This window comes from Euprymna scolopes, chromosome 13, assembly GCF_053919585.1.
Source record: "Euprymna scolopes isolate OS-2025 chromosome 13, ASM5391958v1, whole genome shotgun sequence".
Classification (NCBI taxonomy): Eukaryota; Metazoa; Mollusca; class Cephalopoda; order Sepiida; family Sepiolidae; genus Euprymna; species Euprymna scolopes.
The window spans coordinates 58,785,132-59,073,489 of record NC_136494.1 but is presented as its reverse complement, the minus strand read 5'-3'; the positions used below and the strand labels follow the sequence as shown (position 1 = coordinate 59,073,489).

The window sequence follows — 288,358 nt, the reverse complement described above, 5'->3', positions numbered from 1 at the left end:
TTTACATTGGACTTGAAGACGACCATATTGTAATCAACTGGAAAGCAGGAAAACGGAAGACAGTTCCACAGGTGTGCAGTTCTAAAAAAGAAGCTTTGTTCATGGAATCTACATTTAGGTTTAGGCACAGATAAAGAGTGGGGGAAATTCTTGATAGTGTTTTTAGCTAGATGAGTGTGTTCTCATGAAAGTTTTGCTCAGACGAGCACTTGCCATGAAAATAATGATAAAGCAGAGACAGGCTCGCAACGTTTCTTCTGTGAGAAAGAGGTTGCATGGAAGAGAAAGGAGCATCCCCTACTAGGCTACAAAGTCTATTTTGGACTCTGTCAAAGCAGGATAAAGTTTTTCTAGCAGCTCCTGCCAAGATGTGACAACAATACTCCATCCTTGGACATACCTGGCTCTTATATAGGTTGAGAATTGCATCAGCAGTGAGATATCTACTGGATCGATAGAAGGATCCCACCATTTTTCCAACAACCTTGGCAACAGATGCACGGTTTCCATTTCAAATCGAGAGTAAAGGCCAAGTAAAGAAGTTTGTCAAAACATGGAGCCTCCCTAAGACGAGAGTCATTCATTTCAATTGATGCCTGATGGGGATCAGAGCGTTGATGATGTAAAGACAGAAGCTTGGTTTTAGATGCATTAAAGTAACCAGCCACTTCTTTCCTTATTGTACCACATGCTGAAAATCAGAGAAGAGAGCATCAGAGAGAACTTGGTCGTTTATAGCCTTTGATGTGCTGCTATTGATGGTAGTGCCCTCATCATAAATGTCTACAAATGATCTAATGATGTGATTTGGAAGATCATTGATGTAGATCAGGAAGAGAGTTGGACCCAGGATAACCACTGAAGGACTCCAGCATTAATAATATGAGCTTCTGATTTCCACTCATCAACCTCTTATGAACCTATCAGAGAGAAATGATTTAAAAATTGAGAAGACATTTCCAGCTATACCATAGCTGGAAATCTTGTGAAGAAAACCTTTATGCTATATCCTATCAAATGCCTTATATATATCAAGAGCAATTTCCCTAGAAAGGAAGCCTCCATCTAGAGATTCACTAATCCTATGCGATATAACGATAGGCGCATTTGCTGTAGATCTAGCAGAATTGAAACCATATTGCATGTCACTAAAAAGGTTGTTTTTGCTGAGATGGTTGATTACTTCTCTATTTAACACAGATTCCAGTAACTTTCTCATAATGCACAGGAAACTTTTTGTGTACTGAGAGGGAGATGACCGATCACCTAAATTCTTAAATACAGGTCATACTGATGAGATTTTCCAGGGTGTTGGGAAGCAATTCTCTTTAAAATAACTCTTAAACAGTTTTGTAAGTATGGGAGCTAGTTCTGGTTAAAGCTTTTTCAGCACTATAATTGGAATGCCGTCAGGGCCAGTTGCTTTACTGGAATCAAGGTTTTTGATTAGCTTGACAAAATCACACACATATATTTGTATGTCGCATAGTGTGTTTTCTGATACAGTAGGAGGAAATAGGGGGGGGTGATCATATAATGTAGAATTAGCTGCAAAGTTCTTGGCAAAGAGTTTGGTTTTGTCTGGTGCTCACGAGATTACTTCAGGTTCATTAATATAGTTGGGACAGAGCATATGCTTCTGTTTAGGATCCTGTTTGCTATTGCCAAAACTGGTGGGAACCAAGCCACTGCTCAGCCACTTTGGACTTTACAAATTGAGCATACAACTCTCCCGCGTTCTTCATTACTCTTTTACAGTGGTGTCTGGCAGTCATGAAAGCAGCTTTAGTGTCAGTACATCTGTTATGTTGGAAGCAATGGATAAAGTGATTTCTGTGCGCAATGGCAGCAGCACATTCTGGAGAGAACAACGACTGGCTGTTAGGCTTTTGCTGGAATTTTTGGAGGTCTGATACTATAGAGGAGACATTCTTTTTAAACATGGAATTTAGGTAGATCTGATATAAATGTATGGAAGTTATCCCAGTCAGCCATAGAGTATCGATATACTTGAGAGGTACGTCTGAGGACTTATTATATTTCGTTTCTATCTTAACTGTTACAACAGAGTGATCGGAAGATCCCAGTGGAGACAGAAAGGAAGATGAACATAGCTCAGGGCAAGTTGTGAGGAAAAGGTTTAGGAGACTTGCATACTAACCGTCAGAGTCAGGCACACGGGTGGGTTCGTGAACAATCTGAGTGAGGTCATAAGCAATGGAGAAATCATGACAGAACCTCCCCTCATCATCTGTCTTGTTTGAGTGCGTTAACCATTCCACATTGTGAACATTGAATGTTAGCCGTGAATGTTAGCTGAAGAATGATCAGATAGGATGTGATCAATTTTCTCAGATATGCTTTTAAAGATAGTAACTCTGCTGTTGTAGAGTGCAAATATAAATGCAGTAGTGTGAGCAAATGCAACACAGATGCTCGTATAAGGTAATTTAGGATCTTCTCTAGAGATGTCCCTACCATATGGAAAGCCATCTTTAATGTAGACACATATTCCATGCCCATTGCGATCTTGGGTGTCAGATTTGGATGTTAAGTTAGAGTATCATTTAATTACAAACTCATCTAGGGAAATAGTCGGTCCAATGCCAGTTTCGCTTAGGAATAATAGGTCTGGTTTAGTCTTTAGTAATTGGAAGATTGGAACATAGACTCCTGATGTTGGAGGAGACATGGTAGTGGGGGTCTACGTTGCAATTTGGTGATTTGGATTTAATTGTGTATTTTTCTGGAGTTTTAGATTTGTTGATAGGTCAATTTTCTTAGATATGCACTTAAAGATAGTAACTCTGCTGTTGTAGAGTGCAAATATAAATGCAGTAGTGTGAGCAAATGCAACACAGATGCTCGCATAAGGTAATTTAGGATCTTCTCTAGAGATGTCCCTACCATATGGAAAGCCATCTTTCTTGCTTAGAGCAGGGCAGAGAGGGAAAGTAAGAGGGGAAAAAACAAAGAAATATATATATATATATATATATATATATATATATATATATATATATTGTAACAACACATGTAAAGCCGTAACAATTGCCCACTAATATGGCATTGAGAAGCCCCACCAGAAGCTACTGCATGGTCCAGAATCCATTCACCAAATGGCAATACAGCAGCCCCAGTACTTTGCACCTGCTGATAGGACAGCCCCTTAGTGGTAAATCTAAGGTTCGGGTCCTTGCCTATCAGGCGGATAACGTCAGTCCAGTTAAAACGTTTACCTCCAACACCCTTATTAGTGACATGGCTACAAGGATAGACATAGAAACAGAAAATTTCCGACATCTCTGGTGACTGTTCACGCAAAATACTGCTAACCTAGAATACAGCTTTTTTCTTCTCCCTTTGTCAGAAAAATCATTCATTAAAATGAGAACTGAGGAACAAATTAGGAAAAGTGAGAGTAAGGGGAGCTGCTGATAACGCATCCACAATGCATTGTCTACTCTCCATTAAGAAAAAAAGTGATGATAATATTAAGTATTGTACTTATATAAGTCCAATTGATGTGTGTAAGGGAAAGTATGGTGAGAGATTCCCCCTCTCACTAACTAAAAATAAATAGAATTGTCGAATCTATTTATGCTATATTTAAAATCAACTTGCTGTATATAATGAGTACATTCATGGACGATAAACTCTATTAAATAAAGTAATCAAATTAAAAAATATAAATTAAAAGCTGAAGTAAACATAATTAAAATTAACATTCGCATCTAATAAAAAAGCGAATACATATCGCAAATAAACAACTTATCTGCTAAAAGCTCCCGTCTTCAATGCCAACTTGAAACTCCATGGAATAAGGATTTATTAATTATCTTTGTTTGAGGTATTCCGTCGAAAAATAAATTTTACTTGTAATTTTAATTTACGTTTTTCATTTATGCTTTATATATATATATATATATATATATATATATATATATATATATATATATATATATATATATATATATATATATATATATACTTTTTATTTTTTATTACCATATCTTTCTGTTAAGTTACATTATTGTTTCAGCTACCCGGCCGTTTTTTTTTTGTTTTTTGTTTTTTTTGCCGTCTGTAGCTTCCTCAGACTTTTACAGAAAGGTTTCTGTAAAAGTCTGAGGAAGCTACAGCCGGCCAAAAAAACGGTCGGGTAGCTGAAACAATAATATAACTTAACAGAAAGATACAGTAATAAAAAATAAAACGCATATTTGCTCTACAACAGTATTGAGCACTTTCTTCAGGTTTTTAATAATGACCATTTCTACTAAATATATATATATATATAAAGAAAAGTTGGCAATACAAAGTATATACTAGTGCTTATAGATTTAATAATCATCAATTCAATAAGGGAAATGCATGAATAGAGGTTGGAATGAACGTTTTTTATACCTAGGTATGGTTCTCGTCATATATATATTGGATGTACTTATAGCATCTCATACAAGAACTACCACTAATTACTCTATTTTAGAAAATTCATAATTCAATTCCATTCATTTGACAAAAACTAAAACAATTTAGTTGTTATGTACAGAAAATGTGGTAGAAATTTACAGAGACGAGGACACACCTGTCCAAATGTTGAATTGTTGTGTTGTTGGTGCATTTAATATCTCACCTTGGAAGACTATTCCAAGATCCAGGAATTCTGAGTATGAAAGCAGACCTTCTATTCAATCGAAATCGGCGGTGAAATAGTTTCTTGTCGTATCTGCATAGATCTTTTTTCTGAAGTGCAAGAGTGAATGATAGCTCCCGACGTATATCATAATAATAATTGATGGGATTGTAAGCCAAAATGAGATCATCGTGTAATTGTCCGCACTCAAAGGAGAAAAAGTTAAGCTTTATTTATAGGTAGACTACATAATAATTTTATAAAAGACCAAAATTAACATGGTTATTTATGAAGTTCTAGCTCAATGAAGAAAAGTAGAAACATGATAGTGTAATCCAGGGTCATGAAAAATATAATGATGTAATCCACTGCCCTGAATTATACTATCATGTTTCTACTTTTCTTCATTAAGCCTAGACTTCATCTTTGAATATCTCTTTAATTTTGGTCTCTAACAAAATTTCTTACAAATTTTAGTTTTCGATTTATGTGCTAACCAGCAAAACTTTATGAACTGCCTATGAATATTATTTTGCTATGTTTCCTCTGAGGATATAAGCCATTTATTGAAACTTCGTGGATTAAGGAAAAAACTTTAAATCTTTGCATTTCTTGTTGAATGATAAATTTGTTGCAACTTTTGAAGTTACAGAATATTATTCCAAATTCTTATTTATACCATTTCTCTATCTCGTATATTGAGCTTTTTTATATAGTTAGGATTGCCTTATAAATGTTGATACTAATATTTATATGAACTTTAACTTTACAGTATTATACAATATGTAATCTGAAATTATTTCTTCATTTTGTTTTATATGTGTGTGTGTGTGTGTGTGTGTGCGCGCGCGCGCGCGTGTGTGCGCGCGCTTGTGCTTTTTTAAAATAGCTTCGAAGCTGATTCGGAAGAGCGTTCATAGCAAAGCAGCTTGCAATCATTTCAAAGTTATGTTAATTCAAACGCAGCATGTACGTAAATAAAAAAAGATTGTAAAATATCATTTCCTGCAATAATCAAGTAAAAAAGCAGTTAGTGAATAAAAATGACCTCTCTTCTGAAAAATGGAGAAAAGAAATAATTAATTGTATAAGAATTTCTTTTCAAAATCCAGTCTATCTTCCAAATATTTAAGAAGCATCGTTAAACAAAGGAATAAGGTGTATCATTTAAGTACTGCATTCGAATTAAAATCATTTGGAAATGATTATAAACTTATTTGTTAATTTTTTTTTTTATTAGATTAAAAGTTATTTTAAAACGCATATATAATGAGCTCCATGTAATCCTAACATGAGTGTTCATTTCTACAGGTTGTCCAAATGTCATTGAAAGGTTTTGAACTTAAATAGATTCTTTATTTTGGATGATATCTTTCTGTAATTTTAACACAACCTGACTAAGACATTAAGAAATTTATAAAATAAAAAATGCAAAATTCAAACCATCTTTATTCATAAAAAATAATGTCTTTTATATGTTGTCTATTTTCAGCTTCGCATATTTGTGCTCTTTTAAAAACATCATTCATGACAGATTGCAGAATCTCTGGATTGCGATTTAACTCCCTTATTACGGTCCTGAGGTTTTCTTCAATTCTTGCTAGGTTTGGGGTTTGTTTCGAATTGTGTTGTAACTCGGGTTATCTCTTACAAGAAAATGCTGTCGATAAGCTCTTTGAGTCAAAACAATTGACCCCTGATTTTGGTAAAACAATTTCACAACTTTCATACGTTGTTCAATGCTGTACTTATTCATAATTAATTTCAAAAATATTATCCGAAATAAATAAAAAATAATCATTAATGGCAAAATGATAAATATGTTCAACCCTTCAGTGGCTTTAGGACACTGTATTTTCCTTGCAAGTTTAAATTAAATTTATTTTTGCAAACTCCTCGTAACTTTTTATATACACACACATTGTAAATATCATACATATGATATGTATTGAATCGGCTTTCTTTTGCGCCTTTTTTGATTTGCCCTTTTATACAGTGTTTTATTTCTGATTAAAGCTAGATATCTTTTTTTTTTCTTTTCATCTTTATCACAAGTGTAAATCCAAGGGGAAATTACCTGTGTTTTTGCTATACAAATGTATGTAAATATTGCCACGTCTACTGTGATCGGGTTTCAGTTCTTAGGCGTCATCTTAATTAGGGAGATATGTAGTAAGATGTTTGTTCACATTATATTTAAATTTTTTTATGATGGTACAGTCGATTAAACAGGAAAAAGACAGGGAATTCCAAAATCAACCAGTCCAATATAAGATCCTAGTAGTAAGCTTTTCAGCATTTGACAATCTTTACATTGAGGGTTAGTAGTTGGTGCAACACTATCCCATGCATGGGTGAATGATGGCTTTATAAAGATATCGAATATTGGCAAGCGTGATATATTTTCTAGTCCCGTAGAAGGAGCTCACCTTATGTTGTGTTCGTGAGAATAATGTCAGTTGTTGCTGATTATAAGAATTTGGAAGAACATTTTATATGAGCATGAAAACTATTTATTAACGATAGAAACTGATATGTCCACAAGAACGATATTGTTTTTAATGTCAAACCGCCATCTTGCTTTGTTCTCTCTCCTGGTCTGTCCAGGAAAGACAGCCTTATTCTTTTAGAGTTATTTCCCTTTATTTTCTCTTATAACATCTTATTTGCAGCAAGTTTGGTTGTACTGTTTATGTATATACTCCAATGCATATTGCATGTGAATACTAGACTGCGGAGGCTGAATGGTTGGCTCTCAGAAAGAGTGCTATCAACGATGGCAAAATGTAATTGGAAAGGTTTCTTTACATTGTTAAAGGAAAGAGCATTTATCTTGGAAGCGTTGAATGTAACCATTCTACTACAGACTGAAAGTCAATTTTTATGGATTCGGTTATTGTCTTGGATGCGCATGTGTTCGATATATAAGCATGCATATACATAAGTGTATCTATATTTGTTTGTATTTATTTGTTGCATTTTTATTAAGCTATCTTTATTTATTAATTAATTCTGCTATTTTTATTTGTGTGTGTGTGTGTGTGTGTGTGTGTGTGTGTGTGTGTGTGTGTGTGTGTGTGTGTGTGTGTGTGTGTGTGTGTGTGTGGAGAGAGAGAGGGATAGATAGATAAATTGATAGATAAACAGAGGCTGAAGAGAGACGGATATAGGTGACCAGAAATTGGCCTCTTTTGTTTTAATTTGAAACCTACGGTACTAATGTTGTTCTGATCTTCTGCAATACATATATGAATAAATATTACACTTATTTTTTAATTTTTCTTACTTCTGCTGAGGTTTTCTCCTACTAAACTTTTATATATATACTAGTGGGGGGGGGCGTCCGGCATTGTTTGGTCGTAAAAAAAAAATGTGACTGGGGTGCCATCAGCCAGAATGGAAGCCAAAAGCAAAATTTACAAGAAACAAATGGAGATAGACAGACAGTCATCAAATAATAAATATAAGAAATGGAGGGGGGTAAGTGCACTTTAATTTGAAAAACAAAAGATAAGCTTAAAAACACGAAAATGCTGCGTCATGGTGAAAAGTGTATGAAAACACGAAAATAAAAAAGAATGCGATTGTTGCACAGTTTAAAAACATAAAAAAATAAATGTTTTTATACTTATCCTGTTAAGATAAGATAGAACTCGCAATAGATAAGACCATGAGCAAGTACGTTATCCATCGGACTATGGTGACACAGGTGCTATGACGTTCCTAATTTAGCTTTTTAAAACGAAAGAATTAAATGACTGTTCGCGCATGCGCGGTCAGCAAACAGCATCGAAAGCAAGGCTTTTATCTGAGTTCCCCCTACTCAAGCAAAAAGACATTTCTACACGAAATATTTTTTTTTTTTTTTACATAGGCATCACCACATTATCAAGGCCAAGAGGTCACTCAAGGATAAGGGTTAAAGAGTGTACAGTAGAAATTGGACAATATAGTAATCATTAGTAATGAAAATTTTGGTAAATTTGTTAACTTATATGGAACGGCTCATCAAGAACTTATTTACGTTAGACTTGAACACAACCATATTGTAGTCAGCCGGAAAGCAGGAAAACGGAAGACAATTCCACAGGCGTGCAGTTCTAAGAAAGAAGCTTTGTTCATGGAATCTACGTTTAGGTTTAGGCACAGATAAAGAGTGGGGGGAATTATTGATAGTGTTTACAGCTAGACGAGTGTTTCTTGTGAAAGTTTGACGAGGGGGGACCATAGATTGAAGCTCAGTCGAACACTTTCCATGAAAATAACGATACATCAGAGAAAAACTCGCAACATCTCTTCTGTGAGATAGAGGTTGCAGCGAAGAGAAAAGGACATCTCCTACGAGGCTACGAAGTCTATTTTGAACTCTATCAAGGCAGGCCAAGTCCTTTCTAGCAGCTCCTGCCCAGATGTGGCAACAGTATTCCATCCTTGGACGTACCTGGCTCTTATATAGATAGAGAATAGCATTAGCAGTGAGATATCTACCGGATTGATAGAAAGATCCCACCATTTTTCCAGCGGCCTTGGCAACAGATTTGATGTACGTGTTCCATTTAAGATCAGGAGTAATGGTCAAGCCAAGAAGCTTGTCAAAACTAGAGGCCTCCTGAAAACAAGAGCCATTCATTTCAATTGATGCCAGATGTGGATCAGAATGTTGATGATGTAAAGAGAGAAGCTTGGTTTTAGATGCATTAAAAGTAACCAGCCACTCCTTACCCCATTGTACTACGTGCTCAAGATCAGAGGAGAGAGAATTGGAGAGAACTTGGTCGTTTACTGTCTTAGATGTGCTACCATAAATGGTAGTGTCGTCAGAAATGATGTAAGGATGTGATTTGGAAGATCATTAATGATATCAGGAAAAGAGTTGGACCGAGGATGAACCCCTGAGGGACACCGGCATTAATACTGTGAGCTTCTGATTTTCGCCCCTCAACTACTACTCTTATGAACCTATCAGAAAGAAATGATTTAATAATTGAGAAGACATTTCCAGCAATACCATAGCTAGCGATCTTATGAAGTAAACCTTTATGCCATACCCTATCAAAGGCCTTAGATATGTCAAGAGCAATTGCTCTAGAAAGGTTGCCTCCATCGAGAGATTTGCTAATCCTATGAGATATAACTGTAAGTACATCTGCTGTAGATCTAGCAGAACGGAAACCATATTGAGTGTCACTAAGAAGGTTATTTTTGTTGAGATGGTTGATTACTTCTGTATTTAATTCAGATTCCAGCAACTTACTCATGACGCACAGGAGACTTATTGGCCTGTACTGAGAGGGGGATGAGCGATCACCTGAATTCTTAAATACAGGGCATACTGATGAAATTTTCTAGGGAGATTGGAAACTATTCCCCTTAAGACAACGTTTAAACAGTTTTCTAAGTATGGGCGCTAGTTCAGGTTGAAGTTTTTTGAGTACTATAATTGGAATACCGTCAGGGCCAATTGCTTTACTGGAATCAAGGTTTTTGATTATCTTGGCAACATCACGTACAGATATACATATATCACATAGTGTGTTTTCTGATGCAGGAGGAAATATTGGGGGTTGGCGGCCTTGATTGCAAAGGGTAGAATTAGCTGCAAAGTTCTTGACAAAGAGTTTGGCTTTGTCTGATGCTGACGAGATTACCTCAGGTCCATTGATAATAGTTGGGATGGAGCACACGCTTCTGTTCAGGATTCTGTTTGCTATTTGCCAAAACTGGTGGGAACCAAGCCGCTGTTCAGCTACTTTGGACTTAACAGATTGAGCATACAACTCTCTTGCATTTTTTATTACTCTCTTACAATGGTTGCTGGCAGTCCTGAAAGCGGCTTTAGTTTTTATACATCTATTACATTGGAAACAGTGGAAAAAGTGATTTCTGTGCGCAATGGCAGCAGCACATTCTGGAGAGAACCATGGCTGGCTGTTAGGTTTTTGTTGAAACTTTTTCGAGGGTATGAAACGGTCAATACCTACAATTAACCATTCCGTCAGGTCTAATACTATGGAGGACACATCCTTTTTAAACATGGAATGCAGAGGTAGATCAGATATAAATGTACGGAAGCTATCCCAGTCAGCGTTAGTGTATTGATATACTGTACGATGGAGAGGTACGTCTGGGGACTTATTACATTTCATTTTTATCTTAATTGATACAACAGAGTGGTCGGAAGATCCAAGAGGCGACAGAACAGAAACTGAGCATAGTTCAGGGCAAGTTGTGAGAAAAAGGTCTACTAGGCTGTCATTGACGGGCACACGGGTGGGTTCCTGAACAATCTGAGTGAGGTCATAGGCAATGGAGAAATCATGACAGAACCTCCCCTCATCATAGGTCTTGTTAGAGTGGGTCAACCATTCGACGTTGTGAACATTGAAGTCACCACATGTTAGCTGAAGGATAAGTAGATAGGACTTGGTCAATTTTCTCAGATATGCTTTGAAAGATAGTAACTCCGCTATTATGGGGGCGATAGAGAGTAAATATAAATGCCGTAATGGTAGCTAAAGCAACTCGGAAGCACATATAGGGTAAGTTAGGATCTTCCCTGGAGATGTCTCTACCACATGGAAAGTTATCCCTAATATAGGTACATATTCCATGCCCATGGCGATCTTGGGGGTCAGATTTAGAAGTTAAGTTAGAGTATCCTTTAATTGCGAACTCTTCTAGGGAAATAGCCTGTCCAATGCCAGTTTCACTTAAAAATAAAAAGTCTGGTTTAGTCTTCTGTAATTGGGTTTCAACCTCTGGAAGGTTAGAACGTAGACCCCTGATGTTGGAGAAGGAGACATGGTAGTAGGGGTCTATGTTGGAAGTTGGAGAACCGGGTTTAATCGTGTATTTTTTCTTGAAACTTGTCATGATGAAATTTTGGAATTTGTGGACTAGGTCGTCAGATTTACTTAGAGCAGGACAGAGAGGGGAAACTAAGAGAGAAAAAGAAACGAAGAATTTTTTTTTTATTATTTGTAGCTAATGATAAGGTAAAGCCGTAACAATTACCCACTAGTATGGCATCGAGAGGCCCCATCAGAAGCTACTGCATGGTCCGGAATCCATTCACCAAATGGCAATACAGCAGCCCCAGTACTTTGCACCTGCTGATAGGACAGCCTCCTTAGTGGTTAATCCAAGGTTCGGGTCCCTGACTATCAGGCGGATAACATCAGCCCAGACAAAACGTTTACCTCCAGCACCCTTACTAGTGACATGGCTACAAGGATAGACATAGAAACAAAAAAGTTCCGTCATCTCTGCCAACTGTTCGTGCAAAATACTGCCAACCTAGAAAACAGCTTTTTCTTCTCCCTTTGTCAGAAAAATCACTCATTAAAAAATGAGGACTGAGGGACAAATGAGAAGAAGCGAGAGTAACAGGAGCTGCCGATAACGCATCCACAATGCGTTTTCTACTTTCCATTAAAAAAAAAAAATTATTAAGTATTCTACTTAATAAAAGTCCAACAGACGTGTTTAAGGGAAAGTATGGTGATAGATTCCCCTCTCACGAACTAAGAATGAGTACAAATTCGTAATCTATTTTTGCAATCAACTTGGTAGATAAATAAACATTTATGGAGGAGAAAAAAAAGCTAGCATTTAATAAAACAGAAATACATAAATTAAATACTGAAATAAAATGGAGTTATTAATATTTGAATCTAAAAATAAAAAGTATGATTAAAATTGAAATCACTTATCTCAACAAAAACACGTCCGTCTCCAAAATGTAAACTGAAATGAGGAATTTAAGTTAAAGCGTTCGGATTTTTTTTTTTAAATTAACCGTTAAAAGAAAGGCGTGATTTTATTCTGAACTTTAGCTAGTCACGTTTTAAGAAACTTACGATATAAAAGAAAAGCGGATGGGGGGGGGAGTTCTTCCGACAGTTAGTTGGTGACGTTATAAGTAATTTCGAGATAAAATGGAAGCCAGCATAATTAAGGGGGTGTAGACTGAAAAGGATAATATAATGGATTGAGTATACAATATTTTAGATCAACTCAGTAGATAAATAAACATTTATGGACGAGAAAAAAAAGCTAGAATTTAATAAAACAGAAATACATAAATTTAATACTGAAATAAAATGGAGTTATTAATATTTGAATCTAAAAATAAAAAGTATGATTAAAATTGAAATCACTTATCTCAACAAAAACACGTCCGTCTCCAAAATGTAAACTGAAATGAGGAATTTAAGTTAAAGCGTTCGGATTTTTTTTTAAATTAACCGTTAAAAGAAAGGCGTGATTTTATTCTGAACTTTAGCTAGTCACGTTTTAAGAAACTTACGATATAAAAGAAAAGCGGATGGGGGGGTTCTTCCGAAAGTTAGTTGGAGACGATTTAAAACAATTTTTCGATATTATGTGTCCAAGAGATCACTCTTTCTAACGATACCATGTTCGTGCCTGTTTGATGTGGATGACAAAAGTTTTAGCAGACATATGAACACACGCATACAGACGTTTTCCCTTTATATAATAATATATATATATATATATATTATATAAAGCTGTGTGTGTGTGTGTGTGTGTGTGTGTGTGTGTGTGTGTGTGTGTGTGTGTGTGTGTGGTCACGAATAGGCTCCTATATGGTTGACTATTTTAAAAAAAACTGATTACATATAATGATAGAAGATGTATCGAGACACAGGAATGGGTAGGTTTGATCTGGCAGAACGGTGGTTCATTAAAACTGTGAGGTCTGCGTTTGCGCCTGGTTCACAAGGTATGAAAATAAAAAAATTTAAAATTTAAAAAAACGTTTACAAATGTTTTTGATATAGATGTACATAAGAATACTTTGATAAGTATGTTTTAACTTAAATAGGGATGGTATAATAAAATTGTGGAGTTTGCGTTCGCGCCTGGCCTGCATAGAATGGAAATAGGCACAAACTTTAATAAAGACTTTCATATCTATCTGCGTAAGTATACTTTGATAATTATGTTTCAGTTTGAAGAAATATGGTATAATAATATAATAAAATCATGGGGTGTTCGTTCGCGCTTGACCTCCATAGAATGGAAATATGTCACAAAGTTTAACAAGGTTTTTTAATATAGATCCACAGAATATCGTGATAAGTGTTTCAGTGTGAACAGGTATGGTATGATAAATTATGGGGTTTATCTATTTTATTTTTACTTTCATCATATTTTGCTTTAGTTTTGATACCCCCAAATTCGAAGCTATCTCTTTACAACCCTTCCTTTTCATAACCTATCATACTTTCATAAATCAGAGTCCATTTTGTGTAGGCTGTTTTTGAACCCAGTCAACGACGAATACTTTTGCTAGTATATATATATATATATATATATATATATATATATATATATATATATATATATATATATATATGGGGGGGGTTGCATTTATCACTTTTTATTTTACTTACTATATATATATTTTTATATATATTTCCATGAAATATTGTTACGTGCTGAAGCAAATATTTCTGCAATTCTGATTGTCTGAAAGATGTTGATTGCCATTTTGTCCAATCAAGAGTCGATATCTTTAAACGACATTCGCTGGTTCCTCCTGCTTTTAAACTCTCATTAGCTATAAACATCACAACGTTTTCATGCTAATATTTTAGTTATTTGCAGACTGTTACGCATCTCCAAGGACTCCAATAATAAAATAATATTGATGCTAATAGTTAAGCCATATCTTTTTGACAAGACTCTGCTAAGTGTATTTACTACCTGCTTCTAAAATCTAATTTATCCCATGATTATGCGAATCCTTGTGTTTATCTCCTCGTGGATCATGCTCTCATATATGCATGCCTCTTCATTGCATCATGACTGTCTCATTCAACAAAAGCTGCACGCGCAGACGAGTAAAGCAAAAGCCTTGGAGTGCCTGGTTTTAGGCGTTTTTAATTAAATAGCCAATCGAAAAGCAATGCGATCATCAATGATGTATTTACACAGATGGACAATTTGTTCCGCTTTTGAGATGCCTCGCTATTCTCCATATGTTTGCATCAAATTGACAGCAATTAAATCTGTGAAATCCATGGCAGGAAAACTGGAAACGATCTGAAAGATGCGCCATCCTTCAACTGAAATTTCTTAAATATGTATTCAGTGAATCCATATCCAAGAAAATTGTAAATCTAATAGCTAAAACGAAGTGAATGCCTGTCTGTCAAATTAAGCACTACATGCTCAGAAACAACTAGTTAAATTTGAACAAAAAAAAATAACCTATATCTTAAATAAGTTTCCAGACTTTTTTCATACCGACACTTTTATTGATAGTAAACACATGAAAGTCACCTTCGGCTGCAATGCACTTGTGCCATTTCAACAACTTCTGGAAGGCCCCATGAAAGAACTCTTGTGGGAGTGTGTCAATGACCTTCATCACGGCCTCTTTTATTTCCTCAATTGTCTCATAACGACAGCCTCTAAAGTTTTCTTTGAGCTTAAAAAAGTCACAGGGAGCAAGGTCTGGACTATAGGAAGGGTGAGGAACTGTCTTCATGCCCATCTTGGTCAAATAGTCTGATATTCTCTGAGCACTCTTGGAACAAATTTTGTCGCAAATCTTCCACATCTTCAGTTCCTCACGAATAATTGTGTACAGTTCTCATACTGACATCAAACTGTGCACTTATTGTCTCTATAGACACACGATGACCCTTATCTATGAAATTCTTTATTTGGCCAATCAACTCTAGTGTTCTGACTTGAACATTCCTACCACACTTCTCATCCCTCACAGACTCCCTGCCTTGAATCTTTTATGCTTTTAGTAGCGTGTATTCCAATTCCTGCTTCAATTGAATCTGATATCATAAAAATTGGTCAGTCATTTCATAACATGCATAGCAAAAACATACTAAATTTTCAAGATTCTATGAAAAGTTTAAATGCCTGTACAAAAAAGTCCAGAAACTTATTGAAGGCACCTCGTATTATCTCTATATATGAAAGTCAAGGTTTGTTTGTGCTTTATAGAAATCGATTTATCAACAGTTAGAATATGTAAATATTTTAATAAGAATTAAATTTTTTCATAGGATCAAGAAATACAATTGAAATTGTTCTTCCATTCCATCTGGGTTTACTAGAGCAATTATCGGTTAGGTTCAGAAAATAACTGAAACATATTAGAACATAAAGAAATGAAATACATTTTTTAATAGATTTTCTTCGTTTCATAAATAAAAAAGAAAAACAAAGATTATCTCAGTGAATAAATGCATTAAAAAAGAGTTTAAGCATTTAAATACTTATTTTTATTGATATTTAAAAAAAAAATTTTAATAATTAAATAAATACGAATTATCCAGTATTTGTTAAAGCCATTTGCTTTTTTATAGTTTTTTTTTTTTTATAGTTGCCTGTTTAAGAAACTACGTTTTATTATACGAATTTGATCTTATCTTGGTATCTTTTAAAGCAATATTTCAAATTTTAAGGGAAACAATCGAGTACAAGGTGCCTTCATTAAGTTTCCAGACGTTTTTGTCCAGGCGTTTAAAATTGTCATAGATCTTGAAAATGCAGTATGTTATTTCTCTACATTTTATGAAATGACTGACCAATTTTTATGCTTTCAGGTTCAAATGAGCAGCTACAGCAAGAATTAGAATACACCTTACTAAAGCCAGATTGCCACAGCTAGTGAATTTCAAAAATGCCATCTGGATGTATGGACACTTTAGAAGAACGATATGCGATAAAATTCTGTTTTAAACTTCGAAAAATGCCACAGAAACGTATAGAATGCTTCAGACTGCTTTTGGACCATCTTACATAAATCGAACATCAGTTTTTGAGAGGCATAAGAGATTCAAGGAAGGCAGGAAGTCTGTGAGAGATGATAAGAGGTGTGAAAGGAAGAAGGAAGTCAGAACACCACATTTGATTGGCCAAATAAAGAATTTCATAGATAAGGTATATCGTATATCTATAGAGACAATAAGTGCACAGTTTAATGTCAGTATGGGAACTGTACACATAATTATTCGCAAGGAATTGAAGATGTGGTAGATTTGAACAAAATGTGTCCCAAGGGTGCTCAGAGAAAATCAGAAAGACGTTGTCATGGGCATCAAGACAGTTCCTTACCCTTCCTATAGTCCAGACGTTGCTCCTTGTGACTTTTGATTCTCCCGTAAGCTCAAGGAAAACTTTAGAGGCTATCATTATGAAACAATTGAGAGGATGAAGAGACTGTGATGAGGGTCATTGACACACTCACACAAGAGGACTTCAATGGGGCCTTCCAGAAGTTGTTGGTACAAGTGCATTTCAGCCAGAGGAGATTACTTTGAAGGGAACTAGAGTTTCATGTGTGTACTATCAATAAAAGTGCACATACGAAAACAAAAAGTCTGGATACTTATTTACTGCACCTATTGTTTACTGTTTGCTTTTTTTACTTCCATTATTGTTTTTTTACTTTTTGTTCTTTCATCCTTCCATTGTTTTATGCTTGTTTCTTCCTCCTGCAATTGTTTTTTTGTTTTCTCTTTTCTTTTTTATTTCCTCCTTTCATTGTTTTCTGTTTGCTCTTTCTTGCATCTATTGTTTACTGGTTGCTTTTTCTCCTTCCATTGTTTTCGGTTTGCTCTTAATTCCTTCCATCGGTTTTTGTTTTCTTTTTCTCTTTCAACTATTTTCTGTTTGCTTTTTCCTCCACTAATTGTTTTCTTTTAAAGTTTTAAAGTTTACTTTAAGTTTTCAATTATCGCTTTAACTTTTTAAAGTTAATAAGATTGCAGAGACTACCGTCTCTTGAAGCTAAGCTAAACGGTGGACTATAGTTAAAGGCGACTTGAAGACTTCCTCTTTATTAACTGCTACATTAAGGTGTAGGAGAAAGCACCAATCCATTTCCTGGATTACTCCACTTACCCTTGTAATGTGTTTAGCAAGTACTATTTTCAAGTCTTTGATATGACTAATCGAGGGTCATTTCTCGGTTTCCCAACCCATTAATAAACACTCTTACCATTATGCCAAATGAACATATTTAAAAAAAAAACATTGAAAATCTTCAATAAAAATAAACTACCTATATATATATATATAATTACTAAAGCATATATTTATCTAAAGTGAAGACTTAAGGTTTATTTTCAGTTCTTTGAATAACAATATTTGCTAAGTATTTTGAAGGATGGCTATTCTGCAAGTAAATAATAAAATAAAATTCACAAATTAAAAATAAAAATCATCTCTCATGGATTTAGACATTGAATCAAAATGTTTCATAAAGAAAATTATCCAGAATGTCCTTTAAAATGGGGCGATCAAAGATATCTGTATTTCCTTAAATTTTGAAATATAAATGAGCATCAAAATATATGGTTAATTGTGGGACACTGCAGTATAATACAAATTGCTTTAATCTAGGAGGATGTTGTCTTTGCTGAGGACAGAAATGGTAACGTGCATTATCTGAAGAAATACAACACTTTACTCCCAGCTTAAGGACAAGGACATTTTGGCTTTGTTTGTCATTATCTTGCTTTTGTTCACCAGTTTTCTTCTCTCTTAATGACATCAAAACACTTATTTATATAATTCGACTGGCTCGTCGTGACTTCGTCCCTTTGAGCAGGAAATCTTCCAACTGGTCTGAACGTTTCTCTTTTACTATCCTTGGTCACGTATTTAATTACTGAGGGTGTATGTGAGAGCATTACGTGAACTAATCACACATTTACTGTCAAATTCAAATATTTGAATTTTGCTCGTAATGAGAGTTGTCTTGCCTTAGTAAAGAGAGTGAAAAGGGGAAATGAGAAAGAAAAGGATGAGATGATAACTTACCTATTTTTCTTTTCTTTACTAACTAGCCTGGGTGCCTGGCGTTGCCCGGGTGTTTGGAGGTGTGTGTTAAGCAAAAAAAAAAAAAAAAAAGTGGTAGTAGGCAGGCAGGCTCGAATCCATGCCGTGAATGAGGAAAAAACATGAAAAAAGAAAATGTGACATCTTTGCCATTGCGTCCATCGCCAAACTGGAAGTGGCGAAGGTTTAAATTAAGGCTAGTCAATCGAAAAAGATGACTTTTGAAAATATCGGCGAAAAATCTGACCCCTCCTTGTAGAAAACTGCCCAGTTGAAGGTGAAGGAATTAATGTTTTTAGCCAATTTTTCGATATTTGTCGTCCGAAGGGTCAAGTTTCAAAACGATATAAATTTTCTAGAAATATCTTTTTCAATATCTTCGTTTTTATTATATAACACTTTCTTTATCTCTTTATATCTGTCAACTGCAACAGTGTATATCAGCAACAGAGGTGATATGAATTTGTTGAGTTATCTCTCTAACCCTAGACTGGTCCTAAAATCTTGGCCCAGTGTTTAAACTGAAAATCGCTTAATGTCTCGATGGGGAATATGCTACTCTCTAGATTTTACTGCTACCAATACTTTTCAGTAGGATTTTTTAATGTGTTTTTGAATCATGTGGTTATACTAAAGTTTGCCAATCTTTTGAATTCATCAACAAACTTTGAGAGATTTTTCAAACTGCACTGGTTAGGTAGTAAAGAACACAGAAAACAAAAATGGGTCCCTTCTCCACATTTGCTAATGGTTGGATTGGTATTTATATTCCGATCTGGCTATACTTGCATTTGATCGCCCCACTCCTGTTCTCATGTAATTGATCATCATTGCTTAATCAACAATGCTTTGGAGCCAGTAAGGAGGGCTTCAAAAAGAAGGATTCTCATGCCATTCAAAAGAGAGGGTAATTCTCTAGCTGTCTGGTCCACAACTGCAATTTTGTCCTTTCCTAAAATGTTGTTAAGGACTGGACCTGGCTGAGGCAACTTCTGCTTGACTTTACGCATTCAGTTGTAGATCCATATCCATAAAGGAGATGACGTTCATCACTGGTAACCTTTGTAGTCTTTACTCAGCATGATGATTTATAATTTGCTTGAGTTTAGGCCTGTTTGGGATGGGTGAATCGTGAACAGTAAATAGCTGGACAAATAGCAAAAGAATTTTCTTCATTTATATATAAAGAAGCTGAGCAGAAACAGGTAAACTAAGAAAATTGATGGATAGGAAAAGATGGGAGAAGAGAAAAGGCATAAGGAGAGAGAGGGCATAAAAACAGAGGTCGATATTTTTAATGTTTAAGTGTTGCAGGCATTAAATTACTTTTTTTTAATAAAACTGTCAACTTTGTTAGCTAGCCTCCATCCATCTACAAGCAAGTAATCATAATTTATAAGCAAAACCAATGTGAACGGCACAATTAAGTTCGAAATATAAATCCTAGATTAATCGATGATTACATTTGCATCAATAGACACAAAAATCAATAGATTATCTTATATAAAAAGTAAAGTTAGTTCTGTCTCCTATTTCATTGACTGGAATCTCTATCTTTATGTTTACTATTATACAAAATGACCTTTGTGTGTGTGTGTGTGTGTGTGTGTGTGTGTGTGTGTGTGTGTGTGTGTGTGTGTGTGTGTGTGCGCGTGTGTTCCCTATGGACTCTGAAACGGCTGGGCCGATTTTTATGAAATTTTACATAAAATGTGCTTTATATCTGGTAATTTTCTTAGATAGGTTTTCTGTCAGATTGTCTTTGATAAGTATCGATAATCGAAAAAATCTGATGAAACAGACAATTTTGATCAAAATTAACACCTTATACAGCCTAACATCACAAGTGCATTTAAGAAGTTTTATTACAACACAAGCTGAAGGGTCCGGCATATAGAATCAATAGCAGGTTCTTTTATATGACAGGTGCACGTTTGAAATGAATGTTTCTGTTCAAAGTACAACTGAACCATGATATTTGACTTTTTCATTCTACATTCTAAATTTAAATTCAAACTATTATCACCGCACAAGCAGAAAGGCCAAACATAAAATCAACAATAGGTTCTTGGATCTGACTGAGACACGTTCGAAATGAATGCTTTTGTTTAGAGCACAATTGAAGCATGATACTTGACTTTTGCATTTTAAACTTTAATTCAAGCCAATTATATATAAAAAAATAATTTTATAAAATCAACAGTAGGTTATCTATAGAGGAATGTACAAAACAATGTATTGTGGACTAAGTCACTGCATACAAGCATATGAAGCTTCCTCCCAGTGCACCACGGTGGGCCATCAACTAGAGGAGGCAATCGATCAATTTGATTGAAAAATGGGCGATTTCACTGATATCAGTGACAATAAAAATATAGGATTATGAAACATTCATTGATTAGCATTCAACCCCGGGCAACGTCGGGTAGTAGTATAATAAATTTGACTTTGATTTGCTTGTTTTGCTTTACAGCACATCAACCCTTTTCGACTTATTTAATACAAAATTCAGTCATTTTATTAAAAGGTTTTATACTTGAAGTTCTTTATATTTTGAAATATCTAATTATTAGTTTAGTTGTTTTTGAAGGAAAATTGTTGTTTTTGGTTTTGACTTTGTAGAACATGGTTGAGTTTTGTAAATTCTTATTTTTGAAAACAGAGCGTCTATAGAAAGCAACAGAATGCTAAATCCCACTGACCAATTTTTTATTTATTTTGCAAAAGATCCATATAACTTATATTTTTATTTTTGATTGTTTTAAAACGTCACTAGCTGAATTTCGAAAGACTCTCTCACCCTGCTTTCCTCGCAATTTCTTAAAACATCACTAGCCGAAGTTCAGAATACGATCACGTTTATTTTTTAACGGTTAATTTTTTAAAAAATGTCTTTGGAACGCTGATGTTTTTAAAGCTAATTTCCTTTCAACAGTTTGCATTTTGGAGATGGAACTCTTTTTGAAATAAGTCTTTGCTATATTAATTTTAATTTTTACCTTTTTAGATTCAAATATTAATAACTACATTTTATTTAATTAATATTTCTATTTTTTTTTTGTTTTATTTAATAATAGCTTTTCTCGTCCATAAATGTTGTTCATTATATCTAGCAAGTTGATCATAAAGATAGCATAGACTCAATTATATTCTCTTTACAGACCCCCCCGCCCTGCTTTCCTTTCATCTCGCAATTCTTTAAAACGTCACTAGCTGAATTCCTGAAGACTCCCCCTACCCACCGCTTTCCTTTTATCTCACAATTTCTTAAAACGTCACTAGCTGAAGTTCGTAATACGATCACATTTCATTTTAACTGTCAATTTTTTAAAAAAATGTCTTTGGAACGGTGATGATTTTAAAGCTAATATCTTTTCAACAGTTTGCATTTTAGAGATGGAACTCTTTGCGAGATAAGTCGTTGCTATATTAATTTTAATTTTTATCTTTTTAGATTCAAATGTTAATAACTACATTTTATTTCAGTATTTAATTTATATTTTTATTTTTTGATTGTTTTATTTAATAATAGCTTTTCTCGTCCATAAATGTTGCTTATTATATCTACCAATGTTGATTGCATAAATAGATTAGGCGATTGTATTCATTTTCAGTTCGTGAAAGGGTAATCTATCACCATACTTTCCCTTAAACATGCCAATTTGACTTTTATTAAGTACAATACTTAATAAAAAAAAAAAATTTTAATGGAGAGTAGGGAACGCATTGTGGATGCATTATCGACAGCTCCCGTTACTCTTGCTTCTCTTTATTTGTCCCTCAGTCCTTATTTTTAATGAGTGATTTTTCTGACAAAGGGAGAAGAAAAAACTGTATTCTAGGTTGGCAGTATCTTGCGTGAACAGTCGCCAGAGATGCCGGAAATTTTCTGTTTCTATGTCTATCCTTGTAGTCATGTCACTAGTAAGGATGCTGGAGGTAAACGTTTTATCTGGGCTGACGTTATCCGTCTGATAGTTAGGGACCCGAACCTTGGATTAACCACTAAGGAGGCTGTCCCATCAGAAGGTGCAAAGTACTGGGGCTGCTGTATTGCCACTTGGTGAATGGATTCTGGACCATGCAGTAGCTTCTGGTGGGGCCTCTCGATGTCATATTAGTGGGTAATTGTTACGCCTTTACCTTATCATGTGCTACAAAAAAATAAATAAATAAATTTCTTCGTTTCTTTCTCACTCTTAGTTTCCCTCTCTGTCCTGCTCCAAGCAAGTCTGTTAACCTAGTCCACAAATCCCAAAACTCCATCATGACAAGTTTCAAGAAAAATATACGATTAAACCCGGATCTCCAACTTCCAAAGAAGACCGCCACTACCATGTCTCCTTCTCTAACATCAGGGGTCTACATTCTAACCTTCCAGAGGTTGAAACCCAATTACAGGACACTAAACCAGACCTATTATTTCTAAGTGAAACTGGCATTGGACAGACTATTTGCCTAGATGAGTTCGTAAGTAAATGATACTCTAACTTAACATCTAAATCTGACCCCCAAGATCGCCATGGACATGGAATATGTGCCTATATTAAAGATGGCTTTCCATGTGGTAGGGACATCTCTAGAGAAGATCCTAACTTACCCTATATGTGCTTCCGGGTTGCACATGCTCACACTACTGCATTTATATTTACTCTCTATTGTCCCCATAACAGCAGAGTTGCTATCTTTAAAAGCATATCTGAGAAAATTGACCACGTCTTATCTGTTTATCCTTCAGCTAATATTCACGTATGTGGAGACTTCAATGTTCACAATGTGGAATGGTTAACCCACTCAAACAAGACTGATGATGAGGGGAGATTCTGTTATGATTTCTCCATTGCTTATGACCTCACTCAGATTGTTCATGCGAGCCTGTCTTTGTTTTGTCGTTATTTCCATGGCAGGTGCTCGTCTGAGCTCCAATCCCTTGTACCCCTCGCCAATCTTTCACGAGAAATACCCGTCTGGCTGAAACTACTGTCAATAATTTTCCCCACTCTTTATCTGTGCCTAAATCAAAACGTAGATTCCATGAGCTAAGCTTCTTTTTTAGAACTGCACACCAGTGGAACTCTCTGCCGCTTGCCTGTTTCCCACCTGACTATGACTTGGACGTCTTCAAGTCCAACATAAACAAACTCCTGACAAACCGCCCCCTTAAGTAAAACACTTTATCAAACCCCCCCCCCCAATACTAATGATTACTACAATACTATCTCATTGATTACTGTAGACGCAATAACCTTTATCCCTGAGTGGCCTTCGAGCCTTGATAAGTGATGACCCCCCCCATGTAAAAAAAAAAAAAAGCATTCATGTGCCCGACACTGATGGCTAGTATGCCAGTCTCCTACACCATTTTCTCACCACTTGCCCTGAACTATGTTCAGTTTTGTTCTGTCTCCACTTGAATCTTCCGACCATTCATTTGTATCAATTAAGATAAAAATGAAATATAATAAGTCCTCAGATGTACCTCTCCATCGTACAGTATATCGATACACTATGGCTGACTGGGATAGCTTCCGTTCATTTATATCAGATCTACCTTTGCGTTCCATGTTTAAAAAGGATGTGTCCTCTATAATATCAGATCTGACAGAATGGTTAATTGTAGGTATAGACCGTTTCATAACCTCAAAAAAGTTCCAGCAAAAACCTAACAGCCAGCCATGGTTCTGTCCAGAATATGCTGCAGCCATTGCGCACAGAAATCACTTTTTCCATTACTTCCAACGTAATAGATGTATTGAGACTAAAGCTGCTTTCAGGCCTGCCAGCAACCATTGTAAGAAAGTGATAAACTATGCAAGAGAGTTGTATGGTCAGTCCGTCAAGTCTAAAGTAGCTGAGCAGCAACTTCGTTCCCACCAGTTTTGGCAAATAGCAAACAGATCCTGAACAGAAGTGTGTGCTCTATCCTAATTATCATCAATGGACCTGAGATCATCTCGTCAGCATCAGACAAAGCCAAACTCTTTGCCAAGAACTTTGCAGCTAATTCTATCCTTTGCAACCAAGGCTGCCAGCCTCCAATATTTCCTCCTGTATCAGAAAACACGCTATGCAACATACAAATATCTGTACATGATGTTGCCAAACTAATCAAAAACCTTGATTCCAATAAAACAACCGGCCCTGATGGTATTTCAATTATAGTACTCCAAAAACTTCAACCAGAACTAGCGCCCATGCTTACAAAACTGTTTAAACGTTGTCTTAAGGAGAATTGCTTCCTATCACCCTGGAACATCTCATTAGTATGCCCTATATTTAAGAATTCAGATGATCGGTCATCTTCCTCTCAGTATAGGCCAATAAGTCTCCTGTGCATCATAAGTAAGTTGCTGGAATCTGTGTTAAATAGAGAAGTAATCAACCATCTCAGCAAAAATAACCTTCTTAGTGACACACAATATGGTTTCCGTTCTGCTAGATCTACAGCAAATGTGCTTACAGTTATATCATATAGGATTAGCGAATCTCTCGACGAAGATAACCTTTCTAGGGCAATTGTTTCTGACATATCGAAGGCCTTCGATAGGGTATGGCATAAAGGTTTGCTTCACAAGATCTCAAGCTATAGTAGAGCCAGAAATGTCTTCTCAATTATTAAATCATTTCTCTCTGATAGGTTCATAGTAGTTTTAGGGAAAAAATCAGAAGCTCACAGTATTAATGCTGGAGTCCCTCAGGGGTCCATCCTGGGCCCAATTCTCTTCCTGGTCTACATTAATGAGCTTCCAAATCACATCCTTACATCATTCATAGACATTTATGCTGGTGACACTATCATCTATGGTAGCACATCTAAGACCGTAAACGACCAAGTTCTCTCTGATTCTCTCTCCTCTGATCTTGAGCACGTGGTACAATGGGGAAAGAGGTGGGGGGTACTTTTAATGCATCTAAAACCAAGCTTCTCTCTTTACATCATCAACGCTCTGATCTGCATCTGGCATCAATTGAAATGAATAGCTCTCGTCTTAGGGAGGCCTCATGTTTTAACAAGCATCTGGGCTTGACCATTACTCCTGATATGAAATGGAACATATACATCAAATCTAAGGCTACTGGAAAAATGGTGGGATCCTTCTATCGTTCCATTAGATATCTCACTGCTGATGCAATTCTCTATCTATATAAGAGCCAGGTACGTCCAAGGATGGAGTACGGTTTCCACATCTGGGCAGGAGCTGCTAGAAAGGACTTGTCCTGCCTTGATAGAGTTCAAAATAAACTTTTCAGCCTTGTAGGAGATGTCCTTTTCTCTTCCTTGCAACCTCTATCTCACAGAAGAGATGTTGCAAGTTTGTCTCTGCTTTATCGTTATTTTCATGGCAAGTGCTTCAATCTATGGTTCCCCCTCGCCAAACTTTCACAAGAGACACTCGTCTAGCTGAAAACACTATCAATAATTCCCCCCACTCTTTATCTGTGCCTAAACCTAAATGTAGATTCTATGAACAAAGCTTCTTTCTTAGAACTGCACGCCTGTGGAAATGTTTTCCATTTTCCTGCTTTCCAACTGACTACAATCTGATTGTCTTCAAGTTCAATGTAAACAAGTTCTTGAAGAGCTGTTCCACTTAAGTTAAAAAAATTTACCAAATTTCCATTACTAACGATTACTATATTGTTCAATTGACTACGGCACACTCTTAACCCTTATCCTCGAGTGGTCATTGGGCCTTGATAAGTGGTGATGCCTATGTAAAAAGAAAACTTTATAAACTATATATATATATATATATGTAAATTGTTGCCACAATTATACAAAACATCAGCTCACAAACCATGAGAACTTATTATATATTGGGTACAATATAATAATCAATAGAAAATTGGCTCTATAATAATAACTACGAAATCTCTATAAATTAAAATATCATATTTAAGTTTATTTTATGACCAGTCCATGCCGGATAGCCTGCTAGTAGATATATATAGTGAAGGTTGAATCTTCAACCTCCAGAAAAGTGTTGCTATTTAATTCCTTTATTCATATGAACTCATGGCATAATCAATTCAATGTGGCCCGATGTCATTGAAAGCTGACAAAAAAAGAGAGAGCATTGTTTTGAATTCCACGCATATGTGAAACAAGCTTGTTTTAACATCCAGACAGCAGAACGTATAATTCAGATATCTCGGCCTGACACTCAATAATGATTGCAACATCGTCTGCAAAGTTGCTGCATGCATCAATGCGACATGGTCCAAGTGATACACCATCACCAGCATCCTCTGCAGCCACAAGATCAGTAAAAGTCTAAAGCAGAAGATCTACTGGACTGCTATAAGATCCATCGCTTTGTATAACAACAATGAGGAAGACGTAGCAATGATTTACCATTATGAAAACTAAAATGCTCTGCTGGATCTCACAAATTACACTGGTCGACCATGTCTACTGTAAGGATATCTGAGGGTGCTATAGCATCACATTGATTGAGGGCAAGATGAATGAGGAATGGCAGCTCAGATGTTTTGGACACGTGCTGCGAGCCTACAATGACCCCCATCACAAAACTTGCCTTTTCATTAGAAAGTGTCGGAAAGTAGCAAAAATTAAGGTTAGTAGCAAGATGGGCTAGGAATCTGAAGAAGAATTTCTGTAAAATCGGTCTTCACCTGGGCCAAGCCTATGATCGTGTCAAGTTAAAACAAAACTCAATCATGCTCAGAATTAATGCATAAGAAAAAAAGGAGATGTAATTGTGCATCCACAGAGAAACAAATTTATTTATTTTGATTATTTATTTTTTTTTTTTTACATTCTTTCCAGGATGTTCGACACAAGATCAAGTGTGGGTTTGATTTATGCCACAATATGAATATTTCCTTAAAACAAAGAATATGCAACCAAAAATAACAAATAAGACGCAATTCTATTTTAACATTCCTATGGAACAAACGTGTTATTTAAATTTTTTTTAATAAACCGTTTCATGGTTTATTTTTGCTTTCTTTAACTTCGATTAGTTTAACTTTCAGTAGCTTCAGATATTTAAAAAAATCTCATTTAAATGTTCTGAATATTGTCAATGAAATGTGTCCTTTATGACATAATCATGAAATCTGTCAATCTATAATATATAATTATAAAAACTCAAATGATCTTGTAACAGGTGTTGTAACCCAACATCCGGTTTACGACTTCCGGTTGTGCATGCGTACATAAACAAATAATCAATAAAACGTATTGTTTTACTGTGTACATTTTCAGCGTCCCAATTGTTTTTGTTTTGTTTTTTTGCGTTTAAATTATCTCAATAAACAATTGTTAACACTTTCTGCATTTTTTTAAATCGTTCATTTCCGTATTATGTTTAAGTTATTTTAACACAATTTTCTTACAAATAAATCTATTTTTACAGACGATTTAACAATCGCCTTCATTTTTTTTATTTATTCTCCATTTTTTAATACACTTTTCTTAAAAAACATTCATACATTTAACCCAAAAAATATGTTGTTTTTTTTTAATTTGCATTACAAATAAATAATCAATGCAACAATAAAATGTATTGTTTTACTGTGTACGTTTTCAGTGTCCCAATTGTTTGGGTTTTTTTCGCATTTAAATTAAAAGATATATCAAAATTTGAATTTAACTTTAAGTATTATGGTATCTGTTCAGTGCATATTTACCTATAAGTATGGCAAACCACTTATAATTCAATGGCTGTAAGTTTGTTTGTTTATTTCGAAAATAAACAATAATAAACAGAACGACTCATAGAAATCTATCTATATTCTTTTTTCATTTTAATATACTTCATAGAAATATTTCTGTTATGTCACAGAAACTATTTTCTTTACGCCACAAGTGCCACGCTCATACATTAATTCCATAGTTAATATAACATACTGACCCAACAGGTCGTAGGTAGTCTAGTATTATTTAAAACAACCATGTACTCTAATTTCATACTTGATAGTCTTCATACAGTTCTGTGCAGAGAGATGGGGCAGTAGTTCTGAGCGTCCAAACTTGGAGAAGTAGTAGGGGGAAGGGCATTTAATCATATTTAATCTGATTTTTTTAATCAAATCATCACGATGCAGGTCATTCTTTTTTAAATAATGTCTGATATGTGGTTTCATTCTTAGCTCTTAAAAGTTCGAGGAGAAGGGAATGTCTGGTTTGGATTAAGGTTTAATGACAAAAAGTCAAGTATGGGGGTTCATATGCTCTCCTTAACCAAATAAAAACATTCATTTTCACATTTTTCCTCTCTTGTATAAAAGAAACCAAGTTACTTTTTTTTTTTTACTCATGGCTGAAAGACACTGTTAACTCATGATTACAGTAAATGCTATAGATATGATGAGTGAAATTAATTTGTAATTGTCCCTTAGATACCAAATTGACCTTTTTCGTTTTATTTTCCGTATAGCAAGTCAAAATTAGGGTCAGTATTAACGTTACTGAAGAGCATGTATTTTTCTTTGTTTTTTTTTTTTTGTTTTTTTTGTTTTGTTTTGTTTTGTGTATTTTTTGTTTTTTGCTTTTTTGTTTGTTTGTTTGTTTGTTGTTTGTTGTTTTTTTTTTTGTTTTTGTTTTTTTTTGTGAGTGGTTAAAAAATCATTCTTTCAGGCATTAGTTTACAAAGCGATATGTAACTTATAATGGCATTTAAAACATTTCGGTAACTCTCCTTACATATATCAGTACAATTTTTGAGAAATCCTACACAATATTTTTATATTTTTTAGGTGGTATATTGTTCCATATTGACACTTTTTATGAGAAATTTTGAACAAGAACAACGCTAATGTTAAAATAATTTTTTAGAGATTGTTACATTTTTTAAAGCCCGTTAAAACTCAATTACGGAAATATGACCTAATTTGACTCGATTCTAAAGTGCATCCGGATCCAGTGTGTCCCCTTTGAGGAAGTTGATTTCTTCAGATTAAACCAGTCTGGCATATAATTTTGCCTTCTTAAACAGGTAAATAAAATGTTATAAATACGTTTGATTGTCTCCCTTACAACTGATACAAAATCTTAAGAGTTATGCCCCTTCGAAAAAAAAACTATATCGTAATGTAAATGTCTCAAAAATATTGTTAATAAACAAATTAAATTTAATTTAATTAAATTTACTGACAGTGTTAAGGGCGCTGTTTTACAGTTTGCCCCTATGCAGAGGGAGACAACTCTCGTTTACTAAAAGATTCGTTCATTCTTTCTCATAATTTAGGACGCGATATTTTTATTAACTCAAAATTAAAAAAGTGTGACGATTTTTTTTAATGTAACAAAGTTGATAACATTAATAATACAAAATGTAGTCCATACAAATATATCAAATACAAAATGTCGCGTCCTAAATTATGAGATGAAAAACGAGAGTTGTCTCCCTCTGCACAGTGACAAACTGTAAAATAGAGCCAACTTTATGTAATAATTTCATTTGTTTGCTAAAACTGTGGTCTTACACTCTATACTAATTCACTATGAGATTCTCCTTTTTTAAGGCAATTACGCTGAAAAAGATTACGGCAAAAAGAAATAAATCAAAAGCACTTTTTAGTTTTTTTTTTTTTTAGGGGGGGGCTACTTTTACATCTCACGCTATAGTAAAATCATTTCCCACTTCTGGGCGTTCAAGTGGCACTGGCCAACTACTTCCAGATGAAATAATGTTTGCTACTAACTCCGCAGAAACTTTGTGAAAAATAATGAATAATTCGACCCTCTGTCTTTCCAAGCTTATAACTACTCAAAAAATGCAATTCAAACCCTAATTTTATTTTTCAATTAAAGGAGCAAGGACCAAGGTTTCAATAAAAAAAAAAATAATAAAAAAAACGTGATTAAAAAAAAGGTTTTAAACTTCGGACTTTACAGGTACATTTCTAAAAAAACACTACTTTTTGTTGTTTTAAATTCGAATATATTATTGATTGATCTTTTATCTTCAATTTGTGATATATAAAAATTTGATGAGTGAATTAATTATTTACTTTTTAATAGGCATTTCAAAATGGAGTAGGGCGTGAATTAAAAAAAAAAACGTTTGTCTAAAATATTATATTCGTTTGTCTAAAATTTCACATTGACCCTGAAAATATCGTAAAAGTAGAATCAATAGAAAAATTTTGATAGATTTTTAAAGTTTAAAAATTGAAAAATACTGAACTCGTAAAATTCAATTAATTTCATTATGGAATCATTGGAAGAATTCATAATGTAATCAAATCCTTCTTAAGTAAGAGAAAAATCCAAGTTGTCCTCGACGGTCGTACATCTAAACAATATGACATAAATGCGGGAGTACCTCAGGGGTCTATCCTTGGACCTAAAATAACCTCCCTGTTAAAATTGTATCGGGAATGGGTATATTTGCCGATGACACCACTCTCTATAACAGATATGAAGGGAAAACAAATGAGCACATAGCCAAGGAAATGGCAGAAACACTAGAGGATGACCTCCAATCTGTAGTGGAAAGGGGACAAAAATGGATGGTCACATTCAATGCTGCTAAGGCTAAGCTTGTTTCCTTCAATATCTACAAGAAACCTTCTCTACCACCAATAGCAATGGCCAAGAACACATTGCCTGAAAGTACTTCGTTTAAACTCGTCGGCCTAACGTTTTCAGGGAATATGAACTGGAATAGATACATTGAGAGCATTGCCAAGGCTGCTGCAAGGAAGGTTGGCTCCTCTACCGTTCTAGAAAACTACTTACGCCTGAAAGTATCCTATACCTCCATTCGCCCATGTATGGAGTACTGTTGTCACATCTGGGCTGGTGCATCTGCTTCTTGTCTCTCGCTCCTGAACAGGGTTCAAAAGAGAGTCGCCAACCTGATAGGTCCTGAACTGTCATCTAGGCTTCAGCCTCTGTCCCAACGACAAGATGTTGCATCCCTCTGCCTGTTCTACAAATACTTTAATGGCGAATGCTCTGACGAACTGCAAACACTTGTACCTCCTCGACGTAACTACCTCCGACAAACCCGACAAGCTAGTAAGTAGAGATCCCTAGGTGCAAGAAAGCCTTTTACTCCAATAGTTTCTTCCCCAGAACTGCAGGTCTTTGGAACTTCCGTCCGGGATTCTGCTTTCCCAACCGTACTGATATGCAGAAGTTCAAGTGTAATGTGAACAAACATCTTTCTACTCATCTCCCTTCATAATGCCTCTGCAAATTAAGTCCCTTATAGTAGCCCCCTGCTTCAAATGGCACTGTGGCTTGTTTGGGGTGAAAATTGAATAAAAAAAAAATAAATAAATAAAAAAATTACTGTTTTTTTTAAATAAAAAATAATATTTCTATTACTTTTTATACAACTTTAATAGTTTATTTTGGAAGTATTATTCATAAAGAAAATAAACAACTCACTTTTAAAAGAGAAATTACGAGTTTTGTTATATTTTATTCGCAGTTTCGTGTTAAGGGTCTCAAAAATTCCTACAAAAATTCTGATACCGGCGATTGGCACTTATAGCGATAAACAAAAATGAAGAAAAACTTTTATATTGCACCTACTTGTCACGGATTGAAGATAGTATATCCCAAAAATCACAAAAATTGATCAAGTAGTTTGTTTGTTTGCTTTTTTTCTTTGTTTGTTTTTTTTTGGGGGGGGTGCGTTTTTTTTTTTGTTTTTTTGTTTTATTTTGTTTTTTCTTATGAAAAACAAATTTGCCTTTTTTACCGATAATTGACAAACGAGGCTATGTTTTACACAATGAGAGGAGATAATCTGTGATTGTTTTCACAGTTTCCATGTACATTAAGGTTTTCTGTGTTTGTCTGTAGATTTGTTGATTGTAATATGGACGCTTTTTTTCACATTATCCGATACAAAGTAAAATTTGATTTTCTTGATAAAAAAAAAAATGCTTGATCAAAGTACGTTTTTTTTTTGTTTTTTTTGTTTTTTTCGTTTTTTTTCATCTTCGTCCCGTAACTGGTAGTACATCATACAGACATTTTCGTATTTTCTTTAATTTTTAAATGCCGCCATAAGTGCCAATCTGAATAAGCCCCTAATGTTTTTATGAACATATAATCAAATATAATTCTTAAGGATAAATATATAGCCACTTGTTGATCCCAGATTAACCTGGTAAGAAAAAAAATGAATAAAACAAAAATATGGTCCGTGGAGATTAGTACAGTAGGCACGGTCTAAAAAGGGTAGAAAAAGCAATTTTTTGTTTTTTGTAAAACGAATTAAAATCTATTAAAATCCATTATTCCTGAGCAACTTTTTCCCCCCGAAAAAGAAAGCCTGAATTTTATCATATGAAAAGCAGAATAATATAAAAGTTTTCCTACTATTTTTAATAGAATAATTTCAAATTTTCCAAGTAAAAAACACTATTTGCCGCCATTTTTGTCTCAATGGATAACACATTTATATATTTTTTAAATGGTTTTTGAATCAATTTTTTTTTTCTAAATAAGATTTAGGATGATTTGCTATACGAATATGCAAAAATATTATAAGTACATGAATTTCAAATAATTCCATCTTTTATCTTAGTCTATAGATTTCATGTGGCAAAATTAAAAAATTCTAAATTTAATGATAGTTTCGAAAAAAAAAAAACTATGGTTGCCTTTACATGAATAAATTAAATCATTTAGGTCTGTAAATTTCCATGTATTTTTAATGTTTGCTTTGATGATTAAGTGAAGGACCAATTTTATAAGGATTTAATTCTTTTTTCATAAGTGATACATGTTTGCTGCTTACATAACCCCCCAAAATTAAGCAACGATGAGGCTGGTCGTATCAGATTTTGGGAATGCTATGTGCTGTATGTATGGGAGACAACTCCTGCATCTAGTATCACGTTTGATTGTCTTAATCCTGTCTTGCCATCAGAATCAAGTGTTTCTGGACGAGAAAGTATGCTAGATGCAAAAGTCCCCCATACAATTTAAACTAAGTCAAGCGCAAGTAACAGCAAAAAGAAAAAGGGGGAGATAACAACTGTTTATATGCCTTATGGTCTACCATAGGTGAGGTAATATTATGTAACGACAAATTGCCGAAAGAAATCGTATTTTTAGCAAAATGTGCAGTCATTTATCGATTTTTCTTTTTTGGCATCGATTCTTCAAAGCATTTCCTATTTAATGGTATATTAGTAATATTGGGCTCACTGAAAGAAAATTGTTAATTTATTTTTAAAATATTTAAAAGTAGTGTTTTTCGTAAAAATAAACACACACACACACACACACACACACACATATATATATATATACATATTTGTTTTTTGTTTTTTTTTTTGCTAATTTGAAAGAATAATTATTATTAACATATTCAACAAATTTCACACTTGATAACACAATGGATGAAAAATTAAACATATTCAAAATTCAGATTTTCAACCTTAAAATCTGATACGTGCGCAGTTGTTTCTTTTATTTGTTTTTTGTTTTTGTGTGTGGTTTTTTATCTACAATCCTTACTCTTCCCACAATACAATATATTGTGTTCAGTTTCGGCTGATTATTTTAAGCATATTTGCACCCACAAATATAGAAGGGGAGTTTTGTAGACAAATATATATATATATATATATATATATATATATATATATATATATATCGATTATGAAAAAAATGTAGACCATTATAAAGTTTTTTTTTTGTTTTTTTTTACAAGGTGGTCACCACTTATCAAGGCCCGGAAGCCACTCAGGGATAAGGGTTATTGTAAGTACAGTACGTTAGTGTGGAGATTTAATAAAGTGTCTACTTAAGGGGGCAGTTCATCAGGAATTTGTTTACGTTGGACTTGGAGACATCCAGGTTGTTGTCAGGTGGGAAGCAGGCAGACGGAACAGAGTTCCAGAGGCATGCAGTTCTAAGAAAGAAGTTTTGTTCATGGAATCTACGTTTTGATTTAGGCATAGATAGGGAGTGGGGAAAGTTTTGACAGTGGATTCAGCTAGATGGGTGTTTTTCGTAAAAGATTAGCGAGGGGAGACCAGAGATTGGAGCTCAGACGAGCACCTGCGATTGAAATAACGATTAAACAAAGATAGACTTGCAACGTCTCTTCTGTTGGAGAGAGGTTGCAAGGAAGAGAAAAGGGCATCTCCCACTAAGCCACAAAGTCTATTTTGTACTCTGTCAAGGCAGGATAGGCTGTTTTTAGCAGCTCCTGCCCAGATATGGCAGCAGTATTCCATCCTTAGACGTACTTGCCTTTTATATAGATAGAGAATTGCATCAGTAGTGAGATATCTTCTGGAGCGGTAGAAGGATCCCACCATCTTTCCAGTGACCTTGGCAACAGACTTGATGTACGTGTTCCATTTCAGATCAGGAGTGAAGGTCAAGCCCAGAAGCTTGTCAAAACATGGGGCTTCTCCTAGATGAGAGCCGTCCATTTCAATTGATGGCTGATGGAGATCAGAGCGTTGATGATGTAAAGATAGGAGTTTGGTTTTAGATGCATTAAAGGTAACCAGCCACGTCTTCCCCCACTGAATCACTCGTTCAAGATCAGAGGAGAGAGAATCAAGGCCCAGAAGCCACTCAGGGATAAGGGTTATTGTAAGTACAGTACGTTAGTGTGGAGATTTAATAAAGTGTCTACTTGACAATTTACAGAATCATTTACAGCCTTTGATGTGTTGCTGTAGATGGTCGTGTCATCAGCATAGATGTCAACGAATGATTTAAGTATGTGTTTAGGGAGATCGTTGATGTAGATCAGGAAGAGAGTTGGGCCCAGGATGGACCCCTGAGGGACTCCAGCATTAATCACTACTCTTATGAGCCTATCAGAGAGAAATGATTTAATGATAGAGAGAATATTTCCAGTTATACCGTAGCTGGAAATCTTGTGAAGTAGGCCTTTATGCCATACCTTGTTGAAGGCCTTTGATATGTCAAGAGCAATTGCCCTAGAAAGGAAGCCTTTGTCAAGAGATTCACTAATCCTATGAGATATAGCCGTTAGCACATCTGCGGTAGATCTTGCCGAATGGAAACCATATTGCGTGTCACTAAGAAGGTTGTTTCTGCTGAGATGGTTGACTATTTCTCTATTTAATATAGATTCCAGCAACTTACTCATGACACACGAGACTTACTGGTCTGTACTGAGAGGGAGATGACTTATCACCTGAGTTCTTAAATACAGGGCATACTGACGAGGTTTTCCAGGGTGTTGGAAAGCACTTCTCCTTAAGGCAACGCTTAAACAGTTCTGTAAGTATGGGAGCAAGTGCTGGTTGAAGCTTTTTTAACGCTATAATTGGGATGCCGTCAGGGCCAGTTGCTTTACTAGAATCAAGATTCTTGATTAGCTTGGCGACCTCATGCACGGATATTTGTATGTTACCTAGCGTGTTCTGTGTTATAGGAGGAAATATGGGGAGTTGATGGCCTTCATCGCATATGGTAGAATTAGCTGCAAAGTTCTTGGCAAATAGTTTGGCCTTGTCTGAAGCTGACGAGATGACCTCTGGTCCGTTGATAATGGTTAGGATAGAACACACACTTCTGTTCAGGATCCTATTTGTTATTTGCCAAAACTGGTGGGAACCAAGCCGCTGATCAGCTACCTTGGATTTAACAGACTGGGCATTCTTCACTTAATAATCATTGAAAATTTTGTATTGATTGGATAATTACTTAGTAGATTTTTAAAGAGGGACTCTGTCAAAAAATACTTACGCCCTTCTTCCGTTTTGGCCGTGCTTATAGTACAGGATGGAATGATAAAATGCCGCACTAGAAAAAACGACATGATTCCATTTCCATTTCATGAAAATCGGTTTTCTTTTTTTCTTTTTTTTTTGTTGCAGACCATCAACTAGTTGGCCAGTTGTGTACAAATCGATAGGAGCCTTCTATCATGTCTGAAAGTGGCACAATGTTCAACAAGCGAGATCGCAGATGCGCTGCTGTACAACTAATGCTCTTTACCAGTCCAAGTTATGACAACAGGACCATTGACAGCACCCTCAAAATACAATTCCAGATAACAGGAACGTGGCCAGGGTGATGAAAAGAAGTTTCCGGCCACAGTTATGGTCTTTGGTGTGGTGTCAACTGAAGACCACACCATGCCACCTCACATCTTCACAGTGGACTTGAAAGTCAACACCAAAGTGTGCCTAGATATGCTGAAAAGTGTGATGATCCCCTGGGGTCATCAAGTGGCCACTGGCAGGTTTTGGGTGTGGCAGCAGGACCACAAGTCTAAAGAGACCCAGGGTATGCTTCAGAAAGAGTACTACAATTTTGTACCCTTCTCTCACTGACCCCTCTCCTTCCTCGACCTGGGCCCACTGGACTTGGTCATATGTCAAGAACAGCACCAACATGACTTTCCACAATACCAAAACCAGCCTGATCGCTGCCATCTGTCAAGTATTTGCCGAGCTCCCGCCGCCACTTGTGGAAAAAGGCATGCTCCCAGTTCCGGATCTGTATTGAGGTGGTGACTGAGGCTGAAGGCGGCTACATTGAATAGATGTTAGCTCTACTACATAATCAAGTTACCTGAATTGATTTTTTCAGTAAATGTTTTCAAATAAAGCTGTAGTGTTCATTCTACCCTGTATAAGATCTGGTCATATTAGTGGTTGTTAGGACCAATTCTTATATATTAGCAGTAAGTAGCAAAACCCATCATATGAGGGGAAAAACAATACCTTCTTTAATAATAACAATGAAAGGGCTTATTCAATTGCCGATGGAAGAAAACTGGGCAGTGTCAGGGGAAGTCAATGCTTGTGTATCCAGTAGACAAAGGGACAAGAGAGAAAGGGTACTCTTTTGTTGTTGCTCTTAGGATTCTTTTCGTTGATCAACTGTTATTCCTAAAGAAGCCATAGTAGTTTTTCAGGGACAAGATGAAATCAATCCACCCTGCAAGGTGATTGGTCAGTGTGTAATCGAATCACCTAGCATGAACAGAAAAGAGTTTTTATCTGTGACTTCTAAACTAGTACAAAATATTGGAGGGGACAATCCCGCTACATGAGAGCTTGCAAATTAAAAGATGGACGAATCCATACAATTTGAGCTAAATGGGCATAATCCAAGTGGAATGTCATGGATTCAGAATAGAGACATGGAAGTATATTCATATTATGAGTCAATAAAAAAACACAAGCATAAGCAATTTTTATTTATAACGTTTGAATGTATTTAGTCAACAAAAAAAAAAAAAAAGAAAGATAGCTACCTCTCTCAATACACATATCAAAAATTGATCTCCAAGAAATCTAGAAAATAGCCATGATTTTAAAAAATGACATGTCTTTAAAAGCACTTTCTTGCTTGGAAGTGGATGATTATTTTATGTTAAATTTATATGTAAAAATGACCCCTCATTCTAAAATATGAGAGGTGGTGGTTGATAAGTAGTTAACGACACTGGTTGATAGTCTTCTCGTGCTGAGTTTGAATCCTGTTTGTTCCACAAAAACTGTTTCACTTAGAATATCGGTAACCTTCACGTGAATCTTCCCATAATTAGACAACATTTTTTTCTAGAAATATTCCTATCTAGAAAGACATTCGGCTAACTAATGCCAACAATAATCTGATTCATAATAAATAAATTCATGATTCATAAATAAATAATACTAAATTATTATTTTGGTTTGGAAAAATATGGAATAAGCAGACAAACTGTTTTAAACACACACTGAGATGCAAAAAGAAAATTTATTTTCTTTCTTTTTTTAAATTAAAATACTAATATTAATGCTATAATACTATTTTTATTTTTTTCTGCTTCTTTTATTTACCACCAATTTTTCAGACTGTTTATATGTAATCTCTTTAATCAATTTCGGTGGGAGCATAGAGTGCAGAACAATAATATTAAATAATCTTCTTTTCAACATTAAATTACAAAATACATGTTTTCATAATTTTCTTTTCTATAAAATAAAACAGGAGATGTACGTATGTGCGTGTGTCTGTGTGAAATTATTTAACTGATAAACTCTTAAACTACTGCTCATATAAGACTGAAATTAACAGGAAATAGTACTCATACACCGAGGATGGTTTATAATGAGTAAAATCTTTGTTTGGATTGATGAATAATGTGTATAGAAATATGTCGACAAGTTAAAATGTAAAATGTTTCAGCTTGTCGACATATTCCTATTATTTTTGCGGATGCGCAAATTCATTCAGCCCTTGAAGTGGTTTAATTTTAAATCTTTCTTATCTACATGTTAAGTTAGTTCAAACGGTAGAGAACACAGTGAGAGCACTAAATGCTTTGGTTTTCATTCTAGCTGATGGCATCAAAGTCACTTTTTTTTAATCTTTTGAAATCAGTATTATATAATAGGTACAATATGATATTCAATTGAGAATTGATTCTGTAATAATAAATACCAAATCTACATAAATTAAAATACATTTAAGCGTATTTTACAACCGGGAAAAGGCCGGGCGCCTTCCACTAGTGTAAATTAAATTTCAGAAATGAGGCAAGGAAATAAGTTATTTTCTAGTTGTCTCCCTTTATTAAATAGTCAGTCAAGAGTTATGATTACGTAATGTAAATTTCCTGGTAATTAATCTGCTTGATATCATTTTAATAAAATTTCATTGGAAGTTTGAAATAGTAATCACATTGTTTGTCTGCTAGACTAGGAAATTACTCATATTGGTGGTTTAAAAAATTTCTGATGAAAATTTAAAATATCTATTTTTGTACATATTTAGTCTCTAAGCCCAAATCAATTACTTTGGCCTCTATATCAGTTTATAAACAAAGGCGGAAGTATACTTTGCTCTTGCTAGTAGCATTAGCAGCAGTAGGGAATGTTGTTTAAAGTATTGACTCTCAGTTGGACAAAATCTCCGATCAACAGTTTTAGTCAACCAGAGAAGTAAAGATATTCACTGGTGAAAATTTGTACATGCTATAAAAAGTCAAAAACGCTGCTTCCTTTCTCTTCTTTTGCTGCTTTTTTCTTTTATACTTGATGCATAAAGCTACCATGTGAAAGGTCCTCAGCAAAACGCAATGAGCACCAGCTTATACACATTTCTAACTGAAATCTCTCACACAAGTATATACTATAACATTTCCAATCCAGTTTGAGCGCTCTGGTTATCCTCAGTCATTGTACAAAGATTAGTTTGTAGGTTCGGTCTGTTCTGGCTTAGTCAAGGATAGGGGAGTCCACCATCGAAAATGCACCACTTAGCTTTATCACATCAAGTTCAAAAACACATGGGGAGAAACTCTTCAAAAAAATGGTACCAAGCCTGGGTATGGGCTAATATGTTTGTATCCCTCTGGAGTCACTAGGTTACACTTTTCTATCCCTTAGGTAAAGGACAGGAGATGGACAGGTTATTTGGGAAGGTGAGTAAAAAAGCAAAAATGTTCAACAAAGGCAGAAATAGAAAGGAGGACACAAATCTGGAGAATTAAATTTTATAATTTTTTTGGTTTGTTTTAATTTTTTATAAAATCAACAACTCAACGGAACTAAATAGAGAAAAAGCAAAGGCAAAAATAAAGTCTCTTAAAATTCTCAGGTTAGCACAACAAGATTAAAGTTCTCAGCGCATTGGAAATCAACAGTCCAATAATTTCCTTAGTCTGGAGGATTACTCATCGAGTCAATACATGAAGTAAAGGTCAAATTGCTGAAACGCGTATAAATACACCAATTCCAAAGTCAGTATAGTTCAAGCCGGCAGCTGTTAAACAAAAGAACAAGAAAACCTGCATAAGATATTTAGGAGGAGAGAAATCATGTCAGAAATAGAGAATAAAAATGAACTCGTTATCGACCTCTCCATTGGGGTTAAATCCATGCAAGGAACATTAATTCACATAAGATGACCTTATGCCATCCATGATGCTCTCTTTCCCTTTTTTATATTTTCGTTTTTTTTATTTTATTAATTCCCTCTTTTTTCTTTTTATCTTTTCTTGTTATTTCTTCTTTTCTCTAATAAAGAAGGATATCTATGGTTCACAAGACTTCAGGCCTTACACCTTATTTAGTTAAGTAAAATCCACAGCAAAAACAAGGCAACCTTGTATTGTATCCCCAGTGGGGGGACACGTACTTCCAACTCGAGCTGCTCCAAATTCATAATTTTATCACTGTTTTCCATTTATCCTCATTGCTTCCACGAGGTAGCGCTCCAAACTGAAGGTTTTGTGCCATCCACATTGAGAGTTGGAAAGTTCACATATGCATAAATCCTTGTCTAGACAGTTGACTCATTTAGTTCAAACTGCCATTTCCTTGCCGCCACACATTGTAGTTTTTCAGCACAAGACAATCTCACGTCTTACTTTTCTTCAGTGATGCAAACTGCAGGGGTCGTCTTTGATCTTTGCTTCCACTTTCAGAAGTGAGGATTTTTCTTTCCTCTTTTTTGCAAGTGAGTCTCTCCCTCATACATACCTACACATTACCTGAAAAGGGTTAAATTGATTGACGGATTTTGATTGTCTGACTCCAATTTTTCCAAAGGCTCCACCTGCTTACGTGATGCAGCAGATTTAGGCAATGGCAGCGCTTGATGGCACAGTGATCTAGTGATGCCCAATACTAAGAATAGTACAATGCATACACTCTCTTACTGGCAAAACAGGCACATTAATATGCACACACGTGCCTAGAATTCCCACAAACACTGTTACATGCAAGATAGTCGAAACAAACATGTGTACTCCATTTCTCTTTACAGAAAACAACTGTTTTTTGTTTTTGTTTTTTCACCAGAACGTTCTCAGACACATTAAACTCTCTTTTTTAATGCATTCTTTACCTTCACTTGTTTTTGTATGGATAGATTGTCATTTTTTAAATGTTCTATTTTTAACATTCTAATTACCTGAGAGATATGTGATGACTACTGGATTTTTTAAGCATTTGATTGCTAAATTTGAGTAGCAAACATTGTTTAGTTTCAGCCAGTGTGATTTGGATGAAGAATTTGGACTCTGTTGTTTTGAAGACACTGTAATTTTTATATATGTTGGTGTAAATATACCAACTAAGTTTAGAACTGATAGAACTACACTTTAGAACTACCTGTCGTTTGCAATGATAAAGTGTTTTTAAATGGAAAGTGTTGAAAATCCTTCCTGCAAGATATGCTACATTAATAATTTGGACTTGTAACAGCCAAGTTATAACGGGATGGCCGACTTTTTAGGGTGTTTAAGAAATGAAAAGATGAAGAACTTTGGTTGAAATGGGAGATTCTTGTCAGTATCTTTGATGCCTTTAAACTGCTGAGTGACATTATGTCTCTAATTTTTTTTAGATATAGACGTCTTGGTACTTCTGCATTTATCGACCTGCAGTTTCCACAAAGTTTCTCGGGTGTGTTCGACTGCTGACAGGAATAACCAGAAGTAGACGATCATGAAATGTAAAACTGCTACAAGAAAATTATAATGAAAAATAGGAAAAATACAATAAATAAAGTGGAAATACAATAAATAAAATTACAAACATGTATCTAACCCAGCTCTAACCCTAAGCTGCATGCTTAAAATTTATTGTTTATTTTTTCTAATTTATAAAAACGTAGCTTTCATGGACTCGTATTAGCTAAAAACAGACAGCACACTCATTAAAAATTGAGGAACGCTTGGCCGACCTTTTCCGGTTATTTCTGTCAGCTGCCGAGTCAGCCTTAGTAAACTTTGTGGAAATCGTGGGTCAGTAAATGCAGAAGCACCGACTTCTTTTGATTTTGATTTCTTATTCAACCTATTTTGCATGTAAGTTTGTCCATCATTGATAACTGTTTGGTTGAAAAACTATTTGTAAATACAAATCACTTTTCTTCTATTATATTCTTGTCTATCTCTTTCATCTACAACTGTTTTCATTGTTTATATTTTATTATTTGTTCAAACAATATTTTTCTAGCATTCTGCTTTATATAAAACTAGCCTGGTTGCCAGACGTTGCCGGGGTGTTTGGAGGTGTGTGTTGAGCAAAGAAAAAAAGTGGTAGTAGGCAGGCAAGCAGATTCGAATCCATACCGTGGAGGTGGAAAGGAACGTGAAAAAAAAAAACATAATGTCTTTGCCGTTGCACCCATCACCAAACCGGAAGTGGTGAAGGTTTAAATTAAGATTAGTCAATCGAAAAGAGAGGATGACTTTCGAAAATATCAGCGAAAAAACGACCCCTCCTTGTAGAAAAGTGCCCAGTTGGGAGTGAAGGAATTAATGTTTTTAGTCAATTTTTCGATATTTGGCGTCTGAATGGTCGAGCTTCAAAATGATGCCAATCTCGTGCAAATCCGTTGCCTCTGTCGAAAGTTTTAGGCATACATACATACATACATACATACATACATACATGATGATTGCAACGTCTTGTCAGACGAGTGCCACTCCCTCAGGCACTGAAAGTCCATGAGCCAAAAATGACTTTAGTCCTGCCGGCAAAATTTACATGCTCAAACAGATATGACACTGAAGACGGTCATTAGTATGCATACTTATATATACATGCACGCATACATATATACATGCACGCATACATACACATACACACATACATTTAACACACATATATGCATACATACATATACAATACATAATACACATACATATACATATATAAACATACAAAAGACGGTCAATAGCATACATACATATATATATATAAATGCAAATATACATATATACACATACACACATACATATCTGTAAACATACACACATATATACATATATACATACACAATGCATAATACACATACATATACATACACACGCATATATACACATGTACATACATATAAATACACACACATATACAAATACATGCACACATATACATACATATATGTACATATATGCACATATATATATACATACACTTACCTACATATACATACACATACATGAATATGCACTCATACACAAACATGCACAGGCAGACATACACATATACATGCATACATATACATACATACACACATGCAAATATACACATACACACATGCATATATGCACATACACGCACACATGCATATATACACATACATACACACACATACATATATATATACACATATACATACATATACACATAGATATACACACATATACATACACCTGTGCATGAACATACATACACCTATATATACATATATATGATGGCAGATCAATTATTACATGCTTCCAGCATTTCAGGCCTACATGCGTCACAACTTTTCCATGGCTGAGGAAGTATCTATACACAGATGATGTTACAGAGTTTTAGCTTTGTACGACAGCTAAATCTCTCTCTCGGTTCAAAATGTTGACATCCAGCAACAAGGAAGAGCAAGATAGCCAGCAACAAGTCAAACTGCAGACCAGCTTAATGCGGGTACTGGTCTCCCGCTTTAAGGGGTTTTTTTGGGGTTTTTTTTTTTTAATCTAAGATTTGCTTCTCCTAGAGGGGTTGCCTTCACCACGGCTTATGGGAGCCCTTTCCACCTCACATACACATGACAATAAACACATACGTACATACAGATGTATGCCAACATACGCATACATGTGCACACACATGCAACCATAATCACGTAGAGGCACACAAATACGCACATACATACATATGCCTATACATACGTACACACATATACATGTAAAATACACATGAAGGAACATTCCAAAAGTCATACATAGTAAGTGATCAGCGGATGAACCGTTTTTGTCCCTTTTCCTTCCTGATCTTTTTCCTCCGTTTTTCTTCTTTTTTTTTTTTTTGAATTTGTCAACATGATCATAATCATTATCATGTACTGCATATGTGTGAGTCTAAAACAAACTGTTTATTTAAAAAAAAAGAAAAACATACATACATACATACATACATACATACATACATACATACAGGTAAGATTTATATTATAGATTATTTTTTTAATGTATTTGTCTGCTAATTGGCATATTTTTTTTAATACGTTGTCATCCCTTTGGCATAATAACCAGCTCATTTTGCATAATGTTAGAATGTTCGCTTGTGGACCGAGAGATCTGGGTTCAATCCTCAGTAGAATCATCCCAAAGACTAAAAAAAATGGTATTTGATGCATCTTTCAACATTATAAGATGAGGAAGTGGAGAACTCTAGAGAAATAAGTGATACTCTCACTTACATCTCAGTGTAACAAAAAAAATGAAAAGAGAGCTTTTGAGGTGGCCTCAACTATGTACAGTTCATCCATTTACTTATTTATTTTTATTATTTATTTTTAGTTTTGTTTTGATTTTATTTATTTGTTTTATTAGTTGTTGTTGTTGTTGTTGTTGTTCTTCTTCTTCTTCTTCTTCTTCTTCTTCTTCTTCTTCTTCACATAAGGAATCCTATGTCACCTCGAAAGTGCTTGCCTTTGGGGATTTTTATGTAAAATAAACTCTTTTTATATTTTCATTTTCTAAACAATACTTTTTAGTCATTAATTGTACTCTTCCACCCTCTCCTTATTTTTTTCTTCCTTTATTTTTGTGGATTACAGGAATATTACTTTTATCTGAAAATGGGTACATTTTGAGAGTGGCTAATGAAGATTTGGTTTGTCTACTTGGCATTTTTTCTGCTAAACAAAAAGCAACATTTAATTTTCTGATCAATAGAAAAGAGGAAAGGGGGGGGCACTTGCCACATGTTAATGCAGGTTCACATCCATCCAAGATAACTGAGACAAAGATAAGCTTTATCTCATCACGCATCCTAACTCTCCATCAGATGATTCACTTATTCAGGTCACTTTATCAGCAGGAAAAACCAATGTCAATCCAGCAAATTTTTTATATACAAAAATCAGACATTTTGTTGGTAAACATTACTGTTGGTGACATCATTTTTTTAAATAGAGTTGGGAAGTTAGTCAAAATGAATTCATTTTGATGCACTTGCTCATTTGTGATCTATTTTTGTTAAAACATGTTTCAGATTTAATATGTGATATAAGCATTTTAAGTTGTTGTAAATATTAGCTGTGAGTAAAGAAAGCTATCTTGATTTTTCAGGAAACAAAATAGCAGACCAAACCAGAAATGTGCCCTGACATATCAAAGAACCCTCTTTTAATTTAATGTCTCAAATTAAATTGGTACCTGGCCAAGAGTCTGGCACCACACTTGTTGAAAAAGTAAAATAGCTGTCTACTAATTACTTTGCTCACAACCAATATTTATGGCAATTTAAAATGCTTATATTTTATATGAAATATTTCTTTTAATGTAAGTAGGTTACAAATGAATAGGTAAAACAAAATAAGTTTTTTTAACAAATTTCCTAATTTATTTTCTTTAAAATAATTTATTTCACCATTAGATGGCCATAATTCTTATTATACTAAGATTTATTTAATCAGTGTTTGTTTCCCTAACTCTTTATATGCAGTGACTGCATTCAACAATTGTACATATTCTTCCTCTTTCTCTTCCTCAGGTTGCACTGATGTATTGTATGGAACATTGATGATGGATTTTCCTTTATTTTCCTTTAATGGACTGTTTCTTTGTTTATGAATTCTCGTCTCTCTACTCGAGCATAGAAACTTGAAATGGTACTTTTTATGGCATGCTTTGCAGTGTTTGACATAAGCAGGATATCTGTCTCCCCTGAGTATGTGCCATGCATATACCCATAAAAACGACATTTCTTTTTTTCGGACATTCTTCTTAGTGTCATATATTTACAATACTTCAGCGCCCCCTTCTCTCATGCACTATGTATCAAGCCTTTCTCATCATTCTAAAAATACCGATGTAGGATTTCAAGATTATGCTTTGTACCTTTATCATGCCACTGAAGCACAGAGAGCTACAGGTGTTAGTATAATTGCAATAGCCACGAGTGGATGAAGTAAGTTCAGGGAACTTTTGCCATTATTAACCAGAAGAGCATTACCAATGTCGACCCAGGGAAGATTCTATCAAGCATGTGTATGCAGTGAGAGAATATATGGAAGTGAAACCTGGTCAATGAAGGTTGAAGATATGTGTTACATGTAAATGGTTGGTTGGTTGTTTTTGTTTTATGGCATATCAACCCTTTTCGGGTTATTTAATGCCGAATCCAAAGATTTTGAAGAAAAAATTTTTTTAATAGAATATATTTGTTGTTTTCAAGTCGGTTTCTATTTAACCTATAGTTGGGACCCTAACAGGTACTACCACTCCGGGCCAGAGTGGACCTGGGAGCAATGGCAATTAAAGGGTGGCTCCACACTCCCCAAAGCCGGCAGGCTGAAGCCTCACCACTGGATATAGTTTAAGGTCATATCCAGGACCATTGCATGTACAGAAATGATTGATATGAGAATGATATAATGGATGTGTAATGTGAGTCTTAATGACAGTCTTAGTTCTGATCATCTCAAAGGAAGATTAAATCTGGACAATATAGTGAGATATGTGGGAACATGATGAGAATTAGCAGCGAACCGGATGTTAACGTATCCACCATGAGAGATAAAATGAAAAATCGTCCTTTGCACATGGCTCCACACATCGCTTCCGCTTGGGAAGAAAAAAATAAGATAACCACAAAATAGTTATCGACCAATGGCAAAGCTCCGCACCTAAAATAAACACCTCAAATATCACAGTCACTGGGAGCCGGTTTGCCACTATAAAACGAGGGATTTTAAGGAACCAGAGGAGAGAGGAGGAAAAAGAAGACAAAGACGTCGGGCTGCTAGCTGCTGATGAAAGAAGTCACCCGCTTTCCAGTTACAAGCCAGGACACGCATCACCGACAGCAGGATGACCGGCCTACCCCTACCACATCCATCGTCCAAAAGATAAGTTACGTTTACGAACATTCATTCCTTGTCAATTCATACATACCTACAAACATTTTACGAACCTTCATTCCTTGTCAATTCATACATACCTACAAACATTTTGCGAACATTCATTCCTTGTCAATTCATACATACCTACAAACATTTTACGAACCTTCATTCCTTGTCAATTCATACATACCTACAAACGTTTTGCGAACATTCATTCCTTGTTAAATCGTACATACCTGCAAACATTCTACAAACATTTCACCGTAATACAAACTGTCAAATATCTCCATCAGACAATCCATTCTTCGTTAAATCACATTCCATCCTACGAACACTTTGCCTCTTCTAATACAAACTGTTAGTAGTAAATAAAATCGGTTCTCAACCTTCAATATTTGTTTGTCTTTAATTATATGGAGTCAGAATCTACATACTTCCAACGTTGTTCATTTCATGTATTCTTGGTTGTGACCTCTATGGCGTCCTTCCTACCCCTAATCCTTTTATAAAAACCGAGGCCATAGATGTGTGCAGAACAAGAGACTGATAGTATGGCCATGTTGAAGGAATGAATGAGAGACTTTTGGGAGGGAGGGGGATAGTAAATGTGGAAGAGTTCAATGTTGTAGTTTTGATTCACAGGGGAAATGCTAAGGAAACCATGGGAGAAAGTGATGTTGAATAAAGACCTAGTCAGAGATATGTTAGATAGGAAGTAAATTTCTAAAAGCCGCCTAACACATGACAGCAAGGAAACAAATGTTAAGCTTAGAGCCTTCTCTAAGACAGTTATAAAACTATTCAATCATTTAGTCTAAGTCTGCTTTTTTGATTGAAATATGAAATGTTTATATATTTCACTACTAATTCATATTGTGTCATATTTTGAGTAATCCATCAATTGATTATCAAGTTTATGCACCATAATGCTAGCTCACTCACTGCGGTTAGAATCTCCAATCCTCAGGGATCAGTGTTCTGGTTGAAATGCGAGGCTTTCCAGTCAATTACTTGTCCTTTAGATATGCATGTAAAGCAATCAAAAACTTATTTTACATGTTGTAAAAGATGCATAGCAAAATTTAGTGTATTATTCATCAAGTTTCTTAAATCAAGCAAAATTTAGTGTTCAAGAGTCTCATCTGTAGAGTAGGATCAGTTCTGTCTTGTTCTTGATAACATCTTTCTCAGATTTTAGTGGATTCTACAACGATATCTAATATTTTATGAATGAGGCACTTGATCTTGAGTATTGCAAAATACCTTGGTATTTTCATTGCGTCATCATCTAGGCAGTTCTTGATCGTTATTAACCATATTTCTTGGAGTCTGTGAACCAGGTCAATTAATAAAAAGTAATTAGTCTAATTATGCCAATGTTTTTGTGCGTCCACTTTGTGTGTACCAAAAATCAATTGTTTAGCAATTTGGATTTGAAGACCAGACATAAATGTGTTATATTTTCACTTACCAATGTATAAGTTCATGCACACTTGTATCGTCATCAAACCAAGTTTCTTGCTTGTGAATGCAAAAATCACTCGTTTGCTGATGTTGATTAATGAAAAGGTTTATTTAAAAACGTATAGAATAGTCACAGAAATCATCAGAGGGACAGGTCACTTTCATATGCATGTGAGAGAGAGAGAAAAAAATAACAGATACTTTCATAACATTGTGTACACTCACTCCAATCCCCCCACCCCCTTGACGCTTCCTTCCTGTCTGCAGTATCACCAGACAAAGAGATAGAATATTTTCATCTGAAAGTTTCACAACTTCCATCTGGAATGACCTCTGACCTTTAAAAATGTCATTCGAACATCATGTAACAGCTGTAGAAACAGAAACTAACGTAATTTCTTTAGAAATTGCAATAACAAGACAGGGTTAGGACAAGAAATAACTGGAGTGAAGACAAGAATTAGAGCAAAGAGAAAAATAACAAAATAATATTTAAGTGAGAAAGAAAGAGAGAAAATATTCATCAAGTAACATTCAGTCGAGAAAAGCTAATGTTAACAAAATGACATGCGTTCTCATAACAATAAAAAAAAATTTTTTTTTGGATATTACAGATGTGTTTCAGTAACCAACTGTCACCGTTTTTGTTTTTGTTTTTTTTAATTTTATTTTAGGGTGTATTTAAGGCTTAGACATATCCCATCCCCCATCATTCGACAATTTTTCCGTTTTGGTTACATGTACAACTTTTTGTTTTCTCTTATGTTTATACATAAATGTTTTGATATTTTTCCTTTTTCTTTTTCTTTTTTTTTTTGCTCAATAAAAAATGTCTTTTTCTATTTTTATATATAAAAATGTTTATTATGTTGTTGTAAATAAAATTTTGAAAAACGTTCACGGATGTGGGGAATTTTAAACAGCTTAGGCCCACAGAGTGAATTAGGTATTATGGTGAGTGATAAACTAGCTTAGGGAATAGACAAAGTGGATGACTCCCGATCCCCATTTTTTCCCCCATACCCTTTTTGACCTCATGCCACATTGTTTAAAGGCCCCCATTCTCATTCTTTATAACATTGTATAAAAAATGAAGGGCCCTTGGCAATAGATAAAAACTAAAAAAACAACAGTCACCGTGTTTCATTATGAGCTGTTTGATATGTAAAAGTGTTTGTTAAGCATCGTAAGATACACTGGCCAGAGCACCTAGTTAAGATGGAAAATTACAGGTTCCTTAAACAACTGTTATATGGGGAACTGCAACATGGCAAAAATCCAAGACACAAGTCAAAGAAAAGTTTTAAGGATGTAACCAAAACAATTTGAAAACCCTTAGAATGAATGTAAAGAAATTGAAGAGGATTGCTTTGGAGTAATTAGTCTGGTGCAAGTGTACCTATAACGACTGGAGAAGATTTGAGGCAAAGCGAACAGAGTACTCGATTTTGAAATATTCTTTATGGAAGCAGTCGTAGTTCATGTAGTAGAGCCAGTTTTTTAAGAGATGGTCTATTGTATCACAGTAGATCTCATGGTAGGTGACATCTTGAGTGAAGAGCCATTCTTGTATTAGAAAATTGATGCGAAAAAAAGGATAGAAAAAAAGTATCATAGAGAAAAGAAAACTATTCGATTGAGAATATTAAATCGAATTGTAAAGAATTTCAGGTAAAGAAATTGGTAGTATTAATCCAGTCAAGATCAGCAGAACGTAGTTTCCTTCTAAGGCTATTACAAGAAAAGAGATTTATTTTATTTTATTTTATCACATGATTCTGGTATCTGATTGGTTCATTTTATCACCCTTGGTTATAAATATAACCGTCCAAATTTTTTTGAGTCATATCCTATTATTGTGCCAAACATTTTGCAACAAGCCATGTGGGTATTAAGCAGGAGTTGAATATAGTTATGTACAAATGGAAGACGGTGGCCTGCAATAAAACTCATAAAAATATATCAGGGTTGCTTAGCCATCTGTGTGCCCACAATCAGACATCACAATCTCATAGAGATGGCCTTCTTCTGTAAAGAAGTGGCAATCACCATACGAAGATAGTAATAGAGGTAGGTAGAATAACATCTTTATTGTCCAGTTATTATTACAGAAATTGCTCTTCCTCTATAATAGGAGAGTTACGAAAATCTGGAATAAACGTGTTACTTTTTTAAGTCATTGTACTCTCCACTGTTCCTCTGTTTATAATTTTTATGTCATCCAATAAGAGTAGCTAGTTTCCCATTTCCCTCCATATATAGTCATCTATACCTGACCACTCAACATTTTGTGAGAATAACATTGAAGATGAGAACAATAGTCTTAATAATCAAAGACAAATTATAAATCCTCATTTCAAAAATTTGGAAACAAATTGTTAGTTGACTTTTAATATAACTTTATTATATTCGTATTTTAACTAAACTAACTTTTCCCAATTCCGATAACATTACCGATTCTTTTCCAAATTTCCAATTCCAATACAATTACCAATTTTGATTCCAATTCTTTTAAAATTTGTAAAATTATTAATTAGATATTTTTTTTTACATTTTCAAATTACTGTAAAACTCTGTGTAATATTTGCATATATTTTTGCAAACATAAAATTATATTTAGCAGGAAAGGAGTATATTACATTATTACATCTTAATATATTTTTCAAATGTTTTGTAACTGATTGAAAATTGTGAGATATATAAAGATTTATTTTGATTTTAAAAGAAAAATTAAATGTTTTATTTTATCCTTATTGTATAAAATGCTATTTGAATTGCTTTATAAGTAATTGAAAATAGTTGGCGATTGATATGTAAAATAAGATGATGGTATAGGAATAGGATAATAAACAAATCCCCCTCCAAGTTTAGAATGAGTTTTTAAATAATAATGTTACTATTTAAAAACACTTCTTAACATGAAAACAGCAGGTTGAATGGTGCCTTTGTTGACTGTTCTGTGTCTTTCCTCTATCAAAGAATGTTCATGTTTCATCCTAATTATAAAGATTTGGTCGATTGATGTACTTTTCCGTAAATAGAAAAAAAAACATAATAATAATAATGAAAAATTATAGATTAACATCCTCAAATTAGTCATTTCTTCAAAATGAGATTCTACTTTTTTAGCTAACTACATTTAAACAACTTGAAAATTTTGACCGAAAGAGTAAAAGCAGTTATTTTAGAATTTAGAGTGAGGGAGTTGTTTCTTATATGAATTTAACATAAGATGATAATCCATTTAGAGCTGTTCTAATTTTTTTATGGATGTTCACTACATGTTTTGCCATTAACCCTAAGTTCGATGTGCCAGTGCGTAAAGTAATCCCTTAAAAAGTTACCCTTATAAAAATAAACACAGATAATAGAATTTTTTTTTAGTGCTAGAATGTCTCAGAATAGTAACTTATTTTATGTTAAATTTATATGCAAAACTGATCCCGCACTCAAAATTCTTAAATGAATCCTTTTATATTAATTTTTTATATAATTCTCAATAAATGTTTGTTAGTATCTTTTTCTTTACAAAACTGTTTTTTCTAGTCCTTTATAAATATGGCCAAGCTTGTTTTCTCTTTTCATCAATTCACAATTTTTGTTGTTAAATAAGATAAGATGTTATTATAGCTAATTTACCCAAAAAGAAAAATGCGATTATCCATTTTTAAATGATTACATGTAAACAGGATGAAAAACGTAGTGTTAAAAATAAAATACAACAACAAAAATCAGTTTTACATATAAATTTAATGCCCAGCTCCCACTTCTTTTTTCCTAAACAGCGTTTTAAGGACATGTAACCAATGTTCCTGATTATAGGAGAAAATATGTCTTAGTTAAAATGTTCATCTAGTTTTTACTACAAACCATAAGGCCTGGTGGTAATATAAAAATAAAGTGATTAATTATGATTATATGATATATGATTTTATCATTCAGACTTAGGACTAGCAGTAAAAAAAAAAACTTTACTGCCCTAACAGTTAGAATGTCCCAAAATATTTTACATAAAATTCATATGCATAAACAACTCACATTTTAAATTCTAAAAATAATTGATGTTTTTAGTGCATTCACAAAAAATCCCCTAAAAATGTCAAATTTTTCCAATTCCGATACTGATTTTAATACCCCAAAAAGTTCAGATTTCCCCAATTCCCGATCCCAATTCCGATTAATCATGCCAACACTAATTTTAGCTTCATGAATCAGTCTTGTCTTTTCTAGGGAAAATGTTTGCTTTGAAGAAAAGCTTCAAATATTGAAAAAAAATTATACAAACGACCTTAAATCAATGTCATTTAATGAATTCTTTCAACGGCTGGATCGATAATTGCACAGGTGATTACTTTGCATGTTGTGGCTTTGTTATTTTGGCCGATTTTGTTATTTTGGAATCAGTAATTATATATTGGAATTAGAAACTTAGAACAGAATCAGTAATTGAATCAAAATTAGACAAAAATGGAATCGTCACATTTAAGAATGGGCTAAGTAGTAAAAGTTTGACTGAAGGAATCGATTAAATAGGGGATGAAAGCAGAGTTTAGAAATAATGATAAATGTTTTCAGGAATGTAGTTACTTATTAAGCCGAGAGATTTTTGGCAAAGCAGAGAGAGAGAGAGAGAGAGAGAGAGAGAGAGAGAGAGAGAATGGAGAAGAATAGGACAAATTTTTTAAAAAAAGAAAAAAAAAGGGAGAGAAACAGAAAAATAAAAATAAGAATAAAAGCGGGATATTCGAATTGGGTCATCCAACATTAATAATAGTGAACTTTATTCAATTGGGATCCTTTTATTATTTTAAACATGGATATTTTAAAAAGGTTCGTGAAAGAGCATGTCCTCAATTTCCCTGAATTTTATTTTTCCCCCTGGTTTTAATGAGATTCAAACTATAATAAAAAAATTAATAATTATCTAGATTTGTCACATGAGTGGTGACATAGAAGACAATGGTCATTTCTTCCAAAGTACCACAACTCCTGCTAACAAGAAAAAAATTTATGATGAATGTGACAACATAAAGGAGACCATACACGATTTTTTAAAACATTTCATTAGAAATGAATATAATCCCTGTAAGAAATTCACAAAAACTCGTCTAGCTACAACCACTGTCAATAGATTTTTTTTCTTTTTTTTTTATCTCTCTCTACATAAAACTAAACAAAACTCCCATTAGCAAAGTTTCTTTCCTAAAACTGCCCGTCTTCAGAACACAATACTGTGAGGCTGCTTCCCAATTGACTTCATGGTTGTTTTCAAGTTCAATGTAAACAAATTCTTGTTGAACTGCCCTCTTAAATAATCAAATTCTGACCAATCATCACCATCACTACCAATCCTTACAGTGTTGTCTCACCGTCCACCTGACAATCATTTAACCCTTATCACCGAATGGCTTTCAGACCTTATAAGTGGTGACACCTTGGTAAAAAGAAACATAAAATTTAAAAAAAAAACGTATTTTTGAAAAAAGCTGTAAGAGTAGTAGTAGTAGTAGTAGTAGTAGTAGTTGATAATGATGATGATGATCATCATCATGAAGAAGAAGACAGAATCAGAAAATCGGTGCTAGCTGTAAAGGGCAGAATCATTGCTGTCTTTTTTTGTTACATTTTACTTCCGTCAAAATTCTCAGAAATGAAGAGGCCGCTTCTTGGGGTTAACACTTGATCTCCATATGAAATACATAAATATTCGAAGGTTTCATTAAACACTGAGTTAATAAAGAAGTTGAGAACATAATTTTCTTCTCTCCAATTGATCGTTTAAATATGTTAAAGTATATCTTTCTTGTGGTCTCTTAGTCTTACTGGATTCCAGGACAAGAATTAATCTAGTCTGGTGGAGTATTCAGCTTTGTGCTGTTACTTGAAGTAACATAGTTTAGAGAAGGTGCACCATTTCTTGTAAAAGCCAGTATTGGTTAGTTATACAGAGGAGATCTTATTTGGGCCGCGAATACTATGATTTTGAATATTTGAATATTTAGTCAGAGTTTACTTGTAGGTAAAAGTATCCTTATGCCAAGTTGCCTTGACAAACCCCTGTACAAAGAGAACTTAGGCACTCGAGGATAGTGTCTAGTAGGCATTCAAGTTCTCTCTGCTGTAAATTATAGATGGAATAGTGTTACTGTAATAGTTAGTGATAATAACAGTAGTATGTGTAGTATTACTGCAAGAAATTATTGTTGTCATTGTGATGAATTGTTGGCAGGCAGGAATTTTACTGCTATTACATCATTATTGCTATAGTATTTTTGCATCATGGTAAATCACCAGCAGACGGAACTTCTACCACTGCTACTTCTGCTGGTAGTTAATCATCATCGGTGTTAGGGATAATGTCAGTTCATCTGTCAGTGAGTCTGGGGCATGAACCCAAAGTCCGTTCGAGTGGAAAAGGTGCATTCTTTTTATACAGCTTGTCAGATGTTGATAACAACAATTTATTGACACCTGATTGGTCAATGGAACAGGAAAATGCATGCAGAGAGACAAAATATCTGCCACATGCATTGAAGATGTCAAAAATTACAAGGAATGCTGAGCAATAAACAGGACATGAGAGATTTAAGGACATTTCACTCATTCTAAGTTGTGGGAGTTTAATTTAAATCCATAACTTCAAATCCATAACTTCAGTTGTGTCATCACATTTTTTACTACAGTAATATGTTTACTTTAAATTATTTGGTGGTCTAATCACTTGCAGTAATTAATGGATCCAAACAAATCTCATTATTGTGAACCCGTCCTGAGGTGAGTATTGTTATATGATTGATGGCCCTATGTTGGGTAGCTATCACATCAGCTAATGTTAATCTTGACGAGAGTTGAACTAAGTACAGGGAAGTGACACGAAGTTTGAGAAATAAACCAATTGCCACAAAAGATACCAAGAAGAGAGACCTGAAGGATAAGTATAAGGTTCAAAAGTTTTTAAAAAAGTGAAAACAAAAGAGACGAGTTGAAATGATACATAACGTTAAGGATATTGAAGGGACAAAGAAAACAAAGTTTTCAGTAATCTGTCTATGGAAGACACATAGGACACATTGCTAATAATGTTATAATAACTGAAAGAAAAACTGATAATCGCCAAGAGCGAAATGTCCCCCTAAGATCGCTGTTTTCTGTGTCTGTCGATTTATCCATAATAAGGTAGTTAACTAATTATTTCAGAGAATACTAGTGTATGTGTGTGTGTGTGTATGCTTCTCTCTCTCTCTCTCTCTCTCTCTCTCTCTCTCTCTCTCTCTCTCTCTCTTTCTCATGTGAGCTATTTTCTCCAAATAAACTCAAAACAAAAACTCAAACTTATAACAAACTTCTGAATTTTTTTTTTATTTTGTACTCGTTAAAAAGATATATTTGTATAGATTCAAAACCATGTAGACAAAGAGAATGAAGCAAAACCTTGAGATAAAACTGTGACAGCAGCAATGAAGAAGAAGAAAAGACAGTGATCCATAAGGCAGTAAGAAAAAAGTATGCCCCATACACACATATGTATAACAAACATTTAAGGTTGTCACTTTAAAGTTTAACAAAAGAAGTAGAGAACTAAAAAACTAATGATTGCACAAATACGAACATAAAAGAGAAATGAGTGCAAATTAGCACGTGTATAAAAATCTTAAGTAATGCAAACAGTATTTCCACAAGTAATGTCCTGGCTATTATCTTAAAGTGCATCCAGTGGTGAGCTTTGAGGAATGTGGAGTTACTCTTTAGTTACCATTATTCCAACGACCACTAGGACATGAAGATTGCATAGAGGAAATAATGCAAATTAAATAAATTAACAATGGAATCCATACAAATAAATCATATAAGTTTTATTAACCAAAAGGCAGAAGATATAGTGGATTTAAAAGTTTTTAAAACGATTAAGTGAGTCCAACAATATTTCTGTTAAAATATTTTCAGCACGTGTTTAGCTACAGCTGATGTGTGAGTAGGAACAGTTAAGTGTGTGTGTGTATGTGTGTGTGTATTTTCTCCCACAAGTTGTTTTATCTAGTAGTTATATGTTAAATGAGAGTGTATACGTTGTTGAAATTGCTGTGCATCATGTTTTTTTATTGATAATTTGTTGATACAAGATTAGACTGCTGATAATTTGTGTCCGTTCTTTATATAATGTGGGATTGGCTCACAGAGTTTAGCGCCACATGTTTAATGGTTGTTTTTGTTCAAGACATTTTTAATTTTTTTCATTGGCTGAAAAATATGTTTCCTTCCATTTATTTTATTTGAATTTGGAGCTAAATTTTTCTAGTATTTGTATACTTGTTAGAGTTTTATAGGTTAAATGGAATTAAACTGTCTTGAACAATCTTAGGCCAGGTGTTTGTCTTGATTAAATCCCATTCCTTCAAAATTCATCTTTTTCAGTCCTTTCTACCTTTTTTCTACCAACCATATTCAGAACCTTTCTGACGACTAAATAACAAAGCAATTCCGACGAACACTAAAAAGCAAATGGTTCGAATTAGTTTTTGGTAATATCCAATCGCATTGTTATCGTTCAAAAATGGCCATACCAAAGCTAAGAAACACGCCACATCTTATCAAATATACCAGTTTCCCTCTCCTCCCCCAAAATGTCATTTAAAATTTGACCTTAGTGATCTGGTATGCTGCGAACTTATATCAGTCTGGAAATAGAATTAATATAATAAAGTTCTGAACAATTTGAGTAATTCAATAAGAGCTGACCCTATCAGTTTGAATGTTTCCGATTGTGATTTACAGAACAGCAGAAATGGGCGAACTGTCGCCGAACAGTCAATTAGTACCAACATTAAATGAAGTTTTGTAATTTTTCGCTTGATTTAAGGTTGGGGTCTATCACCCCCCCCCCTCCCCAACACAAGTCCGTATTAAATATGCTTTTAATAATTTTCTTCAAATAATTCAATGAATCAACTTTTTTCTTTTCTTTTTCAACTTTATTCATTTTTATTTTTTTTTAGGCTAAAAGTTTTTTTGTTTTTTTTAACCTTGAGTGGTGCAATGTGGATTTCTGTTTACAGTTGTTGCAGGTTTAAGTTTTTGTCATGGGACTGTTTGGGGGAGGGGGTAGAATGCAATGAGTTTGTAGGGGACTAGGATATATAAATACCCCAATCCCGTTACAAAAGAATAATGAAACGAATGGGAATTGAAGGAAACAAAGACTCAAGTAATGGATAAGATAAACGTCGTTTATTTGCTGTTGAAAGAAATTAACATTTTAGTTATAACATGTCCGCGCGTATGTAACCAATGTCCGTTGCAGGACTGGTGTTGTAGCAAGAAAAGGAAATGTGTTTTCATCTCAAGTTTGGGTCATTATTGTTTGTTCGCGCATGGGAATTGAAGTGAGTGTTGTAGTAGAAATGAGAATCCAGCGTGTAGGCAAGGAAGAGGATATTAGAGTTGTCATCAGTTAGTAGTCAGCTACGCGAAGGTGTTCTTAGTGGCCAGTAGTAGATGGAGAGAGAAAAAGGGAGAATGTATACATACAGTCATTAGCTCGTGCCCCATACATAGTAGGAAGTGGGCGTGAGGTGCGCATGCGCGCGCCGAAACGGCGGCGGCTTGTTCGCCCAACCTCTCTAGTTGAGAGTTGGTCCTAAAAAAAGGATTAGAAACAACTTGTCTCCATGTTTTATACTCGCTTCTGGAGTGTCTTTTGCGCATGTGTATTTCCTTAGAAAGCGGAAGTGACGTCGTCCATGTGTGTGTTCGTGTTCGCGTGTGTGAGTCATGTGTATATGTAAGCGTGTGTGTATATATACGTGAATGTGAGTGTATGTACGCGAACGTGAATATGTGTACATGTGTGGATGTGGGCGCATATGTTTGTGTGCGTGTATGTATATGACAGCTTGAAATATGAATGTGTGTTTTGTGTGAGACTTGAAAAAGGCTCGTACAAGTTCTTCGGCGAAATTAAAATTAATTTAACCACGATGACACAAGCTGTCCAAGTTAAATTCATTTTGACGTTGCAGTTGTATTCTCTAATTATGCTTTAAACAAAAAAATATTATTTTTCGCGATTTTCAAATCATAAGTTGCTTCAGTTATTTCCGTTTTGTTCTGTAACTCGCAATCGGCAAATATTTGGACCAATATGGGTCTCCTCTTATAAAAGCACTGCTATTTGTTGTGATCTGTATCTATTGGGCAATGATATGAGATTGAATTCAAACAGCAGGCGATATGAGATTGAATTCAAACTAATTTGATAAACCCTGAGAGTTACCGCCCTTGCATGCGTTCTCCCTTTTCGCTGTTTTTCTGCTTTCATTTTTCACTCACTCTGCACGCATTTGTTGTCGTTTTCGAAATCGCGCTCTACTCGGAAATGGTGGCACTTCGATTCAGTTCTCAGTGCATATTTCTTGCTTTTTACCTCACAAGCACTCAATTCCAAGCATCAGGTATGACACTTTGTTATATATATATATATATATATATATATATATATATATATATATATATATATATATATGTTACTCAAACTTTTTTCGAATTTCTTAAGGCGTGTTTTTACTGGCTTTTGTTTGCAAACATGCCATCATCTCTTAATGAAATTCTTTGACCAATTTCTCTCGTCGATGTAGCATTGATAATTATGCATTGAATTATTTTTTTTACTATTAACCGAATATTTAATGTAATTTTTAAAAAAATGCAATCGTGTTGAATAAAATGAACTTTTTAAAATCTTGTTGGAAAAAATACGTTAGTTACGAAATTAAATCCATTAGAATGCATTTCTGTTTCTTCGTATGAAGCCAGCCTATTTAATCTTTTAGGAACTTGGAAGCATTTAAACTGTCGAATTTCATTTATGTCAAACTGCCGAGTATTTATAAGTTTTCTAAGCTATTTACATGCAATATTTTTTTTATAGAGGTTAAAAGCAACATTGTCATAACAAACAGTGCCTCTACAGAATTTGAACCGAACCAAATCGATTTTTGCTGAAGTAAACCTAAAACTTGTGTTCGTTTAGGATTAGGTTAGGGTTAAATAAATAAAAACAGTTTGATTCAAATTCTGTAAAGGTAAAGCTTCCCTCACTCATGGGATTTAAAAATACGATTATTTAGAAATTATACTCTTAACATAAGGATATTTTTTTTGGTACTCACTTATTAATCCGTGCGGAAATAATAACGTTATGATTTTAAAACGCCACTCTTAACACGGGGAGGGTGTTTTGTGCCTATTCTAATTGAATAAAAAACATATCATAAAACTTTAATTAAACTTGGAAATACGATTTTAAAAATAGCGCTCGGATCCAGTAAGTGCATTAGCCCCCCCCCCCTTTTTTAACTGTACTTACCACACTTACGTAGTCTGTGCCAAGTATCGACGGAGAATCCTGAGTCAGTCCTAGAAATGTCGGAAGCAGTTTGATTTGAAAGCCACGAAAGGCTATTTACATCCAATAGTTTTATCGGTGCTAAATGCAGTGCACTTACTGATCCGCGCTATTTTTTTTAAATCGTATTTCCAAGTTTAATTAAAGTTTTACGATATGTTTTTTTTTTATTCAATTGGAAGGTTAAAGTACAGAATAGGTACAAAACACCCTCCCCTCCCCATGTTAAGAATGGCTTTTTGAATAACGTTATTATTTCAGGACGGTACCATTTTATCATTAGATTCAACCACACTTATAGATTTATGATGAGTACGAAGAACGAACTGTATTGTCGAAAAAAAAAAAATTTTAAGTGGGAGAAGTGCGAAGTGTGAAAAGGATCCTGGACAACACCGGGGAAGACTAGTTACATAAAATCAGGTTTTGTCTTTTACTGTTAGAATTATAAGAGGCCATTTTTAGACTTTCATTTCACATAATTGTTGGGTAAAACTGTTCAAAATTTCGTTTTAATCTTTTGATTTAAAAAAATATTTCGAACTGCTCTTTTGTTTTATAACTTTAAAAATAGTTTAGATGCAATAGAAAAAGGCAAGTTTTCGGAAAAGGGGACACTATTTCCGAGAAATTTTGAGTCTGATTTAATTCGATTAAGTATTTTTATCAGTACATGTTTTGTGTGTGTGTTTGTTTCGTGATGGCTTTTGTAAAGAAGTGAAATTTATGCAACTATTTTGGAATTGAGAACAGTTATTGTGATTAGGGCGTGGACCTCTGATCTAAAAGTTTGTTGTTTTTTTTTTTTATTTTATTTTATACGAATGAAAAATGCCACATTTTTCCTCTTATCTGAACTATTAATCAACCAACCAGTGTAAAATCAACACCGAAACAATGTTTTTTCTTCCCTTTTAATGTTAAAAATGACATAAATTTGTTGATGTTATCTATATTAAAAAAAAAAAATGGTAAATGTTTATTTTAAAATTTAAAATGTTTTCGGAGGTGTTGATAACGAATCTGACATTCAAACCCGTCGCAAATTTACCGTTTGCATGGTATTACCCCCTGAACCCTCGCATGGACGCGCGTAGTAAGGTGACTTGTCACATCGCAGAAGAATTTTTTAGCAGACATTTGAAATAAATTTTCAGAAACAAAAAAATATGTGGTTCATTTTTCTGTGTTACGTAGTTTTTGATCTAAAAATATAAGTTTTCACGAGTGGTTTACAAAAGCATTTTTATTTTTCGTTTAATTTTTTTTTTTTTTTTTTTTTTTTTTTAGGGGGGTATTCAATTATAGAACTTGTACAACAGGTGCTTCTGCAGTTTAATTTACCGTTTTTCCGAAAGTAACGCCCCCCCACCACCACCAATTTACCGTAAGTAACGCGCCGACATACACCGAGCAGTTGGTCTTTTGGCCAAGATCAAAGTGTAGTATCTGTCTTCAAATGCGTCACTTCCATTTCTCGTTCTCTTTCAGTGGAGGACAAATCCTTCACGACTGAGACAATTTTTATTTTTGTACCTTTTCTCCACGTTAAAAAACGACCCTGGTGTCTAACTCTGTCCCGTGGGGAGGCATTGTGACGTACACCAAGCAGAACTGTTTAATATTTGACAAAAGTTCTATTTACACTGGGGGGGGGGGCAGGGGGACGGGTGGTGTTGATCGAATTAATATGGGGAATTCCCAGGAGATAAGCTAGAAGTAAGTGTCGTTGCAACAAGTTGCCTTCTTGCGACCTAGAAGTCTCCGAGGTCTGGTAGGCTAATGCGTTAAACTGTCAAAAAGTAGAGCTGTCTTATACAGCATAAATCTGCTTTTAAAAGAAAAGAAAGGGAAGTTGTTCATCACGTGATTTCATCACGTGAACACGTCATCCATGCATTCATTCATGCGTGTCGGCAAACTTAATTTAAAGTGTGCTAAAGAAGGCTACAGTTTCCTCCGATCATCCCAGGCGCCTTGGCAGGTAGGTAATTATTTTCTACACATTCCCTTCTCCAAAATAAAAAAAAATTTAAAAAAATAAAATAATAATAAAAGAGAATATTTTCACTTATTTTTTATTTATTTTTTTTTTTTTGCAACTAGCTTATCATTGCCTCATCTACAAGCAATGACCACAATACCAACTCTCCTGTGCAGGTGGAGGATGTTGGATTCCTACGCAATGAAAGTGATACCAGGCCTGGCATCCGTTGCAACAAATCATAGCAGTTCCATCATCCGGATGTCCGCATCCAGGGCAGATCTAAATCTGCTCATCACCTTCATCAGACGGTTCAACACAAGGAATATCAGAATGTGAGGACGGCAAGTTCTCAATAAGGACATTCCACTCGAGGCAGTTTGAACAAAACCAATTTTCTTCCATCGGTGGTGATTAACTGATGCCAACACAACCAAAATAAAACCAGTTATCACACCTATCGCAGCAAATCATAGCATTACCATCGTCAGGTAATCTGCAAACCGGGCAACTCTCAATGAATTCCTCTTCCACGGGGTTATTTTCATATGCAATATCTTGGGAGATATCTTCCCCAGAGTCACTGTTATCCTGCACAGGCCACATTCTCTCAGCTGTCAATTCTAAGGGGTAAAGATTCTTCAACGAGTGAACCTGCAAGGATCCATCTCCACGCTTGACTTGAACAGATCTGACCAATCCGTCTTCATCTGGGTACAAGTGTGATTCTTCCTAATACCCAAAATGGCCAACTCCGGTGAGAAGCCTTGATTATCACTAATTCTCCATCAGTCACTGAATTAGAGGTTCCTCCAGATTGAGACTGGGCTCTCTCAAACTTAACAAGTATTCCTGATACCATATCCTCTTGAATCTTTTTAATGCCTCGTCACGGTAACTTAAAGACTCCAGCAGTTGCTTTCTAGATGGGGGCTCAATTTGGCTGATATCCTTCTTGTTTATCCTTAGTATCAATCGAGGATTAATTACTGGGTGTAAAAAATGCTTAGGGGTTATGATTTCTAACCCTTGGTCCGAGGAACTCCTGTAAATTAAAGGCCGGTTATTTATAGCAGTCTGAACATCAGACAACATAGTGAAAAAGTCAAAATAAGTATAGCTGGCTCGACTAATCAGTTTATACAAACACAACTTTATGGTTCTAATGAGCCTCTCCCAAACACTTCCATACCACGGAGAGTACAAAGGTATTCTAACGTGCTCTATTTCACATGTTCCAAATCTTTCCTTGTATGCACTAGAGGTAAAGGTTTCGTGTATGACCCTGCATCCTGCCACGAACGACTTCACATTGTCTCTGTAGATGTGTGAGAGTATACCGTATGTGTTGGTAAATCGCACAAATGTGGTTAGGAATGAATGGACGGACATATCTTCAACCAACTCCAAGTGTACTGCCCGTACCTCTAAACAAGTGAAGACTAGTATATACATCTTTATTCTTTCTTGAGCTTGCAAGACCCATAAATAACCAGTATAGTCCACAACAGTGCGAAGAAAAGGTCTTATTAAGTTAACTTGATGTTTAGGTAACTCGGTTCTTTTAGGGTATGAGAATGGTATAAGAGTTGAACTTCTGGCACAACAAGCACTTAGATAGAGCCTTCTTCACAGCCTGTCTTCCTTGTGGTATCCAAAACCCGGACAATCTCACCTTATTCAATGTTGTGGGTACACCCAAATGCCCGCATTGTTCATAACAATCCCGGGACGAATTATCCCCTCCTCATCCAAAAAAGAGACCCAGGTTTCCTACTCTAGAAGGGACTGCTCTTCCCATAGGGCTCTGTAAATATGCCAATTCTTCTCAGAACGACTGACGCTGCATCACTCCAATCAAGTGTAATCAGGCCATCTTAACTGAGTCCAGATCTCTCTTCTTCAGTTTATTACCGAATTTAATCACGAGCTGTAACATTTATCAAAGTGGACAATGTCGAAAACTTGTTGAATGGCACCAAAAGCTCAATTTGGTTATGCGGTAGAGTACAGCACACAGTGGTAACAATCCTCTTCCCTTCTGAACTCAAACAATTTAAAGCATTCTCTGGCCAAGCAACTGACAGACTGTTTATCCAATGAGGTCCACTGATCCAATAACCTAAATTGCCCTTCAGCTTCGAAACAGATAAACTCCTGGTAATGTAGTCAGCTGGGTTCTGATCAGTAGGGAAGTATTTGTATTGAAGGTGTACTCCGAATTCTGTCGTCAATTCAGTTTCCCATTGCACAATATCCTTCAGCCTGTTTTTGGCAAACACGTTCTTGTTGTTGGTACTCTTAGAGATCAACCATGATGGGACTATTTGAGCGTCGACTGCCACAAAAATGTTTTTGAAGCACACATTTGAATAAGCTCTCAACAGTGTTGGAAGACATTTTATTGCCAAGACGATCGCCAGTAACTCCATTGTAGGCAATGTCCTAGGCTTCAGTGGAGCTACCTTGCTTTAGCGAAAACTAAGGACGAAGCACCATCTTTAGCAACATAGGCAGCGAAACCATATGCCTTGTTAGAGGCATCACAGAACAGGAAAAGGTTTGCCTCTCCTCCTTCATCAATGGCACGTCTAGGGAATTTAATAGAACTAACCCTTGATAATTCTTTAGCTATGACTGCCCATCTTGCCTGCAGCTCCTCTGGCACATCTTCATCCCAGCTCAACCCCAACCTCCACAACTTGCTTATGAAAGTTCGAGCCTGAATAGTCACAGGAAGGCAAAGCGAAAAAGGATCAAAAATCCTTGAGGCTTCAGATAAAATCTGTCTTTTGTTCCTTGCCCTATGATCACAATCATAAGGGATTGACATTAATAACATCATCCTGAGGGCAATACCGATAGCCAAGTACCTTCTCCCAAGAGCAGTCATGTTTTACAAACGTGCTATCCTTCTTCATAGTCTCCCGCAAAGTGGCATTATTAGAGTTGCATGATTGTAGAATAAATCCTCCCTCCTGCAATCGCTCTACCACCCTTGAATAAAGCGCGGTCAAATTCTCCAAATTGTTGTCTGTCCTTACCAAGTTGTCTACATAGAAGTTCGACATCAACATCTTGCTGCATGGGTCTCTAGGGAATAATCCAGCGTGAAACCTTAAAATACAATTGAGTATGAACAGACTAGCACTGAAGCCAAATATGATTGTTGCATATCTGAAACATTTTAACTGGTTGTTCTTTTTCAAGAAAAAACAAAATCTATTCTTATCGGCGTCATCCGCTAATCGGACCATCAGGAATGCTTTCCTAATATCAGCCAACAGAACATATCCATTCATACGGAAATGAAGTGTTAAGTGCAACATATCCCCAGTCAAATTCACCCCAGCGTAGGCTGCGTCATTTAGAAAACATGATTTTACCGACTTAAAAGAGCAATTAAAAACAGGCCGAATTTTGGTGGTGCTGGTAGGATCAGTTTTGAAGACCAGCCTATGAGGGATCCACACATAATTTTTATATTCAGTGGGGCAACACTCTAGGGGCTCTATTATCCCTTCTCGTTTCTGATCCTCGAAAACCCTCAAATATGCATCATAGAGCCCCTCCTCCAAATCACAAACCTCCTTATCCAAGACCTTAATGGCAACATGATGGTTAGATTGAACTCTTTTCAGTCTATCCTCATACCATGGCAACTTGATCAAATAGTGTCCGTCTCTAAGAGAGATGTTATCATAAACTTGTCCAACATCATTTTGTTATAATTAGAATCAACCTCAGATTCAGGAAGTCCTAGCGACTTGAGGCTGAAATTCCACTCCAAACCTCTGTCCACTCGGCTATCCTCAAAAACGTCTGCAAAGGGATCAATATATGAGGCGCAGGGATTCATCGCATTGTTGACGAGAGAGTCCTTGCAAGGAAACCTTTTGACAATTCGGTCGTAGCTTTGGTTCTTGAAGCATTGGTGAGTGGCTTCATTTGGTTGTTGAACAGGAAATGTCTGGTGTCCCCAAAGGGGACTATACCGGCTGGGGTTTCCCAAGCAGTTCCATGCATACAGCCCACTACCCTAATAGGGTACATATGCTGCAAGAGATCCACCCCTATCAGGCCCCAAAGACGAACACAACCACTAGTAATATTGGTTGCCAGATGCAAGCTTAAGTCCCGGAGATTTTTCCACACCAGAGGCAAACCAGGAATCTTGTGAGATCCAGTTGATTATCGATAAGAATTGGAACTTGATGGGTAGCACCCGGAAACAAATCAACCATGGCCATCAACTGTTTAAACTGGTGGTGCTTCCCTCCCACAAAGGAGACCACATCTAGAGCCACATCTTTCAGCGAGTTCGGGTCACAATGTAGATGGTCTAAAACTTCTTGTGAAAAATATGATCTCTGGCCACCAAAATCCAAGAGACAGGCCAGTGAAACCGAGTAACTTCCCCTTCTAATGGTAGTCCTGATCATAGGCAATATATTCTGGGCTATTCCAGCATTAGCGCTCACATTAACGTTAATTCTCGATTCATCTGGTTTTAGTTCCGGGCACAACACTGACAGATGTCCACGAGTATGGCAAAAGTTGCAGCGAGCCCTCAAATCCCTGCCATTTGGACAAGCTCTGCTATGTTGACTGGCATCTGAACAATTCAGACACAATCTTAGTTGTTTACATCGCTTGAGCCGTTCTCCGTATGCCGGATAGGCCTTACAGTTAACACTGGAGTGCCCATTCCTAACACAAAAATTGCAGAAGTGGGGACTCCTTTCAAGATCAGGATCAACATGAAACCCCTCTGTGGTCCCTGCTAGATTGTTCCTATTCCATGAAGAATTTGTCCTAGAACGGAATCGAGAGGTATTAGTTCGATGCGCAGGCTCTGGCCTCACTCAAAGTAAGGCCTTTATCACATCACTAGTATAGTAAAGGATGCAATCCAGGCTAGGATAAGGTGAGTTTGATCTCCTAATTAGCTCAGCCTTGACCTCACATGAAATCTTCGCAAAGAGAATGTGAGCTACCAAGGCACCACTGCCTGAACCTTCCTCTAGGAAATTATATCCTTAATCAGTGTCTAGTTCTCTGAGCTCGTACTGTACCTGGGCCAGATATTCTTTCAAATGTTTGTAGTTTTTATCCATCTCGGGTTGGTCTTGGATAATCTTTTCAAAAATCTCCTCACGATTGAGAATATCAACAGCTATGTTATAATTCCACTCGTTCTCAGAAAGATGATGAATGAGGTGGAACGGCTGTCCTGACACATGTTTTTAAACATATTAACCTTTCCTTATTGGTATTGAGTCCTGATGTGCAGAATTTAAATTTCTCTAAAAAATCTCTCAAGGCAAACTTGTTGTCATAGTCAAGACCATCAAACGTGGGACAAGATATCTTTGGTTTTGCTAGTTCATATACCACCTGACTAGGGTTTGGCAAAGTTGGTTGAGAGGTAGCTGTCAAAGGAGTGGTAAATTCAGCTGAAGGAAGAGAGTTCCTCATGCCTTTTAATGCTAAGTGTACGCCGGTCTTATAGGAGAAGATGTCATCAATCAGATCATTCACTTCTTCAGGATGAGCCACTCTGATTATCTCCTTATCTACTTGTTTCAACTCTTCAAGGTATAAGTTGATGCCATGACTATGCAGTTCAAAAACTTCAGCTTCAAGGGGCTTCAACGCTTCTAGTCTTTCCAGTGTGTGATCAACTAATGATCGTGTCACCCTTCTATTGTCCATCATGGACGCAAACTGAAAAGACTCCATTCTGGTAAGGAATTCAATCTGGGTAGAAATGAAAGAAACCTTGTTGCAAAAATGATCAAATTAATATGTGGAATTCCCAGAAGATAAGCTAGAAATGACGTTGCAACAAGTTGCCTTGTTGCGGCCTAGAAGTCTCGAGGTCTGGTAGACTAATGCGTTAAACTGTCAAAAAGTAGAGCTGTCTTATACAGCATAAGCCTGCTTTTAAAAGAAAAGAAAGGTAAGGTGTTCATCACGTGATTTCATCACGTGAACACGTCATCCATGCATTCATTCATGCGTGTCGACAAACTTAATTTAAAGTGTGCTAAAGAAGGCTACAGTTTCCTCCGATCATCCCAGGCGCCTTGGCAGGTAGGTAGTTATTTTCTACAGTGTCGCGCGCAACACCACCCATCCCTCTGCCCCTGCCCCTCTACCGCCCTACCCCCCAGTGTAAATAGAATTTTTGTGAAAAATTAAACAGTTTTGCTCAGTGTATGTCAGTGCGTTTCTTAAGGGAAAAACGGTAAATTAAACTGCAGAAGCACCTGTTAAATGTTGTACATTGAATAACGCCACCCTCAAAAAAAAAAGCAAAAAATAAAAATGCTTTTGTAAATCGCTCGACAAACTTAATTTTTTAGATCTATTAAAAAAAGCATCAAAAACTACGCAACATAGAAAAATAAACCACATTTTTTTGTTTCTGAAAACTTGTAATTTCAAATGTCTAAAAAATTCTTCCGTGATGTGACAAGTCACCTTACTACGCTCGTCCATGCGCGAATGCATCATATAAGAATAGAATAAACGATGGTGGTGAGTTGGCACAAAATAGTGCAAGGGTTCAGGGGTTAATACCATGCAAATGGTAAATTTGCGACGGGTTTGAATATCAGATTCGTTGTCAGCAACCCCGAAAACCTATTAAAAAACAAATTTTATTCGTTGGTGTTCTGTTGTAGTTAAAGTAAACATTTACCCAAAAAATAAATGATGCCGGTTACCGCGCTATTTTTTAATAGTATTTTCAGTGCTAATGCACTTACTGATCTGCACTATTTTTTAAATCGTATTTCCAAGTTTAATTAAAGTTTTATGTCTTTTTTTATTCAATTGTAAGGTTAAAATACAGAATAGGTACAAAACACCCTCCCCTCTCCATGTTAAGAATGGTTTTTTAAATAATAACGTTATTATTTCAGCACGGCTCAATAAGTGCATGCATGAGTACCGTATTTTCAAATGAAATTCAATTTTACAATTGTTTCGTTTATAAAAAAATCACCCTCCCATGTTAAGAATGGGTTACTAAATATTATTTCAACACGGTAACATAGATGCACAAATAATTATTTACATAAATGTTTAGTTCTCTCGCACTACAAAAACTCCGACACCAGCCGAGGAGGGGCATTCTGAGCTGCAAAAAGTGCCTGGGCAACCGCGTCGGCATTTCTCAGTGAGGGTGCCTCAGGCGATTAACAATAAACTAACCCCCTTATCAGAGAGAAGGCAAAGGCTCGGATGGTGGACCTCCTAGAACTGCACAGAACTAAACACCCACCGCAAAATTAGCAGGGACCGTATCATTCCAGGAATCGGCTAATCTGTGCTGATTTTAGGGGCCCAAGATAAAAATCTCTAGCCGAAACACCATTTTATGTGTGTATAGTGTTGGGGTATCTTCTAAAAAATAAATTCTTTGTTGTTTCTGATTAAGTTATATATATATATCAATGCTAAGAACCATAAAAACATAAGATGCTTGTGTAGATTAGTGCTGTTAAACATCACTGATGTTTTAAACTAGGTGTGACGATAATAAAGGCAGAAGGCGGAGTTGTACAACCATCACCCCGTGCATAATTTGTATACTGATAGGATTTGGGAAATTTTTTAACTGGATTATTATTGACTGGATACTAATTAACCAGATTATGAAAAAAATTTGAAAAAAAAAAAAATCATTATTTCGACATTTGAAAGGGGTACAACGTTCTGGTATATCGGTCACACTTTTTTTTTTTTTTTTTTCTATTTTCTAAACACAGAAGTTAATAATTGCCTTTTTTTTTTTTTTTTTTGCTTACTTTTTCCATTGTGAACATGTGCTAATAAAGAAATTATGGCTACCTCCTGAAACCCAAGATGGCAATTAATGAAGAAACTGAATGAAACACCTATAGAATATGCCAAGGAGAAACATTTAATAACCCAAAGCAAGGTTTGCTCATGTGGCCATGACATGACTCTGCAGACATATGCCAGAGCCAAACTTGACAACTTTTGCTAGAGATGCTGCAGTTGCAAAAGTACTATATCTTTACAGAGTACATTTTTCGAACACGCAAAATTGACAATTTCAACAATTTTGCAAATAATGTTTGACTTCATAAGAGAAACTCCTGTTACAGGCTGGGAAACTGCCATTGTCATTAAAAAAAAAACGTGTGTTCAGTGGTATGAATATTGATGGGATGTATGCTCCAGTAAAATGATGAAAGGCGGGGAAATGCTAGGCAGTCCGAGACATGTTGTGCAAATAGATGAAAGTCTATTGTTTAAACGAAATAATAACATCAGCTGAGTGACCAGTTAGATATGGGTCGTAGGCCTTTATGACCAAACCCCCAAAAAAGGGTTTCTGCAGCGAATCTCTGACCACTCAACAAGAACATTGGAGCAGGTAACTTCAGAATGCGTTGCTGTCGGTTCAACAATTTATATGGACCAGTGGCGGAGCTACTCCAATTTAGGAAATCGTGGCTATGTGCACAGGACAGTTAACCATTCTGAAAATTTTGTTGATCCTGTAACCGTCTGCACAAACAGCATCAAAGCATACTGGTCTAGAATTAAAAGGCGAATCAAGTATGTCTATGGCTCTTTGGGAGATATGAAACCGTCCCATGTTGACGAGGCTATGTATTGGGAGGTGTAGGATATGAAAATTGACAACAGGATGGAAAATTATGAAACATTTCTCCAGTATGTTAGCAAAATTTATAATACTTAAAAAAAAATTTTTTTAATTTTGAAAAAAAAAACCCTCTCATCTTTCATAGAAAAAGAAATATTATTATAAAGAAACACCTACATACTTTTAAAAAAAAATCCCCCAAAAAATTTTCAAAAAAAATCTCCCCAAAAGCTAAAAACAGGAAAATTGGGACTGCAAGCTACATATTTTGACGTAAACAATGAAAACAACACGATTTTTAAAATTCTCTCAAAAATCAAATAATTGATCAATTTTGTTAATTTTTTTTTTTTTGCAGACTTATTTAAAAAAAAAAAAAAAAAACTGAACTATATATACACTGAAATAAAATATTAAAAAAAAAATCATATTTTGATCCCACCCTTAATGCGATCTTATCAAAATTGGGGAGGGAAATTTACATCTAGGTTTTTTACATATTAAAATATACTGTAATGATGAAATAAAATATATTTAATTCTGGCTCACAAATGTCTGTGTAATTTCAAACGATTTCCAAAATTATTTCTTTTTTTCTTTTTTTTTTATTAAATTTTTCAAGGTTCGTTAAAAAAAAAAATGGATGAGTGACTCTTAAAACTTATGAATAAACAGACAATCTTAGTGTCAATAATTAAAAAAAAAATTTTTTAATCGATGTCGTTTTTGAATAGTGAATAATTAAAAAGTATATTTAGAAATCAAATTTTTTTTTCTACGGGAGGCCAGGGCAGGTTGATTTGCAACTTTTTTCAGAAAATCAACATGGCACTGGTGATCATAGTTGGGATTTGATGTGATAAGAACATATACCAAAAATTAGATTTCCATCTTGAACAGAAAATTGAGCATTTAATTTTAAAAATCGTATAGAAAAATGCTGAAAAATCCTATATTTTCATAGCACTTTACACAACACTGACTTTGAAATTTCACTATTTTTATAAAAAATCCAATTAAAATTTATATATTTATATGAAATACATTGAAAAAAAAAAATACATGAATTATAATTTTAATTATGAATCACAATTAGCAAAGTATCTTAACTTTTACTGCATTGATTAAAAAAAAATTGTAAAAAAAGCTGATTAGCAACTAAGTCTTTTATTTCACAATTCAAAAAGATATTGGACAATGATATTACACATTATAACAACTAGATACAAGTTGTAGAACCATGCATTTTAATTTTTTATTAAACGCAATAATATAAACTGTTATAATAGAACTAAATTGCTGTATAATTTCCTTTCGAGGAAAATGAAGGCCTAATTTGCTGGCACAATGACTTTGTAATAATGTGTCTGTCTTGCTTTCTGCCCATATACAACTTTTTGAGAAAAATCGATCAAATTTGACCAGTGTGTGGCTGCAAAATTGATAGCAGTAATCTTTTTCAGTCTTTTTTTTTTTTTTTTAGTTGTTCACTATTTCTGGAAAAAAACAACGCAAAAAAAAAAACAATTATTTAAAAATACTTATTTTTTGATATTTTTGTGAAGTAATATGAATAAAACTGACTATTGTTTGGGTAAATTGAGAAAACTAATAAAATTTAATGGATAAATATTTATTTACCTAATGGACAAAATCGTTTGAATGCCCTCTTCTCTCACATCCAATTCATCTGAGTTTATCATCAATTATTTTCCAGAAGTAGTGCAAAAGCACTATATTTTGAACTGTTTAAAGCAGTCATTTGGATTTAAGTTAACTGTTTTGTTCTCTGAATCATATGAAAATATACTGTTGTTGGTTAAAAAAATTGTCAGTTTTGATCTCAAACCAACTAACTGCATACACTTGGATGATAAATTTGACCAGAATGTTTAATTTATCAGTGTTTAATGATAAACACCTCTAGTCCATAAACACATTGCCAGCATCCTCAAAATGTTCAAAAGCACCTTATGGCTAATGTTAGTCATCTTGCTTGATTCAAGGGCTCAATTTTCTAAGCTGCATATCTTAGGTTAACTTCTCGAGAAATGCCAACAGCATACTCAAAAAGTAGCCTCTGGTCTTCACACTTAAATTATTTGGTTTTTTTTTCTGCTATCAGATAATGATGATCGGGAGGGGCACTAATTTTTTTAAATTCTACTTGAGGCAAATCTTGATAATTATTGATACAAAGTTTGCCTAAAGGACCAGTAAATGTTGTTAGGCTTTTTGTCGTTCCATCAATTAATTTCAAATCACTTTAAATGGCAGTTCTTCTAGTGGAACCTGAAAATTGCAAAATTTGCATGTTTAATAATAAAGCAAGAATACATAATAAATACCAATATATTTTATTTTCCACAAAAAATGGAACATAATTGCAGGTGAATCTATTATAGAATTCATTTTTACCTCCTTGTGTGGAGGACAAGTGCGGACAATGTGCCTTTTTGACAATTTTTTGTCTTGCACTTTACTGCAAAGTCATCACATCTCAAAACAGGAAGTTTACAGCTACAAGAAGATATAAGGTCAATTGTGGATTAACTGCTTGCCAAATACTAATTAATTCCTTAGCAATTAATTTAGAAATCTCACTATTTTAAGCGGGGATGACTTTTTTCGAGGAAATAACTAAACTGGATGACTTGTGAAGCTGGGGGTGCTGTTTCATCCAAACGACAAGGTGGACCAGCAAATTTTGTGATAACCACACGTTATAACTGAAATATCTTTTATGTTTAAAAAAAATCTTGCTTGCGAATATTCATCAAAATTTAATATTTAAAAATATTATTTTTAAAATATATTAATTGTCGCTGAAGTTAATGTTTTAAAGAATAATTAAATAAATATTGAATTGTCTTAAAAACGCACACAGAAAAAAACAATCTACATAAAAATCAACCTCGGTCGCAAAAATCCGAAACAGAAAGACACCCATTTATTTAAATATCTTTTATTTAAATAGGTTTATTTTGTTACTTACTTAAAAAAAAATGTTTTGTAAATATGTATTTTTTTCTTTTAAATCTTCAAAAGTTTTGTAAATATATTAAAAAAAAAAAAATTGCTGGCGAATATTCGAGCATGTTTGCTATTTGACGTGTTTACAAACAACCGACGCCATGTGCTTGTGTCAATGTCAAGGTCAAATCACCGGTGTTAGTTGAAATGTGCACCGGTCGCCTCCAGGCATCGTCGTCTGCTACAGGGTATCTATTCTTTACTTGATCCAGAAAAACCTTTAAAGCAGTTTCCTTATTTACTGTAAACCTTAGTGGGTTATCTGATTTTAAAGCTATAATTTTAGAAGTAAAATACTTCTTAAAAACAATTACTCCCTAACAATAAAAGAAATAAAAATTTGACACTAATTTTCTGCAAAGTATTTTTTTTATTAAGTAGAAAAACTTGAAAATTTACGTGGTTATGTTTCGTAAAGAATGCGTAGAATAAAATTGTATGGACTATATATATATATATATATATATATATATATATATATATATATATATATTTTTAGTATAAAACTGGAGTCTTACCATATTTTAATCAAAATTTCAAATAGAATTTGATGTAAAATTTTAGGTTGGTGCAAAAATGTTTTTGACGTTCGTTTGAACATAAAAAAAATGACATTATTTTTGCACCAACCTAATAGAAAAACAAATTGAAAAAGATAAAACAAATATGTTTAAATTCACTGCAGACACTTGAAATATAATAATATATATTTGAAACAAGTCGTTTTCGTTTTTCCTTTTGAAATAATTAAGCCTAAATCGTAATGTCTTCAAATTAAATAATAAACAAACGTTAATTTTCAATATCAATAACGAGCATGTTTTGAAACGGTGAAATCTAAAATGTTCACACCCAAAAAAAGTTCCTGAAATGAAAAAGCGAACTTTGGTCGCTATTATTTAAAAACATAATTTTGCCTTTACAGTTAATATTTATTTTATTAATTCATTATCCTCAATCATTTTATTTAAAAATGTTTAAATAATGATTCCATTTTCTTAACAGTACGGATTGTTTTGATGACGGGACATTCTTGACAATTCACTGAAAACCTTTTAATAACTTCAATTTTTCAAATTTTAAAGTGATTTCCTCAGGCAAAGATAACGATTTTGAAAAAAATATTTCGTGTAGGTCATTTCTATGTCAAACCCCAACTATCATCACCATTGCCTCAGTAATCTGTTTGCAGTTCACTGATAAAAATCGTAGCGTTATTATTAATTATATTTTTGTTTTGATAAAATCAAAACAAAAATATAATTTCTAAACCAAGTAACTAATTAAATTTCTTTCTGAACGGCATGTTTTACAATCTGTTAATATTAAATAAAAATGTGACTTTTAGTCCATACAAAAATTTTGTATGGAAAATATGTTTCCTATAAGTTAATTTAGTTGAGATTTAAAAACAGCTTAGTTTTCAGAATTAAAGAGGAATTTAATCAAAATAATTTAAATATTTTTTTTTTTTTTCGGATTACAAATTACGATATTGAAAATTACATTTCTGTCAGTTAGCAGGTTCCATATCGAACGGGAAGTTAATTGTTTTAGGTGCTGTCTGCTTAAAATGTGATTTTTCTGGGTATCCTATCTATATATGTCTTTTTCATAATATTTCAAGCCAAAGATAAGACTTTTACTGTTATATTTAACTTGAATAATAATTGAACAAAAACTTTTAAAAGATATAATGCATATTTGTATTAAGTCCCCCCCCCCCCGCCCTATATTTATAAGACCTGTTCTTTGTATATTTGTGACGTCATGTTAATTTCTCATGTTTTTGTTTCGGTTATGTTGTGATGTTCTAATCAAATTTCGTCCGTTTTATTCAGTGTGAAATGATGTTTATATGCGATTTAAACCCTGATCCTTCCTCTCTAATACAGAAGAAAAATTATGATGAATTAATTTCATTTTACTATTTTTTTTTTTTTTTTTTTTTTTTGTTATGGGTATCGAAAATAGTGTCATTCCTAATTTAAACCAACGCATTTCAAGTAAAAACAATATTACATACTTGCGTATCATGTTGAAATTTGTATCAATTCCAAAAATTACGAAAAATAGATGTGCTAAATGTAATTTTGCTTAAAACTCATTCACAATTACATTTTAACATTTTGTGTTTAAAAATGGCAGACCCCTAATTTAAATCAAATCAAGTCCAGGGTAATAAGTCAGTTTGTCATACTGACACAACATGATAATTTGATCAATTCTATATTATTACTTGTAATTACTTCTCTAGTAGATTTAAGATCGTTTTCTTTATTTGTTTTTGTTTTTTTTTTTAGTTTATTTTGACATGACACATAAATACAGAAAAATATTTTCACCTGAAATGCGTTGGTTTAAAACATCACTAATCTACACAAGTTGATTTTCCTCAACTCGGCTTCTGTGTTTGGGTGACAATACAAAAACAAAAATAAATTTTTTCCTATTGCTTTTATAGAAAGTTAAATCGGCCAAAACGTAAAAATAGCAACCAAGACGAGAATAGTTGTGCCACATTCACAATTACTTAATTTCCGTTTATGTAGACTCAAATGCTGAACATTCTCCATGGTCCGCATGCTTCACTGATTCCAATAAAAACTTCATGCTATCATTCTTTGACTACAAGATAAACATTGTGAGTGTGTTGTAAATAAATATCTTTATATTAAAAGTGCATGTAGTACACAGAATTTTGTTATATATATATATATTAGCAGGATCCGTGTACCGGTGTTGCCCAGTGGAGGTACGACACAAAGCCAGAATAGAATCAATAAAGGATTCCCTTCTCCCTGAAAACAAATAAAACTACGGTTGTTATTGAGGGCCATTGCTGGCTCTGGAAAATAGCGAGCACTGGTGGCTGTGACCCAAATGAAATCATCTTGCTTCCACTGTCTGGCATTGGCAGCTAGCAGGAGCCATTGGCAGTGATTGTTATCAATATTGGTTACTGGCTATTAGTGCTGGTTTTAGGCATTTACTGCCAGGCATTGGTTGCCTTTGCAACTGGGACTAACTGGCGGCCATGATTAGTGTCCGCCTCCATTGGAATGCTCCAAACTGAAATTCTCTCAAGCACTGGCATTCACTGGCTGTCACTGATCATTGGTAATTTGTGCTGTATTGATGCTTTTACTGGGAGATTCTGGGTGGTTTTACAACTGTCAGTGTCAGTTCCTGCTGTGGCCACCACTGAACTGCTTCAAAATGAAATTGAAACAGTTATTTTCGTTTATTGGCTGGTGCTGGCTTCTTCTGCAATTATCAATCATGACCAGTGCCGTTCCCCATTGAACTGTTCTGAAATAAAATCGATTGTATTACTATCACTTCTTGATAGGAGCGAACACTGGTGGGCAAAGCGCTTGTCTTCAAATGTAGGGCCCTGTCATCTAATGGCGGGCACTATCATCTATGGTGGTCATTGCTATTTTAAGGTGTTTAGTGTCCCTTCATGGCAGTTGTGATCACTGTCAGGCACGATTGTTTTTAGGTTGTTACTGCTGTATTGATGAAAATGTTCCATGCTTTTTTTTTTTAATTGATATTACAATTAAAGGTAACATTATACGGTACTAGTAATAGCATTACAATATGTTTTTTGTTAAATCATTAGGTGAAAGAAAACATATAATGTTGCTAGTCTCAGCTTCCATATATGTGATTGCTTCCTGATGTCATAGGACTAAGTAAGACTGTGATAAAAAGACACGGTGGTTTGGGGGTTTGTGGGAGGAGTAAATCTAAAGAAGGTTAAAATATTTGCTACTGCCTCCATGGGATTATGTAGCCGAGAGTTAGGCATGGAAAGTCCATTGTATATATATTTTTTTTAGAATGGAGACAAAGTATGCGTAAGTTAGCTCAAGAAGACACTGTAATATCAACTTTGAATTTTAAGTGCAAAATATTTGCATAGCAATGGCCTTTGATTTCATATAGGTTTGAAAGTTAAAGAGTGAAAATGTCATTTTATTTTATATATACGACAGTTTTGAACTTTTCCTATCTTGATAAGTTTGCTTTGCATCAGATATTTCTTTTGCTAGCTTAATTTTTTATTTTATATATATAGGTAATTCAGAATCTTAACTCCTTGTTCTAAGGGAGGTAATTCTATTTCACTAAAGTAGCTGAAAAAAAAATTGTTTCTTACATTTACTCGAATGTCTTTATGAAACATGACTATATCATTGCATTTTACATTTTTTTTTATTAATTTTATAAAACTTTGTTTAAATTGTTGTAAAAAAAAAAATCATATTTTTCTTACAATTCTTCATGAAATAGTTATCGCCCTTAGAACAATGAGTAAAGATTCTGAATTGCCAGCTGTCAGAATTCGTCTCTCGCTTTCACTTGGTTTCCATGAAATATTTTTTTTTCTTCATTTTTTTTTTTTTTTTCTCTTCTATACCGATCTATACATTGTTTTTTTTTTGTTGTTTTGTTTGTTTTTTCATATCTTTTGCTTTGGCGAAAATCTTTGAGATTTGTTAACAATCGAAATCATTTTTTTTAAGACGCAGATTCAAATTTCTTGCTCTTGTGTGTATATAAATATATATATTAGTGATGGGACGATTCCAAAATTTTTCCAGATTTCGATACAATTACCGATTTCATTTAAAATTTTTGATTCCGATATGATTCCCGATTCTGATTCTTTTAAAATTAATGAATATTTAATTAGTTATTTTATATATATATTTATTTATTTTTTTAGATGTCAAATTTCTGAGTAATTTCAGGGTATATTTTTTTCTCAAATGTAATTGATTGAAAATTGTAAGACAACAAAAGATTTATTTTGATTTTAAAACCAAGCCAGATTGTATCTGTTCGTCGTTAGTGTACAATATGCTACTTAAAAGTTTTCATAAACAGTTGAAAATAGTCAACGATTGCTAGTCAAAATGAGAAAACAACGCCCCTCCGATTGTTACAAATGAAATTCTAAATAATGTTACTACTTAGATAACCATTTTTAACATCGGAGGTCATGGGCTTTGTTTCTCTCTATTAATGATGTTAAAATTTTATTTTAATTATGAAAAATTGGTGGGTTATTAAATTGATTTGCTTTGCTGTAAACTAAAAACAAAAACGAGATGCAAATGATAATAATAATAATAAATAGCGGGACCCGTAGAAATTCCACAGGAGACTGATTCATATGTAATATATTGATGTTGGCATTCTGTAGATGTTCAGCATAACTGGAGATGCTCTGATATTATTGTACCCATTTTGCTAAAACTGCAAAAGTTTGCAAATGGTCGTAAAATACGCTTAAATATGACATTTTAATTCTTGCAGATTTTGTATATATTATTATAGAATTAATGTTCTATCGATTTTTATATATTATAAAGTTGCGATTTAAAAAATAAACCAACATATCTATATGACATGGGTTCGTTAGCTTGAATCAAAACCGAATCTCAAATTCTAAAAAGGGCTCACATACGCGCACACACACACATATATATATATATATATATATATATATATATATATATATATATAAACTTTAGTTACTTCAGCTATAATGGAAACCGAAACCAAGACTTGTGAAGAATTCTTGATAAAATTATTTGTAAAAAATAGATTATTGGAATGCCATTAGCTATAACTGAAACCAAAATTTATGAGAAACTCTTAGTAAAATTATTTATAAAAAAAAGATAACTTAGTGCAATCAGCTATAATCGAAACTGAAACCAAAATTATGAAGAATTCTTCGTAAAATTATTTATAAAAAAATTAAATGACTCTAGTGTAGAAACAGAAACCAAAACTTATGAAAAATTCTTGGTAAAATTATTTTTGACAAGAAATAGAAGTACATAACAATTAAACGGCTCTGATATAAGTATGACACAGAAAATAACACGCATGCTGCCGTATTAATATATAGATGACGATAATAATAATGTATAAATTTACATTCATATGAAACAGTTTTACTCACTGACCATATTAAATTTAAATAGTTTAACTTATCGAAAATTAAACTAAATCTTCCTCGGTATTTTTTTAAAATTTTCTATTTTTGAGCGATTATCAAGACTCCTAAGATGTGATCCCTCATGTCGAACATTATTTCTTGTTCTCGCGTAACACTCGACGCTACTTGTTCTTCTTTTTTTTACTGAATAAACGCTTTAAAATAAGTTAAACCATAAACAACTTAGCCAACTTAGGTAGAAAAATCGATTTTACTCTTTTTAAAACAACATTAAATAAGTATAAATATTTTTTTTTAAAATATGCTGTCTGAAGTCTTTGTTTGAACTGAATAACCGCTTTAAACAGGTTAAACTACTAAAAACTTGGGTAGAAAACGAACGCTTAGTAAATCGATTTTATCTTTTTTAAAAGAACAGTACAAAGATAAAAATATTTAAAAAATATTATGGTGTGTAGTCTCTTATAAAAACGATATCTTCTTCAAAAAACGGTCATAAAATGTGTTTTTAATCGATATTTATTAAATAAGGGACCAGTTTTCCTACATAGCAAAAATGAACAAGTTTTCCATGGACAAATCTCTTTATGTATCCTTCAAGATTTTGATAAACTCATTGGAGTTTTTCATCTATATTTTTCACTTGAGTCCAATGATGAGCATCATAAAACTTTATTTCAGAAGAAGCCAATGACAAACACTGTCAATATACAGCTGGAGCCAACGAAATGTAAAAACTCTGTCCACAGCATTTAACCTTTTGATAATCAAGTGATCTCCTTTGGGTGGGAGTATCTAGACATTTAGCGAATAAGTGTGAAAACTTTACAAAAGGAATAAGCAAGTTATCTCTTGATAAATGACCAATAAATAAAATAAATTAAACTCTGTGAATCAATGTTAAATCTGTAAATGAGATTTATAACTCATTCTGTGGCCCTTCTCAGTCTTATGTTGTAAATGAACAATTTCTAATAAAAAAAAAACAATTTGTGTTTGTTTTATTTTTTTAATGTCCCAAAAAAGAAAAGAATAGGTTTGGAATCAGAAATTAGGCTATAATTTTTCTGATTCCAATTCCAATTGCTTATTCCACTACTAATTATTTATATATGTATTTATTAGTATAAAAATATATTTATGGTAAGTAAGTTACACAGAAACGTTTGTTTGATTCTCAGGAGAAATTATCAGGCTAATTGTTCTAAGCTGTACTCGTGTATTAAGCCCATGGGAATAAATGCTAAACACACAGTAAAATTACATTCCTGTTACCACAAAATCAGTTCACAGTCATGATTTTTATTTTTTTTATATTTATTATATTTTTTTATATTTATTATTTATTTATTTATTTATTTATTTTTTTTTTTACTATAGGCGTATTTTTATATTTATATTTTTTATTTATTTTTTTTTTTTTTTTACTATAGGCGTATTTTTATATTTATATTTTTTATTTATTTTTTTTTTTTACTATAGGCGTATTTTTATATTTATATTTTTTATTTATTTTTATTTTTTTTTTACTATAGGCGTATTTTTATATTTATATTTTTTATTTATTTTTATTTTTTTTTTTACTATAGGCGTATTTTTATATTTATATTTTTTATTTATTTTTTTTTTTTTACTATAGGCGTATTTTTATATTTATATTTTTTATTTATTTTTATTTTTTTTTACTATAGGCGTATTTTTATATTTATATTTTTTATTTATTTTTATTTTTTTTTTACTATAGGTGTATTTTTATATTTATATTTTCCATCAGGATCTTACATGTGTTTCACTGTGCATATAGCTGATGCTTCCATCATGCAAATCATAAGGCAGATAAATATTAGACAACCTTACATAAATGGTTGGAATAAAGAAGAAATATATCTACTTTTTTATCAATAAATCTTAACTGTTTTATACCTACAGACACTAGTGTTTCATGCATATGCAATCATCAGTGCAGGAAGTGATAATCGCTGCTGGTTGTGGGATTCGAACCCAGTCAACAAAGCCAACTTTGGCTTTGCAGGTTCTGCCACTTAGTTATCAAGAATTAATATTTAAATGGAGTGAATTAAGTTATGAAACCATGTAAATGCGCTTGTCATAAACAGTGATAAGAGTATTCAAACAAACAGGAAATTTGGAATGATGCTTGTAGCAAATCAACTGTTTTTATTCTCAATTTACTAAATAGGGCTCAACTAATCTTAAAAAGGTTTATAATACTTTTTCAATAAATATTAATCCTTTTTTATACCTACAGCTACTCGTGTTTTATGTTCACACAATCATCAGTGCAGGAAGTGATAATCACTGCTGATCATGGGTCTTGAACCCAGTCAACAAAGTAAACCTTGGTTTTGGAGATTATCGCACTTCCACATGCGTATATACTAAGGTCAATCATCCATCAAAAATTATGGAAAAAATAGTGCTTTGCTAATATTTGTATTTAATATTCATATAAAGTATTTTTTAAACTTTCCAGATTAAGACGTTTTCTTTTTTCTTTTAGCTTCATTGATTGAAACATTATCTATAATATAAATGTCACCTGTCTGTATGTATACTTGCCTAAAGCTTTCGACAGAGGTGACAGATTTTCATGAGATTGGTATCGTTTTGAAGCTCAATCCTTCAGACAACAAATATAAAAAAATTTGGCTAAAAACATTAATTCCTTCACCTTCAACTGAGCACTTTTCTACTAGGAGGGGTCTCATTTTTTCGCTGATATTTTCAAGTCATCTCCTCTTTTTGATTGACTAGCCTTAATTTAAACCTTCGCCACTTCCGGTTTGGCGATGGACACAACAGCAAAGACGTCACGTTTTTTTTCTCCCCCTCCTTCACGGTACAGGTTCCAGCCTGCCTACTACCACTTTTTTTTTTTTTTCTCAACACACCTCCAAACACCCGGGCAACGCTGGGCACCCAGGCTAGTTTTATATGAATGTTAGTAAGAACACTAGCGAAGCATAATTTTTTTCCATATCACTTCTGACGGACGGTGCACATCGGATAATGGAGCTAAAAAAAATGTCAAAATGAGATCATATTCTATCATAACAATTCCAGTCACACCAGACGAACTCTGACAAATTGGATTAACATTTATGTCGCACTCATAAAATTGTTACATTCGATTGTACGTGTAATAATTAAAAAAAACTTGTTATGTAAGGCATCAATAGCAATGTATTTAGCACATGTGAATATAAAATTTCTCTTTTCACGTATGTCGGTGTTAGACAACAATGTTCCACACTGCAGCAATAATAGTCTGAATGTTATCTCCAATGTGAACACACCATTTTTTTTTTTTTTTTTTTTTTTTTTTTTTGTACCTAAAAGTCATACAGAATGAATAAAACTTTTTTACATGTCCTAGCAATCGTTATACCATATATATATATATATATATATATATATATATATCCTCCACTCTATAATATAGACCAATGTGTATTTGACGTTTCTTAATTTTTTTAGTTAAGGTTTGATTATTCGTATTATTTGGATTCATCGGACTATTGTTCTCATCTTCAGTATTTTCATAACGTTTCAGTCAATGTAACCTCTGATCTTCTTCAGGTGTATCTTGTTGAACTCGTGAATTTTTCGAAATTCTGTTCTAATTCCTGAGTCCGACAACATATACCTGAAGAAGGTTGGAAGTTGCAGCGACTGAAATGCTGTGAAAATAATACTCAAGATAAAATAGTAGTCCAATGAATCAAAATAATACAGTGTCTATTTATATCTATTTTCATCCTTTCGCAAAAATGTTATTGAGTAAAACACTTTTTTTTTTTCTTTTAATCACCCTTCTCTCAAAACAATTGCAAGTGAAGGAAAGCAAGAAACAAATAGCAAGTCAGACAAACACTTCAAACTTACCCACCCACCTGAAATCAATGTAGAAAGTAATTTTGCATTTTATATTAAAAAGTCAAAGATTGGTGGATTTGCTTATTTTTTGTCTGTAGCTCATCTGCAATAATAGTAAGATTATACAAGTAAACTCCCTTTGTCAAAATTGACAGGGGGGAAAAAATTATTTTATTATCCTATAAATTGGTATGGAAAAACAGAAAAAGAAAAAAGGAAAGGAAACAACTGATTATGGAACTAGATTTGGGTGGAGGTTGTCTGATTTGCTATTTGCTTTCTTAATTCTTCTATATATGTGAAATGTTATCGTCTGTCATTTTTTTATACACTTTTTCAGAGTAGACATATATATAAATACACGTTGTTCTTTATTATAGAAATGGAGGATTTTGACAGTAGTCTTGGTACTTTTGAGGAAGACAAATGCGTTTATTGTACCACAAGTTTTGGTAACAAATAAAAAGAAAAAAGTGAAAGTCACAAAAACAAGAGTCAATGAAAGTGTCAGGTAAAAAACTCTGGAATCAATGCAACTCCTAGCTTGAGACAGGAAAGGTAGCCATGTTAACAACTTATGAATCACATCAAATTAACAGTTATGAAAAAAACATGAAGATGGTTAGTTGAATTGCTTAATTATCCATCATAACAACTGTTTTTGACATTAGTTGATTTGACTGCCAATAAGTTGTCATTGTCTGTGGCAATATTAACTTTCACAACTTGTCATGAAACTACTATGCCTATTTCTAATCTTAGTATTAAGTAACTGTTTGCCTTGTGCATGTTGCATAAATAGGAAACCTTCAGATCACATTTGTTCATCTCCTATAGAAGTACTAATACTAGGCGGTTTAAAAAAATCTTTTCTTGTTTATTTGCACCTTCAGGTTATCTCTATAAATGTGGTTGCTGGGTTTCAACTCTGGGTATAAAATAGATTTCATGCTCAATAGTTTTTTTTTTGTTTTTTTGTTTTTCTGTATAATAACCCAACAGATCTTCAGGTTAAAAAAACAAATTTTAAGATTATAAAATAAAATTTGTTTAAAAGCCAAATACAATGCAATATTTGTCTATTTTCTTAATATTGTGTTGTAATTTGGCTTTTAAACATTTTATACATATTTGATTTTAAAATTTAAACAAGGCTCCTATCACAGAAAACACAACTCTAATTTTTAAGATTATAGTTTTGCTTTTTGTTTTTAACTTTTGACAAGAAACAAAGTGTAGTATGTGTACTCATATTACACTTTATCTTTTCTGTCCTCAGTGAAGGGGAAATCTTTCTAGAATAAGGTAATTTTTATTTTGTTTCAAGGCATTGGGCCCCATTTAAGGGGGGATATATTTCACTTTAAAAACGACCTTGTCTCTAAATCTGTTCTTGTGAGGAGGCAATTAAATAGGGATTTTCTCAATTTTATAGGGATTCGAGTTAACATAAAATTATCACACTCTGAAATTCATATTTAGTGAGGATTTTTTTTTTTTTTTTTTTTTTTTTTTTAAATAATTAAATTCAGCCTTACCAGTCTCTGCTTGCATGACAGATGCCTTTGTTCAGTCACAATTTTTGTTGCTCGGCTTGTAATTTAAGAAATTAAAACATTATCTTAACAGGGGATTTAGCAGAGAAGTCAACAAATGAAAAAAAAAAAAAAATGGGTAAAAAATTCAAATATACAAGAAACAAATATCAATAAAAGTTACTTTTATACCTACCTGTGGCTCATTTGTTTGCATTTTAAAGTAGTTTTTAATGCTATTTTTTAATCTCAAATATTCGCCTTTTATGGGCGATTTTGCAAACAATGTCGGCAGATTTCTTTCCCATGAAGAAGACTGTAGGCCGCCATCTTATTCACAAAATTATTTGTAAAAAGACGAATATTTGAGATTAAAAAAAAAAGCATTTAAAACTACTTTAAACCCTCAAAAATAAGCCAACCACTGTCAACAATTTGCCTTACTCTCTATCTGTACCTAAAACTAAACGAAAATTCCATGAGCAAATTTTTTTTCCTTGAACTGACCGTCTGTAGAACACAGTACCACATGGCTACGACTCAGGTGATCACACTATTGTTGTTTTTTAAGTCCAACGTAAGCAAATTCTTGAGTCTTCCTCCATATCAATCAATTTCTACCCAATTTTCACTATTATCGACTATCATGGCATTCATTCAATAACCCTTATCCTTGAGTGGCCTCTCAACCTTGATAAGTGATGACATGTAAAAAATAAATTAATAAATATGCCATAACGTACATGCACAAATTAATATTTCAAACATAACATATTTGGATTATTTAGACTACTATTCTTATTTTGGTTGTTATTCTCACATTTCCAATGATGTAACCTGACCTTGTTTCAGGTGTGTCGTTACAAGGAACTTGAGAATCTGTACGCAATTTTGAACGAAAACCCGTTATTTAATTTATGCGGATAACTTGTTCTTCTTTCATCTGTCATGACTGCGTACAAGTCTTAAGTAATTTTTAGTCTATTCTTAATATTGCCTAAGATTGAACTTTCAATTTCTAATAGACTGTCACTTAGAGCTTATGTTTTTATTAAACACACTTTATTTGTTGCGTCCATGTTTGATGTAGAAGACTAGGATATATAAATACCCTAACTCGCTACAAGAAAAAATAATGAAACGAATTGAATGAAGGAAACAAAGAACTCAAATGTTGGAATAAAATAAACATATCGTTTATTTTCTGTTGAGAAATGAAAGTCTTGGGTGTACACATGTTCATTCAGCCATTGACGACTACGTGCGTGGAAGGAAAGGGGAATGCAATAGAGAAACGCAAAGTGGCAAGCCGGCCTGTAGAAAGAGAGGGTAAAACTCAGTAGAGCATCGCGCACATGTCTGTTTTGATGGACCAAAACGAAGGGGAGATAGAGTGAGAATGTCAATCCAGGTTATGGAGATAGAAAGCGTATAAAGTGTATGTACGGTCTGATAGCTTTTTGTCCCACATAGTACCAAGTGGTGTGAGGTACGCGCATGCCGAAACTGCAGTGGCTGGTGCGCCGACCAACCACCTTGGAAGGCAGGTTGGAAAAGGAAGAAGCCGCTTATTGCTCTTTCTTTTATAGGTGTTTCCGGTGATCTTTTGCGCATGTGTGGATTTTCTTTGAAAGAGGAAGTGACGTTGTCCATGTGTGCGTGTATGTGAGTATATGTGTGTATGTTAGCGTGTGTGTATGTACGCGAACGTGAATATATGTACGTGTGTGGATGTGGGTGCGTATATTTGTGTGCGCGTATGTATATGACAAGTAATATAGCTTGAAATGTGAACGCGTGTTTTTCTGTGAGACTAGTAAAGGCTCGCGCATTGAATTAAAATGTTTGTTTTTTTTATCATTCCTATTTTCAATCGTAATTCGGGGGGTATGGCTGTTTTGAGTATTTTGAGAAGGATTTTAGCATTGAAAACTATTGCAAATAGTTTGGTTGTTATGTTATAGGATGTTGGGGGGAAGGGGCAGTTTTCCCAAAAGCTTACCCCTAAACTCGGTAGCTGAAGTGATTCTATAAAAATACCAAAATCTGAAAGCAGATAACTTAAAAAGAGAGCATGAAAGCAAATATTATCGTCTCTATTATGAAACGGTGAAATCGCTTGCTGCTTATTGTTTGGTTATTGTAAACTATTTCTATTGCTGTAACAAGTTGAATTGCAGATGAGAAGCTCATGAGCTGGAAAAAGCCGTCAAATGAAAGAATTTCTATTTAAATGATTTCAAAAGAATGTGACGTGTAATCTGTTCCGCTTCAGAACCTGAAATACTATAGAAGAATTTATTTGCAAAAGTTTTTGTTTTTAATGATGGAACTAAATATTTTTTGTTGTTCTTTTACATTTTGTGCCATTTTGAAAATCAATAGATTGTTATAAATTATAAAACATTTCCAAAAAAAAATTAAATATTCCACAACTTTTTGTCATTTCTAAAGTTAGCATTTCATTAATGTCTGTTAGAATGTCGTCTTTTCAGACAGTAAGCATATTTTCAACAATCACTCTGGTAGAATACAGGCCATTTTGACAACTGATATAAAGTGTTTTGTAATTTATTCTAGCATTCTGAAGAATGATTAAAAGTATTAGCAATAGCCAGATTGCACTGCTGAAATACAACCATTCTGATATTCACTCATTCTGCAATCATGTTCAGCAAGTCAAGTATAATTGAGGGAGCGTTTCTTGGTTGTTTTAAAAGTCTAGTGTCGTATATAGGAAATAGTATGAGTTAAAAAAAATGAAATAATAAACACTGATTTAATAATTATACCTGTTCAGAAAATAACCGGATGAGTGTTGTGGGAGGACAATTGTAGGAGAGTGAAATTCTTTGCTACTTTCTTTGTGAGACTATGAGTTCGAAAAGCAGTTTAGCCAGAAACAATATAATTATAAACGGTGAAGACCATCACGCATAGTTTTGTGAAACATGAATTTTAATGAGTTGAAAAGATTTGTATGGGAAGTGTTCAGTTATATTCCTATTGTGATTGAAAAAAATTGAATTTACTTTATATAATACATATATGTATATTAACATAGAGAAAATGTTATTTGCATTGTTTTGATTACAAGTTTTTGTTTTGAGGAAAGCTGCTTTGGAATTTGGAAGCTATCAGGGAATCAAAACTAAATATATCATTTGCTATCACTACCTTATTTACCTCTATTATTTTTTTAAAGGAGAATGTACTCTTAACAGAAAAGTAGCATTTATTTATATATACATACATATTGACAGCATTTTGACAGATTTAGCTAAGGTCCCAGTCCAGATTCTTATCCACCATCGACACTTTCACATTTGCACATCTCCAGCCATAGCCTCGGTAATGTTTCCTCTTTTGGCTAGGATGCACTTATGATCACATGTTGAACATTATATTGTTTTTCCAGTAGTTTTCGCTGCTGACAAAAGTCAATTACAACATCTGGTGTCTGTAGCTGTTGTTGACAAAAGTCAATTACAACATCTGGTGTTTGTAGCTGTTGTTGACAAAAGTCAATTACAACATCTGGTGTCTGTAGCTGTTGTTGACTCAAGATGATCAAATTCATGTTTTGCTCTTCTCTTCCAGACTGACTTGCATGTAAAAAAAAATGGTGGCTTTTTTTTTTTTTTCCTCTTCCAATATTTATCCAATTTCTCGTCTGCTTCTTGGGAGTAGTAGCATTTGTGTGCACACATGTCGAATTGAAACTAAGTGCGCTGCGTTGTGATTAACTGATCACCATGTTATGTCAGACAGCAGCTAAGCTGTTGACATGTTCCGGGTAAAGCGGAGCAAACGCTGAGTTACGTCTGATTCAAAAGATGCGCTATTACGAAATTTTGTACAGATTCTCAAGTTCAACAAGATGCACCTGAAGAAGGTCGGAGGTTATTTCAGCCAAAATGTCAATAATATCTAGGATCAAAACAGTAGTTCGACTATAACCAAACAATACAAAATTTTGCTTCAAATTTCAAATGTGAAATAGTAAACTAAAAAAAGATCCAATTCTAAATTTGCTTTTTTTTTTTTTTCTAAAACTTTACTCTGATTTTAAGTCTCCACCTCTGAGTTAGGGAGTTTATTTCTGAAAGTGTGATCCCCGACTTTGGAGACTGTATGAAATATGCTGCTTTTTTTTTAGGAGTCACCATTTATCAAGGCCCAAAGGCCACTCGATCATAAGGGTTAATGAGTGTACGGTAGTTATCGAGCCAACAGCGTAGTAATCGTTAGTAGTTGGAATGTGGTATAATTTGATTATTTAAGAGGACGGCTCAGCAAGAACTTGTTTACATTTGACTTGAAGATGGCAATATTGTAGTCAGTTGGAAAGCAGGTCAGCAGAACAGAGTTCATAGGTGAGCAGTTCTAAAAAAAAGAAGCTTTGTTTATAGAATCCACGTTTAGATTTAAACAGTGGGGGAATTCGTGATAGTAGGTGTAGCTAAATGAGTGTTTGTTGGTGGGGGGGGCTAGAATAAAGCTCAGGCCAACACTTTCTATGAAAATAATGATCTAGCTGAGACAGACTAACAACGTCTCTTGTGTGAGAAAGAAATTACAGGGAAGAGAAAATGGCATCACAGGCTTTACAATTTATTTATCTAAAACTATCTCTATTTATCCGGCATTGCTCAGATGGAGAGCTTAAGAAAAATAATTAACAATATTAGCCAAAATATGGCCCCTCTGATCATATTTTTGCTAGTACATATAATGTGTTAAGTTTGCTAACAACCGATTGTGACAGTTTCTTGACTTAGCCACTCCTGAGGGAAAAGGTAATGTCTGGAAGGATAGTTTCATGACAAAACGAAATGTACAACACTACCCTTTCTCCTTACCCCAAACACGAGGAGGGGGTAATCTTTGAGAGGATTGTATCATGACGAACGAACATATATGAGGGTGTAATGCCTGGGAATATATTCTTGTGACAAAGAACTGATATTATGCTACCTCCTTCTCTGAATTGAGCATCCCAAAATTAATACATTAGTCTGGAATATCATATTCAACTGATTTGAGCATGAAAACAGTACAATAGTGCATTAATAGAAGTAATAGTATAGGTTCAGCTTCAGATAGACAGATACTCAATCTTCATTAGTAATAGGTAGTCATGTTTAAAATTTCTTTTAAATCTGATTTTTTTAAAATTAATTTTTTTTTTTTCATATTTTATTTTTATGTCAATAAATATTCAATCGATAATAAATAGAAAAATAATGTTTAAAAATTATGTATTTATCAACTAGTTATATATGGCTGAGAATACACACACAAGATCTTATTAATAAATGAAATGAAGCATTAAAGAACATTTACTATAAGCACCCTTAAATGACCAAACGGCTATAAATAGGAATGATGACATCATATTTGACTAATCTCTGCCTTTGCTGCCAACCCTCCCTCCACCCCTTTAGCCGGCTTACTTTGTTGGATGGCCATAATCTGAAAATGAACAATCAGCTTTTTATCCATTCATTCCCTTCGGCTATTTATAAACGCTTTTATGTTGACTCCTATAAAAAGATTTGATTCTTTTTTGTCTGTACATTGCATTTTTTATTGTTTTTTTTTTTTTCTTTTTTTTTTTTTTCTTTTTTTTTTTTTTGTTGCTGTTGTCTGCAATTTGGGCAAACGCAGAACAGTAATTTCATAATTTTATTCTCATGAAATCAACCAAAAATAGTAGTAATCATCATCATCATCAAAATGTTTGTTTTACTTGCTGGCATGTATTGGACGGCTTTTAGAAATTGACTTCCAATCTAACCTATCTCGGGACAGGTCATTATTTACTTTACATTACCTGATATACCACGGGTCTTCCCTAGAAGTTATTTCCTTATTTGAGGCAAAAGTTTTATAGGCGGAATCCAGTAAGATCATATATATTATTAATTGTTAATTGAAATATGAATTACTAGCAGAACGACCTGACCTTGCTTGGAATTCTAATTTCCATAGGTCAGATATATATAATTCTAATCAAATAAAATCTCTACATTTTAATCCAACGAAAAATGTTCAATTTAGCAATCCTTTATTTTCTAATCTCTATCTTTTATAAAATTAGATATGTTTAACTATTTGCATAGTTCATTGCAAAACATGTTCTCACCAATTGTTATGCAGAGTAACTGATGTTATTACATTCTTTCCCAATTCATGAACACCAGATCAGGCCGTCTATTGGCTTTCTGAGACAAAATGCACCTACATCGGTTTTTTGTTTTTTGTTTTCTATTCTATTTTGTAAAACTTAATTATGTTCTGCAAAAACAGCTCCCTTCCCTTTTCCTTTCTTTTTTGTTCTCTACTTCTCAACCCCATCGTTGGGGCATTAGAATACACCGACTGCCCCCCTGCAGAGAATAAAAGTCCCTCAATGGGGCCTCCTGTTGGCCATGAGTGGCGAACCATAATGCTCTAGAACAGGATCCTAGTGGCTGAGTACCTCATGACCCGGATCCAAGTGGCCGTGAGTCTACAACACTCCACTTTGGCCCTTACTTTGGTTAGACAGGCGGTTGGGAAGGCCCAACCCATCAATCTCAATCAGCTAGTCATGCCAAGCCCTAATAACAGTAAACCCTCTCAAAAAGAGAAATACATCAAACACAAAAAACATACTGATACTAGAAGGCGATGGCAAGGGCCAATCAAATAGTGAAACCTGATGCGACCAACAACACCCCTTATAATTTGCTGGGTCCAAGTAAATAAAGAAACCGTCATAAGCAGATACACTCACTGTTTGAGTATATTATCCTTGTATCCCTGAGGTGTTTGGGCGAATGGGTTTCGCCCCAACCATCTCACAATTTAGGGCTCCGAGGAGAGTGGGGAGTAAGGATGATGAAGGAAAAAAAAATATAATTTATGGCTTCCAAAAAAATCAAAAGACCCCATCCAGAAAGTGAAGACAAGTCGGACTTGGATATAGAATTAGATAATCATAGAATATTTTCAAGATTCATTGTTTTGGAATCTATGGAGAGCAGTACTCCAATCACCAAAATTATCCCCAATCATTATCAAAAAAGAAATCAGATCTATAACCAAAACTATACAAATCAAAAAATCTAAGTAACAACACCCTCTTTATAGAAATACCAAATAAACTCTCAGCAAATACACTCCTAAATCAAAACTACATCTACAACCTCAAAATAAAAGCCGATCCCCACATCACCTTAAACTCTTCAAAGGGTGTGATAAAGAGCCCAGAACTTGCACTTTGCTCACCAGAAGAAATTAAAAATAACTTAAATGAGCAAGAAGTCAGAAGAATAAACATTAAAAAAAATAACCAAATGATCTCAACGAACACCTACATCTTACACTTCAATACCCCCCAAACCTTCCACAGAAATAAAAGTCGGCTATATAATAGAAAAGGTAGAAATCTACATCCCAAACCCATTACGATGTCACAACTGCCATAAATTCAGTCACCACAAATATAGATGCACCAGACCACCACCATGTAAAAACTGGTGAAATTGGGGAACACATCAACTGCGAAATGCCATCAAAATGTGCAAACTGCAAACAAAACCATGCAGCTGATTCAAAGGAATGCGAAGTTTGGAAGAAGGAAAAACTAATAACAAAAATCAAACACACCAGAAATCTACCATATCCAGAGGCAAGTAGACTTGTTATTTCTTTCACCAGACTCGCCAATGTATGCAAGTATAGCAAAAACTACAAATAGCCCGATCTCAAAACAAGAGACTGTAAAAACAACCTGACTGAATTGATGAAAGAATTAAAGTTACTAGTGGAGACATTAAAGGAAAACTTAACTAACTAAATGGGACCTGAAGGAGAATCTCCAGTCTCAGAGAGATGAGGTTGAAACTCCAAACTTATCCAATACTACTACTAAACCCAAGGAGTTCTCACCTACCAAAACAAAAACTCCTAAAGAAAATCAACATCATAAACAAAAAACAAAAATGGTGCTGGTTGAGGATGAAAACAAATTCGAACTAATCAAAATCAAGAGCCAAGAAAGGCACTCAAGACAGAAAAAAATCAAAAAGCCCCCCTCCCCCAAAAAAACAAACCAAAAAACCTGGAGACCAAAAAAAATAACTCGCCAACGTTCCCAATCTAGATCCAAACCAGAAATATCACCAAATGAGGTATCAAACCAAAAAACTAAAATAATACAAAAAATGGAAGTGGATAATTTTTCACAAGTATCTACAAAACCTTCCGAGAAGCAAAGAAAGCTGATAGAAGCAACAAAACATACAGATGAATAATAACAATAATAGACAGCCGAAACCCAAACCACCAGCCAAAATACAAAGCACTAGACACAGAATCATACAATGGAATTGTAGGGGTATAAAAGCGAATTACAAGCTAATGGTACTCATATTACAGTTAAACCCTGCTGCCATCTGTCTACAAGAAACCTTTCAACAAGAAAAAAACAAACTGCAAATGAAACACTATGAAGCATACAATTTTATCAACAATACAGGGCACAGAGCTAATGGAGATACAACAATACTCATCAGGAAAAACATAGCAAAATAAATATAAAAGCAAAGCTATAAGCAATAGCAACTAAAATTACATTACATAAAAACCATCACTATCTGTTCCATATACATGCCCCCAAACGAAACTATGAATACAAAAGAAATAAACAACCTTATAGAACTCCCCAAACCCTACCTTTTGCTGGGAGACTTCAACAGCCACAACCCAATATGGGGTAGCAAAAAACTAAGCCCCAAAGGCAAAAAACATTGGAAACATTCATAAGCAACACTAATTTATGCTTATTAAACAAAACGTCAACCTATTTAAACCCTGTCACTGGATCAGGATCATGTGTGTGATGGGGGTCAGAGCGGTTATGATGAAAGGAGAGAAGCTTGGTTTTTGATGCATTAAAATTTACCAGCCACCTTTTTCCCCATTGAATCACATTCTCAAGATCAGAAAGATCTTGGGCATTGCTGGCCTTTGAAGTGTTGCCATAGATTTTTGATTTCAGGTTCAAATGAACAGCTACAGCAGGAATTGGAATAAACCCTAGTAAAGTCTGATTGTCAGCTGGTGAATTTAAAAAATGAAATCTGAACAGGATACTTCCGAATATTCATGCAATATAATATAATGCTGTTTTAAACTTGGAAAAATGCCACGGAATGGAATGCTTCAGACTGCTTTTGGGCTAGCTTGCAATAATCGAAAATCAGTTTTTGAGTGGCATAAGAGATTCAAGGAAGGCAAGGAGTGTGAGGAATGATGAGAGTTGTGAGAGAAGTAAGGAAGTCAGAACATCATAGTTGATTGGCCAAATAAAGAAGTTCATGAATAAGGACTGCCGTGTGTCTATAGACAATAAAGGTACAGTTTGATGTTAGTGTAGGAAGTGTACACAATTATTCACGAGAAACTAAAACTGCGGAAGATTTGTGCAAAGTTTGTCCCAAGGGTAGAGAAGATCAGAAAGAAATATGTTGCCATGAGCATCAAGACAGTTCCTCACCCTCCTCATAGTCCTTGTTGCTCTCTGTGACTTTTAGTTATTCCCTAAACTCAAGGAAAACCTTAGAGGCTTGTAGTTATGAGACTATTGTGGAGGTGGAAGAGGTTGTGCCGAGGGTCACGCTTGCAGAAGAGGACTTCTATGGAGTCTTTTAGAAGTTGTTGGGACTGCATTGCAGCTGGAAGAGATTACTTTGAAGAGAACTAGAGTTTCATGTGTGTACTATCAATACGAAATAAGTCTGGAAACTTATTGAAGGCACTTCATATTAACTTTATTTACTGCTACATTGCGACTGATAAAAACCATAATACCAACAATCGACAAGATGTAAATAATCTTATATATAAAATAAAGATGATCCTCCCTTTGATAAGTGTGATTAATACCTTTATTAACAAAAGGTAGATAAAAAAAAATCTACTTAATCGAATAGCATAAATATTGATTCATGTTTTAAAAAACATTTAATTTTAGTTGATTTCATAGGTTTTAATATTTAGTCCTGATCAATATTTTATTTACTAGTCATAAATAAAAGAACATGGAGAAATTTTTACTTTATTCAGGAGTCTTGATAATTCTACCCAAATTAGTGGGTATTGTTTCACGGACAGATGTTTGGATATTCACAGGGAAAAAAGGGGGAGAAAATAAGTTTTCATTACTACAAACTGATACTTTCTTGATGGAGACAATGATGTACATCTGTATGGCAGCTGAAAAAGCTGTGTCTTCCTAAAGTATCTCACTGAAATTGCTATGTACAGGATTCACTTTGAAACCAATTAACCGACAGTTATGAATTTTGGAACACTGCTACTATGTGTAAGGGGTTCAATTATGGGTTATATTTACTTTTATGTAGGCACGGCTAAAAAATGGAAAAATAAACAAGTAGTTGTTTTTTTTTTTTTTTTTAAATGAATTAAAATCTATTAAAATCCATTATTTTTGAGTAACTTTTTTATCCAGAAAGATATAAGCCTGAACTTTATCATATGAAAAGCAGAATAATATAAAAAAATTTTCTATTTTCAATAAAATTAAAAATTTTCAAACTACACCATTTACCGCCATTATTTTCTCCATCAATAAAACATTTAAATATTTTTTAAATGGTTTTTAAACCAATTTTTTTTTTTTTTTTTTCTAAGTAGGCTTTAGGATGATTTGCTATACGAATATGCAAAAATATTATAAGTATAATTGAATTTCAAATAATTCCAACTTTTATCTCAGTGTATAGATTTTGCATGGCGAAATTTAAAAAAAAAAAAATTAATAGTTTAAAAGAAACTACAGAGGCCTGGATAGCACTAAATAAACTACATTTAGCCATGTATTTTTAATGTTTGATTTGACAGTTAAGTGAAGGGTTTAATTCTTTTTTCATAAGCGAGATATATATATATTTGTTGCCTACATAACCTTCGAAATTAAGCAACAATGAGGCTGGCCAGTACCAGATGAATGAGCATTTGGGGAATGCTAGGTGTTGTACGTGTTGAAAACAACTTCTGCATCTAATATCACGCTTGGTTACCATAGGTGAATTAATGAGAAATTGCTGAAAGAAATTATTAGCAAAATCTGCAGTTATTAATCGATTTTTTTTTTGTATCGATTCTTCAAAGCATTTCCTATTTAATGGTATATTAACAATATTGGGCTCACTTAAAGAAAATTATTAATTTATTTTTCAAAAATTTAAAAGTAGTGTTTTTCGCAAAAATAATAAACATATATGATTTTATTTATTTATTTTTTTTTTTTGCTAATCTGAAAGATAATAATTATTAAAATATTCAGTAAATTTCACACTTCAAAACACAAGAGATGAAAAATAAAACACATTCAAAATTCGGATTTTCAACCTTAAAATCTGATATGTGCGCAGTTATTTTTTTTATCTACAATCCTCACCCTCCCCACAATAGAATATATTTTGTTCAGTTTTGGCTGATTATTTTGTATTCATAAATAAAGGTTTTGTAAGCAAAAAAAGTATATATTAATATTGATTATGAAAAAAAACAGTACACCATTAATGAAGTTCATTCTTCACTTAATAATCGGTGAAAATTTCGTATTGATTGGATAATTACTTGATTTTTGGTAGATTTTTAAAGAGAGACTCCGTCAAAAAATACTTACTCTCTCCTGTTTTGGCTGTGCCTAGTTTTATGCAAAGTGGGTAGAAGATGCCTTTCATTTTTGTGAAATTTTAACACTAAGTATTAGACATCATTTAATAAATATTCCCAGTATTATATTTTCAGTTTGTTTACAGTATTTTAAAAGGTTTTTGGGGTCATAATGCAAGCACAACTTCCCATTTGAAAATTCAAATGTATCAAATTTGCATTACATTTGATCCATAGTCATTAGATATCAATTCAATAAGATTCCCTGAATTCTTTAAGGATGCTATAATTAAACATTTTTTAAAATCAAAATCATGTATTGGATTTTGATTAAAATTAGGATAATTATATCTTGATTTTAATCTTCATAAAAGTCATGTAAAACATTTCTGTTCAGAGAATTTCTTGTATCTATCTTGTATATAATCGTTTTTAAATATTTTTCTTTATTGATTCTGAATTTGCAATCATAATTTTAAAATGTGTCCATATTACCAGTTATCCTTTTTTTTTTCTTTTTTTTTTTTATGAACTGAAACAAAGTATGTTATAATGTCAAATTACGATGACAACTAAATATTTTGAATTAGCAAAGGGAAGTAACTCCTGTTTGAGAAATGTGGAGTTGTCTACCCATGCTAAGAGATGACCAGTTCTGCAAATAGTGGAATAGAAATTTGTTTTATTCAACCGTGGACCTGCTATTCATATTATTTGTTCAAGTGTTTATAAAATGAATTGACAAGTCAAAGGACCTTAGTTTGTAACAATTTGCTAATCTGAATTAAAGTTTGTTATGTTAGCTTGAATGCTATTTAGGTATAACTTTTTAAATCTGAAAAGATAACTTTATATGTTAGAAAATTAATTGTATCTACCCATCATCATTGGGTTATTTTACTTTGCTTTTATTTATATATATATTTATAGTCTTTCATTTAAGGACTATCACTATTTGTGAAAGACAATGATGTAGCCGAGCTGATTAATTAATCAAATAACGATTGTCTTCTCTGCATAATTGAAAGCTGTGTAATTGATTACAATTGTTTTGAATACTTATGCAGAATGTGAACGACATTATTGTCAGCATATTCTGAATAGGTTACATAAACCACCATAAGATGCCAAAGAAGCTTTTTTTTTTTTTTTTTTTTAATTTTCTTTTTAATTAAAAATGATGACTAATGTTTAAAACACTAACAAACAGTTAAAAGTTAGGGGGGGGACAATTATAATCGGAAACAGTCATGATATGGCAATTTCAATGAAAAGAAGTACTTGTGCAGTTTACAGACCATGCTGAAATAATATTAAGAAAGCGATTCTTAACAGGGGAGGGGGGTATTTAACTATTCTGTACTTACACCTAATAAAAGATATCATAAAAAATATTTAATTAGCAAAACACATGAAAAAATTGAAATGGCTTAAAATATCTCAATCATGGCATAGATAGTTTGATAAGCTAAAAATGAATCTTTTTAAATTCATAAAATCCGATTAAATTTAGAAGTTATGACTATTTTTGTGCATTGCATATTTGGATATTTTTCCCTCTTTAAGACCATATGCATTACGTCACATTTTTTACAATATTTTTTACTAAAAATGTTATATCTTTGTTAAAACACAAGATTAAGTGATGAAATTTGCCATATAAGTGTATTTTTGTGCAAAGAATCAGGATATGCTACTGAAAATCTCCAGAAATTCATGGTTTCCAAATAATCTGCAGTAAATGCACATAAATATGAAATTCCTTAAAAATGCCATGTATCCATTAAAAGAAAAGAAGTTAGAGAGCTCAAAGATTATTTTTTATGCATCTTTTGTACAAATAACTGAAATCTAAATCTAGGACTGTTTAAAAATGAATATATTACAATATTTCTTTGGTATTATTGTAGAATAATACCTTCCGTTACCTCCCACAGCCAACCACCTTTCTAAAATATGTGATTTTCTCTTTGTGGACAATTACATGTGAACACCTTGAAAAACTTTAATGAAAGATAAACAAAAATCATTTTAGAATTTAATGTAAAATTATTCCCCATTTTGAGCCATTCCAGCATCTTAGGGCAGTTAATCCATTTTTTTTTATGGGAGATAAATCTTGGTCATTTTCTTTTTTTTTTTTTTTTTTTTTTTTTTTTTTTTCTTCCTAAAAGGCAATTATACATAGTTATAAGAGGGTCATTATGTATTCATGAGAGGGTGGGGAGATTGCCACTCTGACTTTGGGTTAATGATAGGGCTAAGGGAAATTATGTGTGAGCATTCTGAGGACTTGATAGAAACAAAACAAAAATAATTTTATAATTTAGAGTGGGGGTTGGTTTCACATAAATTTAATGTAAAATAATTTACCATTTCCAGACCATTCTAACGTTTTAGGACGGTTGACCAATTTTTTTTTATGGGAGATAAATCGTACACTTTTCTTTAAGGAAAGATTTTTTTTTTTGACACTTAGATGTAGCTTACAGAGGAATTATTTTGTTTGGTAGAGAGCTTGCGACTCAAACTTAGCATTATTGTTAGGGATAAAGAAGGTTTTAGGAGGAGGCTTGCCACTCATACATAGGGTTAGAGGTAGAATTAAGGGAATTTATTTATTTTATTTATTTTTTGTTAAGAGGGCGTTTGACACCCATTGTAGAACTTTACAAGAATTACGACAAACAGACAAGAATAAAATTTATTTAAAACAAGTGATGTCACTCTAACAGAAAACATGACGTTTGGAAAAGTATCAAGTATTTTTTGCCCACCTATTGAAATATAAAAAAAGCTTTTTGCTAAAGCTGACAAATTGTTACCAAATTTTGAATGCATTTGATTTCTCATTACATTTCATGTCTTTTTTCTACCGTTTTTATTTCTTAACTTCACTGATGTTTGGAAAAGTATCCTTCCTATAAATATTTAAATATCGATTTTACATTTTTTGATAATTGGGTCGATTAGTTTCCATTTGGTAATAATCCGCTGAAAACATTGTAAAGTCGAAAATTAAAAATATATAGAGAGGGGTGTACTGCTCATACATGTGAACCAAAAAATCGTATTTCACATTTTTGGTTGTTCAAAGCAAAACACAATATTTTTAAAATTTGGCAACTGGTCAAATTTTGTAAATATTTATATGCTTGAGAACGAAATAGCTCTAACTAAACATGTAAAAAAGATTTTTATGATCAGATTTTCAATTTTAAAAAAAATCGATCGGGAATAAAAATCAACAAAAAAAAAAAAAAGTCTGTTTACAGACATTATATCACTGCTAATGATGATGCTATTACTAATACTACAATGCTACAAGACAGTCTACACTCAAATTCAACACAATTTTTTTCCAGGTATCATGATTTTAAATTGCTAGCTACCACAAGAGAAAACAACATATAATTATACTTTTAATGGATAAAAACAGTAAAAAGATGGTTTTATTTAACAGTGTGTGTCCGAAGACATTTTTTTTCTCAAAAAATACTCCTGATGTTGTAGTGTTTTCTTTTATTAACACACAAAAAAAAAAAATGAGGGGCTAAAAGTAATTTCGGACACCCCAAACTATTAAGTTACATCTCTTCTGGTTAGTTTCCAAATTTCATAATACAAACGTGGTACAAGCATTAACAAATCCAAGTGGGTGGGTGGGTGGGTGGGTCTTTACAAACTCTTATCAAAAATGCTGTTTTATGATGTTCAGATTTTTATCACTTTATTTGCTTAAAACTCTAAAAATATATAATATGCATTATTATTTATTAATTCATTTGAAAGTATATTCATTGTCGAACAAAACGGTGGTATTTTGAGGGCTGGAAGTGCTTTGGTTTGTAAGATATGACTGTTTTTGCAGAATCCCCTTGAAATCTTGATTATCCAAAGCGTTTTATCATCCATGTGTATTGCTAAACGAAAGATACTGTTTGCCAATTGTGGATTTCATTAGCTATGTGTTTCAGTATCTTTCAGCAGTTTACATGATCTACCTGTCGACGATAACACAGTCTCTATTCTGCACAAGTACCTCATTTTGCTATTAACCTTTTCTTGTATCTGACATGAACTGTACACTTTGACTACATTTCTCTTTCTTTTCACAGGGAACATCCGAACGAAATTAAAGTATTTTGAAACTTTAAGAGCCGATGACATTCATACAATCACAAAACGAAGTGTTGACAACAATCCACAATCTCACCTCAAGTTTGTCAATCTGAAAGGCCTTGGTCGGTAAGAAACAAACAAATGTTCTATGCATCAAAAATAATGCGTTTCACAAATCACTGGACGTTTTCTCTCAGTTCTCTCTTTTCACTGACTCACAAAAATGTACAAATTTCAGACATTAAATTATCTCAGTTAATTCTTTTTAACCAATGAGAATCTAAATAATTTGTTGGTTTCACCTTTTTTTTTTTTTTTTTTTTTTTTTTTTGTAGTGCAATAACCAGTTTTTCTGTTTTTCATAGCTTGTGAATTTAATTGTCACAAGTAAACTATGATTCAAGCATTTCTTTAATTTTTAAACTACATGGCCAACAAAGACTGTCCTTTCTATGATGGGGATGAGGCAAACCAACGCCACTTTCACTGCTTGATCCAGGTTCAAGATTCACATCAGCCACACTTGCCCCGATCTTCTTATACAAATGATACTGTGGATGCAAATTTTCTTTTCTTTTTTTTTTTTTTTTTTCCCCCCCGAGTGTTTTTTCAAAAAGGCTGTGTTTGAATTTTATTTTTCTAATAGGAGCTCTTATTGGGCACCTTGGAATCCACCAGCAAATGATATCGGAAAGATCATTTGGGTAGGTTGAGTAGATTGACCATTCACCATCTATTCTTGCTAATTTGCCTTTTCTTCTTCTTATAAGAAGAAAAGGCAAGAATAATCATAGCATAGTCATTCCTAGATCACATGACAGATTGATCTGACAGCACATATGAGGGAATGTAAGTGGATTTTGCATGACTCACTCTCTCTACCAGGCATGTGTTAATTTTATAGATGCACAATATGTTCCACATGATTGAAACTTAGCTAATTAAGTGTTATGTCACAAAATCAGTTCTCTGAGATTGGTTGTCTTACCAAATCTTGAAAGTCTAGTCCAACTTATTATCCCACCCATTTATGGGTCCTGGATATGACCTTAAACTATATCCAGTGGTGAGGCCCCAGCTTGTGGGCTTTTGGGGAGTGTGGAGCCACCCTTTAATTACCATTGCTCCCAGGTCCACTCTGACCCGGAGTGGTAGTACCTGTTTGGGTTCCAACTATTTGGTTAAATAGAAACCGACTTGAAAACAAATATATTCTATTAAAAATTTTTTCTTCAAAATCTTTGGATTCGGCATTAAATAACCCGAAAAGGGTTGATATGCCGTAAAACAAAACCAAATAACCCACCCATTTATGTTACTATAAGATACTAATGAAAGTAACTCCATAGTCGTGATAAAATGTGAATATTGTATGGCAAGCCTGTTTGGACTTTTGAATTTTTGTATTAATTTTAAAACCATTATAAATTTTTTTTTTTTAAATTACAAAAATGTTGGTTTCATTTTTTTTTTTTTATGGTTATTGTTGTCCTGGATTAATTGGTTAAAATTATTTTTTATTTTTTTTTTTTTTTTTTAAATTACAAAAATGTTGGTTTCATTTTTTTTTTTTTTTTTATGGTTATTGTTGTCCTGGATTAATTGGCTAAAATTAATTTTTTTTTAATTTCAGATAGTGCATATTAGTAAGAAAAATTAAAATGACAGATTTATCAGATTTCCAAATAGGCAGATTGTTAATGCCTGTATCACAGGTGTTGTTGTAATGGAAGTGGCTGAGATAGTGGCTGTATCAAGAGGAATTGTCTCTTAAGGTGATGAAAAAGAATGAAAAACATCTTCTCTAAACAAAATGCTTAAAGAAGAATAGAGCTGTCTGAAAGAGGTTGTAGAACCCTTGTAATAATTGTGAAGAAAGAGCACAAAACTATGGCACCCAAAATTATTAACAATCATATGAATAATCTCATTTCAATTAAGTGTTCATTGAGAAGGTCAAAGGCTGCCCTTCATAGGATGACGGCCATCAGAGAATCACTACTTTCAATTATTTTCCATGATTTTGTACTGTATACTGATTGAAAAATATGGCTGTGAGAACTATTCTCAGTGATGTGCTAGTTTCATAGCTTATTTTGTCTTATTTTTCAAATCCGGTGAGTACAACCAGTAAGAGAGACTTTGCTGTGCTGAAAACAAGCTTCCGCCTTGAAAACAATGTTTTGAATTTTGGAGAATCTGATACATAGAGGATTTGCACCTCCTTCATTTTACAGAGGGGCTTATATTTCTCTTAATTTCCCTTTTCTAGAGCTTTTATCCTGATTTAGTGGATGTTTTAAGCCACCTGGTTTTTGTACCTTAGAATTTACATGCACTTTATCAATGAATGTTCTGATAGAAATTCGTATTGTGACGATACATCCCGGTTGAAAAATCCCAAAAGGGAATTTGTCCCCAAAAAGTATCATAAAATAAAAAAAAATGTAATGTACGTGCCAGCTGTAAAATTATCACAACCCAGTAGCACTTACCCAGGTTCTGGACAGTACTTCCGTTGTGGAATATCCTTATAAGATTCATGGTTGACAAAATGCTAGGCAATGAATAATGGAACAACACGGTTGTTTATATATCATACGCATGTCATTTACTGTGCGTTAAAAATTCAATAATCAAGACAAAATATTAAAAGAAAATAAGAAAACATGCAGACAGTGTCCAAAGGGGGGGGGGCAACACTAAAGAAAACTGTTCAAATGAACGTTTGCTCTTTTCTTTCCTTCCCTTTTCTTTTTATCTTTTCTTTTTTCCGTGTGGAAAATGGTTGAGTTATGTGAGGCAGTCGAAATCTTTCAAAATAAAAAAAAAACAAAAAAAAAACAGTTCAATTCAGCAAGTCGACATTTGTGAGATAAGGGAGGGTATTGAATAGTACTTAACTGTGAGGGCGTGCATTCAACCGATGATTAGGTATCCGACAAAATTCAATGTTCTGATGTTATAATGTGAGGCAGTTCCATTTCGCCAATGCGCGAGTCAATATCCTTTGAAGTTTGCTTGTCCATTTGTCTTCCCTCGTATTTCTTTCTCGCTTGTTTTCTCGACCACCGACATTCAGCTGTGTCCTTCCCATATCTTGAACCAAGGTAGTTTTGTAATTCTGATGAATTCCCTTTTCGGCTCCAGGGATAAGGCTTACTTGAGAGAGTTGCCATTTCACTGCATAAGTCACGTTGCTGCTGTTTGACGCGTCCTTTCCACTCGAGGATATATCTCCTCCCGATGTCTCTAAGCCAAGGTGTTTTCATAATTTTTCTATGTTCCCTTTTTGGCTCCAGGAATGGGGATTAAGTCGAGTGAACTTCCAATTTATCAAGCGAATCATGTTGGCTGGTGTTTGTTGCATTTTTATTATCGACATTCGTTCGACGATGTGATCAACTCCATTCTTTTTTAACTGCTTCTTGCTTCTTTTCCGTGCACGCTACTCCTGCCAAAACGGGATTTTTTTCCTCCTTTTTTTTTTTCCTACACGCTGCTTCGTTTTTGGGGTGGAGGTGGGGGTGTCTGGATGATTTCTCATCATGACCTTGACACGTGTTTTTGACGAATCACTCGGTGGGGGGGGGGGCCTAACTCCTTTTTTGGGTAGACGTGTGGATATTTGGTTGTCGCATGTCTCGATAGCAATGGGGTGGTGTGGGGGTATCTGGCCGATATATATTCAAAATAAAATTAAAGGGGAGGGGGTGGAGGTGTCTGGCCGATAGATATTAAAAATAAAATTTTAAAACAGAGTGGCGGGAGGGGGGAATGGTCACTTCTGCATTATGCTCTGTTTTCCCGTGTCAGTATCTAAAACAGTTTGTGTTATCAAATTTTATTCTTTCTAATCAATTTGTTATAAACAAAAAAAAAATAAAGGAAATTTTTTTTTTGTTTTTCTTTTCTTTCAGAGATTTTAGCTTCTATCTCCAATCAAGTCCAAGCATCTTAACATCTGATTTTAGGGCATTTTCTGTAGATGCTGATGGCAGGCAAACAGCTGTATCAATCAACAAAAATTCTTTCTATACTGGAGCACTCCGAGGTAAGCAAAGAATAAAAGCACAAAATTATCATGCTGTGTCTGTATCATACAAGTATGTATCGTGTATATAAGTTAGGTATATGTTTATAATTTCTGTATACAGGATTAATTCATAAACTGAATTGATCATTATGAATTTTAAAACACTGTGCTGCATTTATTTCATTATCATAATGGTATTTACAATTATACCAAGTATTTAAAGTGTTGTTTTAATCTAATACTGTAAGCAACAATGATTGCAAATTTTAACTATTCTCCAAATTTTGATTCCGTTAGTATTTTAAAAAGAGGCTTAGGTGGCATGATAGTAACACAATCTCTCATTTCAAAATTCAAGCATTTTAGATTTGCATCCAATTTCACCAATGAAGCCAAATTCTCTAAATTCCAATTTCTTCTAAAAAATCTTTAAACTTGAGTCTTAAAGTTGAGACATTTTCTAAAATTAAAATCATGTTTTTTTTTGTTTTGTTTCTTTTTATCAAAATTGAAACAAAGACTCTAGAAATACGGTTTAGTATCATTCTATCCTGATTTTAATCTTTGTCAGAGAACATAAAAGTGGTATAAAATTTTTGTTTAAGGAAATTAATTTTACCTGTCCTGAGATGGATATTTATAAAAACTGAGAAGAATACAAAGTTTATGACATAATCAATATTATGCAATCATGTTTCAAAAATTCAGCATCAACAAATACTGATGTGCACACATGCTTCAGAAATGTTAAAACATTTCTTTAACACAAAATGACAAAAGAAATCATCCTATCACCTAGTTATATGTAAACAATCGAATTGTCGAATGATTACAAACGCATAACATAATTACCCATCAACATCCTGAAACAATAATTTCTATTTTATACTTTTTTCATGGCTGATTATAGCAATTAGATTTCAGAGACAAATATTACAGGTTAATATTTTTATCAAATACAAAACAGTGGATTAGCTACTCAAAGTATGTATATAGTCTCCATCAATTCATTGTTTTGATCCCTCATTTTAATACCGCTTATTCCAATAGCTTCTTTCCAAGAACTGCAAACTTGTGGAACCATTTTCTGCCTACATATAGCTTTGGTTCTTTCAAGGTGTCTCCTGTCTGTGGTAATCGTCTTTAATTCTTGTTAGCTCCTTATATCAATTGGCTTCATTCTTTGTCTGGAGCGATTCCATAAAAACAAAATACTAAGTAGCATATATATTTTTTCCCACAAAATTTCATATTAATTATAAAATGGAAGAAGTGAAGTAAAGATGGAAAATGACGTACCCAGCTACTGAATAGTACATGACTCAAGGACCGAGTATAAAGTAGTAGGTCATAATTTTAATACAATGTTCATTCATGCTAATCTAACAAAAAACTTAGATAATTCCAGTGTGTATGGTTATACTGTATTCATTTGCATTAATTTTTAGATGAACCGGCATCACATGTGGAAGCCATCTGGGAAGATAATGACCTCTTGGCTACAATCACTGTTCCTAATGAAATCTACACGATTGAGGTAAATTACTTTTACCCCTCCCATCACCACTTCCTCTATTCGCCTATTCTGTGAATTTTTGTTCTGTTACATTGGCATAATTGTAAGAGTGTTTGCTAATGTGCCAGGAGATCGGGGTTCAATCGTCGGTCAAGTCATGCTAAGCACTCGGTATTATACATGAAATGAAAAATATCAATCCTGAGCAAAGATTGTCACCCTCTCCTATATCTCTATGTAGTAGCTTATGAAAAAGAAACTTTTGGGTTGCCTTCAACCATTTTCTCTTGATTAATATTGATTGATTAATTTTCTCTTGATTAATCTAATGGATATTACTATGAACTATGGAATTTACTATTCCAATTTCAAATCCATCAGATCTTTTCTTTTATTAATTCTTTACTAAAACTTTTTTTATTATTATTTGGACTACTCTTCTCACTTTGGTCATAACATTTCGACTGTTGTAACCTCCGACCTTTTTCAGATAAATCTTATCAAACTCTGGAGTCTATACAGAATTTCAAACTGAACCCTTTATTTAACCCAAGAAGGTTAAATGGTTTTCAGTCCATCATCCATAACTGGATAGAAGTCTTCAAAATTAAAATAAAAAAAACAACGCGCCATAATCGAAGACAACCTAAAAGCTCTTTTCATTGGCTAAAGAAGGGCATTATTTCTTTCTCAGAATTATTCCAATCACCCTTGATCCTCACTTTATAATGCTGAGTATTTAGCAAGGGATCGTCAAGTACCGTTTTTTAAAGTCTTTGGTATGACTTCATTAGCCAACATTCTTACTATTATGCCAAATTGGTTGGGTAAAAGTTTTAAGTAATTCTTTTATTAGTGAGAATGAAATCTTCAACCCCAAAAGACTTTCACTTAGAAGTAATTGTTAATCAACGTCTTTATCCATTGTACCACAAGTTTATGTGGGAGCTGTTGGATGGGGTATGGCACCACAATTTTCTCACAAATATGCATAATATTTTGGTTTGGTCGTTTTATTTTCAAAAAATAATGATGCAACCTATATTAGTGGAGGATGTGTTTGATTCTATGGAAATTCAAAACATAATGTACACAACATATAAATATCTAAGATGATAATATACAAGTTGGTGAATCTATATATAATGTATTATTATTCATCGGACTACTGTTCTCATCTTGAGTGTGATTTTCACAACATTTCGGTCGATATAACCTCCAACCTTCTTCAGGTGTATCTTGTCAAACTCGGGAATTTGGATGGAATTTCGAGCGGAACCCTTTATTTACTTCACGGGGATAGTGTTCCGTCAGCCATGACTGGATATAGGTCCTAAGTAATTTGCAAATGTATATTTTGGTCGCACTGAGGATTGAACCTTCAAAATATCACTTTTACAATTGATTTTTCCCAGTACTCTAACCACTGCGCCACGGGTCCTTGTGGACAATTCTAGTACAAATTTTAGGAGCCTTTAACCTACTTTTTATTTCTAGTTGTAAATATCACCATTTATTACTAATTATTAATGTATATCTATCTCTATACTTATTACTTGTATGTAATATATATGTTTTTTTTTGTTTTGTTTTTTACTTGTATATATTATCTATTGTTTGTAATTACTGGTTCCCATATCGTATTGAATAGTAATTATAAACTATATAAAAGTAAAAAAAACATTAATATATACAAGTAATAAGTATAGAGATAGATATACATTAATATATAGTAATAATTACAACTAGAAATAAAGATGCCCTTTTCTCTTCCCTGCAACCTCTTTCCCACAGAAGAGATGTTGCGAGCTTGTCTCTGCTTATCGTTATTTTCACGGCAAGTGCTCGTCTGAGCTTCAATCTATAGTCCCCTCTTGTCAAACTTTCATGAAAAACACTCGTCTAGCCAAAACCACTATGAACAATTTCCCACACTCTTTATCTGTGCCTAAACCTAAATATAGATTCCATGAACAAAGCTTCTTTCTTAGAACTGCATGCCTGTGGAACTCTGTTCCATTTACCTGCTTTCCAGCTGACTACAATTTGATTGTCCAACATTCTTGATGAACCATCCCCCTAAGTAATCCGATTTACAAAATTTCCACTACTTATGTATACCCATTAACCCTTATCCTCGAGTGGCCTCTGGGCCTTGATAAGTTGTGACTCTTTTGTGAAAGAAAAAATGTTTATTATACAAACTTATTGATTACATATGTGCATACATGTTTCAGTGGAACCTCAATTCAGATAGACTACCTCATCAGATCGAAAAAAGGAGCAATATTAAAGCCAAAGTCAACATTCATTATTTTGTATATAAATGTCGCAATATTGCAGGTGTGACCCTGGAAAAAGTATAGTTCTTGAGGAAGGATAGGTGGAGCTAAGGAATAGAGATGTGGGAAAGAGAGGAATAGGGGTGAAAGAGGGGGAAGGGAAGTACATTCCAGGCTGCAGTATTAATGCTGGAGTCCCTCAGGGGTTCATCCTGGGCCCAACTCTCTTCCTGATCTACATCAATGATCTCCCTAAACACATACTTAAATCATTCGTTGACATCTATGCTGATAACACGACCATCTACGGCAATACATCAAAGGCTGTAAATGACAAAGTTCTCTCTGATTCTCTCTCCTCTGATCTCGAGCGTGTAGTTCAGTGGGGGAAGATGTGGCTGGTTACCTTTAATGCATCTAAAACCAAGCTCTTATCTTTACACCATCAACGCTCTGATCCCCATCTGGCATCAATTGTAATGGATGGCTCTCACCTAGGAGAAGCTCAATGTTTTGACAAGCTTCTGGGCTTGACCTTTACTCCTGATCTGAAATGGAACACGAACATCAAATCTGTTGCCAGGGTCGCTGATGGGTTCCTTCTACCGCTTCAGAAGATATCTCACTACTAATGCAATTCTCTATCTATATAAAAGCCAAGTACGTCCAAGGATGGAATACTGCTGCCATATCTGGGCAGGAGCTGCTAAAAATAGCCTATCCTGCCTTGACAGAGTACAAAATAGACTTCATGGCTTAGTGGGAGATGCTCTTTTCTCTTTCCTGCAACCTCTCTCCCACAGAAGAGGCGTTGCAAGTCTTTGTTTTACCGTTATTTCCATGGCAAGTGCTCATCTGAGCTCAAATCTCTGGTCCCCCCTCGCCAATCTTTTATGAAAAACACCAGTCTAGCTGAAGCCACTGTCAAAAATTTTCCCCACTCTCTATCTGTGCCTAAGTCAAAATGTAGATTCCATGAACACAGCTTCTTTCTTAGAACAGCACGCCAGTGGAACTCTGTTCCGTCTGCCTGTTTCCCACCTGACTAAAACTTGGATGTCTTCAAATCTAACGTAAACAAATTCCTGATGAACCGCCCTCTTAAGTAGACACTTTATGAAATCTCAACACTAATGTACAACGTACTGTACATGCAATAACCCTTATCCCTGAGTGGCTTCCGGCCTTGATAAGTGGTGACCTCCTTGTGAAAAAAAAAAAAAACTCAGTGGGAAGAATTTAAGGGCATAAGTATCTTTGGTCATTCATTGTCTTTAGGTCATTTTTTTATTATCATCAAATCTATCATGTTTTTATTATCATCAGGGTTTAAGTCACCTACAATATCATTATTTAATGAATTACTTTGACGTGAATATTTCTCCTTTTTGGTCTGATGAGGTAGTCTCTCTGAATTAGGTTCCACTCAAACATGTATACACATATGTAACCAATAAGTTTGTATAATAAATGTACTATAATACTTGTACTGTTATCTATCAAGCACTGTTTAATAAACACAGGGTTTTCAGTAGATCTGATGGAAGGATGGAATACTGCTGCTATATCTGGGCAGGAGCTGCTAAAAACAGTCTATCCTGCCTTGACAGAGTACAAAATAGACTTCGTGGCTTAGTGGGGGATGCCCTTTTCTCTACCTTGCAACCTCTCTCCCACAGAAGAGACGTTGCGAGCCTTTCCTTGTTTTATCGTTATTTCCATGGCAGGTGCTCGTCTGAGCTCCAATCTCTGCCCCCCCCTCGCCAATCTTTAACGAAAAACACTCGTCTAGCCGAATCCACTGTGAAAAACTTCCCCCACTCTTTATCTGTGCCTAAATCAAAACGTGGATTCCATGAACAAAGCTTCTTTCTTAGAACTGCACGCCTGTGGAACTCTGTTCCGTCTGCCTGCTTCCCACCTGACTACAACTTGGATGTCTTCAAGTCCAACGTTAACAAATTCCTAATGAACTGCCCACTTAAGTAAACACTTCATCAAATCTCCACACTAACGTAATGTACTTGCAATAACCCTTATCCCTGAGTGGCTTCCGGGCCTTGATAAGTGGTGACCACTGTGTAAAAAAACAAAAAAAAAAAAAAAAAAAAAATAGATCTACATCTAGGAAACCAAACTATACGACCATTATATATATATATATATATATATATATATGGCTATATGTTCTCGGTCTGTCTCCATATTTTTAAACTCCATCTCTTCCAAAGCTAAAAGAAGTCACAGAGTTAGGCTACAGGCCTCAAATGATTGAATTTTTTTGCAGGCCGTTCTTTTATGGGTCTTTAACCGGTTAAAATTGGTTTTAAGGGGTCAAAAATTAGTAAAAATTGAAAAAATCGTTAAACATTTTGTACATTCATCTTAGTTTAGTTTTAAGTTTTAATCACTTTATATGCGTGTCACTTTTGTACAGTGGTAATGTCACCAGCTTTGAATGCTATAATTTCAGTTTCAATTCTAGCTGATGGCAACTAAATATTTTTTTTTTTTTTTTTTTTTTTTGACTTTTGAAATCACAACTCTATAATAATCTATACAAAATCTGGGCAAATTAAAATATCATATTTAAGTGTATTTTATGTCTGGGGAAAGCAGCAGCTCCCCCCCCCCTGCTAGTATGTGTGTATATATATATATATATATATATAATTATAATGTGGTTATCTCTGATAACAATATATGCAAGTCTAGAAATGAAAATATATGACAAAAAAATAATGGCTGAATCCATTGAAAATGACTTCCAGTCTGTAGTAGAATGGGGCCAAAAATTAATGTTAACATTTAATGCTCTCAAAACAAAGCTCCTTTCTTTTAACAACTATAAGAATCCTTTCCAAACACTTATTGTCATGGCTGAAAGCACCCTTAACTGACAGTCTATTTAAACTCATTGACCTGATATTCTTAGGCAACATAAAGTGGAATAAGTACATAGAAGATGCTGCTAAGTCTGCACCACAAAAAAAGTAGACTCCTTTTATTGGACTAGAAAATTTCTCTCAGCAGCTATTATCCTATTTCTACTATTATATAAAAGTAACTGTGTCTGTGTGTTCGTTCCCTATAGATTCCAAAATGGTTAGGCTGATTTTTTTTTTAAATTTCACAAACCTTTTCTGTCTGGGAGTGTTCTTAGGTTTTGTACCAGAACGCCTCCAATAATTATCGATAATTAAAAAAAAACATTCCAGATGGAACAATCCGATTTTGACCAAAGTTACCACTTTTACAAGTGCATTTAAGAAGTTTTCTCACTGCACAAACCAATGTGTCTGACATATAAAATCAACAGTAGGTTTTTTAATATGACAGGGGTGCATTCAAAATGAATGTTTCTGCACAATTGAACCATAATACTTGACTTTTACTTTTTAAACTTTAAAAATAATTTCATAAAATAAACAGTAGGTTCTCTACAGTGCAATGTACACTACAATGTATTGTGGATTACGTTACTGCGGGGGAAATATGTGGAGCTTTCTCCTTGTTCAGTGCAATAGGTCCCCAACTAGAGCAGGCAATCAATCGATTTGATTGAAAAGCAGGCGATTTCACAGATCTTGATGATAATAAAAATATGAGTGTGTAAAACATTCATTGAGCATCATTCAATCCTGGTCAATGTTGGGTCTTCATGCTTGTATCTCTATGAAGCCATACATCAAGTATTGTTGCCACATCTAGGCTGGCGCACTAACCATTAGCATCTCTTTCTTTAAAATGGTGGAAAAAAGAATTTCTAACTTAATAGGTCCTGCATTTGTTTACCAAACTCCAGACCTTGTCCCATTGCAGTTTTGTATCCTTGTGCTTGTTTTAAAAATATTTCCATGGTATATGCTGTGATGAACTTCCTTTTTTTTAACTCCGACCCCCGCCTAATAGCTTCTTTCCTTGGATCTTTGGAATTCCCTCCGTTTCCCCAACCATATAAACAGCATAAATTTAAATCTAATATAAATAAACATCTTCATGTCTAACTACTCAGATTGTTTTCATATAAATACGACTCCTACCACAATATGCCATATGTCGGATGAACAAAAGTTTGAAAAATAAATTATATAAATGTAAAAAGTAAAGTTAATTTGCAGTATTCTAAATCTATTTTGATGTCACCATATTAGAGTTATTAAGGTAGATTTTATAAAATATCATTGTCTCCATTTTATCAGATTGGTCAGGGCTCTAACATTTTCTGGCTGTCTGCAAGCCTATTAAGATTTAATGAAAATAAATATTAGATTAAGACCCTTTAATCAGAGAAATTGTTTTGTTGGCTTCAAATTAATACAAGAGTTTAAAACACGTTTTCATCTCTTTTTATAGCCAGCTTGGCGTCACCTGCCATATTCCACAAACCATTCTATGATAATTTATAAAGCATCTGATGTTATAAAGTCTTTTAAGAATTTGCACTATCCACAGTAAGTAATCTTTAATCTTTTTTTTATGTAACTGATTTTTATTTGCAGGCGTGTAAATTGATCTGAAAAGAGGAAGAAAGATCTTTTCACCTAAAAATGCTAATTTTCTATCAACCATGTAAAAAAGTATGTGTTAAGGAAACTGTTTAACTAGCATGGTTACCCGGCATTGCTTGGAGTCATGGACAACAAAATAGTAGTTGTAATACATCTTTCTTTTAAAATTTCTCTCTCTTTCTCTAAACCCATCTCCCCTCTCCCTCTCTAAACTCATCGCTCTATCACTCACCTCTCTCTCTCTCGTGTGTGCATGTGCTTTCTCTTCTAACTGGGCAAAAATCTTTGACAAACTATTACATAGAAGAATACTATTAATACTGCTGTAAAACGTCTTTATTTTTTTTTTAATTATTATTAGTTATTTTTAAGATTAAGCCTCTGCTTGTTTTCTCAAACACAATTGCTTGTAAACATGATTATTCTCTTTCCTTTTCATTATTTTGAAGATTAGGACTTCCCTTATAAAAATTAAATTTGCATATGTGATTATTCAAGTTAGCGGGAGACGCATGTTTAGTTTTATTATATAGATGATAAAATGAAAACAATTATTGACTTGGATAACAATAAAAATGAATAATGAATTACTGAAATGTTCTTTTGCAAAGTAATATGCAAATTAGTTTAGTTTAAGAGGCTGAGCAGCTATAATAGAAAACTATTCGATTTCAAATGTTAATTTAATATTTTGAATAAACAGATAAAATGCCTTTGAAACCACATTTAAGATATATTTGGTGCTTATTCAGATTGGCACTATAACGATAAACAAAATGAAGAAAAACTTTTAATGTGTACCTATTGTACACGGATATATAGTAGTAATAGAATATAGTATATTCCAAAAATCACAAAAATTGATCAAGTGGATTCTTTTTTTTTTCCGAAAAAAACAAATTTACTGTTTTCTTACCAATAAGTGAAGGCCAAAGCTATTTTAATATTCTTCAAATTTTGTTTTTAACTTATATAAAATGTTTTCATTATTTTAAAATTTTATGTTCTAAAAAGTAAAAAATAAAAAAAATATGAGTTATATTGATAAATTATTGTTTGGTTTTAAATTGTACATTTTGGTTGTCTTTCTGACATTATCCAAAAACAAAAAAAATACTTGAAATAAAAGTTGATTGTCTGACCTTGATTTTACCATCAATGATACTTTTTTAAAAAATAAAACTACTTGATCAAATTATGTGATTTTTGGAATATTTTATCTTCGTTCTGTGACTGGTACGTACAAATTTGCAAACTTTTGTGTATTTACTTTTAATTGCCGCCATATGTGCCAATCTAATTAAGCACCAAATATTAAAAATTATTAAATTTGTTTATTATTTATTTATTTGTTTTTTACATGACATCTTTTTTTTTTGTTCTCAATTTCAAAAGATATTAAAATATCCATCATGAGAGAAAGTGTTCTTTTTCATAATTCGAATTGGCTTGTGTTATCAAGGCAATGTTAAGGTGTTGTTACACACTAATGTGGAGAATATTTTTTTAATTTGAATTATTTTAGCGGTAGTGTAATGTGATTTAGTGAAAAAGCTCTTAAAAGCATGTTTAAAAATTTAAATTTTTGCATTAAGCAAACAAAACTGCAGCATTTAAAACCAATTAATTTAACATGTTAATCTGTCTATCAATGATAAATGACCCAACTTTATACCTAGCTATAAATATACAGTCATCACAATGCATTTGTAAAGAATGTTTATATTGTCAATAGTATTCTTTTGAGTATTTTAACAGTTTGTATTATATGTATTTTTCTTTATTTCAGTCAGAAAATATGTGGCTTTAAAGAGGGTGTCACTGTCAGTGAAAACGAATATGAAGAATCTTTGGCCAAAAGTATTAACTACAGAACATCAGGTTAGTCCATTTTAAAGCTTACAAAGAAACGTGTATGAGATAAAATTCTAATTTCATTGAATAGATCTTGTTGTTGATAATATGTATCTTTTTATAAACAAGCTAAAATAGTTTCCTGGGGAGGGCTTTTTTTATTTAATTATATAATTACTATTATGTTTCTTATATCTGTCATCCCAAATGCTCTATGCTAAATTTGGTGCAATTCTAACCAATAGAGTTGAACTAATAAGTGTGCATTTCTATTAGTAGTGGCAATAGTAACTTTATAATGTTTCTATGAAATGCCTTATTATACTTAAGCTGAGTTAACGTTTGTTTTCCTAAGGATATATATATGCAGGAGGACTGTTATTTTTTTCTGTAGATTTATTAAGCTGCTTGACGAGGACTTGTGGTTTTAACCGATGATCTCTCCAAAACATTAGCATGTCAAGTGTCGCAACCATGTAAAGTTGTTCATATTAATAAAAATATATCTTGCTCTACTTTAATTGAGCACTCTTAATAACCTCATTAAAGTTATTACTTATCACTCTTGAATATCTTTAACCTGGTGTGTGTGTGTATGTATATATATATATATATATATATATATATATATATATATATATATATATAAAAATAAATAAATCACACAAAAAGTTAAAGTATTCCTTAGTTTTGGGGATTGAGTTATGTTTTTAAAAATTGTTTTATTTAGCCAAATTTGCAATTGAATCACCCAGTCACCAATCTCTAACTAAGTTTCTGCCTATTCTTCTCCCTCTCTCTATCACTGTTATTTGATTACCACCTCTTAATTTATACAGTATCTACTACTCTCTCTTCTGTAACTCTTCCTTTTGTTCTTTCTCTCTTTATTAACAGTCAAAGTTAATAAAACTAACTATAAAACAGATGATTTTAATAGTCCAGTATAAACGAAAGGGAATATCAGCACAGGATGCAATATTATTTAAAACTCCATTGGAGAGAGAAAAAGAACATATATCTATATATATCTGTGAAAGTGTCTTTTTTCCCTACACAATGTCAATTTTCAAGCTACAGACTCGAAATTTGATATATAGGGTAGTGAGATTTGGGAAAATCTTTGTAAGCAGTTTTCGGCCAGAAATACGGCTGTTAAGGAGTCAAAGTTCAACGATTTGACCTTTGAAAATTCTACCAAACTCCTCCGCCAATTTTGGATCTAAACACTTGAAATTTTAGATATAGGTTCCTTGGACATGGATGTAACTTAATAACTTGACTTAAGCCCAAAACAATAAATGTTAAGGGGTCATAGAAAATTTGACCTCGGTAGTCTCTACAGACAATTACTCAGACAATTTCTGGTCTAAACATTTGAAGTTTTACATAAAGGGTATTCAGAGATAGGGCAAGCTTTTTAATTGGTTTGGGTCGAAAATTTGAGCTACCAATATATAAATGTATGTATGTATGTTTGCATGTCTGCCTAAAACTTTCGACAAAGGCGACTGATTTTCACAAGATCAGTATCGTTTTGAAGCTCGACCCTTTAAACGACAAATACCGGAAAATTGGTTAAAAACATTAATTTCTTCACCCTCAACTGGGCACTTTTCTACAGGGAGGGGCTGCTTTTTTTTGCCGATATTTTCAAAAGTCATCCCTCTTTTCAATTGTCTAGCCTTAATTTAAACTTATGTCACTTCCGGTTTGGCGGTGGTCGTAACAGCAAAGACGTCACGTTTTTTTTTTTTGTTTTTTTTTACATTCTTTTCCTCCTTCGCTGTATGGGTTCAAGCCTGCCTTCCTACTACCACTTTTTTTTTTTTTGCTCAACACACACCTCCAAACACCCAGGCAATGCCAGTATATATATATATAAAAAGGTTGTCTCGGCATTGTTTCCAGTCATCCTGGACTCAAGTAGTGCCAATTCAGGAGAGGTGTGGTTTGGAATTGCGCAACTCTTTCCTCACAATTACATGCAGCTGTCCCTACAGGGGTATCCTTTGTCTTTCAAGACTAAACAGAGGCATTGAGGTTGGTTCAAAAATGTTTTTTTTGACGTTCAACTATATATAAAAAAAATATATTTGCACTAACCTAATACGGATGTAATAAATATATATATATATACACACAAAAAGAGAAAGAGAGCAGAAATAGACTAATTTGGGATTTTCTAATTTTATTAGATTTAACTGGCTTTGTAAACTCACTTTCCCAAACTTAGTGATTGTCCCAACAGGTTTTTTTAATTTTTTTTTTTTTTTTAGACTTTTTTTTAATCAATTATGCTTCATTCCAAATTTAAAATTCAATCACTCGTTTTGAACAATAAGTGTTCATTAAAATTACTATCATTAGTATTGATAGTAGTATTATAATTAATATTATAATGTTGGTTGCCCTAAGACATAACTCTTGTGTCAAGGTTGCTTCATGTCAAATGTTTCTCTAAGCATTAATTCATTTCATATGAATCAGCTGATTCTGTATCCCTGATATCTTTCTAGTTAGAATTATTTCTAGAAAGACATTGGGTATTTACGAGAGGGATCACCTAAAGATGGCCAACATCCTAATTGAAAGTGTTTCTGTAGAATAAGCTGGATTTGCAATTGGTACAACCAGGTTGTCTGTCCATGTCAGTAACCACTTAATCACTATCACCTTCCATGTTTCTTTATATTCTTAACTCATAAGTGTTTATTTTTATTATAATTAGTATTATTGTAATTATCTAAATATTAATAATTATTAAAATATTAATATTTACTTGTCCATATGTCCAGCGTCACAAAATAAACAGATTCTGGATATGATCTTAAACTATATCCGATGGTGAGGCTTGCAAGCTTTAGGGAGTGTGGAGTCACCCCGTAATTGCCATTGCTCCCAGGTCCACTCTGACCCGGAGTGGTAGTACCTGTTAGGGTCCCAACTTTGGGTTAAATAGAAACTAACTTGAAAAAAATAAATATCTTCTATTAAAAAATTTTTCTTCAAAATAACTGGATTTGCATTAAATAACCTGAAAAGAGTTGATATGCCGTAAAACAACCAACCAACAGAATAAACATCATCGCAAACATTAATTAATGAAAAACTAATTACCTCCCCTTATAGTAGCTCTTTATCAGTTAAAAATTATTAAAATCACTTCCTCTTCAAAAAATTAAAAAAAAAAAAACTGTTTACAATTTCAAATTGGCTATTTTACTTTATAATTTAAAAAAGTCATGTTGAGAGAAGTTGTAAGTTTTTTTGTTGTTTTTTTTTTTTAAATAAAAAAAAGTGCAAGTGAATTGACATCCATTCCATTATAATTTATATAAAAAAATTATTAAAAAAAAAAAAAAATAAATAAAACAATATCTTTCAATATCATTGAAAAAAATCTAAATTTTTTAAATCAATTTTTTTAGCTTTAAAAAGTTAAAGAATTTGCTAAACAAATTGTTTGGAATTTGTCATTATTTGTTTTATTTTATTTTATTTTTTATTCATTTTATTTATGTGTTATAAAAATTTCTAACTACCGTGGAATTTCTACAGGTTCTGCTAATTGATACTATTATTAACACTCTCAGCATACTGTGTCTTAAACAACATAAATTATACACTGTGTAATCTCTAAAATGTAGAAGATATATTGAGTGAAATAAAAGGTCATTTTTTTTTTTTATGTGAGGAAATTCCAGATCTTCAAAAAGGGTGCTATAGATTGTGACAAAAATTGCCTCAGTTAAGAAGGATTTTTCTTTGCCGACTGAGGATAGAAATGAAATGTTGTATTAAAACAAAATGTGTAAAAAAAATGTACCTATTCAATGATGCTTGGGTGTTGTTTTACTTCCACTTATATTTTGTTCATTGCTCCTCTTTTACATTTTCTTATAATTAATTCTTATAAAAAATTATATATAATTAATTCTTATAAGAAAATTATATATAATTAATTCTTATAAGAAAATGTTGACATTTTTAGCAAAATAATTCAATGAAGGAATATTGTTTGTAAATCTGTTTTGCAATGTTTTAAATTAAAATCCATAAAAACTTTCAAATTTATTAGTTTTTTTTTTTGTTTTTTTTTTAATCTTCTGAATTTATAAATAATAAGTTGCCAATAATTTAATTTGAATAATTGATTTTTCATTTTTGAAATTTTACAAATTACACATTCATATTTACACTTATTCTTATTTACACACCTACACATGCATATCAGACAACTTTATACATTGAAATTAACCGCTGTTTATTCTGTGTTGCTTCAGGTTCTGAGAATGATTCACTAGTATACCACCAACATCATTACCATCAACCAAAACATCGAACCAAGCGTAATATTGACCTAGCTCATAACACTTGTGAATTGATGGTTGTAGCTGACTATAGATTCTACAGTGGGGTTGGAAATAATAATGTGGTGAATACTGCTAATTATTTGGTAAGATTCTTTCATTCTTTTCTTTGTTTTTTTTTTCAGTTTTTTTCTTTTTCCCTTTTTTCTTTTTCCCTTTTTTCTTTTTCCCTTTTTTCTTTTTCTCTTTCTTTTTGATTCATTTCTTATATATTTAATACTTTTTTTCTGTTTCCTTTTCTTTTTCTGCTTCCCTCTTTTTTTGTTTCTCTTTTTTTGTTTCTCTTTCTTATTTCTGTTCCCCTTTCTTTTTTCTATTTCCCTTTTTCCTATCCCCTTATTTTCTGTTTCCCCTTTTATTGTTTCTCCCATTTTTGCCTGTTCCTCCCTTTTTTCTTTTTAAATTTTTTCATTGTCTTTTTGTTTTAATTATTTTTATTTCTTCTCTTCAATTTCTTAAATATTTCAAAACAAACCAGCAATTTAATCATTCATCCCAATAAACATTAAGTTTTCTTTACCAGTAACTAATTACTGAAACAAATTACCAGAGCATGCCAAGAATGTAACTAATAATTGTTTCTTTAAATTATATGAATCAATCATTAAATGAAGAATGAATTTTATGATAAGCTGATAGATTTTACATGATATATTTTTTTAAAGAATTCAGCTGCAAAATGTTATATTATTTTGTTAAAGAAAACATAGAATCAGCAAAAATAAAAGACATATTTTTTATGGGATTTTCCAAGTAGCCAAAAATAAATTAAAGTATAAAAAATCTTGTTTGTTTTCCAATTCATAGAGGTACAAAAACGTGTTCAAGAATTCAAATATATAACAAATAAATGTTATCAAAGGCAAGGTAAGTTACTCTTCTAACCATCTGGGACAGTCCTGGATATGACCTAAACTATATCTGATGGTGAGGCCTCATATTTGCAGCAGTGTGGAGCCACCCTGTAATTGCAATGCTGTCAGGTCCACTCTGACCTGGAGTGGTAGTACCTGTTAGGGTCCCAACTATGCGTTAAATAGACTGACTTGAAAAAAACAAACAAATATATTCCAGTAAAAATTTTTTTCTTCAAAATCACTGATTTGGCATTAAATAATCTGAAAAGGATTGATATGCCATAAAACAAAAACAACTAATCTAACCACCTGGAAAAGTTTTTAGTGGTTTTTACTCACTTTAAAATATTTAATCGGTTAAAAAAACATAGTGTTGAGCATTAGGTGTAAACAAAAATGGCTATGAGCTGACATCTAAATATGTAAAGGTTTGGCAATGACTTCAAAATAAAAATAATTATACAAAATACTTTTAGAAACCCACCAAATATATATTATGGTAAATTAAGGAAAATCTTTACCTTTGTTCTCTTTTTCTTTACTTTTTCTTGACGAATACCCCTGAACTGTTAAAATCTATTAAATCTTCTACTTCTAATAGTTTCTATTATTTCTACCATTTTCATTTTAAAGATTACGAACATGTTTTTAAAGAATTAATATTGTTATTTGTTTTTAATGAAGAAAAGCTAAAGAATTCCAAATAGACGTTGGAATAAGTTGGAAACTCAAATTATTTTGCCATTCTTTCTTGTCTGAATTATTATGTCTACAATTTTGTGTTTTTACAGATTCATATATTTCGTAAGGTTGACGTCATTTACAGAACAACCCTCTGGGATAAAAAGGCTGGTTTAATAAATTATGGAATTAAAATAAAAAATGTATGTATTATTTCTTCTATTTAATTCCTTCTCAGTTTTCCAGGAATATATTTTATTTGCTATTTTTATCAAGAATGAGAGTTCACTTTTCAGTGAAATTTTGATTTTTCTATTTTCATTTAAATTGCTAGAGCCGTCTGTAAGTTCTCTGTATTTTGATTGAAACCTGCTTTTTGGAACCCTGACAAAAGGAGGGTGGACCTGTAAATTCACACTTGCCATTAGTCTCTCCATCCATTCATCTGTCTGCATTTTTCTCAGTAACTAACCCTTGAAACCTTTGGAAATTTTGCACAAACATAAAACATGATATGACTAAAAAAAGTAACAAAATGGATTTGCCAGGAAACTCATCTCCTAGGGGTACCTTTCGGGTTAAAATGACTAAAATTGACACTTTTGTGTTTATTAAAAAAAATTGATGCCTTGAATTTTTATAAAACTTTCTGAAAAGTTATAACTGATTTCTATATAATTTTGGTTGTCTATACTTCGCGATAACTCTCGGGTGTGCCCCAGGGGCTCTTTTACGGCTAATAAAAACACTCCAATTTTAGGACTATTTTTACCATATTTGTCCAAAATTTCCTGTGTATGTCTATTTATTAGCAGTTTTGCATGATGCTGAACTCAAATTTAAATATGTTAAGGTCTTGAGGACTTTTGGGGCTAAATGAGGTGGGGGGGGGCAAATGATGGACTTCGTCATTTCTTTTTTGCATGGTGCAGAACTCAAATTTACATATGTTAAGGCCTAAAACTGCACTGTTTGTTCATTTTCACCAAGATTTGACATCCCCTGGGGACTTTAGGGATTAAATGCGGGGGGGGGGGGGGCAAATGCTGAACAAAATACTGTACACTCACGGGGGACTGTCACTCGTCTTCATGTTAGCAATGAATCACAGTTTAGTTAGCCTTCGTTTGAATCTGTCTCAACCAACCTAGAGTGAATGCCATCACAAATTCAAAGTTATAAGAATACTACTAATGCTACTACTAATAATAAAAATGATACTAATTTGATAACTAGTAATAGCTATGCACAAGATTGCCTATGGAGGTAGAAAAAGTGATAATACTGCTAATAATGGTAATAATGATACTTGTTTCATAAATAGTAATAGATATAACTCTAACCTGTTGTCTTTGTAAGGAAAGTGTTCTATGTTAATATAGATGAAAGACTGGAATGCAGATTTTGGCTGCTTTTAGAATTCAAGGCTGGTTTAATTTTTAACCTCACCCTTTACCATATCTCATATTCCCAGTGGCGTTTACTGTATCTCAAACTCCTCCCAACATCCTTTAATATATTTTGGTAACCAGCCTGTTTCCATTCACTATATCTTATTCTCTGCTCTCACCACCACCCTTTACAATATCTTGCTAACATTTTTAAGCATCTGTTGGATTAAATTTAAATTATTAGAAATTAAAATTGTCTGAATTTGCTGAGTCTTATTGCCTTATCCAAACCCATTTCATCATGAATAGTCTTTCTTTGCACATCCATTCAATAGTGTTTGTTTTTTTTTTTTTTGTTTTTTTTTTCTTAAATGAATTTCTTTTTTTTTTCTTTTAGATGAAAATCCATCGAGAATATTCCAGAAATTCTGATGACTACAATTACAATAAGACATGGGAAATCACGCCATTTCTTCATGTAGGTTTCAATTTATATTGCAAATAGCAGAGCTATATTGTATTGTTTTGACAAGAAATATATAAAATTTGGGTATAAATTATTAGCAGACATTCTCTGGCATTGTTTTGGAAACAAGGATTCATGTACTCCTTCTCTCTGAAACCAGATTTCTGTTCTTATTATTTTTTTAATTTCTATAATTTTCAATTTGAAATAATGTAAAACTATTTCTTCAATTAAAAAAAAGAAAAAAAAAATCAGGTAGATAAATAAATAAATATAAATTAAAAAAAAAAACATTGTAAGATTTCAAAAATACCTTTATTTCTTCAATAATTTTTTGTATTATTTGGACTATTATTCTCATCTTGGTTGTTTTTTTTTCACGTTTTGGCCAATGTAACCTCCAACCATCTCCAGGTGCATTCACACTGGATGTTATTGGCTGTAATATATAATTATAAATCCTCATCTCAAAAATATATATTCATCATATCTCTTCAATGTTTATAGATGTTTGATGCAAACAGACTCCATAATAGTGTAGTTTGTAATAATAGAGATGAAAATGAAGATTTACCAACTTTGAAGTGCATATGTGGCTTTGCATGTTGGGCATCAGTAAATTAGAACTTATGTTCATAGTTAGATTATTTTCGAAGATGATATTAATTTGCATTTGTGGAGAAGAACTGGTTCAAGAAGGATGAAAACAGAATTGTATTGTGGACAACTGAGAGAAAACACTAAAGTTTGAGATTTGACGTGTTAGTTGTGATGTTGCTGAAGAGGAGTTCACCTTTTTTACTTTACAACCTTCTAATAGAAAATTAGGTACTTGTACAGTTTAATCAAGACATTAAAAAATGAAAATACGAAAAAAGTTTAAATTGTACGTATCCGTTATGGAAGGAAGTTCTCCGAAAAAAAAATTTCACCTAATTTCATCAAGTAGTTTTTTTTTTATTTATTTTTTATTTATTTTTTTTTTTTTTTACAGTGAAAAAACAATTTATGATACCAAGCAAAAGGTTCGATTTTTAGGAAGAAAAGCTAGAATTAAAGATGGGGAGGGAGTGTCGGCACTTTAACTGGAGTTATCTCCCCATGGTGTGCTCCATAAATTTCATAATGGCTGACTTAAACGCGTTCTCATAAAAACGTGTTTTTCCGCTGTAAAAAAAACTACTCAATCAAATTAAGTGAAATTTTTTTTTCGGAGATGTTCAGTCCAAAACGGATACATACAATTTAAACTTTTTTCGATATTTTCATTTTTTAATGTCTTGACTAAACTGTACAAGTACCGAAAATTAATGTTACAGTTGAAGTTCTTGTAAACTTTTGCTCAAAAAGTTGTTTGATCTTTGTATAGGGATTCGTTTTCCACAGACAGATAGAAAAGCAGAGACTTACATTTTTGTTATAGACTATCTGTGTGCAATGGATAAAAGTGCTAAGTTTAAGACTTCTACCCAGTCAAGGCTGAAGGAACAAAAATAAATTAAGTGTGGATTAAACAATTTCACTAAAAATTCCATGCAGGTTCAAGAGTTCAACAAGACGTAACTGAAGATGATCAAAGGTTACATAGGTTGAAATATGAGAATATGATATGAGAACAGTAATCTAAAGATTTGAATTCGGATGTGATGTTGGGGCGCACGCGCGCCCCAACATCACATCCCCCCCCCCCCCAACAAATTAGAGTGGTCAGTGTTCTGTAGTAGCGTATCTGGATATTTACAAAAAAAAAAATATTTAGGTTTGGCTATAAATTCCTAAACTCATTTCACCCTAAATAATTTAGGTGACTGAAATAGGAATCTAATTGAATCTTTAATTTCCTGAATAGTATGCTAGAATTCATTTTTCTTCGAGTTATATCGAATACATTAATACGGACTTTAAGGGCTTTTTTCATAATGTTACTGTAAAAATTATTTTTTATTGTTACAAATTATGATGCTTTAAAAAAAGCAAAACTAAATTCTTGCGTTTTTTATTTACTACTGAAAACCATAACTTTAGTAAAGGTATTTTTTTGTTTAAACAAAATAAAACATTTTCACTAAGACTTAAGTAAAAATAATTAGTTCATTATATTCTGCGATCATTATTTGAAAAATACTGCAATTTTCATTAAAATTCGTTAATTTCCTGATTTTTGGTGAATTTTTAAGTAAAGGGAGGAGTCAAAATGTGTATACACTTTGAGCGTCGGCATTCATTTTGCAACCACGTGTGGTTAATTTAAATTAAAGTTCAATCACATCGTTACATTATCAATAATCATGTAATTAAACCCATTGAAAATTTACCGATATTGTAAACACATTCTGTTTACATTAAGCCTGTGGTGTTTTTTTTAGTGATGCAATGTTGTCAACTGAGATTTTAAAAAAGCCCGCGAGATCAGGAGAAAAAAATGTCCAGAAAATCGCTAGATTTTTAACTTATCGGGGTTGTATTACTGTACACTGGTCACGTGACAGGAAGCGGTAATAAATAATTGTCCCTAAATAAAAAAAATGGCCTCTCGGTACAAAGAAAAACACCTATTTATCATAGAAAAATTAACTATAATGTTATAATTAAAAAAAAATATATAAAAACACACATGGATATAGTAAACATATTATACCAAAACGTGGAAGCCATCCGTCCAGTGATTTTTTTAGACAATTAATTCAGAACGAACCAACAGTTACATTTTAATATATATAGATAAATGACAAAGGTGTATATTCTAAATGTCAAGATGTTGTCCATCTTACCATTTATTTCTTTAAGCATGTTAAAATATTCAATTCTTGACAGTACCTATTTTGTAGCACAGAACCATCCATGTAATTATGTCAAATTTTGAATTTATTCTGCCCTTAACTCATCAGAAGAATAGAAACGCATCAACTTTAAAAGAAAATAAAGGAATATGGGTATGATTACAGAATCGGAAGAGAAGTTGCAATTGTGTTTTATTTTTGTTACAGCATCTTTGAATTGTAATTTATTTATTCATATATATCTCCAGTATTTTAACAGTATGTGAGTAGAGATTGAGAGTAAGTTATGAAAATATATGTGGTGATTATGCTACATAGAATTTTCTGTTTCATCTTCATTAGAATTCATCAGGCTATTTCATGAAATTGTTGTTGCATGTCATTCAAAAAGTGTTGAGTTTGCTGCGCATTTATCAGGTAGAGGTTCACTTGACTTGAGTCTTTCTTTGTTCGTGTTTGAGGGAATGGGCCATCTTTTCTTTGTATGTTAGAAGGTGACCTAATTTTAATGGTCCTGGATAAGACCTTAAACTATATCCAGTGGTGAGGTCCTAGCTTGTGGGCTTTGGGGAGTGTGGAGCCACCCTTTAATTGCCATTGCTCCCAGGTTCTGACTCTGAGTGGTAGTACCTGTTAGGGTCCCAACTATGGGTTACATAGAAACCGACTTGAAAACAACAAATATATTCTATTAAAAATGTTTTCTTCAAAATCTTTGGATTCGGCATTAAATAACCTGAAAAGCGTTGATATGCCGTAAAACAACCAACCAACCTAATTTTAATCTAGATGTGTTTAGATTTATCTGCTTATATTTTTGTTTATAGTAGTTTATTAATTCATTATAATTATCGTGGTTGTTATTATGCATACATTTTTTTATATAATGTTATCCTAACATAAAATTTATTTTGTGTGTGCATATGTTTGCTATCTCACTTCTGCAATTTAATAAATTTTGGGGTTCTTTAAAATTTAGGATAGCTAATTTTTCATTGAGATATAGTCTACAAGGGCGATTTAAATTCCTACATGTACTGACTTGTCATTTTGCTTTCCACTTGATCATTTGCTGTGAAAAATGAATTTGGAAATAATCTGATTGGCTAACTAGTAAACTCAACACTTTGCGAATATATGATAAATCCTCACAAGGATGAAACAGAAAATTCTATGTAGATCAATTGGTATATATATTTTCGTAACTTATATATATTCTATAAAATTGTCAGATCCAAATAGCAATTTGATATCAGTATTTGATTTGAACTTGTTTATCTTTTTGTTTTATCTGTTATTGGCATGAATATAATAATTTCAATTTTATTTTCCCTGATAGTATAGAAATATGATTTTCATAAATAAATGCCTGTATATTCTCTTATATTTAATAGACTTAGTACCATAAAGAGCTATACAACAAAATATAAATTTTCTTTTTTAAATTTTCATAACAAATATAGATTATCTCCACTAGTCTGTTACCCTTGTTTCCTTACATAGCTGCATTTAATTGGGACAAGACAATTCTTTTTGACCAGTCACTAGTCACCTAATTTTGGCAGCATAAAGGAAAATAATGTAATTTTCTGCCTCTTTTTGATTATTCTTCATTCAGGCAGGATGTATTTACAGAGCCATCCTTGTTATGTTAGGATAAAAGCTCTTACACAAATGCTGACATACTTAAACTGACAGTATCAGATAAGTCGATCTTTTAATTAAGCTTCAAATACACTTTGTTTACAAGACATTTTCTCTATAATAAGTTCAAATTATATATCCATTCACGTGAAATCACTTTTTCTTCACCCTATTCCCTCTGCTTCACTTTTTGTTATCAAGTAAGATCTATGACTTACTTGTAGTTTCATCAAATACTTTTGCAAGCAAAATCCAATCCCACATTTTGCTAAATCCTACCCTCTGATGAGAAGGAAAGTATTTCTTCGAAACTCTGCGGATTAAAGACTATCCACTTATTTAGTGTTTCCTTTTCAAATTAAATATGTTTTTAACTCTTTTTCAAAGTGTTTTTTTTAACATATTATATTAACTATTTGCTGTTATATATATATATATATATATATATATATATATAAAATCTGTCTTTTTCATTAACTTTTCATTTCAGTTCACCATATTTTGCAAACAATGAAATATAGTCACACATTTTTTTTTTTTTTTTCTCATTGTAGGCATTCAGCAGTAAAGTTGAATTTAATAAATATTGTTTGGCTCATCTGTTCACTTATCAAAAATTCAACGATGGTGTATTAGGTTTGGCTTATATAGCATCCAGTCGCAGACATACCTACGGAGGAATCTGCTCTCCTTGTGAGTAATCCGGATAATCCAAATAAAAAAAAAATACAAAAAAATAATAAAAAACAGATTGCATGTGGTATGACAGTTGATTTTTTTTTTTTTTTTTTTTTTTTTTTTTTTTTTTACCTGTTTTATTTATTCTGTTACAGTGTATCGAAAACAAACAAACATGGGTATACAAAGGTTAACACTAAACACAGGTTGGAGCAGTTCGATGAATACTTATGGAGCGCGTATCCTAACGCAAGAAGCTGACTTGGTCACTGCTCATGGTCAGTACAAAGTCTATTATGCACACTTTTACCCTCAAATTAAAAAGACTGAACTTCTAATTAAAAACCTACATCTCCAAAATACTAATAGTATTTTAATTTTGAATTCATCTTATATCAACATCTAATTCAGCTTTTTTTAAATTTTAGGTCCAGCTTTAATTTAATCCATTACTACTGGAGATTTGGTATTTGTCTAAAGCCAAAACTATTCTGTTACTTCTATGAATTCTCTTAATTTTTTGTTAGTTCATTACATCAAATGGCTTGTCTAGAACGATTTCCATAAAAATATTTTTTTAATGGTATTATCTTTTAATGCTCAATTCAGAGTGAGTCGATAGTGCAATATCTAGGCTGTTGCCATGACACCATCCTTCCAGGCATGACCCCCTCCTTTGAAGGAAGGTTCAATGGAATGTTTGTTCCATTTCATGAAACCATCTTACCAGGCATTGCCTCTTTCTTCGGTGTTAGTGTAGTATCTATTCTATTGTTATGAGAGCATCCTCACAGGCTTCAGTTGCTCCTTTATGAGTGTAGTATAGTATATATTTGTCATGATACCATCTTCAAAAACATTAACTCCTCATTTTAGAGGGTGGTGTAGTTATTTTTGGTCACCATCATATCATCCTCCCAGACTAGCAAAATATGGTAAACATGTCTTTGAAGAAGAAAAAAAGAAATACAATTTAAGATAACTTTAGCAAGTACATCAGTATAACCTGCTGTGTGTTGATACAACAGAAAAAAATCTGTTCTCAATCATGTGGTGAAGCTCTGCATTGTTAGATAAACAGTTGTTTGAATCACTCGTTTATAAAAATTACTCAAGCTTACTAGTAACTGCTGTTGCATTAAATAAAGTTAATTTACATGAGTTTCTTTTCTATTTTATTTTTTTTCCATGTTTCCTATTTGGTGTGAACTTTCACAAATGGCGACTAAAAAGAAATTGGTAAGTGTTTGCATTTTTTTTCCTTATTTTTTTCTTGTTATGATAAATACTCACAGGATGACCCGATGTTGCATGGGGTTTAATGATTTGCTTTCACCATGTTCATATTTTTTTTTACCGTTTTGCTCTTGATATAGTTAGAAAAAAATTTGAAGTTTTAAAGGGGGCACACAGAGATTCGACACACTAAGAATTATGCAGAGATTGTGCAATATTTCCATTGTCTGCTTCTTATACATTTTTTCTTAGAAAGATAATGTAATTGGTCCCGAATTTCTAACTGCCACCAGAGGGAGCTATAGAAGCAGAACTTTTTAAAACTTCAAATGCGATTGTTTCACTCATAACTATATGCTATATATAGATTTTCTATTTTTTGGTTTTTTTTTTTTAATTATTACGCTCATCGTTTTTTTTTTTTTTTTTTTTTTTTTTTTTTTCACAACGTTTCAGCCGATATAACCTCTGACCATTTTCAAGTGTATTCACACTGGATGTTATGAGTGAATATTGAAAAATGTTGTTTTTTTTTGTTTTTTTTAATAAATCCAGGTCCATTCCTTTTTTTTTTTTTTTTTTTTTTATGATGAATGTCTATTTTTGAGATGAGGATTGATAATTATTTTTCGAGGTTACATCGACCGATACCTTGTAAAAAAAAAAAAACAAGATGAGAATAATAGTCCAAAAAATAAGTATCGATCCTCATCTCAAAAATAGACATTCATCATAACAAAAAAACAGAATGGACCCGGATTTAAAAAAAAAAAAAAAAAGGAAATAGACTTGGTGCTATTTGTGTTTTGAATTTCTAATGGCTATGTTTTTTTTTGTTTTTTTGTTTGTTTTTTTTTACCCCCAAACAAGCCACATTGCCACTGTGGTGTAGGGGGCTACTATCAGGGGCAGCAACTACTGGGGCACTGTTAGGATTTGGGCAGCAAGATGTCGGTTCACGTTACATTTTAACTTCTGCATGTCAGTACAGTTGGGGAAGCAGGGACCTGGAATGGAATTCCAGAGTCTAGCGGTTCTGGGGAAGAAACTACTGGAGTAGAAAGATCTTCTACATCTAGGGATCTCTACTGTGTGGGGGTGGGATTTAGCTGCTTGTCGGGTTTGTCTACGTCGTGGGGCACAAGTATCTGCAGTTCGTCAGAGCATTCACCATTAAAATACTTGTAGAACAGGCAGAGGGATGCAACATTTTGTCGATGGGACAGAGGCTGAAGCTTAGATGCCAGTTCAGGGCCTATCAGATTGGCGACTCTCTTTTGAACCTTGTCTAGGAGCGAGAGACTAGCAGCAGATGCACCAGCCCAAATATGACAGCAATACTCCATACATGGGCGAATGGTGGCCTTATAGAGGTACAGGATACTTTCAGGTGTCAGTAGTTTTCTAGCACGGTAGAGAGAGCCTACCTTCTTCGCAGCGGCCCTGGCAATGTTTTCAATATAATTGTTCCAACTCATGTTTCCTGTGAATGCTAGGCCAAGCAGTTTGAAAGATGTACTCTCAGACAGGGAGTCACTGGCCATTGCTATTGGTGGTAGAGAAGGTTTCTTGTAATTATTGAAGGAAACCAGTTTAGTCTTGGCAGCATTGAATGTGACCATCCATTTTTGTCCCCATTCCACTACAGATTGGAGGTCATCCTCTAGTGTTTTTGCCATTTCTTTAGTTATGTGTTCATTTGTTTTCCTGTCATGCCTGTTATAGAGTGTGGTGTCATCAGCATATATACCCATCTCAGAGGCAGTTTTGTCGGAGGTCATTAATAAATATTAGGAACAATAGAGGTCCAAGGATAGACCCCTGAGGCACTCCCGCATTTATATCACACTGTTTAGACGTACGACCGTCGAGGACAACCTGGATTTTTCTCTTATCTAAGAAGGATTTAATTATGTTAAGTATTCTACCAGTGATACTGTATGATTTAATTTTCCTGAGGAGACCCTCATGCCATACCCTATCAAAAGCCTTAGATATATCTAGAGCTACCGCTCTGCTCTCCCCCGCTTTGTCCAGTGAATGGTATATACGTTCAGAGATTACCGTGAGGATGTCAGCTGTGGAACGGGCTTGTCTAAATCCATATTGTTTGTCAGTCAGAAGTTTAGCATCTGTAAGGTGACGGATTAGGCTATGTTCGTTGGGAAAGCAAAAGAGCGAACATTTTTCACTATTCACCAATAACGTCCAGTGTGAATGCACCTGAAGATGGTCGGGGGTTACATCGGCCGAAACATTGTGAAAAGAAAAACAAAAAACAATTGTTGTATTATTGAATTAATTTGGAATTATTTTGAGATGAGTAATTTGTACAATTTATTTAATTATTTGGACTATCATCCTTATCTTCTTGTTTTCATGACATTTCGGCCAATCATTCCTCTGGCCATTGTCAGGTTAGGTTGAAAGCAGTAATTGCTGTGGATGTAGTTGGAGGATTCGACATTCCTATCCCGTTGCAGTTAACCTGATAAAGGCCAGAAGGAAACATTGTGAAAACAACTAGAAGATGAGGATAATAGTCCGCAAATAATTAAAATAAATTAAATAAAATTTAAAAAAAAAAAACAAGATAAGAATAATAGTCTAAAAAATACAAAAAAAAAACAATTATCAATCCTCATCTCAAAAATAGACATTCGTCATAGATTTTCTACTTATATTATTTACATTTTTCTCTTTTTCTCATCTTAGTCATTTCCATTTTTACAAGGTTTCTGTCATTGTATTCTTTGGATGCCTTCTGGTTACATATATGTCTGGCTGGTGATCATCTAGCTATATAAAATGGACAGTTATTTCATTCATGAATGAATATGAGACACTTTGTTTATAATAAAGACTTTGTTTATTTTACTATATACACTTTAACAAAATGACAGCGGTGGGGGTAGTGGCAGAGTGTGGGTCACAAACTGTGTTAATCTGTGTTGCGCTTCTGTCCGTCTGACTGTTGCTTTGTTTCGCTCTCCTCTTTTCATTGGTATCACTTCAACCTGTTGAACTAGTTTCTTGCCAGCTTGTTTATTTATTTTGCTGTGTTTTGGTGTGACCCATGACCAAATTGACGTTATGGATACAGGTCGCTCCAAATCCCGGAATTTCCATTTTTGTTTGCCTGGATATAGCTTAGGTCACCTTTCCTGGGACCGACACATTGTTCTTTTCCTGCTTGCCTGGATGCAATCTAGGTCACCTTTCCTTGGACCGACTTATTGTTCCTTTGATCGCCTGGGATTTCCATTGCGTTCTTCCTGTTTGCCTGGACACAGTTCACCCGCACCTCTCCTTAACACTTCTCCCCTTGCCATCAAAAAAATTTTATATATACATGTAATAAATTTTTTTTCAATAATTCTAGAATTCATGCAAGTTTCTTTTTGTTTTTCAAATTCTTTCTTTTTTTTTTTTTCTTGTCCACTATTGTTAATTCATTTTAGTTATTTATTTTTCTATTCTTTTTTTTTTTTTTTTTTCCGTGGACATAATTTAACATTATTAACACAAATCCATTATCACACACACACACGTTTTCTTTTCCATTTCTTTTTTTCGGGTCTCTCTCAATGCATGTTTTTGTTTCTTTTTCAAATAAAATCGGTGGCATTTTCACCTCAATTTTAAAATTGACATTGAGGCAGATGATGTCCGATAGACTATGCTTGCTTCTCCTCAAGTTACTTATTTTTTTTTTTTACTTTACCATTCCAATTACTTTGTTGAAACGGGAAGCAGCTCTATCTTTTCCTAAGACGTCAGTTGCTTGAACCATGGAGATAAGGGATCTTTTATTTTCTCTTATTGAATAGGACGGTGTTCGCAGTTTACTTAATTTACCTAAATACAAAGTATTTTTCTCACCCATCCTAAACAATTTCCTCTCTCCTGTTCTTCCTCCCGGCTACCAAATCTCATACTAACTCTATTTACGATAGGTTGGTCCCTATTCCTACTCTCATGCACTGCATAGAATGTATACGGACGGCTGATTTCGTCTATATTGATTGCACGTCCTGCCGTCATACTCCGTGTCATGATTTTTCGTTCCATCAACGGTACGTCAAATTCTTCATCCGACCCCTCCCGTTGATGACGACTTTTCTGCATTGGATAATCAGCCTCATCTGTGGCTGATTCACTGTCTGAATCACTAGATTCCTTTGGCACAGATAATGCAGCTTTTCTTAACAGCCTCTCTGTAGTGGGAATCTCCCACTCCTCAATAGACGCTGCCCTGAGATGTTCTGCATACGCCTTCGTTACAGAGCCAGTTAATTGATCCTTAATTCTATATGAGACTGGGGCAGTCTTTTCGATCACTACGTAGTACGGTTTCCATCATATATCTAGCTTTGCTCGCTTACATTTGATGACTTGTTTTCTTCTTTGATCTATCATTTTTTTCCTTCCTATTCCTTACTAAAGTGAAGGTCCGATGCATTTCCTGTAGAGCGATTTTGTGATTCTCATCCCCATAGTATACTCTACGGGGTTTTAGAATATTGTCCAACGGCAGGATAACATCTCTATTGTAGTGTAAATAATAGGGTGAAAATTTTGTTGTTTCACTTACATGGAACCTGACAGCCGCTAACATCTGATTCGTGTATATGTCCCACAACTTAATAGCGTGAAACGTTTTTTCCACGTCCGTGTGACCATTATCATCGTGGTATTGAACTAACATCCTTTTTCTTAGATGCAACGGAATATATAGCCTAATTATTGGTTCGTTGTCGGGTTGCTACAAGTAATAAACTATATCGTTCATTACTATGTACTTCTTCTGTTCCATCTTGGACGCTTTACCGCCTTTCATTCGCATCTTTAAATCTACAATCTCCCTATCTGCTCCCTGTTTCTTACATACATCTAAACCTGATAATATAGGAAGCTTGTGTGCTACCAATGAGTCTTCAGCATCCTTATGTGATGCAAACTCTTTTGGCTCAAAATGATTTGAGTTTATTGCACTCAATGTATAATTCCTACTGTCTATTTCTACTGGGGGATCATGATTATCCTGCCTCGAATCCACAGCGCGTGACAAGAGATTCGCACAGACGTTTTCTTTCTCCTTCAGGTACCGTATGGTGCAATTATAGCTGACCCTACTTAAAGCTCATGTCTGTATTTTCCTATTTTGTATCGGTGAGTTTAGTAAATATTTTAATCGTCTATGATCTGTATAGATGGTGAACGTTGCACTATGCAAATAGCGATTTAATTTATTCAAGGCACAGTGTATCGAGTATGCCTCTTTCTCTATCATTGACCATCTGGTTTGAGTGTCACTCAACTTATGGGATAAAAAGTAAATAGGTTTTTCTACCTCTTTACCCTCCCTTGCGTCATAGACCATTTGTGACAGACATGCCCCAATCGAATGATCAGATGCATCTGTATACAGTCAGTAGTCTGGATTGGGATAAGCTAGTGTTACCATATCTGCAAGCTTCGTTTTTAGGCTATCAAAGGCAGACTGACATGCATTGTCCCAATAAAATCGTGCATACTTCCTCGTTAATCGGACTAACGGCTCTACGATATCGGAAATTTTTTATAAATCGCCGATAGTATGATGTCATACCAATGAAAGCTCTTACTTGCTTTACAGTAGTTGGAGTCGAAATCATTTTTACAGACTTGACTTTATCCATGTCTGGCTGTATAACCCTCTCACTAACTTTGAACCCCAGATATTGTATTTCTTTACTAAAAAATTCACACTTCGTTGCTTTTAACCTAAAATTGTGCTTGCGCAAACTACCAAAGACCTTATCTATGTGTTTTATATGGTCTTCCTCTGTATTGGAGAATATTAGAATATCATTCAAATATGGTACAGTGAATTCTCCCTGTCCTTGTAAAACTACGGACATCAATTCCTGGAAGACTCCAGGGGCGTTCACAAGTCCAAACGGCATTACGTTAAAATGGAACAACCCCTTGTTGCAGGTGAACTCAGTTTTTTCCTTATCGTTCGCATTTAATTTAACCTGCCAGTATCCTGACTTTAAATCTAACTTTGAGAAGTACTTTGCCGACCCAAGCAAGGCTAAAATATCATCAATAACTGGTAACGCTCGGGCATACTTCTTTGTTATTTTATTTAATGCTCTAAAATCTACACAGAACCTTTCAGTTCCATCTTTCATCATTACTAAGACTATCAGAAAACTCCACGGACTGTTTGATCTTTCGATTACTCCAGCCTGCATCATTTCCCCTATTGCTGACTCCTTTTCTTTGCTTAAGCGGTGTCAGGCACGGGCATTTCCGTATGGGTTTATGCGTTCCAGTATCAATACGCATCTCTACCGTATCGGTACTGCCCAAGTTTTTACCTTCCGTAACGAACAAGTCCTTATTTCGCTTTAGCACCTTATTGATCTCTAACTTGAATTCCTCGGGCACTTTTATCCCTTTCAAGTTCTTCAGAGATTTTATTAGGTTTCTTTGGCATGGTAATCTCCATTATTTTGCCAGCTGCTCTACACCTAGCTATTTTACAACCACTTCTTAAGGTAACTGTCTGATTGATGTTGTTCATAATTAAAAGCGGGAAAAAGTTTTGACCCTTTAATTTTTACTACGGTATTTGCTACTGAAATGCCACTAAGATCACTAAGAAATCCTCTATCTATTTCCTCTACCTCGTACTCCAGTCCTTGGCTGTTTTTAATACTCGCACGAGGCGTGCACATATGTAGGTGCTGGGGTTTTAATGTTATTTTTTTTCCTTACTATTGCTGAGATTGTAGCATCTTCTAACACTATGCATTCATTGCCTAGTGTTATCGCCCCTTAGTCGAAGTACATCCTCACCCCATTTTACCTAAGCCAATCTCAGCCTAGTATTATATTCCTATTGAGGTTTTTCGCAACAAAGAAATTATGGTGGATGAATTGACTTTCTATCCTTATCCTTAATCGGGCGATACCTTCCACAATTAATGCGGACCCATTAGCTGTCCTTAAATTAATTGATTTACTATGTAGCTCAGGTACCTGTATAAGTGTTTTAAAAATGCTACTTTTCACAACAGAAACCTCTGCGCCTGTATCTACTAAAGCCCTGAGTCTATATCTATCTATTCTAATAGAAACGGAATTTGCAGCGCCCATGTTACCGATTACATGCATCGGTATGCCTTCGTTCCATCCGTCAGGCATTGTACGAACGGTGCGCCTCTATTTCCCTGACTGCAATATCTACAATCTTTCCACATGTGGCCCACCTTACTACAATGGAAACACCTTATAACCTGCCTAGTTTTTTTCCTTTTCTCTAGTTTTATATACTGGACCCCTATTCTCTAATCGATTCCCTCTTTTCCATCTATCTTGTTTTGGGAATTTTGCTGGACCTACGGCTTCGACTCTAACCTGCTGTCCCGCATGACAAACTTCCATGGGTTTATCTTCGTATTCATGGCTTGTGATAAGCTGAATTTTTCACTTCTGCTAAGGCTTTCTCATAAGCTGCGTGGAGATCTAAAGGTTCATCCTTCATTACAGCCATTTTTACATCTTTATCACCGAGGCCTTCTATAAAAAATCCTAGAACTTGTTTTTTAACTAATGCATTACCTGCATCTACCGCACTATATGCTCCTTCTGCTAATCACACTATTCTCTGCATATAGTCTTGAATAGTTTCTTCTCTACCCTGTCTTACATTAGCTAATTCTACTATGTCCTTGTTGGGTTTTGCGACTATCCCATAATAGTCTTCTAAGGCCCTTTTCAATTCTAACCAAATTAAACCTTCATTATTTGGCATTAATCCATTTCTGAAGAGTCCAACCAGGCCCCTAGTGGTCAATAGTGCTGCCTGGCATTTTTCTTCATCTGCAGCACCGACTATTCTAAATATTTTTCTATATCCTGCAACCACACCCTATATCCACCATTCCTTCTATTTTCTAAAGTTTTTATATTCTTTAGAAGGGACTCACCTCGTAAAGTTTTTGAGATAGCCCCCACCGCGTTCCTAAGCTCCATGGTTAAGACTTGTACGAAATTCGAAAAAATTTGCTGTTCCATGTTTTTTCAACTCTTTAACAACAACCAAAAACAAAAATAAAAATAACGTAAGATGAGAAAACAAAAGTACAATTTTAAAAGAAAAAAAAAAAATTTTTCCTTCTTTTCGATTAATTTTGTCAAACAATCACAAATTTCTTTGTTTTTTTTTTTTTAACAAAAGCTTGAAGTGTTTTTTGTTTATATATATAAAACCTTAGAGCAGAAACAAGCAAAGAAAGAATTCGGATTCGACTTACCTCTATTTTTTTTCTTCATTCTTTTTTTTTTCTTTTTTTTTTTTTCTTCAAAATGAAAGTCTTTGATTTGTATTTTTTCCCACACTTTTTGTTTTTTTTTTGTGTCCGTTGGAAATAAGTTGTTTTTTTTTTTTTTTCAAAGAACTCTTTTGGTGTGTTTCACGGTATCGTTCATGTTTTTTTTGTTTTGTTTTGTTTTTTTATTTATTCATGTAGAATAAAAGTAGTAATGGCACCAAATTATACGTATGTTACATATGTCTGGCTGGTGACCTAGCTATATAAAATGGACAGTTATTTCATCTATGAATGAATATGAGACACTTTGTTTATAATAAAGACTTTGTTTATTTTACTATATACACTTTAACAAAATGACAGCGGTGGGGGTAGTGGCAGAGTGTGGGTCACAAACTGTGTCAATCTGTGTTGCGCTTCTGTCCGTCTGACTGTTGCTTTGTTTCGCTCTCCTCTTTTTATTGGTATCACTTCAACCTGTTAAACTATTTTCTCGCCAGCTTGTTTATTCACTTTTGCTGTTTTTTGGTGTGACCCATGACCAAATTGACGTTATGGATACAGGTCGCTCCAAATGCCAGAATTTCCATTATTTTTGTTTGCCTGGATATAGCTTAGGTCACCTTTCCTGGAACCTACACATTGTTCTTTTCCTGCTTGCCTGGATGCAATCTAGGTCACCTTTTCTGGGACCGACTTATTGTTCCTTTGACATCTGGGATTTTCACTGTTTGCCTGGACACAGTTCACTCGCACCTCTCCTTAAGATTCTTTTGTAGTTGATAAGCGTCTGTAAATTCTGGATGGAACTCAAAGCATAACCTATTTGAAGAGAAAAAATAACATTACTTCTAATATATAAAATCATATCTAAAAGTGAGACTGTGTGTTTTTGAGAACAATTCTCGATAAATTTTGGATCTACAGACTTGAAATTTGGTATATAGAGTATTCAGACAAAACTTTTTAATCCGTTTTCATAAAAAAAAAGGCTGCTAAGGGGACAAGATTGAAAAATTGGTGCATTGGTGGCCATTGGATTTTTATCTTTTTTCATGTTCATCTGTTTCATCACTATGTATGTGTGATCATGAAATATGACAGCTTCCTTATGTTAAGTATGAGTTGGTTTGAAAACACTATTCAAAAGTCATGTAAAGCTGGTGTAATGATTACCGTACTTGACTCACTGTCTTTAGGTTTCGATCTCAACTCAAGTATTTTTTTTTTACTTACAAGAAGTGAACTGTTTAGAAAAAATAACATAATACTCGCATGCACATGTTTCAGTTTTTTTCTGTTTTTTATTTACTTCATTTTTTTAAGGAATTTTACATTACATTTAATGTCTGGTACATCTTCTAGTATACATATATATATATATATAAGTGACCTTGTTTGTCTGTGTTGGGAACGGTCTCTATCAAACTACTCTGTGAATTTTTGGTGTACAGATATGAAACTTGATATGTAGTGTATTTGGACATGTGAAACAAATTCGATTTGGTTTTTAGTTGGTAAAAATAACTGCTAATTGGTCAAACTTGGAAGGTGTAAGTCGACTAAACATGTTACTTCTATCTATGCGCAAGTATACATTTATACGTGAAAGGCGGTTAATTTTTTAAGTTTTGATATCCATCTGTGGTTAATTCAGATAGTAACAAATAATGTTGGAGTGCTAAATGCTTTGGTTTCAATTCTAGCTGATGACACCCAAGTGACATTTTTTTTATTTTACTTTTGAAATCACTTTTGAATAGTTTGCTAGACACCACAAACGTCAACTCTTTTGAACTTTGACCCCGTGGCAAGTCAAATTTTCGACCCAAACCGATTAAAAAGCTTGCCCTATCTCTGAATACCCTTTATATAAAATTTCAAATGTTTAGACTAGAAATTGGCTGAGTAATTTAGTAGAGACCGCAGAAGTAAAGTTTTTTTTTTTATCTTTAACCCCAATTTTGACCCCTTAACATTTATATTTTTGGGTTCAAATCAAATTAAAAAGTTTGATCCATGTCCAAGTAAAAATTTTCAAGGCCCAAAATTGGCGGAGGAGTTTGGCAGAGTTTTCAAAGGTCAAATCATTGAACTTTGACAGCCAAATTTATGGCCGAAAACCGATTAAAAAGATTTTCCCAAATCTCAATACTCCTTATGTCAAATCTTGAGTGTGGAGGCCAAAAATTGACAGTTATTTGGTAGGGAAATGTACATAGACAGACAGACAGACATTTTCACTTTTATAGATATATAGAGTTCATCAAATGGTTATATTTTTCTATTCCGTCTTACACACATTTCACAACCTGTTCAGAAAAAGTCTTTAGTTTAACAGACTTCTCTTCAAATAATAAACATATAAATAAAAAAAAAACACACTATTCCAAAAGAAAGATAAAAAAAAGAAAGATGAGAAAAACAAAGTCAAAAACATAAATAACTTGGATAAAAGGTGACAACCAGAGAAAATCCCTGCCGTCCTTCCAAACATCAGATACAATGTGAGTCGATTTTGAAACGACTATCTTGCTCCTAAGTAGAGCTAGCATCATCATGTTTCAATTCAAAACCAGTAAAATAACCTCCAAACGCAAGATTATATATTTTTTCTTTTTTTTTATTTATCAGGACACAATTGGGGTAGTGAGCATGATCCTGGTGAGGGAAGATGTGCTCCATCATCTTTTGACAACGGCAAGTACATCATGTATCCATATGCCGTCAGTGGGTATGAAACCAACAACCAGGTGTGCATTAGTCTCATTATTTTTCTTTTTTCTATCTCCACTCAATATTTTGTTTACAGTTTTTCTATCAATGGATTTTATTAGAAGCTTACTATTGTAAAGTTTCACATAATGTTGAATATTTTCATTTTTTTTTTTTTTTTTTTTTTTTTTTCACCTGTGAAACCTTTATCTTTTCATCACAGAACACATAGTTCTAGTGACTGTGTTACATGCCAACCTATTGCCCTTTTAATTTTTCACTATTCTTTAACAGTTGCTAATTCAAAGTCATATCTTGTTATAGCTTGCATTTCAGTGTGTGCAGATACTGCTCCCTCAGAGGTCGGCATATCAACTACAATAAAACCTTAACCAGGCACATAACATCAGTTGCATTAATTAATCAAACACATTCTTAAAGAGGAAGATTTATTTGGTTATAATCGTCTGTTAGTTAGAGAGGCAGAATAAAATACGTATTTACATAAGCCCATGTTTTAATTTTTACCAAAATTGGTAAGCATATTTTAACATAAATTTTGTCAGCTTTCATACTTCGATCCAACAGCAACCGTTCCTTTCCTAATCACTAGTTTGACATAACATCGATTTGTCATAATCTCTATTCCTATGGCAGAGCTCATTTCCTTAAAGGTCACCTGTTTAATTTTGTCTCTCCTCTCTATGATACAACCTGTTTATGACTTCAAGCTGTACAAAAATATATTTAACTAATATATCTACTGGCTAATATAACCAGTAATATTCAACAGTTGTGTGCCCAGCTGCAATAAAGTCTGTGAGGCCGTTTTTTTTTTAATCAAAATACTCATGAGTGCTGTAGATTCAGAATACAAACAGGTATTAACCTCTTACTACTCAAATTCTTTAATGTATTGCTAAAAGTCTTTTGTAAATACACTAGTAAGTAATAAAATAAAAATAATAATTGACAAAAATCAGATATAAAAAAAATTTGTCTCCCAAGGGAAATAACTCTACTTAACTTAGACATTTGTCACAGCGAGTGTCTTCCCTTAGATATGGCTTACAAAAACAAGAGAAGAATATGTGTATGCACCTGTGCACAATAAATAATAACAAACATAAATGCCAACCCACATTTCAAAAATAATTTAAGAATCCTGTAAATCTACTCTGTGATCCTACTCCCAATATAAACACGCCTTCATTAAGAGGTTGTATATATATTTTTTCTTCTTTTTGAACATGAAGTATACCCTAAAACTTTAGAGAATACCATTCTGGTTCAACACATTATGTTGGTAAATAAATACTTTGTAATTTAAAATTGTGCCACAGGGGTCAATCTTCAGTATTATTATTCCTAATATTCATAAACAACCTCCCTGATAAAATTGTCTCTGAGATGGGTATATTTGCTGATGACACACGATGAAAGACTCTAGAGAAAAACTAACGAATATATATACTTACTTGTACTTGTACTGAAACGACATTCACCCTAGAGGAGTTGAGTCGGCTTCATGAAGATGCACATCTCGTACCACTGCGGCCCAAGCCCGGCGATCGGAGGCAAGATCCCGAGTGAGCAATAGCCAGTCACGTCTCCAACAAGACAGGCCATAGATGAGCGGGCCCGAAATAAGCTCAGCGTCGGCTTTGATAGTCCCGAGCCATGTTCTTAGCTGGCCACCGACACGTTTTTTCCAGCTGGGTAGAGGACGTGGGGAGATAGCCTCGTGGATAAAGACCCCCGCATCACAGCGAGAGGCATGGCCGAACCATCGAAGGCGTCGGGCCCGCAGTAGGTCAGTAATTGCCTGGAGATTGCAGCGACGCCGGACTTCTTTGTTGGCGACGAAATCCAAGGGACGGACATGTAGAATGCGCGCGGAGATTGTAGTGGTCGAAAACTTCTACGCGTCGCAGGTCCGCTTTCCGTATGGGCCAGGTCTCACATCCATACAAAAGTATTGAGTGGACGAGGGCCTGGTAGATTCGTATTTTTGTCCTCAGACGTATTTCAGGCCGGGACCATAATCGCCTTTGGAGTCGACAAAAGGCAGCTCGTGCGGCATTAATGCGCGCTTCAATCTCATTTATGCCTTGACCGGTACCAATGAACGTGCAGCCCAGGTATTTGAAGCTATCCGTCTCCTCGAGGGTTTCCCCGTTAAGAGTGACGGAGGACCTTTCTGCTTGGGGGATGCCAGCCGATAGAATCTTCGTCTTGCTGGCATTGATTCTCATGCCGATTGCAGCTGCCTTCTCCTGGATTCGGTTCAGCACCGTCTGTATATCTCTGTAGCTCTCCCCGAGAACCGCAATATCGTCCGCGTAGTCCAAATCGGTAAGATGAAAGTTACGTCCCACCACGACGCCAGGATATCCAGGCAGCGCCTGCTCCATGATCCAATCAATAGCGTAATTGAAAAGGGTGGGCGAGAGCGCGCATCCCTGGCGGACACCACTGCTGACGTTGAAGAAAGAGGAGTCCTGGCCATAACAGCGGACACGCGTGCGAGTCCGATGGTAGTAGGCCTTGATCAAGTTGAGTAGCTTCGGGGGGATACCATCTGCTTCCATCACTCTTCACAGGGTACCGCGGTCGACCGAGTCAAAAGCGGCAGCGAAGTCGATAAAGCATACGATTGTACACTGTTGGTAGCACCAGCGCTGTTCCAAGGCTCGCCTCAGCGTGAATATTTGGTCGACGCATCCGCGGCCAGGTCGGAATCCGCATTGGTTAGGTCGAGTCCTTCTGTCCCTTTCGTATTGAAACCGTCTCAGAATGAGGATAGTGAAGACTTTGGCAGCGACATCTATAAGGCTGATGCCTCTGTAGTTACTACATGTCCGTTTGTCACCCTTCTTAAAAAAGGGAAGAAGGATAGCGTCACTCCAATCTTGGGGAATCTCCCCACTATTCCAAATCTCAGAAATCAGCTGGTGTAGGCGAGGGGTTAATTCATCGATTCCGGTCTTGTAGACCTCAGCCGGGATTCCGTCCTCGCCTGGAGCTTTGTTATTCTTCAACTTGGCAATGACGGCTCTGATTTCTTCATGGCTGAGGGTATCCGACGAGCAATCGTAGAGATCTGCAGCGGTGAGGGTGTTTTTACCTGGTATTGTAGGTGGAGGCTGGTGGTTCAGGAGTTCACGGAAGTGCTCGTGCCACCGATCCAATCGTGCGTTTAGCTCAGTAATGATTTCACCTCCACTGTTGTGGATGGATTCGCTCACGGATGACCTCGTCTGTGTGCTGGACTTCAATAGTTGATATAACTTGCGGGAGTCCCCTACCGAGGCCGCACGTTCCATGTCAGTTGCGATATTGTGCCAGTAGACATTGCGGTCGTTGCAGGCAGAGTGCCTTGTTTCTCGGCGAAGGCGACGATAGTTGGCATCTCCGTTGAGTCTGGCACGTTTAGCCTCCTCACCCAATTTCACCGTTCGACTTGAGATCCAGTCCTTTTGACGACGCTTTGTGAAACCCACTGTGTTGGCCGCTGCTTCAGTGACGTCCTTTTTGAGTGCTTCCCATATATCTTCCACCGATTCTTCTGGTTGTAAACCATTGAATCGGTTGCATAGGTCCAGTCGAAACTGAGTCGCAGTGTCGTCCACTTTCAGCTTCGTGATATCAAGACGTTTTTGACGGGAAACGTGTTTGTTGGCCTTCAGTCGCATTGTGAGCTTGGCTCTAACAAGGACATGATCCGATCCATGGGTATTTCCTGTTTCAGCACCTCTGTAAGCGCGGCAGTCACGCATATTGCTTACCCAGCGTTTGCGTATCAAAATATAGTCTATCTGGTTCGCCGTGACACCGTCATTCGAGTACCACGTCACCAGATGAATTGGATGCTGAAACTTCGTATTGGAGACAATGAGGTGATTGTTCATCGCGAAGTTAATGATACGTCTGCCATTGGCACAGCGATTCCTGACGCCAAATGGGCCCAGCGTAGATCTTGTTTGAGCATCCGCCTTGCCAGTTCTGCCATTCCAATCACCTGCTATGACAAGCATGTCGCCGGCGGGGGTTCCGTTGATGGCAGCTTGTAATTCGTTGTAGAAGGTATCCTTTATAGCGTCGGCTGAGTCTAGCGTGGGTGCATAGACTGCGATGACAGACGTTGTGGATAACTCCTTTTAGCCGAATACGGGCAAGACGAGGGGAAATGGGTTCCCAGTCCAAAAGAGATTTTTGTGCGCGGTCGCTCAGAGCGATTCCGACGCCATACAGACCTGAGTTGTCCGTTACCCCACTGTAATAGATGGATTGGTGACCACTGTCCGGTAATCTGACCTCAGACAAGCATGCGACGTCCACCTTGTATTGGTGTAGAGAGCGCACCGTTAGGGCTTGTGCCGCCTCAGATCTCAGGGTTCGGACGTTCCAACAGGCGAAGAAGTAGTTCTGTCTTCTTCGAAGCATTCCGGCTTGCAAATTTAACACTTGTTCCACCGGGTGAACAAGCGCGTCGGCTCCCGCGTACGCCGTAGTAGGGTCCGCAGTTGTATAATTGTGCATATTTCTCATCAAGTTTCTTGGCGGTAGTAACCACAGGCGGACGCCAGTCGCAACTGTACACTGGGTGTGTGCCCAGGAACGGATATCCTTGCCGCTGATTGTCAGCAGACGCAGAGGGATAGTCCGACCATGGAGCCGCCGATTATCGACAGTCGTTCCATGGGTTTGAAGACAGGTTGCCGCAAGTTCCTTGCAGACGCAGACTATCACCAGGCACCGTCGGTTACTGGCAGACGCAGCTGGATTTAAGAGCAGACGAACAGTTATAGCGCTGAACACTCGCTTGCATTCCCGCTCATTCGGTGTTAACCGGTCTCGCGACGTGGACGCATGGGCGTGAATTTGTCTGTCAGAGGTTATAAGTGACACACGCCTTATGGAACCATTTTATAGAGCAGTGGGGGCTCATACCCATATGCCCAGCTCCGGCATAACAGACCATTTGAGACCTAACGAATATATATCTAAAGAAATGACTAAGACTCTAGAGAAAGACCTCCAGTCTGTAGTGGAATGGGACCGAAACTGGATGGTAAAGTTCAATGCCGCCAAAACTAAGCTTATTTCCTTTAATAATTACGAGAAACCCTCTCAACTACTGATTGTCATGGCTAATGATACACTACCTGAAAGTGCTTCCTTCAAGCTCCTTGGCTTAACATTCACAAACAACATGAATAGGAACAAATACCAAGGAAGGTGGGCTCTCTCTACTGTGCTAGAAGTTTACTCATACTTGAGAGTATTCTGTGTCTCTACAAAGCCACTGCTCGCCTATGCATGGAATATTGTTGTCACATCTGGACTGGTGCTCTGCAACTACTCTCTCACTCCTAGATAGGGTTAAAAAAAAGGTCGCAAACCTAATAGATCCCGCACTGGCAGCTAAACTCTAACCTCTGTCCCATTGCCAAAATGTAGCATCCCTGTGCCTGTTTTGCGAATTCTTTAATGGTAAGTACTCGGATGAACTCAAAGTACTAGTCTCCCCTTGGCGTAAATACCCTCAACAAACCAGACAAGCAGCAAAATCCCTCCCCTACACTGTAGAGATCCCTAGATGACAAAGCTTTCTACTCAAATAACTTCTTCCCTTTAACTGCTAGACTTTGGAATTCCCTGCCTGACCCCTGTTTCCCTGACTATACTGACATTCAGAAGTTCAAGTGTAATGTGAACAGATATCTTGCTGCTCAACTCCCTACATAATATCCCAGCAAATCTGATCCCTCATAGTAGCCCTTTATGACTTAGTGGCACTGGACCTTGTTTGGGATAAATAAACAGTAAAAAGAAATTATTAAAATCTTTTCATATTGTCATTATTCTTGTTACCTTGTCTCATACCTCACATTGTCATCGCCTTCAAACAGAACTCCTTACACACTATATGCAATGCTTCAAGCAAACTACATCCTTTTTACAATATTATATTTGTGCAAATCTTACAAAGATTTACTTGAGTTTATAGGATAGAGTACTCATTTGTACTATATATAAATGTGGACTTGTTATAAGGACTAATTTTTAATTGAATAATTGATGTAACTGATTGTATTCTTCTACTCTAGGTTTTCACATTTTTGCCAATATACATCAGGCATTAAGTGTAATTTTTTAAAGGCATTTTGACCTTTACGATTAACTCTGAAAAGTGCAGATATTGCTGAAATAAGGTTAATTATCTTTCTAGTCCTAAAAAATAGAGCGATGGGGGTTAATGTCAATTGAACTAAAAATGTTTTAATTGCCTGATTACATATGTCCCACCTTATAGACTTGTACATATGTGTTTGTGCGTGTATATAAATTTGGGTGTAAATAATTTATGTGATTGGAGACATCTTTGGAAATTTCAGTTTGTTAAATCCACTGACCGTTTCTTTATAGGAGATACTGATTGGTCAAAGATGATTTGAATCTGAACATGTGGTAGGTTTTCAGCACAAAAAATTATATGCACACAAGGATATTTGTGAAAATTCTTTTCTCCAACTTTATTATAACACATCACTCAATAAGTCATGGACTTAACTAATAAAACAATAACTTTTAGGCAAAATTTCACTTTATCCATCAAAATTCTTTTCAGAGTGATACATTGATTCGAATGCTTTTAACAATTCAGTGCCTTTTTTGTAAAACAATTTGATTTTTATTATTTTAATTGGAATTCATTATTGAGATGAATATTATTAATTTATTTATATTTATCGCGGACTATTATCCTCATCTTTGCTTTTTTTTTTTTTTTTTTTTTTCCACATTTCTTACTTGGCCAAAACGTGGTGAGACAACAACTATGGATGGCAGTAATTGCTGAGAATGCAGTTGGGAGATTCAGAGTTCCTATCTCATCACGGTTACCACCCGACGAAGGCTAGAAGAATAGTTGGCTGAAACATCATGAAACAACATCAAAAAAAAGAAAAGATGAGGATAATAGTCCGCAATATAAATAAATTTGATTTTTACCTAAAAATATGCTTCAATTTCCAATATCATTTGTTCATTATAGCCAAATCTCTTTCCCTGGAGCAATCTTTTGATGTCTGCAAACAGCCAATAGTCACTGGGAACCAAATCTGATGAATAGAATGGGTCTGGAAACAATTTAAGTGTAATTTATGTAGTTTCGCCATCATTGCAATATTTGACACATTGAATTGTCTTGATGAAAGAATACTTCTTTTTCTCATTTGTGGTTTTCATTTCTTCCTTCAAATACACCAATAATTTATTTACTATTGATGGTTGTTCTTTTATTAAGATAATTGGTGACTAAAATATCTTGCACATACCAAAATACAGAAGCCAAAACTTTACCTGCTGATGTTTCTGTTTTTGGTCACTTTGGCTGACTTTCTCCTAGTGCTCTCCATACAGCTTACTGCCAACTTGACTCCAGAGTGAAGTGATGGATCCATGTTTTATCACCTGTCACATATTGAAACAAAAACTGTTGCTTTCTTGCATTAAAACTGTTGCAAACAACGTCAGCATGTTTTGTTTTATCGTCTGTGAGCAAATGCAGCACCCACTTTGAACACAGTTTTCTCATCAAAAATGATTCATGTACAACTTCAATGTACAATTGGCCAAAATGAGTTTGTGCACATTTTTTATGTTTTCCAGGACAACTGCTAAATTTAGGCAACCTGAATGTTCAGTATCATTTGTCTGTATGACCGTATTTAAAATCATTATACTTGTGTTGTTTGTTTTTGTTACATTTATTTATTTTTTTTTTCAACAGAGCGGAGTCATAATAACGCTTATAAAGCCAATACTTTGCTTGAACAGTATTTTTTCACATCAGAAAGTAATACTCTATTAACACAAAATTCAAAATTTTTTCAGTTGTTTTGAAAATTTGCAACATTAGCTTCATTTAAATAACTCTAATTTGTAAGTAAGCTAATAATCTAATTGGGCTCAAATTTTATACTTGTACATTTGAAGTATAGTACTTTATCAAAATCATGATTTTTTTTTTTTATTAATGGGGCCATCTATGTTAAGCTTGGAACTTATTGAATGATGTGTTATGCAATTTTGATTTGGTCTTTTTTTAATGTTAGTCATCGGTTATTAAAGTTTGACAACTGTCTGATTGTTTTTATAATTAATTACAATTGTAATCTATATGTGAAAATATTTCCATGCATGGACATTGTGAGGTGACTCTTATTTAAAGCCATAAAATTTATACTGCATTTGAAAATGAAATAATTTTAAATCTTTATTTTTTTATTTTTTTTTACTATAAATGATATTATATGGCTTAAGTGATATTTTTCTTTTTTTAAGATTTTTTTGGTAATATAAAATTTATTTTATTTATTTTTGGCAATATAATTTTTTTGTGATATAGGATTATTTTTCTTTTTATGATATAAGATTTTTGTGATATAAGATTATTTACTGACATTGAATTCTTTTTTTTAATTTCTTCCAATTTGCAGAAATTTTCGCCCTGCAGCAAAAAATATATTAGCGCTGTACTAATATCAAAAGCAAGTACTTGCTTCTCAGGTAAAAAATGAAATTAATTTTTTATTGTTTACATTAGTGTTTATTTTATTTTATTTTTTTTTTTGTGATTTCAAAATGGTTTCCAAATAAAGTTAAATGTGTAAACATTCTTCATATGCATCCATTTGGTCTGCACATTTAACACTAAAAATGCTACTTTTAAGTTCAGGAACGTGTTCTACTTATGGTTGAAACCCACTTTTTGTTTTATTTTAAATAAATAAATTTCTATCAATCGCCAGAGTCTTACCTCCTTATATTTTGCTGCTATTTAATTGGATATTATTTCTTTCTGTCCCTTTTTCTGTTTTTTTCTCCTTTTCTTTCCTTGCCTTTTGCATCTTATGATAGTTCTCTGAAAATTGAAAATCTTAATACTCCAAATGAATCATGTGGTATGTGGGAGTTAGATGGCTTTTGTTTTATTAAAGAATGACTTTCTGTCTCCTTCCAATACCTACATGCTCTCTGTCTTTCTTTTACTTTTGACATTTGAGCTGAAATGGATAACAGTTGTTTAGAAAAAAGTTGTTGCTTTTTGTACTGCTCACATATAGGTGATGTAAGAAGCTAAAAAAAAAAAAAAAAAAAAAAAGATGAAAGATGACAGGAAATTACCTATTGACCTAAGTCACGAAAAACCAAGGCTATAGGTAAAAGAAAATTAGTCAGCAGAAAGAGTTCCACCAACCTGCAGTTTTCAGTAATAAGGTACTGGAATAGAAAAATACATTAAAATATATGAAGAATGAATTGATAAAAAGTATTAGACCAACAAGTGAAATGTGCTGGAACAAAGGAAGTAACTTAGGAAGGCTCCTTGTTTTAACAAGCTTCTGGGCTTGACCTTTACTCCTGATCTGAAATGGAACACATACATCAAATCCATTCCCAAGGTCACTGGAAAAATGGTGGGATCCTTCTATAGATCCTCTCACTGCTGATGCAATTCTCTACCTATATAAGATCTAGGTACGTCCAAGGATGGAGTATTGTTACCACATCTGGGCAGGAGCTGCTAGAAAGACCTTATGTTGCTTGACAGAGTTCAAAATAGACTTCATAGCCTCGTAGAGGATGCCCTTTTCTCTTCCCTGCAACCTCTATCTCACAGAAAAGGTGTTGCAAGCCTGTCTCTGCTTTATCATTATTTTCATGGCAAGTGCTCATCTGAGCTCCAATCTATAGCCCCCCCCCTTGCCAAACATTAATGAGAAACAGTCGTCTAGCTAAAAACACTATCAGTAATTTCCCCCACTCTTTATGTGTGCCTAAACCTAAACATAGATTCCATGAACAAAGCTTCTTTCTTAGCTGACTACAATTTGGTTATCTTCAAGTCCAATGTAAACAAATTCTTGATGAGCCGTCCCCTTAAGTAATCCAATTTACCAACTTTCCACTACTAACGATTACTACGATATTGTTCCATTAACTACCGTACACTCATTAACCCTTATCCTCGAGTGACCTCCGGCCTTGATAAGTGCGGACTCCTTTGTAAAAAATAAAAAAATAAATAAATCTGACAATTTTGAAGAGCATTTGCCATAATAATAATACTTATATAAGACTCGCATCACATTTGTGAGAAGAAGAAATAGTGGCGGCCAGTTACAGATAAGCTTCTGAACCTTATCAAGAATCCTTAAATGATTCACTACCCCAAATATGACAACAGTACTTGATAGTAGATCCGATAATACAAGAGACGTTCCAAAATAAATTTTTCCTATTTATTCCGCCCGAATGGATCAGAAACGATTGCAAATTGCATTGTTATGACTGAACTTACGCATTCATGATCTGAAAGTTTCATCTCTCTGTTGCATATATTGACAGTGTGAGACTCTAAGAAAGCAACCCTGTCATAGATGTGCATCAGAAGCAAAGATGCATTATTGAATTCCTAGAAAAAATGCATTGAGAATGGTGGTGACTATGTAGAAAAATAAATTCTGGAACACAAAAGTTAGCTTGTTGTAATGGTATCACTCCAGTCTTCGTAGCTCTTTAAAATTTTAGTTTTTTAGTTAAAAAATAGAAAGCTTTAATTTTTGGAATGATTTCTTTGTAGATTTGTAGAAATAGAGAATAGCCTTGAGTGTGAGAAAGTGAATGAAGTGATATTTGGTTGGATTTTTTTTCTCTTTGTTCCTCTCTCTTTCTCGCTATTGTTTTTTTTTTTTTTTTTTTTTTTTTTACCTAATTGTCTTATATATATACAGAGTAAACTAGAAAAAGGATTTAGTTTTTAAATAGCTGCCATAAAATGTGTTGATTTTTTTTTTTTTTTTTCAAAAATTGTTAATAAATTTGAGAAAAACAATTTTTTCTTTTTTTGCTTTTTCAATATAAAATAGCATATAAACTTAGTTTGAATTTGATTATATATATTATTAAGTATATATTCTGATAACAGAAAAGCTTTAACAAACCATTTAGGAACATTTTCAATATTCAAATTTTCAAATATTTTTTACAAATTCAAATCCAAAAAATTAAGTTTTTTTTTTTTACAAGCTGCTGCTATGGCCTCATTGCTGATACAAATCGAAAAAGATTTTCATAAAAATTTTGTACCTTTCTAATGAAAACTATTTAATCAACAAAATTCAAACATAATTCTAATGAATTATTCAGGAACTTTTTGGACAATTATTTATGATAATTGCATGAAAAAAAAAATTTAACTTCTGCTTCACAGATTTAAATGTTCAAAATTTCTTTTTAATGAAAGCTTCCTAAACCACAGCTGTCAGACTTTAATAACCTATTATGGCTAAACTATTTAATCAACCAAATTCAAACATCACCTTAAAGAGCATTCTTTCCTTTGACAGGATACTATTTTAATGATGTTTAACAAACTGAGCATTTCTACTTGGATACTTGGATCTATGAAATAAAAATGGAAATGAAATAAAAATTTATATCAAATAAAAATCTACGATATATATATATATATATATGTATATGTATATGTATATATGTATGTACACATATATATATTTATATATAAACTAACAATAAAAAAAAACAAAAAAAAGAACACTAACCTAGTTTTAAAACAGATCCTTTGTCCGATAAATGCATGCCCATTGGCTGATAGGAAAAGCGCGGTGGATACTAGAAAGCTGATTAGCTAACTAAAATCTCAATAGAAGAGGAGCATATAAAAACGATAAGAAACCACAGAATTCGCGCATAAGCCTGAAGAGTCCTAGAGTGAATGAAACGCGGAATATTCAGTGTAGCTTAATCGCCATATATATTTTATAAATTTATATATATATATATATATATCAATAAAGTTGAACCATATATGGTTAATTATGGTGGATCCTGTAAATATCTTCTGTCTTTGCATTTGCTTGTTTTTGCAAATATATTAAATTTGGATATTTGTATTTTCAGTAATGGAACAACCTTTTGGTTTCTGTGGTGATGGTAAAGTAAATAAATCTCTGTTTGAAGAATGTGATGCTGGCTTCTTGGAGGAGTTGAATGACAATCCATGTTGCACATCAACATGCAAGTTAAAGCCTTATGCAAAGTGCAGGTGAGTGCTGTTTTGAAGAAGGGAAGTTTTTTGTTTTTTTTCTCGTCATCCTGTTTGGTTTTAATGTTCATTTTACATATTGGCATTTGTTAAGAACTAAGTGACTAGCTGGCTATCGATTTGCAAAGTTCACTACTTGAAATACTTGAAACCAAAATTTCAAATAATGAAAGCTAAAAAACTTCACATTAATAAATAGATATTAACAACTATAAAAAACACATCAATCTTAACCACCGATTGTCATGACTAATAAGGCTATATCAACAGCATATTCTTTTCATTATTTTGACTCTCGAGTGTGTATCTGTTGATATCATATGCTCTTATATAGAGTGATGTGATTCTTGGTTGATTAACTGTGTCTAACATATACTCGAGAGTCAAAACAATAAGAATATTCTGTTGTCATAGTCCTACTAATAACATTCTACTTAAGAGCCCATCCTTCAAACTTCTCAACTTAATATACACAAGCAACATGAATTGAAACAAATGCATTGAAGACATTGCCAAGATTGCTGCAAAGAAGGTGAGCTCCCTCTACTGTGCTAGAAAATTACTCGCACCAGAGGATATCTAATATCTTTACAAATTCACAATTTGCTGATGCGTGGAGTATTGTTGCCATATCTGGGCTGGTGCATTTGCCACTAGTCTCTCACTCTTAGACAGGGTCCAAAAAAGAATGAAATCTTATAGACACCGCACTGTCTACTAAGCTCCATATAAGTATTTTAATGGAATGGTGCTCTGAACTCCTAGCGCGTGTGACCTGCACTGTACATACTCCCAATTAACCTGACAAGCAGCAAAATCCCACCCCTTCGCTGTTGAGATCCTTAGATGCCAGAAAGTTTTGTACTCTAATATTTTCTTCTTTCTGGCAAAAAATAAAATGGTGGTCTCATTTGAGCCATAGTTAAACCTTGATAATCGCTCAAAAATTGAAAATCAAACAAAATATGTATAAAACATTACATTTTCACATGATTGGTCATCATCATCATATCGTATGAATCCAAAGATTCTATTGTTGGCATTGGTTTCCTCAGTAGTTTTCTGGTCAGAATTATTTCTAGAAAGACATTGAGGGATTACTGGAGGGACCACATGAAGATTGCCAACATCCCAAATTAAAATGAATTTTATGGAACTGAATTCGAACTTGGGGCACTCGGATTGTCAATCTGTGTCATTAACTATCACCGTCACCTTCCATATGATTGGTGACATTTATCGGATATGTTTCTATCCGTATTTTGTTTAATTTTAGATTTTTACATCATTATTGAGGCTTTATTATGGCTCAAATGAATGAGACAATTTTGTTTTTCATTCTAACTCATCGGTTTTATATTACCTTTATATTTAACTAAGAATACACACTTAATTTTAAGTTAAAACACAAAAAACTTATCTAAGCAGGCAGAAAAGTAACTTAGCTTGCCTTTTGTAACATTCATATTTTGTGCATTTATTTTTTTCACCTCCTTTTTCCTTGATTAGTTATTTTAGAAAAACACCAAAATCTCAATTTAAAATATTCAATAAAAAATCAATAATTTCAGCTTTAACAATATTTTGGTAGAAATCAGAAAATAAAAAGATTTTTTTTTTTTTTTTTTTTTTTAAAGCAAAACAGTTTTTTTATGTCTTTTTTTTTTACTTGATGTTCTAATTTTATGATCTGTAACTAAACAGAAATTAACTTCAATTAACTAAAAAAAAAAAAAAAAAAAAAAAAATTCTAAACAATTTAAAAATAGAATCCTTGAAAAAATTGATTCCAATATTAAAAGAAAAATGGCAAGAATTTAGTTGCCAACTTAAGAGCAATTTAAAAGCTGTGTTTTTTTTTTTTTTTTTTTTTTTTTTGTTATTCAGTCCTGCTAATCATGAATGTTGCACAAACGATTGCCAGAAATCCAAGAAAGGTGAAACTTGCCGGTCAACGATTGGTAACAATGAAGGTTGCCTGGAAAACTCTCAATGCGAATATCCTTTTCAAAATCATTTGATTAAATGATTTTCTTTGTAATTCATTATTTATTTTTTTTTTTTTCAATATTACTGTTCTACCTGATAGTGACCAACAAAAAATTGCTACCCGTGAAATCGTTTATAAAGTGTGCAATCATTTCTGAAATCCAACCATAGTTTGTACAAATAAACTTCCCTCCATGCATCACTTTGTGGAATCAAATCAAATCAAATTTATTGGCAAAAAATAGCAAAGTGACACAAACCACGTAAAAGGACAAGATGTGTATGTCTATATACCATCTGATTTTTTTGTCTGGGGGGACTTTAAACCTGAATATGATAGGCATCTTCACTACCTCTTCTGTTAGGCTGCTCTACAGAGCAGACAGAAGGCTGCCTTTCCTCTAGTGAGATGAAAGCACATCTTTTTCTGGCTCCTATAGAGATCGCAATTTTGTGCTGGGGTGAAAATCCCTTGGATAGCAGCAGATGAAAGCTATCCAAAGCAAGCATCAAACATCAGCAGGTAAAGTTTTGGCCTCCATATTTTGGAATGCTAAAGGTATTTTGTTTATCAAGAAAGGAAGAGCCTTTAATAGCAAATATTATATAACATTATCAGTGCGTTTGAAGGAGAAAAATTGCCAAAAATAGTCACAAATGAAGAAAAAAAACAAATTCTTTAACAGTATATTGTGTTACAAGTTAATTGCAAAATTTAAATTTGAATTACTTCTGTACTTCCCCTCCCCCTAGTCTCCTGATCTCTTCCCTCAGCAGTGATTAGCTTTTTGCAGATCACAAAAGAATGCTCCAGAGATTGATTTGGCTCCAATGAAGAAATGATATCAGAAATTGAAGAATGTTTTGAAGCCCAAGGTAAAAAATATACATCTGATTGTTAGAGAAGTTTTGAAATTTGTCTCTGAATAAAGTTGGATTTTGCCTAAAAATTGTTTTTCTATTAATTAGATGCAAAACTTATTGAATGAAGTGTTATATGTTTATAGTTTCTTAGCACAAAAAACTGCAAGAATTAGTTCTACTATTTTTTATACTTTTTCAAGACGTACTTAGATTTTCAAAAAGTGCAAACCATTGAAATGCTTTGGATGATACAAATGTTTTTTTAAATTTGTTTTCTTAACAATTCTTATTGGTATAAACCTGAGTTGTCCGGAAGCAAAAAAGAAACCGGATTACACTCCATGTTTGGATAAGTAAGTATCAAGATTTGTTTTTTTTTGTTTTTTTTTTTTAACAAAGTTTTCTTAATTTATGAAAATTTTAATATTAATTTTCACTTATTGACATTAATCCCACAAACGATAAAATATCACTTTATCATAGTTGGATATTCCCATACTGAGAATGATCAGTTTTACAGAAAAAGTTTTTTGGTTTTACTTGCAAACTGCAACCACGCCACATTTTTTTTCATGACCAAACTTGCTTGGTAATGTGCTTTTCTCACTGCAGCAAAGTATGACACAAAGTCAAAGAGTGTGGATTAAAAAGTACATGAGAGGAAATGCACTCTGGTTTACAAAAACTGCTTGAGCAACCCTATTGGCAATCCTCGATTTAGAAATAAATTTGCCTCCTTCTCAAAGGGCAAGAAGTTAAAGTCTGGAAGAATGGCTCTCTTAAAATTGCAAAGAATAAGGCCACCAGCTACAAGATTGAACTGATTGTTAAGAACATTCACTCGACTGGAGTGACGGTGTTTGTTTTGTAAAGTGCTATTATTACCTAACGGCCATATTTAAAGAATCACAATGCAACAAAGACTTTAGGTTTTAATCCTTTATGATCTGAAATATGATGTAGATGATTAAAAAATATTTATTAATTTTAATTAGTTTAAAGGGTAATGATACTATGACTTTTACACTATGTATTATATTTTTTTCACTTATATATTAAGACTTTTTCACTATAATGATCGTTCATTATGAAGTTCAATAGTTAAACTACCACTGAGAATTTTTGCATTTCATAAACTTATCCTGATTATTATCCATAGTACTTGAAAAATGTGTATTAATGACAAACAAAATCTCCACTAGCTCAGACAGATGGTGGCATACTGAATGTCAGCAATGGACATTTGAAATCTGGAAGTATCTGGTATCTATCCAGATACAAAACTAATACATGCAAGGCATGTTTGAATCAATTCTTACTTCATTTATGTGGTTATATTTATTTATTTACAACTAAACGAATTAGTTCAACGAGGTCATAAAGGGTTAATATTAAAATTAATTTTTATCAACGTTTGTATTATTAATAAGAGGAAGGATAGAACAGAAATATTATTGAAACATTTAATCACTTTTTTTTTTTTTTTAATAGAATAGGAATTTCATATATCCCTGAGGGAATATAATCAGTATAAATTAATCAGATGAAATGAGTCAACACACAAAAGTTGTCACAACTTTATTGTACAACAGTTGAATGTTAAAAAGATATTGACACTCTAACTTATCTTGAATGCCGTAGTATCAAGATTAACTTCCTCATTAGTCTGATTATCATTTTCTACCATCTTTTATAGACTGAGTAGTCCATTCTCAGGGTGTGTCAGGATCTTCCACTATATCAGAAATAATAAGTCTCTGAAATCTGTTTACATTTTAGCATAGAATATTTTCAAATAAAAACAAAAATATGAGGGAATATGTAATGGCATTGCATGTTGCTCTATTGTTATTTCCATGACAAGTGCTCGACAGAACTCCAATCTATTTTCCTCACTTGCCAAACTTTTACAAAAAAAAAAAACACTTGACTCGCTACAACCACTATAAACGATTTCTCCCATTCTATATCTGTGCCTAAAATCTAAATGCAGATTCCATGAACAAAGCTTCTGTCTCAAAACTGCCCACCTGTGGAACACTGTTTGGCTGTCCTGCTTCCCGGTTGAATACAACATGGTAGCCTTCAAAACCAGTGTAAACAAATTCTAATCAAATGTAAACAAATAATCAAATCTTACCCAATTTATACCATTAGTGATTACTACACTACAAATTTACATTCATTGACCCTTATCCTCGAGTGGCTTTCGGGTCTTGATAAGTCGTAACTCATAAGTAAAGAAAAAATGTATTTGCTCCATTCAATTTAACAGCTTATGCATGTGTTTTCAAATAATAATAATAATAAATGTCTATTTAATTTTTTCCAAATACAAATGTTAATGAGAGTAAAGACTGTGACATACTCTTGCAACTCCTTAATTTACTTATTATTAATAACAAAAAAAAAGTAATGGAGAAGAAAAAAGAAAGACAACAGCCAATTACTTATCAATATACTGCAGCATGGAGAAATTGTGCATGCCTTACCAAATCTGAAAATACACAATAAACAGACACGCATGCATATATTGTTATATATTGAAGGAGACAGATCCTGGTATTTATAGAAATTAATTAATTAATTAGGATCAAAAATAATATTTATTAAAGGAGAATGCTGGAATCGAATGTAGTGATCAAAAGTTTAAAAGAATACGTATTGCTATTTAGATGCGATTCCAGGAATGTAGTGAATTGTCCATTATATTAGAAATAACTATATATATATCAAAGTTAGGTCAGAGCAGGTAGAATGGGACAATGGAAATTAAGGAATGTTCTTTGTTTTGCCAGAACACGTGTTGGAAGCATATGCAGTGTCCACGTGCAAGCCAGGCACATTGGCCACATTCTAACGTCACAAAGAAATATAGAATTAATATACAGTTAAGTTAGACTAGAGTCAGAGAATTTGAGACAGCGAGGAGTCAGAGTTCAGTTCAAGTTGAGTTAGAGAGAGTTAGCCTAAGCTCCTTTCGGAAGCAATGGGAAGGAAGACAAGACAATGTAGTAATTCTGTCAGGCATCGAATTCTGATCATTCCCATCAGCAGCTGGAAATGTCTTTGTATTGTTATGTAAGCCTTTGTCTTCGTTTGTCAGCAACCGCAAGGTAATGTGCTTTTGTCTTCATAGTCTTGTATAATGCACGTTATATGAAACCGTTCCAAAGTGTTAACTGTATCCTCCTCATCAATTATATATCTCCCTTCCTTGTTTAAAAAGAACTGTTCATTTACACATCTCTTCACATATCAGTTTCCTATTATAAATGCAAACTCCCCTCATAATTGGATTGTCGTCACTGCTGTGTATGCCGTTATAAATGATGTCTCGTCCCTGTTATGCAGCCCCGCTCTGTGAACCCTAACCCGCTATACAACAATATGCATAATAAAAATATACTTGCATAAACTGGTCCTTTGAAAAAGGAAAGAAAAATATGTAGACAGGTCCCATCAAAATGGACAGAAAAATACTTGTATATCCAGAAGTCAAGGATAAGTATTATTTGTATTCTGAACAGGATCTTCCATAAAAAAAAAAATGTAATGTATTAAAAAGAGCAGGTAAAAAAATTTTTTTTTAATATTTGCCAGTCTCGCATTAAGTAAACTTAAGGGATTTTATTATTTTAAAAATTAAGAAAGGCTTTCTCCCTCACTACAACTGTAATTTCTGAAGAGCTGTAACTGATTATTTTCTTGTTTACATCTTTCAAGATACATTGTTAGGAACCTCATCACTATATATAAAGCAAACGTGTCTGCATGTGTGTTGCAGCATCACTGTTAAACAGTTGATCTAAAAACTAAGCACATACTAGCAGCTTCAATCTGATTCAAAAAAAGAAAAAAGAAAAGTTGAGAAACCTTGCATAGATGGGTACTTCAGATTTATTGATATGTTATTTTTTATTTAAAAATTAATACTTTCTTCCATTAAAAATTGAAAAATCTTAATTTTTTTTTTTTTGTTTTTTTTTTTTTACACAGTGATCACCACTTATCAAGGCCCGGAAGCCACTCGGGGATAAGGGTTATTGCAAGTACATTACGTTAGTGTGGAGATTTGATGAAGTGTTTACTTAAGGGGGCGGTTCATTAGGAATTTGTTAACATTGGACTTGAACACATCCAAGTTGTAGTCCGGTGCGAAGCAAGCAGACGGAACAGAGTTCCACAGGCGTGCAGTTCTAAGAAAGAATCTTTGTTCATGGAATCTACATTTTGATTTAGGCACAGCTATAGAGTGGGGCAAATTTTTCACAGTGGATTCAGCTAGACGGGTATTTTTCGTGAAAGATTGGCGAGGGGGGGCCAGAGATTGGAGTTCAGACGAGCACCTGCCATGGAAATAACGATAAAACAAAGATAGGCTCGCAACGTCTCTTCTATGGGAGAGAGGTTGCAGGGTAGAGAAAAGGGCATCCCCCACTAAGCCACGAAGTCTATTTTGTACTCTGTCAAGGCAGGATAGGCTGTTTTTAGCAGCTCCTGCCCAGATATGGCAACAGTATTCCATCCTTGGACGTACTTGGCTTTTATATAGAGAATTGCATCAGTAGTGAGATATCTTCTGGAGCGGTAGAAGGATCCCACCATCTTTCCAGCGACCTTTGCAACAGACTTGATGTACGTGTTCCATTTCATATCAGGAGTAAAGGTCAAACCCAGAAGCTTGTCAAAACACAGGGCCTCACCCAGACGAGAGCCATCCATCACAATTGATGCCAGATGGGGATCAGAGCGTTGATGATGTAAAGATAGGAGTTTGATTTTGGATGCATTAAAGGTAACCAGCGACATCTTCCCCCACTGAACCACGCGCTCGAGATCAGAGGAGAGAGAATCAGAGAGAACTTGGTATGTGGTCTTACACGCCCTTGACCCCTGATCGCGGCCCAGTTATGATCTGCACCCTGGTCGGTACAGTTATGATATGTCGACTGGGCAACCAGGTCTGCCAACCGTTAGTACGTCGTGTCACCCAGTGAGTTCTTCGTTAAGGCGTTGGGGATTCTTCTCGGATGCTCGGTCCTCAAGGCCTGTTCTCCGTGGATCGTCTAGTTATTCTGGGTGTTCGTTGACAGATACGGTGTCACAAATGGTAAATAAAGAAATATCCACATATAGGGATCAACGCACATCAGCAACAAAACTCCGGAGGTTGGTTAATATAATATATATTTCAGAAATTCATAAAAGAAGTATTTACAGCATATACATATAGTTGACAATTAATTCAAGCAAGCAGTTAGTTCTACAACTGAGCTTCTGTTGTTGAAATACCTGGTCGGTATCGCGGACTTTGCGTAATTCTCGTTAAGTGATCGACACGTTATAAGCGTTGATTTATCAGGCAACAAGCGAGGGGGAGAGAGAGGAGAGGTGATTCCGGACTCTCTCTTCTTCTGTTCTCTTACTGACTTAATCTCTGATTTTTCATTTCTTTTATAATACAATTATGGAATGATGACGACACCCATGTTCGTCATCGACCAATCAAATTGCTTGATTATAATTCGACGGGGCCTTTTCTCATTGGTTGATTATACTTCGACAGGGCCCTTTTTCATTGGTCCATTTCCAAAATTGGATTGACTCCTCCTTTAATTAACGCCCAACTTACACGTATTATTTAACTCCTCCCTGGCTTACTAATGGAATTTTTCCATATCCAGGAAAATTATTTTTCCTTTGACTTAAAGCAAATCACGCGATTTTATTTGTTTTAAAATTATCTATTGATCTCATTTTTCGCTTTGATAATTCAAAGGAATTTTAGTTTATCTTTGAATTAAGTTCTGGTTGTCGACCATTCCATTATATCAGACATTTTGTTTACGTCAAAAGACCAAGAATGCATTTGTCGCTTTGAACTTATCGGACAACACATTTTCCCATCCGAGCAAAAATATTTCATAACTTCAATTTTCGTTCGACCTGATTCACCAAATGACAATTCTCGATACGTTATATTATTGTTTTAAAATTTCGGACAATTCATTTTTTTCCTATTCTTTGTTCTAAACATAATTGCCGAGTCACTGCGTGTGTTTCTCTCAGATCAAAAACAACCCGACTTTTCAATTGTCAAACTCACAGGTCAACTTGGCTCATAGTTTTGCCAATTGCGGGTGTGAAATCCCCACCCCTCCGGCTCCTGTACAACTATGATTTCGGCCCTTGTAGATCAAACGCCTGTGTATTTTGGCTAAAATATTTTATGCATTCTTTTTTGCTTTTGAAGTCTAGAATGTGACTTAACCTCTCGCTACAAAGGCACTCTTGCCGCCGCCATCTCAACAACAGACTTAGCTCAGAATTTATTCACAAAAAAAAAATTAATAATAATTTTTATTCCTTCAACCCGATCATCGTCCGGGAACAAAAAATTACTTTTAACAAAAAGAAACGTCACATCAACCCTACAGGTCTGATGTGGCCTCTCTTTAGTATTACAACTTTGTCATTTACAGCCTTTGATGTGTTGCCGTACATGGTAGTGTCATCAGCATAGATGTCAACGAATGATTTAAGTATGTGTTTAGGGAGGTCATTGATGTAGATCAGGAAGAGAGTTGGGCCCAGGATGGACCCCTGAGGGACTCCAGCATTTATATTGCAGGCCTTTGATTTTTGTCCATCGACCACTACTCTTATGAGCCTATCGGGAGAAATGATTTAATGATTGAGAAAACATTTCCAGTTATACCGTAGCTGGAAATCTTGTGAAGTAGACCCTTATGCCATACCTTGTCGAAGGCCTTTAATATGTCAAGAGCAATTGCCTTAGAAAGGAAGCCTTTGTCAAGAGATTCACTAATCCTGTGGGATATAACCGTCAGCACATCTGCAGTAGATCTTGCAGAGCGGAAACTATATTGCGTGTCACTAAGAAGGTTATTCCTGCTGAGGTGGTTGACTATTTCTCTATTTAATATTGATTCCAGCAACTTACTCATAACATACAGGAGACTTATTGGTCTGTACTGAGGGGGAGATGACTTATCACCTTAATTCTTAAATACAGGGCAAACTGATGAGGTCTTCCAGGGAGTCGGAAAGCACTTCTCCTTAAGGCAGTGCTTAAATAGTTTCGTAAGTATGGGAGCAAGTTCTGGTTGAAGCTTTTTTAACACTATAATTGGGATGCCATCAGGGCCAGTTGCTTTACTAGAGTCTAGGTTCTTGATTAGCTTGGTGACCTCATGCACGGATATTTGTATGTTACCTAGCTTGTTCTGTGTTATAGGAGGAAATATGGGGAGTTGATGGCCTTCGTCGCATGGGGTAGAATTAGCTGCAAAGTTCTTTGCAAATAGTTTGGCCTTGTCTGACGCTGACGAGATGACCTCTGGTCCATTGATAATGGTTGGGATAGAACGCACACTTCTGTTCAGGATCCTATTATTTGCCAAAACTGGTAGGAACCAAGCCGCTGATCAGCTACCTTGGATTTAACAGACTGGGCATATAGCTCTCTTGCATTTTTTATTACTCTTTTACAGTGGTTGCTGGCAGTCCTGAAAGCAGCTTTAGTCTCAGTGCATCTATTACGTTGGTAGCTATGGAAAAAGTGATTTCTGTGCGCGATAGCAGCAGCACACTCTGGGGAGAACCATAGTTGGCTGTTAGGTTTTTGTTGGAATTTTTTAGATGGTATGAATCGGTCTATGCCTACAATTAACCATTCGGTCAGATCTGATACTAGAGAGGACACTTCCTTTTTAAACATGGAGTGCAGATGTAAATCAGATATGAATGTACGGAAGTAAAAAGAAAAAAAAAAATTGATATTAGAAAAACTTTTACTAAAAATATGACAAAATATTAAAGGAAGTAGCCATGTGCAATAAATCAGTTGGAATAATCCATTATAAATGAAAGTAAATATCACCATAGATAGTAATATTATTACGCCCATACTTGGAGAGGAAAAGAGAGATAATGGGACAAGTGTATAGCAAACGAAGGTTAATTTTTATTTTTTATATTTAACTGACTTTTCAAATTTGCTTTTTCTTGATTCAATTTAATCTGACTTAATGGGTTACCCAATTTTTTTAGTTTTATTTCATAAAAACCTTTAAAAAATTAAGTAGGTGGACCATTTTACATTAAATGCATATAGAAAAATGAATCTCTACTCACTGCTAAAAAAGTTGATTTGTTTTTGGTATATTTTTTTTTCTGGAAATTTGGTGTTTGAGAATCTGGTTAAAAATTGTTAAATTTCTCAATTTCCATTTTTTTATTTTTTTTTATTTATTCATTTTTTTTTTTTTTTTATATCTTAGCGGTCAATGTGTTAACGGCGTCTGCTTGTCCTACTGTGAATCCAGAAGTATGCAGCCATGCATCTGTGACAACAGTAAGTTTAATATAATTTGTTTTTTTATGTTTGTTTTGTTTTTTGTTTTACTTAATCAAATTATAATTCTATTTGTAACATATTTAACCTCTATTGTACTTTGCAGGATTCACATAAAAAAAGTTATATAAATATGTAATAAATCCAATATCTTTATCAAGGACACAATATTACATAAGACTGAAAAGAAACCCTTGTCTTTCTCTATTTGATGAAATCTCTCAGCATTACTTAAAGCATCTTCTTTGTCTACAGGTTTATTCACAAACGAAAACTTGAAAAACAAAAAGGGATTTTACATGGCTTGATTTTTACTGTTGATGTCAACTTTACCATACCCTCAAACTCATTTTATGTACAATGGGTTCCCTGGTATACCTGACTAGATGAGCAAGCAGGAAATGTGTCATTACATGTATCATTTTGCAGGATAATTATATGACTTACCAAGCCTGTGATGATCTCTCTGCCCAAAGCATATGTTTATTGATAAGTGCTAGATAAAATAGAATTATCCTTATAGAATAGAGATTTTTTTGTTCAATATTTACTCCTTTAGGTCTGCCATTTTTTGTCTATGCATATGAATATTAACAGACTAACCTAATGAAAGATGGATACTCTAACTTAACATCTAAATCTGACCCCCAAGACCGCCATGGGCATGGAATATGTGCTTACATTAAAGACGGCTTCCCATGTGGCAGGGATATCTCTAGAGAAGATCCTAATTTACCTTATATGTGCTTCTGGGTTGCACTTGCTTACACCACTGCATTTATATTTGCCCTCTATCGGCAACATAACAGCAGATTTACTATCTTTGAGTATATCTGAGAAAATAGACCACATCCTGTCTGCACATCCCTCGGCTAACATCCACATCTGTGGTGACTTCAACATCCATAACGTGGAATGGCTGACCCACTCAAATAAGACAGATGATGAGGGGAGGTTCTGTCATGATTTTGCCATTGCTTATGACCTCACTCAAATTGTTCGCGAGCCCACCCATGTGCCCGATATTACAGGTCAGTATGCAAGCCTTCTAGACCTTTTTCTCTCTACTTCCCCTGAGGTATGTTCATGTTCCGTTCTTTCTCCTCTAGGACCACTCTGTCGTATCAGTTAAGATAAAAATGAAATGTAATAAGTCCCCAGACGTACCCCTCCACCGTACTGTATACCGATACTTCATGGCTGACTGGGATAGCTCCGTACATTCATATCTGATCTACCTCTGAATTCCATGTTTAAAATGGATGTGTCCTCTATAGTATCAGACCTGACCGAATGGCTAATTGTAGGCATAGACCGATTCATGCCATCTAAAAAATTCCAACAAAAACCTAACAGCCAGCTATGGTTCTCACCGGAATGTGCTGCGGCCATCACGCACAGAAATCACTTTTTCCATAGCTACCAATGTAATAGATGCCCTGAGACTAAAGCTGCTTTCAGGAACGCCAGCAACCACTGTAAAAGAGTAATAAAAAATGCAAGAGAGCTATATGCTCAGTCCATTAAATCCAAAGTAGCTGATCAGCAGCTTGGTTCCCACCAGTTTTGGCAAATAACAAATAGGATCCTGAACAGAAGTGTGCGTTCTATCCCAACCATTATCAATGGACCTGAGGTTATCTCGTCAGCATCAGACAAAGCTAAACTATTTGCCAAGAACTTTGCAACTAATTCTACCCTATGCGACGAAGACCATCAACTCCCCATATTTCCTTCTATAACACAGAACATGCTAGGTAACATACAAATATCTGTGCATGAGGTCACCAAGCTAATCAAGAATCTTAATTCCAGTAAAGCAACTGGCCCTGATGGCATCCCAATTATAGTGTTAAAAAAGCTTCAACCAGAACTTGCTCCCATACTTACAAAACTGTTTAAGCATTACCTTAAAGAGAAGTGCTTTCCAACACTCTGAAAAACTTCATCAGTATGCCATGTATTTAAGAATTCAGGTGATAAGTCATCTCCCTCTCAGTACAGACCAATAAGTCTCCTGTGTGTCATGAGTAAGTTGCTGGATTTCATATTAAATAGAGAAATAGTAAACTACCTCAGCAGAAATAATCTTCTTAGTGACACGCAATATGGTTTCCGTTCTGCAAGATCTACCGCAGATGTGCTAACGGTTATATCCCACTGGATTAGTGAATCTCTTGACAAAGGCTTCCTTTCTAGGGCAATTGCTCTTGACATATCAAAGGCCTTCGACAAGGTATGGCATAAGGGTCTACTTCACAAGATTTCCAGCTACGGTATAACTGGAAATGTTTTCTCTATCATTAAATCATTTCTCTCTGATAGGCTCATAAGAGTGGTGGTCGATGGACAAAAATCAGAAGCCTGCAGTATTAATGCTGGAGTCCCTCAGGGGTCCATCCTGGGCCCAACTCTCTTCCTGATCTACATCAATGATCTCCCTAAACACATACTTAAATCATTCGTTGACATCTATGCTGATGCCACAACACTACGGCAACACATCAAAGGCTGTAAATGACAAAGTTCTCTCTGATTCTCTCTCCTCTGATCTCGAGTGCGTGGTTTAGTGGGGGAAGACATGGCTGGTTACCTTTAATGCATCTAAAACCAAGCTCCTATCTTTACATCATCAACGCTCTGATCCTCATCTGGCATCAATTGAAATGAATGGCTCTCGTCTAGGAGAAGCCCCATGTTTTGACAAGCTTCTGGGTTTGACCGTTACTCCTGATATGAAATGGAACATGTACATCAAGTCTGTTGCCAAGGTCGCTGGAAAGATGGTGGGATCCTTCTACCGCTCCAGAAGATATCTCACTACTGATGCAATTCTCTATCTATATAAAAGCCAGGTACGCCCAAGGATGAAATACTTTGCCATATCTTGGCAGGAGCTGCTAAAAACAGCCTATCCTGCCTTGACAGAGTACAAAATAGACTTCGTGGCTTAGTGGGGGATGCCCTTTTCTCTACCCTGCAACCTCTCTCCTACAGAAGAGATTGCGAGCCTATCTTTGTTTTATCGTTATTTCCATGGCAGGTGCTCGTCTGAGTTCCAATCTTTAGTCCCCCTCGCCAATCTTTCACGAAAAACACCCGTCTAGCTGAAACCACTGTCAAAAATGTTTCCCACTCTTTATCTGTGCCTAAATCAAAATGTAGATTCCATGAACAAAGCTTCTTTCTTAGAACTGCACACCTGTGGAAATCTGTTCCGTCTACTTGCTTCCCACCTGACTACAACTTGGATGTGTTCAAGTCCAACGTAAACAAGTTCCTGATGAACCACCCCCTTAAGTAGACACTTTAATTAAATCCCCACACTTATGTACTGTACATGCAATAACCCTTATCCCTGAGTGGCTTCTGGGCTTTGATAAGTGGTGATCACCTTGTAAAAAAAAAAAAATAAATAAATTAAAAAAATAAAGATTATCAGTCATGGCGCAGAGTCTCTATTTTGTGCATTGCATACTGTGTGGGTACCACAAGCAGGTCATCTCGAAATGTACTGTTCCTCTACAAATCCTTATAAAAATACAAACTAGATTTAATGGTGCATTATTTCTGCAAGAAGTTGATTGGTTGATTGCAAGTAGATAGAATCTACAATAGTTGATTGGTTGGTCAAATTAATTTAATTAATCCTCAATAGAATCCTTTCACTTTTTTAAAACAAATTTAATTAAATGGTCAGTATTTTGTAAAAAAATCGAACTACAATTATACATAAATTTAAAAAAATGAAAATATTTTTTTGGTCACTCAACTGAGAAGAGAATATTTTCTGTTCACCTTCCCCCCTCCTCACCCAAATTAGGCCAGCCTATCTTTAAAAAATGTTTTTCAAAATGTTTGTTTAGAAAAAGTATAGCAAATATAGAAAAAAAAAATGAATAGTTTTTCTTCCAGTAAAATAAGATTTTTAAATACTTTATTTTTTTAAATGATATTAATATAAAAGTTTTTAAGTGTCACAAATGAAGAGGATGATAATGTACATGGTTATTTTAAAGGAAAAGTTGAAGCAGAGATACATAAATAAGTATCCACCTGAAAAATAACTGGACGAATGGGGTCCGTAGTTTGCCAGAAAAGTATTCTGTTGAATAATATAAAATTAATAATATAAACTAAAGTAACCTACCTTGAATTTGTGCTTGAGATTAGAGTTTTTTTGTTTTTTTTCAACCAGAAATTGAACTGAATGTTAAATAAAAAAGAAATAGCATTTAGGCAATTGTGTACATATTGAATTTAGTTTAATTAGAAATTAATGAATTTTGTATTTGTTGAGTTTGGTTTAATTTTCCAAAAGTTTTATTTGGATCATTAAAAATTTTTGCGTTTTACATTTTAATTATTTGTATTGTTTTTTTGAATTAATTTCTTTTTCCATTTTTTTAATGAATCTACTTAATAAGGAATCTATTTAATCTACTTTGAATTTGCTTAATAAGGAAATCCCTTGAATATTTGTATGCAACATATATTGCATAAGATTCTTGAAAGACAAAAATCTTCATAATGTGATTTAAAAATTGTTTTAAAATTGATTTCTTACAGTTACTGATGCTTGTATTAGATGTTGTATGACCAATGGAGAATGTAAGCCTATTAATAAGAAAGACATATTACCAAATGGACGGCCATGTGCTCAAGGTTATTGTGTCCAGGTTGGCTGATCAAAATTTTCTTTTACAATCTTTACTTTGAAACATTAAGCATTATTAAAATTATCAATCTTTACTTTAAAACATTAAGCATTATTAAAATTATCAATCTTTACTTTAAAACATTAAGCATTATTAAAATTATCAATCTTTCCTTTGAAACATTAAAGCATTATTAAAGTTATCAATGTTTCTTTTGAAACATTAAAGCATTATTAAAATTATCAATGTTTCTTTTCAGACAAATATCTAAGTATTTTATCTCCATTTTCCGTGGGGATTTTTTTTTTTTTTTCTTTTTCTCATAGCAATATTATTCATCCATATTATGGTTATTTACATTAGCTGGTTGTCTATCTGTGGTAAGAATGTATAACCTCTGAAAGTGTACATGTCCAGCGAGGAACTGATAATGGAGCAAAGGTTGTGAAATTACCAACTGCATTTCTCTTGACCCAGCATGACTTAAATCCATGAAGAAATCCAAGATGATTGAAAGCTGCTGAGATAATCAAAGAAAGACCGGCATTATTTCATAGTTCTTCTTCTAGAGTAGTTCTTCTGTTAAGATTGGATGACAGGTGATCGAGGAGTGGGGGGGGGGGGTCTGATAAACTTTTCCAACAAAGTTGGACAATTTAGTTTTAAAGGTTGAACAAAGTCAACATGAGAATTATAGTCAAAATAATCTAAACGATTCTTTTTCATATTTTGTCATAGTCTGTTTTTTTTTTTGTTGTTGTTTTACTAATAAAAGATTAAAAGAAAAATGTACATAAAATCATTTCAAGAGTCATTTTATGTGTTTCTTATTACAGGGAAAATGCAAAAAAGCAGTTAAAAACTTAGTTCATCGGTTGTTTTCTATTTTTGAAATTATCACCAGTGATCGTCTCGGTAAGTAAACAAGTTTGTTTTAGTCCTATTTATTTCCTTTATAAATAAGTTACAAAAGAAATTAAGTTACAATTTGTCTTTTTGTTTTTCTTTTTTTTTTTTTTTTTTTTTTAAATAAAGACATTTTACCATTATTATTTGTACTCACTAGGAATTCTCACATGGGTGTCATCAGAGATTACTTCCTGATAATAACCATTGGTGTTCTCTGGAGTCTGAGTGATAAGTCTATCCAGATTTCCAGTACTCTATCTTTTTTGATACCCGTTGCCAATAACTTTTTGTTATTGCAACAGCTGCTTACCATTGATTTCTTGCTAGCAATGACCATTGGTCTTCACTGGAATTTGGGTTGCAATAAGCTACCCAAGGTACCAGTACTCTTCACACTCATCTAATGAATGTTTGGTTAGTGCTCTCCTTCCTCTGTCCTTCTATCCTCTTTGATCCTTAATGACTATTTTGTATGGCATCAGCCAAGGCTGATGCCTTTTTTTTTTTGTTTTTTTTGGTGGGGAGGAGACACACTTTCATAACTTTGATTAAAGTTTGAATCTTTTGTTATTTAATATTAATCAACAACACAGATTATATTAAAGAAGATAAATATATCTATAGTTTTCAAATATTTTCTCTACACATATACTAGTGTATACCCCTGGTTCAGATGAGTCATTTTGCTATTATATAAGTTCTGTTATGTTGTTACTTTCTTTAAATAATTTTGTCATGAGGTTCTAAAATGTGTATGCTATCAATGCTGCATACAAGTGCAAAAGTTTTTACATTGGTAGCACTGTTGCACTACTCCACATGCATAATAAACATCATCTAAACCTACAAACATTTACTTTTAGAAAGCTTCTGATTAAACGTTGAACATAAAGAACAAGACTATTAAAAGAAATGTTAAAAACATAAGAATGCAGGAGGAGATACTTATAGCTTGATGATTTCTCCCAGGAAGAAAACAAAAGTTTGTGTAGCTTACTTGCTATAAGTATGTTTTCATACTACTATATATAAACAATTAATAAGTTATTCAACAAAAAATAACCATAATAGCTGATTTCTAATACTATTTTTTTCTTTATACACTTAAGTTTAGATATATTTGATATTAACCTAAATACCTTTATAAAAATCTGATTTTTATGTTAAACCATAAAAAACTATATTTTATATATGGTACCATTATAATTTTACTTATTATGACCGATAAAAAGTGTGCAATTGATTTGTTTTTCTTCTTTATTGCTGTAGCAATCAACAAACAGTATACAAAGGTAAACGTGTTGCTCTTTAAAATCAGTCAATGTGATGATGATGATGATGATACATTCATTGAAACTAAAGGGATTGCAAAATTATAATGAAACCTGATGCATCTTCCTAATTTTTGTTTACTTCTCTTAACTAAGATCTGTCATATATAAATATGTACTTGTGTATGGTTGTGTCTTTTCTTTCATTCTATAGACCAGAAATTTATAATTTTAATATAAGTGGTGTGAACCTTCGCATTTTTTTTTTTTTTAATTTATTCATACTACTCATCATACTATATCTTAAGGAAAGTCTCATTAACTCATTAAATTATGTGATCCAAAGAAAAACATTTAATAATTGAAATAGTTTGTTTTTCTCTGTGTGTATGTATGTATATATGTGTGTGTATATATATATATATATATATATATATATATATATTATGAGAGAGAGCGGTTAATCATTTACTTGAAATGTACTTAGTTTGTATATACCAATCATAATGGGTTAATCCAAACCTTTCTCATGAAGTTTTTTATAATGAAAAAGATCTTTTTTATATAAATTTTGTGTAAAATTAGAAAGAAATCCAAGCTTAATGAATGCCATTTTATCTGGATAATCTTCATAACTGAGAAGGACCGTCAGTGTGTCAGTTACATGTAGTTTTCCAAAATCGTGTTTTTATAAGTTTTTTTAAATGTAAACATCTGAAGAGCATGTGGCTAAATATGCAGCAATAACATAATTTCGTAGACTTGTTAGTCACAATACGAAACAATATTGTAATAGATACGTTTTGAAAAGTAATAAATGACCAACTGAGAAAACTTGGTATTTGGAACTTGGAGAATTATTATATAACACTATATATTTATATTAAACAATATGAACATTAAATAAATGTTTAATTTTATTTCTTATTTGTTATTATATGTATACAAACATTATATGGCTACAAATTTGCAGACATGTTTTAATCAAAGATATAAAAAAGATAAATTACGTTGAACCACACACACACAGACGTTCAGCTTTATATTATAGATATATATATAATACGTGTGTATTATTGGTAAAATATGCTTTTTTCAATTATATTTCACCCTATATTAAATCCTTTTATTTATAAAGCTCAATGTATGTTAAATTCAACAACAGAGCACATACAAATGGATGACAAAACATTTATATTGCAAATATTAAGAATTTATCTATCTTAATATTGATTTCTTCCAACATGTCAATTTCCAAATCTTTTACAGCACCTATTTCGTAACATAGAAACAATCATTAATTATTATGTCAAGATTGAATTTTTTTTCATGTTGACTTAGTTAAAAATGTTCCAATTTTTCTATGAAAAAAAGAAATCCCGAATGACCACATAAAGTCAAAAAAAATTTTTTCCAATATTTCTATGAAAAGAAAAAAAATTCCGAATGACCACATAAAGTAAAAAAAAAATTTGAAGAATAGTTGTATCATGTGATATCTTATTGAAGCCATATTTGATTTAATAGAGCTATTCAAACCTTATTTTACGTATTGATATAGCGTTTCCATATTGTTTTAATCAACACTGAAAATTTATTATATAATAATTTATTAATTTTTTTTTATTTCAAAACAACTAATATTTATTATCTAAATTATGTTAACTATGATTAAATCTACAATGTTTTTTTTATATGAAATGAACTCCTTATTCTTAAATCATATTTACATTTTTTATAGTTAATTTTTCGTATAAGCTTAATATATGCTGGATTTTAACCTAATTATTACAATGAATAAATATTTATATTAGAAATATAACTATATTCAAACAAACATCTATTGTTCGATATAATTTGGATTTAATTAACTTTTTGTTTTCATATTAAGAGATTTCTCTATTTCTCATCTACATATGTTGCAAGTTGAATGTAAGGGACGTAATTTAACGTTAGAAATTTACTCAATTACTTCCCTTTTTTTCAAAAATTCTATGAATATTTACTGTGAAAATTAAAGATTTATTTTGCACTAATAATGTTATCATATTATATTTGGATTATTTCATTAGATTATTCTAACATAATTTTATTTAACTCCCTCCAATTTAATATCAAATAAAAGCCATTATATAATTCTTTAATTTACACAAAAAAACCTAACTAGGTTATTTCCGAAATAGATGATACCTATTTCTATGTGAACAATTATATATTCATATACATATATATAATTTTGTTAATTGTTTCTAGCATAATCTTAAAATTTATTGGGTGTTATAGTGTGTGTGTGTGTGTGTATATATATATATATATATATATATATATATATATATATATATGATGGTTCTTCATAGGCATAGAAAATAAAACTTATTTTTCAATCTCAATTTAAACTGGATATGTGTTTATGGAAAATAAAACTTATTTTCCATCTTATAAAAGTCTAGTTATTTTATAGATTTTTACATGTGTAGCCAAATGTTTGTATAAATAATTTTTTTATGCTTAATAAACATTATATTTATTATCTAACACTTTCATATAAACACAGGAAAGATCCATTGTATTTTTAGTAATTAGATATAAATTTACCTGCATTACTAAAGGATATAATATTTGAATAAGTGAAACTTTTTCTGCATAAAGTTAAAGGGTTCAACAATATCATAAATAATGACTGGATATTTTCTTTCAATTTGCTTTTTGTATGTTAAATTGAAATTATTCAATTCATATGTTTCGGCAATTGTAACTTCCAGAACCATCTTTCTTTTTCTGGCAAAACTAAAAAAAAAAAAAAAAAATCTCATTTTCTCTTCATTTATTCTGCATGAGTTTTTTCTCTCTTACCTAAACATCTATTTCTTTTCTTTTTTTTTTTCTTTTTTTTTTTTCTTTTTTTTTCTTTGGCTGTCTCCTAATAACAACTTTTTTTATCAGCTTTTACAAAACAGAAGAAAGTATATGTTTATTGAAACTTCACATAAATTAAATAAAGTCTGTTTTATATGCTTTGTTTTTTGTTTTGTTTTTTTGTTACATATATATATTACATATGTGCCGAAAGCTGTCCTCAAAGGAGTTCAAATTTCATCCATTCTTCATTTTCAATCCTCTTATAATATCCTTCATGATTCATCTAACAGTTCATCCATCTCATTAACTCTTGTCCTTAAGTGGCTTTTGGCATTGATAAGTGGTGACAAATGAGAAAATTTGAGGAAATCTGCTAGATATTCATTCATTAAAAAACAGCTAACATACTTCCAAAATCTCATATACACATGCATTGAGCTAAGTATATGCTATTTCAGATGCATTAAGGATTAAAAAAATGTATGTGCACATTTGAAATGCATTTCTTTGTCAAATGTTCGATTCATTAACAGCATTATTATTACTGAAAAAAATGCATTAAATGTGATGTATTTTTCAACTGCCATAAGAAAAAGTGGATCAAATGGATTTGAGCCACCTTACAATAAGTTATGATCAAATAAACACAGTTTATATTAACATTGCTTTTTTTATTATTGAATTATGAACAATACAGCACAAATGTTTAACTTCCCCTCCATCTATTTATTGCTGGTTTGGGGGGGGGGTTAGATTAAATTAAAATATGATGTTCAAAAATTTTTTTAATATGTAATGCAATAAAATTTAATGCTTTATACAAATATTTTTTTTAATAATTTTTTTCGCCAAAAAATTCATCATAAGCCGGAAGTAAAAAGTAAAAATTCTGTGTTAAGATAAACTGTGTCCTTTTGGTTGTTACTCATTTTGAAGTGTCTGAAATCCATCAGAAAAAGTTTTTTTGTTTTTTGTTATTTTATTAAATTACTTAAGCATGGCATGGCAAAATTTGATGAAAGAAATTCTGAAAAATGAATTCTATGTATGACCTTCAACTACATTTGATGATGAGATTCCAATTTCAGAGATTTGGGGCATTTTGAGACAGACTTAGTTGCATTACTCCCAGGTCTACTGGAGTATTGCTGGCTGCCAGAATTTTATGTTTACAGACTATAGAATAAATGTGTGTGCTGTTAAAAAATTATGGAGTTTGTGTGTTCATACACAAGTAGAAACAGTGGAAACATTTGATTGGATGGCAAAAAAAGAATAGGCAGAATATACATCATTAAGGCAGGAGTTTCAACAATGCCAGTACTTGATTTTGAATCTCACGTAAGTTTTTTTAAACTGGGTACATGTTTTATAAATTGAAAGAAATTAATATCACTTAATAACATAAAAAAAACATTGCAAAAATTTTTTTTTAAGCTAAGTGAATATACTTTATTCAACATTACAATAATACCTTGATATATGAATTTAATTTTTTCCATGATTGCCAATGTATCTCAAAATAATTATTTCCATTTGAATTTTAAAAAAAAAAAACAGAATTAATCCATTCCATTAGTAAGAAATTTGCTCAAAACAAGCTGCAATTATGATTAAATTGCACTTAAAAACTACTAAAGATAAATACAATAGTAATGACATAGAAATTGATATATAATAATAAATGTTAATAAAAACAATAAAAAAGTATACAGTTGTACTCACTGCGTAGGCAAGTGCTAGTGTATGGGATGTATGCAATGAGGAGGGAGGAAGAGAAGCAAGGCTATCATGCACACATACACGCACACAAACACACTATGGTAAATAAAGATGGGCAGGATTATACACAAATATGTTGAATGAACTTAATAAATGCTTAATATTTAAGCCTTAATGTAACAGAAAGGATGAATCAAAAATAAAGAATAAAATTGTAAATAACTTACTGTGGAGATGGGTGAGTGGCTAACAAAGGTTTGCTAGGAGATGGGAAGAAAGGGTTGAGATAGCATAGTCTAGCCTACAATATACATACATATACAAACAGACTTTTTTCTTGCTTTGCATTTTGTTTGTTTGTTTTTCCTTTTCCTTGTGTATTTATTTTTTGTTTGTTTTTTTAATTTTTTAGTGTTGCACAATTTTTGAAATTGTAGCTAAAATAAAAATCATGTCTTAGGACATAAATATAGATACACGGTATTGTATTTAAAAACAACTGTATCTTACGGCATTCATAGCTCAAGGTATTACTGTAGTTCAGAGCAAATTATTTTTGTTTAAAAGAATAATTTCTAATAGATTTTTGCGATAAAACTAAAAAGAAAAAGTATGTAAATACATTCATCGTAGTTACTTCTTCTTGTGCAAATATTAACAGCATATATCTTTCCACAAGATTTCATACTCACTATAGAGGTAGTACTAAGTAAATATGGAAATCAACATACCCATATACAAGGTGAAACAATAAATTTGTTGCCCTAAAGAAAACAAACTTACAGCTTTATTTTAAAACTTTTATTTAAAAAATCAATTCAGAAAACTTGATTATGTAGTAGAGCTGACATCTATTCAATGTAGCCGCCTTCAGCATCAATCACCACCTTGATACATGTCCAGAACTGGGAGCATACCTTTTCCACCAGTGCCAACAGGAGCTTGGCGAATACTTGGCGGGTGGCAGCGATCAGGCTGGTTTTCATGTTGTGGGAGGTCATGTTGGTGATGTTCTTGACGTATGATCAAACAAAGTAATGCCGTAGGTTCAGGTCAGGAGAGGAGATGGGGAGGCAAGTAAAAGAAGGGTAGGATACAAAGTCATAGCATTCTTTCTGAAGCGAAGCCTGGGTCTCTTTGGACTTGTGGGCCGGTGCCAAGTCCTGCTATCACACCCAGGGTTTATCAGCAGCCACCTGATTGCACCAGGGGATCATCATACTCTTCAGCATATCCAGGCACACTAGTGTTAACTTTCAAGCCGATTTTGAAAATGTGAGGTAGCATGATGTAACCCTCCCTTGAAACCACGCCAAAGACCATAACCGTGACCAGAAACTGTTTTTATCAACCTGAACACCTCCTCAAGCATTGAATCATCTGGAAATGCATTTTGAGAGTGCTGGCAATGGTCCTGTTGTCATAATTTGAATCGGTAAAGAGCATGAGTTTTACAGCGGCGTATCTCCCATCTCGCTCGTTGACCATTGTGTCACTTTCAGGCATGATAGAAGGCTTATATCACTCTTGAGATTTATACACAACTGGCCAACTAATAGATTGTCTGCAACAGAAAAAGAAAACCGGTTTTCATCAAATGGAATCGTGCCATCTTTTCCAGGGCGACCATTTTATCGTTCCATCCTGTACTGTACCAACAAGAACCGTTGACATCTTGTAAAGACTACAAGTAATGACTCTAAAAATCATATCAGTTAAAATTATCTTTGCTTTTCTTTTTGTAACCTAGTGTGAAGGGCCATCTTCAATCATCACATATTTTCTGTTGACAGCTGCAGTTATTCATTATGTCTAGTAAAGATGGTCACAGTGTTTATATGCTGAACCTTTTCTTTGGCTGAAATAGAAGCTATTCAAAAGAACAGTAAATAACTTCATTAAATACTCTGCAATTTCATTTACTTCAAGATACTGTCCCATTTGGACATAATGGTGAAAATGTTCAGTAATTAGCTGGGAGATCAGAGTTCAATCCTCAGCCAAGTCATACCAAAGACTTGAAAAAAAATGGTACTTGATGCCTCCATGCTAAACATTCAGCATTATAAGGGAAGGACCAAGGGCAAGTGGAGTAATTCTGAAAATGGAGTGCCACCCTACCCTACACTTCAGTAAAACAGCTAATGAAAAAGGGGCTTTTGAGTTACCCTTGACTATAGTCAGCCACTTAGCCCTATGAACTTTGTCTTCTCTCTCAAACCTCGATAGTGAAAGAGAACTTGAAATCCCCATTTGATCACTTACACATTAAATTCACATGAGGCAGAAATTCTTTTGTATTTCTTCCCTGGCATCATATCTTGTTACATACTCTTAATTTTAAACTTCAAATGGAATTTTCCACATTTTTACTTGATTTTAACTTTACATGGAAATGTCCGATTTTAATCTTACTTTTGCACACCAGCATCTAAAAATTACTACATGAGTACACATAAAGTTGGCCATAGTGACGTAGCAGTCATACATATGTTCAACTTTTTACTTTCCTTCTTTTAGTGACTGCAATAATAGAAGTCATTAAAAAGAACATCAAATAACTCCATTAATTGCTCTAATGCTTATTTACATCATATCAAAATGAACTGCATATTTCCCTCCCAATCCCTTTTGGGTGGAGAAGGGCTCAAAACTCATGTCTGATAATTTTGTGATAAAATTTCCAGAGGCAGGAACTCTCTCGCGTTACTGCAACACATGACATCATATCATGCCACTTTTAATTCTAAACTTTTAACTTCTAAATGGAATTTTCTATTCTTTGCCTAATTTTTAACCCTCCTTAAAAATTACCGATCTTGACATTATTTTTACTAACCCAAATCAAAATGATGCTACATTTTAATATCTTTCACCTAACATTTATAACATTTGAATTTTGATATGTACCATGAAAACGGATATATTTGTTTCACATAGCTGAGTGGACTTGGCTACAGTGCACAAGTAATAATCTAGTAAGTCGCCTTATTTATATACGTTCATGGTCGTAGATGGTGTAACCTTAATGTGAGGCTTCAGCATACCTTTCAACATCTTTTCCGAGTGGTTCTACCAGTCTGTATTTATGGCTTAACCAGTTAATCATATTCTTGTGAGGATGTATTCATATTCGTTTCATTAAATTTAACAGCAAAGCATCAGATGAAATCCTTGTATGGTTCATAAAAATTTACAGAATAAACAAATTTCGTTTATCCTGACGCTCCGCACTCCTTTGCTTACCTCGGAAGTGACGTCACACAAATCTTATAATACGGATGGCTACAATTGTAAAAATAATTTGTTTTATTTTTCTTTCATTTTGAGCTCCTTTTTTCTCCCGTTTGTTTTTGTTTTCTACAATTAATAAACCAGTTCTTGTCAGCGACCTCAATTACCTATAAAAAAAACAAATTAGAGTGGTCGGTGTTCTGTAGTAGCGGATCTGGATATTTACCAAACTTTTATATTATAAAAGGGTGCTTCTGCATTTTACGACCCACGCTATTTTTTAATAGTATTTTCAAGTTAAATTCAAGTTTCACAATATTTTTTTAAAATTTAATTGTTAGGTGAAAGTACAGAATAGTTACAATACACCCTCCCTTCCCCATGTTAAATAATAGGTTTCTAAATAATAGTGTTAAAAATAGCTCGGGTCGTAAAGTGCAGGAGTACCTATAAAAGGTAACGCCGGATTGGAAAAAGAGCTCAAAATGAAAATAAAATAAATTCTCCGCTCAAAATAAGAAATGGGAGAAAAAAAAAAAAAAGTTAAATTCTCCGCTGTGTTAGTAATTAAAAACTAAAACAAACTCTCAAAATGAAAAGAAATGTTAGATTCTCCGCTCAAATACCAATATAACAAATGGGAGAGAAAAAAAAATTAAATTCGCTACTGTGTTGGTAATTAATTTAGCTCAAAATGAAAGAAAAATAAAACAAATTATTTTTACAATTGTAGCTATCCGTATTATAAGATTTGTGTGACGTCACTTCCGAGGTAAACAAGTGTCAGGATAACCCAAATTTCTTCTGTTAAAAAAAAGTGTCCAGAGGAAATGTAATGGTAGATTGTTCTCTTTTTTTTTTTTTTTTTCCCATGACTGGGTCGAAGTGCTAATTATTATATTATTCTTGGTTGACGGAATCAAAACAATCTACTCGAGTGGTTAAAATAAAATGCTCAGTTTAAATTTCTATACAAGTTCCTGAGTTCCTGAATTATTAAATATTGATTTAGTAGGAAGGAAATTATTGATAACAAAAATCAAGAAAGTAACCAACTTTACTTCATATATTAGATTGTTTTTTTTTTTATTGTTTTTTAATGAAGGTAATAATTTAAAAATCATTTTTTTCTAACAAATGTGGATGATTTCTTTCTAAGCATTAAAAACTTGTATAATTTAATCGATGTACAAATTTATTTATATATCAATTAATTTATACAAATTTACCACAATGTCAACAACCAGCAGGACCTGCGAAAATTCCACAGACTGTGAAATATATTTAATCAACAAATATGTTTTGATAAGTTGATATTTTTCTGGATAGCCAAAAAAATTAGTATTTTGGACAGAAAAATTAACGCAGCAAATATGAATTAATTAACATTTCTTTGAAAATAGTGCTTATTGTATTTTAAATACAGAACTAACCCAAATGAAATGAATTGATAAATACTAATAAATACTCAGAAAGTAATATTGTGTAACGTAGTTCAATACAAATAATAAAATCACATAGTAAGAGACAATCTTTAATTTATTCCTTCAGTCCAATGTTTTTTTTTTGTTTTTGTTTTTTCCCTATTTCTTTTGGATGTTCCTTTTTCACATAACATTTTGCTGACTTTTTTCTTCAGTGAGGAACTGCTGCACGTTGAAATTACGAGTTCCTTTTTCACACAATTACAGCTATGATCGTATATTATTACAATATTTGAAAATGAAGCTACATCAAAGGAAGGGCACTCATATTCTTTTCCAGAGTTGCCAGATTAGCCCTTTTAAAGCCAAATTCCACGGATTTAGCCTTTTTCAAAGCATAATGTACAGACTAATTACAATTGTTTATTTTTCATTCGATAAGCAGTTCTATAACAAAATGATTTATACCTCTTTGCGTTATGAAGAATAAGAGGAGGTGAGAGGAAATGAACAAGGTGAAAAGAACAAATAGAATGGAGGGGAATAGGATGAGGACAAATAATGAAATGCTGTAAAATGGAAATTCAAACGTCAATCAATAAGAATGAAAAGAAAATAACATGAGACATTTTTAAGTAATCACCTAAAAAAAATAAAGTTCGGCAAGTGAGATAACTCATTTTTAAATTATAAAAATATAATCGTTATTTGAATTAAATCTTTCAAAACATTGTTTTTACTTAAGAAAATAACATGTATGAAACATTTTTAAGTAATCACCTAAAAATAAAAATTAACTAGAAGGATAACTCATTTTAGATTGAAAAAGCTAGGGAAGCTATGGCAGTAACCCAAAATATTTGCCAGAAAGTCTTCTACTTTAATAGTGTCTTCCCTTGGATTGATAGACTTTGGAATTCCCTCCATGTTTCCTGCTAAATTAACTGTACTAATCTACAGAAATTTAAATGTATTGTGAATAGACATCTCGCTGCTCAACTTCAGTCCCATTAGACATGATCCTAAGTGGTAGCCTTTACAACAATATGCCTTGTTTGGAATAAAATAAAATAAACATTTGTAAACTTTTTCTCATCGGTTAGTTGTGTCTAGGTTTTTTTATTCATTAGTTTTGTTTCAATGATTTCAAGTAGTAAATCCAAATGGAATTTTGAAGCCAATTAGTAATAGAATAATGATCAATATTTATTTTATGCTTCAATCTCTATAAGATAAAAATGTCTCTGAGATGGGTATATTTGCTGATGACACCACGCTCTATAACAGACATGAGGGAAAAACAAATGAACACCTATCTAAAGAAATGGCAGAAGCACTAGAGAAAGACCTCTACTCTGTAGTGAAATGGAGACAAAAATAGATGGTCTCATTCAGTGCTGCCAAGATTGTTTCCTTCAATAATTACAAGAAACCTTCAATAGCAATGGCCAAAAACACATTACCTAAAAGTACTTCTTTTAAACTCCTCAGTCTAACGTTCACAGGGAACAGGAGTTAGAACAGATACATTGAGAGCATTGCGAAGAAGGTAGGCTCTCTGTACCATATTAGAAAGCTACTTACGCCTGAAAGTATCCTGTACCTCTATAAGGCCACGATTCGGCCATATATAGAGTATTATTGTCATATTTGGGATGGTGCATCTCTCACTCCTGGACAGGGTTCAAAAGAGAGTTGCCAACCTGATAGGTCATGAACTGTCCCATCGATGAAATGTTATATCCCTCTGCCTGTTCTACGAGTATTTTAATGGTAAATGCTCTGATGAACTACAAGCACTTGTCCCCCCTCAACATAAATACCCCCAACAAATCCGACAAGCAGCTAAATCCCACCCCTATGCAGTAAAGATCCCTAGGTGTAAGAAAGCCTTCTACTCCAATAGTTTCTTCCCCAGAATTGCTAGACTTTGGAACTCTCTTCCGGGATTTTGCTTTCCCAACTATACTGGCATGCAAAAGTTCAAGTGTAATGTGAACAGACATCTTGCTGCTCAACTCCATTCATAATGTCCCTGCAACTTATGTTCCGATAGTATCCCCTACTTCAAACTGGCACTGTGCCTTGTTTTGGGTAAAAATTGAATTAAAAAAAAAAAAAAAAAAAAAAAAATTCAACTGTACTAATTCATAAAAACACCCAATATATGCGTGCGTACATTCATGTATGTATATAATTTACTTCAGGAGAGAATTTACAAATCTAATATAATTTATTTTATCTAATTTACAAAGTTAGACCCAAATAGCATATAAGCTGACAAGTCAAACCACTTCTGAATAAGCTAATTTTCATTTATTGCTCTTTCATATATAATATGGGATAACAACATAATATAATAATTTATATAATATAATAATATACTTTGCTACAATTTATTTAGAAAGTTACTTAGTTTGGCCCTGACAATTGCTAATATGAAACATTTTTCAATAATCATCTGCAATGAAAAATCAGCAAGGGGATTAATTCATTTTAAATTAAAGAATATAATAGTTTCTTTACTTGTGCAGATTTTGAACTAGATGTATGTACTAAGCGTCCACTCGTGTAAGATGCCAAGCAACAGGCAGACGATTTTTGGATAAATATTAGAAGAGAAAAAAAAAAAAAAGAAACTAGATGTTATATGGAAAGCTTGGAGACTAACAGCACTATGAATTTATCAATGTTAGACAAACAACTGCAGACGACTGGAGAAGTAGTTTTTTTGTCAAAATAAATTAATCAGATCCCAAAAAGAATTGCATTACATGTGGCGTTAGATGTATCATTGCAAAGACAGGTTCTGTAAGCAATGGTTGTGGTTAGAGGTGCACAAACCTTTCAAAGAAAGAAAAGAAAAATAGCAATTGAATCTTTTTTAAAGAAGTCAATTCTTACAATTTTCTTTGAAAAGAAAAATTTGGAACAAAAAAAAAACTTGAAAATAAAAAAAGATACGCATTGTTTTTTTTCTTTTTCTTTTTGTCAAAAAATTAAAACAAAAAATACAGAAAATAATCACAGTAAATTCCCACCCCTACATGAAAACATGTTTTACTATGAAACATTAAATAAATAATAAAATTACAGTAGGTTGTTTTGTTTGTTTTTTACAGTTTCCATTTTTCTGTTTTGTACCACCATTAAGATTTGATCATCGGCAATGCTCAGCATATTTCAGGCAAAACCAAGTGGGTGTTTAGATATGTCCAGTTTAAAAATCTGCACAAGTACTGTAGTTTGCATTAAATTTTTCAAAATGTTAGCTTAATCAATAAAACAGTATGTATGAAACATTTTTAAGCAATCACTTAAAAATAAAAATGAGCAAGGAGGATAACTCATTGTAAATTGAAGAATATAATAGTTGTCTGCATTAGTTTACAAATATGCCGAAAAAGGCACTTTGTTTATTATGTCTCGTCAGGAAAAGTTTGTTGCAAATACATGCAATAGACAAAAGATATTTCACTTTATGTTAATGATTATCGATTGAACTATTTCCTCCTCCTCCTCCTCCTTCTGAATTATATGTTAAAGTTTATTATTTTCTTTAACTGATTTCTGTATGCTTTTTTCTCTTTCAGTGGAATTCATGAGAAGTAACATTGTTGGAACTGTCATTGTATTTTCCCTAATTCTTTGGATCCCATCCAGTTGTGCTATCTCCTGCTATGTAAGTAATTAAGAATAATCAATTTGCTGAACAGATTTGCACCAATTGTTGTGTTCCATTACAAAGATTAAAATCAAAATGTAATCATACTAATCTTTATGTCTAGAATCCTTAATCTAATTTTGATCCAAATCTATTGCATGATTTTGATTCTAGAAAAGGACTAAAATTTAAAGCTTAAGTTATTAAAAGGTTTTAAGAAGAAATTTAAATTCAGGGAAGCTTGCTTAATTGGTATTTAATAACAATGAAACCTGGGTGTTCCAAGTTCAAATCCAGTTCATTCCATTGAAACTTTTTTATTAAATCCATACTTGATCTTGTGTCTAATCTTCTGAAGAATAAGTAAATAAAAAATAACAGATCAAATTTAATGCAAATATAAACTTTTACCTTTTGCATAAAATTAAATTGAACTAAATATAATCCACATTACTACCACTTGCGTTTAACGGCTTTATTCTAAAATTCGTAATGAATGGTCAATTAGTTTAGGAGTGAATCATGAATACACAAATATATAAACATATTCACATACTTCATAGAGATATATATCATTTGAATAACAAAAAGCTAAAAAAAAAAAATGACATTGTATTTAACCGGAATATCTACCGGAATTTTTAATTTTATTATGTGTATGCTGATCTATTTCAAGAATAAATGGACTTACTCAGACACAATAAATACAGTTACAGCTAAACATGACAGCTCTTGGAGCCTTTCGTTTGGTGTCCAATGATGATAGCAGGCACATGCCAGTAGAGGATCCAATCTCAACAATCAGTCCTGCAGAAACTGAGCCATTTCAGAAACCTTATTTCTATCGAGCTAAGGCATTTACTCTGGATAGTCCTAGGATGTCCATCCTCTCAGGCTTTGCTTCCTCTCTTTCAGGTGGATAGGTTTATTGCTTACTGCTTGAGATACCCTGACTGGGAAAAGCTGATGGGGTTGCCAAGGTGATTTTTAATAGGCCAGAATGCTTCTTGATTCTTCCTCACCTTCTGACCTTGTTTCACATTTTCCTGCGACAGTACAGAAGTAAATACCACTATTGATGGCATTCAATTGTCGTCCAGTCGTGATAGCGTACACATGCCAGTCGAGTATCCAATCTCAACAATTATTTTGACAGAAACTGAGCCATTTTGGTGGCTTTTTATCTGTCAAGCTGATGAATTCATTCTGATTAGTTCTAGACGGTCCACTTTAACCTTCCAAGGCCTTGTTTTCTCTCTTTGATTGGAGTTTATTGCTAATTGCCTGAGGCACCACAACCAGGGAATGGCAATGGAGCAACTCAGGCAATTTTTAAAAAGTCAGAATGTTCCTTCTTTAGGGGTGCTGATCTGACTCTTCCCACTTTCCAGTCTTGTACCACATCTTCCTGTGGTGAGCAAGAAGTAAATGAAGTTTTTAGAAGTGTTTAGTTTCTGGTTTGACGATTGTAATTTTAATATCGTTTCATTATTTATTCACATTTCTCTTCCCTTTTTTTTTGTGTGTTCTTGTACAGCTATTTAAGGCTTTTTTAAATATTTGATTCTTGGTGAGTACTCGACAACCATTTGGATTTTAAGTTATGTTTTCTCTCATAAAACAGGCAAATCAGACTTAACGGTGTTGTTTGGCATGTTTTAATATTTCAGGACAAGAAACAAATGAAAAAAGAAAAGAAGTTTCGAGAATGGAATGACCCGGATGTAAGTAACACTTTTGATTTTTAACCAAATCAACTAATGTTGTATAGTCAGAGATAGGAGGATGATATATATTGTTCTCCAAACGGCACCAGATAAATATATAAATTGTATGTATAGTTGTTTAGCCAGAGGATATGATATCGACGTATAAATCGAGTTATGTTGTATCAGAGGTTTATCATACAGATATATATTACAGTTCGGATTTACATAAAAGTATAATTTTTTTACAAGAAGAATAAATGTTTCATACCTTTCTTTTCTCCGAGAGTTTTATCTTCACTGCTGAGCTCCGTGATGAAACATGAAATGACCAACACCATAACTAATTGAGACCTCTGTTCTTCCTTCTTTAGTGAAATCACAGAAAACTTTATATTTTTAAAATATAAATTTATTTCAACTGTCTCAAATGGTCGTCACAAGGAGTCTGCATTACGTGCCTACATGCTTGTTCTTTACAGCCTGCTTCCTGACTTTTTGAAGCATGTCCGTTCACTTTCATGACCAAACTCAAACTCCTTTCTCTAACTTTCCCGACCTCTTTACGTTACGTTAAGTCATCATTAAAAAGCACCATTCCATTACATCATCATTAAAAAGCGCACATCTCTCAATATGCGACCTTTCCACATGTGCTTGCCCAAAGTCATTTTGTTTATTTAACCTAGCTAATTTATGTAAACATGCTCAGCTAAAACCCATTGCTACACTTTATTCTATAAACAATTAATAACTCCTAATGCAAACTATTTTAACAATATCACTGGATAGATAAATAAATAGATAGAAGATAATAACTAATTTAACTTTTAACCATGTTATTATCTAACACTAATTTGTCTTTTAAATAAAAACTAGCCTGGGTGCCTGGCATTGCCCTGGTGTTTGGAGGTGTGTGTTGAGCAAAAAAAAAAACTGGTAGTAAGCAGGCAGGCTTGAATCCATGACGTGACCGGAAGTTCGGAACGTTAAAATTAGGCAAAGTCAATCCAACAGATAGAATGATTTGCAAAAATGGCTTGCAAAATATTGACCCCCTCTTTGTAGAAAAGTGCCCAGTTGAGGGTGAAGGAATTAATGTTTTTGACGAATTTTTCGATATTTGTCATCCAAGACATCGAGCTTAAAAACGATACTGATCTCGTGAAAATCCGTCACCTCTATCAAAAGTTTTAGGCAAACATATGTACATACATATATAAATTTAAACAGACAGGTGAGATTTATATTATAGAAGATGAAATTGTATGCATTGATTTTGGTTTATTCCAGTTTGTCAGCATTGGAAGTTCATTTTAATGTATTTCTCCCTTTTTTGTTTTTGTTCTCTTTTGTCCTTTTTTTCCCCCTTTTTTTCATCTCTTTTCTTATTTTCTTGTGTTTCTTTTATTGTTTTCTATTCTTTAATTTCATTTTCTCTTTTCAACTCTATTATATTGAGATGCAGAATAATATTTGTATTTTTTTTTTAAACAGTTTTTCCTTTTTATTCTCTTTTCCTTTTTATTCTCTTTTCCTTTTATTCTCTTTTCCTTTTATTCTCTTTTCCTTTTATTCTCTTTTCCTTTTATTCTTTTTTCTTTTGTTCTTTTTTTATTTTTCATTCTTTTTTTCTTGTGTTCCTTTTTTCTTTCATTTTTTTTTTCTTATATAATTTTCTATCCTTTTTTTGCTTTTTCATTTACTCTTTCTTTCACTTTTTTTAATTCTGTTTTACTCTTTGTTATTAACATTTTACCCTATTTATGCCCTTTTGAACTCTTTGTTTTTCTCTTTTTCTTTTTTCTTGTTTTTCTTTTCACTTTTTCTTTCTTTTAATTGTTCATGCATTTTACAAATTTGTACACCAAACTATTACTTATGTCCTTGCAAATAGAACAATGCAATTAGAAACGCTTTATTGAAATTTTTACATGATTTTTGGAATACAATATGTTCTTTCTGTCATGAGTATGTACAGCATAGAGATTTTACTTAATTTTTGTTTTTTAATTTGGAGGAAATTCTGGGCAAGCACCAAATTTTCTTTTAAGAAAAATAAATCTTGCAAATTAAAAATTTCATAAACTAATTTGTTTATTACAAGAATCATTTCATGTATCTTAAAATTTTCCATTTCATATATCTTAAAATTTATTTACATTAATGAAAGTATGTATTATATGAATCATTCCATATATCTTAAAATTTGTTTACATTAATGAAAGTATGTATTAAAAAAAAAATTTTTTGACTTTTGTTTTAATTTTTCTTAGTAACTCAAAAGTTAATCGCAATTCTCTTCACTAACCTGGTGCTATCAGATCAGGCTGTCTGAAGATATTGGCTTCCTGCAACAAAATGCATCTAACATTGATGCTTTTTGTTTTTCTACTTCCTTTTGTAAAACTTAATTATGTTCTACAAAACTAAAAACAAAAACAACAACCCACCTTTTCTCCCTTCCCATTTTCTCTTTCTATCTCCCCCACTTCCTGATTGGTTTCCTAATTTAAAATGTACCAACATTAATACTGTAATCCTTCTCCCTTTCCAATTGCAAAACTCATTCAAGTTCTGCAGAAAAAAAAACCCGATAAAATCCACTATAAAACAACCAAACCAAGCACTGCAAACTAACAATTGAAGATAATGAAGAGCTTGAAGAATAAAAACCTACAAAACGACTGGACGCAACATGAATAATCCAAAGGGGTTGATGTACTATGAAACAAAAAGACTAAAAAAAAAAATCATAAAGAAATGCTTGAGGAACTTGAAACATAAAAACTTTACACATTTAAAGGCCCTGTTGATAAGGCTCCAGAATATACCAACTGCCCCCTGGCTGTAGGTGGCGACCCATAATACTCTAGAATGGGATCCTGGTGGTTGAGCACCTCACGACCCAGATCCAAGTGGCCGTGAGTTTGTAACACTCCACTTTGGCCCTTACTTTGGCTAGATGGGCTGTTGGAGAGACCCAATCCGATCAATCAGCTAGTCATGACAAGCCCTAATAACAGTAAACCTCCACAAAGAGAGAAATACAAATACATCACGCACAAACACATACTGATGACTACATAATCCCTACTGCTACATATCTTGAAAACGAAGCTGTTAAACCAGATATAGTGATTTGGGGCAGAGCAAACAAAAAAGCGACCGTAATAGAGGTCAGTGTACCCAATGATACAGGGCTTAACAGAGTTGAGAGGGAAAAGATAACAAAGTATCAAGGACTTATGTATGATATGAAACGAAATTGGAAATTAAAAGACGTTTCAATTATACCAGTCATCATAGGAGCAACTGGGCTTATGAAAAAGAACTTTAAAAAGTACATAGCAAGCATACCCGGTGAACCAAGTGCAAGTGAAATACAAACGATTGCACTGAAAGGGACGGCTAGAATCCTGAAAAGATCTCTTGGTTGGACTCACTAAAACAGGGGTAAATGTCAGACATCTGGTTGGATGTCCCATCCCCTAGAAGAAAAAGTTTAAGAAAAATGAAAAAAAAAAAGGGAAAAGAATATTAGAAAGTGATGGCAAGGGCCAATCATATAGTGAAACCAGATGCTACCGACAACAAACCCCTTTATTATACTTTGCTGGGGCCAAGGAAATAAGGAAATCATCACAAGCAATTACACTCCCTGTTTGAGTATATCATCCTGAGATGCTTGGGCGAATGGGTCCCCCCCCCCCCAACCGTCTCCTAAAATAGTGCTCCGAGGAGGGTGGGGAGCAAGGATGATGAAAGAAAATAATACTTTATATGGCTTCCAAAACAAATCAGAAGACCCAATCCAGATTCAAACACAGAAAGTGATAAAGATGAAAATACAAACTTTCCTGAGTATATAATCTTAGAATCGCAAGACAATACACAAATAAACAAAATGTCTTCATTCCTAATTGAAAAAATTATAAACAAAAACCTAAACATAAAGCAAATAAAAAAAATAGAACCTTACTTGTACAAGTATCTTCTAAAAATAGTGCTGAAAAATTCTATGATGATACAGAAAATATCAAGAAAAAACACAAGTTCGCCTCTCAACCATCTCTGTATAAACAATAACCAAATAACCCCCAAAAAAGAATATGGCCAATATGCTTGCAAATAATTCATCATCCAAAAATTGCAAAAAAAAATTCTAGATTATTAAACAGAAATCAGACAAAAACAAACTGAATTTTAAAAGTAATAATGAGCAAGAATACAACAAACCTTTAGCCATTCATGAACTAAAAGATTTATTAAAAAAAAAAAAGCCAATAACATGACTGAAGGACCAGATGAGATAACACATGAATTCCTAAAACAACTAATAGATGAACCATTAAAGTATTTACTTTCCATTCTTAATGACGTCTGGATCAATGGCAATCTTCCAGCTATATGGAAACAAACCAGTCATTCCTATACCAAAACCAGGAAAGGATGCATCTGACCCTCCAATTATCGCCCCATAACACTAACAGGCTGTGTGTGCAAGACAATAGAGAGAATGGTAAACACTAGACTAATTTGGTTTCTTGAAACTAATAAAATAATAACCAACTTTCAATGCGGTTTCTGAAAACATCGAAGGACTACAGATCACTTAATACAATTGGAAACTTTTATCAAAAATGAATTTATACAAAAAAAAAAACATATGACTGCTATTTTCTTTAATTTTGAAAAGACTTACGATACCACATGGAGGTATAGTATCATTAAAGATCTCAAAGAAGCTGGACTGAAAGGCAGTCTACCCAGCTTCATCAACAACTTCATCAACAATAGACTATTTAATGTCCGTGTAGGAACATGCCTCTCAGACATCAAGGAACAGGAAACATGAGTCCCACAGGGAAGTATTTTGTCTATAACATTATTTAACTCAAAGATTAACAATATCGTTGGATGCATAAACCAAGCCATGGATTATGTCGGTGATTTTTTAATTGCGTACAGCTCAAAGCATATCATGAATTTCAACAATGCATTGACAAAATAAAAAAATGGGCAACTGAGAATGGATTCAAATTTTTCCATTAACAAAATGCATGCACTTTTGTTAGCTTAGAAAAACTGCATTTCAGATCCTCTTTTAAAACTAGATGAAACCCAGATTTCTGTTGTAGATGAACATAAATTCTTAGGGCTAATATTAGACAAAAGACTTACATTCATCCCCCACATCAAACACCTAAAAAAATGTAACAAAACTCCCCAGCCAATGTGAGTCATTGCCCACACAGATTGGGGAGCGGACAGACAAATCTATTGAAATACTATAGATCATTAGTGCGATCAAAACTAGATCATGGCAGTTTTATTTATGGTGCCGCCAGAAAGTCATATAAAGACATTAGACACCATTCAATATCAGAGCCTCAGGCTTAAACTGGGAGCCTTCCGAACTTCCCCCATCGATAGACTCTATGCAGAAGCCAACGAACCCCCATTATCAATTAAATGCAACAAACTAGCCTTACAATAATGACCAAAATTCTCACTTGCCAGACAATTCTGCTTACGGCTGTATTGCAAATCCACTAGATTACTCTCTCTATGATAGGAAAAAATCACAACCAACAAATTCAACCCATGCATCTCCAATCCCAAATATCAAACCTGTTTGACCAAAAAGTAAAAGCTGTAAAACCTTTTGGTCTCCATATGAAACCACTAGTGGAAGACGCAGGTATCACAATCACCATCATCCATGATGTCAATCCACTAAGCCTTCCACCTTGGCTATTAAAACAGTTTGAAATTATCCTTGAACTAAACGAACTCCCAAAAAAATCAAACTCATCCACTAACATATCAAGAAAAACTTTTTAACATTCACGAAAAATACCCACACCATCAGCATTTCTACACCGATGGTTCCAAAGACAGAAACAGAACTGGATGTGGAGTAGTATTCAATTACATTACTTTACAGAAGCGACTACCAGACTATGCTTCAGTTTTTAATGTCGAAGCCACGGCTATAGACTTGACTCTAGACCTCATTACTGACCTCATCCACAATAAATTTATCATTTTTTCAAACTCCCTATCAGTACTCGAATCCTTAAAGAACCAAAACTTAAATAACCTGCTACTCATCAACCTATTACAAAGAATACATACTCTTTCACAAAACAAATATATCAAATTCTGCTGAATCCCAAGTCATTTTGGAATTCAGGGCTATGAAAAAGCCGACATAGCTGCCAAAAATGCACTAAAACTCAATATAAGCAATATAAAAATTCCATGATCTCGTCATGAAGAAATGGCAAGAATAATGCAATAACTGTCAAAATAATAAACTTCTCAAAATCAAACCGACAATAGAAGAATGGTTACCAGATTTCAGGAAGAAAGAGGAAGTGGTTTTGTTTCACCTTAGCATAGGACACACACACATAACTTCCTACTAAAAAAAGAAGACCCTTCAGAATATTTGGCTTGCAAAGAACCTTTTACGGTAAAAGCCTTTCTTTTCGATTGTGGCAATCTCGTGCATATCTGATAAAATTATTACAATGTCAACAAGATGAAAGAACTATTAAAAAAAAAAAAATTCTAACATTTCTGGAAAAAGTAAATTTATGCAAAAGAATATAATTTTAACTCCATCCAACTTTACCCAAAAAAGAAAAAAAAAAAAACACATCACCTAATGATCCAAAAAAGGCTGACTTGATTTACTGAATAAGTTAAAATAGCTTACACCCCCGCCAAAAAAAAAAATTTTCAATACAAAACCTGGCGTTAAATAACAAAAACAAAAAGTAAAACCTACCCTAACCTATCTTCACTAACATTTGCCACATGTTTCCACCTCTTTTTTTTTTTCTTTATTTAACCTTTTCAGAGTCAGACCCATATAGCAATCTATCTGATATATCGATACTATTCTTCCACTATATTATTGGAATGAATATATTTTATTTTGTGTGTCTTTTTTTTCTTTTTTTTTAAATAATTTTTTTCCGACTAAGATAACTTTTAGAGTGGATACATTATCCCTTATTCATGGAATATTCTTAGACATTAAAGGAAGTAATCATGTAATGAGATATTTTACTTAACTTTTGCAGCACATTTCTAAAATCACTTTATATTTTATACATAAAGGGAATTTACACATTATTTGTTCTTTATTAATAATCAATTAATGTCAAGTACTAAAACAAACATCTTAAAAATTGTCAACTTATCATGCTATATCAACTACATCTACTAATCCAAGAACTCTCATCGATTCTTCCAATGTGACCAAACCAACAAAGTGTCCTGTTTAGCATTCATTTTCTTTTACTGTTCAGATTAGATCTTCCTGTAAAGATGCATACTACACATCCCTCATATCATTTCTCTCCATGCAACGCATATCCTCAACACTTATTGGTCATGTTTCACTTCCACACATTATCACACTGCACAGACATGCTTCATAGATTCTTCCCTTAGTTGACAGCAATAATGCTCTGCTAGTTAGTTATGGAGTAAGTTTTCTAAACTTACTCTATTGACTCCAAACTTTTGTTATCGCGCCAACATTTCATCTTTCCTGCATTCCAATGTTATTACCAGAGTTAAAAAAAAAAGATTCTTAACTTCAATCACTTCATCATTCAATTATACTTTATCCGCATCTGTTCTCTTCTCTTCTCTTCATTGTGTTGTGTTGAGATATGTGCAGAAAAAGAGACTTTGTTGGTATGGTCACATTAAAAGAATGGATAAGAATTATTGGGCTGTAGATGTAGAGAGATTACAAGGAAAAGTATGAAAAAACTTGAGAAAGAGGGATAAATAAAGACCTGGCCAGAGATAGGTTAGCTTGGAAGTTAATTTCTAAAAGCTGTTGAATGCGGGCTAACATGTTAAATGGATGTTCAACTGAATATGATGATGACGACGACAAAGTAAATTAAAAATAAATAAAAATTCTAAATTGATAAATAAATTTGTAAAAAAATAGAAATTCTGTTTTATGATGAAATTTCAAAATACTTCAGTTTACTTTGAACATTGGCATAAATGTTGATTTTTATAAAATATAAAATAAATTTGAAAAAACTCTTTTGTAATTTTCAGAACAAAAGTCTCTACACAAACGATGATCCGAATCTGCGAATCCATCGCACGGAAAGCTACAAGCAAAGATTTGTTGGTTCTGCAAGACCAGTTGCTAATTATCCATACTGGAATACACCCGGTAATATAGCATATGAACAGGAGACGACGATATAGTTACATCTGAAATTCTTTTAGGGGTGCTCTTTTTTTTTCTTTTTTTTTTTTTCAGATGTGCTTTACATCCTTCTTTTTCCTCCTCAAGCAATCTAATAATCTACAAGTTTGTCTACGGTTCTTTACAATCACTGCCATGCAAAAAAAAAACAAAAAAAAAGTGCCTTATTTTTTTAAATAGCCAAATTGTCAGAAACTCTGAGAATCTCTGCACATCCTAATAATTAAACATTGTTTAATTTTCATTAATGGAATTTAAAACTTTACTTAATATATATATATATATATATTATGGAATTTAAAACTTTAACTTAATATATATATTATCACTGTTGCACTTAAAAGAATAACAAATGCTTATAAAAATATAATAAAAGGAACTGTGTATGATGTGATGGTAGTTACTGATGTAAACTATGGAATCGTAAATGCCAAGTCGGTGTTGTATATTGCTGCTCTGCTTAAAAGAACAACAAAGTCTTCGCCATAAAATCATAATCGTGTATTTTCATTCTTCAGCATGGTCAGCATCACATTCTTCCAGAAAACCTCTGAGCCGGTAACAGCATCATATATTTTTTACATTTGTCTCATTTTTTTTAAGCCATGAACTATCATAACCTTATAAAGATTTCGCAAAATTCTTAACAGCTTCATGTGCACTTCTATAAGACAGATCCGATTGTTGGACAACATTAAAATAAACGTTTTAGGGCCGCTTTCCATCCTCGTTGTGATCTCATTTACCTTTTCATTATTTAAGATTTTTACCAGACTGGCTCTTGGAGAATTAGCTAATTGCACCCATTTCTGTAGACGTTGTAATACTACATTCACATGTAGTGTGATGCTTAAAAAGATTTCTTGAAATTTGAGGATAACTGTTTCTTGAATATTTGAGAATATTCTCTCAAATTTAAAAACGTTTCTTTGATTGGAAATCTGACACTAGAATGGCAGCATAAGATCTGAAATGTAATTCATTAATTTTTATGATTTGTTAAACAACAAAATAATAAAACAGAAAATTATTTTTAAAGAAAAAGGCTACACAGGACTAGCTATCCCTACCTGGTGTTGCCTGGGATGCAGTGAAATCACTTTTTTTTTTTTTTTAACATGGGAATCACCACTTATCAAAGCCTAAAGGTCACTAGAGGATAAGGGTTAAAGAGTGTACAGTAGTCAATGGGACAATATAGGAATCGTTAATAGTGGAAATTTGGTAAATTGGATTACTTAAGGGGAACGTCTCATCATGAACTTGTTTACGTTGGACTTGAAGACGACCATATTGTAATCAGTTGGAAAGCAGGCAAACGTAAAATAGTTCCATAGGTGTGTAGTTCTAAGAAAGATGCTTTGTTCATGGAATCTACATTTGGTTTAGGCATGGATAAAGAGTTGGGGAAATTATTAAGTGTTTTCAGCTAGACGAGTGTTTTTTGTGAAGATTTGGTGAGGGGGGAGCCATAGATTGGAGCTCAGACGAGCACTTGCTATAAAAATAACGATAAAGCAGAGACAGGCTTGCAGCATTTTTTCTGTGAGAAAGAGATTGTAGAGAAGAGAAAAGGGCATTACCTACTTGGCTACGAAGTCTATTTTGAGCTCTGTTAAAGCAGGATAAGATCTTTCTACCAACTCCTGCAACCATACTCTATCCTTGGACGTACCTGGTTCTTATATAGGTAGAGAAGCTTGTCAAAACATGGAGTCTCCCCAATCCATGCCACATGGGGATCAGAGCATTGATGATGTAAAGATAGAAGCTTGGTTTAAGATGCATTAAAAGTAACCAGATGCTTCTTTCCCCATTGTATCACATGCTCAAAATCAAAGGAGAGCAAATCAGAGAACTTGGCCATTTACAGCCTTTGAAATGTCTGCCATAAATGGTAGTGTTGTCAGCATAAATTTCTACAAATGGTCTAAGGATGTGATTTGGAAGATCATTGATGTACATCATAATTATTTTATCATGTTTATAAATTCTAAAACTGATATAGAAATGAAATCTTAGAGAAACAATACTTTTGACATTATTTAATTAAGAGTTATTTCCCTTGATAATTGAGTTTTCAGTGATTAAATAAAGATGTTGTACATAGTTTGAGCCAGACTAATTTTTAAAATAAATTGTAATTAAGTATGTTATGCTGTCAATAACATGGTACAATAACTGCTAATGAAAATTAGCTAGTCAGAAACAAAGTTTGATTTGTCAGCTTAAAGACTTTCATAATCTAACAATCTAATTTTATAGATTAGGTGTATTAAGTAAGATTTTAAAAGTTCATATTTCCAACTAGTATTATCAAAATGCACAGAAATTCTAACATATTTTGCTTATTTGTGTATCCATTTTAAAAATCAGACTATTTAAAAACTAATAAGGGTCTTTTTTTTTTATATATATATATCATGATGGTATGATTGTAAAGATTCCCCCTGGTTGCTATTTGTGATAAAAAAAAAAAAATTACTGAATACTCCTTACTGAGGGCAACCATGATTGCATATTTTTCTTTATGAAAAGTCCAATGTTGACTGAGGCGCATTGGCTGTTGATCTCATTGTCTAACTTGCTTCAGCTGATATTGTTGACTTTTACAAACTTGAAATAAATCATAGGATCAAAAACAGAAGAGAGAGAGAGAGGAAGAAAAAAATTGGTAAATGTAAAATAATTAGCACTAGAGAACTAATGAATTACAAAAAAAAAAGTATTTTATATAAAACATTAAAATGAAATTCTCTATCAAATCTACATATTTTTAACACATGTAAACAGTTTATAAGATTTTTTTTTAACTAGAATAAAAAAAACTTTTATAAACTGTTTACCTACATTAAAACTGTACAGGTTCAGTAGAGAATTTCCTTATGTGTTTTATATAAATTATGTGTTTTTATTTTTGTTTGTTGTGGTTTACAAATTATTGATTGTTAACTAATCTGTACTATATGAAAATGTATATTGAATATTTTAATTTTATTTTTTGTAATTTATTTTGTGCTTCCATACATAACAATCCTTGGTAAATATGATGAATATGATTCTAATTTAGATGTTCTTGCTTGTTGTTATTGTTGCAGACAAGTCATATTTCAAGTTTCACTAAAACAAGCAATTTCTTTTTAAGATTCTCAAATTTTATGACCTTTTGCAAAAGGGTTTATAGCTGGTTACCTTTTGCCTGTTTACATGAGGCATAGTCAAATTTAGTAATAACCAGAAGGTAACTTGATCGAACCTAATTAGTTGGATCATATTATCGTTTTGCTATTTAGTCTTCACAATAAACGTATGTTGGCTTTGATTTGCAATGTAATAAATTTTGAACAACTTGTTTGTTTTCGATAAAACTTAAACACAACAAATTTGTATCAGGGTTGCAGAATCAGAGTAAGAATCAAAGGAAGAATCAAAAGCAAAAGTCTGAATATTCGAAGGCTTTAAAATTAACATTCATCAGACCATTGTTCTCATCTTGAGTGTTATTTTCACGACATTTCAACCGATGTAACTTGCAGCCTTCATCAGGTGTATCTTGTCAACAAGGACCCAAAGCACAGTGGATAAAGTATTTGGTAAAATTCAGTTATAAATTACACTCTTCTGGAGGTTGAAGCTTCAATACTCAGTGCAGGCGATACTAAGAATACAATTGTGAATTATTAAGGACTTCTACCCGGTCATGGCTGACAGAACAAGAACATGCTATCCCCATGGATTAAATAAAGAGTTCTGTTTGAAATTCTGTGCAGATTCCTAAATTCAATAGGATACACCTGAAGAAGGTCGAAGGTTACATTGACCAAAACATTGTGCAAATAACACTCAAGACGAGAATAGTAGTCCAAACAATCAAAATAATATGAATGATGAATCCTTATCTCAAAAAATTCAGAAACTTAGTTTAATATAAACAGTTGGATATTTTGGAATTCTAGAAGTCCGTTATAATTTTTTTTGAATCCTAGGAGTCAGATTCAAACCTTTTACCCTCCAACTCCACAATCCTAATCTGTGTAATATAAAATTAGAATCGTCATATTTATGTCTTTTAAAGGAGATTCTTATGTAAGGAAAAACCTTTCTTTTTTTTTCTGATATGTTTTTCTTTTCTTTTCTTTGGTTCTAACCAGATTAGAAAGGATTTTTTTTTTCAAACTTCTAAAGATGAGACATACTAAAAATAAAGAACATTAAGTTAAAAGTAAAAACAAAAAAGATTGTATTAATGCATTATATCAAATTCATATAAATAATTATTTATTTTACCTTACAACTTTCACAAACATTCAGATTTATTAAAAACAAAAAAATGTTCTGGGCAAATTCTACAAAAACAAAATTCCATCATATTTCTTGCTCTTTCCGAGTTCATTTTGTTTTGCTATTTCAAAACTTTTACCATAATCTCTCTATAGTGTAGGTATGATCTCCCTGTTCCAGTATAAAATTATGCATCTGTTTCACTTTAAAATAAAAGAATGCCTTAGCTTTTAGTTTTTCTACACAATATGATCTCCAAGAATCTTTGTTTCCTGGTTTTAAAATTCCTAGGAATTTCAGTATCCAGGAACATTTTATTGCGCCAAATCTCATCTTGGATTATTCTGATTCCTATCCTCATTTAGTTATTTTCACGATATTTCAGATACCCCAACCCCTACTTTGACCTATTTAAGGTGCATCTTTTCAAACTTGAAAATCTTTGTCAAATTCAGAACTTATACAAAATTGTGAAAAAGAACCTTTTATTTAATCTCCTGTTCTATCAGCCATGACCGTGCAAAAGTGTTAATTATATTTACACTCACTATCCAGGTTTATCATCTGTGTTCCCTTCTACAGAGGTTCAACGTCCTTATGCTAAGTCTTTAGCTATCATGATCGTAAGGATTGACTATGCTGTCTCTGGTCCCATGTTCACTGTTAAACTTTTCATTGACAGCTACTTTATTATATTACTCTTGCTAATTATCATTATTATTATTAAGGATTGAAGACCGTCATTTAATAATTAACACTTCTACTTGGTCAAGGCTGAGGGAACAAGAACAATCTCCTCTCATGGATTAAATAAAGGTTTAAGTTCAAAAGTCATAAGTTCAAAAAGATGTACTTAAAGAAGGTCAAAGGTTACATCAGCCGATAAGTCTTGATAATAATAACCAAGACGAGAAAAGCCATCTGAATAATAAAACTTATCAATACTCAAAACAATCTTTTTATCTTAACTTTTCCCCATTTTGAGGAGAATAATTTTATTCATTTTAATTTATTACTCAGCATTCGTTTAAATGTTATTTAAAATATCCAAATGTGTTTGACTGCACCTTTAGTGTATGGGGTCGGAGTTCAAATCTTACAACTATTTGGATCACTTAAACAGTAATACATTTAAGAAAGGTATGAACTCCCACTTCCTCCCGTTAGAGTTAAAATTGCATCTTGCGTTTAATTCATTATTACAATAATGAATGAAACACATTAAGCCTTTGTTGTCCTTTTGGCCAGGAGTAAAGTGTAGTATCTGTTTTTATATTACACTTGATCTTTTTTATTCTCGGTTAGTGAAAGAGAAATCCTTCATGAATGAAGTAATTTTGATGTCCCATTCCAGTGTGACTCTTTTGAGGAAGCTGGATTTCCTTGTGTCTAACTTTGTCCTTGTGGTGATGCAAAAATAAAATGTGAACCTTTCTCTATTAACTTTTGGACTAGGAGCAAAGTATTTGTTTTGATATTATAACTCCACTTTTCCATTCTTGATCAGGGCTAGAGAAATCTTTCTAGAATGAGGGTATTCTTATTTTGTCCTAATCCAAAGAGTCCCTCTTTGTAATTGGATTGCTTCCATATTAAAAACTCTTCTCTTGTGAGGAGGCAAATAAATAGGGATGAATCAAACTAAACCATTCTGTTCTATTGAATCCTTTGATTTTTTTTTTATCTTTAGAAGTTTTTAAAAAAATTATTCCTTTTAACCAAATGTGACTTTTTATCTGAAAACAAAACAAAAAAAAATGCTTATTTTTGTGTCATGGTTTCTTGAAAGCAAACCTTCAAGGCCTGTTTTTGTGGAGAACTTTGCCACTGAATCGATTCGTGTGATATCATTTTACTATTTGCTCCCTTTTGATTTCAAAATGAAAAAGAACTTGTTTCATTTTTAAAAATTTTTTCTTAAATTTTTATTGATTTGCATAATTATCTTAAAATTTCAACTTGAAAAAATTAATATTATAAAAAAAATGATTTTGAAGAAATGTTCATACAACTATTTACATTATTTTGGTCAGTTTTTAAGTTCAAATGTTTCATTCACAAATCTCGTTCAGTCTTTTAGTAAAATGTTTTTTTATCCGTGTTTATTGAAAATTCTTAAAAATTCAAAATGATCATTGCACATATATATGTGTGTGTGTGTGTGTGTGCTATTGACAAGAACTGTTTGAGCTAAGTAGGCTAAACTGGATTGTGATGTATACATGTATGTTGTCTCGGAAAGAAGAACAGTGAAGTAGGAATGGCAGGAACTGCTGTGTTTTGGTTTGTATAACATGCACAAGATTTCGACACTGAATATTTCTTGCACTGTGATTGGTTGAAAAAAACTGCTGATTTGTACTTTTGTCCAATCGAGTCAATGCATAATAACAGCATTCACTGCCGTTGCTGGTTCCAACAATTTCGTCAAAGAAAGCTTTCTTGCTTCCCTGTTTCTTTACCCTTTTCCATGATTCTTATTTCTTTCTCATAAAATTGATTTGAAGTAACAATCGCATTTGAGGAATGGAAATATTTTCTGATAAATCCAAATGGATCAGTCACAGAATTTCCGCATAACTGACTCAACTGCTAATCTCACTAATCAAATATTTTTCCAAGTTTTTAATCTTCTACAAAATTTATTTTTACTACTTATCACAAACAACTCTAAGTAAATCATGTGTACATTTTTGTTTTTAGTACTGCCTAGCAGAATGAAGGGGTTAGGCTCAATTTAGGGAACCCAATGATTCATTTATATTTTTTTATCATAATTAACTCATGTCTCGCCAGGTGCTGCTTTTTATATGAAAATATCTTTTCTACCTCTTCTGTGATTATAGAAACAGCAATTTTGCGATCTCATCAAAATCGAAAATCACTTCTGTAATCTCAAAATGTTTCCTAACAACAGAAAACAAAATCTTTTCATTTTCAATCGCAAACTGCCTAATTAAAACAAAAAAGAAGAAAAACATAAATTTTATTATCTTTCTTGCAATGTTGTTGTTCTCTCTAATGGACCCACGCGTTTTTATGTAGAGACAGTCGCAAAGAAAATAAGAATTTCAACAAACTTTTCAGGTGCAAGAAAAAGTAATTTATTTTCTTCATTGACCATGCTAACACATATTTAACACCAGTATGGTCTGTCTTTCTAACTGCTAGATCCCTGTCAATACATGGCATCAGACATAGCTGGCTGTCAGTACCTGGCACCAGACACTGCTGACTCTCAAAGGCGTAAGAGCCATAAAATGGTTGCTGAGCATTACTTCCCACACATCTTTTCTTCTCTTTTTTCTCCTCCTCTTTCTTTCCGATCTCTATGCCTATATATCCGTTCCACTCAGTGACGTCATGCCCTAAAAAACTTAGCACATCATTTTAATGGTAGAACTAGACTTTCTTACTGAAAGCGAAAATGTTAATTATATATAATGTATATTTTTATATATAATATATATATATATATATATATACACACACCCTACTAAAATTCTGTGGATCTTGTTGACTTGTTAACCGTTTTGTAACACACGGTTAGTTTAATGTGAGAGATATCCAGTTCCAAAAGCGGACATGCTGAATGGAACAAAAAAAAATGATAATTTAAAAAAAAATGTGGATGTATATGCTTGTTTGAATTCAGCAACAGCCGTTGATTTATTAGCCAATCTTCAAGTTAAGAAATTCTATATTTAATGGATATATAATACAGCACATAATAGGTGGTTTACTACATCTATTACTAATGGAAAAATAATACTTTACTCTTACTCCTATTAATAATGGAGGTTTGATATGTCTGAAATTGGAAATAGTTTTATAATGCTCAGTTTAGTTTTCTATTTCAAACTAATATATTATTTCCAAGGCTCACATGAGGGGAAGGATAGTGTTCTGGTGTCATGAAATTATCAAACTATCTTCCCAGGCATTACTTTCTTCTTTAGGGGGATGAACAGTGTAGTATATGTTACTTTATCACTTAAACTAACAAAAATATGTGACATGACGAACATATTTTTTTTTTTTTTTTTTTTTTTTTTTACAAAGGCATCACCACATTATCAAGGCCCAGAGGCCACTCAAGGATAAGGGTTAAAGAGTGTACAGTAGAAGTTGGTCAATATAGTAATCATTAGTAATGAAAATTTGGTAAATTTAATAACTTATATGGAACGGCTCATCAAGAACTTATTTACCTTAGACTTGAACACAACCATATTGTAGTCAGCAGGAAAACGGAAGACAATTCCACAGGCGTGCAGTTCTAAGAAAGAAGCTTTGTTCATGGAATCTATGTTTAGATTTTGCTAGTAAATCAGTAAACTTTGCTTTAGCAGCAACTTGTAAAATGACTAGTTTAAGAAATTTCTGTCAGTGATTCTATCTTTTTTATATAATGTCATAATTTAAATGCAAAGTTTTGTTTTTGTATATATAAGCATTATTCAATTGTTCCTACATTGTACATTGGTGCATTCAAAAGCTCAATCATTTTTTTTTTTTTTAACTTAAGATTTCTCCTCTCATTACTTGTTTACTCAAAGATTATGTCTGCAAAGCTGAAATTTTTAATTAAAGTATGGCATTTGCATTTGACTTGTACACTTCCCCTATCCTTTTCATTAATCAGCTGTCAACTTAGACAGCTTTTCAATCAAAACTTCATATTTGATCCGTTTTCGAGATTATTTTGAACTTTATGGTTCGACTAAACTTAGATTGTTAATACACAACAAGTAATAGTTTTCATCTGAAAGAAAATTGTTTAAAATATCTATTTGGCATGCTGAATAATAATAATGAATAAAAATTCTCCCTATATTTTTTTCTTTTATCAAAAATAAATCAAAAATATTTTCCCGTTATTTTTTTTGTTTGCTTTTTTTAAGTTTTTCATTTAAAATTTTTTTAGTTTTTCATTTATAAGTTTTATATTTTATAAAATAGTTAAATGAATCAAATACTGATCATGCTCTCAGGAATTATGAAGGAACTTGATTATATATGTATAAAAAATAAACAATTCAGTATAGTTCCAACAACATTTAATATTTTAATGTACAACGTTTGTTTTGATGGACAAACATGTTTGCATAGGTAAAAACCATTATTTAATGAAACGGCTTTATAATTTCATTGGGAATAGTTGTGGCAAACATGGAAAATCCTTCAAGAATAAAATGAGATATGTGAACCTAAGAGGGACCACTTTAAGCTACTCGATTATTCCCTATCTGTTTAATTGATGACATCAGCATTTTGATGACATCATTCAGTGTGTACAGAGACAAACAAATAATATCTACAAAAGTTTTAGTTTTTCTTTCATTTTAATTCCATAAATAGTCTCAGAAATCAAAGGGGCCCGTTCTTGAGGCTTGATCTTTGTATATGAAACACATAGTTATTCAACCATTCCATTAAAGTTCTCCTTTACATCTCAAACACTGATTTAGTAAAGCCGTTGAGAACATAAATGTCCTCTCCTTACGTGACCATTTTAATACGTTACAATATATCTTTCTTGTTGTCTCTTGATCTTACTGGACCCCAAGACAAGAATTCATCTACTCTGGAGTATCCAATTTTGTGCTGTTACTTGAAGTAACATCACTAGAGAAAATGCACCATTCTTCAGAAAGTGAGTTAGCAATACTGATATTATATTTGGGCAGAAAATACTATGTGATTTTAAATATTAAGTGAGGGTTTATTTCTAGGGAAAAATATCCTCATGCCAGGTTGTCTTGACAAAACCCTGTACAGAGAGACCTTAGGCACTGGAGGATAGTGTCTGGTAGGCATTCTTCAGTATTGAATAAACGTGGAAATTTCACTGATTTCTACAGCTGTATAATTTACTACTAATTTTCAATTAATGTCTTTTAACATCAGTAGTATTAAAAAAAAAAACGTCATCGTCAGCTAAATATTCTTTATTAAGAATTCTAGCCATTCTTTTTAAGACAATATTCTGTCTTTCTCACCGTAAAACTAATTGTCAGCGAAATATTATTTGGATCAATAAAATTGTCACTTTTTAAAAAATATATGTATTTTAAAATTGTATCATTTTTAGTCAACAGAACGACATAATTTGATTTTGAAACAATTCATTTTAAAATGTGTAAACTTAGAATTAATCACCAATCATCTTTTGCTGGAGATTTTTTAATTTTTTTTTTTTTTTTACCACTTATCAAGGCCCAATGGCCACTCAGGGATAAGGGTTATTGTGTGTACAGTAATCAAAGGGATAGTGTAGCAATAGTATTGGAGAAATTGTGAGATGTCATTACTTGGGGGGGGGGGTCAGCAGGAATTTGTTTGTGTTGGGCTTGAAGACATCCAGGTTGAAGTCGGGAGGGAAACAGGCAAGCGGAACAGAGTTCCACAGGCGTGCGTGAAATGTGATAACCTATGCGCAAACATGAAATTAGAGATTGATCAGATCAAAAATTACTGAAGCATAAATAAATAAATACGATGATATTTTTTCCCAAACTGGATATTGGTTGCTGCGATTTGTATAAATCTCAGGGGTGTTTTTTTCCAGTTTCACTTTCATAACCCTCCTCCTTCTGCACAATATATATATATATATATATATATATATATATATATATATATATATAATATATACTAGCATGAGTGCCCGGCGTTGCCCGGTTATTTGGAGATGTATGTTGAGTAAAAAAAAAAAAAAGCGGTCAATTTTTTTAACTTTAACCCCTATTATGACCCCCTTAAAATTTATTGATTTGGGCTCAAATAAAGTTATTAAGTTAGATCTATGTCCAAGGAATGTATATCTAAAATTTCAAGTGTTTAGACCCAAAATTGTTGGAGGAGTTTGGTAGTTCTCAAAGGTCAAATTGTTGAACTTTGACCCCTTAATCGCCAAATTTCTGACCGAAAATCGATCACATCGATTTTCTCAAATTTCGAGTCTGTAGACTGAAAATTGATAGTTATTGCGTAGGGAAATGTACACACACAGACAAACACTTTCACTTATATATATTATATTAGAGTTGAGACATTTAATCAGAATCAGAAAAATCTGAATCTTTGAGGGCATTGGATTCAGAAAAAAAATCGTGCTAATTTTCTGATGCCAAAAACGATTCCTTTGTCTTTTATTTGATTTTGTTTAAAGCAAAATCTTCTGCTACTGGTAGTAATAATAAAATAATATTTATTGATTTTAAGCTACCAATAAAACTAAACTCTATAGACCCTTCCCTACAAGTGTATTTTTATGCTTGAGAAAATATCTACACATTTAATGTGTGTTTTTATGGTAATTGGGGGGAAAATAAAAACTCTAAATATTACAGAATCTGAATTGGTAATTGTATCAGAATCAGAAATTTAGTGCAGAATCAGTAATTGTATCAGAATCAGGAAAAATATTGGAATCGTCCCATTACTTTATATATATATATATATATATATATATATAAGTGAACATGTCTGTGTACATTTCCCTACGTAATAACTCTGTCAATTTTTAGTCTACAGACTCAAAATTTGATATACAGGTTACTGAAATTTGGGAAAACCGAATGATCGGTTTTCGGACAGAAATTTGGCTGTTAAGTGGTCAAAGTTCAACGATTTGACCTTTGAGAACTCTACCAAACTCCTCCGACAATTTTGAGTTTAAACACTTGAAATTTTAGATATAGGTTCCTTGGACATGGGTCTAACTTAATAACTTGATTTGAGCCTAAAACAATAAATGTTAAGGGGGTCATAATAGGGGTCAAATTAAAATAATTGACCGTTTTATTTTATTTTTTTTATTTTTTTTTTTTTTGCTAAGCGTACACCTCCAAACACTCGGGCAACGCCGGGCAGCCATGCTAAAAAACAGAACTTGTCAATCCCTTAACTCCCCTTGTTTCTTTTGCTTAAATGAAAAACTCTTTATCACCAAATTTAAAGATAAGGATAAACTCCTAAATAAGAAACAAGAAACATCAATAAATTGCAGGCATTACTAATCACGCCTCCTTAATCATTTACATACTCTTCTCTCTCAGGTCCCTATCAAACACACTTCTAAGACTATATATACTAAGGTCCCACCAAAATGCACCTTTTCACTTGAATTGCCACAAAATTTAATACTGGCTAATTTCATTACTACACCATCTTTGTCAGCACCACTCCAAAAAATCATTCCATATGACTATACCTATTACTTCTGAGCAATTTCTTTACATACTCTAAATTTTTATCTATTTCCCTCAATTCGTCCACTGAAATTTTGGCATTTAACATATACGTGTATGTTATGTCCCATATAAAGTCTCCTTCAAACTTTTTATAATGATGTTTACTCTTAATAAAAATATTTGACAAAATTAAAATTATCTGTATGTGTTATTGTCCTTGCCTCAACTCTTATGCTATTACCTTTAATACAAACAAATAAAACAGAATTAATAATTAACCTAAACTTAAACCGTAACACTTTTTCCTAACTGAAATCAGTAGTTTTCTCTACTATATTAAAGCACTCTTAACCATAAATTAAATTGTCAACTCTAAACTCTGACAACCACCAAATACATTATAAATTTAAACTATAAAGAATATGCACTGTTATATAACATAAACTTAAAGACTAATGCTGAAATATTTTTTTTAATCTACTCCAAATGAATAAAAAAAACGTGTGCACATGTATATATGTATGCATGGATACTTTTAGATTAGTTATCTTGATTTATTTTATATTTTGCGGTTTATATCTTTTTTTTTTTTTTTTTTTAATCAATTATTCCTCACATTTTGATTTTGAATTTTACTTTAAATACTTTCTTCCTACTATCGTTACCATTATTAATCAATATAATTATTATTAAACATTATTATCATCAATTATCATAAATATCGCAGTCACCAACATATTTCTTCCCATTACCTTCTATTTTTAATTATCATTATTACAATTAAAGTAGATTATATTTAAACATGGAGATAAATGTATTATATACATTTTGAGATTTTATTATTGTTGCTATACAACTTTCAAATAAGTAAAAAGGCTATGATGAAAAATAGGAGTATGGGTTGGGGGGGACATGGATGGGGACGAGTAGGAAGGAGAAAGATATGCCTTAGAATCACTACCAATAAATTATTTATGGTTTCCCCTTTTCTTTCATCTTTTTTTTTTCTCCCTTGCGTCTTTTCCGTCTTTTCATTTCTTAACCTCTTCACTAATGTATTTAGAGATGATAGTGGTGGGGTGGGGATATAAAAGAGGGCAATGTAAGTTGTACATTTTCTGACCACATAAGAATTCTATTTAAATTAAAAGCATTTTTAGAACTGAATAACCCTGATAAAATCTGAAACCACTTTTAGCATAGATAAATTCACATTCCCCCTACCATTGAACCTATACACACTAGTATGGTTAAGATTTAGGGCGGCCATCACACAAGCATATAAATGCTATTCTTTCTAGTCTTCCATTACCTCTATCTCGATTTTTAACCCCCTATCCTTTCCCATTCATTGCTATTTGTCAATGCTCAAATCCACACCTCCATTGGGTTTTATTTACATACAACCAAATCTTATTTTTTTGAATATTTGACGAAACCTCGTGATATTAACTCCCTGTGACAAGGAAGCCCTGATATTTTCATTGCAAACTTTGCTTCTTTATAAGCTGTATCACCTGAAGAGGTCTCTAGTTACTGGTAATTAGCTGACCGAAACATGCTCATGACTGCATAGCAACATATTACTGCTTATGTAATAGCAAATAGAGAGTATGCCCTCCTTTGTATTGAGCACTTTTGTATTAACCTCTGCGGAAACAATAACCTCAGAATATATACATATATAAAACAGGCTCCTTCAGTCTTTGACAGACTATGGATACCCACGAAGGATTGCTTGGCGTGAAATTTTTGTGGCAGGAGATGCACAGTCTCCAACCACACCTCTCCTGAGACGACATTGTAAATACCAGTGGCAAGTGAAGTACAGGACGACTGGATACAAATGCCGAGATAAGCTGAGAGGACATACAGCGCCTAGAATTCCCAAATGGCCACCCATCTGATACTAACCAGGCTCAATGTTGCTTAACTTTGGTGATCTGACTAGAACCGGTGTGTCAATGCGATTATGCCGTATATATATCTATATTGTGTTTGAACATTGAATAACCTAAATAGGTTGATATAACATAAAAACAAACCAAATCAACTCATTTAAACTTCAATGAAAATTAATCTTTTCTTAAATGTTTTATAAACATTAAAAAACAGCAACATTTTTTTTTTTAATATTTATCTTCTAATTTAATTTTTATGTTGACTCTCATGAGAGAGAATGTGCCGATTAAAATTATTAAAAATTAGTATAAAACTGAAAAGCAAACCGAAAATACTTTATTTTGTTATTATTAATGTGTGACTACATAATTTTATTTATTAGATATTTTGAACATTTTCTTCCCTATGAAAACTAAAGATTTTTATTATTTTTAATATTAGTTTACATCTTAATAAACAGAATTTAAGTCTACAATTTTATCAGTCAATTTTTTGTTTTTCTTTTCTTTTAGTTTTTCCATATTTTTTCTTTTTCCTTATTTTTTTTATTTTTGTCTCTTCAAAATATTTTTTAAATCTTTTGTTCTTTTTTATTTATTTTCTATTTGTTGTTTCTTTTTGTGTTTATATTTGTCTTTTATTTATTTTTATTCCCTCATCTCAGGTTAATCAATTATTGCAAGTTTTTTTTTTATCATTGCTTATTATTATTCGAATTTATGATTGACCACATTCTTTTCTTATCAAAAATAAATATGTAAACAAAAAAATGTTAACCTTTTCATATAAGTTTTGTTTAAAACTGAATAATTTTTCACATGTTTAACATTTTTTTGCTTGTATGAAAATAAAACGATTTCTTTTCCTTTTTTATTTCATGATCTATTTTTGGAGGCTGTTATGTTTTGAAATAATCTGTACATGTTTTCATTCAAAAAAAATATTGAACTTATGAAAATAAATATTTGATTATAAAATATTTTATCGTTTTAGTATTTCTCATTATTTATAAAACAAGTATGATATTTGTTATGCAAATTTTTTTTTTTTATGTATTAAAGGTTGAGTGTTTCTACTGGTGTGAAAGAAATTGTCATTTTCAGCTGGTAATATATAGATATAATTGATTTTTCACCCCAAACAAGGCACATTGCAACTTTTATATAGGGGGCTACTATTTTGGACATAATTTATGGCAAGATGTCTGTTTATATTACGGTTGAACTTCTGCATATTAATACACTCAAGGAAGCAGGGACCCAAGAGGGAATTTAAAAATCTAACATTTCAAAGGAAGAAACTATTAGAGTAGAAGGCTTTCTGGCATGTAGGAATCTCTACTGTGTAGGGGTGGGATTTCCCTGCTTGTCGAGGGTATTTATGTCAAGGAGTGGTACAAGGGCTTGGAGTTTGTCGGAGCATGTTCCATTAAAATAATTTTAAAACAGGCACAGGGATGCAACATTTTGTCAATAGGAAAAGGGTTGGAGTCTGACAGATGGACATATTAGATTGGCCACACTTTTGTGAACCCTGTCCACAAGTGAAAGAGGAGTAGCAGATGCACCAGCCAAATGTGGCGTGGCATCAATACTCTACATGGGTGAATGGCGGCCTTGTAGAGATACAGAATACTCTTGAGTATAAGTAACGTTCTAGCACGATAGTCTGCCTTCTGCGTAGCAGCCCTCAATGTCTCTGTTTCAATTCATGTTGCCTGTGAATGTTAAGCCAAATAGTTTGAACATAATGTATCATCATGTCTATATCCGTGGTTGAGAAGGGTTTTTTGTAATTAAAGAAAAGAAGCTTAGTCTTGTCAGCATTGAATTTTACCATCTATTACATTTCCATTTCACTACAGACTGGAGGTCTTCCTCTGAGGTTTCAGATTTTTGTTAACTGAAAAAGAAAAATCCGGGTGACTATCAAGATATGCTCTTACATCATGATGATAGTGGGGAAGTGCCCCATCCTGCTGGAAGTGCCAATTTGTATTCTTAAATATCTCTTGGGAATTTGGTAATAGCGTATTCATGTAGCAAGTTGAGATAATTGAAAGAGTGTATATATTTTATTGCGACACTCTATACTTCTATATAACCGTTCTGAAACAATCGAAATATATGTATTGGCAAGAGAATGTGTGGCTATCGAAAGTAAATAAACATTTCACATAGAGAAGATTTTTAAAGACAAATCTAGGAGTGACGTAATGAAACATGATACTTATAAAGGATGTGATATCATATGACTACATGCTTCAAAGGCATGCAAAGAAGAGGACAAACTGACTTTTGTTTTCACACCTAGTGAATAAAGGTTTGTCTGGTAGACACAGCCTATGAGACACTTTGTCAGTCAGCAAGCACACTTTCTAACTGTCCAAATGAAGCATACCGAATCTTTGTTGAAAGTATAGGCTCTGAGTCATTAACTAAGGTGAAATGAAGAGAACTGAAAAGCATACATGATAAATAGAAGTTGTCTGTGGATTGTTAAAGTTGCAGCAGTGAAATAAAGAGTAAGCATTTGGACTAAAGCCACCTTTTGTTGGTTTGTGTGATCATGACATGACATAAATTACAAACTATGAAAATAAGTTCTTCCACGTTGAAAGGAAATAAATATAATCTTTTTTGAATTTCATCAGTGATCAATTAATCATGTAACAATAATTGGGTGTGTTAAAATGATGTAGTTAGATTAGTAAAGGGAACAATCGCACTAGAAATTGAGAAGTCCCATTTAAGCTGATGTGTTCAGGATATGACGTCATGAACAAGAAGTCCTGAGTGACACGTATCAAAGGAGATGGTGAACTCATTCTCTTTGGCAAAGAGTGTGAACAGATACAGATGTCATTTTAAGATCTCCAGATCCATCCATTTCTGAGAAAGTGGGGAGGAGGGAAACTTGATATTGTAACTTTGGAGTATGTTGTATGTAATATGATTGCATTTCTGAAAATAAAATAAATCTACATGAAGAGCATGAAAGACACAGCAAAATATTTTTTTATTATTGGTTCAATGATTACAACTATTAAACTAAGAAACAAATCAACATACCAGCATGATCACAATGACAATGGTTTATAAGAACAACAAAATGTATGCACTGTCACTACTGCCATGACGACAATTTCTACTAAGCTGTTACTTGCACGTTAACAAGATGCAGCTGCTAAATGTTAAGCAATGCGATTCGTTGTGAAGAAATCTTCACTGCTTTTATGACAAAATGTGCATGCTGAAGAATCGTCATTCTAGATGTTGCTCCTGGGTAATTAGTACAAGATTCCCAGATAGCTATTCCGGTCCTGAATATGACCTTAAACTATATCCGATGGTGAGGCCCCGGATTGCAGGCCTTAGGGAGTGTGGAGCCACCCTTTAATTGCCATTGCTCCTAGGTCCACTCTGACCAAAAATCGTTCTTCAAAATCACCAGATTCGGCATTAAATAACCTGAAAAGGGTTGATATGCCGTAAAACAAAACAACCAACCAACCAGATAGCTATTCCAACATGGCACGTTTCTATTGGTCACAAAATTATTAGCTAAAGAATTCCTAGCTAATAGGATGTAACTCATGCATTCTCTGCTAATATAGGTCATTTCAATTATGTTCAGGTTATTTATATAAAATTATGTTTAACAATCACGTCCTTTATAAGTATCATGTTTCATTACGTCACTCCTAGATTTGTCTTTAAAAATCTTCTCTATGTGAAATGTTTATTTACTTTCGATAGCCACACATTCTCTTGTTTACCCTTGACAATACATATATTTTGATTGTTTCAGAACGGTTATATAGAAGTATAGGGTGTCCCAATAAAATATATACACTCTTTATATTATCTCAACTTGCTACATGAATACGCTATTACCAAATTCCCAAGAGATGTTTAGGAATAAAGAATGGCACTTCCAGCAGGATGGAGCACTTCCCCACTATCATCATGACATTAGAGCATATCTTGATAGTTACCTGCAAAACAGATAGTTAGGACGAAGAGGAAGTATTGAGGACTGTCCACGCTCACCGGATTTGACCCCCCCCCCCTGGATTTTTCTCTTTTTTGGGGGGTGGATGAGCATGTTAAACACAGGGTTCACACCACAAAGCGAGCTACAATGAATGAGTTGAAAACAACCATTGAAAGAAGATGTGTCAACATACTAATTGAGCTGATTAAGAACGTTTTTGATTCAATCAGTGAGCATTATCAGCTGTTCCTGGACCACAATGGCCAATAATTTGAACACTTTTGATAATTAGCTGGTTTCTATATTTGTTCACAGTATTTTAATGCATAGAAACTTTTCTTTCTTATAATAAACGAGCCTGAGTGTCTGGTGTTTCCCCAATGCCCCAGGTGTTTGGAGGTGCATGTTGAGCAAAAAAATAAAATAAAAGTGGTAGTTGGCAGGCAGCCTCGAACCTGTACCATGAAGGAGGCAAAGAATGTGAAAAAAAAACCCTGACGTCTTTGCTGTTGTGCCCATCGCCAAACCGGAAGTGATGTAGATTTTAATTAAGGTTAGACAATCGAAAAGAGGGGATGACTTTCACAAATATCAGTGAAAAAAGCGACCTCTCTCTATAGAAAAATGCCCAGGTGAGGGTGAAGGAATAATTGTTTTTGACAAATATTTTGATATTTATCATCCAATAATAGATGATAAATAATATATACAGATAATAGATGATAATATAATAGATGTTGATTGTATGGTCATTTAAAGAGTGTATACATTTTATTGGGACACACTGTATATTTAATAATTATGTTAATGATTGTCACCCTTTTTTATGTTTCATTACGTTCCTCTTATAATTGTCCCCTACAAACCTTCTCTATGAGAAATAAATGTATGTTTAGTATTACATCCTTGGTCCAGGTTTAAATGCACAGCAGTAATTTTAACTTCAGCACACGGACTTAGGGTTACTACGTGCATTTGGCTTAAAGAAGGGTAAGGGGATTTGCCATTAGGGACAGCTACATTACTGGTCCCCAATCCAGTCGAGTGTAAGCAAATTTCATCGTCTATCTCATTTTCCCGAGTCTAATCAAAACAGTGAGAAGCGAGCATACAAAAGAAAAAAGTCAATATAAAATAATGAGGAGGTCGGGAGCAAAAATATAGTTTATATGTATTTTTTTTCTTTTATATGGGCTTAATTTATCCTTTTTTTTTTGTATAAAACAAATAAACAAACAAACAAAAAAATGACCCAGGATTGCAATAACACAAAAGTCTTTTTGGTGAGGGGACAGAGGAGGAGAAATTCACGAACCTTCATGGCTAACTCAGAGTCAACCGCATAACGTTTATTTATATTTTTTAAAGTATCATTCCTTTTTTTCGCCTCTCACTCCACGAGCCAAGAAAACGAAAACATCGCCTTCCCTCGCCGAAAATGCCAACTCAGACTGATTCTTTTTCTTTCTTTTTTCCTTTTTCTTCCTTTTCTGCTGCTGCTAGTGTTCACTATGACCTCAGCATGACCTCACATTGATTCCCAAAAATAACTCTCTCAGTCTTTTCCGCTCTGCGATAGACTTACGTCCACTGTGACTTGCATCCACTTTGGGGTCTCCGTTTTCTTCCCACAACCTTTGGACCATGACAATAGCTATGCAAATTAAACTGTCTATTACTGTTTTCATGTGTTCTCAAGAAAACATATATTCAATTTGGCTTGGAGAATATATTTACTCATATATTGCACAAGCATGTTCTCTACTGTTATTTCATTCTCTTTCCAACCATGAAAATATCTTTTAAGTTTCCTTTATTTTCTATGATCATCAGTTATTATTAAGATTAAGCCTTCCCATCTTTTCACATAAAATTATGTTTGAATACATGAGTTTTCCTTTTTTTCATTATTATCAGTTATTATTAAGATCAAGCCTACCCTTCTTTGCTCATAAAATTAATTTTACATATGTGATTATTGAAATACACATTCACTTTAATATATTGGAGATTTTGTATTAATCTTAACAATTTGGTGGTCTTCAAGTGCAAATACTTGCCTTAAATATGCAATCAAATTTTGTCCATCCTTTTCATCATTTTTAATCCTATCATCATATTCTTCACCATTCAAATAACAGAACTTGAATGTCTACTGGAGAGAACTTGAATGCCTACTAGACACTATCCTATAGTTTACGCGGGTTTGTCAGGACAATCTGGTATGAGGATATTTTTCCCTACATCTAAACACTGACTAAATATTCAAAATCACATAGTTTTTGTAGTCCCCCAAAAAAGGTCTATTCGGTATGGCTAGCCAACACTGGTTTTACAAGGAATGATGAACCTTCTCCAAGTGATGTTACCTTAAGTAACAACACGTAACTCGACGCTCCACCAGACTAGATGAATTCTTGTTCTGGAATCCAGTAAGAACAAGAGACCACAAAAAAGATAAACTATAACGTATTTAAATGGTTAATTGGAGGAGAGGAAAATTATGTTCTCAACTTCTTTACTAACGCAGAGAATTTTAATGGAATATTCGAATATCTATGTATCTCATATAGAGATCAGGAAGGGGCCCCTTGATTTCTTAAAACTTTGACTAAAATAAAATATAACAATTTATCCATCTCAATAACCTTTATTCTTTAGTGGCTTTTATCCTTAATAAATGGTAACTTATTAGTAAAAAACACAAAATAAATCAATTGCAATGTTTTTCTCCATTCCATGCAATAAACATTCTTCTTTATTTCTAGATAAATTACAAACATACATTTAAGTGTATCAATATGAGTTTTAGCGATGAAAGGTTTCAGTTTGTAAAATTACAAAAGGTAATAAAATGATGAAAATTTTTTTAAATTTTAAAATTTCTGTAATTTTCTGTAATTTTATGATTTAAATGAAAAATTTCTGTAATTTTATGTAATTTTATGATTTAAATCTTAAATTTCTGTAATTTTATGTAATTTTATCATTTAAATCTTTAATTTCTATAATTTTATGTAATTTTGTGATTTAAAACTTAAATTTCTGTAATTTTATGATTTAAATCTTAAATTTCTGTAATTTTATGTAATTTTGTGATTTAAATCTTAAATTTCTGTAATTTTATGTAATTTTATGATTTAAATCTTAAATTTCTGTAATTTTATGTAATTTTATGATTTAAATTTCTATAATTTTATGTAATTTTGTGATTTAAAACTTAACTTTCTGTAATTTTATGTAATTTTATGATTTAAATCCAAAATTTCTGTAATTTTATGATGTAAATCTAAAATTTATGTAATTTTATGTAATTTTATAATTTAAATCTAAAATTTCTCTAATTTTATGTAATATTACATAAAATTAGAGAAATTTTAGATTTAAATTATAAAATGATTTAAATTTTTAATTTCTGTAATTTTATGTAATTTTATGATTTAAATCTTTAATTTCTGTAATTTTATGTAAGTTTTTGGTTTAAATCTAAAATATCCGTAATTTTATGTAATTTTATGATTTAAATCTTTAATTTCTGTAATTTCATGTAATTTTATGATTTAAATGTAAAATTTCTTTAATGTCATTTTATAATTTAGTCTTAAATTTCTGTAATATTATGTAATTTTATGATTTAAATTTTAAATTTCTGTAATTTCATGTAATTTTATGATTTAAATGTAAAATTTCTTTAATTTAATGTCATTTTATAATTTAGTCTTAAACTTCTTTAATTTTATGTAATTTTATGATTTAAATCTTAAATTTCTGTAATTTCATGTAATTTTATGATTTAAATGTAAAATTTCTTTAATGTCATTTTATAATTTAGCCTTAAATTTCTGTAATATTATGTAATTTTATGATTTAAATTTTAAATTTCTGTAATTTCATATAATTTTATGATTTAAATGTAAAATTTCTTTAATTTAATGTCATTTTATAATTTAGTCTTAAATTTCTTTAATTTTATGTAATTTTATGATTTAAATCTTAAATTTCTCTAATTTTATGTAATTATGACTTAATTCTTATTAAAAGCATAATTTCTAACATCTATTTTTAAGTGTCGGCTTTCAAACTCTCTTGGGACCTCATTAAGGGAAAAGAATATTTATGAAACTGTTAGGACAATTTTTGTATAGGTAACAAATTTCAAGTTTGTAAGTTTAATCAACTAAAAGTACTTATACAAACAACCCTTTTCCAGTTTATATAATCAACCACATACTATTTAACTGTGTCACAGGCTTTTAGTGTAGCTAGATAAGCTAGTACTTTAAGCTGAAATCAAAACCTCATTGTCCCATACATCATCAGAAGGTATGAACTAAAGGAAATCTTAATACATCTATATCCAATTATTTTTTTTGCTGATGTAATTTATAATTTCTCTCCATCTGATTATGTTGTTTATTGTTGTTTCTTGTTTCGGTGAATACTTTCATGAACCTGTTTTATTTGTTGATCAACTAATTTACTGGGAACTGATTGCTTATAAGAGTTTCTTTTTATATGAGTTATTTATGGAATATTATTCGAGATTCAGAGATATGGATATGATATGCTCTGTTAAGTAATGTTTTCATTGGGTTTAGTTAAGATTTTTGCAGTCATTTACTATAGAAATCGGTTATGTTGAATCGGCTTTATATATATATATATATATATATATATATATATATATATATATATATATATATATATATATATATATGGACATATGAAAATTGGGCAAAAGTATTTTTTAGTGATGAAAGCAAGTTTAATTTCTTTGGAAATGATGGAAAAAAAACAATGTAAAGAGACGTATTGGTGAAAGATTAAGTGCAAAGTATACTAAGAAAACTGTCAAGTTTGGGGGCGGAAATGTCATGGTATTTCGAATGTTTTATAGCCAATGTACAATGCCTTTTGTCCGGTTACAAACTCGTGTAAACACGCAGATCTATAAAAACATTGTTCAAGATCATACAGAATTCAGGTTTCAATAGGACTACCTTTATGCAAGATAATACTCCATGGCAAGGTGGTAATGAGTTACCTTAGCGAGCAAGATTTTGAAATTATGGATTGGCCACCGCTAAGTCCTGACTTAAATCCAATAGAAAATCTTTGGAAGATATTAGGAGTGAAAGTTATGGAAAGAAATCCCGCTAACACGGAGGATTTGTGAGTGAAGTTTCAAGAAGAATGGTCTAAAATTAGTATCGAGGATTGTCAAGAACTGATTCGTTCTTGTAGGCAAAGATGTGCAGCTGTCATTGAAAGCAATGGCTCATTTACTAAATATTGATTGTACATGTATTTTTATTGTTTTTTGCTGTTTACATTGTTTTTCTCAATGTTGTCCCTTACTCTTGGACGTTCCTATTTTGAAACTAAATAAATAATTGTTATAATTCTTTTTCTATCTTTCGCAAATGATTCAAATTTTAGTATGTTATTATGGATGATAACGACTATCAGTTGTAAAATTTCAGCTCTCCACAGTTGTTATTTCTAAGAAATATTAGGTTTTAAAATTTTGTCTTTTAGTTTTGGATGCTACTATATACAAATGTAGGCAAATGTAGGCATATTTTATTGGTTTAAAAATATGTTCTTTTTTACCAATTGTCATAAAATTTTAACCACAGAATAGTATTATAATCTTCAAAAAGTTTGCAAATTTTCATGTAGTTTCGTCCCGTAGAACTAAAGATATGACCATTTCAATATTCAATTTGGTTACGAGTATATATATATATATATATATATATATATATATATATATATATGTACTAGCAGGCCGCCCGGCATTGCCTTGTCATAAAATATGCTTAAATATGATATTTTTATTAATGCAGATTTCGTATTTATTATTATATATTGAAGCCAATATATAGTAATGATTTAAAAGGTTAAAAAAATTGACTCATCGAGAATCAAAACCAAAACATTTAGCTTATGATTTACTTTTTCCTTTATGATTTACTTTTTCCTGAGCTATGAAGACATGTTAAGTAATTTGCTTTTAATAGTGTTCTAAAAGCCTCCTTATTTTCATTATGTGCGTTCAGTAACGCGCTGGAAGCTTCCTGGGTGTTTTTTTTTTTTTGTTTTTTTTTCAGTGCTCACTGATAAAATTGGTTTTATTTTATTCATTATATTTTGCTTGAAAATAGTACATAAATTTGATTTTAAAACAAATGAGTTTCAGGAAAATGAGAGATAGGCCTTCTACTCTAATAGTTTCTTCCCCAGAACTGCTAGACTTTGGAATTCTCTTCCGGTTTCCTGCTTCCCCAACTGTACTGACATGCAGAAGTTCAAGTGTAATGTGAACAGACATCTTGTTGCTAAACTTCCTACATAGTACCCTTGCAACTTAGGTCCCTGATCGTAGCCCCCTACATCAAAGTGGCAATGTGCCTTGTTTGAGGTGAAAATGTAATTAAAAAAACAAAAACTTTACTCTTATTAAGTCTTGTAGTATTGAGCAGTGCTCAATACTTCAGGTATAATATATATAAAAGTTGAGAGAGAGAAAATAAGAAAAGATACAAAAGGGAAATAGAAGTAATGAAGTGCAACAAAATGTACATAACATAAAACAAATCAAATAATAAAAGAAATTCAATTTTAATCAATTTTTCATACCTTATTTGTAAAGTTATAAAAATACACTTTGAAAATTGATTAATTTCAAATTAAATCTTGTAACTTGATTTTTAAAGTTTATAAAGACATTTTATTTAATCACTTGCAAGAAATGCTTTTCTAACCTTTATAATAAGAATGACTAACTGTTCCTTCCCAGCATTGCCCGGTAGTGTATTTGCTTGTGTGTTATTTTAATTTATTTGTTAACTATGCTGTTTTTTTTTTGTAAGTAATTAACTCGAATTACATTTTATTTTTGCTAAGAACATACTGCAATGATCCAAAATCTGACGAATCAGAATCAAATATTGATTGTGTACGATGGAAGTTATCGATGACAAATAGATAAAGAGAATGATTTTATTTTCTATATTAGAAAGATGAGAGAATTATTAACACGAAGCAATCGAAATTATGTTTAAAAAAAAAAAACAACAACTTACCGCAAATGAAAGAAATGGCGTTATGACCGATGTATTAAAAAGCAGACTGATTGTCACGTGACAAATGTAAAAGGAAACAATTAAATAGAAACAAAAAGCTTCGTTGAATTGTTATGACAGGAGAAAACTGAAAAACGTTAGACACAAAAACATCACTGGATTGTTCGTTGACATTTTCAGTGTCCTTATTTACGTGCGTCTCCACGAGAGCAAAGTTATATCTTATGTGGGGGGAAAATCCAGCTCCTCAAAAAGCGACATTATATATTAGAATAACAAAAACAAAATTGCCTCAGTCTAGAAGGAGTCCTCTTTCACTGACCGAATACAATAAATGTAATATCAAAACAAATACTACACTTTGCTTTTAGCTAAAAAGGAATAATGAGCTACTGTGGTAGGAGTCAGATTTTGGAGTAGCAGCCTTGGTGGAGAAGCTGAACAGCAAGATGTTTGTTCACATTACATTAAAATTTCTGTTGATAAGAATGGGAAAACAAGGAGCCGGGGGGGGGGGAGAAGTCTAAGAGCAACCGGTCTGTGGAAAACTATTAGAGTAGAAAATCTTCAAGCATTTAAGAACCTTTGCAGTGAAGGGGTGGAATTTTATGGGTTGGGGGATTTTCGTTAAAAGGGTACAAGTGCAGTGAATCCATTAGAGCACATTTCATGGAAGTACTTGTAAAACAAGCACAGGTATGCCAAACTACAGCCATGTGACAGGGGTTGAGGCTTAGAAGATAATGCAAGACCCACTATGTTAGAAACAGTTTTTGTCAAATAAGGAGAAGTAAGTGGTTGCGTTAGTGCATCAGCTCGGATTAACAATGAAATGAATTTTGAATTGTGAACCAAATTGTATTTTTGTTTTAATTTTAAAGTTAAAAAAAAAAAATCCTAATTTAGCGGTTGATCTAGGCGTAAGAAGGGGGGGGGGCTCTTCTTTATGATTTATTTTATTTACATCACCGGCAGGTTAGACACAAGGTCAGGTTGAAAAGCTTAAAAGCTAATTCACTCAGATTTAGCATTCTAGCCTACAAAAAATGGCTGAGCAGCTCCGCAATTTTCTGATAAAGGCACATCAGGGAATTAGTAAGAAACTAACCCCTTCTCAAAGAGAAGATAAATTTTGGGTGTGTGAACCTCCTGAGATTGAACAGGACCACACCTCAGCTCAACAGCAACAAAGACAATATTGAACTGATTGTTTTTTTTTTTTGTTTTAATTTTTTTTTTTTTTTTTCCGTTTTCACCCAACACAAGGCACAGTGCTACTTTGATGTAGGGAGATACTATCGGGGACATAAGTTGCAGGGAACTATGTAAGGAGTTGAGCAGCAAGATGTTTGTTCACATTACACTTGAACTTCTGCATGTCATTAGAGTTGGAAATGGAGAATCCCGGAAGGGAGTTCCACAGTGTAGCAGTTCTGGGGAAGAAACTATTGGAGTAGAAGGCTTTCTTACATCTAGGGATCTCTACTGTGTAGGGATGGAATTTTGCTGATTTTCATGTTTGTCAATGGAATTTTGCTGATTTTCATGTTAAAGGGGGTACAAGTGCGTGTAGTTTGTCAGAACATTCACCATTAAAATACTTGTAGAACAGGCAGAGGGATGCAAATTTTTCGATGGGACAGAGGTTGAAGCTTATAAAAACCTACTTTTGAGATTGTTTATGCTAATAATCATAAACTGTTTAAATATTAATGCATTATAATTTTTTATTTTAAATTATTATTACATAATAGTACTTTATGTATCAGCTATATTGATTGCCTCTATATTTGACTACTGTAGCACTCCCTATTGTGGTGCCAATGTGGTAGTGTCAGAGCAATGCCCTCTTAAACAGGAGCACTCATGATGGACAGTTTTGGCACCAAACAGTAAACGGACACTTGTACAACCAAATCTAACAACAATGAAACGTTTTGTACTGCTAATATCTAACAGTGTGGCAACAAGATGGCCATAGCAAAAAATTTAGGTAAATATTTACTCTTTGCCCTAAGACTGCCAACAGAAAAATAGAAATGACATTCTATTTATTAATTTTATTTAAGCAAAAGATAGACATTTACAACAATATTTTTAAAAACTAAAACAATAATCATAAAGTTCATCCGTTGCATTAGGCATGAAGCCCGAATTGTTCCTTTGAGGATAGAGGAATATCGATAGCCACTCAATTTCATCAAAAACTGTTGGGCTTACCTTAAACTAGACAATCTCACTAAAATACCACATTTACTCTGTGGCATAATCTTAGATGAATGATCCTCAATTTGTTAAGGATTTTATTTACTAAAATATTTATTGTGTAAAGTGAGACAACATTTACTAAATTTCTAAAACTTCTCTCTTTTTTTTTTGTGTGTCAGTACATATTAATCGCACTGTCAACCAAACTCCAACCCCTGTCACATCTCCACAATGTTGCATCCTTGTGCCTATTTTACAAGTATTATAATGGGATGTGCTCTGACAAATTCATAGCACTTGTCCCCCTCGATGTAAATACTCCTGACTTATCGGACAAGCAGTAAAATCGCATGCCTCTCGAGATCCTAAGATGTCAAAAGGTCTTGTAATAGTTTCTTCCCTTGAATTGATAGACTTTGGAATTCCCTCCTGGTTTCCTGCTTCCCTGACTGTACTGACATGTGGAAGCTTAAATATAATGCATGCAGACATCTCACTGCTCAACTCCCTACATAGTGTCCTTGTAGATATGGTTCCAAATAGTCACCTCTTTATTATGCCCAAGTGATACTGTTTCTTGTTTGAGGTGAATACGAGTCAAAAAAAAAAAAATTATCACATTGACATTGAATGAAATTAAGCGACGTTGAATTTGGCCAGTGCTAAACTAGGTGACTATTTGGTAAGACCAGGTGTTGTATACACTCTGACTTGGACATAGATGGGCGCTGCCAGGTTATCCTTGCCCAAGACATACTGCATGAAATAATGCAGTACCCTCACGACCCTAGAGGATTAAGGAATCTCTCTCTCTCTCTCTCTCTCTCTCTCTCTCTCTCTCTCTCTCTCTCACACACACACACACACACACGCATACTCACTCACTATAAAAATATATTTTAGACTTTAGAGTTGCATTCAATATACTATATTAATATAAAATAAAATGATGAGAAAGTCTTATTAATCACTCAGTTTTTGATCACATGCAAGTAACTATTTTTTTTCAATTTCGAAAATGACCGCCATTTCTTTTTCATTTTAAAAATTGGCTTTTTTTTTTCTCATATATTTTATTTTTATGCTATTTATTTTGTATTATCACCTCAGACGTTTTGGGCTAACTGGGCATATTTTTAAGGGTCCACTTTTGTTTGCAGAAAAAATATAGGGATCAAGAATTGCGTAATCGTTTTATGAAAAATTTGTTTAGTAAAGTTAACCACTATTCTAAAATCTAAAATGTTTTATTTAATTTTTCAGGTATTTCTCGAATGTTGAATATTGCACAAACTAAAAATGGAATCTCATATTTATTGTTCTGTTGACAGCATGTGGTCAAAGGTTTAAACTTTGCAGCATTTACAAAATTATGATTTATTTTCTTTGGCATTTGCGGAATGATTCGTACGTTGTCCAGTAAGTACACTTTTCGTGAAGGTAGTTCTTTCTGCTTTTGTCCAAAGTTGTTTCCTGCAAAATATAAATAAGTGTTTGACATGTGAATGTGAAAATCCTTCTCGCTTCCAGAAATGGCTTGACTAGATGTAATAAGTCTAACAAACTCAATTCCATTTTGTCAGTACATACGTATTAACTGAATCAATCGTAGCCAGGAATTACTTTGACTCCAAAGACATTTTTGAAATGAGCTTTTCTTTGTTGACTGAGGAACGGCCGATATCTTGTGCAGTTCTAGGAGTTCCACTCTCATAGACTGTTGTCTCCCACCTTTTGGGTAGAGTAAGTTTATTGCTTACTGCCTAAGGCGCCCCACTGGAGAATGCCAATGTTTTCTTATATTTTTATCAAAATAAAGTGGCTGACTCCCTAGTCTTGTTTTATTCACGTTGGACGAGAGTTTACATTAAACACGTTGAATAAAGGGAGGCAATTATGATTGCTAACATAACATCTTTTATTTAATAGTCTTTGACGTTCTTCAAACTATATGATATTTTCTTTTTATTTACTTTTTTAACTATTTATTTATTTATTTATTTATTTATTTTTAGAAATCTAACTTGATAGGTGGTTTTGATCGACGCCCAAATCTGGTTGTTGTATAATCTTGAGAGGTTGGACATTCTGTTCTCACGGTATCCTTGCTTGGTGGCTGGCTGTCTTCATAAGACTCTGATTTTGGGTAGTTTGCATCGTCGATTGTGTCAGATTATTGTCCCTTCATCTTTGGTCTGTAGAATATAGAAACGTGGTGTAGATGCTGTTCCAACAACGATGCCTTCCTAGTTTGGAAGGTTGGAGCTTCTGACCCAATACTAATGAACCATTCACGTTGGGAAACAGCTTCCATTAAACACGTTAGTCAAAAGAAGGCAACTTCCACTAATGCAGGAACGGGGATGCTCATGCAATTTTTAATAGGCCAAAGTGCTCCTCCTACTCTCCTCCACCTTCCGATCTTGTATCACATCTTCTGCAGTGAGAAAGAACTAAATAAAATCTCTTATATTTCTTGTTTTCACAACCCTTTCTGGGCCATTTTTTAAAAAATTTTTGTTGATGAAATTGTTAAAATAAAATCGATTCAAATAGTGAAAAAAGTTTGTCTTTTTAATAAAAACTTGGTGACGCTTTTCTTCATAGTAAACAAAGCAAGTAGGATGGATATCACGTTGTTGCAACCCTACTCTAAAATGGTGAGCGGACATCTTCTCTCACCAACCTCTACAAGTTTATCAAAACTTAAAAACACACATAAAAAAATCCTTGTTTGTTTAGATAACAAAGGCTCAAATAGTTTATGCCTGTTAGAGTAAGCCTAGCCACACCCATGTCAGTGTGATTGTATGGATTCAACACATGGGGTATAATGAGATATTTACATAATAGTGGATGATCTAATAAATTGAGGTCAGCCTAACAAGACATATGCACTGTAGGGAGCGTTTTAACAAGCTTTTTACATTCCAACTGTGGAGGTCAAACAAAAATGACACTTCTGTTTACATGGTGCCCTTTTCAAACATTTTTTCACAGAAAACATTTTTAGCTGTGAAAAAGGGGTGAGGGGAATAAAGTGTTTGTTAAAATAGAGTCGACAGATCGATTTTTTTTAATATGTGCTTTTATGCAAAAACAACAATACTTATTTGTGATGTCACAAATAGTAATATATCCAAAAATTACAAAAAATTCATCAAGTAGAACAATTGCTGTTGTGTTTTTAGTAAAAAAAAAGTCTATCGTCAGCAATTAAAGGGAGATAAGCATGTTCCCTGTATTCGCAATCTTTAAAGTGTTCCCATCTAGGGAAAATGCAATTTCCCCAAACTTTCTGTAAAAATTACTTTTAATTATAAATAATTTTCTACTTGATGAATTTTCGTAATTTTTAGATATATTACTATTTTCGACATTAAGTAGTGTCGACTCTATCTTAACAAGCACCAAAAATAATCAGCTAAGTCACAAAATGTGTTTCACAAAATATCTAAATCTTTCAGTTATGAATTTTAAACAATCGATGAAGGTGACGATGGCCTAGTGGTTAATGACACGGAGTGATAATCTAGGCCTTCCAAGTTCGAATCCAATTCGTTCGTTTGAACACTGAAAGATGCCACGATGGAACTTGATGTAACCGTTACCGGCCTGGCGCTTTCCTGAATAAAGCTGATATCACGTTCACTCCATCTTTTTGTAGCTTTGCTTTCTTACTAAATACAACTAAAGAAGCCCCCAGAGCGCTACTGAAAGCACAAATTAAAATTAAGGAGATCTCCAAAGCACTACTAAATCAAGTATATTTTATTCAAGAAAATCATGTAATATGATCAAGTATATTTTATTCCAAAAAATCATATAATTTGATAAACTACATTTTATTCCAAAAATCATATAATTTGATCAAGTATATTTTATTCCAAAAATCATGTAATTTGATCAACAACATTTTATTCCAAAAAATCATATAATTTGATCAACTATATTTTATTCCAAAAAATCATATAATTTGATCAAGTATATTTTATTCCAAAAAATCATGTAATTTGATCAACTACATTTTATTCCAAAAAATCATATAATTTGATCAAGTATATTTTATTCCAAAAAATCATGTAATTTGATCAAGTAACTAAGTGAATCGAAGTGTTTTCGTCGACCATGATTAAATTAGTGCCGATTTTAATAATCACTAAACTTCTTACTAAAGTGGAAAAAATGTATTGGTAAACATTTATCAAATATTTTTATCCATTTTTGATTTAAAAGAAAGATAAATGTTTTCTCTACAAAGTAAAAAATATGTCAAATACGAATGATGATTTAACGTTAAAAGTATTAAAGATTCAAACGTAAAAAGTTGAAAACTAATAAAAAGGTTTGTATTTATTTTATACTTACTTTGACTTATTTATTGTTCATACTGGTTGTGAAAAAGTTCAAATTATTATAAATACGTTGTTCAGTCAATTAATAAATAGAAATTACTAAACTGGAAAGGGAACCCTAAAATAGCGGAACATTTTTTTTAATGTACTTTTAATTAGTTTTAATCTAAGCTTAATAACTTCTGACATCGATAAGGATGTAGAATTGAAGATGCCAATTCCAAATCTGTGGTTCATTTTACTCTTACATTAGCTGTTTAACTGTGATGCCACAACACACAAGCATAATTTCTTCTATATATTGATAAACAACTGACTAAGCTTAACTTTAAGATGTCTTATAAAATACATCAGTCATGGCCAAATTCCATAAAATAAAGTGAAAATTAGCTTCTCAATTAAATTATGCTTGTTTTTATGCCCTATAGGACACAGTTTATATGTAACAAGAACATAAGTCACTCTCCGCCTGACAACATAAAGATCGGACAAAGTCTTATTTGGACTTTACTTCTGCATGATTGTATGAAGTTATATTATGGAAACTTTACTTCTGCATGATTGTATGAAGTTATATTATGGAAACTTTACTTCTGCATGATTGTATGAAGTTATATTATGGAAACTTTACTTCTGCATGATTGTATGAAGTTATATTATGGAAACTTTACTTCTGCATGATTGTATGAAGTTATATTATGGAAACTTTACTTCTGCATGATTGTATGAAGTTATATTATGGAAACTTTACTTCTACATGATTGTATGAAGTTATATTATGGAAACTTTACTTCTGCATGATTGTATGAAGTTATATTATGGAAACTTTACTTCTGCATGATTGTATGAAGTTATATTATGGAAACTTTACTTCTGCATGATTGTATGAAGTTATATTATGGAAACTTTACTTCTGCATGATTGTATGAAGTTATATTATGGAAACTTTACTTCTGCATGATTGTATGAAGTTATATTATGGAAACTTTACTTCTGCATGATTGTATGAAGTTATATTATGGAAACTTTACTTCTGCATGATTGTATGAAGTTATATTATGGAAACTTTACTTCTGCATGATTGTATGAAGTTATATTATGGAAACTTTACTTCTGCATGATTGTATGAAGTTATATTATGGAAACTTTACTTCTGCATGATTGTATGAAGTTATATTATGGAAACTTTACTTCTGCATGATTGTATGAAGTTATATTATGGAAACTTTACTTCTGCATGATTGTATGAAGTTATATTATGGAAACTTTACTTCTGCATGATTGTATGAAGTTATATTATGGAAACTTTACTTCTGCATGATTGTATGAAGTTATATTATGGAAACTTTACTTCTGCATGATTGTATGAAGTTATATTATGGAAACTTTACTTCTGCATGATTGTATGAAGTTATATTATGGAAACTTTACTTCTGCATGATTGTATGAAGTTATATTATGGAAACTTTACTTCTGCATGATTGTATGAAGTTATATTATGGAAACTTTACTTCTGCATGATTGTATGAAGTTATATTATGGAAACTTTACTTCTGCATGATTGTATGAAGTTATATTATGGAAACTTTACTTCTGCATGATTGTATGATGTTATATTATGGAAACTTTACTTCTGCATGATTGTATGAAGTTATATTATGGAAACTTTACTTCTACATGATTGTATGAAGTTATATTATGGAAACTTTACTTCTGCATGATTGTATGAAGTTATATTATGGAAACTTTCATAACACCAAAACTATTTATCTAATCAGCTTGAAATTTTAAATGGTAGTCGCCATTATCAAAGAGCATCAGATCCAAGCATCAAATTTGGAAAAATCAAAAGTTGAATTTCCCATAAAATTTCAATCTTGACCGATATTATAATAGTCAATTACGAAAGTCAATGTCATATATGATGCAGGACTTCATTGGCTATAATATGAACAAAGCTGAAATTATCGCCGACAGTGCAACCTTACATGTTGACCTAGTTATGCCAAAATTAAAGCAGTTCTCAGTTATGTAACGTAGTAATTACATATCAACACTCAGGATCCACACATTATATGCAGACAGTTGAAAAGCAACAAAGACAAGAAAAGAATTCAACACTTTTTTCAGTTGTAACAATAGGCATTTATTTACAGGTGCTTCCAGAATAACGCCTTGTCTCTTGTTCAAATGTCTTCTCGTACTCCAATATGCTTAACAAGACTCTGCCGTGATACTCTGTCTTTGTCTGACCATGTTTAGGACACGTCTTTCTCTGTCGCTCTTGGGCCGCATATCTACTTTTGTCTTACTTGGGCCACATTTTTATTTTTTATAATCTTTTTATTTTCTTCATCCTCACTGTAATGCCACTTCACACACGGCTCGGTCATTTGCATATGTTGGCAGTCGTGTTGCTGCTGCTACTGCTGCTGCTGCTGCTGCTTCCATATGTGCACCTGTGATATGTTACAGTTAGACAATGACCTATATTTTGACCAAGATGGTGATGATTGGTCAAGTGATGTGGACGCAAGGCTGTATACAATCAAACAATCTCACAAAAAAATATAACCTCTTTGGTTAAGGTAAATAACTATATGGGAGTATTTTTACTTTAAATTTTATTTAGTTCATTGTTATTTTGCTTTTTCTCTTAATATAAGAAAATATTCACAGTTTTGGTAAGATAATTTAATGAAGGAATATCTGTTATTGAAAAATAAAAGGTTTTTACAAAAGAAAAAAATGATAGAACGTCTTTGAATCCCGTAAATACTTTCATTTTTTTTTTAATATGTAATTTGTTGTTATTTTTATTGTTACTAAAATATGTTGTCTTTTAATAGAATTTTAAAGTTAAATTGATTATGGTATTGTTTGGTTAGTAAATTGTTACTTGAATCAAATTGAAACTATAATTAAAATTGAAAGATCATCTCTTCCTGTTGGAAGAAGAGGTGGCTGATGATCACTTGAGGCATTCGGATGAAATAATTTTTACTCTCAAAAGTAACCTCTATTTCAGGGAGTTAATTCCCGCCTTTAAAGTCAACCTTGTATCATACCTTGCATTGGTGGGAATGCAGATAATTTCTGGAACTTACACGCTCAACTTTTTGGGTGCTAGATTACTCAGTTCACCGTGTACCATTTTGATTGCTAGATTACTCAGTTAACCATGTACCTTTTTGACTGCTAGATTACTCAGTGACCTTGTACCTTTTTGATTGCTAGATTACTCAGTTCACCTTGTACCTTTTTGACTGCTAGATTACTCAGTTAACCTTGTAAGTTTTTGATTGCTAGATTACTGAGTTCACCTTTTACCTTTTTGGTGGCTAGATTACTAAGTTCAGCTTTTACCTTTTTGATGGTTAGATTACTCAGTTCACCTTGTACCTTTTTGATTGCTAGATTAATCAGTTCACCTTGTACCTTTTTGATTGCTAGATTACTCAGTTCACCTTGTACCTTTTTGATTGCTAGATTACTCAGTTCACCTTGTACCTTTTTGTTGGCTAGATTACTCAGCTAACCATGTACCTTTTTGACTGCTAGATTACTCAGTTCACCTTGTACCTTTTTGATTGCTAGATTACTCAGTTCACCTTGCACCTTTTTGATTGCTAGATTAATCAGTTCACCTTGTACCTTTTTGATTGCTAAACTACTCAGTGACTTCGTACCTTTTTGATGGCTAGATTACTCAGTTCACCTTTTACCTTTTTGATTGCTAGATTACTCAGTTCACCTTGTACCTTTTTGATGGCTAGATTACTCAGTTTACCTTGTACCTTTTTGATTGCTAGATTACTCAGTTCACCTTGTACCTTTTTGATTGCTAGATTACTCAGTGACATTGTACCGTTTTGATGGCTAGATTACTCAGTTCACCTTGTACCTTTTTGATTGCTAGATTACTCAGTTCACCTTGTACCTTTTTGGTTGCTAGATTACTCAGTTCATCTTGTACCTTTTTGATTGCTAGATTACTCAGTTCACCTTGTACCTTTTTGATTGCTAGATTACTCAGTTCACCTTGTACCTTTTTGATTGCTAGATTACTCAGTTCACCTTGTACCTTTTTGTTGGCTAGATTACTCAGCTAACCATGTACCTTTTTGACTGCTAGATTACTCAGTTCACCTTGTACCTTTTTGATTGCTAGATTACTCAGTTCACCTTGCACCTTTTTGATTGCTAGATTAATCAGTTCACCTTGTACCTTTTTGATTGCTAAACTACTCAGTGACTTCGTACCTTTTTGATGGCTAGATTACTCAGTTCACCTTTTACCTTTTTGATTGCTAGATTACTCAGTTCACCTTGTACCTTTTTGATGGCTAGATTACTCAGTTTACCTTGTACCTTTTTGATTGCTAGATTACTCAGTTCACCTTGTACCTTTTTGATTGCTAGATTACTCAGTGACCTTGTACCGTTTTGATGGCTAGATTACTCAGTTCACCTTGTACCTTTTTGATTGCTAGATTACTCAGTTCACCTTGTACCTTTTTGTTTGCTAGATTACTCAGTTCATCTTGTACCTTTTTGATTGCTAGATTACTCAGTTCACCTTGTACCTTTTTGATGGCTAGATTACTCAGTTCACCTTGTACCTTTTTGATTGCTAGATTACTCAGTTCATCTTGCACCTTTTTGATGGCTAGATTATTCAGTTAACCTTTTACCTTTTTGATTGCTAGATTACTCAGTTCACCTTGTACCTTTTTGATGACTAGATTACTCAATTCATCTTGTACCTTTTTGATTGCTAGATTACTCAGTTCACCTTTTACCTTTTTGATGGCTAGATTACTCAGTTCATCTTGTACCTTTTTGATTGCTAGATTACTCAGTGACCTTGTACCTTTTTGATTGCTAGATTAATCAGTTCATCTTGTACCTTTTTGATTGCTAGATTACTCAGTTAACCTTGTACCTTTTTGATTGCTAGATTAATCAGTTCACGTTGTACCTTTTTGATTGCTAGATTACTCAGTTCATCTTGTACCTTTTTGATGGCTAGATTACTCAGTTCACCTTTTACCTTTTTGATGGCTAGATTACTCAGTTCACCTTGTACCTTTTTGATTGCTAGATTAATCAGTTCATCTTGTACCTTTTTGATTGCTAGATTACTCAGTTCACCTTGTACCTTTTTGATTGCTAGATTACTCAGTTCACCTTGTACCTTATTGAGTGCTAGATTACTCAGTTCACCTTGTACCTTTTTGATTGCTAGATTACTCAGTTCATCTTGTACCTTTTTGATTGCTAGATTACTCAGTTCACCTTTTACCTTTTTGATTGCTAGATTACTCAGTTCACCTTGTACCTTTTTGATGGCTAGATTACTCAGTTCACCTTGTACCTTTTTGATGGCTAGATTACTCAGTTCATCTTGTACCTTTTTGATGGCTAGATTACTCAGTTCACCTTGTACATTTTTGATGGCTAGATTACTCAGTTCATCTTGTACCTTTTTGATTGCTAGATTACACAGTTCATCTTGTACCTTTTTGATGGCTAGATTACTCAGTTCACCTTGTACCTTTTTGATGGCTAGATTACTAAGTTCACCTTTTACCTTTTTGATTGCTAGATTAATCAGTTCACCTTTTACCTTTTTGATTGCTAGATTACTCAGTTCACCTTGTACCTTTTTGATTGCTAGATTACTCAGTTCATCTTGTACCTTTTTGATGGCTAGATTACTCAGTTCACCTTGTACCTTTTTGATTGCTAGATTACTCAGTTCACCTTGTACCTTTTTAATTGCTAGATTACTCAGTTCACCTTGTACCTTTTTGTTGGCTAGATTACTCAGTTCACCTTGTACCTTTTTGTTGGCTAGATTACTCAGTTCACCTTTTACCTTTTTGATGGCTAGATTACTCAGTTCACCTTGTACCTTTTTGATTGCTAGATTACTCAGTTCATCTTCTACCTTTTTGATGGCTAGATTACTCAGTTCACCTTGTACCTTTTTGATTGCTAGATTACTCAGTTCATCTTGTACCGTTTTGATGGCTAGATTACTCAGTTCACCTTGTACCTTTTTGATTGCTAGATTACTCAGTTCATCTTGTACCTTTTTGAAGGCTAGTTTACTCAGTTCAGCTTTTACCTTTTGATTGCTAGATTACTCAGTTCACCTTGTACCTTTTCGATTGCTAGATTACTCAGTTCACCTTTTTGATTGCTAGATTACTCAGTTCACCTTGTACCTTTTTGATTGCTAGATTACTCAGTTCACCTTGTACCTTTTTTTGGCTAGATTACTCAGTTCATCTTGTACCTTTTTGATTGATAGATTACTCAGTTCACCTTGTACCTTTTTGATGGCTAGATTACTCAGTTCATCTTGTACCTTTTTGATTGCTAGATTAATCAGTTCACCTTGTACCTTTTTGATTGCTAGATTACTCAGTTCATCTTGTACCTTTTTGATGGCTAGATTACTCAGTTCACCTTTTACCTTTTTGATTGCTAGATTACTCAGTTCACTTTTTACCTTTTTGATTGCTAGATTACTCAGTTTACCTTGTACCTTTTTGATTGCTAGATTACTCAGTTCACTTGTACCTTTTGTTTAATAAACATTTTCTATCGCTAATACTTGTTGTCTTATTAGATTACTAGTAGAATACCTATCCTTGTGTTGAATATTGGGTCTGGTATACCGGAAATAGCACCCAGCAGGAATAAACACATACATACACCTGGCCAGAAGAAAGAAAATGCAGTTGATTACACAGTAACAACTCTTTAGAAAATAAAATATTTGATACAAAAAAATGAAACATACACAAAGGTTAACTGTAAATATAATCTGCAGACGTGAATACAACGGTTGCTAAATAAACGCTCTAGGGCACGGCTACATTGCCAACAATGGCGAAATTCTAGAATGGGCGTTTATAGGTGAATGTGTGGGCATTCAGAACAAACGTCATAAAACTCAACCCAAATTGGGATTGGGAAGGTCAATTGGTTATGGCGTTTCAGAGACAAACCTTTGCTTCAATTCCCATGTTTCCTTTGCCGTTATCACTCATTTCTATGTGTTCACCAACAATAAAGATATCTCTATTTCTACTTGTATATAAAAGGCGTTTTGTCTGGATGTATTTCTGTGTGTGTGTGTGTGTGTGTGTGTGTGTGTGTGTGCGCGCGCGAGTTTGTTCCCTGTAGACTCCGAAACGGCCGGGCAGGGTTTTTTTTTTTATTTTACACAAATGTACTTTATGGCAGGGTTTTTTTTTTTTTTAATTTTACACAAATGTACTTTCTGTGTCGGGAAGTGTTCTTAGACAGGTTTTGTATTCAAATGCCTCTGATAAGTATACAAAATCGATAATCGAAAAATTCAATTAATGAAGGAACAATCCGATTTTGACGAAAGTTAACATTTTTATACAGCCTAACATCACAAATGCATTTAAGAAGTTTTATCACTGCACAAATCAGAAAGGCCTGGCATATAAAATCAATAGTAGGTTCTTTTATAAGACAGGGGCGCGTTCAAAATGAATTTTTCTGTTTAGAGCACTGAACTGTGATAGTTGATTTTAACCTTTAATTCAACCCATTATAGAAAAATAATTTTATAAAATTAACAGTAAGTTCTCTACAGTACAATGTAGACTACAATGTATTGTGGACTAAGTCACTGCAGAGAGGCATGTGAAGATTTCTCCCGGTGTATGATATTAGGTCCTTGACTAGAGCAGGCAATCAATCGATTTGATTGAAAAATTAGCAATTTCACTAATTTTGATGACAATAAAAATATTGAAAGTGTGAAACATTCATTGATCCGCATTGAATCCCGGGCAACATCGTATCCTCCTGCTAATATCATTATATTTTGATACTTTAGTGTTCGTAGTTATTTTTTTAAACCTAGCAAAAATACAACGCCTGTATGCTTTACTGCTCTGTTAACATGACTGCTTTTTGCTATGCAGAATATCTATATATAAAATTGGGTATGTGTATACGTTTATATATTTGCGTGTACAAAATTCATTCCTGATTCGATCATTATGAATTTTGGAACAAAACGGCTAAGGGTGGTAATGTGGGCTATATTTAGTTTCATTTAGTTTTATGCAGAGGGGAGTAAAAAAAAGGAGGGGGGGTGAAGATCCTTTGTGAAAATTCAAATACTTCTGATTCTTGTGAAATGTTAACAGCAGATATTAAATATATCCTTCAAATTTCGGTTTCTTTGGATTACTTTAATGGGTTTTAGTGGAAATGGTATGAACCCGAAACCCCGATTCGGAAATTCATATTTATCAAAAAGTTTCATTAGATTTTATTCATTGTCGTTATCATGATTCCTTGAATTTCAACTCCTTTAAACTTTAGTCTTGAATTTTAAACATTTTCTAAAATCAAAGCCATGCAATAGATATTTTTATCAAAATTGGAATACAGATTCTAGACACAAGGTTTATTATATCTTGAGTTTAATTTTTCTAAAATATAAAAATGGTCAAAACTGTCTGGAAAATTAATTTTATCAGTCGTTTTCTAGTTTTTTTTTTTTATATATAAACAAAAGCTCTATAAAGATATGTAAAGGATATAAATGTTTGGATTTGACTTATAATCTATTCAATCTATTACCCTTGTATAAATACGCGCAGGATGACCCCCTAAGGATACCACAATTAAGATCGTTAATAAAATTTGCAACCCTTTCTACAATCTAACCATATATAGTACAAATAAACTTCAGTCTATGTCTTACTTGCTCACCAAGTTTCAATCGTGAATACCCAACAGTTTTGGTTTTATTACCATTTAATGATAGGTGGCAAGGACACTTTACAGACTTCCTTTGCCTTTTGGCTATGAGTAATACATTATTTGTTCTGATGCTACACTTCATCTGTTCTGTCTTCGTCAGAGAAAAAGAAATTTTCCTACACTAAGGCAATTTTTATATTTGTCTCAATTTAGAGTGCAGCTTCTTGAGAACTAGATTTTCACCACATTAAAAAGTGACCTTGTGTCTAACTCTACCCTGGTCAAAAGACAAGTAAATCAGAACAGTTTAGTGATTCTCTCATCAGCAGCAAGTGTGATTCCGAATGGGCTTTATAGTCACCGAACCTTAACCCCCTTATATTTTTATCTGTGCGTTTATCTTAAAGACAATGTCTATCAAAAAAATCTTCAGTATATTTCCGGATTGGAGGGATCTATCATAGCCAAAATCAAAGCAGCACAAAGAGAAGAGTGTGTCAGAGTTATTGACAATTTGAAATATCTTACCTATATCTTACTTTCATGAAGTTTGGAGATGGTCGCTGGACTGGGATCTGAGTTTAAACATCGCCAAGTGCAGCCACATGGCTGTGGGCCAGCATCCCCTAACTCCTCCATCTCACCTTGACTTCCAACCAGGTGACTGGCTACTGGAGTCCCTCAGTTAAGCCAATGATGTTGGAGTGATTGTGCATTCCACATATTCACCCTCTGAACATTGCATCATCGCTGCTAACAAGACCAGAAGTGTCCTGTTCCTTATGCACCATGCCTTTTATTGTCTCACTCCCGCCATCTTTCTTCCTACTCTAAACCTCCCTGGTGCACCCAATTCTCGAATACAATATTCAGGCCACATCCCCTTATTATGTGAAGGACGTCCAGCGTCTTGAACGGGTTCAATGCCTGGCGACGAGAATGGTGGCTGGTCTCAGAGGTCTATTGTATGAGCAATGTTTATGGGCTCTTAATCTTTTTTGCAGCATTCTCGGTTCAAGTGGCATCTCCATGGAACCCAATGAGGTTATAAACCAGCCCACACTACAAGGCTTCACGGCGGCCTTGGACAGACGCTGGTCAGACCTTTATGGTTTTCTCCTTGTATAGTTTCTCTTTGTACATAGCCCCTAAATTCTCATTGATTTTTCCCCTTGTAAATGGCAATCACTTGTGTGTTTATTCTGTGCCAATTAAATGAATGAATAAATGAATGAATAAATGTGCTTATCAGTGAACGGGAACAAATCAAAGACTGTTGGACATGCATAACTGAAACCACATGGACAAGCCATACATAGAGTGAAGTTTACATTTTTTTACCAAATATAGTTGGCTTGCAGAAAGGATATCGAATTTTATCAACAATGCCATGGGTGACGTTTCTTTTTCTTTTTCAATCACTCCATATATTAATATTTTTCTTTGTAAAACTTTACTAAGACATAAATATAAGCAAAATCCAATTTAATCAGCGCACTTGATAGAGTGAAGTTGACTTTGCAGGTAATCTTCTTGTGAGATTACACCTCCTCATACTTCAAATTACTCATAGGAATGGCAATGGGGACACTTAGATAATCGTATCATCAGTAGGAAGTTGGAGCCTGAATGGGTTTCACACATTTTGAGCATATTGTTAAATGGTGATAAAATAAAAACTGTTGGGCATTCATAATTGGAACTTGATGGGCAAGTCAGAGATAGATTGGAGTTTATTTGTACCAAATATGATTCAAGGGCAAAAATGATTATCTATTTTATCAACCACTCCATCGATAGCATTTTTGGGGAAGAGGGAGGGGATAACCCTGCACTTCAACTAATATCAATAAACTTGAATGTTTATGCATTTCTTACGATTCGAATATTCTGATATGTATAAAGAATTAGCATTTTGTTTACAAAGTAGTTTTAACATTCGGTAGAAGAAGAAAGATTATATATTTGTGATTAATTATTTGCTTTTAGTGAATACAGGAATAGAAATAAATAGAACAGAAGGCAAAGAATAAATGTTATTTATATGTTTAGACATTTGTTGACTTGGAGGTTGGCAAAGAATTCTTCTATAATGTAAATTCCAAAGTGATGGGGTATTTACATATTTTTATATGCATAACAAATTTCACCCTTCAAATAAAATGTAACAAAAAAAAAAAAAAAAATGAGAAAACCAAACTTGAAAAAACTGTATTGTTTGGATATTCAGACTACTATTCTCACCCTCGTTTTTATTTTCACAACATTTTGGCCGATGTAACCTCCGTAATGTATCTTTTTGAACTTGATAAACTTTATGTCAAATTAAGAACTAAAAGAATTAAATTGTGAGCTGAGCCTTTCATCTAATACAGCGATTCTTAACCAAAGGGGAATCCCTCCACACTGGGGGAATTTCAGGGTTTTAAGGGAGCGGGGGTGGGGGGTGATTGGCACCACAGATTTACAGATATAAACTGGATTCAGGGTCATAAAAACACAGTATGCATCGCTAATGATGTTGGACTTTTCTCACAGCTTACATTTGTCTTACATGTTATTCTGTTCATATTCGGTATATTTAGTATAAATGTACATTTTGAGGCAGATATTTTCGAAAAGGGAGGGGGCGTATCATTCTGATACTCGATATAACGGCTCATGGGCTAAAAAAAAAAAAAAAGATTGCGAACCACTGATTTAATCCATAGGGGTAACACTCGTCTAGCAGAAAACACCATCAATAATTACCCCCCCCCACTCTTTATCTGTGCCTAAACTTAAACGTAGATTCCATGAACAAAGCTTCTTTCTTAGAACTGCACGCCTATGGAATTGTCTTCCGTTTTCCTGCTTTCCAGCTGAGTACAATATGGTTGTCTTCAAGTCTAACGTAAACAAGTTCTTGATGAGCCGTTCCCCTTAAGTTAACAAATTTACCAAATTTCCATTACTAACGATTACTATATTGTCCAATTGTCTACTGTACACTCTTTAATCCTTATCCTCGAGTGGCTTCTTGGCCTTGATGAGTGGTGATGCCCATGATAAAAAAAATTGTTAATTAATTATACTCTTATTCTTAGTAATTATCACCTAGAGTAAGAATTGAACCATCAAACCATAGAGCCTTTCATCTAATACAGTAGTGAATTGTGAGCTGAGAAATTATTGGGGTAGTACACATGCAACGGTTAAAGGTGCTGGTTAACAATCAATTACAATCTTCTGGAGGTTGAAGGTTCAATCCTTACTCCAGGTAATAATAAACAAGAATAACATAATTAAATTACACTTCTATCCGACCATGGATAACAAACGAGAAAAATCTACCCATAGTTCAGTTTGAAATTCTGTATAGGTTTTTGTGTTTGACAAAAAAATTTCAAAGTTCGAAAAGACGTATATGAAGAGGGTTGGGGGTTACATAGGCTAGAACATTTGAAAATAACAAGCAAGATCATAAAACATTTTGAAAATAACAAGCAAGATCATAAAACATTTTGAAAATAACAAGCAAGATCATAAAAGTCGTGTGAATCAATTAATACAAATTATCAAAATTCATCTCAATACTTCCGCAATTTAGTATCCATTTTACTTTCAGGATAGATAATCAGATAAGAATATTTTTGTAATAAACATGTTCACACTCTAAATGATTAAATGAGATATTTTTTTACTGGATGAATTGGAGATAAGAATATCTTTGTACTTGGACGTGCCATTCACATGAACCAATTGTGCAATGGATATAATGCTCAGTAATAATTAATTACAAGTGACAGTCTCCTGAAAATTGGAGGTTCAATTCTCAATACGAATAATACTAAAAATAAAATACCAAGAAAGAAATGTAATTTTTAGATTAGAGTACATATCCGATCTATTTCGATCAGTGACTCATTTATAATTTTAGTGCACAGTAGTCAATGGCACAATATCGAGTAATCGTTAGTAGTACAAATTTGGTAAATTGGATTATTTAACAGCTCATCAAGAATTTGTTTATGTTGGACTTGAAGACAACCATATTGTAATCAGCTGAAAAGCAGGAAGAAAGTTCCACAGTTGTTCTAAAGAAAGAAACTTTGTTCATGGAATCTACATTTAGGTTTAGGCACAGATAAAGAGTGGGGGAAATTATTGATAGCGATTTCAGTTAAACAAGTGTTTTTTGTATAAGTTTGGTGATGGGGAACCATAGATTGGAGCTCAGACGAACACTTGCTATGAAAATAATGATAAAGCAGAGACAAGCTTGCAACGTCTCTTCTATAGGAAAGAGGTTGCAGGGAAGAGAAAAGGGCATCCCCACTATGCTACAAAGTCTATTTTGAACTCTATCAAGGCAGGATGAGATGCTTCTAACAACTTCTGCTCAGATGTAGCAGCAGTACTTGGACATACAAGTAGAGAACTTCATCGGCAGTGAGATATCTACTGGAGCAGTAGAACGATCCCACTATTTTTCCAGCAACATTGGCAACAGATTTGATGTATGCTTTCCATTTCAGATCAGGAGTAAAGATCAGACCCAAAAGCGTGTCAAAACATGGAGTCTCCATAAGACAAGAGGCATTCATTTCAATTGATGCCAGATGGGGAGTAGAGTGTTGATGATGTAAAGATAGTAGCTTGGTTTTACATGCATTAAAATTAACCAGCCACCTCTTTCCCCATTGTACCACATGCTCAAGATCAGAGGAAAGAGTATCATTTATGGCGTTTGAAGTGTTGCCATAGATGGTAGTGTTGTCAGCATAAATGTCTATGAATGATCTTAGGATGTGATTTGGGAGATCATTGATGTAGATCAGGAAGAGAGTTGGGCCCAGGATGGACCCCTGAGGGACTCCAGCATTAAATTTGTGAGCTTCTGATTTCTGCCCATCAACTACAACTCTTATGAACCTATCAAAGACCTTTGATATGTTGAGCAATTTCTCTAGAAAGAAAGCCTTAAGAGATTCACTAATCCTATGAGATATAATCATTAACACATCTGCTGTAGATCTAGCAAAATGGAAACCATATTGCATGTTACTAAGGAGGTTATTTTTTCTGAGGTAGTTGGCTACTTTTCTATTTAACACAGATTCCAGCAACTTACTCATGACGCTCAAGAGACTTATTGGTCGGTACTACTGAGCGGGAGATGAGCGATCATCTAAATTCTTAAATACAGGACATGCTGATGAGGTTTTCCAGGGTGTTGGGAAGCAATTCTCCTTAAGACAATGCTTAAACAGCTTTGTAAGTATGGGAACTAGTTCTGGTTGAAGCTTTTTTAGCACTATAGCTGGAATACTGTTACGGCCAGTTGCTTTACTGGAATCAAGGTTTTTGATTAGCTTGGCAACATCACGCACAGGTATTTGCCTGTTGCATAGCATTTTTTAGGTAGAGGAGAAAATATGGGGGTTGGCAGGCTTGATCGCATTGTGTACAATTAGGTGCAAAATTCTTGCTAAAGAGTTTGGCTTTGTCTGATAATGACGAGATTACCGCAGGTCCTTTGATGATTATTGGGATAGAGCACATGCTTCTTTTCAGAACCCTGTTTGTTATTTGCCAAAACTGGTGGGAATCAAGCTGCTATTCAGCTACATTGGACTTTACAGGTTGAGCATACAACTCTTTTGCATTCTTTATAACTCTTTTACAGTGGTTGCTGGCAGTCCTGAAAGCGACTTTAGTTTTAGTACATTTATTACATTGGAAGCAATTTATTTCTGCGCGCAATGGCGGCAGCACATTCTGGAAGAACCACGGCTGGCTGTTGGGTTTTTGCTGGAATTTTTTGAAAGTTTTGAAGCAGTCTATACCTACAATTAACCATTCTGTAAGATCTGATACTATGGAGGACACATTCTTTTTAAACATGGAATACAGAGATAGATCTAATATGAAATATGCAGAAGCTATCCCAGTTGATATGGTATGGTATGATGTAGAGGTACGTCTGAGGACTTATTACATTTTGTTTTTATCTTAGCTAATACAACCGAGTGGTTGGAATATCTTAGTGGAGACAGAAAGGAGGATGAATATAGCTCAGGGCAAATTCTGAGAAAAAGGTTTGGGAGACTTGCATACTGACCATTAGTGTCGGGCACACAGCTGGGTTCGTGAACAATCTGAGTTAGGTCATAAGCAATGGAGAAATAATGACAGAACCTCACCTCATCATGTTAACCTTAGTGTCATCGTCATTAATACCACCACCACCACCACCATCATCATCATCATCATCATCAGCAGCAGCAGCAGCAGCAACAGCAGCAGCAGCAGCAGCAGCATCAGTTTAACGTCCATTATACATTCTGGCATACAATGGATAAATTAAAGAAATTGACTTTCAAAGTAACCTATCTCTGTCCAAGTCTTTATTTCTCAAATTATTTTTTTTATCATTTACTGCCATGTCGTTCCTGATCTTCAACTGATGAACAACACTGATAAGATGGAGGACATTTTGGCTTTGTTTTACTTTAGCATCCCCATTATTTCTGTGAGACTGTGAACATGGTGGTGTATGCAAAAATATCGTCTCCGGCAATGTTTCTTGAATCACATCATTGAGTATCACATTTTCTGCTACCAGTTCTATCGTTGGCATTACTGCATTTGTTAATCTGTTCCTATTCTCTTTAGAAATCGCTTTCGAAAACTTTAGAAGTCACGTTAGATGTCACGGTAGAAGTCACGTTAGAAAAAAATCTTGTTACAAAAATCTTATTTTGAAAAATAAATTTTGTAATTTTTTTATTGTAAATTGGTTCATCATTTTATTGTTGAATAAAATTTCAAAGCTACAAATAGAGGAAAAAAAAACATCTCGAAAAGAAAAAAACTTTGTTTTTTGGGTTTTTTTTTTTTTCTTATAATATAATCTCATTTCCAAAAAAAAAGTCGGGGACGATTTTTCATCATATATTTTAGTTACAGAAATCTAAAAATTTTAAGTACAATACTTAATAGTTTTTTTTTTTTTTTTTTTTTTTTTTTTTTTTAATGGAGAGTAGAAAACGCATTGTGGATGCGTTATCGGCAGCTCCTGTTACTCTCGCTTCTTCTTTTTTGTCCCTCAGTCCTCATTTTTTAAATGAGTGATTTTTCGGACAAAGGGAGAAGAAAAAGCTGTTTTCTAGGTTGGCAGTATTTTTGCGAACAGTTGGCGTAGATGGCGGAAATTTTCTGTTTCTATGTCTATCCTTGTAGCCATGTCACTAGTAAGGGTGCTGGAGGTAAACGTTTTGTCTGGGCTGACGTTATCCGCCTGATAGTCAGGGACCCGAACCTTGGATTAACCACTAAGGAGGCTGTCCTATCAGCAGGTGCAAAGTACTGGGGCTGCTGTATTGCCATTTGGTGAATGGATTCTGGACCATGCAGTAGCTTCTGGTGGGGCCTCTCGATGCCATACTAGTGGGTAATTGTTACGGCTTTACCTTATCATTAGCTACAAATAAAAAAAAATTCTTTGTTTCTTTTTCTCTCTTAATTTCCCCTCTCTGTCCTGCTCTAAGTAAATCTGTCGACCTAGTCCACAAATTCCAAAATTTCATCATGACAAGTTTCAAGAAAAAATACACGATTAAACCCGGTTCTCCAACTTCCAACGTAGACCCCTACTACCATGTCTCCTTCTCCAACATCAGGGGTCTTCGTTCTAACCTTCCAGAGGTTGAAACCCAATTACAGGAGACTAAACCAGACCTTTTATTTTTAAGTGAAACTGGCATTGGACAGGCTATTTCCCTAGATGAGTTTGCAATTTCAGGATACTCTAACTTAACTTCTAAAACTGACCCCCAAGATCGCCATGGGCATGGAATATGTGCCTATATTAAAGATAGCTTTCCATGTGGGAGGGACATCTCCAGGGAAGATCCTAACTTACCCTATATGTGCTTCCGGGTTGCTTTAGCTCACACTACTGCATTTATATTTACTCTCTATCGCCCCCACAACAGCGGAGTTACTATCTTTCAAAGCATATCTGAGAAAATTGACCAAGTCCTTTCTACTTATCCTTCAGCTAACATTCACATATGTGGAGACTTCAATGTTCACAACGTCGAATGGTTGACCCACTCAAACAAGACCGATGATGAGGGGAGGTTCTGTCATGATTTCTCCATTGCCTATGACCTCACTCAGATTGTTCAGGAACCTACCCGTGTGCCCGATAATGACGGCCAGTATGCGAGCCTACTAGACCTTTTTCTCACAACTTGCCCTGAACTATGTTCAGTTTCTGTTCTGTCGCCTCTTGGATCTTCCGACCACTCTGTTGTATCAATCAAGATAAAAATGAAATGTAATAAGTCCCCAGACGTACCTCTTCATCGTACAGTATATCGATACACTAAGGCTGACTGGGATAGCTTCCGTACATTTATATCTGATCTACCTCTGCATTCCATGTTTAAAAAGGATGTGTCCTCTATAGTATTAGACCTAACTGAATGGTTAATTGTAGGTATTGACCATTTCATGCCCTCTAAAAAGTTTCAGCAAAAACCTAACAGCCAGCCATGGTTCTCTCCAGAATGTGCTGCTGCCATTGCGCACAGAAATCACTTTTTCCACTGCTTCAAACGTAATAGATGTATGGAAACTAAAGCCGTTTTCAGGACTGCCAGCAACCATTGTAAGAAAGTAATAAGGAACGCAAGAGTGTTGTATGCTCAATCTGTTAAGTCCAAAGTAGCTGAGCAGCGGCTTGGTTCCCACCAGTTTTGGCAAATAGCAAACAGAATCCTGAACAGAAGCGTGTGCTCCATCCCAACTATTATCAATGGACCTGAGGTAATCTCGTCAGCATCAGACAAAGCCAAACTCTTTGTCAAGAACTTTGCAGCTAATTCTACCCTTTGCGACCAAGACCGCCAACCCCCAATATTTCCTCCTGTATCAGAAAACACGCTATGTGATATACGTATATCTGTATGTGATGTTGCGAAGCTAATCAAAAACCTTGATTCGAGTAAAGCAACTGGCCCTGACGGTATTCCAATTATAGTACTCAAAAAACTTCAACTTGAATTAGCGCCCATACTTACAAAACTGTTTAAACGTTGTCTTAAGGAGAATAGTTTCCCATCTCCCTGGAAAATCTCATCAGTATGCCCTGTATTTAAGAATTCAGGTGATCGCTCATCCCCCTCTCAGTACAGGCCAATAAGTCTCCTGTGCGTCATGAGTAAGTTGCTAGAATCTGTGTTAAATACAGAAGTAATCAAACATCTCAACAAAAATAACCTTCTTAGTGACACTCAATATGGTTTCCGTTCTGCTAGATCTACAGCAGATGTCCTTACAGTTATATCGCATAGGATTAGCAAATCTCTCGACGGTGGCAATCTTTCTAGGGCAATTGCTCTTGACATATCTAAAGCCTTTGATAGGGTATGGCATAAAGGTTTACTTCATAAGATCGCTAGCTATGGTATAGCTGGAAAAGTCTTCTCAATTATTAAATCATTTCTTTCTGATAGGTTCATAAGAGTAGTAGTTGAGGGGCAAAAATCAGAAGCTCACAGTATTAATGCCGGTGTCCCTCAGGGATCCATCCTGGGCCCAACTCTTTTCCTGATCTACATTAATGATCTTCCAAATCATATCCTTACATCATTTGTAGACATTTATGCTGACGACACTACCATTTATGGTAGCACATCTAAGACAGTAAACGACCAAGTTCTCTCCAATTCTCTCTCCTCTGATCTTGAGCACGTAGTACAATGGGGAAAGGAGTGGCTGGTTACTTTTAATGCATCTAAAACCAAGCTTCTCTCTTTACATCATCAACATTCTAATTCACATTTGTCATCAATTGAAATGAATGGCTCTCGTCTTCAGGAGGCCTCAAGTTTTGACAAGCTTCTGGGCTTGACCATTACTCCTGATCTTAAATGGAACACGTATATCAAATCTGTTGCCAAGGCCGCTGGAAAAATGGTGGGATCTTTCTATCGATCCAGTAGATATCTCACTGCTGATGCTATTCTCTACCTATATAAGAGCCAGGTACGTCCAAGGATGGAATACTGTTGCCACATCTGGGCAGGAGCTGCTAGAAAGGACTTGTCCTGCCTTGATAGAGTTCAAAATAGACTTCGTAGCCTCGTAGGAGATGTCCTTTTCTCCTCCTTGCAACCTCTATCTCACAGAAGAGATGTTGCGAGTTTGTCTCTGATGTATCGTTATTTTCATGGAAAGTGTTCGACTGAGCTTCAATCTATGGTCCCCCCTCGCCAAACTTTCACAAGAAACACTCGTCTAGCTGTAAACACTATCAATAATTTCCCCCACTCTTTATCTGTGCCTAAACCTAAACGTAGATTCCATGAACAAAGCTTCTTTCTTAGAACTGCACGCCTGTGGAATTGTGTTCCGTTTTCCTGCTTTCCGGCTGACTACAATATGGTTGTGTTCAAGTCTAAAGTAAATAAGTTCTTGATGAGCCGTTCCATATAAGTTATTAAATTTACCAAATTTTCATTACTAATGATTACTATATTGACCAATTTCTACTGTACACTCTTTAACCCTTATCCTTGAGTGGCCTCTGGGCCTTGATAATGTGGTGACGCCTTTGTAAAAAAAAAAAAAAAAAAAAAAAAAAAAAAACTTCAAATAAAGTTTGTAATGTAATTGAAAAAATAAACACCTCGTTTTTTATTAAAAAAATAAAACTCATTTGACTTTAAACATTGCCAGGGACGATTTTTCACATACATTGCCATGTTCACAGTCTCGCAGAAATAACGGGGGTGCTAAAGTAAAACAATGGCAACATTTTAATAACATAAATAGATTAGCTAAAAAATTCATTTAAAGCAAAAAAATAGATCTGAAGTTTGCAACATTTTTGCTTTTTTAAGGAAAGTGGTGTTTGATCAACACTGCTGCGAGCCATGAGATAAAATTCTGTTTTGTTTTTAAATGTCTGAAACAGTTTTTTGTAGAAAACAATTGATGATTCCTACAATACGAGGGGCGTGCAATAAGTAATGCCCTTGACCCACTTCTCATTGCAGTAGAGCAACGAAACTTGGCACAGTTATTAGTCTTTCTTTACATAGAAACACCCAGAGTTTGCATTTCTCTCATCGTTTGATGCAGATCTGGAAATCGTTTTTGTAGAACACCCCAGCTCCAACCATGATGTGATTTCAGAAATCAAAGCTGCATCATCTGGGAAACGCTTTCCTTTCAAAAACAACTTCATGGCTCGGAAGAGGTGAAAGTCAGAGGGTGCAAGGTCAGGAGAGTATGGAGGATGGGGTCCCAGTAGACTGTGAGCATGACCTTGCCAGTGGAGGGCTGCACCCTTGCCTTCTTTGGAGGTGGTGAGTCCAAGTGCTTCCACTGCATTGACTGACCTTTGGTCTCTCGATCATAGTGATGGACCCAGGTTTCATCCTGTGTAATCAGTCTTTTGAAAACTTTGACTCATCTTCTTGGCACATCTCCAACTTCAGCCTCGATCACTCAACGTGTTCTCGCTTCTGGAATGGTGTGAGCAACCTGAGAATCCATCTGGCAGACACCTTATGCATATGCAAATGGTCATGAATGATAGTTTCCACAGATTCTGTACTAATCTTGACATCTTGGGCTATTTGGCGAATAGTAATGCGCCGATCTTCCAAAACGGCAGCCTCAACTTGACCGACAGACGCCTCATCAATGGCAGAATGGGGGCGACCAGGTCTGGGAGCTGTTTCCACAGACTTCCGGCCATGTTTGAATTCACGATGCCAGCGTTTTACAAGGGCATATGATGGGGCATTATCACCATAAGTTTCTTTCATTTCATCAAAAGTCTCCTGTGGTGTGCGTCTTTTCAAATACAAAAACCGGATCACTGCTCGACATTCAACAGGCTCCATTTCACACTTGACTCAGTTCAAACACCTGTAAAACAGAAACCACAATTAGCCCAGAGCTGTAATTTGTCACATAACCCGTAGAGATATAAATCATTGCACATGCAAAATTTCAGCTAGATCAGACAACTGGAAGTGGGTCTGGGGCATTACTTATTGCACGCCCCACGTAATATTAAGACTAGCATAAATTCTTTTAAGCAAATTAATCCAGGGATTTTAAAAACTTAATTGATTTATAAGCAAAGGAGTTTTCCAATGAAGGACTTGGAATTAAAAGTTTTGTGTTTATATATCGTTTTAAAGATTGACAAACTTCCAAGACTATACGTGTGTATGCGTGTTTGTATCTGTTTATTATATGGGCCCATAAGAAAATCAAAAAATAAATAAAATACAGAAATCTGTTTTGTTGATTAGTTTTTGTTGAACATATGGAAACAAGCATAAGTACATTTTATTTTTATGTTGGATTTGAAAATTTCAGTAATTATATCACCTTCTTTATTTAAAAATGAAAATCGGTAACAATTTAAGCTCTTTTCTGTTAAGTTATTATATGTACATATGTATGTGTGTACATATGTATGTATGTATGTATGTATGTATGTGTGTGTCTACGTATGTATGTGTGTACATATGTATGTATGTATGTATGTATGTATGTTTGTGTGTGTCTACGTATGTATGTGTGTACATATGTATGTGTGTACATATGTATGTATGTATGTATGTATGTATGTATGTATGTATGTGTGTGTGTCTACGTATGTATGTGTGTACATATGTATGTGTGTACATATGTATGTATGTATGTATGTATGTATGTATGTATGTATGTATGTATGTATGTATGTATGTATGTATGTATGTATGGACGTGTATGCAACTCCATAATTATGCTATTGAAAAAGAAATATGCAAAAGTAAGCAATCAAGATGATGACATAAAGTTGTTTTTTTTTCCTCTTGAGCGATGCTTGCTTTTCTGATGTGTAGTAAACAGCAACCAAAAGAATGGAAAAATGTACACAGACAGACAGACAGACAGACCGACAGACACACAGACAATTTCACTTTTATAGGTATATCGATAGATCGATTCTCTGCTGTTATATTTTAATAAACATAGAGCTTTTGGTTTAAAAAATATTGGTATATATAAAGAGTAAAAAATATTCGCAAAAACGTACATTTTTACAAAACACACACACACATATATATGCATGCCAACACTTAAATAAATACTGAATAATATCAGAATCATTTGCATAAATGAACATTTGATAGGAAAAATGTTCAATACTTATGTAAGAAATAATAATAAGTAATATACTTACATCATTCAAACGAAGATAGATTGAAAAAAAACCCCTGATAATACAAGAAGAAAATTGAAAGTCTAAGAATACGAGAAAATGGTGAAATTTGATTTGCACTAATTATATGTTTACAACTCACTTCATATAATAGGAATGGTCAAACAAAAACAGTAATTCAATATCTCTATTAAATATAATATTTAAACTACTTTTTTCAGTGCAAAATTTATAAAACAGAAATTCAATATTTTCCTTAAGTGTTGGATTACTGTTTCTGTGTATGCATAAATTTGCAAAGCAAAACTAAAAGGTCCTTGTGCAATTTAGTTTTTAAAAACAATTTTTTTCGTTTTCAGTTTTAAAGATGTTCACTCGAAATAGAGGGAGACAATTCAAAAAAGTTCTTACAAAATATTAAATTTTATATAAAAGAGTTCGTTTTCAAAGAATAGAAAAAGTCACACATTTTTTAAAATTGACTGCTCAGAACTATTCACACATTTTAAGATTTTTATTACGAAAATTTAATTTTGTAAAAAAAAAACGTTCGTTTCTTTTTTTAAAAAAAGTACTGAGCACTTTCATTCTTTTCAGAAAAAGATGCCTGTTTTAATTTATTTTGAAATTCTTATAAAATCTAAAAAAAAAAAAAGATTTCAATTAAATAAATGTTCAGATCATGTTTTATTTTGTATTATTGTATTCATTGTGTTTGTTTTTCTTTTAACAGAAAGTTACACAAACTTTAACATTTTCAGAGAAATTCTTTTAAAAACTTTAAAAAGTTTTTTTAATTACCTCCCCCTGCTCTGGGTGAACGACTCCAAAAATAAAAACAAAAAAAAAATTGTCCCCCAAAACTTAAATACACAAGCGGCAAATAAAATAATTATACAGAACGGTCCAAGGAGTTTGCACCAACCACTTTCAAATGACATGAGGATGTAGCAATTACAAAGAACTACTTTCTCTAGGGAATCAATTCCCCCCTCTAAATTCTTCGGCCATAGGTTGACCCATCAGCTAATAGGGCACATTGATTCATCAGCTCCTTAAAGTCTTGAGGGAACGTCAGTCAGTCAGGCCGGACCTTCAGCCTAGCATACCTCTCCTCTCTCGTCCCCTGTCCACCGGACATCTCGACCTAGCATCGACGGTCTCCACTGGAGACAACTGCTAACTGGGGACAACACAAGAAATATCCTAACGGACCGACACTGACCCCGAAAGAACTTTCTAATTCTTCTTCCTCTATCTCAGTCAGACCTTCAACTTCTGCTGCAAATAAATACCCTTTTATATTGTTACTGTTGAAAAGAAGTTTGTTGTTCATTTTATGCTGTGTTCATTAAATATATTTTATTAGTGGGTACAAACCAGTGACTTACTAAAAGACAAAATATGGCAATGGTAAAGAGAGATGAATGATAACAAATAACTAGTTTAATAGATATATAGATTGATTCTGTTCCCAGCATTGGTTCAGCATTTTCCCCCCACCTCCAACTATTTAGCCCATAAAGTCCTCAAAGATGTAAAATCCTGGTGAAAATGAACAAACAGTTATTTCTTTTTTTGCATGGTCCAGAACTCAAATTTGCATATTTTAATGCCTAAAACTGCACTGTCCATCATTTGCCCCCACCCATTTAGCCCCAAAAGTTTCCAAGGCCTTAACATATTTTAATTTGAGTTCAGCACCAAGCAAAACTGCTAAATAGACATACACAGAAAATTTTGGACAAATATGGTAAAATAGTCCCAAAAATGGAGTGTTTTTATTAGCCCTAAAAGAGCCCCCGGGGAACACCCAAGAGTTATCGCGAAGTATAGACAAATAAAATTATATAGAAATCAGTTAGTTAGAACTTTTCAGAAAGTTTTATAAAAATCCAAGACATCAACTTTTTTAATAAGCACAAAAGTGTCAATTTTAGCCATTTTAACCCGAAAGGCAACCCTAGCAGGGCAACCAGAGTTCTGTTACTTTTTTATTCATATCATGTTTAATGTTTGTGCAAAATTTTTAAAAATTGCAAGGCGTAGTTATTGAGAAAAGTGCAGACAGATGAACGGATGAATGGACAAGGGTGAATTTACAGGTCTACTCTCCTTTTGTCTGGAAACCAAAAATAAGCAATTATTTCTGAATAAATGATCAATTTTGGATATAAATTTAATGCAAAATGATCCTGCATTTCTAGACAACTTTAGCTTTTTATCTGATGAATTTCTGCTTATTTTTTTATATATATACTAATGTATCACTGCTAATCAAGATCTGAAGGCCACTCAAGTATCTATCCTTGAGTGGCCTTCAGATCTTGATAAGCAGTGATTGTTAATGCGATTGTCAGCTAGTAATGAATAACACCTTTTAAAGGATTAGAATGGGTGGGATGGTCGAATTTGTTTTTATTTAAATGGCTTGACAAAAATCTATATTATATTTCGTAGTTTTTCTGTCTGTCTGTCCATTCCACTTTTCTCAAATACTACTGGACTAATTTGGATGAAATTTGGTATGGACAATGATGAAGCAGACACATATTATTGTATCTGTTTGATGCATAGTTAGAGATTAGTAGGGATTGATATTGATTAGTTATCACAATATCACATTTACTCTAGAAGTTTTCTTGTAAACTACTCAGCCAATCTGGTTGAAATTTTGTATGGATTTTTATTATGATAAGGTGCAGCGAACTAAGTATTATGGTATGGTTCATTTTAAATGAACGGGCTATAACTTTTGTTCATTTTTAATGGGTAAAAAGTTTAGTTTGTTAATATTGGACTTGATAACAACCATGTTCTATTTAGTTGAGAAATAACCACATAGTATTATATTTTACAGGGCGGGAGGTAATCAAGGATTGGAGCTCAGTTTAGCAGTTACGATGGAATTAACAATAGAGAAAATTTGAATTATTTGGACCAGTGTTCTCATTTTAGCATTATTCATACAACCTTTGAGTTGATGTAACCTCTGACCTTCTTCAGATGTATCTTGTAGAACTCTCGACTCTTTGGCAAACTCGGAAATCTGGATGTAATTTTGAACGGACTCCTTTATTTAATCTGCAAGTATCTGTAATGTAATCGATATAGTACTAAGAAAAATTCAGTTTTCACTGACACATTTATAGCGGTTGAGAGTTTGTAAAAATTCCCATTGCAAGTCAGCAGATGTGGCCTCTGACCCCATCAAAACTGCAATGGTCGTGATCGTCCTCTCCGGGAGTTCTTTACAAGAATTTTCTGCGTCGCAGGCCTCGTCATCAGCTCCCGATACCTGTGTCCAGTGAAAATTAATTAGCTTCTCATGCAGATCAAAAGAAAACAAACACAGGTTTCTAGTCTACTAAAAGTTAATTCACGAAATTATAGGTGTTTTACATATATACAGTTGTTCAGTTTGATTACACCAGAAAACAGTCCGAAATCTTATTCTTCATTCTCCACGATGGCGATCGTGATGGAAAAGGGAGGGGGTGTTCTCTTGGGTGAGTGTTCTTGCCTTGAGATTCGGCATCAATCTGCTCTCCTCTGAGTCGGCATTTGCTTATATTGGAAGGTGATGGGGTAGGGTAGGCTGTTCCCCAGACCAATCAGAATTCAACACATTATTCGGGGAAGTCCCGAATCCTTGTGTGTGTGCAAACTTGCAAACCTTCATAGGCCTGCGAATCTGGGACCAGAAAAATTCATTCACACGCTCACCCTGACGTTTGATTCTGTGTGACCTTGAACTCAAAAGCCAGACGTTTTGCCAAGCCAAGAATGAAATCATATGTCATTTTAACTTTTCAAATGATAGCTCTGGTCATTTTTTCTCAAACAATAAAATTATATGTCTGCTTTACAAAAACACAATAAATTCATCCTTTCAGCTAGGTTACCCGCCACTGTCCAGGCACCCAATAATGCTTAACAGACAATATCAGCATAATTACCTGGCCTTACTCAGTGTTTAGGGGGTCTCAATCTCCCCAAATGGGGAGCTGTATCTCTCCCTGAGGCGGTCACACCACATCTGCCCCCTCCTTAGACCCATTGGTTTCCATGCAAATGAATGAGTCTAAGTCATGTACCACGCCACCCCCCATTTCATCGCTCTCTCACTGCCATCGGTACCAGCTGGGTTTCCTCCAGTTTCTCCTTTCTGTTGTTGATTCACCTGCTAGAAAAGATAGCATATACATAGTCTGACAACCATCCTACAGATGCAGGTTCTCCACCCCAGCTCATCACACAAGCTATTCCCCTTTTTAGTTACACAGACGTTACTCAGAAAATCAAAAAAGCTCAGAAAAGTTATCCCCCCTTTTTTTTTAATTTTTTTTTTTTACACAGTACACAGTGATCACCACTTATCAAGGCCCGGAAGCCACTCAATATTTTTCACAGAATTATCCTTTTTTTTTTCCAAACATTTTTTCAATTCAACAGTTCACAAAGTTACTCAGATTTCCTTTTTTTCCCCTTAATTAACAAATGCAGTTTCACAATAGAAGGTCTACAGCCCAATCTGGGTAACTAAGTACCTACTTTTTATTGAGCTCATCGACTTCCTCTCACCTTGATTGGTTATGGCTGGGATTTTCCTTGGTAATTCATAGATCAGTGCCCTGCAAGAATTTCAATAGAACAGAAAGAAAAAGAAAAGAGAAAAAAAAACAAAAGAACATTCCAAGTCGTTCTTAGTGCATCCGTATTTCGGCATCTGGAGGGTTCTCGACATGCGTGTTGTTCTCTCTTAGTTGGGCATCAGGAACTGCGTTTACTTCAGGTGGTGTCATCTGAACTGCAGGCAGTTCTGGACCGGAGTTTCCCTTGTTATCAGTGTAACCAACCTCGAGATGATTCTCGCCATTTTTTTTCATTACATCCGTCCTTTTCACACACCATACTACCGCAGCTTGAATGTCTGAATACACTTTATGTAAAATTTCAAATGTTTTGACTCAAAATTGTCTGAATAGTTTGTTAGAGACCGCAAAGGTAAAATCTTTTGAACTCTGATCCCTTGGACGCCAAATTTTCGGCCAAAAACCGATTAAAAAGCTTGCCCGATGTCTGAATACTCTTTATGTAAAATTTCAAATGTTTACACCAAAAATTGGCTGAGAGTTCAATTATTTTTTAACTTTGACCCCAATTTTGACTCCTTAACATTTATTGCTTTGGAGTCAAAAGTTAAAATGTTTGATCCATGTCCAAGTAGCCTACACTTAAAATTTCAAGTGTTTACTCCCAAAATTAGTGGAGGAGTTTGGTAGATGTTTCAAAGGTAAAACCGTAGAACTTTGACCTCTTAACAGCCAAATTTCTGGCCGAAAACTGATTAAAAACATTTTTCCAAATCTCAATATCCCTTATATCAAATCTTGAGTCTGTAGACTAAAAATTGACAAAGTAATTTTGTAGGGAAATATACACACACAGAAAGACACACAGACAATTTAACTTTTATAGATATACTAGCAGTGCAGCCCGGCTTTGCTCGGACCCTATGTACTGTTAATAACTTTATATGCATATGTACATATATAATAAAAATGTTTGCACTCATGTCCAGGTAACCTACATATAAAACTTCAAGTGTTTGAACCCAAAATTGGCAGAGGACTTTGGTAGAGTTTTCAAAGTTCAAATCGTTGAACTTTGACTCCTTGACAGCCAAATTTCTGGCCGAAAATCAATTAAAAAGATTTTTCCAAATCTGACAGAATAGTTTGCTACGGAAATGTACACACACACACACACACACACACACACACACACACACAGAGAATTTCACTTTTATAGGTATAATAAATAAATTGATTCACTATTAATCTCAAACCTCAAATTATTTGCTATTAATTTACTATTGTTCTCAAATCCAAAGTTAATTGTTAATATTTTCCTATTAATCTCAAACCCAATATTATTTACTATTTTCTCAACTCCAAACTTATTTACTATTAATTCAATATTAATCTCAAACCCAAAATTATTTGCTACTTATTTACTATTTTCTCAACTCCAAACTTATTTACTATTAATTCATTATTAATCTTAAACCCAAAATTATTTGCTACTTATTTACTATTACTCTAAACTGTAAACTTAATTACTATTAATTCACTATTAATCTCAATCCAAAATTATTTGATATTTATTTACTATTACTCTCAACACCAACCTTATTTACTACTTGCATTTCTGGCCGGCTTCGTTCAGGCCCTTTATACTATTCATAACTTGCCCTATGTGTGAATACCCTTTTATGTAAAATTTCAAATGTCTTAGACCAAAAATTGTCTGAGTAATTTTGTAGAGACCGCAAAGGTAATTTTTGAACAAACTTTGACCCCAATTTTGACCCCTTAATATTTATTGTTTTGGTTTCAAATCAAAATAAAATATTTGACCCATGTCCAAGTTACCGACACCTAAAATTTCAAGTCTTTAGACCCAAAATTCACGAAAGAATTTGGTAGAATCTGCAAAGGTCAATTCTTAACTTTGGCCTTTTGGCAGCAAAATTTTCGCCCCAAACCTTATTAAAATGCTTGCTGCATGTCTGAATACGCGTTATGTAAAATTTCAAATACTTAGACCCAAAACTGGCTGAGTAGTTTGCTAGAGAACGCAAAAGTCAATTTTTTTTAACTTTGACCCCTTAGCAGCTCAAATTTTCGACCTAACCCGATTAAAGAGCTTGCTCTATCTCTGAATACACTTTTGTAAAATTTCAAATGTTTAGACCAGAAATTGGCTGAGTAATTTAGTAGAGACCGCAGAGGTCAATATTTTTTTACTTTCACCCAAATTTTGACCCCATAACATTTATTGATTTGGGCTTAAATCAAAGTAAATGTTTGATCCATGTCCAGAAAACCTACATTTAAAATTTCAAGATGAATTGACAGATGAGTTTGGTAGAGTTTTCAAAGGTCAAATCATTGAGGTTTGACCTCTTGACAGCCAAATTTCTGTCCGGAAACCGATTAAAACATTTTCCCAAATCTCAAAACCCCTTATGTCAAATTTCGGGTCTGTAGTAGACCGAAAATTGTCTCACCATGTTTTGACCAACTATGTAAATTTTTCAAACAAATTGTAGGTAAGTACATTATACTGCCAATAACATAGTACTGCAAGTGGAAATACAATTATGAATTACTTAGGATTTCTATCTGGTCATGCGTGACAGGACAAGAGCAAGATACCCCCCCCCATGGGTTAAATAAAATAAATTACTAATCTTCATCTCACAAAATCCAGAAGCAGAATAAGAAATATTAAACTTGTATTCAGTTACAAAAATCTTGTATATTTATGTGAACTGTGAGATTGTCATTATCCCAAACTCAAGCTGTGTTTTCTAAAAAGTAGGTTTGTTTATCTTTTCTAATGTGTACTGAACCATAGTGTTTTTGTTAAGGATGATAGTTACATGCTTGAATGAAATTGTGGCGATTTGTAGGTGCAAAAAGCATTTTTTTCAGACGACAAGAAGTTTGTGTTTTGCTTTGGATAAGATTGAAGAGTTTTGCTCATTATCTATGGAAGCCTGCATTTGAATGGTGAGACAACATCATGATCATCGGTAATGGTGGAACTTTATTAAGGTTTGATTATTTAAAAGGACGGCTCAACAAGAACTTATATACATTAGATTTGAAAACAACCATGCTATAGCTAGCTGGGAAGCAGTCACACAGTATTGTGTTCCACAGTATTGTGTTCTTGAAAAGAAAGTCTGTTCATGTGATTTCCATTCAGTTTTAGGTACAGATAGTAGGGGAAAGTATTGGCAGTTGTTGTAGCTAGATGAGTATTTATTGTGAATGTTTTGCAGACAAGGACTATAGATTGAAGTTCAGTTGAGCATCTGCCATGAAAATAATGATAAAGGAGAGACAGACTCATAATGTCTCTTCTGTGAGAAAGAGAAAATAAAAAGGCAAAATGATCTTCGCCCACTAGATTTCGAATATGGTTTTGTACCCTGTCAAGGAAGGAAAGGTTACTCTTAGCAGCATCCTGAGGTTAAAATGTTGCTCTAGCGAATAAGAAGAAGTTAAGAATCTGAAGTCATTATGATATTGTGAACTCTGTTTCTGTCAACTTTCTTAGTGAGTAGTCACGAAAAACAATAAATAAAATTTGGCTTTCAAGCGCACTTGATGTGTATTTTCAAATTAAATCAACGTTTCTATATGGAACTGACACCCTTGACGTTATTCTCGAGTTGCCTACGCCCTGTTGCAACATTTCAAAATACAATCACTGAGATATAATGCGCGTCTCTTTACAAACAAACTTTTCTTTCTCCAACTTTACAACATGGCAAGAAAAAAGAAAAGAAAGAAACAACATACTGAGGATGGAGTTTAGCTCCGAAATATATTTATGTTATAAATTTCAAACAAATAAAATATATATTTTTTATTTTCCTAATACTACGTTGTGATTTAACTTCCAAGCGCACTTGATGCATATTTTATTCAAATTAAATCAACATTTCTATATGGAACTCACACCCTTGACAAAATATCTATAAAGTTTTATGAAACGAACTTGGAAAGAGTAGTCTATCCAAATTTCATTGTGAAAAATATGATAATACAAAATTAGTTAAAGTAAAAAGATAAAATAAAATTAAATTAAAATGAAACAAAAATCCTCCATTTTAAGAGAGAAAAGAACAAAAAAGAAAAATATAACACAATAAAATAAAATAAAATATTTAAATAAAAGTAACAAATTAATGTAAAATTTTCAAATTTTAAAAACACAAATGTGAAAAAATACAATTCACACATTTAAAAAATATGACAAATCTAAAAAAGAATAAAATTTTCAAATTAAAAAACACAAATCTAAAAAATAAAAAGGAAAAATGATCATACAAGGAAAAGAAATACAAGACAAAAATAGGAAAAAAGGAAAGCATAAAAAAGAAAATAAATGAAAAAGAAGGAAAGCATAAAAAAGAAAATAAATGAAAAAGAAGGAAAACATAAAAAAGAAAATAAATGAAAAAGAAGGAAAACATAAAAAAGAAAATAAATGAAAAAGAAGGAAAGCATAAAAAAGAAAATAAATGAAAAAGAAGGAAAACATAAAAAAGAAAATAAATGAAAAAGAAGGAAAACATAAAAAAGAAAATAAATGAAAAAGAAGGAAAACATGAAAAAGAAGGAAAACATAAAAAAGAAAATAAATGAAAAAGAAGGAAAGCATAAAAAAGAAAATGAATGAAAAAGAAGGAAAGCATAAAAAAGAAAATAAATGAAAAAGAAGGAAAACATAAAAAAAATAAATGAAAAAAAAGGAAAGCATAAAAAAGAAAATAAATGAAAAAGAAGGAAAACATAAAAAAAGAAAATAAATGAAAAAGAAGGAAAACATAAAAAAGAAAATAAATGAAAAAGAAGGAAAACATAAAAAAGAAAATAAATGAAAAAGAAGGAAAACATAAAAAAGAAAATAAATGAAAAAGAAGGAAAACATAAAAAAGAAAATAAATGAAAAAGAAGGAAAACATAAAAAAGAAAATAAATGAAAAAGAAGGAAAACATAAAAAAGAAAATAAATGAAAAAGAAGGAAAACATAAAAAAGAAAATAAATGAAAAAGAAGGAAAACATAAAAAAGAAAATAAATGAAAAAGAAGGAAAACATAAAAAGAAAATAAATGAAAAAGAAGGAATGCAAAAAAAACAGAAAAAAAGAAACTAAAAGAAAGAAAACATATTTTAACAATTAAATTAGAAAAAAAGAAACAGAATAAACAATTTCAAGTTTACAAAATAAAATACACAAACGAAAATAAACCGATTATCTTTAAAAATAAGCCAAACTAAAAGTTGTTGATATTTCAAGTTTTTATTTCCCAAATTTCGCACAAAAACTGCAATATAAAAACAAAATAAAATAAAAATAACCAACTGTGTTTCCAATATAAATATTTAATAACCCAATCGGATTGTACAAACTCAAAAATGTCATGATTGTAATCGTCAAAATTTAAAAAAAACAAAACTTTTTTGGCCCAAATTAGTTTTGTGTGTCCATTTTACAGCACATCAACCCTTTTGAGGTTATTTAATGCCGAAATACAATTTTTAATATGAACAATTAATGATATACAACCAGCTTAACATTTATTTTACCCATAATTTCCCTCACAATATGAACATGCATTTGACCTGATGGGATTTGCCCTCAATGTTACAGATTCCATAATATATGCTAATATCCATTAAGCCAATCCTGAACCCAATTGGCTCAAATTTTGAACACTTTTTTATAATAGAAGCATTTTGAAGGACGAAGGGAAATATATTTTTATACGGATCTTTAAAGCTAAAAAAACAAAAACAACAACAAAAAAAAAACAAACAAAAAAACAACAACAACAACATGAATATACATGGTCTGCCATAAGTAATTATATATATTTTGTTTTGTTTGTAACTTTGTTAATACTTAAGAATTTCTTCCATTTCTTTCTTGGTATCATATTTTTATTTGAAAAACATTTTAATGGAAATTTTATTTTATTGCTATTTTCATTTTAACTATACAGTATGCTCATATGATTAAACAAAAGATAAAGTTTGCAGTTTTGATGTTATCCTGAATTGTAATATTTGTCTAATGAGAATTTTGAAATTTCAGTTTATGCGACCCACTTAGTCAATGGTAATTAGTCTAATTGGCTTATGTTGAAATAAAATTATATAGTTACTTATGCCTGATGGGCTGCTGTTGGGTTTATGCTGAAATAAAATTATACAATCACTTATGTCGTATGAGTTTATATTGAAATAAAATTATACAGTTACGTACTTATGTCATATGGGCTTATGCTAAAATAAAATTATATAGTTACTTTTGTCTGATGGGCTTATATTTAAATAAAATTATATAGTTACTTATGGTTGACCTCATAGTATTTGAGCACTTTTTGCATGGTGCAATTATTATTTCAATACCTTTTCCTTATGGCATTTCCAATACCTTATGGCATTTCCTTCAAAAGGTATTTTGTTACCTTAAAATTAAAAAGGTTCTATCTGCAATTTTTTTACAATACTTTTTCAAAATCTAACAAAACATAACTTGTTGATAAATTGAGAAAGACATAAACTGTACCTACTCAGGATGCAATGAAATCATTTTATTCTTTAATTTTTTCATTTGTTTGTACATGAGATAAACAACTTCTATTATATTCTTCAATCTAAAATTAAAGTATTCCTCTTACTTATTCTTATTTTTAGGTTATTATTTAAAGAATCTTTCATATATTTAATAAAAATCATCTGGGCTGGACTAAGTAATTTTTAAAAATAACTTGTAGTGCACATTATTATATTATCAATAACATGGTACAACAGTAACAAATGAAAATTGCTAGTGGGAATCCAAATTTGATTAGTCAACTTGAATGCTATTTAGGTTTGTAAACCCGACAAGATATATAGCTGAAATATACACAGCTTAAGACTGAAAAACCTGTCTTTTCTACAAAACGATGTCTTATAATCACGTTGGAACTTACCTAGATAGATAAGTAATAAGTATGGAAACCAAAAAAAAAGTTCTTTACTTGACAATGTTTAAGAAAAGTTATGTTTCAACGCAAGGATATAGTATTATCTTGTCGATTTTTCAAAGTCAAACCCGAATAGCATTTAAGTTAACAAATCAGATTTACTTCTGAGTAGCCTATTTCATTTATTAGTGTTGCATTGTGTCATTGGCAATATAATAATGTACTCTACTAAAATTCATTTTAAAAAAATTACTTAATCTGGTTTAGATGACTGCGAATATTTTTATATATTCACCTAAAATAAAATATATTCACCTAAAATATATAAAAAATATTCACCTAAAATATATAAAAAATATAATCTCTCTGAACTTTTGAGTTGAGGATTGATTATTCACATTATTTGGATTCTTCGGATTACTGTTCTCATATTGATTACTATTTTCACAACGTTTTGGTCAATGTAACCTCCGACCTTTTCCAAGTGTATTTTGTCATACTCACAAATCTGTATAGAATTTCGAACAGAACCCTTAATTTAATCCATGTGGATAGTATGCTCTCATCCCATAAGCCCAGACTGGATAAAAATCCTAAATAATTCTCAATTGTGGTTTCAGTGTCATTTCAACCTCTAGAAAACTGTAACTTACAATTGTTATTGCATAGGGAAATGTACACAGACACGTTCACTTTTATAGATATATTAGCATGGGTGCCCGGCGTTGCCCGGGTGTTTGGAGGTGTATTCTGAGCAAAAGAAAAAAAAATGTACATAGACACACAGACAGACAGATAGACACACACACAGACACGTTCACTTTCATATATATATATATATATATATATATATATATATATATATATATAGAGAGAGAGAGAGAGAGAGATAGATAGATAGATAGAAGATATGCATATATGTATATATATAAGCATTTTAAAAACTATATATATATATATATATATGAGTTGTGATACAACGAAACAGACTGTATGTCGATGACTACAAATATATATATATATAATATATATATATATATATATAATTTTATTACCGCTTTATCTGTTTAGTTACACATGTTTCCGCTACTGAATCGTATTAAAGATCCAGAAGAACACAATTTAAAAATGGGGAGGGGGGCGATCTCCATTTAAATCCGGCAACATTTGATTTTTAAGATTTAATAACTAAAGAAGAGAAAGAAAAAAAAAGAAGAAAGAAAAAAGAGGGAAAAAGGGGGTGAGGTTGAATTAAAGAAAACTTTTACCAGACATGATAGGATGTCTAGTGTATACAGAGAAATAGACAGTGAAAGATAGATGGAGAGAGGGGAGGGAGTAAGTGTAAGTTAAGAGAGGAAAAGGTTAGTTTACAGTTTAATAAGGGAAAAGGGAGATACATATTAAACAGGTGCGTGGTTATTCACGATTTAATTGTTCAATTGTCTTGATGTCATACGAGGTATTGACAAACGGTAAGGATTTATTCGAATAGGTGTCGGGGCGGGAGTGGGTTTAACGAAGATGCGCCTTCTTCAGTAAGTAAAAGTGATGTCCAATTTAGGTGAATTACTTATTTAAATGCATTTGCGGTAAATATCTGTAAGATAAAATTAAGTTAAATATTACCGGGCATGGCTTTAATAGTTAAAAATATGCGAAGAAATTCAGTTCATGTATATAGGTGAAAGTAGTAGTAGTATTAAAAAAAATTATTAATTAATAATTAAATATAATTATTAAGTATAATAATAAAAAATATAATAGTGACAGAGAACGATACTAATAATAGGATAATAAAAATCAAAATAATAATAGTAACAATGAAAATGAGGGAAATGTGGTAAATAAATAAATAAATATATATATATACATATACACATACATATATACATACACATACTTATTATATACACATACACACATACATATACATACACATAAAACCACATGTATATATAGAAATAGAGATGGGATACAAAAATAAATAGATACAGATAAATATAAGTATAATTAACTAGGCGGGTATATATATATATATATATATATATATAAGTGAAATTATATAAAATATACTCATCTTATCAGGTATTGAGCACTTTTGAAAGATATTGTTTTTTTAGTTCAATGCAAAATATCTCCATATTACTTTACTTTGGAAGCCTTGGAATATCAGAAAGGCAAAATAAATGATGCGAAAATTGAAGAGGTAATACTAGTACTATTAGTTATAACATGGCAATAGAAAAATAGACCTAGGCCTTATTTAAGCATGAATAATGTGAATGGCGAACATAGAATTGTAAATCGGTGATATGTAAAAATCAATGACCATAAACCTTATAATTCTAAAAATCGTAGGAATAGATTAGTGCGTTTGGGTTAATTCACTGTTCAACAAAAATGTCCAAACAAATATCCTCAATGTGTTCGCTAAAATTGTTCAAGGCAACTTCAAAATGTTACAGCAAAATAGCAAGGTTTTACAGGATCACAATTAGAATACCTTTCTCCGCAGTGACTAAATTATAACAACGAATATTAGGTTCCAATACATTTAAAATAGATACACACCAGAAAAGAAATACCTCTGAATTTACTGACACTTGATGCAATTGTCATCCATGCCGTATGAATGGCTCTGGTAAATATAGTCATTTACAAATATACATTAACACACGGTTTAAAGCAAAACATAAGTGCTACTAGTGTTGATGATGATAATAATAATAATAGAGTTGAACTGAATAATAGGAAGAAGCAATCTGAAATGATCTCTCTGAGGTTATATCTCATACATAAGCTCCACAGGGAGTTTGATCTCCAAATCCATATCTTCGGACACACATAGTTGACATCCAAAGAAATGTAACATTCAGTTTAATCTTAGATAACAGTTAATTAAAAAGGTCAGACCATTTTAGGCTCTTGGACAGGTATTATGGATTATGTAGGGATGTGGCCTTACCTATTATTAAGCAAAATGGTTCTTGGTTGAATAAAAAGGATGAAGTTTTGACCAGCTAAATGTATAAAAACTAGTACAAACAGCACCATTTCAAAGTACCTTACCTCCAAGGTATCCCCCCCCACACACACACATATTTCAAGAGAATCACTGAGCTTTTTTTCATTTTACATAACCAGTTAACCATTGAGCTTATTTTTATTTACAAAATTTCAATATATCCTAGGAGATACATATCTTGAATTGTTTTGGCTTTCTTTAACTTTTCATATATATATATATATATATATATATATATATATATACAGGGTGTCCACAAAGTTTGGCTTCATTATGTAGCCAGACTTTGTGGAAGCATCCTGTAGATTATGTAGCCAGACTTTGTGGGCACCCTGTATATATATATACACACACACACGCACACGTGTATATATATATATATATATATATATATATATATATATATAAAGCTGATATATATACATACACACGTGTATATATATATATATATATATATATATATATATATATAGGGTGCCCACAAAGTCTGGCTACATAATCTACAAGATGTTTCCACAAAGTCTGGCTACACAATGTAGCCAGATTTTGTGGACACCCTGTATGTGTGTATATATATATATATATATATATATATATATATATATCTTCTATATATACTCCTATAAATTCGTTTTTCTTTTGTGTGTATTGATATTCATATTAAAAACCCTCTTTTCTATTTATTTAAAAAGAAAATACAATTTTCTTATACATGGGTCATGAAATTGAATTCATCTGCAAAAGATCTAGCTAATTTGCATATTCTTTTAAACATTCATTCTAATTAATTCCCAATTAGTTTTTTTCGGTTTTCTTATGGGATGATCATCTTTAGTTAACTATTACGTGTAATTATATTCATGTAGATATTCTACATGATTTATACTTGCATAATATTTGCGTAAAAAGTTTACAGAACACAAAATATTGTTTCCATATATATTTATGTATACGTATATATTTTTGTTTAATCTATCTATCTATCTATCTATCTATATATATATATATATATATATATATATATATATATATATAAGTGAACGTGTCCGTGTGTCTGTGTACATTTTCCTATTCAATAACTCTGTTAAATTTCAGTCTACAGACTCGAAATTTGATATACAGGGTACTGAGATTTGGGAAAATCTCTGTGATTGGTTTTCGGCCAGAAATTTGGCTGTTAAGGAGGGGGTCAAAGTTCAACGATTTGACCTTTGAGAACTCTACCAAACTCCTCCGACAATTTGGGGTCTAAACATTTGAAAGTTTAGATATAGGTTCCTTGGACATGGATCAAACTTAATTACTTGATTTGAACGCAAAACAATAAATGTTAAGGGGGTCATAATAGGGGTCAAAGTTAAAAACATTGACCTTTTTTTAATTTTTTTATTTTGCTAAACCTGCACCTCCAAACACCCGGGCAATGCCGGGCTGAAATGCTAGTATATATATATATATATATATATATATATATATATATACTGAAATGCTAGTATATATATACTGAAATGCTAGTATATATATATATATATATATATATATATATATATATATATATATATATATACTGAAATGCTAGTATATATATATATATATATATACTGAAATGCTAGTATATATATATATATATATATATATATATATATATATATATATATATATATATATATATATATATATATAATTTAAAGGAGATTAGAACAATAGTCTAAAGAGCTGAGTGTATTTTAATGTAACAGTGAAATTACTAGTTTAATTAAAATACAGGAAATAGAAAGTGCTCGTTGTAATTTAGATATATAATAAGCTCGATAGTTAAATGTCCTAGAGCTAATTCAATATTAAGTAATGTGATTTATAATTTAAAATTTAAAAAATTTTTAAAATTTAAAAATCAAATTTTAATTAAATTAAAAATCAGTTTCATAAGAAGGAACAACAACAAAATCAATTATCTGTACGATCGTTTCGGAAATCCGTGCTTTTTATTGTGGTATACATGAAGTTATGTAGAACAATTATATATAGTTTTTTGGTAAGCAAGGTCTCCTCATCAGCAAATTTAGGAGGGTTTTTATTGAATTTAAAAGACACCATAAATAAACCTAGCATTAAAAGTAAGGCAGATGAATCTTTTAATTTTTCTTTTTTTGAAATCAAGAACTGTGTTTAAAGTAGTCATTTAGATGTTTGCTATAGCTTTTTATTTTATTGAATGTAAGTGCACATTCAATAAAATAAAAAGCTATAGCAAAGATCTAAATGACTACTTTAAACACAGTTCCTGATTTCAAAAAAAGAAAAATTAAAAGATTCATCTGCCTTACTTTTAATGCTAGGTTTATTTATGGTGTCTTTTAAATTCAATAAAAACCCTCCTAAATTTGCTGATGAGGAGACCTTGCTTATCAAAAAACTATATATAATTGTTCTACATAACTTCATGTATACCACAATAAAAAGCACGGATTTCCGAAACGATCGTACAGATAATTGATTTTGTTGTTGTTCCTTCTTATGAAACTGATTTTTAATTTAATTAAAATTTGATTTTTAAATTTTCAAATTTTTTCAAATTTTTAAATTTTAAATTATAAATCACATTACTTAATATATATATATATATATATATATATATATATATATATATATATATATATATATATATATATATATATATATATATATATATACTGAAATGCTAGTATATATATATATATATATATATATATATATATATATATATATATATATATATATATATATTAATTTCGATTTTGACTAGTCCAGAATAGTGTCAAGTAAATTTTATTTTAATTTTACAACAGTTACATCTTGAAAAATTGTACACTGAGTTAGAGTTTGAATCTTAGAGTAAAAAATCTTCAGGGTTAAAAGCTTTTATACATACACCGTTAAAAGTACACTAAATTAGATCCATTCTGTGCAAGAAGCACAAAAATCTGTTTTCTATCTAAAATATATTTTTCAAATATTGTTATTCTTTAAATGACAGTAAAAAATTGATCACATATCTTATATATACAGTAAAGTCTAATTTTCCCTTATTTCAATGACCGGTATAGCTCTGTACACATCAGCTTTGTATAGAAGCTATAGAGGCTTTAAACATTTATTAGTATGTCCTTCCAAATTAAAACAAATATTTTAGTTTTGTTTGGATTCACCATTTCTTATATTTATATCTATTTATTTTCGCTTTCTGTGCACTTACAGGGGACCATGCATGCTTCATTTGTTTTTTTTTTTGTTTTTTTTAATCTTTTATATAATTCTTATTTAAAATTTTTTTATTTCTATTATATAATTCACTTGACAGAACAGTTTTGCATCACTTCTATGTCTTCTCCTTCACGAATATTAAAAACTAATACAGTAGTAGGAATTACTAACCCTCCTCCACCTTTTCCTTTGTCTCATTACACTATAACGATATCTGTAAAAATTCTTATAATTAGACTACATTCTTTCCTTCTTTTTTTTTTTACAAAGGAGCCACAACTTATCAAGGCCCGGAGGCCACTCGAGGATAAGCTTAATGAATTTATGATAGTCAATGGGAAAACTTTGTAGTAATTGTTAGTAGTGGAAATTTGTTAAATTGGATTACTTAAGGGGACGGCTCATCAAGAACTTGTTCACATTGGACTTGAAGATGACAATAGTGTAGTCAGTTGGAAAGCAGGAAAATGGAACAGAGTTCCACAGGTGTATAGTTCTAAGAAAGAAGCTTTGCTCATGGAATTTACATTTAAGTTCAGACGCAAATAAAGAGTGGGGGAAATTTTGATAGTTGTTTCAACTAGATGAGTGTTTTTCGTGAAAGTCAGGCCAGTGGGTGGGGACCATAGATTGAAGCTCAGATGAGCATTTGCCATGAAAATAACAATAAAGCAGAGACAAACTTGCAACGTTTCTTCTGTGGGAAAGAGGTTGCAGGGAAGAGAAAAGGTCATCCCTCACTAGGCTACAAAGTCTATTTTGAACTCTGTCAAGACAGGATGAGATGCTTCTAGCAGCTCCTGCTCAGGCGTGGCAATGGTACTTCACCCTTGGATGTACTGTGCTCTTATACAGGTAGAGAATTGCATCAGCAGTCAGATATCTACTGATGCAGTAGAACAATTCCACCATTTTTCCAGGAGCCTTGGCAATGGATCTCAGATCAGGAGTAAAGATCAGATCTAGAAGCTTGTCAAAACATGGAGCCTCCTCAAGACGAAAGCCATTAATTTAAATTGATGCCAGATGGGGATCAGAGCGTTGATGATGTCAAGATAAAAGCTTGGTTTTAGATGCATTAAAATTAACCAGCCACGTGATCAAGATCAGAGGAGAGAGAGAATGTGGTTGTCTTTTTACAAGATGTGTTCTCACACTGCACATTTAATCACAGAATCACGATTACATTGTAATTAAATACATAACGCTACAAAAACATGTTTGCTGATTATTAATAATACAAAAAAAAATCTTCCTGAATACAGGGTGACCCCCCCCCAAAAAAACCCAGAGGACATTCAATTGTTTTTCTGAGAATTTTACAGTCAACGGAGAAAAAAAGGCCAAAGACCCTAGTGCTTTGATGTGATGTTTTGAATATAATAAACTAGTTATGACCAAAGTTTCATTTCATTCGGACAAAACACTAAGAAACGGGGCTTAATTAGAGTTTGGGCCCGTTTTTTTTTGGGGGGGGGGCGGGGTCATCTTGTATACATACAAAAATACCCAGATATAAATAAAAAATACCCAAATATCAGTGACTGTTTTTTTTATAAAAAAGAATAAAAATGGACCACAAAGGTAATTAGACTAATAATGAAATGATATTATAAAAGCAACCAACACACAAAGAGGTTCATTAAGACAGAGCCTCTTTTTCACATAATCCTAAAGTCATACATTCGATTTTTAAAACACTTTTTAAATATATAGTGATTTTCCAAGGAATGAGACTGGAGCAGGATTTATGTTTAGAACAGATTAAAAAATGTGCATAGTAAAATTGTTTTGTTTTTTTAATAGTCATCATCGTTATTATAATTTCTGTTTGACATATTGACATATGTTGGACGGATTTCAGAAATTGGCTTTCAAACTAACCTATTTCTAACCAGGTCTTTATTTAACCCTTTTTCTCTCAAATCTATCCTTATCACTTCCTCCCATGTTTTTCTTGGCCTTTCCCTGCCAACTTCACCTGCTAACTCAACTGTTCTACATCCACTAATACAAGCACTCTTCCCCCCCCTTCTCTCATTGTGACCATACCAACGAAGTTTCCTGTTCTGCATACGTCTAGATTGTTTCTATATCATTTTAAGTAAGGAAAAAAAATTAAAAATGAAGTCGTCTTCCAGGTTTCACGATTTCGCTTACTGACACATGTATAAATTTATCCTTTTGTTATCATTGGAAACCTAGGTTTATGATTGTCTGCCGACAAAAACACTCAGACATTCACGTTAGTTTATAAGAAAGTTTATTAATGTAGATAACTTGGACACTTCCTAAACCCAGATTGAGAAAGATACAAAGACATACACTGCATCATCAGAGAAAGAGAGATAGAGGGAAAAGCATAGTAGACAGAGAAATAGGCAGATAGATAGCTTGTGTTGCACTTCATAGAGCCGAAGGAGAAAGTGATTATATTTCTGGTGTCACCTCTGACTCCTAGGCGTCGCCAAAAATTTTCTAGTCAAACTTACAACCCAGTTTATGTAACACAGAGCTCTGCTGAAATCATTCCTTTCACCGGTTCCTTAGCTTAGATAACAATAGAAGAAATCCTTAATAGTTGATGATAGTCACAGCAATATTATGATGACAATGATACCGATTATGATGATAATGATTAAGGCCAAACGTTGTTGTCTTGTAGAACTGATAATCAAAGTTCCAGAATTTAAAAAAATCGAATCTTTGGAAATTTCCCAATTATGATGAAAAAATAACAATAAAAATCCTTCGACAATTTCAATCTTGGAATTTAATTTACTCCTCGGATGTTTCTTCTTATTTTTCCAAGTTAGAAAGAAGTTTGGTTTTAGCTGGAAACTTGGTTCGTTTGTACGAATTTCCGTAAAAACAAGTCTAATCGAAGATATTGAATATTGTTTAAGTCTCGAGCGCTGACCTTTGGTGGTAAGGTGTATAGAAAGAGAGCCAGAATAATGGTGAGGAAGACAACAAACTCAAGTCGTGTGAACATTTCATTCAAGGACACTGCAAAAAAAAAGAGAAGAATCCATTTTTTAATATGGCAATCAACATGAAATCATAACAAGTCATGTAACATGCGTACTATCACAGGAACAAACAAAAGAAAATAAATCCGATTTGGTTTTTTGTTCTGTTTTAGCAAAAGGCATTTATTATCACTAGTGGGACCTGTGGACATTCCACAGAGAACTCTTTCATATGTAATATATTGATGTTGGTATTCTGTGAATGTTCAGTGTAAAATGGAGACGCCCGGATATTATTGTAGCTCTTTTGTTAAAACTACAAAAGTATTTATCTAAGCTAGCAGGGACATCCAGCATAGCCCGATCATAAAATACGCTTACATATGATATCTTAATTATTGCAGGTTTCGTATATATTATTATATTGTATATATTATTATATCATATAAATTATTATAGAGTCAATTTTCTGTCGATTCTTATATATTACTAGTCTGGGTGCCCGGCGTTGCCCGAGTGTTTGAAGGCGGTGTGTTGAGCAAAAAAAAATAAAAAGCGGTAGTAGGTAGGCAGGCTCAAACCAATATTGCAAAGGGAAAAAAGAATGTGAAAAAAACGTGACATCTTTGTTGTTGTGCCTATCGCCAAACCGAAATTGATGTAGATTTAAAATAACACTAGTCAATCGAAAAGAGAGGATGAATTTAAAAAATATCGGCGAAAAAAGCGACCCCTCCCTGTAGAAAAGTGCCCAGTTGGGGGTGAAGGAATTAATGTTTTGGGTCAATTTTTCGGTATTTGTCATTCGAAAGGTCGAGCTTCAAAATGCTACTGATCTCATGAAAATCCGTTGCCTCTATCGAAAGTTTTAAGCAGATATACATACATACATGCATTTAAACAGACAGGCGAGATTTATATTATCGATTAGCCTGGGTGCCCAGTGTTGCCCGGGTGTTTGTAGATGTGTGTTGAGCAAAAAAAAAAAAAAGTAGTAGTATGCAGGCAGGCTTGAACCTGCGACGCGAAGGCGGAAAAGAAAGTGGAGGTGCGTGTAAGGGTGTTGGTTGAATAAAAAGGAGTAGTAAGCAGACTCAAACTCCTATCATGCCAGAGGAAAAAGAGGTGAAAAAATAACAAACTCCCTTACCGATGTACCTACCGTGGTTGTGACGTCAAAGGCGGTTGAAATAACGCCTTTTCTGCGACGTTGTGGAAGCGAGGGTGAATGACTTGCAAAAAATGTCAGCAAAAAAAAAAAACGACCCTCCCTGTACAAAAGTGCCTAGTGAAAGAACTACTGCTTTGGTCATTTTTTTATATTTGTCATCCAGAGGGTTGAGCTTCAAAATGATACCGATCTCGTGAAAATCCGTTGCCTCTGTTGAAAGTTTTAGGCAGACATACAAACATACATACATACATTTAAACAGATTTTTGTCTTTTATATTATAGACTAGACTAGCGGGGGTACCCGGCGTTGCCCGGGTGTTTGGAGGTGTGTGTGCTGTTAAATAAAAAAGAAAGCGGGGGGAGGGGGGTAAAAGTTAGTAGGATCGAACCTGAAGCCCTGAGGCGAAGTTTGAAAATAAAATGTGAAAAAAACATGAACCGTTCAACCAGCCAGAATGAGTTACTGAAAGATGTTTGAATTTATTTAAGTAAGAACCAAATTGACAGGTGCCCACAACAACGACGTAAGCAATAGTTATTCAGCAAATGAGGTCAATAACCAGGTTTGCTTGTTATAAGCGGAGTAAAAAAAGAAAACATAAAAACGAACGTTAAAACTTAAGCGGGGGGGGGGGGGTAATCAAAACATCGAAAAAAAACACACAAAAAAAACTAACGTAAGGCAAACGAACAATGTAAAAATCGAAAAAACAAAAAAGAAAAGCAAACATGTGAAAAATGGCTTAAATAAGCCTGTTTCGATATTAGAATTTAAAAAATCAGTGGGTACCCGGATGTTTTGGGGTGTGTGGTCGGAGGTGGATAAGCGAAGTAAAAAAAAAAAACAGAAAAAGGAACGTTACGTGAAAAATGGCTTAAATAACACTGGTTCAATATTTAAACTTAAAAAATCGAAAAAAAAAAGACATCTCACACCACGATTCGGACCCAAAACATTTAGATAATGAACCAACGCGCTAACCAACTGAGCTAACATGACGTACATGAAATTTAGTCAGTTCTTCAACTATTTAAAGTAAATCAGGTCATGACGTCATCTGACGCATGCGTAGAACCGGTCGTCGTCACGAGAGGACCGTTTTTGTTGAACCCCCCCCCGTGAAAAAATTAACGGTTTTGGCCAATTTTTTTATATTTTTCGGGTGAAGGATGGGGCTTCAATATGATACCGAGTTTGTGAATTTTCATTGTGTCTGTCGAAAGTTTTTAGCGGACACACAAACACACATACAAACATACATATATACATACATATATACATACATACATACATACACACATTTTCGCTTTTATGTATATAGATAAATTTGTGATTTCAAAAATAAAAAAATATATCCATAGACTTGGGTGATCAGCTGGAATTGAAACCGAAACCAAAAATTATGAAAAATAAAAAAATGTATTTCCCCCAAACCTCTGGCCTTTATGGAGGGGAGACTAAAACTTGCTGCTATGTTTCTAATGATCTGAAATAGCAGAAAGGAGAGACTTGATTCCAAATATTTCTCATATGTTATATTTCCCGTCTTTTGGAAATAGGGTACGATTATGAATATCTCCCAATATCAAATAATCCTTATACACTGTGAAATTTACTTTATGTATGAAAACCAAAGAGGGGCGATATAACATACGAGAAATATTTGGAATCAAGTCTCCCCTTGTTATTATTTCAGATCATTAGAAACCATAGCAGAAAGTTTTAGTCTCCTCTTCATCAAGGCCAGAGGTTTGGAGAAATATCAGATATTCATATGCAAAACTAGAAAAACAAATGGCTATGATTGAAACATTTTATGGCCGTAAAAATAGGCTCTGAATGATGGATGATTCCTTTAATGTGCAACCTTAAAAGCCAATGTCACATGACCCACTACACAATTCAGGTCATTAGCTTTCCAACCAGCCTTCATTTGTTAAATTCTGATCAATAATCACTGAGATTTGGAACTTGTAAAATTGCCAAAACAGGTGGTCTCTCTCTCTCTCTCTCTCTCTCTCTCTATATATATATATATATATATATATATATATATATATATATATATATATATATACTCGTATTCAATTTGAATAATGAAATGCTGATATCTTTGATTCTATGCGACGAAATTACATGAAAATTTTCAGACTTTTTGAAGATTATAATACTATGCTATGGTTAAAATTTTATGAAAATTGATAAAAAAGAACCTATGTTTTCAAACCAATAATATATCCCCAAATTTGCCTATAATTATATATATATATATATATATATATAGTGTCCTGGTAGATTAGCTTCAGTTTTACTGCTTTGGGATGAATTTTGCTTAGAGTGTTTGTTTTTTTTTTTTTGCTTGGTTGTCAGACCACTAATATACATATAACTTTAGTTCCTTTACTTTCATCTAAACTGAAACCAAACCTTATGAAGAATTTTTAGTAAAATTATTCAAAAAAAAAGATGATTTGAGGCCATCAACTATAATCGAAACTAAAACCAAAACTTATGAAGAATTCTTGGTAAAATTATTTATTACAAGAAATGGAAGGCCATAACAATTAAACAACAGTAACTTGGAACAAAAAAGGTGACAAAATAACACACACGCTAATAGATATAAACAATGCCTGCTCCTATTTTTTTTACTAACTGTTCATTCGTTTATCATGAGATTAACAAAACTTGCCGTCTCAACATGAGCTTAAAAGTCTCTTGCCATCACCACGGGGGCCACACGTCCATCTCACAAGGCGAGGTTTTTTCTTTCTGCTCCTCGTTATGTGGTGCATTTTTCTCTCCTTTTTTCTTATCATCTGGTGCAGGCCTGCATACACTTGCCAATTTGCATATGCACTCAAACGGCTGCTGCTGCAGCTAATACCTTCGCTAACCATTCATCTTTCAGCTGCTACTGATATCTTCACATACACTCATATGCGCTCTGTGACGCACATATATATTCGCTTGGCAACTAAGTTGCTGGCATTTTTTTTTTTTTTTTAAATTTTGGAATCAACTGTAACTATAAATTTTAGAATTTACATTTTTGAGATTTTTTGTTTAGAATCATTTTGTAATCCCTATATATATAAAATGAACTCATTTTTCCCCTCTGATTTTGATCTTAATAGGATTAAAAATCAACACATTTCATGCAAATGTAATATGCACAAACTGAAGTACAATATCTGAGGTGTGTTATAGGCATATTACCTCTCCACTTCCTCGATAAATGTAGATTCCTGTATTTTTTCTGCTGAGAGTTCCCTGCCAAAATCGATTAAAATCAATGGAAGTAGTCAAATCTTTTCTCTCTAATAAATTACTCCCCCACCACCACTTTACACCATTGCGTGATCGTTCACAAGGGACAGTTATGAACGAACGCCGGTTTTGGTTTTCTGTACTTCGTAGTTGCTTAAAAAACTGGAATGGAATTTCACTGTGCCTTTCCATTCTATGCTTCCTATTGGGTGAATGTCGCGATAGCAACATTCCCACAAACATTAATTCTTATCCTATGCTTACTTTTACGTTGCTTAATTACCATTTTTTCCCAACATTTATACACTAAAAAAAAAGAGGATTCTTTCCATAATACATCATTTCCGTTTTATTTCGTTTGCAGTTGCTTAAAAAAACTGGAATGGAATTTTAACGTCCTTTCCGTTCTATGCTTTCTACTGGGTGAAACGCACCATGAACTTAACCGAAACAAAGGGTTATTTATGCCATTTTTCTTTTTTTCGCTTTCCGCTGTGTTTCTTTGTTTTTGTTTTTTCGGCCACTTTCATCATTTTTTTCCCTTACTTTTGCTTTTTGTTTTTCCGATTTCTTTTTTAAAGAAGTTTTACGTTTGTTCGATGTTTGTTTTTTGTTTTGTATTCGTCTTTCTTTACTTATTCTTTACTTTACTTTACCCCACCCCTTACACGCACACACCTACAAACACCCGGCAAATGCAGGGTAGTCTATTATATAATCCTTTTTTTCGTTACCTGACAAAAGGAGGGTGGACCTGTAAATTCACCCTTGTCCGTTCCTTTGTCCGTTCATCTGTTCGTACTTTTCTCAATAACTACGCCTTGGAATTTTTTGAAATTTTGCACAGACATTAAACATGATAGGAGTTAAAAAGTAACAGAATGGATTTTCTAGGAAAACTCTGGTTGACACTTTTGTGCTTATTAAAAAGAATTGATGCCTTGGATTTTTATAAAACTTTCAAAAAAATTGTAACTAACTGATTTCTATATAATTATGTTTGTCTATACTTCACGATAACTCTTGGGTGTGCTCCAAGAGCTCTTTTAGGGCTAATAAAAACACTCCATTTTTGGGACTATTTTACCATATTTGGCTAAAAGTTTCTGTGTATGTCTATTTAGCAGTTTTGCTTGGTGCTGAACTCAAATTAAAATATGTTAAGGCCTTGGGGACTTTTGAGGCTAAATGAGGAGGGGCGCGGCAAATGATGGACTTAGTCATTTCTTTTTTTTTTTGCATGGTGCAGAACTCAAATTTACTAATGTTAAGGCCGAAAACTGCAACGTTTGTTCATTTTCACCAGCATTTGACATCCCCTGAAGACTTTGGGGGCTAAAGGGTGCGAGGGGCAAATGCTGAACTTAGTCATTTTTTTATGCCTCGTTCACCATGCATGCTTCATTTGTTTTTTAAATTTTTTATATTATTCTTATTTAAATTTTTTTTTTTATTTCTATTATATAATTCACTTGACAGAACAGTTTTGCATCACTTCTATGTCTTCTCCTTCATGAATATTAAAAGCAATATATAATACTACTGAACCTTATGTTTAGAATTGATATTCTGATTTTAATCCAATTAACAGATAGATATATAAAAAGAAGTTAAATAAAGTCGAAAGGTTTTATTTCAGATCACTCAAATGGAATTTTAAGTGAAGAATAATGAACAACAATTTTTTGCTTTTATCTTGTTTTTGATTTCTATCAACAACATATTGAAAATCTTGTTCAATGTTTCAAAGAAGTTGTAAACAACAAAGGGAAGACTACATCATTAATTAATTGTTAATCTTTATTAAAACTTTGAAAATTTAAACAATGGAAACTTAATGGCTGACCTTACAAAGACAGAAAAATTAATAAATAACCAAACAACAAAAACTCGATTCTCTTCAACAAAAAAGTGGGGGGGGGATGCGGCGAGTTATACTTATTATGTCTGTCTGCCGTGGATCACAGATTAGGTTGTTTTTTGTGTGTGAACTGATGGCAACGACATATTGTAAGCTTAATCACATAAAATTATATAGACACTTATATCTGATGAAATAGAATTATATAATCACTTATGTCTGGTGAGCATATGCTGAAATAAAATTATATAGTCACTTATGTCTGGTGAGCATATGCTGAAATAAAATTATATAGCTACTTATGTCTGATTTGCCCTGTTGATGGGGCATTAGAATACACCGACTGATCCCCCTGCAGAGTGTAAAAATCCCTCATTAAGGTTACCTGTTGACCGTGGGTGGCAACCTGTAATGCTTAAGGACGGGGTCCTGGTGGTTGAGCAGATCATGTTCAAAGTCCTATTAGGACATGAGATGCAACACGCCACTTTGGCCCCTACTTGGGCTAAGAGAGTCGGTTGGATAGGTCCGATCCAATCAATTCGTTGGTCATGACTAGCACTGAATCAGACAAACACAACAAGAAAATACGCTCACTCTCCCCACATTAGGCAATAAACTGATTTAGTAAGCGGTGGCTGAAGGGTCAATCAACTTGCTGAAGAATGGATAAAACACGACTGGAAAATTAACATCTTTTCTAGAAATGAGGCCATTAGAAAAGACGAAAGAAACACAGGTGCTTGAGTCCATGAGCAGGATAAGTATACTTCTTCAGTATCCTTGTTGTGTTGAGGTGAATGCCCCCCCCCAACGCACACACTTCCCACATGAGGCTCCGAGGCGGGTGGGGAGCAGGAGAAACGAAATATCTAAAATATATAAATGTCAAATAAAAAGCCTCAAAAAAGAAACCATTCTGAAGTTTCAGATAAATCAAGTTCAGATTCAGAAACGGAATTCTAAAACCAAAATCTTCCTTATTTCATAATTATTGAAGCAACTGAAGGAGAACCGATAACAAAAGTGTCTCCCTTCAAAATAGAGAAAATTTTTTCAAGCATCAAACCGAAAATGGCCAAGAAACTAAATAACGGCACACTACTAGTGGAAGTAGAAAGCCAAAAACATATTATAGAAATCTTCAAATGGAGACTTTTAAACAACTAAAAAGTAAAAATCTATCCCCACAAAACTTCATGTTAAAAGAATTCAAATTAAAAGATATGGTGAAACTATTAATACAAACTCGTACATACTAACTTTTAACACACATCAAATCTCAAGCAACATCAAAATAGGGTATGAAAAAATAAACATCGAACCATACATCCCAAACCCCCTCAGATGTTACAACTGCCAAAGGTACGGGTACCATCGAGACCGGTGCACATGCTCTCCAGTATGCATGAGGTGTGGAGAAAACGAGACCCATACAGACTACCAAATAGAGCCAAAATGTACTAACTGCCAAAAAGAATGTGACAAATGGAAGAAAGAAAAAGAAATTACTAAAATAAAATATACCAAAAATATAACCTTCCAAAAAGTTTGTAACTTAGTTGAAAATACACTATACTCTGAAATAACAAAACAAACCAAACAGACCAAATAACCAAACAACAAAAGCAAACCTATCAAACTTCAAACCTGAAGATATTATGAAATTACTCAATGAAATAAGAGAACTAATTGAAGAGTTTAAAAAAAATATAAAACAAATCGATATTGAAAATGAAGACTACAAAATTGAACAAAACTCCCAAACCAAAACTCAACCCAAAAGACCCACAAAACCTCAAAGTGCTACAACACCCATAGAAACAACCCCTCTCACTAAAAAGGGCCCATGAAGGAAAAGGAAACAAAGAACCAACCAACAAAGAAGTTAAAACCAAAATAAACAGACAACGTTCATCTTCCAGACCAAGAGACTCAATTCAAAACAGATTTGAGGAAATGGGCATGGAAAGTTGAAGATCAGACACCAACGACTAACAAAAGTAAAAAATAAATACATAAAATCTAAGCATAACCCAAAAAATCATCCAATGAAACTGCCGGGGTCTAAAACCCAACATAAATGACTTATTACTTCTTATAATAAACCATCAACCAGCCATCATATGTCTCCAAGAAACCTTTTTAAAAGCTGAAGATAAAATAAATATAAAAAACTACAAACAATACAACCACATCCACAATACGCAACAGAGAGCCTCTGGAGGAGTATCTATTCTTATTAGAAATAATATCTCACAAAGCAAAATAGATATAAAAATTAATATTCAAGCCATTGCTGCAGCAGCCACACTACACAGAATTATAAATATCTGCACTATCTAGATCCCACCCCAGAATCCAATAAACAAAACAGAACTGAACGAAATAATAAATCGATTACCTAAACCCTTCTTACTGTTAGGTGATCTTAATAATCACAACGATATATGGGGATCTGCATACTTGGATAAGAAAAGAAAAAAATCTTTAAAAAATTGTTAACTTTTGCATATTAAACAATAAATCGAACACATATCTTCATCCCACTTCAGACACCTACTCAGCACTAGATCTATCATTGTGACCCCACTATTTTCATGGACCACAACTGGAAGGTTCTAGAAGATTCATGGGGTGATGACCATTTCCCAGTGGTTTTAACAAATCTGAAAGAAACAAAAAAACATTTCCCCCAATGGAAAATAAAAAAAGCAAATTGAAAGGAATATAAAGAAAAACACCAGCAAAAACTGTCAGAGGAGGAAAATCCAAATAAATCCATAGAATACTTTTCTAAAACATTACTAGCCACACATGAATGTATACCTAAAAGTAGCATAACTAATGATGAATACCAAAAAGCAATTCGCCAACGTAAAGCAGCCTTACAAAAATGCAACACACAAAGCACAATCTAAATCTTTTTAAGCAAAAAAGAACAACAGCTCGTAAAGTTATCAGAGAAGCAAAAAGAACATCATGGAAAGATTATAAAAATAAAATAAACTCAAATACAAACCCCAAACAAGTGCGGAACATGGTAAGGAAATTATCGGGTAAAAACTCACCCTCCCCTTTAAATCATCTCCTACAAAACAACATCAAAATAACAGAGACAAAAAATATTGCAAATCTTCTCCCTGAAACTTTTCAAAACAACTCCTCCAGTAAAAATTACAGTCAATCCTTCCAAAAGGCAAAACAAGATACAGAAAAAATGATAAACAAATTAAATTTCAATTCAAACAACAAAGAAGAATACAATTATCCTTTTAGTAAAAATGAATTCCTAAAAGCCATAAATAAAACACATAATACAGTTACTGGTGCGGATGAAATACATTATGAGTTTCTGAAACAACTTCTTCCCAAATCAATAACAATATTTATTATCAAATTTGTTTAACAAATAACATATCAATATCTTTTAAACACACTCAACAAAATATGGTTCAAGGCAAAACTACCCAATAGCTGGGAACATGCTGTCGTGATTCCCGTCCCTAATCCAGAGAAAGACAATTCAGATCCATAAAATTTCAGACTAATTGCGTTAAAAAAATATTCAAAAGAATGATAAATAAACGACTGAACTGGTATTTGGAAACCTGTCCAATTGGAGACCTTTATCAAAGAAGCATTCATTAAAAAAGAATATGCAATAGCTATCTTTTTTGATTTAGAAAAGGCATATAATACAACATGGCTACAGGATATAATAAAAGACCTTTACAATCTTGGATTAAAGGCAGACTACCCATCTTAATAAAAGATTTTCTATCTGATAGAAGTTTTAAAGTAAGAATCAACCCTATCAGACACAAAAACACAGGAAGAAGGAGTTCCACAAGAATGTATTTTATCAGTCACACTCTTTAAATGTAAATTTCCTAAACAATAAGATAAATGGCTCCTTATATGTGGATAACCTTGTAATTTGCCATAGATTAAAAAATATGCATACCTCAAAACACCAATTACAGATTTGCATAAACAAACTAACACAATGGACCACAGAAAATGGCTTTAAATTTTCAACAACCAAAACTAAATATGTCCATTTCTGTAATCATAGGAAAATGCACAATAACCCTACTCTCAACCAAAAAGGAACAAAAATCGAAATAGCTGACCAGCATAAATTTCTGGGACTTATTTTTGACAAAAAACTCTTTTTCATCCCTCACTTAAAATATTTAAAACAAAAATGTTTCAAAACTCTACAACTATTAAAGGTTATAGCAAATACTGAGCGGTGATCAGACTGCTCATCACTCCTAGAATTATAGGACCCTGATAAGAACCAAACTAGATAATGGAAGCTTCATATATGGTTTAACCAGAAAAAGTTACCTTAAAACTCTAGATTCTATCTATCACACAGGATTAAGACTTGCCTTGGGTGCATTCAAAACCTTCTCAAAAGAAAGTTTATATGCTGAAGCCTATGGACCCCTACTAAAATTGAGGCATTAAAAATTAGGCTTACAAACTCAAATCAAACCCCCAAAATTCTGCACTTTTAATCCCAACTACACACATCTATTCAAACAAAAAGAAAATGCAATTAAACTCTTTGGTCTTTACATGGAAGAAACGATAAAACCACTTACCAACAACTCAATAGATCAAACATCCACGGAGAAAATCTCACAGAACTCCCACCCTGGCTGTTAAATTAACCTAAATCAAACTAGACCTGACAATATATCCTAAATCCAATACTAACCTCCTCAGACTATAGAGAAAAACTAAACAACATCCTGGATTCTTACCCAAATTGGACACATATTTACACAGATGGTTCCAAAGATCAAAACAGTGGGATGTGCTGCTATTTCAAAAAACATTATTCGGCAGAAAAGGTTTTCAAATAACTTCTCAATCTATAGTGCAGAAATTACAGCCATAAACTTGGCTTTAGATAATATCACCAACCAAAACTCGAAGGAATTCATATTTGTAGACTCATTATCAGTACTAGAATCATTAAAAAATCAAAAATTAAACAATCTCTTACTAAAATTGTTACAAAGGATCCATTCTATCATACAACACAAAACTTTCTTCTGTTGGATTTCTAGTCACTATGGTTTCCGTGGAAATGAAAAAGCTGACATGGCAGCCAAAAATTCACGAAAACCCCAAATAAGTGCCATAAAGGTCCCATATACGGACTACAAATCTTCAATAAATAATTTTATTACAAAGAAATGTCAAGAAAACTGGAACAATTGCCAAAACAACAAACTCTTCCAAATTATGCCTATACTTAAAAAAAAAAAAAATATACTAAATCCTAGAAAATCACGGAAAGAAGAAGCAGTCTTATCACGTATCCGGATAGGACACACATACATAATTCACTCCTGCATTCTTAAAAGTGAAGAACCTCCCAAATGTATAGCATGTTACGAACCTTATACAGTGAACACCTTTTACTTGACTGCTATGACTTCATCCAAATTCATCAACACTACTACAAGGCCACAAACTTAAAAGAACTCTTCGAAAAAGAAAACCCTAAAACCATTCTAAATTTCTTAAAAAGAGCAAATCTGTATCATAAAATATAAATGCCATCAAATAACAAACTATACCAAAACATTGCCCAAATATACCCAGCAAAAATCGACTCTGAAAGTACCAAAAAATTTAAAACCTTATATACAGCATTAGATGACCCAAAGAAGGTTAATATGTTGATTAAACAAACAAACAAACAAACAAACAAACAACCATATGTATGATGAGCATGCTGATATAAAATTATACAGTTATGCTTATTTTCAAATAAGATTATATAGTTATTTAGGAATCACCACTTATCAAGGCCCGGATGCCACTCAAGGATAAGGGTTAATGGGTATACATTAGTCAATGTGATTATAGCATAGTAAACAGTAGTAGTAGTAGTGGAATTTTTGTAAGTTGGATTACACAGGGGACGGCTCATCAAGAACTTGTTTACATTGGACTTGAAGACAATCAGATTGTAGTCAGCTGGAAGACAGGCCAACGGAAGAGAGTTCCACAGGAGTGTAGTTCTAAGAAAGAAGCCATACTCATGGAATCTATATTTAGTTTTAGGCACAGATAAAGTGTGAGAAACTATTGGCAGTGGTTCCGGCTAGACAAGAGTTTTCTGTGAAAGTCTGGCAGGGGGGGGGGCCATAGATTGAAGCTCAAACGAGCACCTGCCATGGAAATAACGATAAAGCAGAGACAGGCTTGTAATATCTCTTCTGTGGGAAAGCGGTTGCAGGGATTTATTATAATATTATAACGGCCTTAAGCCAACGTTTCTGAAGTCAGAAGGATTACACCAATATCTGGTTGGCTTATATGTTTGGTGGTCGTTCTCTTAATCTTTCTTAAATGAAATCGTTTTTGTATACTTTCTAAATAAATGTAAGTAAATATTAGGGATGTGTGCCCCTTTGGATCCATTACTAATATGCAATGACAATTCTTACATAACTTATATGACAGTTACTTAAAATAATGTGTGGAAACATGAAACTGTACATAAATATTTATAAGCCGACAGCCCAGCCTAACAACGTTTGAACTCATAAGCATCAAATAGCTTTGCTTTTTAATGAGGCATTTTTAAACCATCCAAGCGGAAGATATTGAAACAGAAACACATTACGTGTGTTATTATATGAACGATTATTATATAACAACCAGAAGAATATTCGTCCCAAGATGCGCAGAATTAATTCACCTATTAGAACCGTTTTGCACCACTTTTATACCCTCTCTCTGTAGATTAAAAAATCAAAACATACTGCTACTAAGACTTATGTCTAGAATTCTTATTCCAATTTTGATCAACTACATAATTTTGATGTTAGAAAATGTCTAAAATTTAAGAGGAACTTAAATTAAAATGCAGGGAATCTTATTAAATTGGTAACTAATAATTATTAATCAAATTCAATGAAATATTTGAAATGTTTAAATGGAAGTTTTGCTCATGTTATGCCCTTCAAAATCCTTCAAAATATATTTCTGCATTTTTGAGATATTGATAATTTTAATTAGCAATGGATAAAGCACTAGAAAAAATTCAGTTGTAAATAACACTCTTCTGGGGGTTGAAGGTTCAATCCTCAGTGCGGGCATTACTCAGAATACAATGGCAAATAATTTATGACTTCTACCCAGTCACAGCTGATAGAGTGAGAGCATGCTACTCCTGCAGATTAAATAAAGGGTTCTGTTTGAATTTCCATGCAGATTCTTGAGTTCAACAGAAAGATTCCAAGTTCGACACAAAGACTCCTGAATTTGACAAGATACACTTAAAGAAGTGAAAATATTGTGCAAAGAACACTCAAGATGAGAACAGTTATGTGAATAATCTAAATAATACAAACCTTTAAAATATTCAAAAGAAAAAAATTAAAACGGAAAACTCTTCATAAATATGTATAAGACAACAAACCGAATCCAACGTTTGAATTCACAAACATTAAATGTTTTTTTTTTGTTTGTTTGTTTCTGGAGTATTTCTAAGTCACCCAAGTGGAAGATAATGTATGTATTTAAAAGTTTTCCTTTTTTCCTCTGTGTAGCTAAAACTAAACGAACCTCCTAATCAGCAAAATTTGTTTCCAAGAACTCCCATATGTGGCACACAATACTGTGAGGCTGCTTCCCAGCTGGCTGCAACATGGTCCTTTTCAAGTCAAATGTGAATAATTCTTGGTAAGCCGTCCACTTAAATAATCAAATTCTGACCATTGTTACCAATCCTCACTGAATTATTTCAACGTCAATCGGATGGACTCGGTAACCTTTTCCTTGAGTGGCCTTTGGGTCTTGATAAGTGGTAATTCATTATTACTTTTAAAAAGGTGATTTAAATTCAACACTGCCAATTTTAATGTACCATCGAAACCTTATTTTCCTAGAATATTAAAAAGATCAAACAACAAACGTTCACTTTTTCTATACATTTAAAGTTATATAAAAGCCGAGTTCAAGTCGATATTAATATGGATTGCAAAACCTGGGCGCACAAAATTCGAATCCAGGCAATTCTTTCACATGGATGTTGGCAATATTTACATGCTCTCTCCCGTAAGTATCTGATTCTAAAAAAAATATAGAAAACCAGGCCAGCAACAGAATCAAAGAGTTGACAGTGGCTAAGTAGTTAATTACTAGGGCTATGACAACAGCATATTCTTTTCATTGCTTTGACTCTCGAGTATATATCCGACATAGTTAGACACACTTAATCAACCGAGAACCACATCACTTTATATAAAAGCATATAGGATATCAACGGATACACAATCAAGGGTCAAAACAATGAAAATGCTGTTGTCATAGCCCTATAATTGACACACACTGACAACCTCAGTGTACCAAGTCCGAATTCAGTTTGTTCCATGGAAACATTTTTCTTAGGGATCTTAACAACCTTCACATGGGCCTTTCCATAAGTACCGAATATTTTTCGAGAAAGAATTCTAACTAGAAATATATCGGAGGAACGAATGCCAACAATAATTATCCGATTCATTTGAAATGAATAAATCATCATCATCAACAACAGAATCAAGCCAGTCATGCAAATTTACTTTATAATACTGTTAGCATGGTTACCCGGTGTTGCCCAGGGATATGGGCAACAAGATAGAAGAGTTAAAAAATGTGTAACATCTTTTAAAACTTCTGTCTTTCTTTCTTTACTTCCATCTCTATCTCTCTTTATCCTCTTCCCCTTATCATGTCCTTTCTCTTCTCTTCTGCCACCAAAGTCAATTTCAAATTTTCCCTTGTTTAATCGAGAACAGAACAGATAATACACTTTGAAATATTTATTTGCACAAAATATACAAAAATTACAAACTGAACAAATTAGGCAAAAAGCCAATAAAATGTATGCGGATAATGGCTATTGTTGGTCATCCTTGGCCACAAGTACTTAAAATCGTCTGTCATACTCTAAAATAGAACTCAGTCACTACAATAGCACATTCACTCCAGGGGCTGCCCTACTTAAGTGGAACCCAAATTTGAAAATTTTTTATTAAATCATAAATATATACAGAGATTTTATTTCATTTGCGAGAGAGTGGAGAATAAACAAAAAGCAACAACAAAAATTGGTTAGTAAGTCACTCCTAACTCTTTCTAAATGATAGATCGGCCACTGCTTTCCGAGTTGCCGAAAACAAGCAGGTCAGTCTCTAAGTGGGAGTGGAATCTGAGTGTGGGAGAAAAGAATGTGGGGGTTGGAGTCCTTCCAAGATGATTTCTAGCCCAAAGACCCAGAAAGTATACTTTTGTTCAAATTTCACATCAAAGGTTAATGGAAAAAAAATCACTCAAAATGTCCCCCGCCTCTGAATAATTTTGTTCTGTGTGAACCCAAAAGAATGAATATTTTAAAAAACAAAACAAAACAAAAAAATAAGTGCTCATATTTTGTGCAAGGCAATGCTGAAAAAGAATATATCAGTTTATGTGTCTTGTGTAGTTTTTTTACCTTTACCGCTACAAACAGACAAACAAACAACTGCTCTTTATATAATAGAAGACTATCAGGCAACAAAATCCCTCACCTCTTCCATACACAAGACCATGTTGACGTTGACAGCAAATAGTAAAAAAAAAAAAACCCCACATTGTTGGCCTACTTAAAAAGGAAACAAACTGTCCCGCTTTTTCTTTCAAATTAGATTTGCACAATATTCTCTTATTAGGTTACACAGGAAACCATTAAGCAAAGGTTGTACACAATTAACTTCATTGGTTTAGTCACATTGGCAGGCATTATTATATTTTGAAAGGAAACCAAGTACATATATGACAACTTCAGACCTCATCCTTAGTTTAATTAGTAGATGTATCGTTGAATTTGAAAAATGCATCAAAATATGAAGCTCATAAATAATATAAGGAACAAAAACCTCTGACGTAATCACTTGATAATTTCTTTTTTCTGCGCTTTTACACACACACACACACACACACACACACACACACACACACACAGTGGATTTTTTCTTTATGTAAGCGTTTTTTTTAGATTTGAATTAAAATTTATAATTTTAAAAAGACAGTACAATGCAGTTTTTTTTAATCAGTATTTATTTTTATAATCAAATTTTTGATGATATAACGCCTTCTTCAGGAATAGAATCAGTTTGACATACATATGTCATTCGTCTTTTCAATTATTAACAAAAGATTAAAATTGCTGATTTGTTTATAAACTAATTAAAATGAACTTTGTTAGAATGAATTAGAATGAATTTCGTAACTAAATTGTTTTTTTTAAATAGGATTTTGAAAAACTTTGAGTAGTTTATGCATGTAGGAGTTCAATAAATAATAATTTAATATGTAGTTAATTAGAAAAATGCCTTAGTCACATAGAGACAAGAAACATACATATAATAATAATATATAATATAAGGATACCTCACTGACATGCTCACAAAACCACCACAGTTCATGACATTAGAAGAAAGCAATGATCAAAATTTCTTCTTGAAGCATGTCACAGTGGGTGAGACCGCCATTCTAGAACTGTGTTTTATGGCATGGAGAGGTTAGAGAAAACTTATAGTTGTTGAGATGACCTGTATCTAGTACCCAACTCCGTTCAGAGTGGATCTACCCCTCCGACCACCCAAACTATTTGATGAATGAATCGTCATCTCCCACTCTCACTAATTCCGCATGGAGTTCCTTTCTAGAACACCAAGAGAAGTCACTGAATCAAGGAAGCTTTTTGAGCACGGTTCATCACCCCCTGAAGAACTGCAATTCACTTCTTGGCCTACGATAGCACTCAACTGAATGGTTAAAAGAATGAGGTTAGAAAAAGAGCTATCAACCAAGGGGTTCCATATAGATTCCTTTGTCAAAGTTCAACTTAGTAAAGTCAGTTTTTTTGCAATACAATCCTCGTATATGTTAACACATTGCAAGGAACAGAAACAAGGAATAACGACTCACTTTTTCCTGTTGAAACCACATTTACTTTCCCAAATAAAAGATGACCCTCCTCTCTAACGTGATCATGATCATCTGTCTGCACACACGTTCTTCTTTTTAGAATCTTTTTTCTTGCCTTTGCTGTGACATCGTTTTGCACACGACTCAGTCATTAAGTACAGTCTGTAAGTACAGAACCAAGTTCTTAAGGTATCACATACCATTTTGGTCCTTCCCGATATCATAAAGGCCACTTCAACCCATCTAGTATATCAATCCACATACACCATAAAGCTCATACCCTGTATATCGATGAAGTCGACCACCACTTGTTGAAATGGAAATTCCAGGTCTGCTGGGGATGTAAAGGGTTCCGTAGGCTGAGATGGTGCGATTATGCTGCATATGCGACACTTGGATCTGGTTTGCCTGATGTTAGCATCTAAACCCAGCCACAACAATTATTGTCTTGCATTCTCTAGCATACCATTTCTTGATGAGTGAAGTGAAGGGATTCTAATACCTCTGTGCGAAGTTGTTGAGGTATCAGGATTTTGTTGCCTTTAATGATAACTCCTTCTAGGCAGTATAACTCTTCACACATAGGCCAGAAAACTCAAGCCATAGGTAAGTGATCATTGCATGACTGAGGGAAGCCATTTTGAATTATATCTCTCAAGAGTCCGTATTCTTTAACACTGCTTGCAACAAGTAGAAATCGGATGTGTTGTCCAATATGTATACTGCTTGTCGTGTTTATTTCGACTCCAACCTTATGCACAAAACAGGACCTCCTTGATATCTAGCCGGTTATTGGGTATGCCTCTTATCTGGTGGGTTGTTGGTATCAAGTGCTTTGAATCTTGGGCTCGACTGAGCTAGTCTGAGCCCGTATATATGCAAATGCTTGGATGGAATGGATGAGTGCATTTACAGGTGTTTTTGGCATCTGTCTGAAGGTTGCATGGGTCTTGGGCATCATAGTTATCTCTGCTGTAACTGAGGGGGTAATTCTGGGGCACACACCTAAAATTGCTTTCCATCCCACTCAAGGTGAGGCATGTTCGTCAGCTGTCTCTTATCATGCCTGTGAGCAGAAAATTTATCCAAGGTACAATTCGTAAACATACTTTTCCTGTGACTTCCATTCTAGACCCCTTAAATTTATGACATACCTTTTTCAGATGCCCCATCACACCACAAATGTGGTATTTGGGTCACAATGTTGGAAAATCCTTTCGATTCATTGATTCTCCTGGGTATAACGTTTTTCTGCAACCATTGCAATGTTTAGTATATCATGGAGTCAAAGGAATCTTTACCTCCTGGTTGCGTTGTTCTTGGTTCGACCTTTGTACACTAAATAGCACAAGAGGGTGTGTGGCATCATTAAAATGGGGAGTTGACTTTTCTGTTGCCACCAGGCAGACAAACTGTGAGAATTTCTGTTCTAATGTAGTGAGCAAAGCTACCTCCGCCAGTACCCTTCTCTCATACTCTGCATTTTGCCCCCCACCCCCAATCATCTGCTCAGCAACCATATCATCTGAAAAGTCAACTTGCTGCAGGCAAGTCAGTTCGTTTGGACACTGAATACAAAATTCACAAAATTTTGCTTAGCCATGTAACCTCAATAAAAAAATGAGTTACCAACTCACCCTCGTTCTATCTCATGGAGTGAAATTTCTGTTGGTGGATATTTTTGTGCAATCCTCGCATAGGTACCAGTCATATCTGACAAAGAAGGTACCTCTCTGAGGCAAAGTTGAGCTTTTCCGGCCCTACAAGTTCAAACAGTAACCTGCTTGTCTTTGGTGTAGAGGTCTCCTATAGGCCTGTTCTGGATTATGGCTGGGTCTTCCACTCCACATAGCTCTTTGTATCGTGCCTAGGTGTTCAAAAATAGCACCACTCTCCATCAGTTGTATCCAGTCTTATCGAGGGTCATTCCGTTTTTTTCATTCATGACATGTTAGGACGACCGTGAAGTATTTCTTTCCTCAGTTCGATGTTTTCTTTCTTGACAAGTTGTTTTAATAAAAGCATGTTTTCTTGCTCCATGGTATTTTGATGGTCAATATATCCAATGTCCAATGTTGTTGTATGTTTTCCCGCTTCACAGTGAAAATCTGTAGCGCTATCTAAGAGTTGAATAAAGCGGAATATTGTATCCTTCCGGTTCATGGTGAGCTCAATACAAAATATAAATGTTTGCGCCCATACTCACAGTATTTATAGAAATCAGAAGTCTCTCTAGTTACTTCCTCTCCAGGGGAAATCACTTTGGTTGCTTCCTATTGCATTCTATTGTAAGGGACAGATAATTCTTATACATACATATTTTTTTGTGAGCCTTTATAGCCATCAGCCAAGGATTTTTCCTTTGGCACCAAAGCCAAAAGAGTCTTGGACATTTTTTTTAGATGACTTGTTTCCTGCTGACAGGCATGTCTCCGGTCCTGTGCTAGTTCTAGGAGGTCCATCCTTCCAGGCTTTGCTTTCTCACCCTTTGAGAAGAGGTTATTTTATTGATAATCGCCTACCAAGGAATGCTGAGATTACCAAGATATTTCTTGCAAGCCAGAGAGCTCTTCCTCTGTGATACTGGCTTTTCAAATCACACTTTTCAGCTCTTGTGTCACATCATCGACTGTGGAAAGGAGGGAAATAAATAAAGCTTTTGTGGAACCCCAGAGGTCCATGTGGACCCTGGTTTACAATCCTTGAGTTAAACAGTTAGGAGTTCTTTGGCCGCTTGGGTTAATGGCTAACAGAATAGGTCACAGGTGTATGTTGAACAAACTCAACATCCTTATTCATGAAAACAAATCA

General features: G+C 33.4%; 2 protein-coding genes across 2 annotated transcripts in view; one reads left to right on the top strand and one right to left on the bottom strand.

Annotated features, from left to right (window-relative positions):
• The first annotated feature begins 58,936 nt into the window (after positions 1-58,936).
• LOC145292270 (ADAM 17-like protease) lies at positions 58,937-201,769 on the top strand. The gene is made up of 23 exons (XM_080138593.1): positions 58,937-59,161; positions 101,006-101,135; positions 104,930-105,063; positions 106,494-106,582; positions 113,200-113,297; positions 115,144-115,235; positions 119,495-119,667; positions 121,230-121,322; positions 122,908-122,988; positions 127,955-128,093; positions 128,234-128,356; positions 129,312-129,317; positions 140,276-140,394; positions 148,864-148,933; positions 152,351-152,495; positions 154,383-154,521; positions 155,631-155,701; positions 163,655-163,728; positions 168,298-168,407; positions 169,223-169,301; positions 183,399-183,487; positions 185,140-185,193; positions 193,276-201,769. The coding sequence occupies exons 1-23, from the start codon at positions 58,993-58,995 to the stop codon at positions 193,429-193,431; spliced, it is 2,433 nt and encodes an 810-aa protein (XP_079994719.1). The 5' UTR covers positions 58,937-58,992; the 3' UTR covers positions 193,432-201,769.
• A 63,013-nt stretch (positions 201,770-264,782) lies between these two features.
• The window catches only part of LOC145292049 (uncharacterized), a 108,684-nt gene continuing 85,108 nt past the window's right edge, over positions 264,783-288,358 (bottom strand). Inside the window, exon 4 of the mRNA XM_080138075.1 lies at positions 264,783-268,290. Within this exon, the coding sequence (XP_079994201.1) occupies positions 268,112-268,290 (179 nt within the window). The 3' untranslated portion in view covers positions 264,783-268,111. The remainder of the gene's footprint in view (positions 268,291-288,358) is intronic.

What these genes read in the sequence shown, in the direction of transcription:
- LOC145292270 (XM_080138593.1), top strand. Translation starts at nt 58,993, where the DNA reads ATGCGTTCTCCCTTTTCGCTGTTTTTCTGCTTTCATTTTTCACTCACT. An exon ending in TGAATACTGCTAATTATTTG is followed by an intron (nt 119,668 to 121,229) that starts GTAAGATTCTTT and finishes GTGTTTTTACAG; the next exon opens with ATTCATATATTTCGTAAGGT. An exon ending in AAGCCTTATGCAAAGTGCAG is followed by an intron (nt 152,496 to 154,382) that starts GTGAGTGCTGTT and finishes TTTGTTATTCAG; the next exon opens with TCCTGCTAATCATGAATGTT.